Source organism: Castor canadensis, chromosome 7, assembly GCF_047511655.1.
Source record: "Castor canadensis chromosome 7, mCasCan1.hap1v2, whole genome shotgun sequence".
In the NCBI taxonomy this organism is placed as follows: Eukaryota; Metazoa; Chordata; class Mammalia; order Rodentia; family Castoridae; genus Castor; species Castor canadensis.
Genome location: NC_133392.1, coordinates 141,376,271 through 141,620,063, shown reverse-complemented (window position 1 = coordinate 141,620,063; position 243,793 = coordinate 141,376,271). Strand labels below are relative to the sequence as shown.

The 243,793-nt window shown below is 47.6% G+C and overlaps 3 protein-coding genes and 1 pseudogene across 15 annotated transcripts; 2 read left to right on the top strand and 2 right to left on the bottom strand.

Annotated features, from left to right (window-relative positions):
- Nucleotides 1-390: 390 nt before the first annotated feature.
- Srsf4 (serine and arginine rich splicing factor 4) lies at nucleotides 391-24,359 on the bottom strand. 2 transcript variants are annotated; one of them, XM_074080761.1, is made up of 8 exons: nucleotides 24,055-24,207; nucleotides 13,311-14,586; nucleotides 12,480-12,654; nucleotides 7,247-7,389; nucleotides 6,257-6,369; nucleotides 3,297-3,511; nucleotides 1,654-1,743; nucleotides 391-1,439 (listed from the first exon to the last, which is right to left on the bottom strand). In XM_074080761.1, exons 6-8 carry the CDS (start codon nucleotides 3,503-3,505, stop codon nucleotides 635-637), a joined length of 1,104 nt encoding a protein of 367 aa, XP_073936862.1. In that variant the 5' UTR covers nucleotides 3,506-3,511; nucleotides 6,257-6,369; nucleotides 7,247-7,389; nucleotides 12,480-12,654; nucleotides 13,311-14,586; nucleotides 24,055-24,207; the 3' UTR covers nucleotides 391-634. The 2 variants fall into 2 exon arrangements, with proteins under 2 accessions (XP_073936862.1, XP_020014088.1); XM_020158499.2 differs by lacking the exons at nucleotides 12,480-12,654; nucleotides 13,311-14,586 and having other exon boundaries at nucleotides 24,055-24,359.
- Nucleotides 23,369-140,923, top strand: Ptpru (protein tyrosine phosphatase receptor type U). Of its 9 annotated transcripts, none has more exons than XM_074080760.1 (32): nucleotides 23,369-23,772; nucleotides 80,522-80,653; nucleotides 82,884-83,155; nucleotides 83,627-83,708; nucleotides 83,811-83,926; nucleotides 84,231-84,405; nucleotides 84,967-85,260; nucleotides 97,736-98,044; nucleotides 101,652-101,761; nucleotides 102,052-102,253; nucleotides 102,629-102,731; nucleotides 105,005-105,278; nucleotides 105,990-106,026; nucleotides 106,782-106,920; nucleotides 109,998-110,027; nucleotides 112,161-112,318; nucleotides 119,459-119,649; nucleotides 120,381-120,456; nucleotides 120,936-121,012; nucleotides 122,829-122,846; nucleotides 126,741-126,777; nucleotides 127,402-127,499; nucleotides 127,589-127,705; nucleotides 128,405-128,559; nucleotides 130,574-130,709; nucleotides 131,149-131,298; nucleotides 132,854-133,027; nucleotides 135,514-135,654; nucleotides 137,957-138,082; nucleotides 138,218-138,375; nucleotides 139,485-139,620; nucleotides 139,864-140,923. In XM_074080760.1, exons 3-32 carry the CDS (start codon nucleotides 82,895-82,897, stop codon nucleotides 139,924-139,926), a joined length of 4,143 nt encoding a protein of 1,380 aa, XP_073936861.1. In that variant the 5' UTR covers nucleotides 23,369-23,772; nucleotides 80,522-80,653; nucleotides 82,884-82,894; the 3' UTR covers nucleotides 139,927-140,923. The 9 variants fall into 9 exon arrangements, with proteins under 9 accessions (XP_073936861.1, XP_073936860.1, XP_073936854.1 ...); XM_074080759.1 differs by lacking the exon at nucleotides 23,369-23,772 and adding an exon at nucleotides 66,456-66,646 and having other exon boundaries at nucleotides 82,884-83,038; XM_074080753.1 differs by lacking the exon at nucleotides 23,369-23,772 and adding an exon at nucleotides 66,456-66,646 and having other exon boundaries at nucleotides 127,402-127,490.
- On the bottom strand, nucleotides 26,580-61,107 carry Mecr (mitochondrial trans-2-enoyl-CoA reductase). Of its 4 annotated transcripts, none has more exons than XM_020158501.2 (10): nucleotides 60,901-61,107; nucleotides 49,479-49,576; nucleotides 48,887-49,018; nucleotides 42,776-42,919; nucleotides 40,305-40,407; nucleotides 39,148-39,250; nucleotides 38,152-38,225; nucleotides 35,238-35,298; nucleotides 34,950-35,022; nucleotides 26,580-32,685 (listed from the first exon to the last, which is right to left on the bottom strand). In XM_020158501.2, exons 1-10 carry the CDS (start codon nucleotides 61,071-61,073, stop codon nucleotides 32,528-32,530), a joined length of 1,119 nt encoding a protein of 372 aa, XP_020014090.2. In that variant the 5' UTR covers nucleotides 61,074-61,107; the 3' UTR covers nucleotides 26,580-32,527. The 4 variants fall into 4 exon arrangements, with proteins under 4 accessions (XP_020014090.2, XP_073936863.1, XP_073936866.1 ...); XM_074080762.1 differs by having other exon boundaries at nucleotides 26,580-30,145; XM_074080765.1 differs by lacking the exon at nucleotides 60,901-61,107 and adding an exon at nucleotides 51,806-51,869.
- Nucleotides 140,924-149,268: 8,345 nt separating the features above from the next.
- LOC141424994 (small ribosomal subunit protein uS2-like) lies at nucleotides 149,269-155,937 on the top strand (annotated as a pseudogene).
- The last annotated feature ends 87,856 nt before the right edge of the window (nucleotides 155,938-243,793 follow it).

The following is a 243,793-nucleotide window of genomic DNA, read 5'->3' as shown; positions in this document are numbered from 1 at the left end:
AACAGGGGTCACTATACTTTGCAAGACAGGGAAAATAAAATTAAAAAAAATTCTTTTCTTTTCTTTTTTTAATATAAAACAATATAATCACAATACCAGAATATGGAACTCTACAGTTTATCTCCTATGGGTTACTGCAGGTATCAATTCTCCTTGACTGTGCTATTCACAACTGTGTTAAGTCCAAAAATATGAAACCAAAGTGGTCGGAAACTGAAGACTTAGCACTTTCACTAAATGGCATACATCAAAGGGCGTCAATTCAAGGGCAAAAATGGTTGAACTCACCATACCTACCTACGCCATCATTCCAGCCTTAAAGCCGTCCAGGTACCGAGCTCCCTGTAGGAAAGGTCAGGCCTGAAAGCCGAGGCATTGTGGATAGTCTACTGTGGGCCGTGAGTAAAGGGGGGTTTCGAAGACTTTTTTTTTTTTTTTCTTCAGTCGAGCAGGAAGGCCTGGCGCCAGGAGGCTTTACTGAGAGGAAGCACTTAGATTTAACAATTGTAGACACACCATTAAGGGAGTTAAAAATGTACAGCAGTGACATTTGTTCTACTTCAATCACTTGTGCTACGGCTACCAAACATGTACAAAAGACTTCTCGGGTAGTTCCAGCTGTGGTTGTAGCCAGTTAGGACCTTGAGTGGGACCTAGATCTAGACCGGGAAGGAGATCTAGAAGCAGACCTGGATCGAGACTTGGACCGAGACCGGGTTTTTGAAGCTGACTTTGATCTGGATCGTGATTCTGACGGGAGGTTTGGTTTCGATTTGGAATTGGATCTTGACCGGGACCGAGTCTCCGGATTAGGGCCAGCCTCCTCACTCTCTCCTCGGCCTTCCCTCTGACCAGACTCAGCCTTGGCGTGTTCTCGCTCCTTTGACACTGAGCGGGACGGAGACCTGGACTGTGAGTGCTCAGTGTCTTCCTTCTTCTTCCTCTTGCTGCTGCCCACCTTGCTGTCTTGCTTGCTGCTGCGCCTTCTGCTCCGCTCACTCTTGCTGCGGGAGCGGCTGCGGGAGCGGCTCTCCTCCCTGCTCCTCTTTCTGCCCTTCCTCTTGTCTTTGCTTTTGCTGCGACTGCGGCTGCGACTGCCGCCTTTGCTCCGGCTTCGGCTCCGGCTCTTGAGGAGGCTCTTCTCCTGGCTCCGGCTCCTGCTCACGCTCCCTCGCTTCTCCTCCTCCACTCTCCTCTCCTGGCTCCTGCTCCTACTTTTACTCTTACTTTTATGCCGGCTGGGGCTCCGGCTCTTGGGTTTGCCAGTGTTGTTCTGGACCTTGTCTTCGGCGTGGTCTTTGCTCTTGCTGCGGCTCTTGCCTTTGCTGTGGCTCCGGCTGCGGCTCTTGTCTTTGCTAGGGCTCCTGCTTTTCTCCTTTTTGCTGCGGCTGCGGCTTGGGCTACGGCTGCGGCTCTTGCTCCGGGAGTGGGAGCCAGACCTGAGGGGACACAGGTACTGTGTTAGACACAGGGGACTTGACACTTCATACCAATCAAATGAAAAGACCACCGGGGAATGTGTGGAGCTACACCCCCAAACTGGATGATGGCTACACTGGCCAAGGGGAGATCACTGGGTTAAAACCCAAGAGAGACATGATGCAGGTGCGCAGGTGCTCTTGCTGTCCTCCCTGTGTCCCAACGCAGACTCACCTGGATCGGGAACGGCTCTTAGAATGACTGCTTTTGCTGCTGCCACTTCGGCTTCTGCTCTTCCGGGAATGTCTGCTTCGAGAGCGAGACCTGTGGGGAGAAAGAAAAAATTAAACTTGTGTACAAAGGGCCAACTGACTAGAATCAACCATCTTTCAATCAAAAATTAGGTTCACCACTGCTGTGTCCGGGCACACATTCTCCTGTGGTCTAGGCCCACAGAGCCAGTCTGCTGCATACATCCCATGTGGATGGCTGCCGTGAAACTCTTGCCACCTCCAACCTGAATCCCTACTTTCCTGACCTGGCTCCTTTTTGCTGGCTTCCTCATTTTCATTGGACACTGTGATTTCTCCAGATCCTCACCCTTGACTGTCCCTTCCTCTACTGATGACCGCTTCTTATCTTGTCTGTGCTGCCTCCCCTCCCCCAACCCAAACATCAACCACACAACTCACTTTTCTGTTGCAAATGCTTCTGACCTTTACTTGTTTCTTCCCCTCACTGTCTTAAGAAGACAGATTCCCTCAGGTGGCTCATGCCTATAATCCTAGCTACTGAGGAGACAAGAGATCAGGAGGATAGCAGTCTGAAGCCAGCCTCTGCAAACAATTCTCAAGACCTTATCTTGAAAAATACCCATCATAAAAAAGGGCTGATGGAGTGGCTCAAACAGTTAACAGCCCTGCCTAGCAAGCATGAGGCCCTGTTTGTTCGGCAGCCCTCAAACCCCAGGGCTGCCAAACAAAGACCGATTCATCAAGCGTTAGAAAACCTTACTAAACCTGGACTCTTTGGCCACTGCCTACTTAGGAAATGACTGATCCCAAGTATAGGGCAGTAAATGCACAAGACTATGCTTAGGACATCTCACTGTGACAGAGACAGAAGTGTTCAGAGCCTCTTGGGCACTGCCACCTATGAAGGACTTTTGTCAAAAATGTCTAACTTACATCTCAATTGGACCTCGCCAGAGCTCCCTTCCAGATTACAGAAAATCCAGGGGATCTCAGTTCAGTGATACCAAGAAGAGACAGATAAATCCAGAATGCGGGGTAGTTATTTAAAAAGTCAAGAAAAATAAATGCTATGAGGGAGAAAGATGGAGAAAGGCTACAGAGACTTATTAATTCTTTGCAATGCATAACAGGATTTGACCCTGTTCAGGAAAAAAATCCAGCTATAAAGACATCCATAGAGTAATTAGGGAAATACAAATTCAGCTTGAATATTAGGTGATGATAGAAATATGTACTGTTAATGTTCTTAAGTGAGAATCTAGAACTGATAACCATCATTTTTGGAGACACATTTAGGGGTAAAGTGTCACAATTTTTACAACTCTATCAAAGCAAAATAAATGTATGTTGTATATATTTGCGCACACGTAAACATGGGGGGAGGGAAAGAAAACAAATACTGTTAAATGTGAAAGGCCACTGATTATGGTCTCAGATAAAGAACTACTTCTATTTATACTCATGACATAGGAGTTCAAGAGTTTTATAAACAAATACTCAAAGTTCTGAGTTACTGAACCAGATGGGATCATGCTACTGAGAACCCACCAGAGGCACATCAGCAAACTATCTGTTTGTTAATAAATTGTTTTGAGTGCCCATACACCAAGACGTCAACAGTACCTTGAATGGCTCCGGCTTCTGGAGTAGGACCGGCGTCTTCTAGAACCTGGCTTGTCTTCAACTAATCTGATTTTTCTGCCATTAACTTCAGTTCCATCCAACTTTTCTAAAGCTCTTTTCATATCAGAATAAGATACAAATTCAATCACACCTTCATTTTTACGCCCCTTGTGAGCATCTGCATAGGTTACTTCTCCTGCCTGACGCATATAATCCTAAAGGAAAAAAAAAATTCTTGAATACATCAGGACACATTTTGTTAAAATATCTGACATAATCATCATAGTGAAAGGTTTTCTCTTCCTTTAAGAAATGTCAGCTTTCTCAGAATGAAGTTTATGCTTAAATATTCCCACCTACCCACCAACCACTTATTGAAGTTCTTTTTTTTGTTTTGGTTGGGGTTTGAACTCAGAGCTTTGCCCTTGCAAAGCAGGTGCCTTAGTGCTTGAGCCACACCTTCAGCCCCTGAATTCTTAACCCTACCCTACACTATGGGTGAAACTACCAATTCTCAATACCACCAACAGCACACTTTCCTACACAATTTTCACCTTCAAGCCATCATCATTGAGTGTTACAAACTTCATAGATTTGTTTTAAATTTTTATTAGACTATATTCATTGCAGGGCTGGCAGAGTGGCTCAAGTGGTCAGAGCGCCTGCATGAGGATGAGTTCAAACTCCAGTGCTGCCAAAAAAAAAAGAAAAAAGATTCTAGAATATATGGTACATAGAGATCCATTGTACAATTCTGAATATGCTCACATTATACATTGGTTAGATCACCACCAATTTTATAGATTTTTTTAAACAAGATTCCTTAATCTGATTTTATTTTTGGATTTTTCCATATTAATAGCTAGCATTTATTGTGCCAGGAACCATTCTGGAGTTTTAGTAAGTATTTACTCGATTCTTATAACCTTGAGAAGAAATTAATATTATTACCCTCATTTCATAGTTGAGGAATAGAGGCAGGAAGGTAAGGAACTTGCTATATCCTTATCTCAACCAACAAAACCCCTTGTTCCTTCCTATTATTGCTTATACTCTCTCTACAACAAAATTAGAGATAAGGGCAAAATAGTTTCTGCTGGGTATTGAGGGGGGGAGCGGGAGGGGGCGGAGTGGGTGGTAAGGGAGGGGGTGGGGGCAGGGGGGAGAAATGAACCAAGCCTTGTATGCACATATGAATAATAAAAGAAAAATGAAAAAAAAAAAAAAAAAAAAAAAAAAAAAAGGAACACAATTGGCAAGCGGCAAGGGATTTATGGACCCTTGACTCACTAGGCAATTTGTTTTGTTATCTATTGCTCCTGTTTGCCTGAGAGTAAAAAGGTCCAGAAGTACAAAGTCAACTAAGGATGTTGACTAGGCTCTATCTAATTAACCAAAGAATTGAATGTTTTTGTAAGAATTTGTAAGAATTTAATACTATATTTACTAACACCCCAGGAAGGGTGGCATTTTCTTTCTTGTTCTGGGCAGTACTTGTGATTGAATTCAGGGCCTTGTTCTACCACCTGAGCCTCATCCCCAGCCCTTGTGTTTGTATTTTGTGATTGAGATAGGGTCTCACTAACTTTGCCCATGCTGGCCTCAAACTCTCCATCTTCCTGCTTCCACCTTCTGAGTAGCTGGGATTACAGCCACCACACCTGGCTAAGGCTGGCATTTTCTGCTCTTAAAGAGTAAGTGGCTTTCCAGTTTCTGCCCACAATGCCAAAGCCCCGCACTTAAGAGTATATGATGCATTTATTCCTTTTAGCATGCACAGCCTCACCAGGAAACATCCCATAAAGGACTGCTGTAATGCTGGCAGCCAACCAAACAGACTACTAAAACCTGGGCCCAGCTCTTCTGCTATAACTTAACCTTTACTGGAACTCATCCTTGTTATTTGAAGGTTCTTGGGAGTAAATTTTGCAAAGAAAAAAAAAAAACAACAAAAATAACTTACATTAAGATGATATGACTACTCTTTCTGGAACCTAAATATACTCACTCGTTTTGCTAAGGATGACTTATTTTTTGGTGGATTGAAAAAGTGAGACGTGCCAGACACTGGTGGCTCACACCTGTATTCCTAGCTACTCAGGAGGCAGAGATCGGAAGGATTGCATTTGAGGCCAGCGTGGGCAAAAAGTGAGACCCTAGTTACATGCGAAAAAAGGCCAGGTGGAGTGATTCAAGTGGTAGAGCACCCGCCTACCCCAGTATTGTTTAAAAAAAGAAAAAAAAAAAAAAAAAAAAAAGAGAGAGACATGAGACAGGAAACTGAACATCCTTATTAAGACCACCCACATTTCTACACTCTTAGTAAGTTTTTTTTTTCCCTATTGAGATTGAAAACCAACACTGTTCTCAAGAAATGAGCTGGGGTATAACTGCATGGCTAATGTAGACTGGATCTTATCTTTTGCAGTGCTGGGGATTGAATCCAGGGCTGCATGCATGCTAGGTAAGTATTCTACCACTGAGCTACACCCTCAGCCCCAGACCTTCATTTTTGACACCAAAATTATTTCAGAATATTCCCTGAAAAACAAATCTTATGAAATAATATGGGTTGGTCAATTTCAGCTATGAGGATTCACATTAGAAGGTGATGTAAATTTCTAGGTTATAACTAGTGTTTCCAGTAACAATGGTGGTTCCAACCTTTTCTTTTATTGGTAAGAATCTATACTGGCATCTCCCTTGATGCTGCCTACAAAGGAAATTATATTAACATTGATTTGTCCTCAGAGTGATGGTCCCACACAAACAGTATGAGTGAAATTCTGTTGTCTTTTCTCCTCCTGTAGAACTTTTAAATGGAGAATTTTTCAATCCTCTGGAGTGGTTTTGAAACAGGTAATACCATCATATTTGGTGAATTCCTGGGCCCACAACATACCTGTTTCCTAATCTTACTCTTGCCCAATCTTACCCCAGAAAATTAATGAGGCCCAAACCTTTAGGTCTTGCCAGCTGCACCGACTTGACAAATTCTCCACAATAAGTCTGTACTCTGTGCGGGTAGGAGGACCGTATTTATCTCGGCCACTTCTTCTATAACCATATCCACCTTTGGAAGGTTCAAATAGACAAGATGGTTTTAGTGGGGGAAAAGGAAAAGATGACACAGCACAAACCCTTAGAATCTATCATCCACCCCCCCCCACCCCTAACACTAACACATATACTTGCTAGTCCCACCCTTAAGTCTAAAGTAGATTTCTTAAAAACCTATCAGTTAAACATGAAATATAATTTAAGTTGTAAGTATATATGTTATTAATATTTACAATTGAAATGAACATGCAGAAATTAAAAACTATCAGTAATTAAAAAATTTAGAAATAAGTAAGCAAACGACTATGTCAGTTACTGTTGTTACTCACAGTGATTAAAGTTTTTGTGAATATTTTACATGGAAAAAAAAAAGATTGTCAGGCACCTATTTCAGTTTAATCTCATCTGTGTCTAACCCTTGGGATCCTCACCACCCAGGTCTAATGGGGAAAGGTTGCGGTCGTCACATGGCTTCCTGTTTTTGGTCAGCCAAGGGCCACAAAGGTTCAAAGAGCCACGCATGGAAAGGTAACCCAAGGTCAGCAAATGGAACAGGCAGTCATCTTAGCCTCAAAGGATTCTTTTAATTAAAACATTGAGGTCTTTGTTAAATCTATGTTAAACAATTGCATTACAAAGAAAAAAAAAAAAACACAAACACATATCATTACACATGTTTATAAAGTATTAAAACAAGTAATTTGTCATTAATTTAATTAAAATTAAGCATTATTAAAGATGTCTATTTGCAATTCTATATTTAAAAAGATACAAAATTCATAAGACAAATGGTTTAAACATCAGTACATTTATATATAATATTAATGTAAAAATTGGCATTTAATAAGAAAGGCTTGTCATTGATACAAATGCTCCCTTCAAATGCTTACTGCGTCCAGAACCGTAGCTGCCATCTCGACGCGGGCCGCGGGCGTGCTCAACAATCACTCTCTCCCCACAAAGGTCTTTGCCATTCAGTTCATACACAGCATCATCTGCATCACGCAGATCATCAAACTCCACAAAACCATACCTACAAGAGAGCAAACAAAATTCCCGTTGGCACCCTTTTGACACCCAAGCTCACTACCATGTAAGAGAAATCAATGAGGGTCATGCTTAGCATAGGTTAAGTGGATTTTGCAAACTAAGGGCTAGCTTTCTCTTCAATTTACCTGAAACCACTCTGCTTTATGCCTACAGGCACTGAAAGAGGTAGGGAGACCTCTTAAAGTTTACCTATCTTTCTAGCAGGAGGCTGGCTAGATATATGGAAAACACTTCTTTTGTTCCTCAAGTAGCTGGAGGCAGCAGCAAACAGCTCCAAGAGATGCTTGGTTTAAGGTATCAAATTATTGCAACTCCTTAAGAAGGAATATCTGCTCTTTCAAAATATCACATTAAAAACTCATCATTTTTAGCTTTAAAAATGATATATTAGAGAATAATCAGACTACATCCAGGCACTGTTGTATTAATTGTTATGTCTTATTTGGAGTAACATAGTAGGTAAAAAATCGTATTATCTTAGATCTCCTCTGTGAAAGAAAAAAAAAAAGTTCCTGTTCCTCTACCTAAAAAAAAAAAAAAATTAATCACAAGTGAATTAACTGTTCTAAAAATTATCAGTTAATAAAAAAAAACCTGGAGCTATTTAAATCCCTGTGAAATTCCACACTCATTTCCATGAACTTCTGGATAGGCTGGAATTCTCCAAAATTTATATACAGCTAGGTAAACTTCTTTACAGTGTATTACTAGGAATTGCCCAGCAAAGACATATGGTGGCTTAACACATGGGGAAAAAAACCCCAAATCCCCCAAATTCTATTAATGTCTACTACTAAAGAGTATAATTTGTAAAAACATACATCTTGCAAGATACTTATAAGCAAGGTTAAACAAGCACCCTGTAAACTGTTATCAATAAACCTTTAGTTTGGTCTAACACAGGTGTGAGAAAAGCCTAGCTCTGTGACCACTGCCTGTATTTAAAATTACCTTACTGATCCTACATAGGAAAATTACAAGCAATTTCTTTAGCCTTGTAACAAGTCTGTGTACAGAGGTCAACAGTGTTCCTATGTAAACACACTGACACTAAAAACAGGCTACAATGCTTGCCAGGGCTCATCCGGCCTGCTACTGACTCAAACAGAACAGAACAGAACAGAACAAAACAAAACAAAAATGACTACAGCGTGCCCGTGTATATTTTTCTGAGACAAGTCTCTTTTTGGGCTCATCCTGAACTTGCAACCCTCTGCCTCTGTCTCATAAATGCTGGGATTACAGATGTGCATCACGATGCCCAACTATCACAGTTTCTCGAGTATGTAGTGTTGTATTCAGTAACATGTTTATAAAAAGTGAGAGAACTCCGAATTACTCAAATTCTCTTTTACTAAAGAGAGTTCTTTCCATACAAGAGTGTCTCAAGGTGACAATGCTCTAGGTAATAAGGTGCAAGTTACAAGATGTAGGTCACAACTCGGGAAGTTCTTTATGCTGAAATGCCAGAGTGGCGTTCAAACTTTGAATCACTGAATCTCAGCTCCATTAAAAAATGAAACAGACGCACCCAGTTATCTAATAGGAAGTGCTTTGCAGAAACAATGCAGAAATCATTGCCCAATTCATGAGCTGGAAAGTCTTTAAAACATGGTTTCATGCTTCTGTAGGCTGGAACTGGAGTAGCTTAAGAATGATTTTGAACATGACGTTGTATTTGACAAGTAAAGCCTCTCCAAATCACTTTATGGTCACTTAAGATTTATAATAGGTAATGCACTGGAGATGCTTTTCCCTTTCCCAGATAGAAAGGGTCATCAGGAAAGCTATACTATTATTTCCAAAGTTAAAAAAAAAAAAAAAGAAAAAAAAAAAAAAGCAAATAAAAACCCAAATCTAACTACTTTACTTTGACTTATCTTCAGTTTGGTTTATTTTTTTTTTTTGATAGAAAAAATTTCAAAAAGAAAAAGAAAAAAGTGCCATTCTTAATGTAGTTATCAAGACCAGTTTTGGGTGGCTCTGCCCATAGCACTGTGTTGAGAGCCTGATGCCAAGTGGAGGGATGAGTGAAAACATGCGACATGGGCACGGTGAAACGGCCTTCTCTCCCTAAAGGGTACCCAAACTTGGTTCCTTCAGTAACCAGACTGATCTAGTCTGAGGTCAGAATACCCCTGACTCCTGAGGATTAGATAAACTGGTTTCTTCCAAACCGTGAAGGCTGACACTACCCAGGCATCACAGGATGCAAGACCCAAAGCATTGCAGATGCCACGTGATGTTTCTGTTAGACCCATGTGGAAGGCATCCTCCCAGACTTAGATACAAGGCTTACATGCAGAACTCACTCTGGCCCTTTGGGGAAAGCAATGATAATCCATTTAGTGGAGGTACAATTATTTTAAAATAAAAATTAATGCTCAGACAGACCAATCTCTTTACAAGCTGAGGCTCAAGCAAGGTATATCTTACCAATAAAACTCTCTCCTGAGATATAGGGACAATTTGTTATGTTAGAGAAAAATCTCTAACATTTATTTCTAAAGCATTCAAAGAAATGTGGGTCACTTCGTAGCTATATTTTGGGGCTATTCAAGTCACCTAATTAAAACAGCTGACTTAAGGTCCAATTTATTTCATAGAAAAATTGTGTGAAAAGCTCTTCTGTGAAAAGCTGCAAAATCTATTTGGAGCATTTTTGTCAAAGTCCATTCTAAGGGTCAAATTAGCACTTGACTGTCACTTTTTCTGCCACTGGCATGCTGGGTGGGTTTGGAAGATTAAAACAAAAAAGCCCCACAGAAGAAACAACACCTGATAGGCACTCTCATTCTGAGAGTGAAGTCAACACTGGGTCAGTGTGTTGTTGCTTCTACCAAATTACTACTTAGGTCTGCTTTCTTTGAGTAAATCCAGTGAGCAGGTCTCCCAGATAAAACAGGAAGACCAGACAGGTAACAGTAAAATGCTACCTAACATTTACTAAGCACTCTCTTACTCTAGGTGATGTTACTTTGTTTACATAGTAGCACTGAAGAGCCAGGTACTATCATACCTAATTCAAAGATGAGAAACTGAGGCATAAAATAATAAAGAACTCGTATAAAAACTCAGCAGAGCCTAGCATTCAAAGTCTGTGATCTGACACCAGGGCTCATACTTCTAACTATCACACCGAGCAAAAAGCACTGGCCTGAGCACTAGCATGGTTTCATTAGAAAGTAACTCTCAACAGTGTATTTAAATCATTTTACTTCTTTGGGTCTTGATTTACTAGTAAAATGGCAGTTATACTATGTATTTCTAAGGTTTCTTCTAAGACCAAAAGTATGATAAATCTGTACTCCTTTGACTCAAGGACAGTTTAAACTCAATCAAGAAGGTGTCACCAGTGGTAAACAATAACGGGACAGGGATAAATTTAGTTTCTATCATGTAAAATGCCTTTTAAAACTATGGCTCTCAATATTATTTTATTTTTATTTTTTGGCAGTACTGGGGTTTGAACTTAGGGCCTCACTCTTGCTAGGCAGGTGCTCTACCACTTGAGCCACTCCACCAGCCCTCAATATTAGTTTTATTTAAACATTCAAAGAGTCTTTTAGTTAAACTTTAGTTCCTTCAAAAGGCAAAGCTCTTCCTGGTAACTAACATTAGAGAGTCATTTAAAAATCAACCCAAACATCCCTTTTATGCTTTGCAGCAAGCACCACAAACTAATCTTTTCTCTCAAATGACTCTCTTTTCGAATCTTTTGTCAAAGCAGGGAGGGATACAAAATGCATACCTGGATGTACATATGCCATTTTATGTATGTATGCATGTCTATGTCACATGTGTATGCATGTCTATGTCACATGTGTACACATCTCTGGTGGGACCTGTAACTAAGCCTCACAAAGCACAATCTAACAGATAAACTTCTAACTGCAGACACCTTCCTTTTCTGCTCTATTAAAAATGAAGAACATCTTTTAATAATTCTAGTATGAGAATGAAGGATTAAAAAACACAAACTCAGCTTACTCTCAAGATGCCAGCCTCATCAGCGTTCTCCCTAGCTTATGAGGAAGGATAGAAAGTGAGGTCCTACTATTCACATGCACAGTATCAAAAACTCCTTTCGTCAATGTTTTTCTGCTATTGCCTTTTCCCAAAGTGTTTTCCTCTGGTCCTGTTCTATCCTGGGAAATTTAGTCAAAACAATGAGGGGAAGGAGAGTAAGCTGTCACTTTTCCCCTAAAAAACAAAACAACACAACCCAGTATCATGATTCACACCAAGTGAAGACAGGTACCTGGACACCTGCTGAATTCCCTGGATTGTTCTAACTTCAGTACACTTTCTCTTTTTTTTTTTTTGATGACTATATTTTTGAGACAGGGTCAATGTAGCTCAAGCTGGCCTTGAACTATCTGTGTATTCCTGGCTGGCCCCATACTCTTGATCCTCCCACTTCTGCCTCTTGAGTGCTAGGATTACAGTTATGTACCACCATGTCCACTTTCAGTCCATTCTTATCCCCATGCAATGCTCTAGTCTTCCTAATTTGCTACAGCTCATATACTGCTCAGGCCATCCTTTTCAGAACTCTGAAAAGGTACAACTGGAGTGACATATTTTCAAACTAAGGTCCTCCAAGACTTCAATTTTAGAAATGTTTAATCGCATTTCTTCATTTCAGAATTATCATCCAAGCCTGTATTATTGCCAAACAGGCTTTCTCTGATTCTAATACCCAATATCAATGGCCCCAACCACTAGGCCTGCCCCTTTCCCTTCTCTTTCTGTCCTACTGAAGAGTATGCAGAGCTTATCCCACCCTCTCCAGAATGGCTTCGGGTCATCTCTGTTTTCAAGCATCCTCATTATGCAGGGAGACTAGAGGACAGGCTCATTTGACAAATACTGAGCCTGGCCACTTGGCAGAGTATGACTAAGGGGGTGCACAGTACCTGAACCTGCCAGGGAGTGATGTGAGGAGCAGGGAAAGCAAACCTCCATGCGCGTGACTGCGGTCACCCACCAACACTGCTTACCGAGGGGCATGCCTTGGATGCTCTCTCTAAAAGAAAAATGTGCCCCTTTCCACGGTGGATCTCCGCTCACCTTTGTCCTAAAACTGTGCCACATGCTTTTCTTTGTATGTGGACATGACAGTCCTCAGCCAACCATCAGCAGGATGTGATTTTTGTTTTCCCAATGTGGTGAGCCATTCCCACATTCACTCATTTTCCTTGTAAGAACCGAACCTCTCCATGGCTGGTCAGGATTAGGGATGTTGCTGTAGCCAAGGAAAAATTTTCATCTGTTGAAGTTAACCCATGGGTGGCTTGAACCCTCAATCTAGAGCCAGAAGCACTGTATTTTAAGGGCAGGGCCCTTAAATCTGCCCTGAAAGAAATGGCATTCAGTGAACAGGAATCAAACAGCTTTCTTTCAAAGCACTCAGTGTTGGTCCTATACTTCAGCCATCTTGGTTTTACGAAGTGAAAAAGGACACAGTGACAGGAGAGTAATAAAAACAGCAAGTCTTGCTGTGTGCATAAAGTGCTTGGACTCCTGTACAACAGACAGTTCTGCACTCAACTCTAGTACTCAGGTGAGGCCAACAGAGAAAAGCTTGTGAATGAGAACAGTGTAAATGCCCTGATTCCACAGGTCTGCAACATTCTGGGGCACAGCGGTCAGGCCCTACCAGTACAATTAACCGGTGTCAGTTACTGCTTGGAATCAGTGATATGGTTGCAGTCTGACTTGCTGGGTAAGGAAGGGTATTTACAACCCAGAGCTGGAAGCTGCTACCACGTGAGTAGGTTCCTCAGATCCATTCCTATCCTGAGACAGGAAGGAGGCTGCTCTGGGCTTTCTGGCCTCCCTTCCTATAGTCTCAGAGGAGGGAGGGCCATCAAGGCCACCCGGAGAAGGTGGATGACTTACCCGTGCTCACTGAGTGGCAGAGCTGGGGTGCGACTTCAGGGCTCACCATTACCCAGCCTGGGGCTCTTTTCACGTCGGCAAACTGGCAGTTCCCGCACACCAAGGGCTCTCTGATTAGAGCTAGTGTGGATTCCTGGTCTGCAAACGGTTGGCCACAGCTCAGTCTGCACTTGATCTTTCCCCACCTTCAAAGAAGAAAACCTACCTCATGATTTCTCTTTTAGATCCCCATCACCTAATTCATTCCCAACAACCTTGAAATCACGTTTAACTACTCCTCTCTGGTTACCCATGGGGTCTTTCAGCAAGTTCTACAGCTTTCTCATTTTGTTGGGTCCTCAGGACTCTACCTGTTGATCAATTTAAATCATTCTAGGCTACAGCTATGTTTAATCAACTTGTCTCTACATTGTAGCAGGAAAAACCAGCTGCTACATCTTTTTGCTTAGAGGTCTATGACTCCTAAACATCTCTGTGCATGTCATTCTCTCAGCATGGAAAGCCTTGACTATACAAGTTGAATTATTTCAACCTTCTTCCTTTTGCTTGAGAATTACTTCTTCATGAAGTCTCAGAAACTTGCCTGACCCTTACTGATTTAGCACTTCTATTCAATTTATGTTTTACAGGCAGTGTTTTTGTGGCTTTTCAAGCCTTTTTCTTTATTCTTACCTTCTCATTTGATTATGAAGTCTTTAATAACAAAGGCTAGTGTCTGTCATTTAGCACAGTGTCTGGCACATAGAAGTAATTTATCCATAGTATGTCACTCATTCTCCAAAACATGTGAAGGTATTAATATTATCATTATTTCCATTCACAAGGAGTAAACTGAGGCTTGGAGAGGCTAAACAACTTGCTCACTGTCAAGGAGCTCACAAGTAGTGGAGGTAGATTTGAACCAGACCCGTGACTAAAACCCCAGCATCTGAAGGCAGATGGCTTCTCCTTCTCTCCCATAGTCCTGAGTATAGTCTTTTTCATTTAATAAACACTGCTGATTGACTTAATGGTAATCTAATCTCAGATAAGCCAGGGTGTACTACATTAAAAAAAAAAATATATATATATATACACACACAGCAGGGTGAAGTCTCCAGAGTGGGGTGGTAGGGAGGGAGAAGAAATTGATCTTGGGGCAGGGTGAAGCACTTCTACCTCTAAGCTGGGGGTATGTGACAACCAGGTTACTTTCACTCTTGTCTTTTGGTTCCCATTAGCCAGTGTCAGCCATCTGGTCCTTCCGAAAACATGTGTGGGTTCAGAACATAACAGACTAGAGGAACAGAGGAAAAATAAGATTATTCTGTGCAATCCCTACTCTGGAGGTCCCATATCAACCCCTGGTGTCCGTCTTTGGTTCTAAGTCTTGGAAAAAAATTAGACCAGCATGGGAAAGATCTAGCTGTGGTGGATGCGAATGGATACTGATAATATTATGTATTTAAGGATGAATTTAATTACCTTTGCAAGGAATGGTGACTGGGACCAAAATGTTTAAATGCAAGCATGAATGGTGGGAAAAAAAAATGTACCAGAAGTCAAATACTGGAGAGTTTATAGACTTAAAACTATGAATTATAGAAACCAAATAATAAACACATCTCAGATCTGATTTAACTTTGAATAATTCCAAACTACTATTAACATGATTACTCCATGCCACTAGGCCTCCTTCATTCTTTAAATTCCTTTGTAATAATAACTACTATTTTTTGAATGTCTTACTATATGTGTGTGTGTATATATATATACACACATATATAAATATATAAAGCATGCTAGCATGCTAACAGCTTACACACATTATATCATTTATTTTCATAACTCTGAGGTTTACTATTTTCTCATAGATAAGAATCTAAGAACTGAAACAGCTGGATTACTTGCCAAGGCTATTCAGACACCTGGGACTTTTCAAACGGAAATCCTAAACCCTACATTCCACCATCGAGTTCTGCCACCTCCTATACACTAATGAAAGGAAGTTGCCATAACATCATAGTTTGAGAAACCCGAGCTCTAAGAGCAGAAGACCAGTTTCACCAAATTGTAAGATGTACTGTGGAAGATGAATAAATGCTCACATGCCTAACTGGAGTTTATGAGAAATATTAAATGGCAAGAAAATACCATTTCTGTATGTATGTGAGCATATCTAATAGTTTATGAACACTACTAAACTGTGAACATTTATTCTCTCCTAAGCTATTAGTGGAACCAAACCTAAAAACTAGCTAACAAAGTTTTAACTGTAATCCAGAGAAATAGAGAAAGGTAAGAAACCTGTATTCCAGCAATAAAACACAAACATATAAGCTGAAAACTTAAACTAACAGTCCTCCTTTCTCACAAAGTGTTATGGTTTGGATATGACCTATCTCTCAAAAGGCCCATGTGTTAAAGACTTGGTTCCCAGTTAGTGGATCCAATCATTGAGAGGTGATTGGATGAGAGTCTGACCTAATCTATGATTAGGATGCGAAATCTGATGGCATTATTGGGAGGTGAGGGAAAATTTTCAGAGGTGCAGCCTAGTTGAAGGAAATAGGTCACTGGGGGCATGTATCTTGTCCCCAGCTCTTTCCTCTATATCTGCTTCCAGGCCATCATGCTGTGAGTAGCCTCCTATACACTACCTTCTTTTTGCCATGATGTTCTGCCTTACCACAGGCCCACAGCAGTGGAGTCGTTCAACCATGGACTGAAACCCCTAAAACCATGAGCCAAATTAAATCTTTCCTCCTTTAACTTGATTTGTTCAGGTATTTAGTCATTGCAATGAAAAGTGACCAATCAAGAAGTCAGTCATTTGTTGAAAAAAACCCTAATGATGAAGAAATAACCAAACGCAAGCCATAGTGTTGAGTCCATTGTAGATGCTAGCTCATCTTTAGAGAAGCATCAATGGAGAAAAACAGAAATAATCACTATTCTAAAAAAGGAAACAATAAAAATTCATCCAGAATAGAAGGCAGGAGGATCTCTAGGGATCTGAATTTAGTACAACTTTGAAACTGTTTGAAGAGCCTTTCTGTTAATTTGTCTCAACCTTCCAAAACTTTTCAGAAATAAGCTAAATGGAAGGGTGTTTGGCTCAGTGGTATAAGGCCCTGGGTTTGATCCCTACACCAACCAAAAAAAGACTAAGTCTGCTAAGCTCTTTCACTTTTTCTAGTTTGTCACCATATTCCTATTCCATAAAACTAGATCGTCCAGAAGCAAAATACTTGCAAATAGGTAGTGGATCAAACTTCCATAATCACAATCCATGTTACAACTAATGTATTATTTTGATGTGTGTGCGTGGTACTGGGGTATGAATTCAGGGCCTTACACACTTGCTAGGTAGGCATTCTACCACTTGCACCAAGTCTCTAGCCCTAGTCTGATAATAATCACACCTGTGTCCATTTCAATTTTCTGATACTTATCAACTTAAACTTAAAAAGCCTCACCAAAAAAGGAATTAACTATTCCCTGGTAGCACACTAAAGTTCATGAAGACTCAATGACAAACCAAGAACAAATTTAAAGCACGTAAGAGATTAAAGTCCTATTACTAATTTAGAATACAACTTCTGGGATATAAAACAGAACTACACTATATGCTATTCTGATAGCAGATAGCACCACCCAACTCCATACCAAAGCTACCAATAAGGCTGGTTCATTCACTTCTAAAACAACACACTGAGCAGGTTGCTAGGTGTGAAAGCCTCATAAAGGTTATGCCTCTGGGACTATTCTGGTCCCTCTTAACTGCCCTGAGTGGCACTCTGTTTCTTCTTTTTCATTTTAGTTTTGATTAAAGACACCATTCCCCATGCTATTTCTTGGGGACACATTTTCCCTGAAATTGGCCATTTCACTATCTTAACAAATTTTCCAAATTCTTTTTGAAATTAATGGATCAACAGCTTCCTTTTTTTTTTTTGAAATTAGGATAGATTCGTTATACAGGGGAGGATTCATAGTGACAATTTCGATTATGCTTATATTGTACATTGGTTAGATCACCCCCATGACTCTCCCCTTCACTCCCTTCCCTGCCCTACTTAAAGCAACTGCAAAGTTTTTTTGTTCTATTTCATATATGAAGTCCATCAACCAAAAACCCTCACTGTAATCTCCTTCATTCACACTCCCCTATCCCTCAAATTTTACCCACGTGAAATATGTTCTCAAGTTGACTCCCTAGTTTGGGTCTCCTGCTGGTCCCTTCTTGTAGGCTGACTTCAAAGCTCCCTCCTTCTGTCTTCCTCCTGTCTAGGTCTCGGAGGCAGGCCTCTGTTCATGAAGGCCCCTTTCTGACATACAGGCCTAAAGACATGGTTGGGCATTGGCAGAGGGCGAAGTGTCTGAAGTGCTTCCTCAGGTATCACCTGCAGTTCACAGACTAACCCGGGAGACTTTCACCTCGGCACACAGGAAAGTCATGCAGGGCGTTTCCTCAAAATAGGGGCATGCAAACTCAGAATACAGTCTGATCCCTCACCTTCAGGATGCTTTAAGACCAGAGGCCCTAGAAATGACAAAATTCTGAGAACATGTACTGGCACACGTCCTACCCGTCAGCCATGACAAAGTTGATGGCACCTGACAGCTCTTCAAAGAAGTCTGAGGAAGTGGTCACTCCTGTAGTCTCCATGTGTTTTCCATCCAAGGACAACACCTCAAGGACTTGCTTTTGGCAGTAACTTGTCAGCTTGATGGAAGCCTCTGCAGGGACTCCAGGCTGGGGAACCTGAATTATCCTCTCACCCTTGGAGGCAAGTCCTGAAAGGACAGGACTCAAACTATCATAATCATAGACAGCTTGAGACAATCTCTGCCTGCCACTGCCAGTGCTATTGCTAGGATGTGAATAAAAATGATCTTTGGTTCCCATAGCTGTCAATAATTCACACTGTGACCTTGGGCCCATCACTTAATTACCTAAGCCTCAGTTCATTTCACTTTCCCCATTTACACTTGCTTGTAAAGTACTTTGATAGTTGAAACATAAAGCACACAAATGCATGCTGTCAGTATTTTCTACCATCTTAAAAGACTTCAGTGGTAGCTTACAGATTTGTAAATACTGCCACCAATGGTATTCTCCCGGATGCAAGGAGCACCTTTCTTCCAAGAAGCCTAAAGTACAATTTTCTGTTCAGGTCACCTGGAAGCATCCAAAATATTGAGAGCCCAAACCACATTTAGTTATTCAGTCTACATTCTGAGCCTTCTTTTAAAAAGGGACAGACACCTTATGTGCCCCTTTATTCATATAGCATCTCAATGAGGAAGGGAGGACAAGATATTAAACTGAGGAAATGCAGTTTAAAATGTCTTTGCCAAATAATTAAAAGTGATGTTTATTTATATCACAATCTGACCCAGCGGGAGGGGTCTTTAGCCAGGGTAATTTAGGTTGGGAATATTCAGTCATAGTTTCAATATAGTCTTGTCTCTTGGTATTGAGTTTTTAAAAAGACAAAAAAATTTTAATTTCTCATGTCTTAGGAGAAAAAGTAATATACATAATAAACAATCACATTTTGCAAGTAGTTATACTATAATAAAATGATATTAGAATGCTACTTAATCCAGGGTTCTATTTCTTTTTTCTTTTTTTTTGAATCGGGGTCTTACTATGTAATCCATGTGATCCTCCTCCTGCTTAGCCTCCTGAGTGTTGGGATTACATCTGTGTACCACCATGCTCAGCCTTGAATGCTTTTTGCATTGTCAAAATTACCTAGAATGAACCTACATTTATTATCTAATCAGTTAAAAAGCTTTTTTTTTTTTTTAAAAAAGCTCTTGAATCTGTTAAGTTTGGTAGGTTAAATGGATTTTTTTTTTTTTTGGTGGTACTGGGATTTGAACTTGGAGCCTTATGCTTACTAGGCAGGTGTTTTATCACTTGAGCCACTCTACCAGCCCTAAACGGGTAAGTTTTAAAGACTGCAAAATGATTCCTCATCCATAGTTTTAAATTAAAAAAAAAAGTATTTAAAAATTATAATGAAGGCTAGTTGAGAATTCAGAAAAACGGATGTCTTAAATATGGCAGGTGAAAATATAAAAAAAATACTGTTTGGAGGGTAATGGAAACCAATGACTAGCAAAACACGTAAGTATATACATACATACATACACACACATATATATATATATATATATATATATTTTACTCCCAAAGTCCAGTTTTAGGAATCTGCTGTAAGATAATAACAAAAAATGTACACAAAGGCTTAGGAATCTGCTCTAAGATAATAACAAAAAATGTACACAAAGGCTTACATGAAAGAAAAAACAAAATTTACATAAAGAATAACCACGTTATTGATGCATAAAATAGAAAAAAAAATCAAAGATAATTTCAATGTCTCCCAACATGGTTTCAGTTATACACATTAAACATCAGTGACATGTGGGAATTGTATGTAGCCATTAAGCAGCAGATTGTTGGGCTGGAGTGGGGCTCAGTAAAAGGGTGCTTGCCTAGCATGCACAAAGTCTTGGGTTGAATCTCCAGCACCAGGGTGGAGGTGAGGGTGTGTGGGAACAGGATGTTGGAGTTGGAGAATACTTACTGACAAAGAAAAAAGATATCAGACTGTTAGGCAAAACAGGCAGGTTAAAAAATAATGCACAACAGGATCCCAAGTTTATTAAAAAAAAAAAAAGGTGGGGGGGTGCAGAGGAAGTGGGTGTGTGGGTGTACACGTGTGCAAGGTGTATGTGTAAAGGTCAAAACAAAATGGAGACAGTGTCACCTTTGGATGACTTTTTCTAAAATGTTACAAGTGTAAAATTCTTATCAGAAATTAATGTGCTATTTTGAAAAGTTAAAATACAAATTAAAAACGGGTTAATTTTAATTATGTAGAAACATTTGTTCAAATATTTCTTTGAACAAACTATATTTGAATTTGAATCTCTTTCTAGATATTCATAAAAGTAACACAGAAAGCTTTACTTTTCTTAACAGACTCAAGTGCATGGTATGTTCAGGTTCAAATGGGACATTATTTCTGAGGCTGGTAGAATGGTCTATGAACAAAAGGTGGTGGGCTTCCTAAAGGGAAAAGTGCTTCCTGTATAGTAGTATCATAAAATGATAAAGCATTTATCTGCTACTTGTTAGTGGCTCATAATCAGAAACCCATTATCTGGAACATTAAATTAACTGTATTTCGTTTACTCCCCCTTTACAGGAAAGATGAAGAACAAGCTCCTGTCAAGGATTCAGTCAACAGAAAATCCCAGTGTAGGTTCTGCGATTGGCAGGGATTCCTTTCAGCATATAAGGCCCAACAGTGATCAGGGACACACTAAACAATGACCTGATTCACTGAAAGAGCGTTAAGTTACATATTTTTAAAAAATCAAGGTACACACTACTCGAAAGAATTTTAAATAAAGGTGAAAACAGAAATTTCCTGTTAATACTTAGATATGAAATATTCAACTAAACAGACCAGAACATCAAATGAAAATCTAGCCATCCACGATTTCACTGTAATATGAAACACAGGCTCTGAAATTTATAACCCAGTTTCCCTAGAGTCTTAATTCATGACTTTAATCAACTAAAAAAAGAAAACCTTAACAATTTTGGGGTTTTACTTCTCTAGCTACGAAGCATAAAATCATCTCAGGATGTAGTAAAGTTTTATCCATTAAAATACGGCAAAATTAAGATACAACTTAAAACTATGACTGAAACCACAAGATTTTGTGGCAAAAGAGATACTAAAAAGCCTTCCAGATTTTATGTGATTTTATTTATAAAAAAAGAAAATCCAGAATCCACATATATTAAAGTCAGCAAAAGCTACAATAAAACTGAAAAGCTATAAACAGGTGCCAAGTGTTGTTTCCTTGACATACTCATAGGAGTTTAAAGTCTAAGTGCAGCAGGAAGGAATATAGGAGACCCTAGAGGCTTCTGGAATGGTCTAGATTAGGGTTGCCTTGTACAATAAAATGTACCCAGGCATGCATACCTCTTCTCCAAATCCCAAGAGAGACCACAGAATCCTTTCCTGGACACCAAATCTCCTTTGGAGGGCTCCTCTGTTTCCCCATTTGGTCAGCTCACCACTATACAAGCACCTTATACCTTATCTAATTAATTTGCAACTTTAGCCACAACTGTTCTAACACCTACTGATATATCTTACTTTTATAAATCTGAACTCTTCAAAGCCCCATTCATCTCATAATCCAGACATATTTAAAGGAGCTTCTCTGTGAGGAGACCTACTATCCTTCTCTGTTGGGACAATAAAGCTTGTACATATAGCTAAATTGTGTTATCTTTTCATTTGCACCTCTAGTTCCTTTCAGACACCCCTGCATTTTTGCCATCCTAGTTTAGGCAGTTCCTGATTGAAATACATCTTCACCATTGATACTCTGCCCAGAAGTCATTTTCCTCCATAATGATTTCCTCAATGGTCCTAGGTGGTCACAGTGTGTTCCACTTGTTGGGACTATCATACCTGTCTTTGAATCTCTGCAATGACTTTATCCTTGATTTACAATGATGGGTTTCATGAAAAATTTCTTCAAAAAAACCCAACAAAAGCCAAAAAACAAACCTTGGGTATTTAGTTCCTGAAAACATCTCTCCTTCTCTTACCTCACCGTTTCCTTCCCTCAAGAGTCTTTGAATTCCTTATTAATGATTTTGAATTACTGGTGTAAAATCTTAGGAGTTGTTTCTAGTTTACTGTTAAATTTTTAGATCCTTCATGAGGCTAAATCCAAGGCAGATTATTTCTCACAATTGCTCCTTATTGAGCCACCTCATCACCAATTACAGCAAAAGTATTTCCCAACATTTATCTTTCATTCTAAGTCCTAGTCAATCCTTTTTCAAAGCCCATCTCAAACAAACCTTTTCAAGCAAACTATTTCAAGTGTTACTTGTTTGAGTTTAAACTGAGAGCAATCACTTCTTAATTCAAAATGCACATGTCATAGAAGAGCAGAACTGTCCTGTCCTTCTTCAATTCATTTAGCACAGCAGTAGGCACCTTATTGGTGGGTTATCAATACATGTGGTTGATTAACAGGCCTCCCATGAACGTTATTTTCAGCTCACTATCACTCTAGTCCTTAGTAGAGATCTCACCAAATACATCTTGTTATCAAACACTAACAGGCCAAGATGCTCCCTAATGTTATGGCCAAATCCCTTTCACTATGGCTACCACTTACTGCTGGAAGGCAAATGCTTTACGCTGATTATAGCTGATCTTCCTTTTCCATGTGAATGAGAAAATTATTGAGCTAGAGAAATTAACTAACTTACTCAAAGATACTTAAGTGGTGTAGTCAGGACATGACTCAGGCCTAGTTACCTGACTTCAAAATCCATTGTTTCCCCCACAAATTATTATGCCAACCTTCTTGGGCTCTGAAGAAAACTGGAAGTTTCAACTGTCACGTACATATATCACAACAATTCTTCCACTTTATCTAAAACATTCCTCAAGAACTGACAATTCTATTGCACTAAATGTGTATGTTTCTAAGTCTTTTATGCTAAATCAGTGTTCATAATAAACACTTTATTGAAGTTATTGTCCTCAGATTCTTCCTAACAATCAACTTGAAATGGCTTTTTCAACCCAGACAACAATTTGAGAAGGTTCTCACATGTCAACGTTACACTAAGGTATCTTTAACTTCTCAAATGACAACTATTACTGGGGAGTAAACCCTAGTCATATCAGACTTGTGGTAGGTTTTTTTGTTCCCCCCCAAAGCCAAGGGTTCCTCTAACACTCAAGGTTTAGTGCCCCCAAATGTCTTCCCAGTTCTTTAAATTTTTACATCCAAGCCCTAACTAACAGTTCCTAGTTCCAGGCGGACTATCTTGACGACGACTCATCTTTTTCCCTGAAACCTGTAGTCCCTGCTGGCCCTGTGTTGCCAAAGCAGCTTAGTAACACAAGTACAGACCGTACTGGGGAGGCAGTAAGTTGGCCGTTTCGAGGGAGTCTCCACCTGCATTAACCAGTCGATGCAGATAATAGCCAGGGTAGCCACTATCAACAAATTCTACACCAGGAAAGTAAATTTTTGGCAAGTTGGAGAACGGAAACCACAGCATGGAAACTCTGCACGAGCTCTTCAAGATAACGAGCTAAGACTTTAATTTACTCTCGCAGAGGGGACGGTGAAGACTTTCAGCGCGGCAAGACGATACTTTCGAAACTGTCGCTACACTACTCAAACTCAAGTCTCCCGCCCAAAAAAGTGTGGCACATGGCAAGTCCAAAAGGGGCCTCTCTCCAGAGCTCCTGTCCCTGGGAAAGACGCGTTGGGACCGTTTGATCTACCAGGCTGAGGAAGAGGTTAATAGGCAGCAGGAAATCCTGTTTATTTCCAGCAGCCCTCAAAGCGGGAAAGGTCGGTCTCTACACGGAGACGAGCCAGGCCTCGGTTCCAGAGTCCGGTAAGGAAAGCCCAGGCCTCCCGGGCGCCCGGGGCCCCAGCCCCAGCGGGGCTTCCTTCTCCCGGTCCCACTCGGTCCTCGCCACCGTTTCCATTATCCCTTCACCACCCCCGCCCGCGCAGGCGCAGTGGGAGCCGGGCCTACCCGCGCCCCCGAGGCGCCGCGACCATGGCGGAACGGAGCAGGCCTACAGCCGCTCCGCGCGGCGTGGGCGCCCCTCTCCCGTCTCCCGCCACCGCCGGGCCCTGTCCCCTCGGCAGACCCCTCTTCTGCCCTCCTCACCCGTTCTTCAGATCCACCTCCAGGATCTTCCCGTAGCCCTTAAAGAAGCGCTCCACGTCGCGCTCCCGGGCCTGGTAGCTCAGGCGGCCGATGTACACCCGCGGCATCCCGGCAACGGCAGTGGCGGCTGGCCCCAGCCCCCCTTAGGCGGCGGCCGGCGAAACGAGAACGCGGCGGCGGCGGCAACGGGCGGGCGGCGGGACCGACGCAGCCGAACCCCGGCGACGTACGCGAGCACGCAGCTCGAGAGCGCGCGTCTCCGCTTCCCCCACCCTCCCCCCAGGCGGAGGGTAACGGGAGGGAGCGCGCGTTAGCTTCCCGCCCGACCAGGATTGGGGGCGGGTTTTTCCCGGGGGCGCGCCGGCGCGGGGCGGGGCCAGGCAATCGACGGGCGGTGCTAGCCGGCTGTCCCCGACACGTCTTCTCGCGAGCTCGGCGTGGCGTCGGCACCGCCTTCCGCGGTTTAGCCACGCCCCCCGGAAGTGTTCGCGCGTCTGCGCGCGGAGCGAGCGTTCCTGCTTTTGTCCCTTGATCCCAGAGTTGTTTCCGCTTCAGAGCAGCGTGGAATTAAACCTGTCTTCCAAACGTTCGTGTGTATCCGTGACCTTGGGCTCGGGTCTCGCGATGTTCTTGAGCGTCTTTTATCTTCTCTGTTAAAGTGGGTGTTGACAATTTCATGAGACTAGGTATGTAAAGCACTTAGTGTGCCAGCCACATCCTAAGTGCTTGATAAACAGTATCAGAATTATTTTGCAGAGCTGGGGATGGAACCCAGGGCCGCGCGCATGCTAGGCAAGCGCTCGACCACTGAGCTACATCCCCAGCCCCATGTTATTTTTAAAATCGATACTTAAATAGAAATAGCGTTGCGAAGTGAAGGCTAGAACTTTGGAGTTAGACGAGGTGTGACACTAAGTTTCTTCACTAGTCTCATTTATTTCTAATCTGTAAAACTGAAATTTATATGCATCCCAGTGGACTATCAGGATAAACATATGGGGTAGTGCTTGTTTTCTGGCGCGTAGGAGCTCAACAATTATTGGTTCCCTTCTCGCTCAATTTACCTGGAGCCCCTAGGGGGTCTTGCTTCTTTGTATTTCTTCAAATTTTTAGACGGTAACTCCATTCAAATGATAGACAGTGAGAAGGTCTCCCTTTTCTGTCCCCACCTTCCTAGTTTCCCTGCCCAGGGGCAATAGGATATTTATCCTCCAGAAGTTAATTTTTTCATAGAAAGCAAATAGTAAGGCACTACAATACAGCTCTTGGCTTAATTTTTTTTTTTAAAAACAGGGTCTTGCTATGTAGTCCAGGATGGTCTTGAACTCCAAATCTTCCTGCCTCAGCCTTCCAAGTGCTGGGATTACAGGCGTAGGGCCACCATGACTGATTTGACTTAATATATTTTGAAAATCCTTCCATAAGAGTACAAAAGCTTCCTCAGGACCGTTTTTATGGGTACCATTTTATAACTCAGTAATTTATCCAGTGTTCTAGTGAATTAAGGACATTGAGATGGCCCCAACCTTTTGTTACTGGAATTGCTGCAATGAATGGCCTTGAATATTCATATATGTAGGATATATTCCTGGAAGTAGAAATAGCAGGGGATATAGCTCAGTGGTAGAGCACTTGCAGAGCCATGGATTTGATCCTCAATACTACCACCAAAAAAAAAAAAAAAAAGTCTTGGAAGTAGGAGTATTTGTATGAAAGGGTGTGGTCATGTGTAGTTGTCATAGATAGCGCTCAGCAGTCTATAGGTGCCCATTTCCGTATACTCACAACACTGTCTTGTCAAACCGTTTGATCTTTGCCAATCTGATAGGTGAAAATGGTATCTCCAGGTGGTTTAAATTGCTATCACTATATCTTCTTTTGAGGGAAGCAAGCCTCTCTTCATGTTTAAGATCCGCTTGTATTTTCTTTTGTGTGTCTGTTTATATCCTTGCCAAGATTTCTCCAGCTTGGTGCCAAAGTTCAATCACCACACCCAGTTTGTCTTTTTGATTCTTGTAAATATTCACGGATCCATCCCCTTCTCTCCATTCCCACTTCTTATTGTACTTCAGGCCTCCACATACTGTTCACCCGGGGCTTCTATCCATGCTGCTGTCTTTGCCTGGACTATGCCTGGCTCCTTATTCTGGCCCTGAGGCCTGCTTGTTCAAGTGCCCTCTGCATCATGGTATTGCTCTGATTTTGTTTTCACAGCACTTATCAGTGCCTGTAATTAACTTGTTTACTTATTCACTTGTTCACTGTCTTTCTCTTCTACTGGGAAGTAACCTCACTGGTATCAGCGGCCATGTTTTTTTACCTTGTGCTGTATCCCTTAGCACCTTCAACAGTGCCTTTCATATGTAATTGAAATAGTTACAGGTATGGTAGTTTCACCACTGGGAAAGCTCAGTCAGAAGGATCACTTGAGCCCAGGAGTTCAAGACCAGCCTGGTCAACATAGACTGTGTTGGGGTCCAAGGTTGACCACCCCTCAGAGGAACAAAAAGACACTCACGATAATGTAAGCCACAAAGCGAGGTTTATTTCCAGCCAGCTGGGGTCCGGGTATCTGCCGGACGCAGTGGGTTTCAACACGGACCCCGAATACAAAATTCAGGCTGCTTTTATATTTCTTTAGACATTAGTCACGGTCACACAGCAATTTTTATGGTCCCTGGGGTCACATATTTCTGATATCACCCACATCTTGGTGGTGGGGCAAGATTACTTGAAGATTATTTATCAGGAATTTGGTAAACACCAGGTGTCTCAACTCATTGACTCACATACCGTTTTAGCAAGATTAACCAGAAACAGTCCCTGTTCCCAGAAACCGTCCCACCTCCCTTTGTTCCAGTAAGTGGTGGCTTGGGTCATGTTAGCCATGGCTGGTTTCAGGCTGAGAGGGCTGCAAGCCTCAAAGGTACCCTAACATTTGTACCCTAACATTCCCCCCTTTAGTTGTTCATAATGAGGAATCATGCTCATCTGGGCGACGAGCGTAAACATCCTCAGGACTAGGTAATTGTTCGTATTGCTGCCTCAGGACCATGAGTTGGACTGTACTAACTCGATCTTTCACGAAGGTCACTAGCTTATTCAGAATACAAGGACCAAAGGTTAAGATAAGCAATAGTATGACCAGAGGGCCCACCAGGGTAGAGACCAAGGTAGTGAACCAGGGGGACCTATTGAACCAAGCTTCGAACCAATTTTCTTGGGCTTCCCTTTCCCGTTTCCTTTTTGCCAGTCCTTCCCTCACTTTAGACATAGACTCCCTAACTACCCCTGAATGGTCAGCATAAAAACAACATTCCTCCCCTAAGGCGGCACATATTCCCCCCTGCTGAAGGAACAGTAAGTCTAGGCCCCGTTGGTTCTGAAGCACTACCTCAGATAGAGAGGTAAGGGATTTTTCTAGGTGACTAATGGAGGCTTCTATCCTCTCTATATCCTCGTCTATGGCTGCACGCAGCGAGGACATCCCTTTATGTTGAGTAGCCAGGGAGGCTATGCCAGTTCCTGCCCCAGCCACTCCTAGGCTAAGTAGGGTAGCAATGGTTAATGCAGAAACAGGCTCTCTCTTCTTTCTCTCACCTGTTCCTGTATTCCAGTATGAATATAGGCTCTCCTCAGAATGATAGATGATGCGGGGCAGCACAGCCACTAGGACACAGAATTCTTTAGAGCCGTTAAACATTTGTACCCTAACAACTGCACTTCAAAACAAATTAAAATTATTATTTTTGTTAGTAGTGGGGCTTGAACTCAAGGCTTTGTGCTTGCTAGGCTGGCGCTCCACAGCTTGAACCACACCTTTGACCCCTTTTACTCTGGTTATTTTGGGAATAGGATCTTGCTTTTTTCCTAGGCTGGCCTGGACCCCATCCTTGTACTTTATGCTTCCCTCTGTAGCTGGGATGACAGGTGTGTACCATTATGCCTAACTTTTTTTTCCATTGAGATGGGGGTCTTGTGAACTTTTTTTGCATGGGCTGGCCTGGAACCTCAGTCCTCCCAATTTCAGCCTCCTGCATAGCGTGGGGTGGCAGGTGTATGCCACCATGCCCAATTATTGGTTGACATGGGTTCTGTGAACTATTTCCCTGGGCTGGCCTTGAAACACAATCCTCCTAATCTCAGCCTCCCAAATGGTATTATAGGGGTGAGCCACTGGTGCCTGGCAATAGTTATTTTTAATGTGGTGCTGGGAGTTGAACCTAGGGTCTTCAGCATGCTAAGCACACACTTTATCACTAAGCTACATCTGCAACCCTTCAAAATAGTTATTGAGTGATATGTGAACTAATGTAGACTAGTTCATTGATCTGCTACTTCTCCCTTTTTTCATGCCTCTCCCTAAGACATAGACTCCATGAAATTTGAACTTTTCTTGTTGACATGTCAATGACAGATGAAGACATGTCAAGAACAAAATCAGGAAGTCCTCAGAAGAGAGGAAGCTCTATGGTCCACTATGAGGCCCAAAGAGTTAGGTCTGTCTGGTGTGGTGACCAAACAGGGTCAGGGACCAACTTCTAGTACCAGCTTTGTTTCTTGCTGTGTGTACCTGGAACAACTCACTTCACCTCCCTCAGTGACTTCCTCTCCTGTACGGAGGTGATATTGAAACCTCCACGTCAGCTGTACAAACGAAAGTTAGATGCAGATAGAAGTGCCTGGACACTGCAGAGGGCTCAGGGCAAAGCGAAGCTTCTCCTCTTTCAGAAGATGCTACTGTCCTTCCCACCTTCCTCCCAAGAATTTTCCTGCCTACAGCTGCCAGCAGATGCTATGCTAAGACAGCTGTCTTTCCCACCATTTGCAGCTATCCAAGTATGTCCTACCCAAGATATGGCACCTGCCAAGAGGCATGGTGGGTGTTGCTAGGCACTTCCAGGGATAAGGACAGCAATGCCTGGAACACATGGGTTCATGAAAGAGCCTTTCTTCTGGGCCCTAGTCTTCGCATGAGGAAAGTGGACTTATTATCTCATCTCCTAAGGCCCAGATGTTCATCAATATTGTGGCAGTTTGTAGAGAGGCTGGTACCAAAAGAGGACAGGGAGGGGCAGTCAGGCCACTTGAATGCTTCAGGTGTACTGCAGCTTTGCCTTGGGAAGTAATGCCTATTTGTCTTTATTTCTGGAGCCTAGGGTCCATTTGCAAAAGGTGTTTACTTCGTGGGCCAGAAAAGCTATCCCAACTTCAAGAGATCACTCACATTCAGCCTGAAAGTGAGAGTTTCCCACACTTGTTTAGGAGAGACACCCATTTGAAGTCATGTTCTCTTTTTTTTCTTTTTCTTTGGTGGCACTAGGGTTTGAACTCAGGGCCTCACACTTGCTAGGCAGGTGCTCCACCACTTGAGCCACTCCGACAGCTCTTGTGATGTGTTTTTTCAAGATAGTGTCTTGCGAGCTATGTGCCTCAGGCTGGCTTTGAATCGTGATCCTCCTGATCTCTGCCTCCTGAGTAGCCAGGATTACAGGTGTGAGCCACTGGCATCTGGCTCTCATTGCTTGTCTGTTTCCTTTTTTCAGCTAGCCTCTTAAATGTTGGCAACCATTAGTTGGTGTTTGAAGTTTGGCTGTGGAGTGGCGGGGATGGATTTACTTATCTGAAATTCAGAAGCCTGAGAATTTCCAATTATATCTTTCTTTAGTGCCTCCCTCCTCCAAATTGTCCCCCAACCTGATACCAGAGGGATTTTTCCAAATCATGTTCTTCTGATTTAGAAATCTTTGTCCCCTATACAAACAAGGTAGAGTAAATTCCTTTGCTGGGAATTGCAAGTTGCCACAATTAACTTTTTCTGCTTCTGATTAGTTGACTTGATTTCAGAGAACATTAAATCACTTAGTACATGGTATTACTTAGCATTAGGTTCAGTGAAATGTCACATACCAGGGGCTTAATTTAGTAAGGTAGAAGCTTTTTGCTCATGAATAGCAGGTCCTGAAGTAGGCAGCTGGGGACTCTGGGTGTCAGAGCTGCAGCTCCTTTGACCTTGATGCTGTTCCATCCTTACCATGGTCAGGCATGGCTGTACACAGGTTTGTTCCCAGGAATCATGTCTGTACCCCTACTGGGAGGAAGGCAGAAGGGGAAGAAAAAAGCACAAGGTGCATGGCAGCTACATCTAAAGAGGGTCCTAAGAAACTGGCACCTAACACCTCTGCTTTACACCACTGGTGTGACCTTGTTAGCTGCAAGGGAGGTGGAAAAATATAGTGTAGAGTCCAGCCTACCATGTTCCTGGATAAAAGTTGTGGGTTTTAAGTCTAAGAAAGAGAACAGCGTGCCTACCAAGCATGAGGCCCTGAGTTCAAAGCTCAGTGCTGCCAAAAGAACAAACCAAAAAAAGGGTACTTGGGGAGAAGAGGATGGTTCTAATATAAATGCTCTGCTTCTGTAACTTTGCTCATCTGGTCCCTGAGTCTGTAATGTTTGTCTCCCTTCCCTGAGTAAATTATAATCATCCTTTGAAGAGCAGTCCAAGTGCATAACTCCCGATCCCTAAAGACACAATGCCAAGTTCCCTTCACTGTTCTCAAGATTTTGAAGGTTCCTTCAGAAGATCAGCCTCCTCCCAGAGTTGTACCAGGGGCTTCCCTCACCATGGATGTAGACTCTCCTAACCCTCAACTTTATGGACTCCCAAGACCTTCATCTTACCTTTTGCTCCTGCAGCCTCCCCTCCCTTGGAGGTGTTTGCATTTGCCCATATTGACTCTGTACAAATCACCTGTCCCAGTAACCTAGAGGACAGATTGGGGAATGGAAAGGGGAGGGGCTGGTCCTGAGCCCAGGTGTACAAAATGGCAAATTTTACCCAGGGGCACCTGCAGACCTTTCCCAGCTGCAGGCTCAAGCTGAGTCCCTCTCTCCGGAGGCCACACAAGATGTTCTCAGAGGAAAGAGTATGCTGGGAGCCTAGGTACACACTGGCATGCAATTAAACACAGACAGTTTTTGTATCATCTCCCCGTTGCTCAAAATCCCTCATTGCCCCTCCAGACTTCAGGGAAGTCCTGGCTACCGGGCCTTTTGAGATCTGACCCCTGCCTACTGTTCCCATTTCAGTTTTTATCTGACACCCTCTCAAGCAGCAGCTACACTCCACTGTGTGCAGTTCCCCAAGTGCCAGGATCTCTCTGTCCTCCAAACTCTTCCACATACAGGCTGGCTTTGCTTGATACACGTTTTCCTGTCTGGACTTGGAGATTTCTGTGGACATTATCCCATGAGTTCTTGACAGCCTCAGGCAGAGCTGGAGCCCTTCAGTGTCCTCTCTACCTCCATCTTTAATACTGAAATGGTCTCTTGCACTATGCTATGCAACTTGAGGGCCAGCACATCTCTCATTCCTTGCTTTAACCAAACACTAGGCACTCAGCGAATGCTCCCTGAATGAGACCAGGTGACAAAGGAGACATCCGTAAGTCTGTTCTTTGCTTTGGGCAAGTGGATCATGAAGCAAACACCAGTCAACTGAGGCACTCTTCTTGTCTGAATGAAGCTGATTCAATTTTTAGGCTCCACTTGCTAACTCCATCTCAAGGAAGCCCTGTTGCCCATTGCCCTGGCCACACTTTCTCAACAGCAGCACCATGGAAACTCTGGGCTCAATGACTGGTATGGGAGGCTGGCCTGGGCATTGTAGGTTTGTTTGTTTGTTTTTTGGCAGTACTGGGGGGTCAAACCCAGGGCCTTATGCATGCTAGGCAAGAGCTCTACCACTGAGCTCCTACAATCCCAGTCCCCTTTGCAGAAGGTTTACTAGTATCAGTGACCTCTGTCTACTAGATGCCAATAACAACCTGCTTTCCAAAAATGTCCCCAGACATTGTCAAATGCCCTTGAGGGTAAAGTTGCCTCTGGTTAAGAACCATTGGTATATAATGTCTATTTCCATTAGAATGGAGGTGCCCCAAGGGTTGGCCAGCCACCTGAGGTCCTGGTGCTCAGTTGCTCAGGGCATGGTGACCTCAGCCCGCACTAGCTCTTCTGTGTAGCTGACCCCCTTGCCTGGGGCAGACCTGCATGCTTCCCCAGAAGTGAGCTCAACCTTCCTTTATACAGGACTCTCTGTGGGCTTGTACGCTGAGGGCAGAGACGGTGGCTTGCTGGCTTCTGCACTTCTCTGCACCCACTGAAGAACTGCTTTCAGGGTAGTCAGGAAATGCCCACTGGGGAGCAGGTGAGGGAGAAATGGCATGGGGCTCATTAGTGCTGTGAGATGGCAGGGGCATAGTGGTGCTCTTCCATACGGATGATTTTAGTCTTTGTTCTTTATTTAGAAAGTTCACACTTTATTACCTACACTGAGGCTGGCCTCTCCATCCTCCAGGTGGGAAAAGTGGCAAGCAGAAAGCAGTCTGAGAAGGCTGGGCCCCGATGGAGGGGCCTGCAGCCAGCTCTGTTGGTCCACCTCCTATCCCACCTCCTTCTGGCTCCTCTGGGATGATCACATAATGAGAATCTGCTTTGAAGACATGAAGGGCTCCATCGAGGCTCCCAAGGCCTGCTGGAAGTCCTGCAAAGGGACCTCGGAGCAGGCAGGGGCCGTGAGCTGGCCTTGGTAGATGAGGTCACATAGAGTGAGGATCAGCTTTTTGAACTCATCTGTGGGAGGAAGTCAGACGGGACAACAACTGGAGTTGTGGGCTGGTGCTGAGTGCCAGTAAACCTCAAGAGCAAGGTGTGGTAGGCATGCCTGTAATCCCAGCTACTTGGAAGGCAGAGGCAGGAGGACCCTAAGTTCAAGGCCAGCCCAGGCAAAGTTAGTGATACCCTATCTCAAAAACAAGAAATAATACAAACTGAAGGACTGAGGATGCTAAGTGTGGTGGCTCTTGCCTATAATCCTATGTACTGGGGAGGCAGAGATCAGGAGGATCATGGTTTGAGGCCAGCCCCCATCTCAACAAAAAAGCTGGACATGGTGGTGCACACCTATCATTCCAGCTATGTAGAAGGATCAGGGTCCAGCCTGGCCCAGACCAAAAAAACAAAACAACCCCCCCAAAAAAAGCAAACCCGAGACCCTACCCAAGAATAATAAACTAAAACGGGCTGAGCATGTAGCTCATGTAGTGAGGCTCCGAGTTCAAACCCCAGTACCACTAAAAATGAACAAAAAAGGGCTGGACGTGCAGCTCAAGTGGTAGAGTGCTTGCCTAGCATGCCTGAGGGTACAGGAGAGGGTAAATTGGGCGCCTCAAGAACCCTGGCTTTGCCAAAGCTGGTGTGGCTGTGGAGGAGGCCTGGTCCCTGCCTGTGACCAGGACAGTGAGGGCCAAGGTGGGGACAGAGGAACATGGGGAGTGGCTGTAGGAGCTTCTGGAAAGGCAAAGCCTACCCTTCTGAGCAGAGGCTGAGATGGCTCAAACCCATAGAATAGGACTGAGGTGTAGCTGGCACTGAATGGTGGGAGGAGCAGGGAAGCCAGAACAAGCCCCCAGAGAGAGGTGGGTGCACCTGGCACAAGAACTGACTAGATGAGCTTGACTTGAGAAAAGTGCTCTTCTTCACAGCCCTGTACTCCCCCAGTAGCCCTTGACCTGAGGCTGGCCTTCCTGAGGCATGCACCAATAGGTGCATGAAGATGAGCGGTGAAGGCCTTGGCTGAGAAGTACTTTGTCAGACATAAATTTGTTCAACCTTTGAATCTAATTTTACTTTCTGATCAAAACCACTTCAACACTCTCCACTTGCTTTCAAGACAGTCTGAACTCCTTGAAAAGGTTTTTAAGGCCTTTTATAATCTGTTCAGAACCTGCCCTGCTCGTCCAGCTTCTCAGCCCCAGTGCAGACCTAATGCTCGTCACTCATAATCACTGTGGTGCCAGGTTGGTCATGCTCACTCTCCACTATGGGATTTTGCACGTACTGTTTTTCTGCCTGAAATGCCCTATGCATGCCAACACTTCCCTCTTCTTCACTTGGACAACTCCATGTGATTCTCGTTGTCAGCTTGTGGTCTCACACTGGGGAGCTAGGCCTCTCTGACAGGAACGGCAGTGTACTGGCTCATGTTCTGAAGTCAGAGAGCTCACCTGCTCACATCCTGGAGTAACTGATGAACTATTTAGCCACTCTGAATCTCAGTTTCCTCCTGTCAAACAGGGCTCAGAAGAGTTTAAATTATTATGATGTGTAACCTGAGGCAGAGATTCAGTTTCTTGTCCAAGTTCCCCTTGGCAGAACCTTGATCCAGTGATGGTGGAAGCAGGATATGAACACAGGCACACTGGCTCCAGTGTGCTGTTGCTGTGTCACCCTGTAGCCCACACTGGCCTTGAACTTGAAATCTACCTCCCTCAGCCTCTTGAATGCTGGGATTACAGGGATGTATGTACCACTGCACTCAGCCTGTTTTCTCTCTCTCTCGGTTTTTTTTTTTTTTTTTAGGGGGGTGTGGGACTGGGGTTTCATGCTTGCAAAGCAGGTGCTTTACCACTTGAGCCACATCTCCAGTCCATTTTTGCTCTGGTTATTTTTGGAGATGAAGTCTTAGAAACTATTTCCTCAGACTGGCCTTAAACCTCGATCCTCCCAATCTCAGTTTCCCAAGTAGTTAGGATTACAGGTGTGAGCCACCAGTGCCTGGCAGCCTGCTTTATTTGTCAGTCTTCCCCACTATCAGTCAGCTCCTTAGGACAAGGGCAGTGTCTTGCCTTACTTGATTCTGTGCCCTGAGGACTAGCCTACTTTAATCTGTAAGGATTTGCTGACTGCAGCTGTGTCTACAGGCTTTTTTTCTTTATCCTGTTGTGGGGTTGAGGATCCAATTACTTGGCAGGGCTCAGAGTAGCTGGTCACTTCTGCAGCCATACTAGGCACTGCTGTGTCCTGTATACCTTGGCCTCAGAACATCATCCTCTCACCTGAACTGTGGTCCTTCTTCCACTGGGACAACCAAAAACCCCGAAGTTTGAGGTCCTTAAAAATGAGCAGGCTCTGTGGACACAGGAGATGTAAAGGCAAGGGACTGTGAGGCAAGGACTTTAGGCACTTCTTAGGGTATAACCCCTCCCCTCACCCTCTCTCCCCACCCCCCACAGGGGCATAACCTGAGTTTAGACAACTATGGGCCAGGGAAAGAGGCTGCTGAGTTCTCCTAGCCTTGGTCTGTAGCATATCTCCCCCACCCCTGCCCCTCATCCCCAGCTTACCACAGAGGCTATGATGGGCTGCTTGGCCATCCCCCCATAGGTCACCATGGTTCCTCCAGGCCTGCAGAGTCCAGACAGAACAGAGTGGGTACAGGCAGAGAGAGAGAACCTGTCATGGTCCAGAATCCCCCCAGGGGAACCCACTGTGGCACTTATATTCCAATCCTGTCTCCTAAACCTTGTTCGCAGAATCCTTGAGAAGGATTAGAAATACAGATTCCTAAACCCAACCACGGACGTAAGAAGTTAAGAGGCAAGAATCTACATTAAAACAACACATGCAGGACTGGGGATGTAGCTCAGTGGTAGAGCACTTGGCTGGCAAGGCCATGGGTTTTATCCCCATCACCACAAAGACAAAACAAAAAAACCCTGCATACAGCTGGCTATGCTGGTGCACACTATAGTCCTAGCACTCAGGAGGCTGAAGCAGAAGGATAACAAGTTCCAGTCCAGCCTGGGCTGCATATGGAATTCCAGGCCAGTCTGTTACATTGTGAGACCCTGTATCAAAACCAAACCAAACCAAGAAAAGACAAAGCCCATATCCATTCCAGATGACCAGAATACTTAGCCAAGGCTGGGAACCCACAGACCCAACCCATCCATGTAGACTTTATTGAGTGCTGGAGATGAATCCCTGCCCAAACACCTCCCTCCCATAACCCCACCCCTGCAAACAAACAAAAAAAAAGAGTTCAAGGCCAGGTTCAGTCCTGGCTCCATCCTCCTCACAGGAATGTGACCTTGTGAATTCAATGAAAATGGTCTAGACCTTGTCTCATCATCTGTAAATGCTCATTCTAAACATGCCCCTGGGTTGGAGCATGGCTCAAGTACAAGAATGCCTGGCTAAGTATCAGTTCTATGAAAAAGCTCTTTAGCTAAGGAGTTATGTGGAGGGGTGTAGGATACAATGATGAGTGCCTGATGAATGTCCTCAGACATCTACATACCTACCTGGGTAATCAAATAGGAATGAGGCTAATGGGGATCTGAGGTTTGAACTCAGGGCTTAGTGCTTGCAAAATGGGTGCTCTGCCACTTGAGCCACACCTCCAGTCCATTTTGCTCTGGTTATTTTGGAGATGAGGTCTCAAAAACTATTTGCCCAGGCTGTCCTTGAACAACAATCCTCCAGATCTCAGCCTCCCAAGTAGCTAGGATCACCAGCTGACCCACTGGTGCCAGGCTTCCCTGGCTCTTTTATGAGCTTGTTGATCAAGGGTGACCTGAAGCACATTTTGGGACAACTAAAGGAAGACTAAACTACAAAATGGAAGAAGCTGCTGTGTGAGGTAGGTAACTGGCCCTGAGCCTGATGGGTAGTTTGGTCTTTTTTTCTTTTTGGTGCTGAGATGGAATCCAGGGTCACACACACGTTAGGCACATGCCTTATCACTTAGTTGTACCCCCAAGCCCCTAATTTGGTCTTAAGTTCCCTTCAACTGATACTTGTTCCTGTAGAACCAAGCCCTCTCCACTGTCTCCCCCTTCACTTGGCCCAGTCCGAAGAGCTGATATTTGCTGGATGTCTGCCATGCGCCAGGCATGGCTCTAAGCCTGTTAAGTCTCTGAATTCTCATAGCAACCCTAGAGGTGCACTAGGACACCCTCATTTTGCTGACGAGAAACTTGAAGTCCACCTGTCATTTGTATAGTGATTTGTACATAATTTTAGTGTTCCTTAGACCAACCTTCAGAGGCAGAATGGGTTATCACTCTCATTCTACAGTTGGAGAGACTGAGGCCTGGATCATTTTTCATGTATTGCCTAATTTTTCACAGGTCTGGAGCTAGTAAGTAGAGAGCTGGGGCTTGAGCCCAGCCATTCTGATGACAATGCCTATACTTACGACCACTGCATGAGGTTTCCTTGGAAGCCACACAGGGGTGGCAGTTGGCCTCAGAGGCTACTTGGGCTGCACACATGTGCACTAGAGTCATGCAAACTTGGGCTTAAGTCTGATTCTCCTGCCTACTATACTATGGACAAGCAGGGCTCCTCTCTGGGCTCCATTTCTCAAAGTATAAAGTGGAGATGGAGGGGTCGGGGGTGTAGCTTAGAGGCAGAGTAGTTCAGTGGTACAGTGTATGCTTACCATGTAAGAAATCCTGGGTTCCATCCCCAGCACCAAAAGGAAAAAAAGAAAGGAAGAAACTGGAATAGTAGCTCTTGCCTAGGGATAGTAGGATGGCAAGTCAAACACTGCAGAATCTGCTGTATGGTAAGCACTCAGTGACTCTCATGCCAGCTCTTTGGCTAGGTGGTTTGTGTGCCCATCCAGCCTGTGCTCTCCCTTGGTGGTTAGCCATCTCTGTGCCTGGTAGCTAGTGAGCACTCTCAGCCCATATTAATTGAGTCACTGTAGAGGCCCTGTCCTCCAGCTGGAGAAGTGTATGTCCAAGGGGAGAACAGAGGATGCACAGCTAACACTGTTAACAGTGCTGCTCTTCCTGGGTGTGGGGTGACAAAGCTTTCATGTTTACCTTTCCCTTTGTACTTCTACATGCTTTCAAAATGTTTTGTAATAGGCATAATGTTACCTTTGTATTAGAATCTAGTTTAAAAGCCAATAAAAATTATTGAAGCTACTAAGTTCAGACTAAATGACTTTTTAAGAGGCCCCTAGGTTATGAATCCTTGGCCATTCCCTTGTGGCAGAGTTTAGCAGCCTGCTCCTGGGTCCCTGGGAAAAAGGAAGCTGACTAGGCCTCTCAGTCATCTACAAAGAAAAAGGCTGAAAAAGAAGTGCCCATGCCTCTGATGACAATAGTCCTTATTTTCTGCTCAATGTTGTGCTAAGTTGGTCTTGGCTCACAATGACCATTGCCACCTGTCACTTGATAGTCCTCCCTGACGAACACCTGGAGGGATTCTGCAAACTGTACCTGCAGGGACCAAGGGACTTACGCTAAGTGCCGCAGCAGTTCTGTGGAGCTTTTCCCTCCTACACAGTTGAGAGCAAGCCGTGGCTGGGGCATGTCCTGGAAAATAAGGAACCCGCAGTAAGGGAGCTGCCACTCTACATGTGGGGTTTGAAGTTCGTGCTGGCCCAAGGGAGTGATGGAAGTGGGGTGCTTATGCCTTTGAACTTGCTTTTGTCTTTGCCCAGAAAGGGCCTTCAGCAACCTTGCCTGGTTGTCCATTTCAGGACTTGATTCAAACTCACCTCCTCTGAGAAAGAACAGACTAGGAGCATCTATGTTCAGTTTCGAGGGGCTTCAGTTCCCTGAGCGCTCCTCTCTTCAGTGCTTAGTACTCGGTTTACATGCAACATGCTGGTCTTCTGTTTTAGAAACATTCTCAGGGGCACACGCCTCGACGTTGTGTGTTTGGTCCCCCAGACAATTTGGTGCAAAGAGGCTCAGGCAGGGTTTGCCTATTTACTAGGCCTGCTGGGGGTGGGTGTTCTGGAAGAGTAAGGGCTTTCAGTTCAGAGAGACCTGGGGTCACCCAAATGCACCATGTGTATGTGGTCCTGAGTCTGGGTTTTCTGATCTATAAAACTGGTAACAACTACTTTGTAGAACTTTTCTGGGGATTAGCAGGTAAAATGTGAGGCAGAAGCTTAGGAATGTTGCTTCTTTTCCTTTTTCTACCCTCTCTGTGCCTGTTTCTTCCCATTTCTAAGAAGTACACTCTTGATGGGGGTTGATGGAGCCCTCCACAAATGTTTAAAAGTGCAAGTCATATAGGGCTTCCTGAACTTTTGTTTTTCTTGTCTCTCTCCTAGTGTCTGCATGCTGCCCCTAGTTGAAGGGAATGGATTTTATCCTTCCAAGAAGAGGCAAAAAAAAGTAGGCTTTCTGACAGGAGCAAGGGCCAGTCCCCAGTTTTTCTAACTGTAGTCAGCTTTTTGCAGGGAGATGGGCCAGGCATGGAGGGCAACACCCTCTTCCTGGGTACCTTGAACAGGTTTTTTGTTTCAGGCTTTCTTAGTTCCTCCTCTGTGATGACATGCTCAGCTCCCAGATCCTTTAGTCTGTCACTCAGCTTCTGGATGTCAGGCCTGGAAACCAAACACAATCCAAGGTCACTGGTCATACCTGCTGACTTTTCTCCCCAAAGCTCCCAGGACCCCTCTGCCACAGCTGGGAGAACCTGTGTTTCTGTCTTGGGAAACTGGGATTGGGGTTCACCAGGCCTTGAGCAGGAGCCAGCCACATAATTAATCATGCTCCAGCAGCTCTCAGCCTCATTTCCTCATAAGCCATTCCAACGGGACAGAGCCAGGGTGGGAAATTTCTATAGGCCCTGCCAACTCACGGATGCTAAAAACCATCTGTGCCTAGGGGAAGCCATTCTACTTCCTGATTTCTACTGAAATGACAAATCCAATACCTTTCCCCCCTCTTTTCAAGGGGTTCTTCAGGGTGTTGTGCAAACATATTTTAGCCCAGGAGTGGCCCTGGCCATTTTGGCTAAGGCAAACAGAATAATTTTTTGTTAGTGGCATTGAGGAAACTGGAAGTAAAGTGAGCATCAGTTCTCTTACTAAGATTGGACTTCCATGACAGATATAGCCACAGTGAGGCTTAAAGAAACTGGATAATACATTGGGAAGAAATAAGTCTTTTACTGACTTGCTGTGTTTTCATGAGCAAGCTGCATCCTCTCTTTGGTATTTCAGCTTCCTCATCTGTGAGAGATGACAAGCCTGCTCAGTGTCCTTCATAGCTGTATTTAGTGCACAAATGTAAGGGGATAGGAGGCTTTGGACTAGACAGTTCACAGAGCTCAACACTTTCCCAAATGTGAACTGTTGTTTTGAAAATGTGGAGTTATCATAAGTTGAGTCTCCAATACTCTTGGCTGTGCAATAAGGGCAGTCTCCACCTCTTTCCTGCTGTCTTTACATTTCAGAGATTCACTCATCCTATAGCCAAAAGCCACTTGGACTTCATTTCTTGGGGTTGACTCATCTGTTTCAGGATCCAACTATAACTATCCATAAAGGAGGCCATTTGTGCTTATGCAAAGGCGCCATCTGGTGGCGATATGGGCACCTGCAGGGATGCTAGGTAGAAAGGCCCAAGTGTTTGGGATTAGGCCTTCTAACTCACCTGTCTCGGACTACATTGATGGTCCTCAGGCCCAGAGCTGCGGCGATCTGGATGACTGCTTGCCCCACTCCACTGTTGGATGCATTTTGGATGACAGAATCCCCTGTGGAGCCAGGAAGAGGCCTGAGTCAAGCCTGGCAGACCTACAATAAGTCAAGGCCTCTCAGCCTGGGATCCTAACATAGGGCAAGAGATAGAGTCCTCAGGCTCAAAAAGGACCCAGGACCTGGAAGTGGTGCCTTTTCAGAGCTTGGACTGTCACTCACTGTTCCTTCAATGCTTCCCAAACTCCCACAATACCCTGGTGCCTCCCAGGACTTGGCCACTCTATAATTTAGACCTTTCTGTTTAACTGATTTTACATCCTCATCATCCTCCAAACTTTCATGTCCTCTACTTTCTGCTTAGGCCATTTCCCTCACTTGCTTGTGCTTTCTTCTTGAAAACCTCCTGGGTTCTTTCCTCTATGCTCCTCACAACACTCTGAGGGCATCTCTGTCAATGTACAGGCGTAAGCCTGACCTGTCTATTGACAGTACCACCACAGAAAAGTAAAATAAATAAAGGTGCACTGCCTTAAAATGGGGTTAGAGTCATAATGGACAAATGGGAAGCCATACAAACAGGGTCCTACAGACTTTGGGTTTTTCTGCTTTTATTTTGTAGTACTAGGGATTGAATACCCGCTCTCCTTCACCAGGCATCAGCCAGCATACAGGCTGTCACTAGTGCATTAAGAATCAGTTTGGTGAGCTGCAAGCAGCATTGTTTCGTTGTTGTTAAGACTCAAGGAGAATAAAATAAAAAATAACACTGCACCTATGTATATTGTTCCATGAAAGATTGGTTTCCATTTTATACATATATATATAATGCATATATATAATATGTATATATATGTATATGTATATATATATGTATGTTCATATATGCATATGTAGTGGATAACAATGTGAAATGTAATTCTTATCATGGGTCAAGATCGTAAGTTTGTTCAACATTGATCTAGCCCAGGCCACATAAGTGCTGAAGAAAAAAATTGTAGAGATGCACAGTGAGAACTTACATGGGTGGTGTCAGAATGTCAAGATGTGTCCAGCACAGCTGCAGCCTGAGATAGGAGTGGTTCAGAGGATGAGATACAGGTAGCCACAGTGTTGCTGTGTTAGACTTCAGCAATAGTCCCTGGTCATACCTGTCAGCTCTCTCCACTGAAGACTTCCAAGACTCCTCTGCCACAGCTGGGAGAACCTAGGAAGCTTGGCCAGTGGCTAGTTACCTAACTTCATCATACCAACAGTTCTTGGCTTCAGCTTCCTCACTAGCATGAGAGAAGTAGTCTGGATGATTTCTACAGTCCCTGCCAGCTCAAGGATATGCACAGTGTGCAGGGGCAGCTCTTATACAATGGGGAGGTAGGGCCAGGGATGTGGCTCAGTAGTATAGTGCTTGCCTGGCATGTGCAGGGCCCAGGATTCAATCCCAGCACTGCAAATGAAACAAAAACCAAAAACTAATGGGAGACAAGGTCAGAAAACCGGCCCAGCCACATTTAGGGGTTAATTTGGGTTTTATGAGGGTCTTTAGAGGGTTGCCAGTAGGACTGAGCTCAGGTTGCCTATAGCAGTGACCTGCCTTAATGGGCTTTGCCTTCATTCCAGTCTTGCCTTCCCACTCCCTGACCACTTCCCAAGAAACTGTCTGTCTCTACTCTTAGTCTCAGGCTGTGCTTTCGGTGAGCTCCAATAAAACAGCTGGCATTGTTTACTTGCAGAGAGATTTCATGCAAACAGTTCCTTTCTCTGGGCCTCTTGTTCCCCCCTGATAAAAAGAGGACTAACAAAAGTAACTGATAGTCACTGAACTGCAGGCAGGCCCTCTGTTAAGTTACACTGCAGTGATTTATTAGCCCTGAGCTCCTTCTCCATCTTATGGAAGAAACCAGATGATGTGGGCCGTGAATTTATATCATGAGGGTAGATGAAGCCAGGGTTTAGACCTAGCTTGGTTTCCTGGGGCTGGGGCTCTTACCCATGACACTAACCTCACAGCACTGCTTTGAGGATGTGACACGCTCTGTGGGGATGGTGCCTTTGTGAATGGAAACTGCTGTATAAATGCTGAGTGGAATTACTAACACAAAGTTCAGCATTTTATTGAAAACACTGGGACTGTATCTATCTTGTCTGGCTTTGTATCCCCAGAGTTTAGCACAGCTCAACACATTTTTGCTGGGTGACAGCATTCCATCCCAAGCTCTAGGGAATGTGACCTTTTAGTAGTTTCCCAGGAATATCTCCTGGGGAATTTTCAGCACATTTCTAAGTAAAAGCAACAACACATCCAGGTTAGGGACCACCATCCCCCAGAACTCTCCATGACAAGTTTCTATGGTCTCAGGGACAGGACTGAAGTTGCACTCCAGTAGGGAGGCCCTGGCCTGCTCACCACCCCCCCCTCCAGGTTTCTACCTGACTGCAGCTGCTCAAAGTCCATCAACATCCTGTAGGCTGTGCAGGGGTTGACACCTAGGGTAGCAGCACTCTGAAGAGGGATGTCACTGGGAACTCCAATGAGTGCTTCTTCACTGAACATGGCCTCTGTCCGCCAGGTTCCTGAGTTAGGGATTGAGGAAGGGGAGTGAGGAAGGACTCTCTGCATACCCAACCCAAGTTACCCTCCTCGGTACATGAGCAGCTTGGAGAGCCAATTTCAGGTAACATTCCAAGGAAAAAAAATACTGCAGTCTCTTGAGATGTCTCTGAGACTTCATGACAATTAACATATGGTAGATTTTATTATTCCCACTTCAAAAATGTGGTAAGGGAAGTTCAGAGAGCTTGTCTCTGAGTTAGCATTAGATTTAGCTCATGTTATAGTGTAGGGGGCTAAGGACCTCAAACTATTTGCCTCTGAGGGCATGAGAGTAATGTTATCACTAGGGCAAGAGAAGCCATGAAAGTCTCTTCCCTCCACAGTTCTCTTTCTTCTCAAAGGCCAGCTAACTTGGGTGGTTACAAAAAATGGTATCAAGGTAGAAGCCAAGGGTCTTAGTTTGGCACATGGTTTTTCTATTCTGTTAGTCTGAGCAAATTCCTAAGTCACTGAGTTTTGTGCCCCTAATATGTAAATGACACTTGTAAGACTGACTGGCCTCCTCAGAAGTTGGTGTACAAACCCAAGAGATGTAGGAAATGAAGAAATCTATGCTAGAAAGAAATGACCATTATCCCCAGCCAGCCCACATTCTAATTCCAGACCAAAGAATGGCAGAATGGCAGTGCTGAGAAGGCCCTTGTCAAGTATTAACACCCTCAGAAGCAAACCCCTCATCCAACAGGGCAGAATTAGAGCTACATTCTGGGTATCTGGGCTACATCCTTCCAAGCCAGGCACTTAAACACACATATTCCCTCATTTATTCTTTCCTCCCTTCCTTTTTCTTTTAAAATTTATTAATTATTATTTATTATTTTTTGTGGTGTTGGGAATTGAACTCAGGATTTGGTGTAGGCCAAGCAAGCACTCTACCACTGAGCTATACCTCAAGTCCTAGTTAATTTAATTTTTATTTTTTGGGTGGTAATGGGGGTTGGACTCAGTGCTTGTGCTTGCTATGCAGGTGCTCTACCACTTGAGCTACTCCAGCCTTGTTTTTGACTGGTTACTTTTGAGATAGGGTCTTGCTTTATGACCAGATGGCCTCGACCATTATCCTTCTGTTTGTACTTCCCTGCATGGCTGGGATGACAAGCATGTGCCACCACACTAGCCACTGATTGAGATAGAGTCTTGTGAGCTTTTTGCCTGGGCTGGCCTTGAACAATGATTCTCTTGTTCTCTGCCTCCCAAGTAGCCAGGATTATAGGCTTGAGCCACGTGTATGGCCTTATTTTATTTTTAACAGATGGCATCTCACTATGTTGCCCAGGCTGGCCCTGTACTCCTGTGCTCAAGTAATCCTCCTGCCTCAGTCTCCCAAGAAGCTGAGACTTCAGGTACGTACTACTGTGCCCTGCTACATTCCTTACTTTCATTCTATTGGAGAGAACAGGTGAAAAGCAAGCAAGCAAATGTAAGAATTATAACTTACAGAGACAGATAGTAGCAGTGGAGACAATCACTTCAGGCAGGAGTCAAGGATGGCTTCTCTGAGGTGGTGACAGGTTAAGAGTTAAAGGATGGAGATGCTAACCACTCAGAATATACAAGGAACATTCTATGCAGAGGACAAAGCATATGCAAAAACTGAAGCAAGACAGATGTAAGAATGGAACTGGTGAGCCCACTTGGGAGGGCAGAGAGTGATGGGAGGAATTGCTTGAGATGGGGCTGTTTGGGCTAATAGGGTCTGGACTACATGAATGTAATACAGATTCATGATCTTGACTTAGGATAACCATGAGTTCCATTCTGAATTAGTGCCTACATATTTATATTTTATTATATGTATATAACAGAAGCCTAGGTTTTATGGAACAATATTTAGCCTTACTAAGTGCTAAAGTTTGGATCTTGAATGTTCCTCAAAGGCCCTCCCATTGAGTGCTAGTAGGTGTAGTAGAACCTTTAGGAGGTAGGGCCTAGTGGAAGGAAGTTAGGTCATTAGGGGTGTGCCCTGAAGGGGATATTTGGGACCCTGGCCCCTCCTCTTACTCTTTGCTTCCCAGGCACTATGAGGCAACAGGCCTCCTCTGCCATGTGCTCCTGACATGAGGTATGGGACCACCACAGGCCCAAAGTAACAGGGCCAATTGATCGTGGACTGGAGCCTCGGAGATATGAGCCAAAATAAACCTATTCTTTCTAAGTTGATTTTCTAAGGTATTTTGTCACAGTAACAGAAACTGGCTAACATATGATGTGTAATTTATCCTAATTTTTATTCTGTTCTGCTCAATTTTGGTTAAAAAGTGCTATTTGCACTCTCTGGATTGATGGGTCATAGCATGCAGTTTGAAGTCACAGGGCTTAGGGCCATGGTGTAGACAGCAGATTTTATTTTAGTGAATGGGATGCTGTTAACAAGCTTTGGGACTGAAGTAATCTGACATCTGCTGTAAGATCAGTCTGTTGCTGAAAGGAAAGACTATGGGTGGGAGGGGCAGTGTAGGAGTGGAGGGGGCAGTAAGGAGGCTGGTGTGGGTTATGAATCCCAGATGATAGTCACCTAGACGAGACTGTGGCAGTGGGATGAAGAAAGAAGACATACTCAAGTTCTCCTTTGGAAACAGAATGAATAGGATCTGGTGAGGTCTTGACAAGGGGAACAGGCTCCCCCCTCACGCAGGCAGCATGCTGTATGAAGAAGACATAAAGAGGACAGGACTGGCGCCTGACTCAATCCTTGTGTCTGCTGTGTCCTCACTACATCCTTATGGAAACTGTTGGAGCTTTGTTGGCCCCGTGCCTGGTGGCTGGGATGCCTTAGGGACCCATGGACCAGCTTCCAAAGCTTTCAGTTACCTATTTACTATACTATCCAGTTGCTGGGATTCTAACAGTATCCTGGAACCATGTGGCCCAGCTGTGGGAAGCAGGAGGGAGCCCAGACAAGTACAAATTGTACTGTAGGAAGGGGAAACAATGTGGGCCTTAGGGAATAGGAACTGGGGCAGGGAGGCTTTGTCAAAGGTCATGTCAATTCTAGAGTAGGTCTGTGGCTAAAAAATAGAGATGCAGAAGTTGAAGAATCCAGGAGATGCCTAAGCATTTCCTAGGTTTCACCTAGCCTGGTTTTCAAATCTTTATAATCATTATGTCCTTTTATCCTAGCTACCATTTATGTACCCAGTGCCAAATGCTTAGTATAGGACTTCCCATGTATGAAATTAAAGGTGTTTTCTAATTTCCCTATGGCACAAGAGAAATCCAGTCTTTGACATGGATTTCTGGGGCTCAGCAGTACCTCGTGAGTCCTCAGAGCTTTCCACATGCTAGAATGGCTTGGCTTGCTCACTTCCAGGTAGATGTGGGAGAGGGTGGAGCTATTCTTGGCAGCCTCCTTGGGCTCAAAGAAGCAAAGAGCTTGTTGTAGGCATCTGCCCAGCTGTTTTCCTGCCTGTTTCCTTGCTCTCTCTAGAAGTGTTCCTTACTAGTCTCTGGCTGTCCACCATAAGGCCCTACCCTCTGTACTATGGAGGTGGGAGAAACCCAACTAGGGCAATTGGAGTGGCCCAACCCATGTCCCAGGTAACAGTTTCATTGATGGGCAAGGACTCAGGCAGGGTCAGACAGGGTTGCTCTGGGAATGGAGATGGCAGTGCTGGATGTGGTTGTGGAGAACTGTGGTTGTGCTTATTTGCTTGTTCTCAGGGTGATGCAACTCTCAAGCTGCTGGTGGCCATCTCTGAAAAGTACTTATCAGTAGATTTGAATCTTAGCTCCATGGTTTACTGACTGGGTGACTTTGGGCAAGTTGCTTAATCCTTTACTTTTACTTTCAACACATCTACAAAATGAGAATAATAAAGTATTTACCTCATGTTGGGGGAATAACTGAATTAATATTTGTACAGTGCTTAGAACAGTACCAGGCTAAAAGAGATCAGCCAACAAATATTTGTTGCTACAATTGTATTGCTATGTGGGGAGATCTCATCTGAGAATTTGCTTAGGTGATACTGGAGTTTGAACTCAGGGTCTTGTGATTACTAGGCAGGTGCTCTATTACTTGAACCACACCCCCATGCCTCCTATCTGAGAATTTGTAACAGAGACAGCTTTGACAGCATTATGGTTCCTGAATCCAGTTGTGCCTGAACCTTTCCATCTCATGCTTCCCAATTCCATAAATCAAATTTCTTCTTCTTCTTTTAAAATAGGGTTTTGCTATGTAGCTCAGGCTGGTCTTGAACTCTCAATCCTCTTGCCTTAGCCTCCAATTCTTAGCTATTAACTTCTTCTTGTCCTTTTTTATTTTCTTGGTGGAACCAGGGTTTGAACTTAGGGTCTCATACTTGCTAGGCAGGTGCTCTTACTGCTTCAGTCACTCTGCCAGCCTTTTTTTTCCTAAGGTATGTATTTTCTATTTTTTTTCATTTATTCATATGTGCATACAATGTTTGGGTCATTTTTCCCCCTCCCCCCTCCCTCTCTCCCCTACCCTCTCGCTTCCAGGCAGAAACTGTTTTGCCCTTATCTCTAATTTTGTTGAAGAGAGAGTATAAACAATAATAGGAAGGACAAAGGGTTTTTGCTAGTTGAGATAAGGATAGCTATACAGGGAGAGTCCTTGCATTGCTTTCATGTACATATGTGTTACATTTTAAGTTGATTCTTCTTGAACTGACCTTTTCTCTAGTTCCTGATCCCCTTCTCCTATTGGCCTCTGTCGCTTTAAAGTTTCTGCATTAGCTCCTTTGCATTGAGGACATCAAATACTATCATGTTTTTTGGGTTTCTTACCTATCCCCATACCTCCCTTCTGTGCTCTTGCCTTATCATGTGACCAAAGTCCAATCACCTTGCTGTATTTGCCCTTGACCTAAAGTCCACATATAAGGGAAAACATACGATTATTGGTCTTCTGAGCCTGGCTAACCTCACCTAGGATGATGTTCTCCAGTTCCATCCATTTACTTGTGAATGATAAGATTTCATTCTTCTTCATGACCAGCCCCTTTTTTTTTTTTTTAAGATAGGGTCTCATCAACTATTTCCCTGGGCTGGCTTTGAACCGTGATCCTCCTGATTTTTTTTTTTTTTTTTTTTTTTTTTGTGATGGGCTTTTTCAAGATAGGGTCTTGTGAACTATTTGCTTGGGCTGGCTTCGAACTGTGATCCTCCTGATCTCTGCCTCCTGAGTAGCTAGGATTACAGGTGTAAGCCACTGGTGCCTGGATAGCCCTAAATTTTTTTAAAAAGCAAGTTTGAGTTGGTCTCTGTAAGTTATAAGCCCAAGGGTCCTAACACTGGAGTGTAGTGGGAAACATACAGGAGATAAGAATCCATAGGCACTTTCTCATTTTGCTGTTTGAGTTTGGGCAGGGTTCACTTCCTCATATGTTGCATGGGGATGCCAATGTCTGCTGTGCTACTCTCTTTTGGCTGCTGTAAAGACCTTTTTGTATAATGGATGTGCCTCAACAAGGAGCAATAAGTGGAGAAAAGCAAAACACTAATGATTTTTATACATAAAGAAAATAGTACTCCTTAGCTTGGTGTTTGCAGGGACTTGCCCCATGTGACCCCATTTCACCTTTCAGATCTTCTTTCTTACTCCTGCATGAGTGAGAAAGAGTGCTCCTTTTATTGAGGTTACTGGTTTATAGATTTCTTCAGTTAGACTTGAGGGCAGGGCCTACCTTATTTGTATCCTCCCTTGCACTTTACAGCAGGGATTTAGGGATGCAGGGATTCAGAAAATCACAGTTCAAATCAACATTGGCCTAAGGAGATGAGAACATAGGGATGTCCCAACAGGACAGAAGAAACAGAATTCTGTTTGCCTTGCTCAGCTCCCACCTGAGGCCTATTAACCTAATAATAAATCCAGCACAACTTAGTTACACTAAATCAATAAGCAGGAATGTCCAACATCTGGAAGAATGAAAAGGCTGCTGATGCCTGGGGAAACTCACCCAAACCAGCATTTGCTGGTATCACCCAGTCTCCTGGCTTCAACCCAGTCACACTGCTGCCTACTGCTACCACCTGTCCAACGCCTTCGTTCCCTCCAACAGCAGGCAGCTTGGGAAGGAGGCCGTAGTTTCCTGAGAGAGAGGAGCATAGAAAGTCATCCAGCCAGGCCTGGGCAGTGAGAGGGAACTGACTTTGGAGTCAGTAAGACCTGAGCCTGATTGAACTCTGCCTCTGACAAGCTGTCTATCTAACCAAACTCTGAGTCTCAGCTTCCTCATCTGTCTGGGGGAAAGTATTCTTAAGCATTCAAGGTTACCATGAGGATGAAGTAATGTAAGAAAGGAGGCCACCAAGTTCACAGGCTCTTCACAGGGGTTGGTTTATCTCCCACTGCAGTCTTCCCAACTCTTACAAAGCTGGGGTCTCGAGAAGGGAGGCCATAGAGGGATGACCCTGTGCAGATAGCTTCTCTGGTGAATAGTTACTGCTAATCACAGGAATTTCACACCCACCACACCTGAGGGGGAACAGAAACGAGGTAGCAGCTGAGCGAAAAAGCCAGTTAACATAAGCTCCAGAAACCAAGGTTACCTTGGATCATATTTATGTCAGATGGATTGATAGGAGCTGCCAGCATCCTCACACGGACATCTGATCCTCCCATGGCAGCCAGCGCCAGGTTCTTCAGTCTAAGCACAAAGCCAAAGAGAGACATTAATGTCAGCGAGGCCAGACTGGGCATCTTCGGCTCAAATCATCTTCCCAAAGTAGGTCAACATGTCTGCACTGCCATGTATGCCAGGAATTCAGCTCTGCTGGAAAGGAGAGTTGCTGTAAGGAGACACATGGGGCTTGGGCTGACTCAAACTGCACATGGACCATCCCTAGTGGCCTCTCGGTCCCAGTGCCCACTTGGAGACAGAAGCCAGTTAGGGAAAACCTCTGCGATCTGGCCCAGTGTTGGGTTTCCCAAAACTTGCTTGGCTGTAAGAATCATGTGGTGGACTTTCCAGCATGGATTCTCGGGCCCTAGCTCTGATGTACTGAACCAGCACCTCCAGATGAGGACACCCCAAGTAGTTCTTCCCAATAGGCACCTTGAGTTTCAAAGCCAGTGTAGGCAATCCCTGGGCCAGTGCTCTTGACCTTCACCTATTTGTTGTTTTGTTGGCCCTAACACACAGCAGGAAGAGGGATGCTGGCCTTAGTTGCAGAGAGTGAGGAAACAGAGAGATGGACTACAGATGTGGAAAGAACTCCCTGGTAACCGAAACTCAGCCCTGGAGTGATGTCCCTTCTGGGTAGGGATCCTGGTCTGTCCAAAAAGATGCTGGGTGGAGCTGGAGGTCTTAGGTACAAAGTCAGGATGTTGGGGCACCACAGGCAACTTATTCTCTGTGATAGGCTTCTGCTTCCCCATTTGTGGGATGGGGTGGGGTGTGGTGGAGATGGGGATTTGGGCTTGATTGCTTCCAACAGCCTCTCCCATTTTAAGTCTGCTAAGCCCTTTGCTTATGGTGGGCCCTCTAAATCATGGCACCAGTATCCTGATCCCACTGAAGCTTTGCCTAGTGGGTAAACCTACCAGAGGGATTCTGAGGGAGGCCAAGTGACAATGTCCATGTTACTTTTTATCATTAAAAAAAAAAAAGTTGTTTACCGGCGCTGGTGGCTCATGCCTGTAATTCTAGCTACTTGGGAGGCTGAGATTGGGAGGTTCATAGATCTAGGCCAGTGGAGATCCCATCTCCAAAATAACCAGAGTTAAATGTACCAGAGGTGTGGCCCAAGTGGTAGAGCCACCCACTTTGCAAGAGTGAAGCCCTGAGTTTAAGTCCTTGTTCCACCAAAGAAAAAAATTTAGCTGGGCATAGTGGCTCACCCCTGTAATTCAGCTACTTGGGAAGTTGGGAGGATTGAGATTCAAGGACAGCATAGACAAAAAATTAGTGAGATTCCATTTCAAACAATAAAAAGCTTGGCCTGGGGCTGGAAACATCATAGCTCAAGTGATAGAGTGCCTGCCCAGCAAGTGCAAGGCCCTGAGTTAAAATTCCAGCACCACCAAAACCAACCAAAAACCCTAAAAATTTGTTTTTCAAAAAAGAAACTTGCCAATCATACAATAAATACCAGTGTACTAGGCCAGTGAGTTGCTGTGACTTTTTAATGACCAGAGACTCCTTTTCTTTCTCCATATTCCAAGACTTCAGTTTTGCAATGCTTCTCTCTGACCAAATATATTTACTCAGTAATAAATTCCCTCATTTTTACTTACCAAAACTCTCAACCAGAGTTTCTTAGCATGAGGCCACAGTATGACTGCATTAAGCTGAGGTAATCCACCCACATCCTGTCGAAATCCTACCTTTTAATTACACATAAGGCTGGATCTTGGGGTAAAAGTATGATTTTTAAGAAATGTTTTATATTAGTAATAATGGAGGCAGGTACTTATGAGGCATTTCTTATATACCAGGTCCTGTGCAAAGGACTTTAAATACATGATCTAATTTAAGATGTAACCTTTCTGTGAGGAAGGTATTAATAGTCCCATGTAGCTAGTCGGGAACAAGGCTCCTTGAGATCCTGGAACATCCACAGGCTTAGGTGACTGAGTGGCAGGGTTCTCCAGCTCCACAGCTGGTGCTCTGATTTGCATTGCTTGGCATCAGCATCTTGACAGAGTCTGGGAGACCCCTGACTGCCTACAAGAACCCCCGAGGATCTGGGGAGCCCACGCTGGGAATCCCTGTACTGTCAGGACCAAAATAAGAAAGGCCATATCTCACCATGACTAAGAAACAGCAGCAAGAAACAAAAATAGAAAACTACAGAAAGTGGTTAACTAGGGAGGAGTGGATGCTCGGGGCAGAAAGAATAAAAGGTAAGCAGTAAGGACTGATGTATTTACATACATCGCAAGAGGAGAGGAGTCCTCGTCATAGTAAGAACTGCATCCGTCAGGCACCCTGCCTTACATGGCAGCTTCCACAGGATTACGATCATACTCTTCTGCTTTTACACTGAGGAACAAAGGCACAGAAGAGGTAAATAACTAGCTCAAGGCCACACACAGTAGGAGGTCGCTGATCTGATTTGAACCTGGCAGTCTGATGTTTTCGAAGCCACCTGGTAAGGGGCCAACCCTAGACCAAGCAAAAGGGAGTGAAATGAGCCTTGGTCTGGACTGGCATGTGGGCTGACCTTTATTGCACCTGCCTGATGGGGAGAGGGTCAGCAGGCGCCACGGCCTCCCCAGTGGAGGCCTCAGTGACATTTCTCTGCAAACATGTCTATTAAGTCTGCCTCTTAAACAAAAAACCTGCCCAGAGCAAACAGATCTTGGAGTAGCTGCCCCTTTGTATCATCCCTACTGTTTCTCTCCTGCATTTTGACAGATAATCAGACTTTTTCTGTAAGCTGACAAAGTCCATGAGCTCCAGCTGCTTAAAACATTTTTTTTCCTGTACATTTCCTGCAAAACCTCCCTCAGCTAAGAATTTTGTTTTCACAGCTTCTCCATAAAGTGAGAAATTCAATTCATCCTTCAAGACCCAGCTTGAACTTTATTTCTCCTATGGCGGCTTTTGACATCTTGCTGGCCCTGAAAAACAATAACTGGCTCAGTGCTCCCCTTCCACAGCAGGGGTGGCTACACCATGAGTTTATTATTTTTTAGTTTACAAAGTCTTTCTGTACTTTTTTTTTTTTTAATTGATCAAGCCAAGACATAAGTTAATGATCCTACATCCAAAACTCTTGCAGGTGTGGGGGGGCAGATTTACTTCAGAGTTCAGACCATGTGTTATCTGCACCCCAGGGGGCTGGCAGCACCTTCATCAGAAGTTTCTGCAACAAAGAGAATGAATATTCACTGCTGAGTGAGATAAATAAAGACCTTGGTTTTGCCTCCCATGAGTTATGAAAAAGACTGCCAATTTTCAGAGCTTTCTGCATTCTGGAATAGCAAATAGGGATTTATTTGGATTCAGGTCCTTTAGATTCTGCATCCAGTGCCCTTCTTACTTACCACCTGATTTTGTGGTCAGAATATATGTGTGTATGTGTGTGCACGCCCACTGTCTTCCTGTTAAGGCTCTGAGCTCTCAGAGGGCAGAGAACCTTTAGTTTTACCTCAGGATGTAGCAAATGTTTGGCACCAAACTTTTCTCTCCAGTGGTATCAAAGTGCCAGTCACTTAGGGAAGCAGGGGAGGGGCTCCAATCACAGAGTCTCAGCTATTTGCACTTGTTCTCCCTGGTTCTAGCTGTTTAGAAAAACATCCCCAAAGGATGGGCTCAAATAAAAATGGAGATCATCCGTAAGAGTGTTTAGTCTAGGCATACAAATCAAATGTTCAATAAGACTGCACTTTTTAAAAATCTAGGTCACCATGGTGGAGATGAGAATGCAGGCTCGGGTTGAGAATGGCTTAAGTGCATGGGGGGAGTACAGCATGGACTTGGAAGAACACAGGTGGTCCTGAGTTTGCACAAGCAACTGGGTAAGCCTCAGACACCTCTGTGGGATGGGATACCTCTAGAACCAGCTCACTGGGTTAAAGAGCCAATGCATAAAGCATTGGCCACAGTCCCTGACACACAGGAGTGGCTGAAGAAATGACAGCTTCTACCAGTAGGAGGAACCTCCAAGGAAATCTTGGGGACCATTAGGGAACTGTACCTCTGAAAAGCACCACTGAGAACTGAAAGGAAATTTTGTAAGATTTAAATAAATTAATTCAGCAAGAGTTTATTGACAGTCCCAGTGCCAGGCACTGGGCCAAGGGATCTAAAGATGGATACTTTAAAATCACCTGCCCAGGAACTTGATGGTATGGGAACCCACAAGTCAAAATGCCAGAGTTCTTTCTGATGGTGTTTCAGCCCACTGAGCATCAAACCTGGCCAAGGAAGAAAGGTTCTTTTAAAGAAGTGATACCTTAGTTGAGGCTTGAAGGATATAGAGGAGTTTATTCAGTAGGCCAGCAACAAGTGTGGTCTGGATTGGAGCCGTGGGCATGGAAAGGACTCAATAACCTGGAATCTTTTTTTTTTTGGTGGCATTGGGGTTGAACTCAGGGCCTTGTGCTTGTTAGGCAGGTGGTCTATCAGTTGAGCCATACTGCCAGCCGTTTTTGCTTTGGTTATTTTTGAGACAGGGTCTCACTTTATGTCAGGCAGGCCTGGACCATGATCCTGTTTGTGCTTCCCTGTGTAGCTGAGTGATAGGTGCATGCCACCACAACTCAGCCATTGGTTGAGATGGGGTCTCGCAAACTTTTTGCTTAAGCTGACCTCGAACATTGATCCTCTCAATCTCTGACTCCTGAGTAGCTAAGATTACAGGCATGAGCAATTCGTCTGGCCTGGAATCTTTTTAAAAAAATTTTTTGAATGTAGCCCAAAGTGGCCTTGAACTTGCAATCCACATGCCTCAGCCTCCCAAGTGCTGGGATGACAGGAGTGTACCACGATGGCCAGCCTTGGAATTTCTTAAATATATGACATTAATGTCACCTGGTGACCAACCCTATGTGGGGGGAGGTAGCAAAAAATCTTTGATGACTCCCAGACTTCTGGCTGAGACTCCTGAATGTGAAGATAGAGAGGAAGTGTAGATTTGGAGTGGGCACGAAGGTGTTTTGTTTGAAGTATGAGGCAGGCAACATACAAGATGGATAGCAGATGTAAACAGATGCAAGTCAGCTGAGTGTAGGTGGAGCCTAGAGACAGTATTCTGGGCCATTTGGCTGGACAATGAAATGACAACTAATGCTGACAGTGTTCTGAGCTCCAGGCACAACACTTGTGGTTTTACACACAGAATGTTACTTAGTCCTCCTAACACTTGTGTTTAGGCTATGATCACACCAATTTAAAAAGCAGGAAATTGAGGCCCAGAGAAACTAAATAATGTATTTAAGAGAAAGTGGCAAGTCTTGCTCTTAAGCTAGACTCTGAAGCTCAGACCACTGAACGCTGTGCCAGCATCCACTAAGCTGTTTGAAGAGTTCTCTTGGGAGACATTGTTAGGTATTCCCTGGGATCCAATACATTTGGGAAATACTGCCTAGTAATCAATCCCCTTTGTAAGAGTCAGACTGCAAGTTAGTGTCACAAAGGCCCTGAAAAATCCTTGAGTCAAGAAACCCAAATGGCTTGGTGTAACCAAGTTTCCCAGACTTAATTCAGGCTGTGAACACCATTTTCACAGATCACCTTGTCCCCAAACAGCAGTTAGAGAATGATACATTGGGCTACAGATTGTTCCTGGTTCTTGTTTGCCTTCTGTGGAACCTAGCTGCTTAATGAAGCTGATATGCACAGAAGTGGGGAGAAGGTGTATGGGAAGGGTCCAACCAGGAATGACGGTCTAGGCCATGGCAAGAGGAAGCTGCAAATACAAGTAGATGGTGGAAGGGGCAAGCCTGACACATGCTGCATGCCTGGGGCAAGGTGTGTTAGTCCAGCTGTATCTCCCCAGGAGACCAGCCCCAGCCTGCCCCTCGGAATGCCATCAATACCACAGACGCTGCTGTTACTGCAGACAGTTCTAGCAGTGTCGTCAAGGATACCACTCTGCCAGACAGGAAGGAACATGGGGGGTGGGGAGGAGAGCCTCAATTCCAGGAGTTGGACTTCTCATGCAATAATAGCAATTTCTTTCCTGTTCCTTTTTTTGTTTGTTTTTATAACTTACCAAAAGAAGCAGTGGCATGCTTATATAGTGCAAATAGGCACCAAACACAGCCTGGCTACATTGGAAGTCACCTCCCCAGTACGGTTCACATTCTTCCCTGTGAGTGTTTGGCGCCATGCAACTCGGGGGGGATACCACTGTCTTCAATAGACAGATCCCAGACCGGATAAGGTCACAATGGCTCCTTTGAGGCCGAGCCTGTACACCTGTGACACCATATGAAATACAAGGGAGACAAAAGCAGGCAGAAGAAAGAGCCTTTTGAGAAGGGGAAAAAGAGGCCAGTCCCCAGGACTGGCTCAGTTATATTTGCTGTGTAAGGTGGGCACTGGCCAGCTCTGCTAAGATATCTTTCCTCCATCCACATTTAATTAGAAATCATTTGTACTTATCTTTCATATTCCACTCTATCAACTCAAACCAGTCCATATTATTTTGAGCAAGGACAGGCAGGAAGAGGGTGTCACTGGCTAGAGATGCTCATCTGCTCAGGAGTTTGTATCTCATCATAGGGCAATGGGTGAAGGTAACTAACACCTTTTGTGGCTCTCCCTAGTCTATAGCTCCCACGGCCAAGCTGCCCCCTGCAACTTTATGGACTGCATGGTGTGCTGGGTGCCTTGTTCTAGGATTTTACTAATAGTTACTAAGCAGGCCACAACTGGGTGATGGTGAGGGAATTCAGTTTCTCAACTCACAGCTTGAGTTTTTGCCCCTAGCAGGAAGGTTGGTGGCCTCAGCTGGTGAGGAATTTACTCAGGGAGAACTCCTTTTCTGAGCCCTGCTCTCTTCATGTCACTCAGTGTCAGGCACACCACCTGGACCTCTTCTAGCTTCCCTGTCTCAAATTGATTATGCCCTCCTTCCATTTATGACTGACCTTGGCCCTTTAGCACAACTTTTAAAAAAACTATTTATTCATTTGAGATAGAGTTTTACTATGTTGTCCAGACTGTACTTACATTCCTGGGGGCCCAAGCGATCCTCCTGCCTCAGCCTCCAAGTAGCTGGAGTAACCACTGGTGAGCAGGTCCAGCACCTGCTTCTCAGAGCTGGATGATTGGAGAGGATTCATGCCTTATAGTTTCCATGGCTGCAGTATTATGTTGCAAAGGATGTCTGCTATAGTTCAGATCTTAAATGTCCCTCAAAAGTCCATGTGTTAAAGATTTTGGTTCTCAGGGTGGCACTACTTAAAGGTGGTGAAATCTTTGAGATGTGGAGACTAGTAGGAGGTCTTTGTGTCATTGGGGATGTGTGCTCCAGTCTTTTCCTCTCTGTTTTGCTAACTCTTGATGAAGTGAGCAGTTTTGCTACATGTCCTAAACATGTACTGCCTCATTACAGGACAAAAAGCAATGATATGGGCTGGTGAAGTAGCTCAAGTGGTAAAGCTTCTGCCTAGCAAGTGCGAGGCCCTGAGTTCAAACACCAGTACCACCCAAAAAAAAAAAACAAAAAAAACAAAAAAACTAAACAAACCCCAAAACCCAAGACAGCAATGGTGCCACTTGGTCATGGACTAGGACCTCCAAAAGCTGTAAGTCAAAAATAACCCTTTTCTCTTTATATAAGTTTGTCTCAGGTATTTTGTTAAAGTGACTGAAAACTGATTAATTCAAGGCACAGTGTCTTGGCAGGAAAGAGTGCTGTTTGAGGAGAATGGGGTAAAAAGATTTTGAGGGATATAGAAAAGGAACCATGAAGGTCTGTTTTTGGCACAAAAGACAGGATTGGGTGTGGGGGATAGCATGCATCTCAGAATTTACTACTGCTGACCTTGGTCAATTCCTTTATTTCACAAAGAGTAACTGAAGAGAATGGAGATTGAGTGCTTTCCTTGCTCTAATAATTAGTGGCACAGGTAGGACTGGAACTCAGGCCAGTGCTCTTGTTCCATTCTGAATAGTCTGGTCTTGGGTCACAATTGTTTATCTGCCTCTAAAATGAGAACCCCTCCAACCTCACCCAGGGTGGGAAAGGCCAGGAAGCATACCAGAGAGCTGCAGGAGCTGCTAATGAGACTGGACAGGAATAGTGACTGGGAATTGCACTGAGTGACAGCATTCCTCTTCCCAGAGGCTCTGGAAAGGGGGAAAAATTCCAGCCTATTGTGCAATTCCTTGGAGGCATGCAAGCAAAAATGAGGAAACTGGGGTAGGAGGGCTTGGGTCTGAGCTCCACAGCCTAGTGTGAAGTGCAGATTGGAAGGTAACATGTGAGCGTTCCAGGATGTAGAATCTGTTGGGAGTATGAATCCTGTGAGCTCTGGCTAGTTCCCTCTGATCCAGTTCAACAGGATTACGTATTGAGTGCACAGTAGACACTCAACAAACATTAGTTGGTCAGACACACCATGTTTCCTTTTCCCTCTGGGCTTCTGCATATGCAGGTTCTTCTGTTTGGAACATGTCCACATTTTCTCTCCACATATATGGTTCACCTGATCTCCTGTAGGACTCAGACTTGTCATTAGAGAAAGCATTCTCTGACCTCCTCAAGGTACCCCTCTTCTGGGTGCTTATTGCACTCTGACACAGATCCCATCATATATTTACCATGTTGGGCTATGATGACCAACACCATGGATTAGATGGGGTGGGGGCACACCAAGGGCAAAGATCACAAATTATCTGTCTCTGCATTCTCAGTGCCCAACACTTAGTAGGCCCTCAAAAACGCTGGCTTACTATATTAATAAGTTCTATGCCCACTTCTTTCACTCATGACTATGAAAAAGAGCCCATAACAGAACACCAAACCAACATGCTAATTTTTTTTCCAAAGTACTATAATTCTAGTTTAAAAGCCAAGTTACCTTTCCAGTGTTATGGTTTTAAACACTGATTATCAAATGTAAAAAGAAGAAATCCCTTGAAAATTAACTGTGCCTTACAATAAGAATGCACTATCTATACAGCCTGTGGTCCCCCAAATTCCCTCTGGCTTAAGACAGAAGGGGTAAATGTTCAAGGGTTTTCCAGCTTAGTTTCATCTTGTACATGCAGCAGGCAGCTGAGACAGCCATGATCATGATGCTGCTTTAGGGTGGCTTCAGGATCTGAAATGGAGGAGACAGAGACTAGTACTTCTGTCTTCCCCAGGGTAGGGATGCCCTCCTTATAAAGAACAGAAACATGTGACCACTATTCCTAATTTTATCCTCTGCCTCACTCTCTAAAAACCTGTTTCTTGTTTCTTCATGATTGAGATGATTGTTTCTTCAGGCCTAGGTTTCTATCCAGACTTTAATGAGGCAAGAGGCATCTGAGTTGTATGACCTTGGGCAAGAACCTTTTAATCTTCTTGAGCCTTGGTTTCTTTATCTGTAAAATGGGGATGATAATGCCCAAACTAGATTACTGTGGCTTTGTGTGTATGTGTGTGTGCAGTGCTGAGGACAACCAATGCCCTCCTGCATTCTAGATAAATGCTCTACCACTGACCTACAACCCAGTCCTGCTGTGATATTTAAACTTCATAACATGTGGAGATGCTTGCTACATAGTGGGTATACAACAAATGAGTGCTCTTTCCATTCAGAGAATGGCAATGTTCTGAGAGGACTGTCGGGGAGCGGGGGCGGGGGGGCGGTGGGAAGAGAGAAGGACCTGGAGGTTTCTGGGAACTCTCATATAAGAGAATCCAGAACTCTGTTAAGGGGCCATGGCCATGGGGACCTCTGAAATTTCTAGAGTGTTTATAATCCTCATGTCTAGTCTGACTTCATGCAGATCAGCAGTTCCATCCTTACCTTTCCTCTTTCTCTCTCCTCCACATCCAGACATCACAAACCACATCAATTTGGGGAATGCCCTGTTTGGACTCTGGGTAGTTCCATGACCCTCCTGGTGTAACCTGACCCAGACATCTAGGTACTCAGTCACTGGGATGTGTAAAGGATACCTGATTCTTTGTCTCTGTAGTTACCATAAACTTAAGACCTGACTACAAAGAGAATCCCAGTCTCTGGCCTCACCCCATTCTTGAACAAATAGTTGCCTGAATCTGGGTCAGAAGGGAAAGGTACCTTTCCTGGACACAGGGAGAATTACTGCTTGCCTGATCAACTATCCACAGGCAGTGGTTCTCCAAGATGTCTGTCTGGGCTTTAAAAAACACACATGCTTCAAGCCCTCTCAGACCTACTAAGTGTTTCAGGGGTGGGGCATGGAAATACTTTCTGAAAGTACCACAGGTGAAGGAGTTGTGAAGATAAGGTTGAACATACACTTTGCAGAAGTGTCACATTTGGAACTTCAGGGAAAGGTCTAAGGCTCTACACAAGGAGACAAGAGAAGCCAATATTTTTTCCCTAAGTGGCTCCTGCAGACAGACCAGTTTGTTCCAGCTTCCCTGGCTCTCCAAGAGGAGGGAATCAGTCTGAGGTCACTGTATTCAACTGTTTAACCTCCCACCCTTCCTCATCACCATGGTAGAACTTGATAAAAGGTGCACTGATTTTTTTTTTTGGTGGTACTGGAGTTTGAACTCAGGGCTTGGAGCTTGCTAGGCATGCGCTTGAGCCACTCCAACAGCTTCCTCCCACCCCCTATTTATTTGAGACAGTGACTCCCTATGTAGCCCAGGGTGGCTTTGAGCTCTCCATCCTCCTGCCTCTGCCTTCCTAGTGCTGGGATTATAAAACAGTTTTAACTAGGCCAAGGTGCACATATATGGTGCAGTGGAGAGGAACTCACATGAGATAGGAGAAGCCATGGATTCCTGCCTGCCCCTGTTCCAATCACTTATTAGCTGGATAATTTCGAACAATTCCCTTGCACTCTGTAAAATGGAAACAATAATCTATTATCTTTTTAAATGAGAAGTGAAGACCCAAATGGATGTAAAAGTATTCCAAAACCCCCTCTAAAAAAATAAGAAGGCAGGAGCTTATGTAGGTCAGGCAGTCAGATATATGTTCAGATTCTGACTCTGTCACTTAATTGACTGAGTGTGACTCTGGGCAAGTGATTTCATCCTATGCCTCAGTTTTCTCATTGCAAAATGGGAATAAATCCAGTAACTATCTCGAAACGTGGTGTGACAATTAAATGGGAATATCCATTTAGACAAACGATCATTTAGATCAATAAACGTCAGCCTTTACTTTTATTAACTGCATCTCGGGTCTCCAGCTACCTCCAAGCACAGGCTTTCTCAGCTATAAAACGCACCTTGGGCTTAAGTTTGGACCTTGCTATTCTTCCCCCTTCCTTGGACCCTGTCCCGCCCTTTCCAATCCTCAGCCTACCCTAAACCCTTTCAGGGACCCAGCCCCCTCCCCGGTTTTGGCACCGTCTCTTACTCGACGACCTTGGCTGGATCCCCATGGTTCCCATAGACCAGCGCCCGGACCCGGGGGTGCTCAGCGGATGCGGAGTAGGAGGCAGCACGACCGTGACGGCGCCAAACTGCTAGGAGCCGCGGTTGAAATCGCGCCGGGGCTCGCGTCCCCCACAGCGCGCCGCAGACCCACATGCTGCTGTCAGCAACAGAACCTGACGCGCTACGATACGTCATCTCCCTGCGCCCGCGCCGCGCATCGCCTCGCTCCGCCCCCACGCATTGCCCCGCCCCCGTCTCGCCCCGCCCCTGGGCCCATTTAAAGTACCGTCTCCTTCCATGTGGTGGCGCCTGGAGGTAGTATCTCGGGGATGAGGTGGGGGCCAAAGTTGGCGACCGAGGGTGGGAAATGCAGGGATCTGGGACAGTTGCAGAGCTTCCCAACCCGTCAAAGCAGCTTTTTCAGCAAGGAAAGTCTGGGACTGATCTAAAACTTCTCAAGCTGTGTTTACAGCTTGCGGTTTTGGTGTTTGGGGAAGCCATTTACCCTCCCCTGGCCTCAGTTTCCCCTTCCCACTATTTATTTAGCGTTCACTGTGCCAAGCCTCTTCTCCCTCCCTCCCTCCCTCCCTTCCTTCTTTCCTTCCCTCCCTTGCCTCTTTTCCCTTCTCTTCCTGAAGAGGGGATTGAACCCAGGTCCTCATGCTTGAGTTCTACCACTTGAGTTCCCCCCTCCTCCCACTTTTTAAGGTATTATTTAATTCCTGTTACTCTGCTATCTAGACCAGCTCAGGGAGGCAAAGCTTGCTTTCCTGCACTGAGTAGAGCAGACCTAAACTGATATGGAAACAGTAGTACTGGTCTCAGAGTTGGAAGACTTAGGTTCAGATCCTAGCCCTGCCACATTTTAGCTTGGGCAAGTGAATGAAACTACAAGTCTGTTTTCTCATCAGCACAATAGAGATAATATGTCTTCTTTCAGATCTTTGTGCAGATTGGATGAAACAAGAGAAGATTATTACCATAAACAGGAGAACATATTGTAAAGACCTTAATTAAGTGTGTTCAGACATCAGAGAAGAATCAGAAGAAGGGACCCTTTCAAAATGCTTACAGTGTGGAGAGGAATTAAGTGGGAAACGGGAAATTCTTTGTAAAAAGGTATAGCCTAGTAAAGCTGCTAGGTCTTACTTTTGGTGGAGAGAAGATATGAATGTAACCAACCCCCCAGTGGCACGTTAGTGCCTGCGAGTGCACTGCTGTAAGTCTGAAGAAGAGAGGTAGTCTGGAGCTGGGGCGGGAGCTCTTGGAGGAGGTGTTGTTGGAGTGCCTAGTAATCATTTGAGGTCCCATTTCAGACCTACTGAATTATAATCTTGGGGAGAGATCCAGGAGTATACATCCTTACAAGCTCCCAAGAATATGAGGGTGCAGGTGGCCCAGCGAACAGGCTTTGAGAGAGCTTGAGTGAAGGATAAGGAAGAGTTCCTTTCTCTGGATCCTGTTGATCTGGAGCTTGCCATCCAAGGCTTTCCTCTCACGAAGAGAGCACAGCAGAGTACCATGATTAAGACTGTGGGAACTAGACTCAGGAAAATCTGGCTTTGAGTCATGGCTCTGCCATTTTCCAGCTATTTGATTTTGGACTAGTCTTTTGGCTTCTCTGTATCTCCATTTCCTTATGGTTAAAATCAAGGGACTAGAGCTTGCCTAGCATGTGTGAGGTCCTAAGTTCAATGTCCAGGATTGAAAGAAAAAAGCCAAATTGAGGGATTGATCATTATCAGTTTCAAGGTTGTGATGAGAATCAAGTGAGCTGTTACATTTAGCACAATGCTTGGCATGTGGAATCACTTGGGGGTTATTGTGAAGATTAAATGAGAAATATCACATGTAAAAACTTATACTAAGGCCTGGCTCATAGTATATACTCAATAAGTGGTTATATTTATTGTTAGAGAAAATCGGTGTCCTGCAGTGGGGAAAAGACCTGGTCCCACAGTTGTGAGTGAGAGTGCGTGCACACACACACACACACACACACACACACACAAAGTGTGCATACACTTGTTTTCATAGTGACACACAGACATACATGTTCCAGGAGATACAAAACAATCCTCTGATGTAAGACTCCCTAGGTGACATTGAGCTGTTAACATTATTATCTCTGCCATATTGGCTCCTCTCAATCTCTGGGCAGCCCAGCCAGGAAGCCTGCAGAATCAGTCTTCCTTCTTGGACCTGGACTTTGTTTCCCTCTGCAGCCCTGTACCCCTCACTTTTAGTCTAGGGTGTGTGGGTTCCCTCAGGGTCACAGTTTGAGAGCCACTGATTGAGGGGTTCAAGTTCAGTGGTCCTAGCCTTGAACTTTGATGCCCACTCTGTCTTTCCAGCATTATCTTTTACTGTTGCATTTTGCATTGCCTATGATCCAGCTGCACTGGTAACCACTTTTGCCAGCCCTTCCTTGTCTTACTCCTTCCCTGTCTTACCTACCTGTGAAACTCCAGGTTCAGATACCTTTTTTTTTTTTAAACTCAGGGCCTCATGCTTGCCAGGCAGGCAGTCTACCTCTTGGGCCACTCTGATAACCCTTTTTTTGTGTGTGTGTTTTTTGAGATAGGGGTCTTGCTTTTTGCCTGGTGGACTCAAACCACAATCCTCCTGATCTATGCCTCCTGAGAAGTTAGGATTACAGGCATGAACCACTGGCGCCAGACCAGATACCATTTTATTGGGTTAACACCTGTGCCTTTGTGTATTCTCTGGGTCAGTGTTAGGGCCTGTAGAACAATCGTCTCAGAGTTATTTATGTGCCCCAGGGAAAAGTGGGGCCTTGTTTGGTTCATCTCCATGACGCCAGCACTCAATATGGGGCCTGGCCCAGGCGAGGCATCATAAATATTCCATGAGTTGCAGGTAGTTGAATTTCCTCATGATCTGGTACTGTCTATGGTATCATCTCCATCTCCCTAGATTTGGGCCGGTCACTCCAGGCCAGGACTCTCCTTCTTCCTTTCTTCTTCTCAAGGATTATAGAAGTTGTGGTCCTTTAAAAGTAAAGCAGAGGCTAGGTTCCAGTGGCTTACACCTGTAACCCTAGCTACTCAGGAAACAGAGATCAGGAGGACTGTGGTTCGAAGCCAGCCTGGACAAATAGTTCAGGAGACCCTATCTTGAAAAAACCCAACACAAAAAAAAGGCTGGTGTAGTGGCTCAAGGTGTAGACCCTGAGTTCAAACCCCAGTACCGAAAAAAAAAAAGGAACCATTCAGATCTGGGTTCAAGTCTCAGGCCCACCTTGTACTCACTGTGTGACCTTAGGCAAGTACCTTATGCTCTCTAAGTCTCACCCATAAAATGAGATCAAATGCTGACTCCTGTCATGAAGCTTTCTCTCGAGTCCTCTGCAAATGGCATCCTTGATTGTTTCTCCAGGTCACCAGTTTTCTCTGCTTTTTTGGGTGGTCCTGTCTCTTCTTTGCTCCAGTATCTCTCTCCATTTCTTGCCTATCATGCTTTCCTGGCTCTGCCTGTTTCCCTGTGACTGTGTTTAACTTTCTGCCTCTGGTTCTTGCTTGCTCTGTCTTTGACTTCTTCAGAGAAGAAGCCTGGAGCTCCTCAGCCTGGAGCTCATTAGGGCTCACAGAGCCCAGGAATGCTCAGCTTTGCCCCCTCTAGCCCTAGAGCAGCTTCTGGGTGTACCAACCTCAGTATGAACCAGTAGAGAGAGGAGGCAGGGGACAGGGAGGGTCTATGTAAACTAAGAACTCCTAGGTTCTGACCAATGTCACTGTCCACTAGCTGCTTTGGGGACAAAAAAAAAAAAAAATCACAAATCAGAACTCATTACCCCTAAGCTCTGCTTAGGGCTTAAATGGCTTCCATTGCTTTTAGGGTTGAGCCCCAAGCCTCTTCCTTTCCCATAGTTTCTGGCATGACCTGCAGGCCCTGCTGACCTCTCCTCCCCACCCACTCCTTCCCAGCTGTCCTGGCCTCATTGCCACTCCTCAGACCTATTAAACTTTCTGCATAGGCTGTCCCTTCTGGCTGCAATGTTCCTCCCCACTGATTTTCACCAGGCTGGCCCCTTCTTATACTTGAGGTCTCATTTCACATGGCACCATGTCACTTCTCCAGCAAAGCCCTCTTGGATCACCTTATCTAAAGTGGGCACCCCTCCCCCATACTCCTTATCCTAACACTTCATCTCCTTGAACATTTGTATCTCAGATTGTACTTATGTATTTATGTATTTATTTACATTTGCTGTTGGTCTTCCTCACTAGAATGCAAGCTTCATGAAGGCAAGGACCATGTCTACATTTATTCTTTATTACTTATCCAGTTAATGTTTTTTGAGCACCAACTACATGCCAGACACCAGGCATTGATTAGGATACAGGACAAGTCCTTCCTTAGGGGAGCTCATATCCTAAAGATAGAGACAAAAAAATGAATCCAGCAAATATCAGGTGCTCTATTTAGAACTGTAACAATCCTCTTTCCTCTCATTGAATTCTCTGGTGTATGAGACAGGAATAACAGGTGTATGCCAGAGAATTTGCTATTGTTTTTAGTCTGTTTTGTATCTCCACCATAAACTACAGTTCTTTCCTCCCTCACCCCTCCCTCCCCTCCCCTCCCCCCCTCTCTCCCTCCTTCCTTCTTTCCTTCCTTCCTTGTCTCATTTGAGACCAGGTGATCTCAAACTTGAGATCCTCCCAGTGCTGGGTTCCAGGTGTGCACCACACATCCAGCTTGTAATTGTTGACAAATCAGTAGCTAGTAAAACAATCAGTATTTGTGAAATGAATGATTTTCAGGCAGATCTTAGCTCTTATTTAATTCAAACTAGATACCTTGATTCAAATCTTGGTGCGACCTCAAATAAATGTATACCCTTGGCAAAGTCTCTGTACCTCAATTTCCTCAAGTGTGTAATGGGGACGTGGTGGCATATGGGTAATGGGGTTGTGGTGAAAATGAAGGTAGTCCAAGTGCGAAAGCACACAGCCGGTGCCTGGTCTTACGTAGTTATGGGCAACTAGTTTGCAGGTCATTTGGGCAGAGCCCACATATACTTAAATCTGTGTAGTCAGAGGGTAGAGTAGGATGGGTAAGGTTAGTGAGGGAGGTGGAGTTCAAGTCCATGGAGAGGGAGCTCTTCGAAGTGCCCAATGGCCTCTCTTGGTAGCTGAGGAGCCGGGTCCTTGGAGGTAGGCATGAACGTGCATTCCTGGAAGCCAGGGAAGGGAATTCAAATATCCTATAGAACAGAGGCCTTAGGTCACTGTCCGTGAGAGCGCTATGTGGGGGTCAAGCGTGACCACCAGGCTTGCCTAAGAATGTTAGTGTCCAGTACGTGCAACGAGGCCAGTGGGCTTCCAGGCCCGGCCGCCGGACTTTCAGGCACAGTGCAGGAGTGGGGGAGGGGCGAGCCGGGGCGGCGGGCTGGAGACCCCGCAGCAGCATGCGCGGCCGCCACCAGGAGGCGCCGCAAGACCGCAGAACTCGCGGCCAGGCCTGACGTCAGCGCCCCGCTTGCTCGGGCTCCCGCTCTGGACTCGGCGCCAGTCCCGCTCCGCGCCGAGCTGCTCCGCTCCGGCTCTAGCTCGCCTCGGGCTAGGCTCGGGCTCCGGCGGCGGCGCCTCCCGCGCCGGGCCCTGGGGCAGGCGGTGGCGCCCGGGTCATGGCCCGCGCTCAGGCGCTAGTCCTGGCGCTCACCTTCCAGCTCTGCGCGCCGGAGACCGAGACTCCGGCAGGTAAGCGCGCGGCGCTCCGACCGAGCTTTGCCCCGCGAGCTCCCGGGCCCGTGGCGTAGCTCGGAAGAAAGTGTGAATGTGGGGTCTCCGCGCGTTACGAGCGCGCTCCCCGTGTGTGTCTGAGTGCGGGGTGTGTGATTGTGTGCTCGGGGTGTTGGGTGACTGCGAATGTTGTGTGTTCGTAGTTCTGTGTGTTGTGTCTGCGAGTATGCTGGGGTGAATGTTGTGTGCATCGAGACACTGGACGTGCGCTGAGTGTCTTGTGTGTCTGCCAGTGCACAGTGCTTATGCGGCTGAGTAGGTTGTGTGTCTGCTGTGTGTGCATCTGAGTTTGGTTTTGTGGCTGGAGTTGTGTCTGCTAATATGTTGCATTTGTTTGCATTTGGTATGCCGGAGCCAGGAGTACTGTTTGTTGTGTGTTCGAGAATGGGGTGTGTGTGTGTGTGTGTGTGTGTGTTTTATGCGTGTGGCTGGGGAGAGCTCTGTGGCTCCTGCCCGAGTGCGGAGCCGGGAACGCGTGTGTGGTGTGTGCTTGTGAGATCCGTGTACGTGTGCAGGCGTGGGAATGGGTCCGGAACGTGTGTGTCCGTGAGCCGTGGGCGCGGTGTGAACGTGTGGAAGTGTCTGGGGTGTGTGGTGCGCGCCGCCGGGGCCGTGTGGGTCCGAGGGAAGGCCAAGTGGAAGAGGATGCGTGTTGGGAGCGTGTCGGTGAGCGCTTGGCTGCGTGTCCAGGAATGCTGCGAGGGCGGCGCGCGCCTGGGCCGTGGCCGAGTGTGCCCGGGGCCCAAGGGGACGGCGGTGTGCGTGTGTGTGTGCGTGATGCTCCCGGCCGGAACAAGTTGTCGCGGCGGCGCCCCTCAGCGGCTTGGGCCTGCGATTCGGAAGGGAGGGAGGGAAGGGGATACGCCGTCCGCCGCCGCGGACTCCGACATGTCGGGCTGTTTGTTGTTTCGCAAGTTCTGCGGGCGCGGGCGGGAGGCTGATCCGAGGCGGCGCCGGGCCGCGGGGGCTGCGCGCGGAGGGGAGCGGGGCGGGCGGTCCCGGCCGGGCTGCGGCGTCGGGGCCGGGTCAGGCCTGGCTCACGGTCGCGGGACAGCGACCCCGCGGTAGCTCGTAGGAAGCGCTGGAAACGCCCGGGTCCCCCGGGACGCTCCCTCGGCCTCCGTCGGCTCGGCAACTTTGTGCTGCCTCGGGCTGGCCCGGCCCGCGGTGTGCGTATGTGTGAGTGCATACGCGTGTCTCCGCGCTCGCCCTGCGGTGTGATCGCGCACTCACTGGTGTAGCTTTTGGGGGATGTGTGTGATCGCGTGTCTGAATGTGTGTATCCAGAGCCTGTTTGTGTGTCCATGCGCGGGCCGGAGTGCGGTGGATCGTGTATATGGAACCAGGGTGTGTTTGTGTGTGCATGTCCCACTCCCCCAGTCCAGGGCCGCAGGCCGTGGCCTCCTTCAGCCGCGTTGTGCGGACGCTCTCCCGCGGGCTTTCCCCTCTCCGGCTTTGTTGCCCGACATAGAGTAACCGGAAGACGCCCGGGGCGGGATCAGAGCTCAGACACGCGTCGGCCCCCCGGAGAGACTCCTGGCAGCCTGCCGCAGACAGCGGCCCTCCCGGGGATAGAGTTCATCCCGCCCTTGCTTGGGTGTCTGAGTCCGGAGTTACCTGTGCTCTGGGTGTCCCCTGCCACTGGCTCCCCGCTCCAGGTTCAGGCCAAGGTGACCTACCTCCCTATCCTGCCCCCAACTCTTCGGGATCAAACCTATAGGGTACCCTATGTTCACTCACCCCCATCCCTATCACCATCACCTCCTTTCGGAAAACGCAGGTGCCCGAATTCTTGCTTCATGGGGACTGTCAAGAACCCAGGTTTGAAGTGAGACCTAGAGCAGTTACTCCCATTCTTGATCCTCAGTTTCCTCATCTGCCTCAGGGCCTTAATGATGATGGTGTGTGGTACTTGGTAGACTGTAAAGTGAGGCTCCATCTGGGAGGAACAGAGAATAAAGATGGGTTTGAGGTTTGTTACAAAGCCCTAGAGGCTGTGATATGAAGCCAGGGAATTTGTGTTCAAGTTCTGCCTCTGCCACTTGCTGCCAGTGTGACCTTGGACATGTCACTTCTAAGTTCCTGGCACCCTTGTAGCAATTACTATTACAGCCTAATTCAGAAGCCCTTGGCAAAAGAGAGGTGGTAGCCCCTGCCCCCAAATTGCATAGAGTCCCAGCTCCCCCCCCATCTGCCTCCGGAGTGTGTGTGTGGGGCATGATGTATGATGTCTCAGCTGTGCAAACCCAGCAGTAATTTATTCCACTGTGCCTGGCTCATTCTGTTCTTTTGGTCTCTGGAGTTGTGCACAGCAGAAATGAGGTAGCAGTGCCCAGTGGTTTCAGGTTGGGCAATCAGGACTTGTCAGGACAGCCCTGATTGCCCTTGGGCTAGGGAAGGGGAGCTTGGCAGGAAGTGGGGAGCAGGGTAACAGGGTCAGGGTAGGGTGATGAGCTCCTTGGCTGCCTCCTGCCCAGCTCTGTACAGGGCAGCACTCTACTTTCTGGAGGCATGCCACCATCCTTCCGTGCTTTGCCCAGCCAAGCTGGGCTTGTGGGGTGGCCTTCTCACGCAGAGCTGGGTCAGCTAGAGTAGCAGGGGGTGCCATGTCCCCCCTTCCTCCTCTCAACCCCCTTCTCCTTCAATCTACCCACCCTGCATTGGATCCATCCTATCCCTATGCCCTCTCAGGTCTCTCCCTCTGTCCCTCTCTCTCCATCTTTAGTCATATCTCACCTGTAGGAATGCTCCAGGCCCTTCCCTCCACTGTGCCAGGGATCTTCCTAAAATGCATGATTTAAACCTTGGTTTAAAACCCTTTGCAAGCTTCCCATTGGCTTCGGGGTTAAGTCTTTCCTCTTGATCTTGTCCCATGCTCCTGTCTGTTCAGCCCAGTCTTGTTTTGTGATCCTGTAATCTGAACAGCCTGACTCACTCACCAATAGCACCCGAATACCCACTGCCCTCTGTGCTTTCTTCCCAAGACTCTCTAATGACCACCTCTTCACAGGTGGATCTCTGCAACCTCCTCCCTGAAGCCTTCCTTGGCTGTTCTCTGTCCTAGCCCAGGAAGGGGAGGGTGGGGTTGATTGGATTTTTAAACAGCATTGTAATTACAATTTATTAGTCCCATCTCCCTTACCAGGATATGGATTCTGTGAGGACTGAGACGGGGCATTTCCAAATCTTTAGTGCCAAGCACAAGGCACCCCACCCAACACACCTAGTCTAACTAAAAGTTCGGGGCATGAAAGAATGAATGAAGTCAGGTGGGTCAAGTTCAGAGCTGGAGATGCCAGACGGGGGAGCACTGACTCCATTGTAGGTAGAGATTAAAGGAATAAGTTTTCCCTCCAAGAATCTGGAAAATTCTGCTGGGGGATGGGGTTCTGTTGTGAAAAGGCCAAGTCAAAAGTGTCATCTGGGAGCCATGAATTCAGGAGGTTAGGTCCCTGGCAGAGACCTAAGGGAGCAGGTTTCCTATAGGTAGCCCCTCCCCCAGATTCTCTGAACTGCCTCCCCTGCCCTTGCCTGGCCCCCAGCAGCTGGCTGGGCCTCTCCAGTCCCCACTCTCAGCCCTTTGTGATGAGGCCTGGGCCGTTGGTGAGGCATCGAGTCCCAACTGTCAGTTTGAGCCTGAGCTTGTCTGTCTGGTGAAGAGGGAGGAGGGAAGAGGGGTAAAGAGGAGGCAAAGGAGGAAGAAGGGAGGGAGAAGGGAGGCAGGGCCCTTAGTTGCACAGCTTCCCTCATCCTTAGTCCTAGATCTTATGGTGGGGCCACACCTGGAGGGAAGGGGAAGAGCTAAGTCCTGTGGTGATCCTTGCAGGTGGAGTTGGGGGAGGCTAATCGAGGTGTGTGCATGCTGATTTGACTCTGGTCTCTGGGCAGACAGAGGGTGTGTGTGTGTGAGAGAGAGAGAGAGAGAGAGAGAGAGAGATTGAGGCACTGAGGACGGGAGCACACGCCTTTGTGTGGCTGTCAGGGCATCTAGCCTCTGGTTACCCTGCTGTGGCAGGATCTGTGTTTGGAGTGGGGAGAGGAAAATTGCTGTGGTTCCTGGAATGGGCATACAGATGTCTGGGTGGGCGGTGTGTCTGTGTCTGGGTGTGGTGTGGTAGAGGACAGCACAGCAGCTCTGATCTGTAGTCCAGTGTGTCCAAGTTCTTTGGCTCCCCAGCTGTCTGTCCAGACCTGTTTTAACTAGTGGCACTTTCTACAGTGATAGACGTGGTTTCTATGTGCTCTTTAGAACAGTAGCCTTTTAATCACATGTGTCTCTTACATTTAAGTTAGATAAAATTAATAAAAATTGAATCCCTCAATTGCACTAACCAGATCTTATGTCCTCAAGAGTTACATGTTGTTGGTGGCTGTTGTCCTACTGGTCAGTGTAAGTAGAGGCTGTTCCCGTCCTCACAGCAAGTTCTAGGGATTTTGTTGGTCTAGGAGGTAGGGGCAGGGCAGCAGCTGGGCTCCCCAGGGAGAGAAACTGGTGGACAGACAATCACTCAGCTGCCCTTGGGAAAGGTTTTGTTCACTTCGTGTCCCCTGCCTCCCAGCCCCATTATTTCTTGCTCAGATGATTGCTGTAGTCCCTCTATCACTCTGTAACCAGAATGTCCGTTCTAAGGCAAAGTGGAGGGCCACCACTCCCTTCCCCAGGGCTCCCCAGAACCCAGGGCCAAACCTAAACCCTAATATGGCAAATGGCAGAACCCTGCATGATCAGCCTTTTCTCTTAGAAACAGCCTGTCCTCTCCTCACTGATCCACCTCCCCTCACCCATCCGCTTTAGGATAGAGGATCTAAGACCTGTCACACTCTTTGACACCTCTCTCTTGCCATCCCCCAAGTCTAGCTCCACTGTTACTTGCTCAGCGAAGCTTCTCAGTCCTTCCAGGGCAGTTGATCAGACTGGGACAATGGGTCAGGTCTTCCTTAATGCTTGTGTGACCATCTGCTACTCTTGTTTTCTGTTTCCTTTCTCCACTGGGCTGGGTGAGGTCTTTGTCTTCTGTGGTCCCCTTTGTAGGTGCATTGCAGGTTCCCACTGAGTTTTGCTTGGGGGTAAGCCCCTGGGCTCATAGGAGATTGGGGTGGTCCCAGGGATCCAGAGGGCAGTCACTGGTGTGCTGAGATGCTTCTTTGTGTGGCCTGCAGCCAGGGACTGCATTGCCTACAGAATGACAGGGGAACTTGAGGTGGCCAGCTCAGAAGATGCTACTGTTATGTGACTCAGGAGGTCTTGAGCAGATGGCCAAGGTATAGACCCTAGGATCTAACTGTGAACCTGAGGGATGGAAAACAGGTAGTAGCTGGGGGGAGGCATTGCTGAGGTTTAGGGGGCTTGTGAGCAGAAGTTGGGAGAAGGATTGGAATGAAGATGGCTGGAAGGAGTGTTATTGGCAGTATCTGATGGGCAAGATTTCAGCTGAGGCTGTGGTGACAGCTGGGGATTGGGGACAACTGCAGACTGGGAAGTAGCTGGTGATAAAGATATATCTGAGGAATGGGACAACTGGCAGTGAGGGAGAGGTGGTGTTGGGAACATGAGGGTTGGGGCACAGCTGGGATAAGAAGTGACGACTGAGAGGTGTCAGAGCCTATCAGGACAGGATAGGTGACTCAGCTGACAGTGGGAAGTATGTTACTCAAAATGTGTGTGTTTATGTGCATGGTTGTGCATATGTGCTTGTGCCTAAAGGTGGTAATTTGGATATGGGCTCAGGGACCAGGTTCTTATCCTGGTTCCACTACTCTAGCTGTGTGACACTTGGGCATATACTGACCTCTCTGGGCCATATAGCATTTGGGAAATAAGATGGTAACAGAACATATTACATGGGGCTGTTGTGAGGTTGTGTTTTAAATTTATATATATTCAGTGTAGAACAGGTCCTGGTACATTGTAAGCACCATGTAAGTGTTAACTATTCTCAAGTATGTGTGTGAGGATGTGCAGGCCTCTGGTATGCTCAGAAAAGTTTGTTTTCTGATGAAGTCCACGCCTGGGAAGAGGTGCTGGTGGTGGGGAGCTGGGGGAGGGAGTGACTCTCTTCTCACATCCTCCTTCCCTTTGATCCACATTTTGTGTCAGGGTCTAATCCAGTAGGTCTTCCAGTCTTCCCTACAGGGATAGTGCTTTAATTGTCCAAAAGCTTTTCAGTAAAATCTGAGTTCATTGTTTGCCTGCCAACACACTGGGGTCCTGGTCACATGTAAATACCTGGACAGTGTGATTGGTTCTGGACTGCCTGCCCCATGGGTGGCAGTGGCTTCATCCTGTACCCTTGGAGAGTCACTGGGATAGAAGATGTTGGAGAGTGGGGGGTCAAGGCAGGTAGAGACCCACAGGGCCAAGGAGGCTTGGCCCCCATCTCACAGACCCATAGGCACAGAGTTTTCCAAGAGGCTGGGCTCCCTCCCCACCAGGGCTCCAGGAAGACATCTGCAGCCCTCCCCACAGCATGTTTGCAGTGGGCCATATCAGTGCCCTGTACTGCACAAGAGCACTGCACCACGGCTCTGGCCTGCTCGGGATGTGCACAGTCTTGGGTTCCTGGACCCAGCATCTCTGCCCTGTATTTCATCTCAGCTCTGCCCTGCAGGCCTGCAGTGATTCTGTGTTGCAGTGGCTGTGTGGGCTTTCCTGAGTTTCTGTGTGTTCTGCCTCTGCATGGCCCACTGTTCTGGGACTCCGTCCTGCATTTGCCTCTTTGCAGCTTTCTTCTCTACTGTAGCATCTGCTGGATGCCAGGGTTGCACTGGGAGGAGGGATTTTCCTGGATCTCAAGGACAGAGCCTCCTCACACTGCACCACACTGGAGACCATTGCAGGCTTTCTACAGGAACGCTTGCACCACAGAGTATTTCGATTCCACACTGCAGTAGCTTGCTGGGAGGTCTCCATTGCATCAGGCCGGGGGACTTCCTGGGGCTTTGGGCACAGCACTTCGCATCATGCCACCACAACACTGTATCTTAGCATCACGTGGTGTCTGTGTGCTGTGCTGCATTTTGGCCGTGGGTGTTCTCCCTGCCCTGAGCACGTGGAGTCTCCTGTTCCTAGCTCATCTGCATTCCACTGTTTCATTTTCTGAACACAGCATGCCTTTGCCTCATATAGCACGTGTCCTGCTGCCTCACTGCACCCCAGTGCACTGCACTGGCTACGCTCCTCTGGCCCAGCCCATCCACTACACCTCAGCTGCTGTCATGCTCGGCAGTGCGGCTTTTTGCTGTAGGTATTATGGCCGAGACTCCCCCAGGTTTCTAACTGGATGCTCAGGGTCAACATTGCCTTGAGTGCCCTCACTGCAGCACACCTCTGTTCCCCATTGCACTATCATAGCTTGGAACCACTTGTTGCATTTTGGGAACTGGCTGGACTTTTGTGGGTAGTACCACTGCCTAGTACCTACCTGCACATCTGTGTACTGCATCTGATTGCTGTCGGATTGTGTGCACTTTATTGGGTTTCTGGACCCACAGCCCTTGAACTGAATCCACTGTTCCACATGGCATCTTCTCTGCACTTGTTTTCTGTACTGTCTCTCCCCGACTCCTCTCTCTGCCCCTGCCCCACTCCTCAGGACTGTATTGAGTTTCTGTTTGAGACTGGGTTGCTACACCCAGCTTGGTTCTGCACCATGCTGCACCCTTCCCTTCCCTGTATCTCTGAACTGTCCTGTATGCCTGTGCTGGGCACACTCTTTTTGCGAGAATGTATGGAGCTCCTGTTCTGTGCCCGACCCTGGGCAGCATCTGGAGAGGAAGAAGGACTAGGAGGGCTTGAGCTTGCCACTACTTTCCTCCACGCACCCATTGTGTGGCACTGTGCTGTGCCTGGAGCCGTGCCGGGCCACGCCCACGATGGATGTGACACCTTCCCACGGTAGCAGACTCTGACCAGTTCTGCCACACTGTGTCAGATGTCAGTGCTGGGGGCTGTGTGTGCTGTGTGCTCTGCCCGCCCACATCATGCATCTGGATTGTTTCTGTACACTATGTAGCTGCTGCACTGTACATTGAGTACCCACATGCAGCATTGTGACGGTGCACAGTCCCTCTGTCCGTGGGGCCTTTCTGCAGTACAGTCCTCACCGTGTGGGGTTGTGCATGCCTCATGCCCCTCTGTGCATGCACTGCATCTTTATGTGACACAGGGCATCTGGGAACTCTGCCCACTCTACTTGCATACTGCAAGACCCTCCACTTGGCCCTGAACCTCTGGTGGCTTCCAGCCCAGGACCTGTGCCTTCCCTGAAACTGCTAATATGGCAGCCCTCCTGCTAACTCTGGGATTCATAATGCATCTTGGTCAAGCAGATAGGGAGCCAATCTGGTAAAGTTCCCTGCTACAGTTGGCTTCCTTTCATTCTCAGTGGAGATGGCAAGATGTTGACACTGCCAGGCTCTGAGTTGGCTCTTTGGGTGGTGCCAGCTCAGCTTTCTCTGCCTGTGGCCAGCTCTGGGTGATCTCGGTTGCAGCTGTGCTGAACTGTAGGTGATGAGAAGATGGGCATCTCGCTGCCAGCTCTGCCTGGACTCATTTCCTGTCAGCTAGTGAGGGGTCTGGTGGGTGGCTCGGGGAGTCCTGGCTTCTGTCTGATCTGGATGTATCATCATTGGGATTGTATCCGGGTTCCCCTGGCCATGGTTGGAACTGTACCTGGTGTCTTGTGACATCCTAGCCCATGAATTTTCAATCTCTTGGGAGAAGTTTTGTTTCTCCTGGGGTCACCCTTGGGAACCAGATGTTTTATTGACAAACTAGAGGGAGTGAAAATCTCATCGCAAACAGGCTCCGTTTACTCAGAATCTTCTGAAAACAGGGATGGTGACTGTAGGCGCAGTGAGCACAGAGGGCCATTACAGTCTGGGGTGAGAGGGAGAGAGGTCTGGTGACACACATACATGCTTATGCACAACTCTCCCCTGCCCCCACATCTCCTACTTCTAGCGCAGGATGCACTTCCCTTCTGAATATGGCCTTATACTCTGCTCAAAAGTGTAATCCACACACCCACAATTACAGCCCTTCCTGGGAAACCCCCATGCCCTCTCTGACAAACCCGCCCCCTGGCACCTCTCCTGCCTCCACTTATTTTTGCTCATTTGCACACCAACGCAGTGATGATTGGAATCACAGGATCCCATCCTCAGTTCATAGCTGAGGAAGCAGGGGTTCAGAGAGGACAAGTCACCTACCCCACAAGGAGGCAGCAGGAATAAGGTCCAGGTCTCCTGCTTCCCAGTCTAGTATTTGGTTCCAGATGTCCTGTCATTCTCACAGCCACCCATGCATGTGGAGGTGTAGAGACCCTCATACTGGGAGACCTCCTCTCATACTCCTCCAGAAGTTGGTCTTTCCCAGATATCACCCTGTCCAAAGCCAGGCAGATGTGAATAAGCCTTCTCCTGCCTTCCCAAATTGTGGCTGACGGTTGCTCCAGCAACCACCGCCAGCCAGATAGGGGAGATTAGCTGAGGAATGTGGCTGGGTCAGTTTGAGCTGGGACTGGGGGATCACTGGGGTCCTGAGTTGGTGCAGCCCACCTCTCTGGGAAGCCTCCACCGAGATGGGGGTCCAAGGAGAGGCCTGGTCTTCCCCTTGTTCCCAGTCTAGCTTAGACTGTGTGCCCAAGGCTTGGATTAGGCTGGGGCAAGGGAATGTATGTGTGTGTGTACAGTTGTGTGTGTGTAGGGGAGAGGAGTACATGCTGTTTATTTCCAGTCCTGATATCTGACTCCAAACCCCTTGGTGGCTTGGTTCTGAGCTCCCTCTGATTCAATTGCATTCTGGAGAAGCCACCTGCCCTGCCCATTGTTTATGGAATGTGTCACTCATTTCATCAGAATCCTAGTACTCCTTTGCTCCAGTATCTGCTGTGGCTCCCCAATTCAAAATGAGGCACTCAAGGCTCTCTGTGATACGACCTCAGCCTCCATCTCTTGGGCCAGTCCAGGCCCCTTCCTGTGTGGTATACAAACTGTTTACTCACTGCCTTCCTTTGCCCCCACCGTCCTCTGGCCCAGATGCCCTCCCACTCATCTCTACTGGGCAGAGCTCTGCCTTCCTTCCAGGCTTGGCTCAGATGCACCCTCCTTCAGGAAGCCTCTTCCTTATACCTACTCACCTCTTCTTTTCCTCACCTTGTACCCTTGACCTTTCTCTGCTTTCTTATTTCCTTACCTTCACTCAGCCTGGAGGTCCCTGAGGGCAAGGCGGAGTCCTTTAATAATGTCAGCCTGGTAACTGCATTATACTGCCAGTGAGCAAACTGAATTAACACATGCCACCAACAGCAAATCAGGGCCTTACTTTGTGCTCAGTCTGTTTGAATAAACACAGGTGGCTTAAATCTGAACTTCTGCACATTGTAGCTGTGTGGCCTTGGGCAAACAACTGCATGTCTGGGAGCCTCAGTTTCCATCTGTAAAATAGGAATAATAATAATAGTAGCTTGAGTTGCTGAGGAGTCACAGGCACAGTCATGGTGGTAATTGGAAACCCCCTAGTGGTGGTGTTGGTGTTGGTCTGTGTCTGTGGAGTTTAGGGGGATCTTGCCTACCATTCGGCTCTGAATCCGAAGTCAGATTTAGTTTTTCTCCAATCTGGCAGTCTCCAGCAAGAGTTGAACTTGGACTTGGCTTTGGAGCTCCTGAGCCATCCAGGCAGGGGCTTTTCCCAGTATTGGGAGAGCTGACTGTTCCCATCCCTGGGGAAGTTGGGGAAAAGGTAAGGGTTGGGCACTCTTTGGGGAAACTGGACTCAGAGATGTTATCCCCTCAGGGCTGGAGCTGAAACTGGGCCTGGCTCAAGATCCAGGGCTTCAGTGGCTAAGGAGAGAGGCATTCTGGCTAAGGGGTCACTCTGGATAGGGTCAGGCAACCTGAGAGTCCAGGGGACTGTGGTCAGATATAGGATCATTTGTTAGAGGTCAGGGGTCTCTCTGGCCGGGATCAGTTGGTGGTCATGTTGGCTGAAGACAGATAGCCAGGGGGCCCTCTGGATGAGATTGGGGTCATTCTGTCTGGGATAATCGGCTGGAAGTCACTTTGGCTAAGGTCAGGGAGTCGGAGAGTGGGGGGGGGTGGTGTGTGTGGGGTCATGTGACTGGCGTCAGTCAGTCTGGAGTTTACTCTGGCTGAGGTCAGATGGTCTGGGGCTGCTGGGAGCAAGACTTCAGCCTGGCTGTCAGTCTGAGAAGGTCTGTCAGCCTGAGAGGTCTGGGTCAGGATGGACAGGAGGAAGCCAAGGAGCTGGCACCTCTAGGCCCTCCAGGGAGACTTCCTAGGGCAGTGGCCTTGTTGCTTGTGAAGAAACAGACCTGAGCCCTACCCAGGCCCCTAGATCCTAGGCTTTCCTTTCTGTCCATCCTTCTGCCTCAGTGATTAACTGAGATCCCCATGAGCAGGTCCAGTTCAGGCTGAAGTCAGCTGTCTTCCTCCTCCAGAAAGCCCTCCTGATGCCCCTCTTTCTGGGCTGCATTGTGGATCTTTTTCTCGGGGGAGAGCTGCAGCCCTCCCAGCACAGATAGGGTTAAAAACTCAACTTCTCCAGGCCACAGGACCCAGTACTGACTGGGGTTTTTCAAACAAAGAGGCAAAGAAAGAGCCCAGCAGGTTCTGGCCCCCTCTGTACTATACCCCCTGTGCTTGGTGCAGCCTCATGCCCACATCTCATCTTTTCACACTTGGATGGGGTCCAAGGGTTGGAAAGGGAGACCTCAGCAATGGTGATCCCCTTCCTGCCTGGCTCTGCTGGTGTCTTTTCATGTGGCCTGCCGAGAAGCCGCTGCTACTGAACCACAGAGCTCCTAAAAGGGAGATTGCTTGCTGCAAGCCTGGCATGTGCCACTTGCTCCTGATTACTGTCTTGTCTTGTCCCCTCCCTCTCTTACTGAGATCAGGAAGCAGCTCAGTTTGCTCCTTCTCATCTTTCTGGTGGGAAGTGTGGACTTTGGCATCTGCCTGACTTGGATTCAAACCCGGCCTCTGTTCCTTACATGGATGCAGGTGGCACACAGTAAGAGCTCCTGTTTCCTGAGCTTACCTGTGCTTGGCATCCCGCCAAGTGACCACCGCATTGACTCCTCTACAACCCCATGTGTGGCTTGGGAGACTGAGGCTCAGAAAGAGATGTGACTTGCCCAGGGTCACCAAGGTTGGCCAATTACAGAGTCAAGATTCAATCCCAAGTCAGTCCCATGCCACAGCCCTCTGCTATTCTACTGGGTGGGACTGGGGTCAGAAGTCTTCACCACACCATCTGTCATGTGGAGGGAGTATCAGTGGCTGGCAGGCAACTGGGACAGGACCTGCACAATTGCACCTGCTGCTTAACTGTTTGCCTCCTGGTGCTCCTGGCGGGGCCATTTTGATGGCAGGGATGAGTGCAGGGACGGTGACTCTCAGACTCTCAGGTTTACTAGTGCCCACTCTGGGCACTAACGAGCCCAGATGGCATTGATGAGCTAGTGAAGATAACCAACCAAAAGGACTTGTGTCCATTTCAGGCTTCTTCCTCCCTCTCCTTCTCATTTAAACTGTTAGTATTGGTTCCAGACATGGGAATCTGCTTGCTGTAGTCATACATGTATGTGCATTCATGGCTGTGGTTCCACATGTCCCATACCTGCAAGTGGAGACCTGGCTTGGTTGCCTTTGGGCATGACTGATCCCCTTGGTCTGTCAAAGAGGAATAATTGTGGCCCTGACTCAGAAATGGAGGCTCTCTGAACTTGACCCTTACATTGTGCCAGGCTTGTTGCAAGCAGGAGATGATTGGTGGCGATTGTTGTCATTTTTTTTTTTTCTTTGTGGGACTGGGGTTTGAACTCAGGGCTTCACACTTGCAAAGCAGGATCTCTACCACTTGAGCCATACCTCCAGTCCATTTTGCTCTGGCTATTTTGAGATGAGGTCTCACTGACTATTCGCCTGGCTTTGAACTGAGATCCTCCTGATTTCAGCTTCCCAAGTAGTTAGAATTACAGGTGTGAGCCACCACTGCCCAGCAACTGTCAATTTCTAAGATGCCATTGGGTCAGGTGCCGGTGGCTCACGCCTGTAATCCTTGCTACTCAGGAGGCAGAGATCAGGAGGATCGCAGTTCAAAGTCAGTACCCGGAAATAGTTCCAGAGACCCTATCTCGAAAAAACTCATCACAATAAAGGACTGGTGGAGTGGCTCAAGTGGTAGAGCACCTGCCTAGCAAGTATGAGGACCTGAGTTCAAACCCCAGTGACACACACACAAAAAAAGAAAAGAAAAAAAAAGATGCTATTGGTTTGGCCTAGGGCATTCATGACTCTGACAGCCCACATGCCTGGCACAGTACAGAGGAAAGAACATTGAGTAGCAGTGAGGAGATCTCGGTTCAGACTCCACCTCTGTCACTAGAACTGTGTGACCCTGAGAAAGTTATTCAGTTTCTTTGAGCCTCAGTTTCCTCATTAGTAAAATGGGGATCATTCTAAGCCTGGTCCCATGGGTTACTGTGAGGTTCTTGGGCTGTAGCAGTAGTGCTGCCTAGCTTTTATTAAGAGTCTTGGTGGGTGGTCACGCACTGGAGGGTCTTGGGAAGTGCTGGGGGAGTGGGCAGTGTAGAGAGGTCTTGGTATTAGGAGGGGACAGTAAGGGGGGTGTACCTCGGAAGAGGGAGAGGGCAGAGGAAGGAGAGTCTTGTTACTGGGAGGGAATAGCAAGGAGGAGGGGGACAGGGTGGGCCAGGGTAGGAGGGGACAGTGGGAACCTAGAGGGTCCACGGAGCCCTCCTGGCCAGCAGCCCTGCCCCAACCTGGGATAATCAAGCCCTATCCTCACAGCTGGCTGCACATTCGAGGAGGTCAGTGACCCAGCGGTACCCTGCGAGTACAATCAGGCCCAGTACGATGACTTCCAGTGGGAGCAAGTGCGGATCCACCCTGGTACCCGGGCCCCTGCGGATCTGCCTCATGGTGAGCTACTCGCCATCAGTAACAAGCCAGGTGTGGTGGTGTACATCTGTAATCCCAGCAACAAGGGAGACATGGATAGGAGGATCAAGATCTGAAGCAGGCAAATAAGAGCAAAATAAAACAAAACAAACAAGTTAAACCCTCCCCCCTCCCCAAACTCACAAGACCCTATCTGAAAAAAGCCTAAAGCAAAGAGGGTTGGAGGCATGGCTCAAGTGGTAGAACATCTGCCTAGCATGTGCAAGGCCCTGAGTTCAAACCCCAGTACTGCCCTCACCCCCAAAGAAAACCATAAAAAAGATAAATGAAGAAGACAGATGGAGACTAAATGATCCACTTTATTACTTGTGTCTCAGGACATAATGTGAGGACCAAATGGGCTTTCTGAGTGAACCTCAGAATGGACAACCAGGAGACCCCTCCCTTTTGCCCTATCCGTTCAACTCACATCCTGACCTGAGCTGGGGAAGGAGGCAGAGGTTTTCAGTGGTGGGTAGAACTTCAAGCCAGTAGGAGAGAGGATCCTCAGGGCCTGGCTGGGAAGGTGGCCTCTGCCGCTCACCCTGATCCGCTCCCACCACCCCTTCTGTGCATTTGCTCAACTGTGCCTTTCCTGGGCCTTCATCTGCCTCATCAGGGCTCGCCGCTCTTCATAGACCTCTGTTCTAGTGGGTATCATAGTCCGGCTTGTCTGAGAACCATCTGTGAAGGTGCCCACCGTGCAGGGGCCCTGTGTGGCCTCTGTGTACCCCTAGGACCCAGCTGCAGCCTGGTACACTGTTGGCCATTAGGTACAAGAGAACTAGCTTAGATTCACCTCTTACAGTCCTGCTTCCCTACCCATGTGGCCTCAGGCAGAGATACCCAGTGAGAAAGGGAGAGAGATTGTGGGTCTGGTGTGAGGGTGCTAGGTCCAGAAGGTGGTGGTGGGCATGGACAGTGTCCACCCTCCTGGTGCTCACAGCCTAGGGAAGAGGGTGGGGAGCGGAGCAAGGAAGGAGATTCACACTCAAGAGAGAAGGGGAGAGAGGAAGAGCCACAGGGACAATGGGAGTAAAGGAAGGCAGGAGAGAGAGGCAGAATGGGAGAAGAGAGAGAGAGACAGAGGGAGCCAGAGGAAGAGGCAAGAGCAAAGCTTGAGGCTGAAGGAGCAGCTGTTCACAGTAGAGGAGAGAGGCAGCAGGAATGGACCCAGACTGAGGGGAGTGTCCTGTGCCTGTCCTGCAGGGATGGGGCTGTGCTCCTTGCTGAGTGGGGATTGGCTACCTGGAGTTTCATTTACTTCCCTACCGGGACCTATCCAGGAGGCAACTCCACAGGGCTCCTGGCTCAGGGAGATGAATGAGATCCCCAGTGGAGTCCCTGGGGAGCCCTCCTGGAGCAGGGCTCTGAATGTGCTTGTGTTGGCTGGCAGCCAAGCCCCGGAGGGAGGAGGCGGAGCTGGGTTGCTGCAGGCCTCTCCTGGCAGCTGCTGGGCATCTTTCCCCAAGAGGGAAGCCCTAATCCCCAGTCATGTCCTGAGGAGTCCCCCTTCACTGCCCCAGCACATAGCCTGGCTCTCCAGGGAAGGCGTAGAGATGCCTTGTCCAGGCTGGAAATCAGGAGAGTTTGTGTCCCTGGAATCTAAACAGGGAAGGGAAGTTAGTCCTTTCACTCGGTCTCTGTTCTACATATTCACTGAGCTTGGGCTCAGAGTCTTTGTGGGGACACAGTAGAGCCTGGAGACATGGTAGGCTGGTGGTGAGACAGACATACAGTTTATGAATGACCTGGGCCAGGAGGAAAGCCCACAGGGGAAAGTGGAGGGGGGGCTCTGGAAGCAGTGGCCCCAGAGGGCCTGCCATGTGCCCTACTCTTGACTCCTGAGGTGAGAGAACATTATAGTCCCTGCCTCCAAGGCCAGCCCAGAACTTGGGAAAGCTGTGTCTTAGGCAGGACCTGGGCTTTGACTGTGGCCTGTGAGTGGTGAGGGGCTGTCACAGTTTTGGCAAGGCTGAGTTTGGGTGTTTTCTGCTGCTCCAGCCCTCCCCTTTGGGAGCCAGGCACTGGAGAGGAAGGGACTTACCCTCTGAGTCGGAGCTGGGACCAGAACTCAGAGCCCTCATCCCTGACTCCTGGTGGGTCCAAATGCCTGGAGTCCTTTATTTCTGCCCCTCCTCAGTGCCCAATCTGACCCTGGTCTCCTCTAAGTTCTCCTTGCCTTCTGCCTCTTATTTCTTTCTCTGTCCAGGTGCCTACTTGATGGTCAATGCTTCCCAGCATGCCCCAGGCCAGCGGGCCCACATCATCTTCCAGAGCCTGAGTGAGAATGACACCCACTGTGTGCAGTTCAGCTACTTCCTGTACAGCCGGGATGGGCACAGCCCTGGCACCCTGGGTGTCTATGTGCGTGTTAATGGGGGTCCCCTAGGCAGTGCTGTCTGGAATATGACCGGATCCCACGGCCATCAGTGGCACCAGGCTGAGCTGGCTGTCAGCACCTTCTGGCCCAATGAATATCAGGTGGGCTGGCTTCAGTCTGTGGTCAGCCTGTGGCTGGGGATGAGGACAGAGGGAGGCCACTTTGACATCAGTTCTGTATTTTGGCATCAGGAGTCAATCTGTGGTCAAAGTGTGAATTAGTCTGGGGTGAGTCCAGGTTCTGTATCAGAGGTCATTGTTAATAGAAATAGTCTTTAGCTAAGGTCAGGGGTGAGTTAAAACAGTGCCAGCCTGGAAACTCTGGCTGGGAAGAGTTTTGCTGCTTTAAGGTAATTGTCCAGGATTGGGACAGAACTACTAGTGTTGACCTTGCTCCCTCTGCCTGCTGACCCCCCTTCCCCCACCAGCTGGTTGGTAGGAAGGGTCAGTGAGAGCTGGGCAGACCTCTGCTGGCTGATGGGGATGAGAAAGGGCTGGACCCAGCTGAAGGGGGCTCCTTGTGGGCACCTGTCCTGGAAGTCAGTATGACAGGGACCCTTTGGCCTCCCCCAGGTACTGTTTGAGGCCCTCATCTCCCCAGATCGCAGGGGCTATATGGGCCTAGATGACATCCTACTTCTCAGCTACCCCTGCGGTGAGTCCCAGCCCACTGGGGGTGCAGGGGTGAGAGGTGCGGGGCCTTTGTCCTGTCTGCAGTGGCGCAGGCCCAGCTCATGTCTCAGCTCTATTCCCACAGCAAAGGCCCCTCACTTCTCCCGCTTGGGCGATGTGGAGGTCAATGCCGGTCAGAACGCGTCATTCCAGTGCATGGCTGCAGGACGAGCAGCTGAGGCAGAACGCTTTCTCCTGCAGGTGAGGGGGGGTGTGGGCATTAGTCAGGGTTGGAGGGTGTCCTTCGAGGCCTGGCTCCCTTTCCAGGTGCTGAGGCCTTCCTTCACACTTCAGCAGGCATGCACGTGCATGCCAGCTTTCCCAGGCTGTGCTGTCTTCTTGGGTCTCTCATCACTCCAGAATTCCTGGAACCCCGAATACCCCTGTGTAGTAGGGACGGGTAAATAGGGTCAGGAGAATCACCCCCTCCCCTCCCCATCCAGGTCAGAACAAGATCGGGACCTCTATCTTCACCCTGACCCTGCCACCCCTCTTCCCCCTGCAGCGGCAGAGTGGGGAGCTGGTGCCTGTGGCTGGTGTGCGGCACATCAGCCACCGGCGCTTCCTGGCTACTTTCCCGCTGGCTGCCGTGGGCCGCGCCGAGCAGGACCTGTACCGATGCGTGTCCCAGGCCCCTCGCGGTGCGGGTGTCTCCAACTTTGCAGAGCTCATCGTCAAGGGTCAGTACCTAGGAGCCTGAGGAAGGCTAAATGGGCGTGGCCAGAGGAGGAGTCAGGGTCTGGAAAAGGCGGGGACTGCTGGGGGCGTGAGGGATGAGACCAACTGCATCTAGTTCTGGGCGTTGTCTGAATCACTAGGCCTGCAGAGGGAACAGTGTCATCCCAGTGAGGTCTGGTCGAGGGGCGTGGCCTGGCTGAGGGGTGGGGCCTGTGGGGGATGGGGTCCTGGTGAGAGCTTGGTGAGGCGGGGTCTGATTGTACCTTTCAGGTGTTGACCCAGCGAGCTGTGCTCGCCTCAGCCCCAGGAGGCGAGGACTTGAGGGATTCAGAGGCGAGTGAGGAAGTGGGTGTGGGCTGAGGGGTCAGTCTTTGGAGCTGTGCCCCTTAGGGCCTGGGGATTTAGTGGGGCCAGAGAGCAGGTCTGGTCCAGGGTGTGATAGCTGCCTGAGAGGTTTGGGAGGACAGGAAAGGGTCTTGGGGGTGGAGATATGGTGGGATTCTGAGGGATCTTACGGTGGTATCCTCATCTGTTGGATCCACCTCTCCCCCGTCTCCTGGCAGAGCCCCCGACTCCCATCGCACCCCCACAGCTGCTGCGTGCGGGCCCCACCTACCTCATCATACAGCTCAACACCAATTCCATCATTGGGGATGGGCCTATCGTGCGCAAGGAGATCGAGTACCGCATGGCGCGCGGCCCATGGGCTGAGGTGCACGCCGTCAGTCTGCAGACCTACAAGCTGTGGCACCTTGACCCTGACACCGAGTATGAGATCAGCGTGCTACTCACACGCCCTGGGGACGGGGGCACTGGCCGCCCCGGTCCGCCGCTGCTCAGCCGCACCAAGTGCGCAGGTGGGTGCAGTGCTACTTCCTGGTCTACTGGCTTGGCTGGACGCCGGATATGGGCTCAGGACAATGGAGGGACAGAAGGACAGTTCTGAGAGTTAGTTTGGCATTTATGTGTGCTTCTAACACTTGGTAAGACATTGTGATTTTTTTCTCAAGCCTTGTTATAAGACAATGATAGCTAAAACTTCGTGTCAAATGTTTAAACATATGTGTGTACACACATTTATTGACTTGAAACTTACCACACCATGATGTAGGTACTGCTGTCATTCCCATTTTACAGATGAGGTGACTGAGGTTAAGAAGACACAGTAAGAACAGAGTATGGGATTGGAATTCGTGTCTGGCAGCTTCGAGAATCTGTGTTCTTTTTTTTTCTTTCTTTTTTTTTTGGGGGGGTGGGGTCAGTACTGGTCCTTGAACTCAGGGCCTCATGCTTGCTAGGCAGGCACTCTACCACTTGAGCTACTCCACCAACCCTAAGAATCTGTGTTCTTAATTCTACTTTATATCATCTAGATAAAATACACAACTAAACACCTCTTGACTTGGCATTGAGCCTGAAGTCTGCTCTTCCTTGTTAAGAGGAGTGATGTAGTTAGTAGCTGTTAAGATTCATGGTCCATCTGTATCATAGAGGAGGCTGTTTAATCAGAAAAGAAAGAGAGAGTAGCACAGAGTCCTTTGTGATTTCAGTATGCTGTTTTTACTGGAATTTTCATTGAGGTAAATGTAGATTCACAGGCAGCTGTAGGAAAAATACAGAGATTCCCTATACCTTTTGCCTTGCTTTTTGCAATGGCAACATTTAACATAGGACAATGAAGATACTGACATTGACACAACATAGAGATTTTACTCCGGCTCTCCAGTTTCACTTCTGTGTTGTATGTATTTGTGCTTAGTTCTATGCAAGTTATCACACTTGTAGGTTTGTGCATTCACCACTACAGTTAAAATGCTGGCCTTTTGTGCTGCCCTATTATAACCACATTCACCTCTCTTTCTTCCTTTACTCCCTCCCTGCACTTTGGTGATCACTGATCCATCCTTCATTTCTAGAATTTTGTCATTCCCAAAATGTTCTATCAATGAAATCATATAGTATATAAACTTTTGTAATTGTTTTTTTTTTGGGCAACAGATTTGTTGCAATATAATTCATATCTCATCCATTTCACTCATTATAAGCATACAATTCACTGGCTTTTAATATATTCACAGAATTATGCAGCTATCAACACAATTGACTTTGGAATATTCCATCACCCCAAAAGGAAACCTTGTACCCTTTAATAGTCACCCCCAGTTCACCCTAATTCCACTAGCCCTGGGCAAACACTACTACTCTTTATGATCTATAGAGAAGAGGCTGGGCAGGTCTGGACACCAGTCCTTTAATGGATGTACAGTTTGTAAATGTTTTCTCCTAGTATGTATCTTGTCTTTTCATCCTTTTCCCATAGACTTCCATAGAGCAGCCATTTTTGACTTGGATGAGGTCAGAGTTATCAAATTTCCCTTTTAGGAATAGTGCTTTTGGCATCAAGTCTAAGCACTGTGTGTCTAGGCCTCACTTCCAAAGATTTTCTCCTGTTTTTTCCTAAAAGTGTTACAGTTTTACATTTCTATTTTGACTACAGTGTGAGATTAAGGTTAAGGTTTATTTATTTGGGCAGCACTGGGGTTTGAACTCAGAAGGCATCTACCACTTGAGCTACAACCCCAGCTCTTTTTGCTTATAGTCATTTCTCAGATAGGGTGTCAAGTTTTTGCCGAGGGCTGGCTTTGTTACTTCAATCCTCCTGATCCTCACCTCTTGAGTAGCTGGGATTACAGGTGTGAGCCTCCCTGCCTGGCAAGGTTTATTTGCTCTTTGCAGTTAATTGGTAAGTGTTTTTAAAAGCCAATCTGTAAAACCATCTAAAATCCAGCTTAATGTGAGACTTTGGGACACCCTTGGGAAGGTGGGTCAGAGTGTCCCTGTGGGCATTACCTTCTAACAAAATGGTCTAGATGGGGTTACTTAACCTCTCAGGATGTCAGTTTATAAAATGGGAATAATAAGGATGGTTACTATGTAGGGTTAACATGAAGATTCATGTAATGCATGTTTATTGAGTACCTATTGTGTGGCAGGTACTATTGTAGTTGCTGGGAATATGTAACTGTAACCTAGACAAAGGCCATCAGTTTCTGAGTGCCTCTTGAAACTCTGCTAGGAGCTCATACACTGGCAGAACGAGACAGATGATAAAAAAGCAAGCGAGTGGAGTATGTAGTTTGTTTGATGGTGACAGTGCCATGAGGAAGAACAAATCCGCCAAGGGAATGGGGTGGGAGGCTGGAAGGTGGTTATTTTAAAAAGGCTCATTCTCCTGAGAATGCGACATTTGAGCAGAGATGTAGAGTGAGTGACTGAGGCAGGTGTATGTGAGTGGGGATTGCTGGGAGAGGGAACATTCCTGGCAGACAACCAGTGAGTGCAAAGACCTGGAGGCTGGAGCATCAGCCAGTCAGGGCTGCAGGTAGCTGGGCTCCTGGCTTCGGGGAGATGGCAGGAGGAGATCTTCTTGCCACATCTTCTTGATGTGGGACTCAGACAAGTGATCTGGGGAGCCATGGCAGGGCTTGGAGAGTAGAAGCAAACATTGTCTTCTTGTGTTCAGAAGGGCCACCCCTTTCACAGAGAATAGCCTCTAGGAGGACAAGGGTGTCAAGGGAAGACCAGGCAGAGTCTCCTGCAGCCATCTCACCTGGAGGTGGTAGCAGCTGGAGATGAGTGGAAATGGCAGTGCCAGCTGTGGTGACAAGTGGTTGGATTTTGGTTTGTTTTGAAGGCAGAGCCCCCTGCATTTGCTGATGGATTGGCTATGGGATGAGGGAGAGAGAAACAGAAGTCCAGGAGGAAGGATGGAGCTGTCACTTACTGCCAAGGAGCAGACTGCGGCAGGAGCTGGTTTGATGGGTGTCATAGATCAGGAGTTCTGCGTTGGAGATGTTGACTTTGAGATGCTATTAGACATTTGGGTGGCTGTGCCCATCAGGCAGGTGGATATATGAATGTGGGCTTCCTGGAAGAGTTCAGGCTGCAGGTGTAAATCTGAAAGGTGTCAGCGTGGAGATGGTGGAGATGGTACTTAAAGCCAGCGGCCTGGATGAGATCTTTCATGCTAGTGGCTCTCCTAAGAGACATTTCACAGCTTTTGAAGACATATTGGTTGTCATAACTGGGCAGTGGTGGTGGGTACTGCTAGCCTTTAAGAGATAGAGGCCAGGGAACGGGAAAACATCCTACAATGCACGGATAGCCCTAACGACAAAGAGTTACCTACTTCAAAATGTCAGCCGTGCTGAAGTTGAAAACCCCTGATTTGGTGCTTACATTTTTAGGGAATAAGTGCAGATAGGAGAGAGGGGAGGTGTGAAACCTGACCTCAGGTGTCTTGGGTGAGTGAGGGCAACTGCCTGCACTAATGCATGTGAAGTACAGTGCTGAACCCAGCGAGCGCTCAGTAAAGGACAGCTGGCCTTCACGTTTCAAAGGCAGTTCTGGTCTGCCAATTAGAATAAGGAAATTAAAGCTTGGGGGGTTTCATAGCTTAGAGTACAGCTGGAGAAACTGAGACCCAGAGAGAGGGAAAGGACTTACAGTAGGTTAAGAACCCACGTTTCAGAGCAATGGCTTTTGTTTTGTCCCATTTTACAAATGAGCAAACTGAGATTTAGTAGCTTGCTCAAATCTGTACAGTGAGTCCAAAGTAGGGCTAGAAGCAAAGTTGGAATCTCTTGATTTCTAACTGAGTGCTTTTCACAAGAGTAGCAGCGGCAGCAGCCTCCACTGCTGCCACCGTCATGGGCTGATCACTCCTTTTGTGCCAGGTACCAATAAACACTTTGCCTAGGCTGGTCAGGGCAGGAGCTGGGGCAGGGGCTGGCAGGAAGACGTGGTGCAATGACCTCATCCTGTCCCTCATAATTACATACTCCTCTGTTGACATCACCACCCCCTCTGCTCAGGCTCAGTTGTTTTGCTCTTGGCCAGCTGTGTTGTCATCTTCTCCATCCCACAACACTCCTCCTTTACAGTATTGTTTACTGTAAAAACAATAATATAGCATCAGTAAAAGGGTCTCTTTAAAAATCACTCTCAACCTTACCATCCTAGCCCAACAGCTGTTTTAATTTTTCGGTCTTGTTCAAATCTCTGCCCATATGTCTGCAGAACACATTTTTACATGCTTGTCACTGGGATGTAGAATGCACTCAGTAAGCTGCTTCATTTGCCTGGTGCTCCTGCGTGTACTGTACCATTTACCGTGATGTTTGTTGCCTGTAGATGTCTGTTGGATTGCTGAACTGTGTCCCTGTTGTTATAAATGATATTGCATTGATAAAATGAGTGCCCACAGCTCATTTTTTTCCCCCTCTGGAATGATATTCTTCAGGGTAAATAGTCAGGAGTGGCTGGTTAAAGAGCTTTGACATAGTATTGCTTTAAACCATGGTTTTACTAACTACACTGCTAGTGTACGTGTGCTTGTTTCTTTATTAGTTTCTATGTGCTGGACAGTTTGGCTCACATCGTCTCACATAACTCTTACATCCATTCTTCAAAATCAGCATTATTACTTCCAGTTTTCAGTCGAGGAACCCAACATCAGTGTTCCAAAGGGATAAGTAACCTCATCTAGTTTCTAGTAAGGAGGTGAGGTGGACGTGAATCTGATGCACTTGATCCCAGTCCAAAACTCCTTCTGTGGGATACAGTGGACCACTCCAGAGTGTATGTTCTTTTCCTTTCTTTTTTTTTCCCCCCCTGTGGCACTGGTGTTTGAACTCAGGGCCTCACCTTTGCTAGGCAGGTGCTCTACCACTTGAGCCACTCCATCAGCTCATTCCAGAGTTTTTGGATCCACATTAGCATTATTAAAATCAACCCATTTGGGGCTAATTTAACAGATGTTAAATGTTACCCTCACCATCATTGCTTTAATGTGCATGCTGACCTTTGATTTCCATGAGGTGTGCAGCCCTGTGGGAGGCAGGGGGACAGGGCTTTGAGGTCCCCAAGCTCTGCTTTGACAGTATGTGTTGGCTGAGAAGAGAGCACCTGGGTGCCTGATAGTTCTTGGAAGCATAGAGACTCATGGGTTCACACCCTTCCATCAACTGATTGGTCTGTAGTCAACATGCTGCTGGAGCCCCTGCATCTGCTCAGATCTTGGGATTTTCTGAGGGGCGGGAGAAAAGAAGACTCTTTTTAGAGACCCCTCAGTCTAGCAAGGTGGACTCAAAGTCACACAGTTGTGGCGAGTGAGACACCATACAGAGCTGGCAGTTTGGTCCTCCAACTTGGGATTGCTATCTTGTGCCCTGCAAGGTGGTCCTTAAATTTGAGTAATTTGCTACTATTTAGAAATCTTGAGATTTCACATAAAAACTGAATTTTCTGGCTCTTTTGAAAACCAGGAGGTTCTAGCAACACTGAGTCTGGAGTCCTGGATGACAGCAGTCTCTAGAAGTCCCATTAGATAGGGCATCTGCAGTCCTATTTGCCATAGTTACCTCCTGACCTGTGACACCAGTGAGCTTGAACTTTTTGTTCCTTTCTCTAAATCCTGCAGGAAGGCGAAGAAGCAGGTGCTCCCACCAAGCCCAAAGGATAGGAAGGAATGGCACTGGCATTTCAGGGGCAAGGGATGGTGTGGGCAGAGCTGCAGGGACCAGGGTCCATTCTCATTAGTGCAGATAAAGCAGCGGCACCCAGTTGGGTATGGTGGTTCATATGTGTAATCCCAGCACTAGGGAGTCTGAGGCAGGAGAACTGTGAGTTCCAGGCCAACCTGGGCTACATAGTGAAGTCTTATAAAATCAAAACCAAAACCAAAAACAAAAAATCAAGACTTCTGAGCAGTATGGCAAATGAGCACATGCAAAATCTGCCCTTCTGCTCCAAGCCCCTAAGAACAGTTGGTTAAAACAAAATCACAGTCAGAAAAAACATGCAAACAGCTGGAAACTGAATAACTCATTACTTAATGAACAATGGGTCATTGATGAAATAAAAGAGGAAATTAAAAAGTTCCTGGAAGCCAATGAAAATGAAAACACAACCTACCGGAACCTATGGGACACAGCAAAGGCAGTCCTGAGAGGAAAGTTTATAGCCATGAGTGCATATATTAAAAAGACTGAAAGATCCCAAATCAATGACCTAATGATACATCTCAAACTCCTAGAAAAACAAGAACAAGCAAATCCCAAAAAAAAAATAGGAGAGAAATAATAAAAATAAGAGCTGAAATCAACAAAATAGAAACAAAAAAAACCATACAAAGAATTAATGAAACAAAAAGTTGGTTCTTTGAAAAAATAAACAAGATCGACGGACCCCTGGCAAACCTGACTGAAATGAGGAGAGGAAAAACCCAAATTAGTAGAATCAGGAATGTAAAAGGGGAGATAACAACAAACACCATGGAAGTCCAAGAAATCATCAGAGACTACTTCGAGAACCTATATTCAAATAAATTTGAAACTCTTAAAGAAATGGACAGATTTCTAGATACATATGATCATCCAAAACTGAACCAAGAGGAAATTAATCACCTGAATAGATCTATAACACAAAATGAAATTGAAGCAGCAATCAAGAGTCTCCCCAAAAAGAAAAGTCCAGGACCTGATGGGTTCTCTGCTGAATTCTATCAGACCTTTAAAGAAGAACTGATACCAACCCTCCTTATACTGTTCCATGAACTAGAAAGAGAAGGAAAAATGCCTAACATATTTTATTTATTTATTTATTTTGCTGAACCATAAGGTTTTTATTTTTTTTAATTTTTATTGTTTTATTATTCATATGTGCATACAATCCTTGGGTCATTTCTCCTCCCTGCCCCTACCCCCTCCCTTACCACCCACTCTGCCCCCTCCCTCTCCCCCCCAATACCCAGCAGAAACTATTTTGCCCTTATCTCTAATTTTGTTGAAGAGAGAGTATAAGCAATAATAGGAAGGAACAAGGGTTTTTGCCAGTTGAGATAAGGATAGCTATACAGGGAGTTGATTCACATTGATTTCCTGTGCATGTGTGTTACCTTCTAGACCTAACACATTTTATGAAGCCAGTATTACACTTATCCCAAAACCAGGCAAAGACACATCCAAAAAGGAGAACTATAGGCCAATCTCCTTAATGAACACTGATGCAAAAATCCTCAACAAAATAATGGCAAACAGAATTCAACAACACATCAAAAAGATTATTCACCACGACCACGTAGGCTTCACCCCAGGAATGCAAGGGTAGTTCAACATACGAAAATCAATCAATGTAATAAACCACATCAACAGAAGCAAAGAAAAAAACCACTGATCATCTCAATAGATGCAGAAAAAGCCATTGATAAGATCCAACACCATTTCATGATAAAAGCTCTAAGAAAACTAGAAATAGAAGGAAAGTACCTCAACATTATAAAAGCTATATACGACAAACCTACAGCCAGCATTATACTTAACAGAGAAAAACTGAAACCATTCCCTCTAAAATCAGGAATCAGACAAGGATGTCCACTATCTCCACTCCTATTCAACATAGTACTGGAATTCCTAGCCAGAGCAATTAGGCAAGAAGAAGGAGTAAAAGGAGTACAAATAGGTAAAGAAACTCAAAATATCCCTATTTGCAGATGACATGATCCCATACCTTAAACACCCAAAAAACTCTACTCAGAAGCTTCTAGACACCATCAATAGCTACAGCAAGGTAGCAGGATATAAAATCAACATAGGAAAATCATTAGCATTTCTATACACTAACAATGAGCAAACTGAAAAAGAATATATGAAAACAATTCCATTTACAATAGCCTCAAAAAAAATCAAATACCTAGGTGTAAACCTAACAAAAGATGTGAACAACCTCTACAAGGAAAACTTTACACTTCTGAAGAAAGAGATTGAGGAAGACTATAGAAAGTGGAGAGATCTCCCATGCTCATGGATTGGTAGAATAAACATAGTAAAAATGTCGATACTCCCTAAAGTAATCTACATGTTTAATGCAATTCCCATCAAAATTCCAATGACATTCATTAAAGAGATTGAAAAATCTACCGTGAAATTTATATGGAAACACAAGAGGCCACGAATAGCCAAGGTAATACTCAGTCAAAAAAACAATGCTGGAGGTGTCACGATACCTGACTTCAAACTATATTACAAAGCAATAGCAATAAAAACAGCATGGTATTGGCACAAAAACAGACATGAAGATCAGTGGAACAGAATAGAGGACCCAGATATGAAGCCACACAACTATAACTAACTTGTCTTTGACAAAGGCGCTAAAAATACACGATGGAGAAAAAGCAGCCTCTTCAACAAAAACTGCTGGGAAAACTGGTTAGCAGTCTGGAAAAAACTGAAACTAGATCCATGTATATCACCCTACACCAAGATTAACTCAAAATGGATCAAGGATCTTAATATCAGACCACAAACTCTAAAACTGATACAGGAAAGAGTAGGAAATACTCTGGAGTTAGTAGGTATAGGTAAGAACTTTCTCAATGAAACCCCAGCAACACAGCAACTAAGAGATAGCATAGATAAATGGGACCTCATAAAACTAAAGAGCTTCTGTTCATCAAAAGAAATGGTCTCTAAACTGAAGAGAACACACACAGAGTGGGAGAAAATATTTGCCAGCTACACATCAGACAAAGGACTGATAACCAGAATATATAGGGAACTTAAAAAACTAAATTCTCCCAAAACTAATGAACCAATGTAGAAATGGGCAAGTAAACTAAACAGAACTTTCTCAAAAGAGGAAATTCAAATGGCCAAAAAACACATGAAAAAATGCTCACCATTTCTAGCAATAAAGGAAATGCAAATTAAAACCACACTAAGATTCCACCTCACCCCTGTTAGAATAGCCATCATCAGCAACACCACCACCAATAGGTGTTGGCGAGGATTCGGGGAAAAAGGAACCCTCTTACACTGTTGGTGGGAATGTAGATTAGTACAACCACTCTGGAAAAAAATTTGGAGGCTACTTAAAAAGCTAAACATTGATCTACCATATGATCCAGCAATACCACTCTTGGGGATATACCCAAAAGACTGTGACACAGGTTACTCCAGAGGCACCTGCACACCCCTGTTTATTGCGGCACTATTCACAATAGCCAAGTTATGGAAACAGCCAAGATACCCCACTACTGACGAATGGATCAAGAAAATGTGGTATTTATACACAATGGAATTTTATGCAGCCATGAAGAAGAACGAAATGTTATCATTCGCTGGTAAATGGATGGAATTGGAGAACATCATTCTGAGTGAGGTTAGCCTGGCCCAGAAGACTAAAAATCCTATGTTCTCCCTCATATGCGGACATTAGATCAAGGGCAAACACAACAATGGGATTGGACTTTGAGCACATGATAAAAGCGAGAGCACACAAGGGAGGGGTGAGGATAGGTAAGACACCTAAAAAATTAGCTAGCATTTGTTGCCCTCAATGTAGAGAAACTAAAGCAGATACCTTAAAAGCAACTGAGGCCAATAGGAGAAGGGGACCAGGAACTAGAGAAAAGGTTAGATCAAAAAGAATTAACCTAGAAGGTAACACACACACACAGGAAATTAATGTGAGTCAACTCCCTGTATAACTATCCTTATCTCAACTAGCAAAAACCCTTGTTCCTTCCTATTATTGCTTATACTCTCTCTTCAACAAAATTAGAAATAAGGGCAAAATAGTTTCTGCTGGGCATTGAGGGGGTGGGGGGGAGAGGGAGGGGCGGAGTGGGTGGTAAGTGAGGGGGTAGGGGCAGGGGGGAGAAATGACCCAAGCATTGTATGCACATATGAATAATAAAAAAAGAAATAAAAAAAATCACAATCAGGCCACAGTGGTTCACACCTGTAATCTCAGCTACTTGGGAGGCAGAGATTGGTTGGATTACAATTCGAGGCCAGCCCCTGCAAAAAATTCTCTGAGACCCCTTCTCAACCTGGGTGTGGTGGTGTGCATCTGTTAGCCCAGCAATGTGGGAGGTGTAAATAAGAGGATCAAGGTCCAGGCTGGCCAGGTGTAAAAGTGAGACTCTATTTGGAAAGTAGCTAAAGCTAAAAAGTCCCAGGGCATGGCTCAAGTGATAGTGTCTGCCTGGCAACTGTGAGGCCCTGAGTTCAAACCCCAATACCACCAAAACAAAGTAAAACACACCCCACCCCCACCAAAACAAAAATACTACATAAAAATAAAAACTAAGAACTCTCTGGACCAGGACTGGGAGAGAAAACCTAAGTATGGCAGGTGGCCTCCTGTGGGCAGCCCTCACTTTGCAGAGAACAGTGGAAGCTGGCCCTTTAATGTCCCTGTGTGACAAGACATGGGTAGATCTTGCTTTTGGGGAGAAGGGAGACAGTCCAGAGGTAGGCCTTTTTCCTAGAAGGTGCTGAAATCCCTTTTGGATGGGCCCATATGTGGCCTGAATACAGGCCACTTGCCTGGGACCCAGGGGAGAGGGAAGGCTGGGTGGGAACAGAAACTCTATGGTGTGTGACATCTACCACTGTCACCAAATGCCCCTGAGTAAGGAGCAGCCCAAGCTGCTATTTCCCTTAGTATCTTTATTTATTTATTTTGGTGATACTGGGATTTGAACTTAGGGCTTTGTGCTTGCTAAGCAGGCACTCTACCACTTGTGCCACTGCACCAGTGATTTTCTGTGATTTTTTTTTTTTTTTTTTTTTTTTTTAGATAGGATCTTGACAACTGTCTGCCTGGGGTAGCTTTGAACCATGATCCTCCTGATCACTGCCTTCTTAGTAGCTAGTATTACCGGCGTGAGCCACTGGCACCCAGCTTTTTAAATATTTTTTTTTGGTAGCACTGGGATTTGAACTCTGTATCTTCTTCATCAGGGGCCTTCTGAACAAATTAGTGATGCAAAACGATCCCAGGTTGTGCTCAATCTTCTTTCTCAGCTGTTCTGGAAGGGATCCTGGGATTCCTAACTGAGGCCACTTTACAGGCACTCGAAGGACTTCTGTGTCACAGAATCAGGGTGCAAGAGAGGAGGGGTCATAAGAAGCAGGTGTGGCTTCCTCTTTCATTTTTCAGATTTGGAGATCGAGGTCTGGAGGTTTGCTTAGGATCATACTCTAGTCATGCAGACACGGGGCTGGCGGCTGAGCCCCAGGCTCCTCTGGGCCTCACTTGAAAGTCGTGGTTTCTCTATTTATAAAATAACTGTCAGGCCTCTGAAGTCAAGAGACTGTGGCACAAGCACCTCTCCCACCTGTTGAGTAGCTGTCTCTCTCCTGGGCATGAACACGGAACTTTTTTAAGCAGCGAGTTCCTCACAGGGAGGAAGAATTTGGTAAGAGTGAGGGTTCCAAAGCCAGTCTGTTCAGGCTTGGACCTCAGTGTCAACACTTGTTGTCTGTGTGACCATGGGCAAGTGACTTAGTCTCTGTTCTTCTGTTCTCACCTCTGTATGACAGATGGGGCTACTAAGAGGACCTCTGTTAGAGGATTACAGTACAGGTTAAATGAGATGAAGCATTTTAAGGCCTCTAGAAAACTGCTTGACACACCCAGCCTCCCCTCCTCATTTCTTAGCTGGTGTTAGCGTCGTCCTATTACCAGCTCTGTTTCCCTTTTTGGTTTGGAAGTCAGGAAACTCTCTACTGAATATGAACCTTATCTTTAGACACCTAGCTGGGACGTAAAGGCACGCATTTCTGTTTCTGTTTTCCAGTCATTCTTTGTATTTAACTATTTGGCTCTCATCCCCCACCATTATCCTGGTTTCTATATGTTATTGTATCATATGTATTACTATAAGTTGTTTCATTAGTTTGGAGTTAATAAGTTAATTATTAGAGTTAATAAGTTAAGAAAAATAAAGCAACAGGTTGATTTGACTGTCCTGATGTAATGCAGGATGATTTTGAATTAGGAGATAAACTGTGCTTTTTAAAAAAAGAATTTAGCTGGGCATGGTGGCACACACCTATAATCTCAGTATTGGGGCGAGTGAGGTGGGCTGAGGCAGGGGGATTGTGCATTGGAGATCTCCTGCCTCAGCTTCCCCAGTACTGGGGTTACAGGCATGTACCACCATGTCTGGCAATAGCTACTTTTTTGAGGGCTTATTGTGCATTAGCCATTGTCATATATGCTTTGCATGTATCACCTTAAATGTCACAATGATATGAAGTAGGGCTGTTATATTCCCATTTTGCAGTTGAGGAAACTAAGGCTCGGAGAAATGAAGTAACTCGTGTAGTGGTTGCCAGCTGTGGATTGGCAGAGCTAGGATTCACACCGATCAGTTCTGGGGGTTGTACCGCAGAGAGGGATGGTTTCTGGCAGCTGGCTGATGCTCTCTCTCCCTGTCCCTCTTCCTCTCTTCCCATTCTCTCTGCTTCCTGGGGTCCCCAGAGCCCATGAGGGCCCCCAAAGGCCTGGCTTTCGCTGAGATCCAGGCTCGCCAGCTGACGCTGCAGTGGGAACCTTTGGGTTACAACGTGACGCGCTGCCACACCTACACTGTGTCCCTCTGCTATCACTACTCCCTGGGCAGCAGCCACAACCAGACCATCCGGGAGTGTGTGAAGATGGAGCGGGGTGCCAGCCGCTACACCATCAGGAACCTGCTGCCTTACCGGCATGTCCACGTGCGCCTCATCCTCACCAACCCGGAGGGCCACAAGGAGGGCAAGGAGGTCACCTTCCAGACGGATGAGGATGGTAAGAGTGCCAGCCCCATGGATTCCCGGGGCCTGAGGGCTCCACATACCCACCAGGGACTAATCCTGTTTAGGATTAAATCAACTGTGTAACAGAGCAGCAAGAGCTGTGTTTATGCCCTGCAGGACTTTGGGATCAAGGGACCTTCTGTCCGTGTTTAGAAGAACTCAGCAGTGAAGCTACTTGAGTCTGGAGTTTTCTTTATAGCAAGGGTTTTAATAACTGTTTTCATTTATAGAATAGACATTGGAATACTCAGATTTTATATTCTTGGGTCAATTTTGGTGCATTGTGTTTTGTGTCTAAAAAGTTGACAACATAAGTTGTCGAATGTTTTGACATAAGGTTGTTTACAGTAATGCTCATATTTATTTAATATCAGTAGACTGTATATAATGATAGCCTTTTTTCATTCCTGATATTTATAGTTTGTATTTTTTCTCTTTTACTCCTGCTAGAGGTATATAAATTTTATTATTTTTTTCCCATAGAACCACATTCTGGCTTAGATTCTGTGTCTATTCCTAATTTCCTTTTTTTAATACTTTCTTTGGATTTGTTTTGCTATTCTTTTAGCTTTTTGAGATGAGTGTTTCTTAGGTCATTAATTTGGAGACTTTCTTTCCTTGCTCCCTCCCTCCCTTTCTTCCTTCTTTTTTTTTTTTTGAGATAGAATCTCACTGTGTAGCCCAGCTTTCCTTAAACTTCCATCCTGTGGCCTCAGTTTAGATTAATCTCTGCTGAGATTACAAGCATGAGCCACCATGCCTGCTTCATTTCTAATATATTCACTTAAAGCTGTAAGTTTCCCTTTCAACCCTTCTTTAACTGCATCCCATAAATTTTTCTAGTTGTTTAGTGTTGGGAATTGAACCCAGGGCCTTGTGCATGATATGCAGGCATTCAGCCACTGAGCTATGTCCCCAGACCCCATAAGTTTTGATATGTCCTGTCTTCATTATCATTCAGTTAAAAATTTTCCTAATTCCTGTTACAATTTCTTAAGTCAATAGCTATTTAGAATTACTTTACTTGGCTCCTAAGCAATCAGGACTTCTCATTGTCTTTTTATTACTGATTTCTAGCTTAGCCCTCCGTGGTCAGAGCACTACTCTAAACTTAGTCTTGTGACAGTTGCCCCTTGTTTTGTGGCCCAGCATGTGTTTAAATATGAGCAACTTTGAAAGGACTTGGATGCTGTCATCGCTGGGTGCAGCATTCCGTATACGTCAGGCTAGAATTTACCAAGCAATCACTACATGTCTTCTTCTGTTTGAACGTGCTCCACACCTTAGTCACAGAACCCCCTCAGCAGCCCTGTGTGGTCAGAGGCTGATCGATTCCCATCTTATAGATGACCTTACATAGCTAAGTGATAGTTAGCAGAGCTGGGTGTCCAACCTGGTGATCTGGCTTCAGAGTTGTCATTCTGTTTTTGTTTTTGTGTTGGTGCTGAACCAGGGCCTTGTTCACGCTAAGCCAACACTACCACTGAGCCACACGTCCACCCCCAATGCTGTCTCTCTGAACAACTGTGCTCCAGTGCCACACAGGTCCACAGCCTCCCCAAGGAACCCCTCAGCCCTTGGTTGCTCGTTTTTCTGGCTTTCTGCACAGCACTGGTCCAGGCACAGATTTCAGCGACTTTCCTTGGTTTCCATAAAGCCTCAGTCACCCACAGTAGTGAGCATGCGTTGTGCTCACGACTTGCTGCAGGAGAGCGAGGACAGATGGCATTGCCCTGAAGCATCACACGCAATCTCAAGTTGACTTCTGCACCCCCTCCCACTCCTGTTATGTTGTTTATGACTGCCTCACTCCACCCTGGCTGACTTGGTCTTGTCTTTTTTTTTTTTCCTCCCTTCCCCTGCCTCCAACAATTGCTTATTATTTAATATTTTTTTTACTTTTCACTTAGTATAATTTTTTGTTTTGGGCTGTACTGGGATTTGAACTTAGGACTAGGCAGGTGTTCTATCACTTGAGCCACTCGACCAGCCCTGTTTTAATTATTTTTCTAATAAGGTCTCTCATTTTTGCCCAAGACCCAGCTTTGTACCTTGATCCTCCTACCTATGTCTCCCCAGTGGCTGGGATGACAGACTCATGCCACCACACCCAGCTTATTGGTTGAGATAGGGTTTTGCTAACTTTTTGCCTGGGTTTGACTTGAACCTGGAGCCCTCTAATCTCTGCTTTTCTAGTAGCTGGGATTACAGATGTGAGCTACCACACCTGGCCCTGCCTATAAGTGTAATTCTTATAGGAAGTGTACTTATCTTAAGTGGTCAACTCAGGTGAGTTCTCATAGGTTGGATACTTTGGGAAACCTAAACTTGGACTAACATACCAGTACCCCTAGTGTTCCCTCCAGACCACCACTTCCCAAGGGTGACTTATCCTGACCTGTAACACCATAGATTATTTTTTGCTTATATGATGTTATATGAATAGAACCATACAGCGAGTATTCTTCTTATGCTCCCTTCTTTCTCTCAGCTTTCTGCTTGGGAGACTCAGCCACATTGCACATTGTGTGTGCAGTCTAGCGAATTCATTCTCATCGCTGTGGAGTTCATTATGGGAATGAATATGCCACACACTGTCATCTGGCATTTGGGTTGTTTCCAATTTGGGGCTATTTTGAATAATGCTGTAAGTAAAACCCTTGTGGATTTTTTTTGGGTAGATATACAGATTTCGATGGGTTTGTGTATAGGAGTAGAATAGCTAGGTTATAGGCTATATGTTCATCTATAGTAGGTATGGCCAGACAGTTTTCCCTGGGTCAATGCTTGTACCAGTTTACACTCTACTAGCAGAGTGTGAAACTTTTGGCTGCTCTGTGTCTCCACCGACACTCAGAATTGTCCTTTTCTTTTTACCATTTTGATGGGTGGATAGTGGCCTTGCAAAGTGCCTATTTTAACACAAAGCTGCCTAGCTTTCACTGACTGTTGACTGTCATTGACTTGTCCCCTCCTGAGGACTTCAGCTTCCCACAATGTTGTATGAAAGTGTTTTCCCAGTCAGAGACTTTTCTTCCTAGGTGAAATCCTTGTGTCTGCTGTTAAGACTAAACATTAAAACCAAACTGAGCCATACCTGAACGTGTTTATGCTAAAATTTTATGTTTGGATGATGCAGTTGTAGGTGCCATTAATTTTTTTTTATGATCACTTAGATTTTGTACATTGTTTATGTAATTAGACATTTTTAGACAAGAGAACTTTGCTACCCATGCTCCCAACACCCTAATGTAATAGTTTCTCATTTCTCTGGCAAATATCTGTATTTTCTGAAAATTACTAACCAGAGCCAAATTGGAGCCTTCCAACTTTCCAGAACCTTGGCTGAATGCAACCTGCAGCACAGTGAAGATGCCAGCTGCCCCTTTGGAGGACTCAGGAGCAAGCTGACCATATGAATTGCCAATGGGCATTTTAAGGCTTTATGTACACCATGTTGTTTAGTCCCCATTTCATAGATGAGGAAACTGAGGCTCAGAGAAGTTGTAAACCAGCTAGGAAATGCAAGGCTGGGATGTGAACCCTGGTATTTGGAGTCAAAGGCTTCTTTCCTCAGCCTCTGCCCCTTGCCCTCACAGTGCCTGGTGGGATTGCAGCTGAGTCACTGACCTTCACTCCACTGGAGGACATGATCTTCCTCAAATGGGAGGAGCCCCAGGAACCCAACGGCCTCATCACTCAGTATGAGGTGAAAGGGGACCCCAGTGGGAGGATGGCTCTCTGTTCCTCTGCTGTGACAGTGTAGAGAGGGACGCCCCAAGGGAAGACAGAGTGGCCATGATGGTTTCTTCAACTACAGCAGGGTCTGGGGGCAGGAGGAAGAGGTAAAGGTGCCCAGAAACCTGGATTCAGGGGAACCCACAGTCCTGCTGGGCCTTTCCCATCTGCCCATCACATCCCTAGCTCCCTGGTGGGTGGGAGGATGCTGGATCAGTGATGCCTATCCTCATGCCTCCTTTCTGCCCATCCTGCCCCCAGATCAGCTATCAGAGCATCGAGTCGTCAGACCCGGCAGTGAACGTGCCTGGCCCACGACGCACTATCTCCAAGCTCCGCAATGAGACCTACCATGTCTTCTCCAACCTGCACCCCGGTACCACCTACCTATTCTCTGTGCGGGCTCGCACAGCCAAGGGTTTTGGCCAGGCAGCCCTCACTGAGATCACCACCAACATCTCAGGTGAGCCTGCCCAGTCTGGCCTCTTTGCAGTGGCCCCAGAATCCCAGGGTTCTGGGAGCCCTGCGGGGTGGGGGGGAGGGCATTCTGAGGGTGCTTACAGAGGACCCCTGCTGAGACAAAGGTGCCATTTAGGGGTTGACATCAGGGCTCAGGGAGGAGAACTCATAGGAATCAGGAGACTGGTTGGTGGAATCAGAGGGTTGAGGTCAGAGGTCAGTGCCCAAGGTCAGGGGCCAGGGAAGCTTGGGTCAGAGAGAAAGAGGAGACTAAGACTTCAGAGGAGGAGATTTGAGGATGTTGGCCAAGGGGGCTGGAGACCTGGCTTTTCCTATCTGGTGGCCGGGCTCCATGCTGTGTCTCTGTCCCCTTCTCCAGCTCCAAGCTTTGATTATGCCGACATGCCGTCTCCCCTGGGAGAGTCTGAGAACACCATCACCGTGCTGCTGAGGCCGGCACAGGGCCGTGGTGCGCCCGTCAGGTGGGAAGGCCTGTGTGGAGAGGCGGGAGGCCAGGGCTGCAGGGAAGAGCCTTCTCCTCTGACCTGGTGCCCCACCCAGGCCAGCACCCTTGTTGCCCTGTCTCCCACTCAGGTTCAGAGTGGAGGAGGACATTCTGTGATCCTGGGAAGGTGGGAAGCCTATATTCATTCCTCTGAGGGCCATGGGTCTCTGCTAGTGACTGCCATGGGTTCCCTGAACAGTGTCCAGCCTGGAGAGGGAACTGTTCAGGTCTCTTTGTGGGGGCTTCCTTCAGACACTTTGGAGAAGTGAAACCCTGGGGCCTTCTGTCTTCTAGGTGTGTTCCTGGAGACACAGAGATGGGTTTTCTAGAAGGTAGAGCAGCTGGCCAGATAGAGCTGTCTCCTTGAGTGGTTTTTCTTCCCTTTTCCATGGCAGCTGCCTCTGCTGTGTGTGTGTGTGTCTTTGTGTTATAGATGTGGTGTGAGAGTGATATGTGGTGTGCAGTGTGAGTGTGTGTAAGTGGTATGTATGAGGGAGATAGGTGAGTACCTGTGAGAGCACAAGGGTGTTCATACTAGTGTGTGCACACACTCACTGTGGCCAGGCCAGGCACCATGCTAGGACTTTGTGTTCATGAAGTCACTTTATCCTCACAGAGTCCAGTACAGGGCATATTGTGCCCTCCCTGTGCATATCAGGACACTGGCACAGAAAGCCCAAGAACTTGCTCTCTAGGCCACATGTCCAGTAAGCCATAGGGTTGGACCACAGGTCTGTCTGTAAATATGGTCCCTTTTCTGGACTTCTTTTTCTGGTAGTCACAGAGTTACCCTGTTCCTTGGGTCTCTCTTCCCTCGGCAATGGTGCATGCACAGGGAGTGGGTGACAGCCTTCAGTGGGGGGCATGAGTGTCCCAGTCGATCCCACAAGAATGCCCAGGTGCCCTAGGCAGTTCTTTGCCTCCTCCTTCATCCTCTCCTCCTCACCTCCTGGGTCTTCCCCAGACCATCAGGGGACATCCAAGAGAAAGCCAGGGCATCTCTGGGATGTTTTGCTTTTTGTTTCGGGGCCCTGGTGTGGCTGAATCAGGGAGGTCTTGAGAACGCTTCTCTTTTCCTTGTCTTCTTGGCAGACCTTGTGAGCTGGACTGGCCAGGGTCCCTCAGGATGATGATGTCAAGGCTGGGTTGGGGCAGGAAGGTGGGACATGGTGGGAGGGGTGAGGCAGGATGACTGTGTGACCCTCACCTCCCTGAGCCTCTGTTTCCTTATTTCACAATGGGAATCATTCAGACTCACAGCTAAGTTTACTTATCGTCACTCCTGGGGGACTTCGCAGGGAGACGCTTGATCCCAGGCTGGGGAAATGGAGGCAGATTGGGACCTGGGCTGATGTTTACAATGGGGTAGAAATGTGGAAATGAGCCTTATGTGGTTGGCTTCCCCACAAATTGGAAGATGGAAGCAGCTGGGAAGAGAAAAGACCTCCCTGGTCCCCAGTGCAGAGGATGTCACATTCAGAGACATGCTGGCGCTGTCACAGGAAATACTGAAATGTGTCAGTGTTCGCATATTTACTTTCGGCTTTGCTCCACAGCAGATTTGGAGGAGCTCACAGCAAAGCCCAGTCAGTAAAGTGGCAAAACAAACAGAACTGCAGCTGTCAAGAGCAGGGACATGTCAGAGCTGGTGGGTAGAACCTGGGACAATGGGCTTGGATTTACAGATGAGAGGCTGCTTCAGCGTAGAGAGGCACTAGAGATGTAGCCTCAGGTGTGACCTTGTCTGCTTAGCGACATCTCTTTCACTAGAGGTCAGTTCCAGGAGGCCCTGATTACTCCTGTGTCTTCATAGGGCCCTGGTCTGGGCTAGTAAATGCTTTCTGAACAAGTAAATGAGTCTGGTCTGATCATTTTTATAATTTACCAGGGCGCAGAAGGGAGCTTTGGTATCCTAGGTCCTATGTCAGACACAGGAGGACTCATTGAGAAGGCAGGGTGGGCTTTAGGGCTTGGTTCTGTGTGCAGCGCCATGATTCCCTAAGCCTTGGTTAGGGACAGGAATAATACCTGAACACATATGTCTGTTTTTTGTATCTATATCCTGGATCACTCCCATTTTACAGAGGAGGAGACTGAGGCCCAGGGAGGTTAAATGACTTGCCCAGCTAAAGAGAGGCAGAGTTAAGATAGTCTACAGGTGGGCCTGACCCTAAAGCCTATGCCCTTAGCCACCAGATGGCTCTCTGGGTCCTCTGGCCTGCTGTGGTCATTTGTGTTGTCCCCTCCCAGCGTATACCAGGTGATTGTGGAGGAGGAGCGGCCGCGGCGACTGAGGCGGGAGCCAGGTGGCCAGGACTGCTTCCCAGTGCCTCTGACCTTCGAGGCAGCGCTGGCTCGTGGCCTGGTGTACTACTTTGGGGCTGAACTGGCAGCCAGCAGTCTGCCCGAGGCCATGCCCTTTACTGTGGGTGACAACCAGACCTATCGCGGCTTCTGGAACCCACCGCTTGAGCCCAGGAAGGCCTACCTCATCTACTTCCAGGCAGCAAGCCACCTGAAAGGGGTGAGGGGCCAGCTGGATCATGGTGAGGGAGGTTGGGGTGGTGGATGGCAGTCTGGGGAGCAGCCCATCACAGAGGCCTGAGACCCAGGCCCTGTCTTCCCATAGACCCCCCTTCTTCTCTTGAGCCCCATGCTCCAGGTCCCAAGGTTCTTCCCACATAGCACCACCTCCCTTTCTGAATTTTCTTCCTCACATCACAATTCTTTCTGTCCAGGGCCCAGCCTCGTCCTTGCCTTGCCAGAGACCCTGCCTTGCACCTCAGGCATCTCTTCTCAAGGAGCCCATCTCACTGTCCGGCTTTCACATCGAGTTCTAGGCCTTGCCTCATCCTCAGGCCTTGCCCAATTCTCCAGGCCTTGCCTCATCCTCAGGCCTTGCCCAATTCTCCAGGCTCCTCCCTCTTGGGATTGCTCCTTCCTTGGCCTCTTCTTTTTCACCAGACCTCTAAGCCTAGGCCTGACCCTCACTTCTGAAGCCCTGCCCCACCCCTCCTGGCATCCTATTTCTGACCTCAGCTCTTTTTCTTAAGACACTGCCCTATTTGCAATCCCCTCCCTCTTGCCCCCAGCCCCTAGCTGTCCCATCAGGTGGAGTATCTTGGAGTTTGCACCAGATAAAGCCCTGGCCAGGCCCAAGAAATCCTGATTGAGCTTACTGTCCTGGGGAGGTTCCTGTCCTCAGTGTCTCTAAGACTCCTCTTTGTGCTTCCAGGAAACCCGGCTGAATTGCATCCGAATCGCCAGGAAAGGTGAGTATGCTGGGTTCCTTCAGTCCTTGGCTGACTGGTTTCTCACCTGCACAGCTCTGGAGAGGTAGATCCTGAGGATCCAGGGCAGTGGGAGCGTAGGAGACCAGGTAGCAGGTTCAGGTCAGGAAAGGCTTTCCTTCTTAGCTCCCTTGTGCCCCACCTCAAGGCCTCCTCCCAGCCTGGACAGCAAGCAGGGCCCTCCTTCATCCCTCTCATGGTTGCGGAAGGACAGGCCTGTGGAGGGGGAGCCATTGTGCTTGGACCTTAAGGGTGGTGTTTACTGGGCACTGGTTCTGGGTTCTGTATCTGTCCCTTTTTCTGTGATGGGAGAGGCAGGCGGGGCAGCACGGTGTAGGGATTGTCCCTCTTAGTCACGGAATGCTTGGTTATGTCCTGTGATGCCCTATCCACGCCCTAGGTACATACTTACACCCACCCCCCACCATCAGGGAAGGGCAAGAGGTTATATCTGGGAGTTGCAGGTGTGCTCTGTACCCCACCTACTGAAAGTTGGGGCATCAGAGACAGTGGAGAGGCAGGGAGGATCCTGACCAGGGAGCAGGCTAGGTGGAAATTGCTGGGAATATAGGAAGCATGACAGGGAGGAGACAGATCTGATTAAAGGGCAGGATGGTGCTGGTGCTGGGAGGCTGGGTTGGGCCTTTGTATAGTGCTCCTTGGGGCTTAGATTCCTGCAGGCAGGGTTGCATGGTTCCTGTTTCCCCTCTGACCCTGTCCTATGTTGCTCTCCCCAGCTGCCTGCAAGGAGAGCAAGCGGCCCCTGGAGGTGTCCCAGAGATCAGAGGAGATGGGGCTCATCCTGGGCATCTGTGCAGGGGGCCTTGCCGTCCTCATCCTCCTTCTGGGGGCTGTCATTGTCATCATCCGCAAGGGGTGAGTGAGGCCACTATCTTGGCCATCAGTGACTCCTGCCCCTCAAAAGCCTTGGGCACAGAGGAGCCATGGCCGAGGATTGGTTGTTCAACCACCTGGTGGGTGTGTAGAGGGCTGCTAGCCTGGGCATCAGGCTTGTGGATGGACTCCAGCTGGGCAGTGGGAAGCCAGAGATTCAACAAATGGAAATGCTGTGGATCGGCATGGCTGGAATGCAGGTCTGGCTGGTGCCAGGTGCCACTACCCACAATAGCGCACTCTGCCTGATACCAAGGAGTTGTACTGGAAGTGCGTACTTCCCTCCTATGCCTGCAGGGGCTGTCTCAGTAGGAAGGCATGGAGGTGACCTGACTTTGAGTCCTCACCCAATCGGCACTGACCATGTGACTGTGTGGTGGACCCTGTTCAGAGCAGTGTTACTCATTCCCCTTCAAACCAAGGACCCCTTCCTCCCTTGTTCTCAGCTTGCCCTGGACCCCTCATGTGTCCTTCTGATTACAACCACCATCAAACCCCAGCACATCTTAGAACCCAGAACGTAGAACTTAGAGGTGTAGAACTTCTAGGAATCTCAGAATTTAGAATTGTAGAGGCTTAGCACCCTGGAATGGGAGAGCTGCTGGGTAGTTTAAGGGCATCTAGTCTAGTGCTTTTGACTCTTTAAAGCAACAGAACCTGTTTTCAAAACACCAAAAACAAAAACAAAAACAAAACATCCAAAAACAAACCCAGAAAAAAAAATCCCCCAAACCTCCCCAGGGGGTGGGGTAGGATGGGGCAGTGTCTGGTGCATGGAGCAGAGTTGGAAGCAAGGCAGAGGCTCCTGAGACCCCTCTGCCTGCTACCCCACAAGTACCTCATTTCCTACCAGGCACCTAGGACACTGTAGCCCCAGCACTTTAACTGAGGCATAGGGATGCTAAGCCCTAGGGAGCCACAGACCTGCCCAAGGCAGAGCCAGCCTTGTTCTTCCCTACCTGGGCTCTGGCGCTGTGCCCGTGCTGCTGCAGGCTGGGCACACATGAGTGAGTCGGTGCTGGATCTCTGGGCTGCCAAGGGCAGACAAGCAGGATCCAGGGAAATGATGGGGAGCTGGCTAGGGCCACCTTGCCTGAGGCCAGACACCAGCAGGAGACTCTGGGGTAAGCTATGTGGCAGGGGATGGGGTGGGGGGGGAAAAGGGAGATGATGGGGTGGTGGTGGCCTCTCCAGGGCCTCAGGCTCTCAGTTTTCTTTTCCCAATTCCCTGTGCAGCCTCGTGAAATAGTATTTTAAATTGTCACTTAATGAGTAATTACTGTGTGCTAGTAGCCCAATGTATGCCAGCCATTAGTCTGTAAGTTACTGAGAGTCACTGTGTGCCAGACACGGTTCTGGCACTCAGGAGCCAACAAATAATCTTTCTTTCTTGGGTTCCAACAAATGAAGCAGGTCTGACTCCCTTTTTACCAAGAAGAAACCATAATTAAAGCAAGCTGCCCCCATCACTCGGCTCCATGGTAGGGTTTGGCTTAAATTCAGGTCTGACTATGAACATGGAAGGCCTCATTGTAGGTGCCCCTCAAGTGGCAAGATCTATATGTGTCTTCCTACCAGGAGGGGACCCTAAGTGGGGTGGTGGGTGGAAGAGGCTGTAAATGTGGGTATTAGGAGTATTTGAGGCCCATAAATCTCCCCTCAGGGAGAGAAGATTGGGGGCATCACCCCCACACTCCACAAAGAGAGCATCTTACCAGGAGAGGCTGGGTCAGAGATGCTGTGAGGGTGTCACTAGGAGACCCTCATCATGCAGTTGCTCCCCTCAACCACCCATCCAGGCCACCCCAGAAGTCTCTAGTTAACCCCTTCTCCTGCCATGCTCCTCTCTATTTACTCTAAAATCTGCTCAGTTCCCTCTAGCACTTTACTGTGCCCCTGATCCTGTCCTGGCCTGCAGGGGCCACTGAGCTCCTCAGGGCTCCCCATTTGCATTGTGGGGTTTTGTGGAATAGAGAAACTCTGGAAGGGACAAGGTGTTCAGATCAGCTTGGGGTGCAAATGTAATTGAGCAAGTAGGAGGTCAGTTACCCCACCCCAGATGGGGCCTCAAGAGGGAGCACAGAGGAGTTCTAAGGACAGGGTCCTAAGCCAGGTATCCTGAGGCCTGGGGCCTGTTCTGACTCTGCCATGATGCTATGTGACTTAGTGTTCCCATCTGTGAAATGGGAATCAGCTTTGCTCTGGCTTCTTGCCGAGAATATGCTGCAGTTATGTGGGGCTTTTTAAAATTTGTGGTACTGGGGATTGAACCCTAGGCTTTGTACAGGCTAGGCAAGTGCTCTACCACTGAGCTATATCCCCAGCCCAATGTAGGGCTTTGGGCCCAAGCTGTGCCTCAGGTGCCCTGTACTGGGACAGCTGTCTCCAAAGTGAACCCCACAATAAAGGGCATTAAGGGGTAAGGGCAGGCCCTAGGTTTGCTGGGACATCCTGTTAGATCCTCTGTGCTCTGCCCCTCCCTGTCCCCAGCCACTCTCCTTCCTAGGCCTAGGTGTACACAAAGGGTTGGCTCAGGGGATTGGGGCCTGGGAGTGAGGGGGCGGTTTGCAGCTACAGGGCAGCCCCGGGCAAGTGAAGGCACCTTTCAGTTTGTTGTGTGTGTGTGTGTGTGTGTGTGTGTGTGTGTGTGTGTGTGTGTGTGTGTGTGTGTGTGTGTAGTCTCTGTGTTGGAGTGTTTCAGTATGTGCACATGTGTGTGCCAGCATGTATTTCTATGAGTGTGCACGTGGGTGAATCTGTTTATGTGTGAGTGTACATACATGTTACTTCGCTCTCCATGTGCATATATGTGTGATGTGACAGATGTGGATCCCCTGGGCCCTTTGCTCCAGTGGGCTTGAGGAAGGTTCTGGAAGAGCTTCTAGTCCTGATCCCATATGTGAGCCCAACCAACCCTGTGAGATGAGGAAGTCCCTTTGACTAATCCAGTCCCCTCCCAAGCATGGGAAGTGCTGGGCTCCCTGCTGGCTGGGATCACCCTCAGCCCAGGCCTGCTGGAGGCCCCCATGCAGCCCTCTGTTCTCTTTGCATGCTGCCAGGAGGGACCGCTACGCCTACTCCTACTACCCGTGAGTAGCTTGCCTGGCTGAGGCCCTCCAGGGCCAGGCCTCCAACCTGCCCTGTCTAGCTTGGCCTGGGTCACACCTGGCCTGGCTCTGTGTCAGCCCCTCTCTGTGGTCACCTCTGCCTCTGGGCATCTCTTCTCTGTTCTGTCTCCCTCAGTAGCTTTCTCCTTGAGCCCTCGTCTCAAGTGCTGGTTTTGTGGTCAGTCACTTGCCTTGCTGCTTCACTGGGACAGGTCACGTCAACTCCCCGGGCTGGTTGTCCTCTCCACTTTGAAGTGGGCTCTCACACATGGGCCTACTCCTCCCAGACCCGCTGCTCACACGGCTGTCTCCACCATCAGCTTCCAGCACCTAGGCGTCCACCCTCACGCTGAGCCTCCAGCTTGACTGTCATGGGAGTCACTGATGAGGTTGCTTTCCCTCCCTGGGACCAGTGTAGATCTTTTAAAAAAAATGTTTTTTATAATTGTATTCAAGATTAAACCCAGGGCTTCGAGCATGCCAGGCAAGTGCTATACCATTTGGGTTACACCCTCAGCCCTTTTGTTATGTATTTTGTTTTTGAGATAGGGTGTCCTTAACTTTGCCCAGGCTGGCCTTCAACTTGTGATCCTCCTGCCTCTGATTCCTGAGTAGCTGGGATTATAGGGATGTATCACTATGTCTGGCTTGTGCAGGTCATTGTTGGACCTAAAGACAGAGCTATTGAGTATGTCTCTTTTAAATCCCATTTGCCTAATCCCATGCTGAGTTAGCTGGAGGCCAGCAGAGGTGAGGTGGCCCTCCTGAGCATTCTATCCTCTGAATCTGGTGGTTTGTTTTTGTAGTTCTTCTCCAGTTGGGCTGAGAGCCCTGGGCTTGGAACAGAGAGAGAGCCCTGTGGTACAGTACTGGAGACTGCCTTCTAGGCCAGTATCCACTCATTGGTGGGTTACCTTGGGCTCCGTAGTTCAGCCAGCCTGGCCCTGGCCTGGCCCTCTGTTCATCTTCTTATGCTTTGTTTATGTCTGACCTGACCTTTCCTCCCTACTATTCTCTCTCTCTCTTTTTCTCTCTCTTCCTCCTCCTCCTTCTCCTTTTCCTCCTCTGTGTTCTTCTAGTTCTCTTTCTCCCCCAAAGTGATCAAGGTCCAGCCACAGAGACTTCGTCTCATTGTCTCCAGAGGGGTCTTTGACTCCAAGTGGGGCCATAGGGAGGGGTGGTGCCCAGAGCCTGGTGCCCATTTGTCACTGCCCAGGCAGCTCCTGAGTGCAGGGCAGGTAGACTGCAGTCTGCCTGCCTGGAAGTCCTGGTCTCTGTGGATGGTCAGTGTCCTGAGCTCTCATGACCTGCAAGTCCTTTCTCAGGTCTACCCCACATCCTGCCTGGTGTAGGGCAGAGCCTGTGAGCAGCTCTCTCCTTTCCAGCCTTCCTTATGGCTGGGTCCCTCAGGCTGTGCTCACGGATAGGGGTTCCGAGTCATTTCTGTGCTGCTTTCCTACACACTCCATCATGGAGCTGGGTGCCCTGCCTCTCTCCCTGTTCTTCCCTCCCACCTCCTCTGGCTTCCTGGAGAGTCACAGCTGCTGTCCCCACCCATGAAGCCACAAAGGAGGGCTACACTCACTTCCTCCTCTGTGGCGCTCAGCAGATGGACTGTGGGCTGTGGGGGTAAGGACCCCATGTGGGTCTCTGCCAGTCTGGGGTCCTGGGGGTACAAAGAGCCCAGGCTGGAACTTGCTGTGTCCAGAGAAGCCCAAGCTTACCTGGGAGCCCCATAGCCCATGAGAGGCTGAGTCCATGGCTACAGGACTAAGGGAGCCCCCAGGACAGGGCTTTGTAGGGACCGCAAACTGGGGCTGAATGGGGGCAACCTTCTTCCTGATTTGGGGTTGGTGGCCCAAAGTGGACTTTATCCCAATTTCCAGAGACCTTGGGGCCAGTAGGGATTAGGAACAAGGTCCCAGCCTAGGACTGCTACTGCAGCCACGTGGGGTGGTGGCAGCTGCTGTCTGGGGCTGTGAGCTGAGAGTGGAGGCTGAGTCCGTCTCCCTCCAGAGATGCTCTGGGACGCCTGCCAGCTCCTGGGCTAAGGCTCCCACCTTGGGACCATCCAGCCCTGCACAGGGCCATTGTCACCCATCTCCTCCTCTGCAGGAAGCCAGTGAACATGACCAAGGCCACCGTCAACTACCGCCAAGAGAAGACCCACATGATGAGTGCCGTTGACCGCAGCTTCACGGACCAGAGCACCCTGCAGGAGGACGAGCGGCTGGGCCTGTCCTTCATGGACACCCCAGGCTATAGCCCCAGGGGTGAGTGCCACCTTCCCACTCTGGGCTCCCCACCTGAGCCCACCCACAGCTGAGTTCTGAAACACCCAGCAAAGCATCTATTGTGAGCCTGCTGCATACCGGCACTGACCAGGGAATCTGGGAAAGACACTGGGTGTGTATGCGGTGTGGCTGGGGGAACTGTGAGGAACTCAGCCAGCATCACAGTACCTCAAGATCCAGTGACAGTTGTCACACAGGAGCAGGTGCTGCTGTGGAATCCAAGGATCAGAGCAGCTCATCATTTATAGAGTGCTTGCTGGGTGTAAAGCGGAGATGCAGTGGCTGAGAGGAACCGGCCTGGATTCACCTGGCCTCTCAGATCCCCTTCTTAGCTGTGTAACCTGGGGCAAGTTGCTTAACATCTTTGGATGTCTGTTTCCTCATGTATAAAATGGGGGGTAACAATCATCTCTGCTGGTTAACAAAGTTCCCGTCAGGGCTGACGTAAGCCTAAATGGGATAATGGGTAAGTCACATAGCACTGTCTGCATCCCTAGAGTGGAGTGAGTCAGTTGTTACACACTGGGAGTGCTTCATTCTGCATCTTTTTATTCTATGTAGTGTTGATTTGTACAAAAGACTATATGAAATGCTATCAAAGTCAGAAAGTCGTAGAAGTGTGACAAACACTCCTAATAGTACAACAAACACCAGTGAACCTCCCGGTGAGCTAGACCATCAGCGGCGTGCTCATCCTCCACACCTACACCCCTATCTCCCTCTCAGGCACAAATAGTCCCCTGAAATTTGCATTTGTTTGGGTGCAGTGTTACCAAGAATGCATAGATGCCCAAAGAATACACTGTACAGTTTACTCATTTTCAGGCTTTATGAAAACAAAGCCATACTCTTTAAACCACGTGTCTAACCCTTGTCCCTGTGGATGTTTTGCTATAGTTCATTAATTTTTCTTTGCTGTATAGTTTTCCATTGTATGACTGTACAACAACTTAGTTGTTTATATTTTGCCACCCATGACCATTTGATTGACTTCTAGTTTTCTTGTTACCACAAATGAGGCTGCTGTGAGCATCCTCATCTGACTCCTTGGATGCCCCTGCATAGGGGGTTCTAGAAGTAGAGTTGTTAGATTATAGAGTATGCACTTGTTCAACTTAGTGAGATGGTGCTAAGCTGTTTTCTTAAGTGGCTTTGCCTGCTTTCATTCCCAGCCGCAACGCGCGAGACTTTCTGTTAAACTACATCAGGATCCAAAGTTGCCAGCCATCTTCCCTTTGCCAAATGAGTGTGTATAACATGGCACTTCTCTATAGTCTTAATTTGCATTTCTCTGATTACTAATGAGGTTGAACATACTTTCAAGTCATTATTGGCCATTCAGGTCCCTTCTTCCGTGAAATGCCTGTTCATGTCTTTCACCTAATTTTCTATAGGGTATTTTGTTGCTGTCTTAGTGGTTTTTAGGAGTTCTTTATATATTTAGGATAATAATCATTTGTCACATATGAATTGCAAATATCTTCCCTAAATTTGTTGTGCAGCTTTTTGGGTTATTTATGGTGTCTTTGGATGAACAGAAAGCTTTTATTTTAATGTAGTCAAATTCATCAGTCTTTCCCTTTGTGATTTCTACTTGTGTTTTCTTAAAGAATTTCTTCGCTACCCAAGGCCATAAAGTAGTTTTTTTCCTTAAACTTTTCAGTATTTTGCATTTCACATTTAGATCTTTATTCATCTGGAAATGATTTTTGTGCGAGGGACTGGGAGGATTTTCTTTTTCCACAGGGATAGTCAGCTGTCTCAGCATCATTTCTTATAGCTTAGACTTTCCTATAGCGCCACCCTCATCAAAGGCATCATTTTCCCGGATGTGTGGATTGGGGTCTGGCTCTTTATTCTCTTTCTTCTGTCTGTTTTGGTGACTCCTCTGCCCAAGCTACACAACCTAGTTATCATAGCTGTCCAGGTTTCCATATCTGAAACATTAACCTACAGTTTTGATCTTCACTTTTTTTTGGCAGAATTGGAGTTTGAACTCAGGACTTCATGCTTGCTAGGTAGATGCTTTAACACTTGAGTCCTCATCCTCTGAGAAGTTTTAGAGCCATCTTTTCAAGTTGCTTGAAAAACCTCAATGGATGGATTTGTTTTGAATCTAGAGATCAACCTGGGGAGAACTGACATCTTATAAAACTGTCTTTCCATCCGTGAACATTGTATGCCTTGCCTCATTTATTTGGGTCATGTCTTCCAGTCATTTTTCCCATTAGCTCTTGTACATCTTTTGTTAGTTTTACCCTCAGGTCTTTTGTTTACTTACTTATTTCTTGGTGCTGAGATCGGACCCGAGGCCTGGCATATTCTCTAACACTGGGCTACACCCCAGCCACAGATGCCCTGTTTTTGACTTCTATTGCAAATGACATACCTCAAATATTGTGTTTCTGATATAGAAAAATGCCATTGATTTTTGTATGTATGTTGCTCTTATTTATTTATTTACTTTTGTCTGTACTGTTCGAACTTACGGCCTAATGCCACTTCTTCTTTTTTTTTTTTGTGGGACTGGGGTTTGAACTCAGCATTTCACACTTGCAAAGCAGGTGCTCTCCTGCTTGAGCCACACCTCCAATCCATTTTGCTCTGGTTATTTTGGAGATGGGGGTCTCTAGAACTATTTGTCTGGGCTGGCTTGAACTGCAGTCCTCCTGATCTCAGCCTCCTAAAGCCTCATACCACTTCAGTTGCACCCCAAATCCTTTTTACTTTAGTTATATTTTGGAAAGGGTGTGGTGTTTTTGCCCAGGGCCAGCCTTGGATGCTCCTAGCTCTGATTCCCGCATAACTGAAATTATAGGCAAAAACTATCATGGCCAGAGCGTCTTTCCATCATTTCCTAACAGCACTGACTACAGTATTGTAGAAGGAGCTATATCAGGATTCTTTGACTTGTTTTCTGGACTTTAAAAGGAATGCTTTTAACATTTAAACACTGAGAATGAAGATTGCTGTGGGTTTTTGGTAGAAATGTTTTATCAGGTTACAACATTCCCCTCATTTTTTGGTTTGCTAAGAGGTTTTCCTTTACATGGGCGTTAAACTTATCAAAAGCTTTTTATTGCACTTACTGTGATGGTCATATGTTTTCTTTTCACTTGTTAATAAAGTAAGTGACATTTTCAGATTTTCTGATGTTAAAATTATCTTAAATTCCTCTGGTGAATTCATTTTAGCCTTGATTTTTTTTTTTCTATGTATTGTTAGATTGTATAGTTACTGGTCTAGATTTTAAAGTTGACTTCCTGGGTGGGCATGGCCTGTAGTTTTCCTATTTTGTACTTTCTCTGTCTTGGGTTCTGGTGTCAAGATTCTATTCATCTTTTAAAATGTGCTGGAGTTGCAGGTGCAGGTGGCTCACACCTGTAATCCTAGCTACTCAGGAGACAGAGAGCAGGAGGATCTCAGTTCAAAGTCAGCCTGGTCAAATAGTTCTCTAGTCCCTATCTCAAAATACCAATACAAAATTGGGCTGGCAGAGTGACTCAAGTGGTAGAGTGCATGCCTAGCAAATGTGAAACCCTGAGTTCAAACTCCAGTGGCCCTCCCCGCCAAAAAATGTACTGGGAACTCTTTCTTTTTCCATTATCATGGAAGATTAGAATAATTACTCCTTGAAAATTTGTTGGAATTCACCTATAAAGCAGTCTTTGTGTTGCTTTCTTTATGGAAAGATTTCAGACTTCTAGTTTAACTTATTTAAAGGAATAAATGACTGTTTAGGTTTTCTATTTCTTTAAAGTCAGATTTGGTATGTTTTTTGTTAAGGGAATTTCTCTATTTCATTTAAGGTTTCAAATTCATTGACTTGTCCTTATTAAGCATGCTGTCTTTGTAATCTCATTAAATTTTGCACCATTTTGCCCTGCTTGGTAGCCATTATCAATCCTTCTTACAGAGGAGGAAACGGGCCAAGAGAGGGGAAGTCACATGCTCAAATCAAACAGCCAGAAAATGTCAGAGCCAGGATTTAAATGGGAGACTTTCTGAATTGCAAACTCTTGTTTCTCCTGTGTTGTGCTGGGCCTTGGGGAATGGGTAGGATTTGAAAAGGAAGAGGAACAGTGTGTGCAAAAGCAGGGAGGTGGGCATGGGAGGAGGCCAGGCACAGGTCCTGCTGGGCTGAACCCCCAGGAGAGGGTTTGGTGGTGTGTGTGGGGGTGGGGTGGGGGAGGGCATGCTGCTGGGTGCCATGGCGGAACAGAGGCAAGAATCACGAATTCCTCTGCCCCAGGGAGTTCATTGACTAGGAGTCAAGGTGACTCAGGGGAGTCAAGTCACCATCATGTGAATGGGGGGACACTTGGTACTGTCAGGAGTTCTGGTAGGGGTTGATTGACGATGGGGCAGACACTAAGGGGAAGATGCAGAGACTAGGTCAAAGGGTGATGGCTGGGGAATGCGAGTGTCTAGGGGACTGGACTCAGTCTCAGTACTGTCCCTCTCCTCCTTTCCTCTCTACCCCTGGTTCAGCCTCCTCTTCCTTCTTTTTCTTTTCCAAATAGTAGAAGCCAGATTTTTGTAATTTAGAAGAGAAAACCATGTTGTGTTAGTCAGGCTTTTTCTTGCTGTGACAAAATACTTAAGAAAACAACTTAAGGAAGGAAGGGTTTGTTTTAGTTCACAGTTCCAAAAGTTTTTGTCCATCATGGTTGGGGAGGGTGTGGAGGAGAAAGCATTTCACATCATGGTAGCCAAAAAGCTGAGAGAGAGAGAGAGAGAGAGAGAGGGAATATGAATATATGCCTATGCTGGTGGCTGGTTAGGGAGCTATCTCTTCTGGGCCCAGGAGATGGAGGATCCTTTTGGGAACATTGGTGTATGGTGATTCCATCCTTTACCAGTGGTGTCACTTACAGAACATCCTATGTTCTTGGGCTCAGCTGTAAGCTGCCTGGATTTGGCTATGGCTTCCTATCAGGATCTCTACCAGGTGGGGGCTTTTGCTGATCTTCCACTATTTCGAGCTGATTATATGCCTGCCTGTGGGAATGCCAGCCCTTCAGGATCTCTGGAACTGCTTGACTCCATGCAACCCTCCTTTTGCTCTTTCTCCACCTGGAGAACTTTCTAGAGCTGCCAGCTCAGGTCCACAATGAGTGCCAGGACTCCTCTGTCTCCTCAATTCCTTGAGTTCTCAAGCCAGCAGAAATCCTGAAATCTTTGCACTTATGTGTTTGTCATGGATGCTCCTTAGAGATGACATTTTAGGCTGATGCCCAGGTCCTGGACCAAGAGCTCATGTTGGAGAAGGACCAAGACTCTAGTCAGCCAGCTGCCCTGAACCCAGGGACTTCCTCCTGTCCTTAGAAATGACTAACAATGTCATCTGCTGCCATGTGCACAAGTTCACTGTGTGCCAGGCCTGGGACTGGGTGCCTTTCATGAATTATCTTATTTAACATTTACATCACATATTGGGTAGTAGTGGGTTTTATCTTCATTTGATATGTGAAAATGGAAGTGTAGGAGAGTAAGTTATGCTCCCAAGGCCACATGCAGAGCTGGCATTTAACTGAGATCTGTCTCTCCGGAGCCTTCTCTCACTTTCTCCATTATATTGTGTTCCCTTGAGGATGTTTCAGGAAATAAACAAAAAGAGAGCTCTTCGTGGTGAGAGATGTTTGTGATTGTCACTTCTTGGAGATGTAAGATGCACCAAACAGTTGGAAGCCTCAAGAGGTCTTATAGGGAAGAAACCTGTTTATTTTTGTTTATGCAACTTTCACAGACTCCTTTTAAAACACACAACCCCTCTTGCTCTCTTCCTTGTCTTCGTAATCATCTTGCTGTCTAGTCTTTTCTGGAACACATTCTGACGTGAGGCCAGTCTCTTCTCTTTGTACCTCAGTTTCCCTTAAGAGTGTGGGGCATCTGGACACGATGCTATAACTGGTATTTGAGCTGGTCTCCCCGCCCCGCCCCCAGCTATATGCAACCAGAAATCCAGTTCTGAGGCAGCTCAGAACTGTGACTCCTGAGAGGAGAGACAAATGAGTACTGCCATGGCCTTGACTGGAGGCCATTTTCAAACCAGAAGTGGGACCCAAGCAGAAGGGCCAATCTTCCTGATTTGGCTGGGGTTTGAAGTTGAGCTCATTAAGGGGGTCTACCTCAGGGGTCCCATGTTCACCATTCCAATTAGGCACTGAGTAGAATTACAGACTGGGCACTGGGGAAGCCCCCCACTGCCCCAAAGGGGAATCATTTTGGCTGAAACTGGAAGAATGAATATGAGGTAACCAGGCATAAAGAGTAGGGAAGGAAGGCAGAGGAAGGGAGGGGCAGGTACCTGGGCCTCCCTGGAGTCCACCATGACCCCTGCCAACTTAGACCTACCAGAGAATGGCTTTGAGAAACCGGAGGGCCACCTTGAGTCAGCCCCTGCGGCCTCACAGAGTACATGAGGGAAATGAGTGGGAGGGACAGAGGCCACTTTCTCAACTTCAGGCCTGATTTCTAGAACCAGTGTGGGATGTCCGTGGGGATGGTGAGCCAAAGAACCTTGGAGGGGGTGGATTGGTCGGGGCCTGGGGTGCAGGGGGCACTGCAAAGCTCTCTGCCTGGCCACCTGGGCTGGGCCCCTGCACAGACTAACAACAGAAACGCTGGTGCAGGAGAAATTCTGCTGTTCAGGTGCCTGTGCTTGTCTGTGGAGGGGCCTGCGGCGGCTAATTTTAATTGGCTTGTCTTTGAAAGGGGGTAATTGCTGGGAGTTGCCAATGTTCCAGATTGTTCCCTGGAAAAGGGAGGAGAAAGAGGGGCTGTTGAGAGTGTTGTGGGGGGGAGCTCTGCTAGCACTGCCCCTGCAGGGCACTTGGTGGAGCCTTACTTGGTGGAGTGAGGATGTCATGGAATCACAGGGTGGCCAGGCCTCAAGGGCTCCTAGGGGTCTTTGGATCTGATCTGCTAAAATGAGATACAGAAGAGAAGGAGATCCCCTGGGGTCCCCCAGGGTGGGCTTAACTAGGCTGCTTGGCTCCAGGAACTGATCAGCCACCCTCTACATTGGCTGTGCTCCCTGCCCCCACCCAGGCCGTCTGGGACTTCCAGGCTGGGGCAAGTGGGCATCAGAAGCCCTTCTCCTTTCTCTGACTGCAGGAGACCAGCGCAGCAGTGGGGTCACTGAGGCCAGCAGCCTCCTGGGGGGCTCACCAAGGCGCCCATGTGGCCGGAAGGGCTCCCCGTACCACACGGGGCAGCTGCACCCTGCGGTGCGTGTGGCTGACCTTCTGCAGCATATCAACCAGATGAAGACGGCGGAGGGCTATGGCTTCAAGCAGGAGTACGAGGTGCACACATGGCCTGTCCAGCCAGGACCTCTGCCTGGCCCTGGCTCTCCTCGCTGTGGATCCTGATCCTGGTGACCCTTAGCCCAGCCCTGGTTGAACCCCTACTCTGAGAGTCTCCAACTTAACCTGTTTTTGACCTTGACCCTGACCCTCATCCTAATCTCAGACTGACCTAGGTTTTCACTGTCATCCTAATTTTGATTTGAAATGTGACCTTAAATCTCATCTCAACCTCTATCTTGGTCCTGATCATGATCCTTAACTTGTCTCTAATTTGAGCTAGACCACCAACACTGCCCTTGACCCAAACCCAGGCTGACATTGACCCGACTCTCGTCCTAAGCTCCTTGTGAACTCTGACTTGGGATCCCATCCTCCCTCCATCTGGACAATGACACCATCCTTCTCCTGATTTTAATCTGACCCTCATCTTCACCTTCTTCCCAGCTCAAATTTGCATTAGAACCTTATTTTAACCCTGTTTCCTATTCTAAACTGTGAACTCTGACCCTCTTTTCTCATTTCCCTTCCTCCCACATTCCTTGGTTTTGAACCTAGTCCTTGCTGAAAGAGGGATATATATGGCTTTATCTCAGCCCCAAGTTCAGCCCTGAACCTGACCCTTATCACTGCCCTAGCCCCATCCCATCCACATCATCTTGTGGGGAAGAGGTCCTGTGTGTGTTGAGGGGTCCCTGTCTCCCACTGACTCCTTCTTTCCCTTTTGGCAGAGCTTCTTTGAAGGCTGGGATGCCACAAAGAAGAAAGACAAGCTCAAGGGTGGTTGGCAGGAGTCAATGCCTGCCTGTGAGTTCTGGGGAAGGGACTGGGGGCTGGGTCAGTGGGTGGGAGGGAGTTAGGAGGCGAAACAAGGCCAGCATGGCTGTACGGTCTCCTCATTGGCTGCTGTACACTGAGAGGCTATGACATGTAGTGCAGAGCATCACCACCATTGTCTCACTTACTCCTCTCCATTGCCCTGTGAAGTGGGAAATAGTATGGTCCCATTTTACAGATAAGGAAATTGAGACTTGGAAGGTGAAGACCTGTACTCAAGGCCACACAGCTAATGGCCCGAGCAGCAGATGCCATTGGGTCTCCTTGACACCATAACTCAGACTCTAACCCCTGTCTTGGTCTGCCTCCCATGATGCCCAGAGTGTACTAGCTGGCCCTGAGCCTCTGGGTTACCTGGCTGTCCTGCCTGGGCCTCACCCTGGCCTTTGCTGCCTGCTCCAGCTCTGGGCTCCCTGGTGTAGCTCTGTCCATCTGCTGTGTATTTACAGACGATCGGCACCGAGTGAAACTCCACCCGATGCTGGGAGACCCCAATGCCGACTACATTAATGCCAACTACATAGACGTGAGTGCCTTGCCCTGTCATTTCTGCTCAGCTGGCCCTGTCTGCTTCAGGCTCACTGTTTTGGCAGGACAGATGCCCTTTGGGAACAATGGGTTTGAATGGTTGAGTTCTGAGTGCTCTGAGCTCCTGTGTTGGGTTCCAGGGAGCTGAGAGGAGGGGGTGGTCAGAGTGGGTGGCAGCTTTTAGGAAGGAGGCAGAAGGAAGGTCCAGGGCAGACAGCAAGACCTAGAGGCCTGGGAGGATCCCTTCTTAGAGAGGGTCAAGAGCTTGGAGGTGTGAGGGGTAGGCAGGCTAGATGATGAAGGCCTCACTTGGCAGGCTAAGGAGTTGGGGTTTTTTTCCTAGGGGCACCTGGGAGTTGTTTAAGTGTTTTGACTGTGACCAGAGTGATATTTTAAGAAGAGCAATGCATGTTTATTGAGCATGTACTATGTGCCAAGCACTGTGCTAAGCACTTTGTATCCAACATCACACTTTAGAGATGAGACTTCATGACCTCTCTTTACGGGTGAGGAAACTGGGGCTCAGAGAGGTGAAGCTACTGGTCTGAGATCACACAACTAGTAAATGGTAAAGAGAGGGCTCAAGAGCAGGGTATGCTGGTACATGCCTATAATCCCAGCTGTTGGAAGACTGAGGCAGGAGTATTGCAAGTTTGAAGTCAGCCTGAGCTACATAGCAAGACCCTAACTAAAAAAAAAACAACAAAAAACTCAGCCTGTCTGTGTCTCTAGAGTCTTTCTTGCTAATGGTTAAGCTATCCTGCCATCTACTGCAGCAGCTGGATCAGCTGGATTGGAGGAAGAGGCCAGAGCTGGATTGGAGGAAGAGTTCAGAGACAGGGCAGGCAGCCAGGAAGTCTGGGCTTGGGTGTGCAGAGGTGATAAGTCTGCTCCCCAGGTGTGGATGAGGGGGAGAAGGGGTAGGGCCAAGGGACTGCTCAGATTCCCCACTTGCGACTGCAAGCTGAGCTTGGGAGAGCATCATTTATGAAATACATTTTGCGCACCTGAGCTCAGGAATATAGATGTAAACGAGATAGGCTTAGTCCCTGCTTTCTTTGAACACACATTCTAGTTGGGAGGCAGAGAAACATACATACAAGGCAAATCATTTCATATTAGATGGAGGGGCTTGGGGTTGTAGCTTAATGGTAGAGTGCTTGCCTAGTGAGGCTCCAGGTTCCATCCACAGTGCTGCAGAAAACAAAAAGCAAAACTGTTGCCTTGTAAAGATTAGATGGGAAAGGAGTGACTTCCCCAGTGTCCCACAGGCAGTGCAGAGCCAGGGCTGGCTGTGTAGGCTGCAGGCTGTGGGGTGGAGCTCCTCCCAGTGGCTACATAGGACAGGGGGAACCCCAGGTAGGGACAGCATGGGTAAAGGCTGAGGAGAAAGACACAATGTACTGGGGCTGAGGTTGTCAGGGCCTTTGGAGACCATCTCTCTCCCTCTTCCATCTTCTTCCTGGAGCCAGATGTGCCACCCATGTTTCCCAGAATCCCTTGCCTTCTCCCGACCTTCCATCCTGTCCCTTGGCTGGGATAAGGGCCAGGCCTGGCCTTGCAGACTTGGGCAGTTCTGGTGACAGTGAACCTGGTTAAGGTCTGGTCAAGGTCAAGTGTTTTTGGGGCCCCCACAGGGACACCTCATTCCCTCTCCCCAGCCCAGTCCAGGCCACTGTCTCTGCTTTGCCTCCCAGCTCACATCGCCCTTTCTGGCCTTTCTGGCCACTCCTGTGCCGCGTCCACTTTCATCTGCCTCTGGCCTAACATCTGTCTCTTTTGCTTTGTTCTGTTCCCTCACTGGAATCATTAAGATTCGGATAAACCGCCAAGTAAGTATCTCTCTCCCTCCTCCTCCTCCTCCTCTTCCTCCTCCTCCTCCTCCTGTGTGTTTGACTGGCTGTAACACAGACTCTCACAGTCTCTGGCTGTCCCTCTTTCTCTTTCTCTGTCCTCCTTCTCCTCTCCTGGGTTCCCAACAACTGTTCATTTTAGCAGCCTAGCCAAGGGCTGCCCTGGTTGAAGACTTGGCAGGGTCCCTATTGGAAGCAATTGGTCCTTGTCCTCCATTGTGACAGGGGCAGCCAATATTGGGGTGCTTTCCTGGCTGATCCCACACTGGCCACCGCTGTCACCTCTACCACCCAGCCTCCCCCCCAATTCCCAGTGAACCTCTGTGGGGCCCTTGGGTGGGTGGTAGGGGAAATCCCCTGGATAGCCTTGTCTACTGCTTAGAGTCTAGGTCTTCCCAGCCGTGGGCTAGTCTTACAATTAGTTTCCCTAGTTAGTGTTCAAATCCCTTCCTGATCCATTTGCTTAAAACTCAACCCCAACCAATTTTTCCCTCAATTTAGCCCCAATTTGAATGTTTTAGGGGAAGCAGTTCAGGAATTCATTCAAAAAACTTACACAATCTTTTTTTGACCTTTTAAGAATTAAACAAAACCCTAACTCATCTAGCAATCCTCTGTTTTGATTTTAATACATATGTTATTTTCATAATATTTAACGACTGCAAGATTTTGCTTTTTTGGGTACTTGTTCTTTTTTATCCCCTTTTCCTTTAAAAGTATGTTTCTTGTTTTGTTTGTTTGTTTTTTTTTTAATCATTGCTAAAATTCCCTTCATTGTCAGATCTTTCCAGATAACACAGAGAGACTAACCTATAAAGTGAAAGATGCCCCAGTCACATTGGGGGAAGAGAACCAGTTATCCCAGTTGTGCCTCTTATTTTGAGTGTAGTGACACAGCTGGTTTGTAAAGTTCTCGTGTTTAAAGGGATCTTTAGGCTCAGGAGGTACAGTGGCTCTGCTCAGTCGTAGCGCCCCCTGTGGGTCATGATGAATACTCATCACTACCCATTTTGTAATTTCAGTTTCTTCAGCAACCCACTAGCTCTTGAATCCTACCCATTTGCTTCCCTCTTAAGAAATATCCCTTAGAAGTCTTGGCTTAATGCTGCCTCAAATGCTCACGAACAGTTGTGCTGCGTGCCAGGTGCTGCACGTGTGTCGTTCAGTATTTACCATACTTTGCAACACAGGGACCATGTTGACTGGCATTTGACAGATGAGAAAATTGAGCCTTGGAAAAGTTTAGTGATTTGCTTAAGGCCACAAACCAGCCTTGGTGGTCTACCCTCCTGGTAAACTGTGGTTCCTGTCCTTTGGGAAGCATCAGGATGCCCTGGGGATCTTGTCTGCAGTACAGGTGCCCAGTCTTCTGTCAATCAGAAGGTTCAGGTGTGTGCCCAAGAGCAAGCTCCTAGGACCTGCCACCAATGCTTCCTGGAGCGTGAGGCCCAGAGCGCTCTAATGCTGCTCTCTTGGGTGTGTCCAAGGTGATCGACTCATCTTACTTTAGGAACTGTCACTTAAACCTATTTGTGTCCTCTGCGTAATGTCATCATTATTGAATTTAAAAAGTGAATATGCAGACACTGAGAATCGTCTGCTCAAACACTTCCTTCAGATAGACTTGAGTGACAATAGGTTGGATAACCACTGGACCACACTTTCTCCAAAATGATGACTTCAAAGAGTAAAAGAACAGGACATTAGAAAGACACCGAGACGTTGTAATAGAGGTGAAGTTTAGATCAGCTGGTCATTGGGCAGACTGATCAGTTGTGGTGCTGGGGATGGAACCCAGGGCCTTGCGCCTGCTAGGCAAGCACTCTAGCCCTGAGCTACATCCCCAGTCCAATTGATCAATTTTAATTGAGTTCCATTCCTCATTATTTATTGATGGATGCTGGAGTTCTGGCACTGTGCTGGGTCCCAGGGGGCACAGAGGTGGCTGAGTCAGATGAGGAACCCTCTTTCAAGTGAGAGCTTAGGCAAACTTTAGGTGGGGTAACATGTTCCCAGCTTAAGTAGTGCTGAGGGTAGGAGGATAGCCTCTGGCAGTACCTGTAATTGACCCTCTCCATCCTCCACCTCCACTGTCCCCTCTGACCTGTTCTCCAGAAACTCAGCTGAGGACTTGCTGTATAGACTGGCTTGGCACACCAGTGGGAGGGAATTGAACCAAACCTGGAGAGGCCTCCAGTAGTGAGGGCCAAGTGACCCTAGAAGGCTTTTCATTATTAGTCACTTTGACTAATAATGGTTTGGTCCTTTCCATGGGAATGGCAAGAATGTCTTGCTGTTGTCCTCCTATTGCAGAGGAAAACGGAGGCTCTAAGGCTTGAGCCTGGCTGGCTGCTCATTGTGCTTGAGGCCCATCAGTGTGGACCCTCCCTACCATTTGGTTGAAAATGCACAATCCCATATGCACTAGACCTTCTGAACCCAGATCTGCCTTTTACCAAGACCTAGACATAATTGGCAGAGCTGCATCAGGGACCCAGGTGCATTGTACTCCAAGACTTAAATTCTTTTCTTTTTTCCCCTGGTACAGAGGGGTTGAACTTAGAGCCTCGGACTTGCTAGGCAGGCGTTCTACCACTTGGACCCACTCCACCAGCCCTAAATTCTTCATCCTTGTTGGAAATCACCTGCTGCCCTAGCAATTTTTGACATCAACACTGTATGGATCTTGAGAGACACTGTTGAAACTTTAGAACAGTAGTAATTGCTGGGAGTGATGGTACATGCTTGTAATCCCAGCATTTGGGAGGTGGAGGCAGGAGGATTATGAGTTCAAGGGCAGCCTGGGCTACATAGTGAGATTCTGTCTCAAAAAATTAATAATAATAATAATAATAATAATGAACTGACTTTGTGCTTGACATAGTCAACATGTTACTTTATTTATTATTACAAAGGCCCTGGGAGGTAAATATTATCATGTGTCTGTTTTATAGATGGGAAAATGGAGGCATAGGGAAGTGATGGAGTGTTTGTCTAAAGGCGTGCAGCCAGCAAGGGGTGGAGCTGGGACTGAGCCCTGCCAGTCTTCAGGGCTTGGGCCTAGGAAGCCCAGGGAGCCAGAGGAATTGCAGGGTGTTGTGTTGAGGGCCTGACCTTGAGGTTGGGGCAGAGCTTGAAGTCCTGCCCTGCAATACTTCTTCCCCTTTTCTGTGCTGCCTGCATTGGTGCTCTGGGTATCTGGGGGGACTTTTTGTCCCAGATTGATGAGGCCTTGCAGGGTGGCTGTTTTTCTGGGTTTGGGCGGGTTCTTCTACTGGTGTGAGGACTCTGGAGACGGAGGATAAAGTAGCTCTTGGTTTCTCTTTTGCTCAAAATAGTGCAGGTAAAGTGCTTAGCACAGGATGTGACCATAATAGGGTCTTAAGAAAGTTCATCTTCATTATTATAATTGATTTTAAAGATAAAATTTTTATCTGAGGGCCATTTGCTTCAGGTTGTCCTGAGAGGGGCTGGGAGAGCTGATGAGCTCTGGTTACCCCACGTGTGGGGTGGGTTAGGACATCAGGGACTCTGGGAACAGGGAAGGGTCATCCTGAACTTTATTTGGTTCTCAACAGCATCCTTGTTCTAAGCAGATAACTCTCCCTGCTTTGTGGATGGGGAGACCCCTCCAGGCCCACAAGGGAGTTGCATCCTCCCAGGGCCACACAGCAAGACAACTGGTGTCCAGCTGCACTTCCCTCTGTCTTGGGGACTGGGAGGACAAGGTTGTCCTGGTCAGGAGGCCCAGGCACAAGGGTGGGGCGTTCCCTGGTGGGTAGGGTGCTGCTTCAGGGTGGGAGGGCAGAGGAGGTCTGAGGGGATGAGGGGCTGCTCCTGGGGCTCTCACCATGTCCTTTTCTCCTGTTTCAGGGCTACCACAGGTCAAATCACTTCATAGCCACTCAAGGTACCTGGTCCCTCTGCCCACAGGCGTCCTCCTGTGTGCTGGAGTGCCTGCTACCTGCCTGTCTGCCATCCTGATGACCTGCTTGGCTCCTGTCTGCCTCCCAATCTGTCTGTCTGTCTGATCCTCACTCCTTGCCTGGATCTCTTGACATCTGTTTGTCCCCTCTCTGTGTTTGTGGCTCTCAATGTGATCAGCCCCCACACAGCTCCCTGGTCTACCTGTCTGTCTCTATCATGGTACATGCAAAAGGGTTGGCTGGGTCCAGTCCTCATGGGGGTGAATTGTGTCTCTTAGTCCAGTGGCCTCCTGGGTCCCCTTTGGCTGTGTCTCTCTCCCCTGATGGTCCATCATTCCATACCTCTTGGAGAATTGTCCCATGGACTGAGGATCTGCCCTCCAGCTCCACTTCCTGGGTCCCCACTCAGCATACTGGGTTCTCTGGCCCTGATTCTGCCCTGTTCTGACTCCACAGGCATGAATCGGCAGTTAAGGGGTGTATGTGGGGTGAGTGGGAAGCCCCCCACTGGGGCTAGGGAGCTCCTGGCCTGAGGTGGCACTGGGCAGCAGGGTTTTCTAGCCTTGGCAGAGACCTTGTTGAGGGACAGGTGCCCTCTGCACCCCCAGGGCCGAAGCCTGAGATGATCTACGATTTCTGGCGCGTGGTGTGGCAGGAGCACTGTTCAAGCATCGTCATGATCACCAAGCTGGTAGAGGTGGGCAGGGTAAGCGGGGCTGTGGGCTGAGCTGGGGGCAGGATGGGCCATAGTAGATGGGAGTGAGCCCACTGAGTCCTCTGCTGTGGGGGCTGCAGGTAAAGTGCTCACGGTACTGGCCAGAAGCCTCAGACATGTACGGGGACATCAAGATCACATTGGTGAAGACGGAGACACTGGCTGAATATGTCGTGCGCACTTTTACCTTGGAGCGGGTGAGGCTCCCTGACACCCATTTCCCTGCAGATCCCACTTCCTCCCCAACCTAGGGAGCATCCCTTCCTAAGCAAGGAAGCTGCTTGTAACCACTTGCTGGGGGGAGTGGTCTTTGCTGATGATCCCAAGAGGAGTTTGCAGCAATGAGGATGATTCTGGCTGCCCCACTTTGACTCCCATTCTGTGCGGAGCCCTATGCTGAGCTCATTACACACATTGTTTCAGCTCTGGAAAGCTGTGGAATTAGTCCCATTTTACAGATAAGGAAAATGAGGTTCCATCATGTATCAGAGGCCCCACGGTCAGTGATTGGCTGGCCAGTTCTGTCCACAATCCCATTTGATTGCTCTGTAAAGTCCTCAGAGGAGAGATAATTTCTTCCTTTGAAACTAAGAGTCGAAATGATCTGTGTTTAAACCACAACCCATTTAGGCTGGGTGTTCAGTAGCGTAAGTTTAAGCATCAAGCAGACCTCTGTCCAAGTCTGGCATAGTGTCTGTCTGTTCAACCTTGAGGAGGTGGATTTTCCTCTTTGGGCCTTGGCTTTCTCTCCTGTATAATGGATAGTCACACTTACTGCCTCACTAGGAGCACACCCCACCAATAAATAACAGTGAGCTGCTCACCATAGTGCCTGGCACACAGTAAGCGTCCAGTAGATGCTGCCAGTGACTCTGTTATCACTACTGTCTCCACAGAGAGGCTACTCTGCACGGCATGAGGTCCGTCAGTTCCACTTTACAGCATGGCCAGAACACGGCGTCCCCTACCATGCTACTGGGCTCCTGGCCTTCATCCGGCGTGTGAAGGCCTCCACCCCACCTGATGCCGGGCCTGTAGTCATCCACTGCAGGTTGGAGTGCTGGGAATCCCAACGAGAACAGGGGCTGGGGGTGCTGGGCTGGAGTAAGGCAAGTTGAAAGACTTCAGGAGAGGCTAGGCCTGGGCTCAGCCTTCTTGGAGACAGGGGACAGAAGAGAATTGACCCTTCAAAGCCCTTTGCTCTTTGAATCTTGATTCTGTTCCAGTGGAGCCCCTTGGCCAGAGGCTGAGGAGGTACTGGAGCTCAGAGGGGGCCTTGAGTTAGTGAGGCACCAGGCGTGATCAAGTCCAGCCTGCTTTTGTGCAGCAAGGGTTTGTTGTACACCTGCTGCAAGTGAGGTGTAGTGAGGGGGCTGAGAAGGATGTCACCTTCTCCTTCTCGCACTCAGGGGTTCTTGTTCGTCCCTTAGCTGTCACCTCTGCAGCCCAGACCTTCTTTACCCCCTCTCCCACTCCTGTCTCTTGTTTGGATTGGCCCTCGTGACCCCAGCTGTCCTTCCTTTCTCTTCTGTGCTTCCTCTCGCTCCACGTCTTCCTCCTGCTTCTTCTCCTGGAGAGCTTACCCTCTCACCTGTGGGTTTCCTCAGGTCCCCTGAACCCACAAGTTGATGGTCTCTATGCTTTGTCCTGGCTCCTCTGATTGGATTCTTACCAGGTCCCCAGAATCAGTCTTCCTGTCCTGCCACCTCCAAGCCAGCTTCTCTTTGATTTATCTAGGTCCCATCTTTTAAAAACAAAGCTTTATTGATATATAATATACTTAAGGCAGTGTATACTTAAATCACAAATAATAAGTGTACATGTAGCCATGAGTTTTCACATAGGAAACAGAACATCAACAGCGTTCTTAGTCCAGTTCCAGAATGTTTTCTCCTTCCAGAGCAACCGGACTTCTAAACCAGAGGTGGTCTTGCATGATTTTGAACTTTGTATAAATAGAATCCTACAGCTTGTGCCCTTTGCTGCCTGACTTCTTTCCCCCAACCTAATGTTTGTAAGGTTCATCCACATTGTATCCTGTTCCAGTGGGTTAAGAGACTACAGTGTATCTATTCATTCTGCTTGGCAGGCATTTAGGATGATTCCAGCTCTGGGCTGTTAGGCAGAACAGTGCTAACTAAAATTAAATAGCAATGCTTAGGACATTCTCTTGGTCAAGAAATATACACATTTCTGTGGGTATGTACCTAGGAGTAGAATTGTGTCTGTGTGGACAACTCAGCTTTACTGCATACTGCCAAATAGTGTTCTAGCATGGTTGTGTGATTTAAGCCCCCACCAGTGATATCGGTATGTTCTCACACTCTGATGCCAACAATTTCTTTTCCTTTCTTATTTGGAGGTCCTAGGGCTTGTACTCAGGGCCTTGCACTTGCTAGGAGGCACCCTACCACTTGAGCCACTCTGCCAGCCTCATGCCACCATTTTCATACCTGATATCTTGCTGTCATCTTTGTCCACTCCTCTTCCTCTTTAACTCTGCTCAACCTGGTATTGAGTATACATGTCACAGTGATAAATCCAACACAGCCCAGCTGTCCATGAGTTCCCAGTGGACTTAGGGTGATAAACAGTGACCATATAACAGGAAGAATGTTTGAATAAAAGCCTGCCAGATTTCTTCTGGAGCCCAAAAGGGCACTGCCTGGAAGCGATGGAGGCTCCACAGAGTGTGTGAGTGGGTATGAGCGTGTAGGATTTTGAAAGATGTGCAGGAGATTTGAGGACATCCAGGAGGAAAAAATTCTTCAATCGAATTCTGAACATCTCCTCGTCCCTCTCCCCCAGTCCAAGCTTCAAAGTTGGGCCAGCTTCACCTCTGCACTCTCTCCCCTTCTGTCTTTCCCCACGGCCTCCCCAGCTCTGTTCTCATGTTTCGGGGAGCTGCCTTCTTCCTGGCTCCTCCTGCCTTGGCCTTCTCTTTTTGTCACTTTCACCTGTGTGGTATACTATGGCAAGCACCCCAGGCCCCCTCTTCTCTCTTCTCCCTGGTCCTGAGCCTCCCTCCCAAGGCGCTGATGTGGCCTGGGGCCTCTCTCCTCCAGCGCGGGCACTGGCCGCACAGGCTGCTACATCGTTCTGGATGTGATGCTGGACATGGCAGAGTGCGAGGGCGTCGTGGACATTTACAACTGTGTGAAAACCCTCTGCTCCCGGCGTGTCAACATGATCCAGACCGAGGTGCAGGACCCTGCCCTGTCCCCTCCTCCCCTTGAGGACTTGAGTCTGTTGTGAGGATCTCAGAGCTGGTGGGTGCTTTTGAAGGGGTCCTTAGATCCTGCCCTGCCTAGGATCATCTGTGAACAGGAGCTGCCAGCCTCTTAGGGTCTTCACAGTGTTGTGTCAGGTGAGGTCAGATGACAATGAGCTCTGTAGTCCAGACATAACTGGGTTTGTATCCTCACTAGATCTGGGGCCTTGGGCTATTCCCTACCTTCCAGAGCATCTCTGGGGTGTTACAGGGATGCACTATGAGATGAGCTAACATGTCTTTGAAGGTTGCTTCAAGTGGGTTGGATTTCCTTAGAGTACCATGGCCCAACCTTAAGCTTGCTTATCCCCTCTTCCCCACAGATCTGCAGTCTACTCATGGTTCTTACATCTTTATTTCCTGTTCCAGGAGCAGTACATCTTCATCCATGATGCAATCCTGGAGGCCTGCCTCTGTGGGGAGACCACCATCCCTGTCAATGAGTTCAAGGCCACCTACAGGGAGATGATCCGAATTGACCCTCAGAGTAATTCCTCCCAGCTTCGGGAAGAGTTCCAGGTGGGGGGATTGAACATGTGTGTATAGGTTGTGTGTGTGTGTGTGTGTGTGTGTGTGTGTGTGTATGCGCACACCCTGGGAGGTCCTCTCAGTTCTGTGATGGTCACTAAAGGCCAAGGGAGCAGCCTGAGACACAGCTGGAATGACAGAATTGGGCTACAAGGAAAGACTTTGAGACAGTGGAGGAGGTGGTGCATCAAAGCAGTTAAGACCCCAGACTTTGAAGTCAGATAAACCTGGGTTCAAATCCTGTCTTATCTAGTTAGGAACTGTGAGTAGCTTTGAACAAGTTACTTTACCTCTCTAAGGCTCAGTTTTGTTATCCAGAAAAGAAAGAGAGTTGTATAACCCTTTCAGTTGGTATTCATCAAGATTCCCCTGGTTGTAAGTACAAAAACCCAGCTCAGTAGCTCTAAGGACTGCAAAGTCTGAGGGTGGTGCAGCTTCAGTTGTGGCTGGATCCTGGGGTTTAAATGACAGTGCCAATACTTGGTCTCTGTCCATTCTTGGTTCTGCTTTGGTTTTGGTCTATGTCTCAGATTTGCCAGACACATGTCAGGAGACTCTGGAAGAAGGCCCTTTCTGCTTCCAACAGCCCAACCAAGCCATAGCCTTGACTCCCATGTGCCAGTCACTGGGGCCAGAGATGGAGCCCATGATGGGCCAAGACTGTGGTTATCCAGTTCTGGGGGCAGGGCCAGCCTCACCATGTCACAGGGCTAAGAGGGGAGAGGAATCTGCTGGTCACTGGGCACCAGAGACCCCAGGTGTCCTGCAGGTTCCTGCAAGGGTTCAGCCAGGTGGCATCTGTCAGCTGTGGTGCTCTGTAGCCAACCCTGGACAGTCTTCTGAGAAATTCAGCCAGTGATTCCTAGAGAAGTGTGTCAGGCTGTGGAGACTGTGACAGTCTTGGGTCCTCTATGAGGGGTCCAGGTAACAGCAAGATACCGAGACCCAGATGCATGAGGCTTGAGGCAGGTGAAGGAGATGCCCAGAGCTCTGCTTGAAGCTGGGCCAGCTGCTTAGGATGTGCATTCTGTCTAGACAGGGCCTGACCAAGGCAGGCAACCACTTCTGCCTGGTGCCTGGAGTGAGCTGTGTAGACGAGGTGGGGTTCTAGGGCTTGTCTCTTTGAATGCACTGAGATACTAGCAGTGATCCTCCCTGGGCCTGCTGTGTATTGAGCCCTGGGTGTGCCAGGCTGTGCTCAGGGTCTGCATTATTTCACTTTATCCTGCCATCAGCCCCACAAGGTAGGCATATTTGTTTCCCATTTTACAGTTGAGGAAAACTGAGGCTGAGAGAAACCACAGCTTATCTAAGATTACATGGGTGGTGGGGAGGCAGACTCTAGTCTCCAGAGCTCAGTCCAGGCCTTGAATGGCCTGGGTTCCTGTCTTCTCTCCTGAGGTTCTTGCTGGATCTCAGTTTCTCCATCTACAACATGGAGTTTACAAAGCAGCTCACTGTCCTCGTGAGACTGTGAGGAGGCCCAGCAAGCCATGGCTGTGCCTTCCTGTCTCCATCCTCCCACCTACCCCACTGCTCCTTGTAGACACTGAACTCAGTGACACCACCACTGGACGTGGAGGAGTGCAGCATCGCCCTGCTGCCCAGGAACCGTGACAAGAACCGCAGCATGGACGTCCTGCCACCTGACCGCTGCCTGCCCTTCCTCATCTCCACCGATGGGGACCCCAACAACTACATCAATGCGGCCCTGACTGATGTGAGAGCTCGGGGATGCTGTAGGCTCTGGAACTCCCCTTCCCAGAAGCATCTAGAAAGGTCCAGGAGTCGGGAGCAGAGCTGAGGACTTTGGTTGGGGAACCCTCTACCCATTCTGGGGGGTGCCAGGCTGATGGGGAGACCTTCCTATCCCCACTGATCTTAGATCTTTCACTCTGGGCATTATTCAAGCCAGTACTCACACTGAGGTATGGGGAGGGGTGGAGTTTGGGTTGTGGAGTTCAGGCAGGGCTGTATCCAGGATCAGGGGCTTTGGCTGGGGAGGCCCTGAGGGCTTACTGTTGGGGTTGAGACCTGATGTTTGGAGCCTGGGGAGATTGAGCTACATCTGTTCCAGGACCTGGCCTGGAATGGTGACTTGCTCCCTGGCCCTCCCTGGCTGTGGTTTGAGGGCTCAGGAGCCATTTCTCTACTCCCACCCTGGGCCTCTAGCTCCTTTACTCTGTGTTTCAAGCATGGCAGGAATGGGTGCTGGGCTTTCAGGACTCAGGATGCTGCTATCTAAGGGGAAAGAGTCAGTGATTATCATCCCTACTCCTCTTCCCATAGGAGTCAGTTGAGAGATGCAAGAAACAGATGGAGATCCAGATGTGACAGAGAACACGGGTGAATTTGGATTTAGATTTGTGGCCAAGTGGACTGGCCATGCCTTCCATTCCTTGGTTGGGCAATTTGCCCTTCCAGATGCTGCTGAACCCCCAGGGCCCACCTTCCCCGTTAGGAACAGTCATTGTGTGTAGCTGGGCACATACGTCACAGGGGCAGTGACGATGCATGCTTCTGAGAGGAAAGGAGCCTCGCTAAGCAACTCACTCAGGCAAGGAGTGAATGAGGTGGGGACACAGCCAGGTGCAGCACCTCTGAATGGCCCCCACATAGAGATGAGAGATGGGAGAGGAGGAAGGCCTGGTTCCTAGCCAATGGCCCCTAGGCAGGACAGTACTGGACAGGGGTGTGCTCCAAGAAGGGGAGGCCTCTCTCGTTGCCCAGGGGCTTCCTGTGTGAGCTCAGGGTGAGTGTGGAGCATCCTTCACTATTGTCCCTCAGCCTGATGGAGTACATGTGTGAGTGTGCCCACTGACTCTCCTGGGGGTGTTGAGCCTGTTGAGGGGTCCTGGAGGGTAGGAACTGAGGATTCCACAGCCTCCCTTGCAGGCCCCTTTCTAGCCTCAGTGTGCCCATCTGCAACCTGGGGGCTGGAAAGGACGTTCTCTAAGGGTCCTGAGTCTCTAGTTGGGCAGGCTCCATTAGGAAGAGAAGCTACTGGTTCAGTTCTGCGCCTCCTGCATCCTTGATGCCTTAGTCACCTGACCCCAGCTGCATGGGGTTGACCCAGGAACCAAGAGAAATGACTCTTGGATTGTAGTGGACTTGGTTGGGGGGTCAGCTGGGGTATGTTTGGGGTGAATCTGTCTGCAGAGAGCCCTTGGGTACCCAGACCTGTGTTCTGGAGTCTGGCTGGGCCTGGCCTCTAGTGCCTGCTTGTCAGGGAGCCTTCAGGGTCCTGGGAGGGGCATCTGAGAGACCAGTAGGAGGCCTGGTGTCTCTGCCTGCCCCATGTAGGGTTGCAAAGGGCAGGGCAACCTGCTCAGGACCCAGATCAGAACCAAGGCCAGAAAAAGCCAGACAAGGACCTGTGTTCTAGGAGCTGTGGCAGCCCCCAGGTCAGGAGAAAGGCCAGGGGTCAGGGAATGGGGTTGTAGGAGAAGAGCACAGGAGAGGGAGTCCAGGCAGGGTGGGGCCTGGTGGACCCCAGGGAGACTTGGGGTCAGAGCTCTAGTATCAGTTCTCTCAGAAGGTGGAGATCAGGAGCAGGAATCAGAGTCAGTGCCTGTCCCCACCTGAGGAGACAGGGTAGGTCTCAGACCCTTCATTCATGGAGTTGGAAGTGGTTTAGAGATTTATTTATTCAGAAACATTTATTGAACCCCTACAATGTGCTGGGAAGAGGTCATGCCCTGAGATGTCTGCTCTCCTGAACCTTGCATTTGAGGGTGGGCTTAGGCAGTAAATAATAAATACACACTGGACATTTCTACAGAAAGCAACCAGGTAGAAGGAGAGTTAAATGTGGAGGTGGGGCCTATGTGTATGGCTGTTTTTGCTGAGATGGTAAGGAAGGGCCTGTTTGAAGAGGTGACAGCTAAGCTAAGAGTGGAAGTAAGTGAGGAGAGAGCCAGGCAGACATTTGGGAAATTGGTCTATGCAGCAGAGATAGCAGATATAAAGACTCAGAGGCAGGGAGCAAGTTCAGCTCCACATTCAGGGATCTTTGACTGTTTAGTTTGTGGCGGTCACAGGCTTGGGCACTAGAGCCTTGATGGCCCAGCTTACCAGTCCAGGCCTCTGTGTGAAGTGGGCACTGCAGGTAGCCTGGTCCTGCAGGCACAGCTCTCCCCCTCCAGCCTGGCTGGAACTTCAGCAGTGTCACACACAGAGCCATGCTGAGTGCTGGTTTCCCTGCAGAGCTACACACGGAGTGCGGCCTTCATTGTGACCCTGCATCCACTGCAGAGCACCACACCCGACTTCTGGCGGCTGGTCTATGACTACGGGTGCACATCCATCGTCATGCTCAACCAGCTGAACCAGTCCAACTCTGCCTGGGTGAGGCCCCACTTGCCAGGGCCTCAGTGCGTTCAAGGGCACCATCCCTAAAGTTAAGGGTTGGAGCCCAGTTCTGCCACCTATTGTTGTGGACCCTTAGATGAGTCACATTCCCTCCCAGAGCCTTGGTTTCCTCATCTGTAAAACAAGGGTGATGGATGGAGCAAACTGGCTGCTGTTTATTGAGCAGCTACAGTTAGCCATGGACTCTGCTTTGCATATTTGTTCTTGTTTACAATCTGTAGTAACCTTGGGATGGAGACTTCAGTTAAAAAAAATTAAGGAAATTAAGACCCACACAGGTGTAGTGCATCGTCCAAGGACACAGAGCTGTGGAGTGGCAGAGCAGTGCTGCCTCATTTAGAGTTTCTGCTTTTTAAGTAGCTCCACTGACTTGCTTATCATGGGGGTCTTGGAGGTAGAGTAAAATCCAAGCCTCCTGTTGTCTGACTGTTTGACCTAGGGTAAGTTAATTGGCCCTGTTGAACCTCAGTTTCCTTCTCTGTAAATGGGACTATCACAAATCATCCTGATGTTCTGACGGGGCACAGTGCAGCACAGTACATGGCAACACAGCACAGTACATGGCAGGTTGATAAGTATGACAGTTGCTTATGAGGTTGGCCAGTCACTGGCTTTATGATAGCCTGGGGAGAGTCCCTCTGATTCCCCGCCTCCCCCCACCCATTTGCTTTTGGGCTCCCAGGGCTGGAGCTTCTGGAAGTACAGATGTCTAATCTTCTAACCTCCCCGATCACATGCCCTGGGTCTCTGGACTCCCTTGTGCCCCTGCTTTCTACCCCAGAGGCCAGCAGTTTTTCTGTGGAATGAGAACATCAGTCTTATGAGCACCTGGAGGAGCATTAGCTGGGTTCTTTATGAGCCAGGCCCCTGGTACATAACCCAGAACTGCAGAGAATGGGCCCCAGGCTCTGTGTGGGGATCCGAGGTGAGTCCCAGCTATGGAAGGAGTACACCTTTGCTAGGGTGGGGGCAGGGATCCAGACATCACTCGCTGCTCACTAAATTGCATATGCATTCAGCCACCTTTCCCCAAGAACCCTGCCTGACAGGCCTTGCAGTGCACAGTGTGGGAACAGAAAAAGCAATCCCAGTCCTTCCTAGATCTTGAAGTTCAAGAAGGAACAGGTATAAAAGCTGGTAGTGACAGCACAGAGGAAAAAGGCCTTTCCTGGAGCTGGCACAGGGACAGAGAATCCTGGGAAAGAATGTATCAAGGAGGGCTTTTGGAGGAGGCAGTATCTGAGCTGAGTTGTGGGAAGGGTGGGGCTTAGTGGGTCAGGTCATAGTAGAAGGGTGATCCCAGAGAGAGAACAGCAGGGGTTCCCAGCATCCTAGGCACAAAGAAGAAAGTAGTGTCCTCTCCTCCCCAGCCTCTGGTCAGAGGGAAACAGATGGAGCATGGTGTCATTTGGGGGCCTCTGAAGTGACTGTCATCCTCATCATCCCCATACATGCCTTGTTCTGAGCACCTAATCTGTGGCAGGCACATAGGATGCCAAGCATCTATGCACCTCTCACATAGTCCTCATGATAACCCTGTGAGACAGATCTAGTGCTGGTCCCTGTTTTATAGAGAAGGAAACTGAGACTCGGGAAGGCAAATTAACTTACCCTAGTTTTACAGATGAAGAAACTGGGGCCCAGAGAACAGAAGAGCCTTTCTGGGGTTCTAGGCAGAGGGGAGACTAGAAGCTGGGGCTCGCAAGGGATCTGCCCATAGTACCTAGTTGTGTACTTGTTGGGAAGGGTGTGTGCCTCCTCTGCCCCTTTCGTGACCTCAGTCTGATTTGCAGGGGCAGGTAGGTAGCACCCTTGCCTCCATGGAGGGTCCTAGGACAGGAGTAGGGAGTCGAGTCCCGGTCCAGCATTAGGGACACCCCACCTGGTGCTGAGGTCAGAGGCAGTGAGAGAGAAGGCAGAGGGGCTGGTTGAGGTGTGGGGTGATTTAGGCCTGTTTCTGGAAGAAGGCAGCCTTGTGCAGGTGTGTGTGTGCACACGTGTATGGGGGTATGAGGCTGTTAAGGTAGAGGTTTCTAGCCACACACAGCTGGCATTCCTGTGCTGTCTGTGAAGACTGATCTACCCGTCAGTGCAGAGCACTTGGACATGTGTATCCTGCAGTCAGCTGTGGAGGTGGAGATGGGAGGATACCACAGAGGAATCTGGAGTGAGGGGTTGGGTCAGGGTCTGGGAGTGGTGGGGAAAATGTGGCATCTTGGCGGTGGGATGGGCCTCAGCCCGGCTTTCCCCAGCTCTCCTCTCCATGCCATGCCCCCAGCCCTGCCTCCAGTACTGGCCAGAGCCAGGCCGGCAGCAGTATGGCCTCATGGAGGTGGAGTTTGTATCAGGCACAGCGGATGAAGACTTGGTAGCCCGAGTTTTCCGGGTGCAGAACGTCTCTCGGGTGAGTGGTCTGAGGAGCCCAAGGGTGAGAACCTGGGTGGTGACTGGGGCTGCTGCTAGGGATCCTCTTGAGATCTTCAGGGGCCCCTGTGACCTTAATGCTCATGTCCCCTTGGCTGACTTTGCGTGCCCTCAGCTGCAGGAGGGCCACCTGCTGGTGCGGCACTTCCAGTTCCTGCGCTGGTCTGCTTACCGGGACACGCCTGACTCCAAGAAGGCCTTCCTGCACCTGCTGGCCGAGGTGGACAAGTGGCAGGCGGAGAGCGGGGATGGGCGCACCGTGGTGCACTGCCTGTGAGTGCTTGCTCTACAGGGGTCTGGGAAGGGATCAGGAACCAGGACAGATGCCCAAGCTGACAGAGGGCCTCAAGACTGGCACCGAAGACCTTGGGATCCCAGACAGCTGTGTCCTGGACCTTGTCTAGCCAGCTGAAGCTGGCCCTGCCTTTATTGGAGGAACCCAGGCAGTTTCCAGGGTAGAGATTCAACCTGGAACAATTGTGAAATACGTTGTATGTGATGTTTGACTTCGCTGGTTTAATTAGAGTCTTGTCAGAATTTTTCACCCCATGAGATTGTAGCATGCTTCAATGCCGATGGAATTCCAGTCTGTGTTTATGCGTGGACTCCTGCAACACAATTCATTTGTTCATTATTCATTCCTTCATTCTTTCATATGTATGCCCTATTCATGAATCTATGTATTCACTTATGTCTGGGAGCAGTCACTCCTTTGAGTCCCACTTTTCATGCTTCTGGCACTCACTGAGCCTTCCAGTGTCAGGCTGGGCAATCTAGGTTGCTTAGTCAGTCTAGGCCCCAGCCCTCAGGGCTTTCCATTCAAGTGAGAGGCACCTGGAGAAGGGTACTTCCCAATTTTAGGTGACATGTGGTACCCCAGGAAATGAGTGGAAGGCTGGAAGGCATGGGGAGGTAATAGGAGGGTCTTTGGTGGGATGGCAGGCTTGGCTCTCCTGTGTTTGCAGCTGTGTGTCTGTTTCAGGGCTGTGACTGGCCTTCCCAATGTTTGTTTTCCACCTTGCTCCCAGGTGTTTGCTGCTCGACTGCCTTTCTCTGTCACTGCTCTAGCCCCAGTGTCTTTCTCTTTGAGTGTGTCTAGCTTTTTCTCTAGGAATTTGCAGTCCATTCCTTCTTGAGGCTGTGTCTTCTGAGATGACATAAGGCTTCTGATGTCAGTCTCTGAGCTGTCTCTTTAACCTTTTGGTCCTTCTGTCCTCTGGACTCCATGTCATTGGTGTCCTGACCCCCCGCCCCCTTCTTGACCCCTAGCCCCACCCCTTGCATTTGGTCTCCCTGACTCCACCCATGCCTTTTGGTTGCTGGCTCTGCCCTTTATCTTTAGGTTCCCAGGTCTCACCCCAAACCTTTCGTATGTCTCCTAGAAACGGGGGTGGCCGCAGTGGCACCTTCTGTGCCTGTGCCACAGTCCTGGAGATGATCCGTTGCCATGGCCTGGTGGATGTTTTCTTTGCTGCCAAAACGCTTCGGAACTACAAGCCCAATATGGTGGAGACTATGGTGAGGGGCCATGTGCCTGGGCCCAGGCACTTCCACTTCCCTGTCATGCCTGGCCAGGTTTCTCAGTACTTCCTCTGCCCTATATGGTTCCCACCTTGGGGCCTTCTCTTGTCCTATGGTGTTAGAACATTGTTCCCATTGCTCCCATCCCCCTTCCGCGGGCGGGGCCAGGGCTACCTGTGTCCTCTCTCCCCAGTCCAGGGGAGGGGTCAGACTCTTGATACTTTCTCTCTCTTTTCCTAGGATCAGTACCACTTTTGCTACGATGTGGCACTGGAGTACCTGGAAGGGTTGGAGTCAAGATAGCGGGCCCCTGGCCTGGGATCCCACTGTGCACTCAGGGCCAGGCCCGCCATCCCTGCTGGCAAAGAGGACCTGTGCTCTCAACTCTTCTCAGCCATAGTCCCATGGGGAAAGTGTTGGAGTGGACGCTGGGTCACCTTGGTGGTTCCCATGGTGGCTGTGGGTCAAGGAAGAGCTTAGCAAGACTGTAGCCCAGCCCCACCCCCAAAAGGTCCTGCAGGCCTATGGTGAGAGGCCTGACACAGTGACAGGGGCCAGAAGAGCCAGCTGTGGGGAACCCAGGCCAAGCCCCTTTGCTCCATCCCAGCCCTTGGGAGAGATGAGTGAGGCCCTGTAGAAAATATCCCAGGCCAAGGCTTCCACTGGGGGTGGCCCTTCTGTACATGGATGGGGTACATTGGGACTTGGTGTCCTGAATCCCTTCTGGTTGAGCCTCTGAGGGTCTGGGAAGGCTGGGGACACATTGACAATCCTCTTCAGGGGAGTTGCATTGACCTCCTCCACCCCACTGTCCCCTATAGTCCCCCAGTCCTGACTCACCACCTTCCCCACTTCTGCTTTCCTGACATGGGCTCTGAGCTTCCCCTGGCCTTTAAGCCTCCATGGCTTGGTCCTGCTCAGCTTGGGCCAGTGACAGTCTGCAAGGCAGAACCACATTCCCTGGAGTCGAGGTCCCTATGGCTCCTGGGCAGGCTGTCCCTGGGAAGGAGGCAGTGTTAGAGAGAGGCTGGGCACAACCATTAGTGTTTGGAGGAAGAAGGGGTATTGTGGGATGGAGGATCAGCATTTTTTTTGTTGTTGCTTTGTTTTTATTCTGTTATTTTTTGATGGGTGGGTGGGAAGTTCTCTTTAAAATGGGGCAGGCCACACCCCCATTCCGTGCCTCAATTTCCCCATCTGTAAACTGTAGATATGACTACTGACCTACCTCGCAGGGGCCTGTGGGGGAGGCATAATGTTTGTAAAGTGCTTTGTAAATAAATGTGCTCTCTGAATGCCACCCCGCAACCCTGTGTGTATCTGACCAGTCTGACAGGGTCCTGCTTGCCTACCCAGCCCCCCAGTACACTTGGGGTTGGAGGCCTTGGCTCTAAGCTGGCCTGGATTTTTTTTTTCTCTGTATAATAGTAGAGGTGTAGACCAGGCATTGCTCAGACTCTTCACTTTCAGAGGTGGTTCCAAGGGGCCTCTGGCTATTGCCGCCTCCACCAAGGCCATTGAAACAGTTCCTCAGACAGTGGCCCTCACCTCAAGACTCACAGGCCTGGAGCTGCCTCTCATCCCCTGGGGCCTAAGTTAGGGTCAGCTCTGTCTGGGGCAGCATGCGAGACTCAGGCTTTGGCTTTGGGCAGACAGACCCCGGTGAGTCAGCTGGGACCCTGGATGAGTCAGCTGCCCTCGCTGGGCCTCAATTTCTCATCCATAAAATGGGAGCAGTCCTGTTAGGACCAGATGAGATGGTGACTAAGGGTCTCACTAGTGCTGAAGGGGCTCAGTGTATAAACCTTTATCAGGGACAGGCAGAGGAGACTCATCCTGCTGAGGAACCATCCAGCTGCCCTGGGAGCCCTCGTGGGGTGAGTGGAAGGAGGAGTGGGCTGACTGGTAGGTACCCCAGTCACTCTTGGCCCTGTCACAAACTTGCTATGTGACTTTGGGCAAGACAATTCCTGTTTCTGGGTCTGTTTCTTTATATGAAAAACTGGGGGCTGGAGGCATGGCTCAAGTGGTAGAGCACTTGCCCAGTAAGTACTATGCCCTAAGTTCAAACCCCAGTACTGCCAAAAAAAAAAAAAGATAAATGAAAACTGGTTTGATGATATACTGATTCTGTTCTCACACTAAATGACTTTCTTTAGGTCAAAGGATATGACCTAATGACCTCACAAATTTAACCTCCTTTAATCTATACTAAAAATTTATTGGACATTTATGGTCCCACTTGGCCTCATCTGAATTGACCACCAAGCTTTACCCAATAGGCCCAAATCTGTGTCACAGATACTAGCCAAGCAGTAGAATATGACTTGCTTTGACCAATAGAATGTGGTGAAAGTGACATTGTGTGGATTTCTGGTCCCAGACCTCCAGAGGACTCGTAGTTTTTGCTTGTGTCCTCCTGGAACTCTACTCTGTAAGGAAGCCAGTGTAGCCTACTGGATGGTTTAAGGACATCTGGAAAAGATGCACAAATCCCATGAACAGTCTGTATCAATTGCCAGACCCATGAATGAGGCCATCTTGGACCTTCCAGCTCAGCTGGCCTGTCAGGTGAGTGTTACTGCACGATTAATTAGAAGAAGCTGCCTGAGCAAGCTGTAGAACTGGGAGAGATAATACATGGTTCTTTCTTAAACCATAAAGTTTTGGGACCATTTATTGCATACCAAAAATGAACTGGTACACACATGTTCTGTGTGGTGTGGATCTAATTTTCTCCACGGCTTGAGCTCCTCAAGGGTGGATAATGTTCTGTGTTCATCGCGTTCATCTTGCTGCACCCATTGTGTAGCCAAGGGCTTGTCTTGGAGCTAATGCTCGTGAAATGTCACTGCAGAGAAGGAGAAAGGGAGTGTGGACTTCCCTGCTTGGTCTTATATGGCTGTTCAGAGGAGCTGAGGTCAGGATGTGTGTCAGAAGGAGTGGCAGCCCCAGAATCAATAGGGCCAAGATCTATCCCAGCCCCAAACCTCACCAGCCTAGGACCTTTGATAGTCCTTCAAACATCCCACAGTGAGCCTAACAATACCTACTTGCAGGATTAGTTCTGAAGTCTAGAGATGAAGTCTTTAAAAAGACTACTCTCTAGGGATATAACTGGCCCTCAATAAAAGACATCTCATATAATATAGATAGTCCCTGATTTATGTTGACATGACTTGGGATTTTTTTTGACTTTATGATGGTACAAAAGCCATACACATTCAGTAGCAACCATACCTCAGAGTTTGAATTCTAATCTTTCCCCAGGCTAGCAATACGGGGCATGGTACTGTCTCTTGCTGCTGGGCAGTGAGCAGAGTTCCCAATCGACCAACTGGACCTGGAGGGAAACCACCCATATCTACGGAAAACTGTGTTGCTAAGCTCCAATGTTTGGTAGGTCAGGTGGACTAAATGCATTTTTGACTTAGGAAATTTTCAATTTCTGATGTGTTTGTCGGTATCCACATCACTGTGACTCGAGGAACGTTGGTACTGAAATTCCTGGATAGTATAGTGGTGACTGTGACCTCTTGTTTACACTACTGCCATGTTCCACGCTTTCACCATTTCTCTCCTGGTTAAGCTGCACAATAACGCTGTAAAGCAGGAGTTTCTGGCCCTTCATTTTAGAGGTGAGGATGTGGAGGTTCAGGGAACGAGTTACTCACCCAAAGTACCCTGGCTAACGTGTGGTATGGCCAGAACTCGAACCCACATTTAACTGTCTCCAAGCTTGGTCCTTAACTGCTTCACTCTGCAACTGGCCTGGGTGGTGTCAAGAGCCTGAGGACCCTTGATGCAGGGCCACATAGGGAACTTGGACTCATTGTCCAGATGCCGTGAAATGTGACAGGTGGTGGCTTCTGGGGCAGGATGGCCTGGAGCACAGGGAAATAAATGGTCATTGGCTCTGCCCAGGACCCCGGGCAGTACAGGTGTGGGTAGAACCCCTTCCCCCAGGCTTGACTCCCAGGGTTTCTACAAGCACAGACAGGCGGCTGCCTGTCACTGCCAGGAGTGAAATTGTTTCTTTACACCATAGTAAATCTGTCTGCAGGGCGGCCAAGGCAATCATCGCTTCTCACCACCTCTTTGCCAGACCGTGATTGGGGCATGCTGTATATCTCAGGCACCTAGAGGACAAGCTGTGACTCTGATGGATGCTAAGGCCACCTGTGAGCCTCATTGAGAGGGGCCTAGTCACTCTGTCACTTGGCTCCACTGACCTCCCCCTGCTGACCTGTGATGGATAGGAACTTAATGAGCTTTGGCCTCGACCCCCGGGCTGAGGACAGAGTTCAAATCACAGTAGTTCATGGTTGTACTCCAGTTCAGGGCAGGCTGGGCCCCGAGGGTGGGGATGAGGGCTTCAGATATGGTGACATGGAGAAGCAGTGTTCTGTTTGGAACTCACAATGCACACAGCACATAGCTCTGTGTGGAGTGTATCTGTCAGCCTCCAATGGAGCCAGGGAGGCTGGTACTGTTTCATCCCGATTTTGCAGATGAGAACTGAGGTTCAGAGAGCTCAAGCAATTGCCCAAGGGCAGAGTCATGGAGCTCCACACAAACAGCAGCAGCCAGAGTGAGCCTTTGGGAAAAATAGGTCACATGCTGTCGTTCACCTGCTCCCACCATCCAGTGGCCACCTCTGCTCTGTGTCTAAGGGCCAAGCTCCTTGCTGTGACCTTCCAAGTCTGACATGACCTCTGCCCCTTCCCTTCTCCTTGGCTCACTCAGCCTCATCTTTCCTCACTCCCATATTTGCCTGGACATCCTTTGCCAGTCTCTGCAAGGCTGGCTCCTTTCTGGCGTCCAGGGCCCAACTCTGATGTCCCCTTCTTGAGATTCATACCTTGAATGCCCTCCTCCCCTCCCCCACTGACCCCATCACCTAGGGCCCTCCCTGGTCTGCCCTCATAAGGAGGACTGGCCTGTTTATTCATTAGTTGAATGAATGAGAATGTCAGAGCTCAAGCCTGTTAGGCTCCAACACCTATCCTCTTAAGCACAGTAAGTGCAGCCTTCTGGATAATCAAATTGTTCCTGCCATACACCCAGGATCCAATGTAAGGTGGACCACCACCATGGTGTGTGGCCTTGAGGAAACATCCACCCTTTCTGGGGCTGGGTCTCCTAATCTGTCCAGTACCAGACTAGGTGCTTTGAAGGGCCATTGTAAATAGGGAAGTGTTGGGCCAGCACACTCAGTGACAGTGAGTCTGGCATTACTGGCTTACAGCATCTGCTTTCTGAGCCTGTGACGTCTTAGGCTTCATTATCCTGGAGCTTTGTGGTCTGGGCTTTGGTCTGATGGGCCTGCAAACTTCCCTTGGCAGACATTGCTTCTGATCTCTCCAGGAGTCCTGTGAGGTAGATGTTACAAACACCATTTGATATGTGAGCTAACAGGCTGAAAGAGATGAGGTGAATTGTGTAAGGCCACATGGATAGAAAAGAACCTAATAGGATGAACCACCTGACTCCAAAGTCATTGCTCTTATAATCATCAGAGAAATCCTGGCAGATCTTAACCTGACCTGCCCTACCTGCTAGGAACTCCTGTCGTCCAGGAATCAGTCTGTCCCGTCAATGCTCATTGAAGTCAGGCTCAACCACGGATGCCATGACCAGGCTAAACCAAGGCCCACAAACGGACAGCCTTGTGCGCTCAGTGCTTGGCATCTCATCGCCTTGCAGAAAATGCTACTGAATGAATGGTTGAAGGCTTTGAATCTGTAGGTGGTGGGGGTGGCCTGACTCAGCAGGAGCCAAGGAGCTGAGAAAGCCTTTTCAAGAAAAATGAAATATGTCTCAACTCACTTCCCACTAATTCCGAGGGGTGGGAAGAAGGAATCTGTCCAGGAATTTTATTTTATGTTCATTTGAAAGTGGAACAATGTGACTGTTTCAAGCTGTGTTTAGAATGTGACTACATTTTCTTTTTCAAGAGAGCTAGGGACGCTGTTTGCTCCCCTGGTCTTTGGCCCATGCTGCTTCTACGAAAAAGCATAGGAAACTCTTGTCCCTCTGGCCTCTTCTCCTGTAAACTATTTGCTCCTCCCCATGTCACGACTGTCTTTCTCGCCATACCACTTGTTAATTTACTGTCTCTTGAGTTTCAAATGCACCTTTCTTTGCCCTGCTTTATGATAGGGAGCCAGACCCTGTGAACAATTTGTCAGTTGGAGCAATGTTAGGTTTGGTCAATAGAGTATGCTAGGTAGGCACTGAGGTCATAGCAGTAGGAAGACAATTCTGGGTACTGGTCCTTTTTCCCTCTTTTTGTTTCCTCAGCACAGGGGCCAAGGCCCAGTGCCCATTGGTTCAGTGGCTGATGTGCACCAGTTTTAGATATGCCCTGAGGCCTCCCTCTCTGCACCTGAAGTCATGTCTGTAGACCAACACTACTCACACTCTCGGATCATATTCCCACCCAGACAGCCACTGGTACAGGCCAGGCTTGCCCACACTGCCTGGTGAGTTTCTTAGCCACCAGAGGCTGTGTGTTCTGGTGGTTGTCACACCCTCCTAGAAGAGGTCTGAACCTGGGAAATCTTGGTTTCTTCATTATTCACTTTGCTTCAGCATAGACATAGCCACTTTTTTGCACTTGTTACCTCTGGGTCTCTTGGAGTCTTCCTTTGTTGCTTTTGGTAATAAACTGCCCTTTACTAGATAACAATTCTTTAAATTAGAATTTCTGTGTTCATATTATGGGTATGAGCTCTGTCTCCTGACTGGATCCTAATTGATACAGACTTGGGGGTAGGTGGTTCCAGATGACAGACTCTCAGAGATGGGATTTTGACTGGTTTCATTGTGCCCTTAGGCTTGAGTCCAGTGCCAAGCTCCTTGCCAATGGAAATGAGATGCTGGTATGATGATGGCATCATAATTTTGCCATCGCCTGTGATGGATTTAGATCAACGCAACCCAAAGCCTGGTGACTTCTGCATTTGAATTACATTAGTAATGGTGACTGCAGGGACTGTGGAGTCGGATGGATACTTGCTTGGAGCATTCACTAGAAAGAAATGACAAGGTCAGGTCATTTAATTCTCAGCTCAAATCATATGTTGAGACCACCTGTGCAACAATCTCTTGTTATCCACAGGGCTCACATTGATGAAAATGAAATATAAAATTTAATTGTGTGGGTCAAACAATTTGAATTGTCAGTGAAATTTATAGCATCACCAAGTTTCTTATGTGAAAGTTTGGGCATAAATTAGGGAAGAATGGGATCCTGCAACTCGGAATAGGGACATCTTATTGGATTCCGATGAAACAATGGAAAATCTTAACTCTCTGGGTCATTTTGAGCCTCCCTTGCCAATGGAAGTAACTCTCTTGTCTGAGGAGACTGGATTTCTTTTGTTTGAAAACTCTGATGACCTTATATGGGGCAGATGCCTTGAAGGGGGATGATCAGTCTCTTTAAGATATGCCACAAAGATCTTTTGTGTACCCTCAGATTCGAAACTATGGTCAATCTCTGTGCTTCATTGGATCAGATACACACTGGGACCCAAGAGGAGATAGTTTATATAGCAGAAGAAAGGCAAGAGTTTGTTAATGGCAAGATTTGACAAAATCCTGGGGAATGTATGTGGGAGTTGATTCCAAGGGTGGAAGAGAATACACAATCATTCTGAATTCATGGAGGTGGATTTTAACTTCTGCAGCTGAAGTTGGCTCTACCAGCTTACTTCGTTGCCTGGCTGAACCTCAGACTTGAAGGTGGCTTATGTTTAATGAAATTGAGATGCTATAGCTTCCATGGAATGGAATGTGGAAGAGGGTATTCAAACACTTAAGCAGATAGATGTTGGAGTGGGTTTAACATGTATGACCTGCACAATCACCCCTAAGCTATGTTTCTTGAAAATTCCTAGAAGACACTCTTTTAACTAAGGCATCAAGACATATATGCTTGAGGGGGGAGCTTGTATCTCTATGAAATACTCTGGATGTTCACCTTTGGAGTCCACGTATTACCCTAGAGTATTCTCACTCATATGGGTTTCCTGATCTCATAGGAATGATAGGCTCTCAGAGCAGCAGAGGCTAACTGGTGCTGCTTGATAGCTAATGGCAAGATGGGTGCATACCATAAAGGGAACCACGCAGATGATCAGTAACTAGAATGCTTTGGCCCACTGGGATCTTTGGTGGTGACAAACTGGTCACCGTGTCCCTAGGGAGTTAATAGATGGACATCCTACCCAAGTATTACTTGTCCTATATACAGAAAACCAAACCAACCAACCTCTAGTACTGGTGGTCAAACCCTGATTTGCATCACCACATTGAAGAATTGTGGCCTCTCACCTAAGCTCAATACCTAAACCAATTCACAGATTAGTCTCTTGATTGGAGAGGATGCCAGGCCCTGTGGAGCAAGTTCCTGTAGCAGGTTTGTTCCACATATCTTCCTCAAAGTCCTTTTCCACATGCTCCTGTGCCCCTTACTATAGTGACTGTACTTGGGAAAGAAAGTGCCTAGATCTTTGTGAGTACCAGACACTGAGCCTGAATTATTGATAATTCTTGGGGATGCAAAATGCCACTGTGGCCACCAGTTAAAGTGTTGAGTTAGGTAGTTAGGTGATAGGTATTTAGTCCAAGTATGTCTAGTTGGTCATGTCTCCATGCAAAATGCCACTGTGGCCACCAGTCAGAGTGGTGACTTAGTAGTTAGGTGATAGGCACTTAGTTCAGGTATGTACAGCTGGTAAGGCCTTCATGTCTCCGAATGCGTAACTGAAGTGGATGTACTTGGTAACTAGAAGAACCCTCACTTTGGGCCTCTGACTCATGAAGTAGGGTTCATTATGGAAGGAAGGACCTATGTAGAAGTTCTAGAACCTTCCTCCCTCTACCATGCTAGTGAACTAGAAGCACTTCTGTATCTCTGAGGGAAATGCAGAAATTAATGAAGACTTGAAATATGCAGATGTGGTAAACCTTATCCTATTCCCATTTAACTTGCCTGGTTGGCCTGGGCAGAGGTTATATGGGTTTTGGAGAATGACTGGATTATTGTCACTTCATCAAGTGGTGACTCCAATTGCACCTGATATCCCAGAAATAGAATCTTTACTGGAGTGATGCAGTATACCACTTGGTTTAGAGCCATTGATCTGTCTACAGCATTTTCCATTGTACCAATTTGTGAAGGTCACCAAAACCAGTTTGCTTTTACCCTGAAGGGCAAACAATACACATTCACAGTCTTGCCTCAGAGCAAAGTCACATCTCTTTCTTCTTGCCATTGTATAGTCTACAGACAATATTATCATCAAGACATTCAGATTTTTTTCTTGGCGGTACTGGAATTTGAACTCAGGGCCTCAAGCTTGGTAGGCAGGTGCTCTACCACTTGAGCCACTCTGCCAGCCCTCATCTTTTTTTTTTTTTTGAGTCTCTTATTGCATTTCTTTTTTTTTTCTTTTATTATTCATATGTGCATACAAGGCTTGGGTCATTTCTTCCCCCTGCCCCCACCCCCTCCCTTACCACCCACTCCGCCCCCTCCCTCTCCCCCCCATCCCCTCAATACCCAGCAGAAACTATTTTTGCCCTTATTTCTAATTTTGTTATAGAGAAAGTATAAGCAATAATAGGAAGGAACAAGGGTTTTTGCTGGTTGAGATAAGGATAGCTATACAGGGCATTGACTCACATTGATTTCCTGTGTGTGTGTGTTACCTTCTATGTTAATTCTTTTTGATCTAACCTTTTCTCTAGTTCCTGGTCCCCTTTTCCTATTGGCCTCAGTTGCTTTTAAGGTATCTGCTTTAGTTTCTCTACATTAATGGCAACAAATGCTAGCTAATTTTTTAGGTGTCTTACCTATCCTCACCTCTCCCTTGTGTGCTCTCGCTTTTATCATGTGCTCAAAGTCCAGTCCCATTGTTGTGTTTGCCCTTGATCTAATGTCCACATATGAGGGAGAGCATACTATTTTTGGTCTTTTGGGCCAGGCTAACCTCACTCAGAATGATGTTCTCCAATTCCATCCATTTACCAGCGAATGATAACATTTCGTTCTTCTTCATGACTGCATAAAATTCCATTGTGTATAGATACCACATTTTCTTAATCCATTTGTCAGTGGTGGGGCATCTTGGCTGTTTCCATAACTTGGCTATTGTGAATAATGTGCCAGCCCTCATCTTGACATTCTACAAAGTATCACACCACTGCACTAGATTGATGACTAGCTGGTCGCATCTGACAAGCAGGAAGTAGCAAGTACAACATATATGAACAAGAGGGTGGGGAATAAATCCCACAAACTTTCAGAGGTCTGGTATCTCAGTGAAGTCTGAGGACTCAATGGTTTGGAACATGTTGTAATGTCCCCTCCAAGATGAAAGTCGAGGTGCTTCACCTCTCTACCACGCTCTCTACCACAAAGAAAAACACAGCACTTGGTAGGCTTTTTTGGATTTTAGAGGCAACACGTGTCATTTTGAGTGGAAACCATGGGAAAGAAGCTGTGCAGCAAGGTAAGGCTTCAGTACAAGTCTTCCTATCACATGGTCCTTAGGATCTAGGAGATCCAATGACTTAAAGTACCCATAGCAAGTGAGAATACTGCACAGAGCCTTAGGCAAGACACCAATGGTGCATTACAGTCAGATCTCTAGGATTTTAAAGGACATTTATTTTCTCTTACACAGATAGCAATTTTTCTTCTGAGTAATATTTTCTAGTTTGCTTCTGGGTGTAGTAAGAGACTAGATGCCAAACTGTGGGACATTAAATGGCCACCTAGCCTAAGATTCTCATTTAGGATTCTCTTCACACAACTAGCTCTAAGGTTAGCTTTGTGCAGCAGTAATCTGTCATCAGTTGAGAATGATATTAAAGTGACCTCACTTGGGCAAATCTGGAAGCTACGAGTAAGTTGTATAAATAAGTGGTTCAAACTCCTTTAATATTGATTCATGCCTCCTCTTACTCAAATCATTCCTATGACTTTATGGGAAATTCCTTATGACCAGTTGTCTGAAGACTGAAAACTCAAGCCTTATTTACAGATGATGATACATGATAAATCACCCAGAATAGAAGGCTGAGTATTACAGCCCCATTGGGATGACCCCAATGTACAGTGGTGAAGGAAAATCTTTTTGGTGGGTAGAACTTTAAGGAATATATTTGGTTGCTCATTTTGGAATGCGAGATGGCCAGAAGAATGGATTCCCTACTGATTTAAGAGCAAATAATGATATGGTTTGGCCAGATGGCTGGGACTTGGAGGTACAACAATGAAAGGTTGGTGACAAAGAATTCCAGAGAAAAGCTACATAGATGGACTCCTCAGAAAGGATGTAGACTGTGAAGATTGTGTCTCATGAGCATACTCTAGTAAGGGTGTGTGCTGCAGTGGAGGCTTTCAATAATCAGGTGAACAGTATGGTATGCTTTCTGGTTATTTGTTAACCTCTCTACCCAGCTATCCCTATGCTTGTCCAGTGGGCACATGAACAAAGTGACTCGAGAGATTGAGATGTTGGATATGCTCAAAAACCTGAACTTAACCTTAATTAAGTCTTCCTTGGCTACTGCACTGCACATACTTAATCTCCCAACAGAAAAGACTGACATAAGCCCACAATATGGTGCCATTGCTGGGCCAGTCATCTACCTGGATGGATCAGTTATCTACCTGGTAGTAAGTTGATGTCATTGTGTCTATTTCAACATGTATAGGGCGGAGCAGAGCAGAGAGTCTTCATTACTGGGCTAAATCATTTTCTGGATATGGATTTTCTGACTCTTCATGTAGGGCTTTTTTTCACACCACTATCCATGTGCACAGAATTGCCTCTTCTCAAGGAACTTATTTCACAGCAAATGAAACGCAGAAGTGGGATTATCCATAGAGTCAACTGGTCTTACCATTGGAAACCCTGCTGAGTGCCAGTATCCTGGCACTGAATGGCCTAATTTAAAGGTGGAAAGACTCCTGAAGGCTCAGCTGTGGTGCTGGTGGGGAGGCACCATTGCTGTGCCATCTCCCTCCTTGTTAGAATACATGGGTCCACCAAACCAAGGAGTGGACGTGGGAATGGTCCTAGGCCAGTCAAGCTTCAATCAGGAGACAGAAACCACTTTGGATTAATGAAAGGGGAATAAAAGGGAACTTGAAAGAAAGCCACTGCCTTTCCTTGCTACCCAGGGAGGGGTCCTGATGGCTTTGTTCTTGATTCCCACCATAATTTAAGCGGAAGATTTAACACAATGTCTGGAGCTCTTGATGTCCTAAAAATGAAAGAGGAGGATGTCTTCAAATTCCTTGTAACAGAAACCCACTTAGGTGGCACCAACCTTGACTTCTAGATGGAACGGTACATCTGCAAAAGGAAAAGTTAAGGTAGCTGCATCACAAATCTGAAGAGGACCTGGGAGAGGCTCCTGCTGGCAGCTCGTGCCATTGTTGCCATTGGAAACCCTGCTGAGGTCAGTACCCCATCCTCCAGGAATCCTGGCCAGCAGGCTATGCTGAAGCTTGCTGCTTCACTCCTGGAACTTTCACTAACTAGATCCAGGTGGTCTTCCAGGAGCTGCATCTCCTGGAGGTGACTGATCCCAGGGCAGACCATCAGCCCCTCACAGAGGTGTCTTACCTCAACCTGTCTGCCATTGCTCTGTGTTACACTGATTTTCCTCTGCATTACGTGGACATCGCCATTAGGTATAACAAGGGAGCTCACTTGGTGGGTCTGATATGGATGCTAGCCCAGGATGTTCCGCGTGTGTGTGTGTGCGGCACTATCTCCAGTGAATATCCCTGGGAGGCTGGGCCATCTATACTTCTACAGAGGTCCTGAAGAGATGGAAAAGGAAGAGCAGGCCACAGCTGAAATTTCTCCTGTGACCAAGGAGAAATTTCAGGGTAAATGGACTGTGCCAGCTCCTGAGTTCACTGCTACTCAGCCTGAGGTTACAGACTGGTCTGACGGTGTGCAGGTGCCATTTGTGCCTATCTAGCAATTCTCTACTGAAGACTGGTGCTCCCAATCCATCACTGAGGACTGGCCTGCAGCTCTGCCTGCTTAGGCCACTGAATGGGTGGGAATAACTACCGAGTGGTCTTAAGTTACTGGTCTGCACACATTTTCGCAAAGTGGAAAGAAGTTTGATGGAAAATAAATACTAGTTTCAAAGAAGAAGGAGAAGAAGGAGGAGGAGAACAAGAAGGAGGAGAAGAAGGAGGAGGAGGAGAGGAAGAAAGAGGAGAAGGAGGAGAACAATGCCAGTAAGATCAAAGGAGAACATGCAAGGTCTGGAACTTGGAAGGAAGGAGGTTCCTGTCCAGAGCAGGGATTCAGACTGTTGGAAAGCATGTAGTTGAAGCCTGTTGGGTGGTAGAAAGGCTCATTGGGATGTCCAGGCCAGAGGTGGTCTAATGGTGGGCCAAGGTTAGTGGACAGAGAACTGCCTGCTGAGTCACTAGTGGAACTTGGAAACTGCCTTTGGGGGTTGTGGTTGAACTTAGTGGAAAGTCAATTGGGGCACTGACTGCCAAGAAGGTTTCCATCATGGTGGGGGTGGGGCAGGAAGCCATCATTGGGAGGATGAATGGAAGTGAGCAGGGGCTCCCATAGATCTTGCTTGGAAAGCCAGATGTGGGGATGGTGCTCCATGGAGTGTCTTGCGTATCACCTAGTGCTGCAGGGACAGGAAAAAGCAAAGTACTCTGGAATCAGATAGTGTTCAATGTCCTACCAGTGCCATGTATTAACAAAGATTAACATCATGCAAGCTTTGAGAGAAAAATATCCTCCTATCCCAAATAAGCATTGAGGGGTGGACTTTGATGCTGAGAGGCAAGAAATGACAACTGGCACCAGTGCCTCTATTATTCTTTATCACCCACTGCTTCTTGTCTTAGCAAATCTGAGCTGTACTGGTTTGGATATCTTTGTTCTCAAGGTGGGGGACCCAACATTAGTTCTATGAATGGGAGGATGAGACTGCCATATAGCCATTTGGGGTCTTTACGGCACTGAAAGACACAGGCGGAAAAAAAGCATTGCTCTGTTGGATTGAAAGAGTGATCCTGATTATCAAGGGGAAATTGGTTTGTTTCTGCATAGTTTGGGCAAGGGCTATGTCTGGAACTCAGAACATTCTCTGGGGTTGCCTCTTTGTAGTTTGTGTCCAATTGTAAAGGTTAACTTCAGCAATCCAAGAAAGACAGGACAATTGAGGACACATACCATTCAGGAATGAAGTTGTAGCTTCCTCTTCCCAGTAAAAAGTCCAACTAGCTGAGCTTCTGGCTGAGGATGGCAGAAATGTGGAATGGTGAGTAGAGGAAGGAAACCATAGATAAAAGTTATGGCCTTGTGGCTAATTACAGAAATTAGAACTGTAGTAGCTTTGCATATTTTCTCTTTGCTCATTATGAATATAATTATATATTTATATGTTAATCATTTTCTTCTCTCCTTCCTATTACTATTTACATACAAGTTATTGGAGGTTAACTGAACAGTTTATTCCTTAGGAAACAGAATATTCAGTAGAACTCTCTTTAGGAGTAATTCAGAGAGTCAGCAATGGATGCTATGGTGTTGGAGCTATGCATCTCATTTTAAGGCAAGTTTGAGAACTTCTTTATTTGGACAAAGGACAAGTGCATCTTGTTCAGTGGAAACAGAGTTGCTTTGTTGCAAATAGGAGTTCAAAAATGCATTGAAGGTGTATATAGAATTGGTCAAAGGCAAGGACTGTGACAGTTATCAACATAGTGTCCCTCAGCTCCAATTCCATCCTGTAATGCACAGGACAGCTTTCACAAAAAGGAATCACCTGGTTCACCAAGTCTGTAGTGCTGAAGATGAGAAGTCCTGGATTAATAAAAGTAGAAACAGGGGTCCTAAGAGAGAAGCACCTTGCCTAGGGTCACAAGGAAAGGAAGCAGCAGAGCTAGATGGGAGCCAGACTCCCCAGACTCCCAGCTGTGGTTTCTTCAACCCCATCTTGCTTCTTCCCAGCCTAAGGGTAGGAAAGGAAATGGGAAGCCAATGAAGCCTGCCCCAGGAACAGTGTGCCTGCAGGCGGCTGACATTCTCTCACTGTGACATTCTCTTGCCACACTGCCTTTTTGTTTGTCATTTCTGTTGCAAGTCACACAAATCCCACAGACTGAGGTAGATTTAAAGAAAAGAGGCTTATTCTGGTTCATGGCTCTGGAGGTTCAAAGTGGAGGGGCTGTCTCTGGTGATAGTTTGAGTCTTAAGTCATCTTGCTGGCAGAGTCCCAGGGTAGCACAGGATACCACATGGTAAAAGACAGGGAGTGAAAGTGTTGATGTGTTCTCTGGTATCTCTTATAAAGCCATCAGGATTCAATATGGAGGTTGCACTCTGATGATCTTATCTAATCCTAATCACCTTCCAAATGCCCCACCTGAAAGCCGCAGCTGAATTAAGTTCCCCCTCTTAATACTTCACAGTAGGGAGTACATTTCAACATATGAAACCTTGGAGACACTCTCAAACCATATTGAAACCATAGCATCTGTCAAGTGCCAGCCATTTTCCATGGCAGCCATCTGCTTTCTCGACTTCTGCACTCAGTGAGTGCTGGTGACATTGTCAAGGGGCAAATGCCAAGGCAAGCTGGCTCCAGCACCGTCCTTCGCTCCTGCATTCTTCCCGCAGTCACCTTCAAAGACTTCAAGGACTCCTTCTCAAGCCCTGCTCCACCCCAGGGCCACCAGTTCCTGGCTTCCTGCTGACAGGTAACCTGGCTGCTTCAGTGCTCTCTCCTCCCCCGCACCTGTTCTCAGCTAGCAGAGTGGACTCAACCATCACAGGAAAAGGTGTCCTCCCTGGTTCTGGATCTGTTCCTTTCTGCCTTTTCAGGAGCCTGTCTCTATTGAATACATTTCTCTCTGTCTCTCTCAACGCCTTCCTTTATCCCCACATTTGTCATCTCCCCCTACTTAGACTCTCCACATAAAGGCAGGTCAAATATCCCCATAATTAATTTTAAAATAAACTACTTCATTGAAACCCTCTGGCCCTTTGAGTACTTCGATTTCTTCCCCTGCCATCATGGCAGCAGCCTCCATTCCCACCCCACCAGACCCACACCAGCTGCAAGGCTCCTACTCACGCTTCATGCCTGGCTCAAAAGTCAGCTTTTGTAGATGCCATAGCAGATGCTGCTGGTGCCCCACCCTGTGTCCCCTCAGCTCTCTGAGTCCTGCAGCTACAGGCAGCTCTGAACACACTGATAATTCTCCACCCCAAATGCCTGCATTTCTTTTCTTCTCTCTCTGGCCCTCGGAGAACTTGCTGGTCTGTGTGGTAGGTATTATCTACAAGTACACTGGGCTTCTTCCACATGGTCCTTGGAGGGTCCAAAGTAGGACTGGACCCCATTGCCCATTGCTGGAGCCACTCATGAATCCATGCCACCGTGACCTCTCGTTCACTGCCCCCCGTCCATTTCCTTACTGTGCTCCCTAGGGTCACTCCTTAGATAAACTGCTCCAGAGTCTTTGTCTTAGGATCTGCTTTTGAGCACCCACCCTCAGATGTACCTGTCCACCTGCCCCCAGGGAGCTTGACACCCTTCCTCCTGCTCCCTCATGTCCATTATCACACTTCTTAAAGCAGAGTTTCTGTCCCTCATGTCAGGCTGAGAGCCCCTTGGGGGGTAGAGGCAACCTCCTCACTACCTTTGTGTCCTCTCAACCCAGCACATCCATGGCCAGGAATGCTTGTTGAGTGAGAAAGTGACTGGGTGGATGATGACGAGTCTCCAGGGGCACCTGTACTGAGTGACAGGCCCTGCGAAGCAAGCCATCCCATGGGTGTGGTCCTCTCAGCCCTGCTTTCTCTTCCCCCATCAGGGTGCCCATCCTTGCTTCCCCACCTGGGCTAGAGCCTGTCATTTTGCCATTGATTCCTGTCTACTGTCTGTGACACAGTCTGCTTGGGGCTGCCCAGGATACCTCCTACCTAGAAAAGTCTCCAGACAGGAACCAGGCCTCAGCAGGAGATTCCTGCTTTGGCTGAATGTGGATTCCAGAACAGGCAAATGCTGTCACAACGTGACACAAGTCAGTGCTGCCTTCCAGCAGACATTGCTTTGGAGGGGTGGATTTGTCCCTGCTGGACTCCGGGGCTCATTCTGGAGCACTTGGAACAGCCACCTGCTGCTCCGGATGTGGGCAGTTATGGAAATGGTCATCTCCACAAATCAATGCATGCAGCCCAAATGCATGGATCTGGTTTCCAGCAGGAGAACTGAATTTTTGCTGGGGAAGTGAAGCAGCTGCTACTGACCAAAGATTTGTGTGGACCACGATCAGCCTCATAACCCCTGGGGGAAACGGATGTTCTGGGCTCATTCTGGTCTCAGGGGTCAAATTCAGCACCTGGTCTTGAAAGATCATTTCACAGATGAAGAAACTGAGGCCTGTGGGGGCAGAGGAACAGCTGCCTGAAGCCACACACGCTGGTCAGTGGCAGGTCAGGGTCTTGGGGGCCTTAGCCTGATCCTGCCAGCTCTGCCCACCCTCCACTGCTCTGAAGAGCAGACAAGTGATAATTCATGTGGAATTTAAAAAGCAAAACCAAAATAACCGACACCCTGGACTGACTTCCTGGCTGTGCCACCATTTTGTTGTAGACACTGGCTTGAGGATTAGGGACCCTGGAATCTGTGAACGGGTCTGTCCCTCATTTGCTGTGTGACTCAGTTTCTCCCTCCAAGGAGCATAATAAGCTCTACTTCCCTGGATGTGCTGAAGTCAGGTGAGGTCCAGAAGAGGCTCCTTGGCCCGTGTGTGAAAGTAAGCCAGGAATGGAGTTAGCATCACTCTTGAATCTCTGGTGATGTGGTGCTGAGGACGGGTGGCTCCACATCTGAGCTGCTAGAAGGAGCTAAGGAGAACCCAATGTGTCACCTCCCAGCCGGGAAGCTCGGGAGCCTGAGTGTGGATTGTGTTTGGAAGCCGTGGGCTTCCTCTCCACAATTTGGAGGTGTCTCTGAAGCCAGGTTGCCTTCACTGTCCCAGCCAGTGATAAGAAATCTCGTGTCCTACACTGCTTGTCCAAGGGGCCTGGGCAGTGTTGGGCTGTGAGTAAAGATCTGGAGAAGGGAAAGAGAGATGAAAACATTTGCAAGGGGTTAGGGAGTAAGAAGAGGAGGATGAGGAAGGGTAGATAAGGAGGAAGAGAAGGACAAAGAAAGGAAGGAGAAACATTTGCAGAAGGAGGACTATTTCCATTTTGTGGTACAAAATGCAAACACAAAGTGTGGGGTCTAGAATCAGAAAGACCTGAGATCAAAGCCTGGCTCTACCATTCAGTGTGTGGGGGATGTTGGGCTAAACATTCTACCATTCTAAACCTCAGTTTTTGCATCTGCAGAATGGGGATAAGAATGGTGCCTGTTTCTTAGGGATAATCTTGGCAAAGTGCTTATCAGCATTCTGGCCCACAGTAAGTCCTCTGTTCATAGTAGGTAGGGTGGCAGCAGAAGCAGAACAAAAAGCAGTAAATCTACAATTCAGTATGCTCTGCAGGGAAAAACCACCCTGCTAACTGGATATGGGAAGACAGAGCTTGTTCATGCAAGGGAGCAGATGGATTTGTCCAAGCTGAGAGGGCCTAACAGAGCACAGAAAGCTAGGTCACATGTGCAAAAAAAGGGAGCAGTTAATATTTTTAAGCATGTTTTTATGCTGATGTTAGGAAATATTCTTATCTAACACCAATTATATGGTGAGGCAAAATGTCCATGTGATAATAGTTACTCAGTCTTTCCCTGCTCTGACAAAATTCCTGAGCAAAAGAAGGGAGGAAAGATTTATTATGGCTCAGAATTTCAGTCCATCACTGTAGGGAGGGCATGGTAAAGTCAAGCAGCTCACCTAATGATGGCCAGGAAGTGGGGGGGGGGGGAGAGAGAGAGAGAGAGAGACTATGTCTGCTAATGGGCTTTTTTATTCCATCCCCACTCCCAGGCTTCTGGGATGGTGCCACGTACATTCAGAGCAGGGCTTTCTCCCCTTAGTTAGGGACAATCCTCTCACAGACACACTCAGAGGCAGCTTTACTAATCTCCTAGGTACTTTTCAATCCAATCAAGTTGACAGTCAAGATTTACTATCACAATATATAAGAAGCTGAAGGCAAATTCCGTGTTGATAGATCAACAAATGTAAATGGAGAACCATGAACAAATGACTGTTGTGTATCCCATTATAGAGAAGGAGAGGGGTTGCCAGGCACTGGTGGCTCATGCCTGTAATCCTAGCTATTCAGAAGGCAGAGATCAAGAGGATTGCAGTTCAAAGCCAGCCCAGGCAAATACTGCACCCGAGATCCTATCTCAAAAAGCCCTTCACAAAAAATTAGGGCTGGTGGAATGGATCAAGGTGAAGGCCCTGAGTTCAAGCCCCAGTACTGCAAAAGAGAGAGAGAGAGAGAGAGAGAGAGAGAGAGGAATTCACAGTGATGGAGCACTGACTGTGTGGCAGCCACCCTGGGGTGCTCACTGGGGTTGACATGTGATATCAAATGTGTGCAGCAGATGAAACAGCACCCTCCCCCAAGTCCCATAGGGGTGAGCAGTGGAGTCTGGACTCCAGTCTAGTTATGCGTATGGCCGAGGCTCTGACCATGCCTCAAAATTAGCCAGCATTATATCTGTAGCTGGGCCCACAAGATTTGGGGGCAGAGCAGCTCAGGCCTGATGAGTAAAGACGCCTGGAGTGGAGGGGCCTTCCCATTAGTCTTGATAGGATAAACAGGAAATATAACAAAGGACCATGTCTGCAAGTCCAGGAGCCTGGATGTTCCATCTTCCTGGAGCTATGAAATGCTTGCAGGCTTTTCCCCAACTTTCACCAAGACTGGCACTCTCCCCCCCGACATGGATACCAGAGTTTTCTGTTCTCAACAGATGCTACCTACATGGCTGCGATCACAGGGCTGTGGGTGGAGATGAAGCAACTCAGCATGTACACATTTTTGAATTGGTGTAAAATACTGGCTAAATATTTGTCTTAGATTTTCCCTCCTGAAGAGCTGAGTTATGGATATCATTTGTTTTTAATATGAAATGTGTGTGTTCACACAGAGTCTATTACATGCATAGTCAGTCAGTCACACATATGCATATAGAAACAACTGTGCACACACAGAGACAGACAGACAGAGATGAAGAGGGGGTCCTATTTTTCTTCTCCAAGAACTTGGAATTGGTGGGGTTGTAGCTCTGTGGTAGAGCACTTGCTTGGCAGGCACAGTGCCCTGGGTTCAATCCCCAGCACTGAAAAAAATCATCAAAGCACTCAGAACAGTTATGAGAAAAAGTTTCCAACCTGAAAATGTTTTTACCAGGACCTGTGAATGTTACATGTTATACTCGTCCTAACCTCGTTATTTCTGCTCCCTTCTCTAAGCTTTAGTCCCACCTTGCCCTGAGGTTATGTTCTTGAGCTGAAGGTCAAGCAATAAGGATAACCACTCCCAGTACTCAGGTGCTCGGCTTCTTGGGGTCTCTCTGAGCCTCCCCCTTCGTCCGCTTCCAAGAGGAGCAGGCAGAATAGAAACTTTAAGTTCAGAACTTGTTGGTCAAATAGGTTAATCCAGTTTCAGCACCACGGACAGACCCTCCTTTCAGCAGCATTAGAGCTTGGGGACACCCAGGTCACAGAGAGGCCTGCATCCACACTGCACTTCTTCTGGATAGACCCCAGCCACAAGCTCACAAGCTCTTTGAATTCTCCAGTGTAATCTTTTTCTCTTTCCTTCCTTCCTTCCTTTTCTTTCTTTCCTTCTCTTTCTTTCCCTCCCTCCTTCCCTTCTTCCCTCCTTCCTTTCTTCTTCCTTCCCTCCCCTTCTCTCCTCCTTCCTTTTTTCCTTTCTCTCTTCTTTCCTCTCTACCCAGGACCTCACATTTACTAGGAAAGCACTTTACCACTTGAGCCACACCCCCAGCCCCCAGGTCTTTTTTTTACTTTAGTTATTTTTCAGGTAGGACTTCAAAATTTTGCTTAGTTATGGCCTCTGACTGTGATCTTCCTACTTAAGGCCTGCATTGCAGGCGTGAATCACCACATCCAGCCTACTGACTGAGATAGAGGTCTCACTAACTCTATTGGCCAGGCTGGTCTCGAACTGCAGTCCTCTAGATCTCTGCCTCCCAAGTAGCTGGGTCCAACCTAATATTTAAAAACCATGTATATATTGCCTCCTATGACTTATCCATGCTTGTTTAAATCTAAAATATGACATAATGTGCTTTTCCCGTGATCTCAGAACAAAGTTGACACAGAGAAAGGAAGCTCCATACTTAACTCACAGCCTCACAAGTCTCTGGGCACACTGCCAAAATTTCTCTCGTGTGTGTGTGTGTGTGTGTGTGTGTGAGAGTGTGTGTGTGAGAGTGTGTATGTGAATATGAATGTGTGTGTGTGTGTGTGTGTGTGTGTGTGTGTGTATGTGAGTGTGGTAAGTTACACTGCCCACAGAGTAAAGTGCAAGATTCTTAATTTGGAATTCAAAGATTTTGAAAATTTCTAAAATTTCCTAACTTCTCCATATCATTATCCACCACTTCATCATCACCATCTTCTATCTTTGTCTCTCTGTCTCTCTCTTTCTGTCTCTCACTGGCCATGAACTCCTGGGCTCAAATGATTCCCCTGCACGTGCCACTGTGCTTGGTTCTTCTGGCTCCATTTCTGTCATTCTCTCCCCACTTCCTCCTCTATGTGCTTCCTTCATCTCTGGCTGGTCACACCTCAACTCCAAGGCAACAGAAGCCAGCAAGTTCTTTCTGAGTGCCTTCTAAAGGAAGGGGAGGCTCCTCTTTTCCAGAACCACCCCCTCACCTTTCCTTGGTCTGAATAGTCACATGCCCTTCCCTGAACTCATCACTGCATCCAGCAGAATGTGATAGACTGTTTAAGTCAATAAGAATCCATCCCTGTAGCTGAGGGTGGTTCATCTAGTCCATGTGATGTGGTGGGGACAGGGCAGGTCTCCAAAAGAAGAGGGAAGCTGGGGGAGACAACAAAGAACTGAGACACTGTGGCCTGAGGTCATTAATGTGACCTCAATCAATGAGGCATGCTGCCCTAGCCCCATCTCCCTTATCTTGCCTTGGACAAGCCTGTTGAGTGCTACACTCCAATACTGGTTCATCACTATTAATTTTATCTTGCTGTGCCTTCCAACTGGAATTCTCTTCCCACCCCCTTCATCTTTCAGATGGTAGCAAAGCTTCTCCTTTTGCAACTATGAAAAGAATCATTTCTCCTGTGGATTCCCACAGGTGCTGGTCCCCATGGCCATCACTTGCGACTCCGGCATGGTCAGTTTCCCTATTGCACTTGCCTTCCAGGACACAGAACATGTTGGTTCCTTGAAGATTTGGCCCCAGGCAAGTCTCAACTAATTCCTCTATTGCCAGACCTGGTTTAGAGAAAGAACTAGTAAATATTTGTAAAATTAATGAAAATATGTTTGTATTGAAGACTTGAGTTCCATGAAGTTGTCTGCATTTTAACAAATGACAAAGCCCTATGCCACAGGGAAGGAGCTCCAATGGTAGAATTTCAGGCACCAGTAAGCCAGGGACAGAAGCTTCCTCTGTCCTTTGTGCCTGGAGGAGGAAGGCTGTCTTGGCAGGTGGATTTTTCTATTTTTGCCTCTTCAGTGCAAAAACACAATCACACTGTCTCCTGAAAACATAAGCGTGTCATGGAAACAAATGTGTTTCCCTTTGGTTGTCTGGTGGGAGGAAACTTCTCCTGTCCTATCAGGCTTCCTGCCCTGGTTCCTGTGGACAGAACATTCCTTCTGATGTCTTTGTGAGTTATAGGGATGACGCCTTGGTTGACTCTCTGGACTCTGACCCCACAGCCTTGGAGAGCCCCATCTACCAGCCCTGCTCTGCATTCTGGGACCCAGACATTTTCATGAGCTGGCCTGGCTACTTCTCCCTGGCTGACCTAGGGCCTGTCCTGACCATCTGCCCTCCCTGGTCCTCTACCTCTCTGACCTCAAGCTCACCCCTCCAGCCCAGCCCCCACTCTGTCCAGAGCGATCCTCAGCAGCGCACAGTGGGTGGGATCCTCCTTCTCCCAGCTAGACACAATTCCCGGGTGCATGGTGCCCTGAGGTCACAGTCCATACAGAGGCACCAGTATTGACTAGGTACACACCATCTACACAGAGGCACACCAGGCCATGCAGAGGTGCCGACAGCAGCCAGGTACTCACCAGCAAGCACCTGGCTTGCTTTTGCACTGTCCCCCTTCCCTTGGTCTGGATCTCATACTCTCCCTGTTGGTCTGGCAAACTCTTACTTCGCACAATCCAGCCTACCACTCCCTTCTCTGAAACCCACCCTGCTGAGCCTGTTTCTGTCTGTGCCCATGGCCCATTACTGCTCCCCTGGTCTGTTTCCTCCAGTAGCCTGTAAGCAGGTAGAATTATAGGTCAGAAGCCAGAGCGCTTTTCCTGTGTTCCCAGCATCTGGCATCAGAAGAGGTATCAGCGTGCATTTGTGGAGGGAGTGAATGAGTGAACGGACTTTCTGTTGTGAAAATAACAATGGCAAAATTACAGCTCTTATTTCTAGAGCGTGTACTTCATGCCAGACACTGTGCTGGGCAATTTGCCTGGATTTGTCTCCCATCACTTCATAAGCCCTTTCTGAGTGGTCACAATTACTAGGACCATTTTGTAGATGAGACACATTGGGTCCAGAGAGCTTAAGGAGTGGTCACCCCAAGGTCGCACCGTGGGGAGTGAAGGGGTTAGAAAACTAGAAATCAGGGATGTCTGCTGTGGACCTCCTCATTCACTGAGTATCTACTATGGGCCAAGTGCTGTCCTGGGGTCTGGGGACACGGCAAGAAATAGGCCAAGTTGCTGCTCTGTGGAGCTCACATTCTAGTGTATGTAGGGGAGGGTACAAATAAATAAATACATCAGTAATGTCAAGAGTTAAGTACCATCTAGAAAATTAATGTAGGATTGGGGGGTATCTTAGTCTGCTAGGGCCGCCAAGGCTGAGTGGCTTAAACAGTAGACATTTATTTTCTCAGAGTGAGCTACAAGTTCAAGATCAAAAGCCTTTGAGGTCTCTCTCTTTGGCCAGCAGGTGACTACCTTTTTACTGTGTTCCCATGTGCTCTTTTCCTCTGTGTGTCCTAATCTCTTCTTAGAGGGACTCCAGGCCTCGCTTCTAACTTCATCACCAAATAGTGTCTTTTTTTCATTTTTATTAGCATATATTTATTGTATGGGGGGATTTGTTGTGACAATTCTGAATAGCCTTATATTGTACATCGGTTAGGTTGCCTCCTCCATCTCCCCTCCCACCCCGCTATCCCCTCCCTGTCCCACTTAAAGCGATTACAAGAGGTTTCCTCATTCCATTTCCTTTATGTATATGAAGCCCATCAACCCTATTCTTTCATCTCCTCCATCCACCCCCCCTTCCCACAAGTAACCCCGACCCTGTTCCTGTTTTGCAGTCCTGTCTTTCATTATTAATTCCAAAGTCAATTCCCATAGGGGTTCCTCAGTGCATCCCTGCTGTGAATATGCTTTACTTTGATCAGTTCAACCCCCTGTTACTCTCCTTGCTCCTCCCTCCCAGCCCCCATTATTTGGCAGCTTTTGGTACATATTGTTATGTCCTCTATCTGTGCAGATATGAGTGGTCCAAATACAGTCTGATTCTGAGGTGCTAGAGGTTAGGGAGTCAGTATATGAATGTGGGAAGCAATTTAGGGATCAAAAAGTACTAGACAGGGTTGATGAAATGATGTGACCAGCTTTGGTTACCCCCGAGGGGAGCATGTGGCCAGCAGAGGGAAGGGAAAGTGCAAAGGCCTTGAGGAGCTGCAGGGGATACACACACACACACATATGCACATTCTTCATGGAACTGAAGGGCTCAAATTGTCTGTTTCCACTCCATGAGTATGTAGTTCCACATCTGTGTGGTACAGATGGGGAGACTGAGGCCAAGAATGGGAAAGGACCTGCTCAGAGTCACATGGTGTGTTGGTGTCTGGTGTCCTGATCAAAGGCTCTACCTTTAGTGTCCCTCTCTCTGAGGAGGCAGGGGAGGAGGGGGCAGTCTATGCTCCAGAGCTCTGCTGGGGGAAGGAGTAGGGAGCCAGGATTGTGACAAAAACTGGAATTGTCATCCGTGCACAAACAACAGCGGGTCTCACTAAGAGCCAAGAGGGAGAAGAGGAGTCCAGGTGTTGGGGATCAGGGGAGCTGCTCCCCTAGAGGGTAAGTGGCTCTCACCTAGGCATGTCCTCCCCACCTGGGACCAGGGATCTTCCTCTTTGCCTGTTTACTAAGCAGTTTCTACCCAGCCTCAGCACCAGACATGGCACCTGTCATTTAGTCTTTTGCCAGGCTAGGAAAGTCCCAGACTCCACTGCCACAGTCACTATAGACCATCTCCCATGGTGTAGTGGACAAGAGGCCCACTTTACAGACAAGGTTACTGAGGCCAGAGAGATCAGGGCACCTGACCAAGGTGCCAGCTGGTGGTGGTGTGATGAGATTTGGGACTAGGGTTCATGTGGTCCTCACTATTCCAACTGCTCCCCCTCTTTGGCCTCTTGGTCTCTTGGCACTGCCCACAACCTGCCTCCCTTAGAAGAGTCACCTCTCCCTGGACCTCAGTTTTCTGAGGAAGCAGCAGCCCTGGCTCTTCTGCTTCCTGTGAAGTCCCCTCCCCTATGAGGAAAATAGACGCACAATGACAGAACAGCAATGCTGAGTCCTGAGTCACACAGGAGCTGGTTAAGTCCCCCAGGAAACCCGTGGAGGGGGTGTCTCACATCTCAGCCATATTCCTGAGGAGGGAAGCACAGGAAGGTTGGTGCCAGTCAGAGCCCTGATCTGGCTCAGTTGTAGATGAAGGGGTGGGTGTAGGACCAAGTAAAATTGAACTTAAGGGGAACTTACAAAACACCTGGATCATGTCATCGCTCCCTATTTAAAAGCCATACTCTGTGCTAGCACCTATGAAGCCCACTGTGCCTCAGCTCTGCCAAACCACCCTCATCCATCCTCCTCCACTCCCTTGCTGCTCCTTGTCATCTGCTCCTGGCAGGTCTTGGAACAGGACCTGAACCCTCAGCCTGACCTGCCTTAATTGCTGCCTCTTTCTGGAACATTCTCTCCCCTTGCCCCACCCCCAGGCCACTTCAAACTGCAGACAGAAAAGTTTTGAACACAGAACCTGGTAGCATCAGAACCTAGTCTGAACCTCCACCATAACTTTCCCCATAGCCTCCTCTGCCCTTGATAAGTCACAGGTCTTGGAACTGCCTTCACGGTCCTACCTGACTTTGTGGTAGTGGTTGTGGGGTTCTAGCCTTACTCTAGTCTCACTGGGGCCTCTGTTACCATAATGCCTAACTCCTCCCTGCCTCAGGACCTTTGCACAGGCAGTTCTTGCCATTAGGAAAGCTCTTCTTCCTTTTTTTTTTTTTTTGCCTGACTAAGTCTTCTGACCCTTCTGATCTCAGTTTAAATGTTTTGTTATTAGTGTTCCCTGGATCCTCCAAATCAAATCCTGTTCTTCTTATCCCTCATATTGTTTCATTCTCTCACTGCACAATAAGCAGTGTTAAATTATATTTGCTTATTTATGTCTCTCTTCTCCCCTAGATTGAATGATCTCTGAGGACAGGGAAGGCCCCATGATGTTCATGATGTCTAAGAAAGGTGGGTGCTCAGAAAGCATGCAGAGTGAGTGGGTGAATGAAGGGACAAGTTCAAGGACCTCAGTCTCCTAAGTGAGACAGAGATTCCAGGAGGGCAGATGGGGGTTCCTTCCCCCACTGCCTGTGCCCCTTTGGTGAGTAGAGAAGTGGCTGGGAGGCTGTTGCCATGGTTACACACTCAGGATCCCACCTCCCATTGCAGGACTGTGTTTAATTCACTCACTTCCACTCTTCACTTCTCTCAGGAAGATCATAACATTTTGACACCATCAGGGGCCTGGAGACACAGAATGTATCAGTGTGAGGCTGAAATGTCAGGAGCTCCCACACTCCCGCATACCTCCAAAGGCTCCCACCCCGTACAAGGCCATTTTGTCCTCTGTATCTTGAACAGAACGTGCCCCCTGATGTGGGAGACGCCTGGAGGCCCAAGGTCATTGGGAACCTGGAGGAACCACCAGTTCCAGGAGCTCATAGTAGTGTTCCACATGTGATTGGGTGAACAAATGGATTCATCTGATTGGCTCATCTGATAGTCAGTCCCTTCTGATTGGTTCCTTCTATGATTTGCTTGTGTGGCAAGTGCTTGCTCTCCAGTCCTGGGTTGTTCTAAGGCGCCCACCTTCCTCTTATCTGTGTTTATTCTGCCAGCACCTGCAGAAGTCAGTCCAGCTGAGGCTCAGAACTCAAGAGAGCACCTGGGTCATTTCCTTCTTCTGGGTCTTGGGGATTGTGGTGGTGGTGGCAGAGCCGGTCTTAGCCTCTAGTCCTTCCAGTCTTCTCTTCTTGTCCCTACTCAGAGAGCCCTGAGATGTCAGAATCTAGCATGTCCCTACTCTATCACACTTGGAGCCAGGACATACCTCTCTGGCTGGCCCTTAACTGAATCTTTTCTTCCTGTCCTCTCAAGATGGCAGAGCCCAGGGTCAGTCCTCCACCCTTTCCTCCTCTCCATTCATGATGTTTTCCAGGTGAGACGACCCATGGAAATACCATGTACACACTCACAACTCCCAAATTGACACCTCTCAGCTGACTTGAACTCACACATCAACCATCTGTTGCTCTTTTCCACTGGGATGTCTACTAAACCTATCTCGATGTGTCTGCCCAGAATGTCCCCCATCTCCAGCCCACACCATGGACACTTTTCCATGTGGACACAGTAGGATTGATGTTTGATGTTTTAGGCCAACCTGGGCAAAAGCTACTAAGACCCTATTTCAAGAACAAGCTGGTTGTGGTGATGCATGCCTGTGATCTCAGCTGCACAGAAGGCAGAGGTAGGTGGATTGCAGTTTGAGGCCAGCCTGGGCAAAGCTAGAGACCCTATCTGAAAAACAAACTAAAAGCAAAGGGACTGGGGGTGTTTGTGACTCAAGTGGTAGCAAGCAAGAGACCAAAACACTAAAGCAAAACAAAAACATTAGCAGTTAAGGTTCTTAAATCGTAGTCATAGGACCTTTGAAGCATAGTCTTACATACCTTGAATTATAGACCTTTAGAATTCATTAATCCATTCAGCAACTATTTTCTGCATGTCCACTCTGTGCCAACCTCTGTGATGGATGCTGAGGATTCTGAGGCTGTCAGGTTGAGAACAGATTGTCTTAAAGTAGGAGGGAACACTAGGAGCCTAGGAGGAGGGAGCTGTCACTGATCAGGCCCCTGGGGCCAAGTGCTTGTCTCTCCCCATGCACCCTCCTAGTGCCAGCAAGTGGGGTTCCATGTCCAGTCATACCACAAGCCTGCGCCTGCAGCCATGGAGAACTGTAAGGTGCCACAGGCTGCTATTGGGACAGAATTCCCTGATTCCCACTTCTTGGTGGAAGTGTGTGTGTGTGTGTGTGTGACCTCCCAGCAGGGACATCTTACCTCTCTCTAGCCACTCTCTGTTCATGAGAGATCTTGGTGCTCTTGTGGCTGGTTTCAGCTCTGTGGTTCTCTCCAGCACGGGGGAAAGAAAGGACATGGGAACAATGCCTAAACAAGAGCAGCAACACGAACCACCACAACCACTTCTGCTGCATAATCACTGCACGCCACTCTGGGACCCTTTTGCCCACTGATTCCTCAAAAAAGCCCAGTGAGATTTCTGCTCTGCACTTTGCAGATGAGGAAAGTGCTCAGAGGCTAAATGACTTGCTCAAAGTCACACAATGTCAAGTGCAAGAACTGAACATCAAATCCCTGACTGCTCTTCTCTTGTTACTATCTGACCCTGTCACAATTCTGTAAAATGAGGCTAATTGAGATGCTTAACTCATGGTCTTCTTTTGAGACAGAGATAAGATGATGCATATAAAATACTTATCGTGGTGTCGGGCACATAGCAGGTGCACAATAAACAGCAGCAGTTGGCATTAGGATTGTGGCTGATCTAGGAAGGAGGGAGGCATGAGTTCCTTATTGTGGCCCTGCTACTCAGTGATGTCTGCACTGAGGCTGTTGTGGGGTGTGTGTGTGTGTGTACATGTACATACTCATGTGTGTAGTGGAGGGAAGGGAGAAATTGCTGTTTCTTACCCCATTCTCTGCTAGAGGGAGGGAGAGAGCTAGAGAGAAAGGCCAGTTCAGGGAAGGAGGATGACTTGTGACTTGCCACCCTCTCTTGAATGTTCCATATTCACCAGTGTCCCTCAACTGGGATTGTTCCAAGCATCTCCAGGAGACAGGATTTACTGTGCCCACTTCCCAGATGGAGAAACCTGTGCTTCTGTAACCTCTCCTCCACCAGGGGCAACACTGGACCCTGTGGCTCTGCTGTGGATCACCTTTCTTTTGACTCTGCTCAGTTGTACACAGAGATGCCACATGGGTGGGTCTTGGAAGAGGGCTGTCAAAAGTAGGTTGTCTGGAGAGGCAGAAGCAGCCCTGTCTTGGCCTCAGGCCTCCCGGATTCTATTCTCAATTCTGAGTCCCTGAGTGACCTGATTTTCCCATCTGACAAAGGGAGAGTTGGACCAGATGATGTTGAAAGTACATGTTGCTACAGATCAAAGAGCAAATGGAAAAGATGAGCCGCAGGCCAGAAGAACTGGATTAAGGCTTGTGAGGGAAATGAAGGCCCAGAGGGCGAGGATCTTGACAGCAGGGACTGGGCTTCTGAGGACCTGCACCTGGGCCCCCAGAGAACCTGCAGCAGACGTGGTGTTGATATCAGCAATCACAGAAACATGAAGTGCACAGGATGGGGGTTATCGGGAGCTCCTTTATATCTCTGAATCCCCCCCAAAATTTGAGAGGTAGGGACAATGATCCTATTGTACAGTTGGGGAAGATGAGTCCCAGGGGAAATCAGCTGCTGGGGTTGGGGAGTGCAGTGTCAGGGGAGAACAGGTCAGGGCCTGTCTGGGGAACTTGAGCATTTGCTCAGTCCACACACAGCCACGGGCATTGTAGGTTTGGTGGTGGAGGTGGGAGTGCCCAGTTTGTGAAGTAAGCAGAGCCCGCACAGCTGGCCACAGCGCCCTTTACTGGTTGGGACTGGAGTATTGGGGCCTTGCAGAATGGTGTGAAATGTGCCCAGCTCACACAGCTGGGGAAGAGCATTCACAACCAGGGCCTCTGGGCTCCAAGTCAGCCCAGCTGAGGTCTCATTTTGGGAAAGGCAGCAACAGGGACTAAGGTGTCTGTAGCTGGGCTTCTGTTCCAGCTCTCCAGAACCCCAACGGCTTTGCCACCATTGTTACTCGAATCATATCCCATAATGAGTACTGCTTTGGTGGACATGGAGAAATGGCCTTGGCCACTAAGGTATGAAGTGAAAAGAGGAATTTCTGGGGAACAAGGAAAATAGGGCAGACTTGACAGAGTCAGGGATGGCTTAGGACACAGAGAAGGTTGGAAGCCAGAGAACCCCCAGGTCCTGCAGGGGGCTTCCTGCCAGCAGCCCATTACCCACTGCACAATCCTGGTAGACCATGGCCCACTCGGGCCTCAGCTTCCTCCTGGGAACCATCACTCTGCTTCTTCACATACCTGGAACCTCTGTGGACACTGCTCCTGTGGGCCTGGTCACCTCCTCAGACCCACAGCACCTGCTTTGTCTTCCCAGGCTTTGCACTGACTGGTGGCTTTGTCTGGAGCCTCTTCTCTGCCTTGTAGGCTGGCTGCCCTGCTCACCCTCCTGTGCCCAGACAAACACCACTTCCTCCAGAAAGCCCCCTGATTTCTCTTTGGGGCTCTGTTCTACTCCACAGGGTGCTCAAACTGTCCTGCTCCACGCTGTATCCCTAGCCTAGGATGGTGCTTGGCACATAGGTGCTTTGTAAATGGACAACACTGATTTATTCAGCTCTAAGCAGGGGCTGTACACTGGACCCTGTCCTGTGGGATCCTGTGGAGGAAGAAAACCAAGGTGTCTGGTCCCAGAGAATGTCCCAAGATGGAGGATGAGGATGGAAAATCAGAGGAGACACCAACAGGCAAGTCGCCTGTGGGGCTGTAGAGCTCACCTCAGGGGATGGGAGGAGGGAGACATGCCTGTTTGAGTGGTGGGTCAGGGCCAGCCTCTCTGAGGAAGTGACATGTGAGCTGGGAAACAAATGGATAAAGCTGGAGGATGCAAAGATGGAGACTTGGTTGATCAACTGTCTGGGTCTGCCTGAGACTGAGACATTTCCTGGGGTGCACGACTTTCTGCTGAAATGGACAGTTGCAGATAAAGATGGCTGAAGTTGGTCACCCTGGGAGAGATATAGGCCCTCCCTAGAGGAGTTTGGGGTTGGGTGAGACTAATGGGCTCCCAAACAGTCCTTGGAGCAGGGTGAGGAGGGCTGAGATGACATGTGCTGTGTGTTCAGAGTTGTGCCAAGCACTTCACACGTGAACTCATTTAATTCTCATAATCAAATAAGATACTGTCGCCATTCCTGTTTTACAGATTCAGAAAGTAAGGCCCAGTGAGGATACATAGTTCACCTGAGTTACACACTGAGAAGTGGGGAGGCCAGATTTCAACCTAGCCAGGCTGAATGGGGAGGCCCAGCCCTTCACCATTGCTCCCTGCTGCATCTGTGACTGTGACAACAGCCACTGTGTGCTCAGTGCCCCCTGTGTGCCAGACATAGGGTTAGGCACTTGCAGGCTTCATTTCATTGAATTCTTAGGCTGTTTCACACCCTCTCTTCTTGCCTCAAGGACAAATGTGAGGCTGAGGTCAGAGTAGGCCAGGTCACATGAGTCCAGGTCACCTGATACCCAGTGATAGAAGCCTGGACTCCAGGACTCAGTATGCCCAGTGGATTGGGAAGAAGATAGAAGGATGGGAGAGAGCAGGATGTGATTCCTTTCAGGGGAGTCTGTGTGTCAGAAGGGGCTTTCTGGCTGAGACTTGCCACATTCATGGTGGAAACCCAGGCATCTGGCAGGGAAGGGCTACAACCAGGCACAAACCCTTCTCCTGCTCTTCCTCCTTTTCCTCCAAGAGATGTTGAGTGTGGCCCAGAGACTCGGGTTAGTATAGACAGATTTGGAGAGCCATGTGCTGGGTTTCCAGACAGCAAATGATGGCTGCACCTGCTGGATGCTCTGCCGGACAGCACAAAGTACAGATCCCAGGAGAAAGCGCAGACCACAAAAGAACCACAGGCCATTGTGGAGGTACCTGGGGATGGGCAGGTGATGAACCAACAGGGAGGGGCCAGATGGAGGCACTGTTTGTAGCCTTGCTGGGCCTGGTGGCTGGTTTAGGAGTGGTAGAGGGTCATGGCATAGCTAAAGAATAGATCAATTTCAGAATCATGGCGGTGGTATTGGAAGCTGGGGAGCATGGATGGCTTTAATAGATGAGGTGAGAGATGCCCAGCCTCTGGTGGGCTACAGCAGGAGAGTGGCTGATTCTGACCAGTGTTTTAAACAGCTGTAGCTTTAATTTGGACAGTGGGCAGGAGACGTGCATACCTCCAAATAGCACTCTTGTCACTGACCCAACTGATACTTGGCTCAGAGAAGCCCAAGATGCAGAGGCTGAGGAGGCGGCATGAGTGGTGGGTACAGGGCCAGGAGGTGGAGCCTGAGGAGTCCCTTGAACCTGGATATGCAGATCTGTGACTTAGAGGAGAGGCCAGGCCCTGAGATGAGGCTGGCAGTCAGCTACTGGTAGAGTCCACAAAGTAACTAGTGTCTGAGGGGCTGAACAGACAGGTCTAAGAATTCATACTCATATCGAGCCTGTGCGCCTGACTGCCGTTGGCTGGGGGAGCTGTACAAAGCCTTGGCATTGCCTTCTAGTCAAGCCCCACTCTGCCCTTTCAGCTGTGTCTTCCCTTGTTCATCCTCCAGTGCTCTTTCTTTCTATTCCCAAAGATACCCTGGGCTTCCCCACTTCCTCCTGCTCCAACAGGCAGCAGGTCCACCTGTGCGTAGGCCTGGAATATTCCCCAAAGGCCCCTATGTAAAGTGCTTGGCTCTCTCCTTGGTGCTATCAGGCAGTGGTGGAAACCTTCAAGAGGTGGGGCCCAGAGGGGGAGGTTTTAGGTAATAGGGGCATGTTCTGAAAGGGGATTGTGGGAAACCAGTCTCTTTCTCTTTTTCACCTCCTAGCTGCCATGAGGTGAGCAGCTTCCCCCACCACATGCTCCCGCCATGATATGCTGCCTGGCCCCAGGCCCAACTGTGGTGGGTCAACTGACCATGGACCAAAACCTCCAAAACTGTGAAACAAAATAACCATTCCTCTTTTTCAGTTGATTATCTCAGGTATTTTGTTTCAGTAACAGAAAGCCAACTGACACAACTTGGAATGCCCTTCCTTCCTGTGACCCTTAGCCCATCATCCATGTCTATTGAAACACCATATACAGTTGAAAGTCCAGTTCAAGCACAACTTCTCCCCTGCTCCAGTGCCTACACAGGTGCCCAAAGCTTCATGTTGCCTCTCCCTTCTCTGCTCTGGGGGCGAGTGGAAGGGCATGGAGGGAAAGACAGGCAGATGGGATTTGCACCCTGCTCCATGTTGCCTGGCTGTGTAAACTTGGGTCTGTCTCTTGCCCTCTCTGAGTCTGTTTCCACATCTGTGGGATGAGGGCGGTGACCTCTACTGACAAGCTGGTTGCCTGGCTGTCAGGAAGGACTCAGCACATGTGAACTTGATTACTGATCTTTGGACAGTCTGGTAGTTATTATTTTGGGCCTGCAAGCTGTCTGATTATGAAATGAGCCCCTAAAAGTAATAACTTGCTGTTCCTTTTTCTTAATTTTTCCAGCAGTTACTGTCTCCCATGCTTAGGTCCCACTTCAACTCAGCATTGTGTCCACAGAAACAGCCAGGTCACTGCCAGTGCTTTCAGAAAGAAGGTCTGTTGTACCTCTGTTTCCTGAAGCAAATTATAGGGGACACAATTTGTACGTGCCTAACACTTGAAGGCCCCAGTTCTCACCCTCCGAGAACTCTCGTGAGCCAAAATGTCCAAAGTCTCCCTGGACAGCAAGTCTGCAGACTTGTTCTATCTTCTCTCCTCCACCTCCCCCATCTTCATGTTATGGAAAGATCAACTTATCCTTTCTGGTTTCTTCTTCATTTTTCTTTCCACTGCTGATTCTCCTGGTTGGGTCTCATGTGTGTGCACACGCACACACATCAGAAGCCAAAGATAACAAGGCAAGGATTATACTCTCATTGGGCAGGGAAGGGAGAAGCTGAGTGGAGAACAATAATGTCTCTCTCTCTCTCTGTAAAATGGTTGCAGACACGCAGATGATAATAAAGCCATTCCTGCTACAGCAGGTTATCAGTCAGTGCCTCAGAACAGCCCTGAGATGCTGTGATTCTATGAATTTTAAGATGTCAGATCTCAGGGGATGGAGACGAGCTAAGAGCTATTACTCCACCAGTGCCTCTCAGATTCTACCAACTCTGCAGTCCCCTCACCACTGGAGGATGGTCTTAGGCATGCCAATGCTGTCTCTTATTAGCAGAGAAGTGGAGGATGGAGCTTCATAGAGACTCTAATCCTGACAGCCCTACTCCCAGCCCCCTCAGCAACCAGGCACCATCTTATTTTCCCATATGTCTCTCAGGACCTCTGAGGACCGCAACCGAATCTGACCCATTGTGGAAGTTTCAACCAGCAGAGATGCCCTGAATAAATCACTGTGCACACCATTAACTCATTACAACTGGGGCAAGTGTGACACAGGCAGGGGCTCTGATGCTTTGACATGATAGCAGTGAGAATAGACATGATTAGTCAGAGACTTAACCTGTACCAAGGAGGTGAGGAAGAGCCATGGGACCAGGGAAGTGCCCCAGGCAGAGAAGCACATGTGCAAAGGACCCGTGGTGGGTGGGAGCTAGTGCATTCTGGGAGACTGAGAAAAGGCCCTAAACGCTGGAAGGCAGAGGGAGCAGTGTGGGGAAGCCAGTAACTGTAAGAAGCTGGGGGAGCCTCCCTACCCTGTTCCTGCTGCCATGCTATCCCTTCACCAGCCACAAGTCTAAAGGGATGTTCTCTCTGTGTCATGTCCTGTGCTGGGCAGGAAGGCTCCAGGGCAAGGGGAGAGGAGTAGTCAAGACCTCTCCTGGATGATCTCCCCTTACCCCAGTCCCCAGCCTCTAAGCCTATTCTTGACATTCTGCTGAGGGGGCAGTGGTCTGACCCTGACCTGGGATAGGTGACCTGGTGACCTCACATGGAAGTGGGAAGCACAATAGTTCTGTCCTTGCAGGGTGGCTGTGAGGAACAGATGGGAGGATGCGGGCAGAGGATGGAGCCCATAGACCTAGCTCCTGCCACCGTCCCCAGTCATGCTTCCTTGAAGGACCTGCTCTTCCTAGAACTTATCATGGACCATGTGTGGGCAGAACACCCCCGTCACACAGCAGGGACAGTGACTTCCCCCTCTCCCCCTAGGGCCAGGGTGAGCTCTGGCTGGTCCCATAGGAAAGCATGGTCACTGTGAGGGCTCTGTCAGAAACCCATGAACAGACCAGATGGGGCACCTGACACCCCACCCCTGGTGATGTGGAGAAGGGGCAGGTAAGGCTATTTGCAGGAGGGTAGTAGCTTCCTCCTTCAGGACTTAGCACATTGTCCACACACAGTAGATGCTCTGGGTCATCCCTGACATTTGAGGGGTGCAGGGCAAGAGCGCAACTGGATACCACATTCCTAAATATTTCAAGTGATAAATCAAGCTATATATGCATTCTACTTGCTACCTTGACAAATGCAACTTTACAACAGTCTAGAAGGCCAGTTTCTGGGAGGACCAGCCTTGGTCTCTCCTTGGCCCACCTCCTTCTGTCCCTGTCCCAGGCCCATTGCTTATAGCAAGGGCATCAAATGGACATGGACATCCTATAGCATACGCCTTCAAATTCCTCCCACTGCCCCATGAGCAGCTGCCCTTGCCACCCTTAGGCCTGTGCTTACTCACTGTGCAGTCCTCCCTCAGGAGGACAGATAAGGGAAGAGGCTGAGTTGGGCTTAGGAGGTGGAATTCAGGCCATCTGAGCAGGGAACCCCAGGACCCCAGGTACCCAACCCATTGTCTAAACTGGGGGCTGGCATCCAATGGGGGACCCTCACATGAATTCCTCATCCCATGGCTGGGGACTTCATTAGAGGAGGGGTAGAGCAGAGTTCTCTAAGTCTGGGGCCCAGGGCAGAGTTTCATCTTGCCCAGGTCTGAGTGTCACCAAGGGAAAAACCTAAATAAGCCCTCTAGCTTCACTTGCTCTTAGTTGACTTAAAGATCACTAATTTTGGAGGTCATACAATATAGTTTCCCACGAGCTTTGCTGTAGATCACACCTCTGATGTGTGGGTTATGATAACAGTTGCCTAGCTTACTTTTCAGAATGCCACTTTTGCTGAAAACCATGGCACTTTGGCTTGCAGGTGCTTGGTGGGTGACTGCATTTCTTTCTTCATATTGTGTCTGCCCTTTGCTACCTTAACCTTTAGGTCAGATTCTACACAGCTCTGCGCATAGACATGTTGATTGTGCATTGGAGCCGGTATACATTTTCTTCTTCCTGGCTGTTGTGCTCTTTCAGCAGCTGCACAGACAAGCAGCTAAAGCCCTCAGCCTTCTCTTAAGCCCACACCCAATGAGGCCAGAACGTTTGCACAGGATGATGGAGCTGGCAGCAAGAGTAACTGAACAGTTCTCAACAAGTTGGCCACACACTAGCCTGTAAACTACAAGGATGGGATGTTTGTGCGCTAGAAGGAAAACAACTTTTTCCATTGAGTTCAGGGCCAGTGGAAAATTACCAGAAAAATCAATAAAAGCTTGCCTCTGTCTTTGTTCAGGTAGCGGCCTGGTCTCTCTAGATTAGTGCTTTCTCCCTTCTGCTTGTGAAGGAAAATCCCTTGAAAGTCTTGCCTGTTTGTTCATAATATTTGGCCTGGTTTCATTTCTGTTTTTTCAGTGCCCAAATTTCCCATCTCTGGTAACACAAGGATAGTGTGAAATCCAGCCCTACTCTACTTGCCAGGCGGTCTGCCCAACTCTGAAGTACGAAGGACCCGAAAAGCTGGACCAAGGCCTTAGAAAAAGCAGCACTCACAGACAATACCAAACCCAGGATCAAAGGTTCAGAGACAGGATCTTTGATGTGGAGGACCAAGGATGGATTCAGCCAGAGAAGGAATCAGGGCTCCAGGGAAAGGGTGCCGGAAGGGGCCCTGCCTGCCTTGAGTGACCCAGCCAGATCTCTACCATTCTCCTGAAGGTTGTGACTGGAAACAGCAGCCATGAGTAACAGTTAAGAGCAGGTAATTACAGACAGGTGCACAGCAAAACAGTTCAACCCTCCCTATAATGGCCAGGTGATCTCTCCCTGGTTTACTCACTCACACTCAGCCATGTTTGACACCACAAAAAATGAATGCTTTTTTAAAAAGCCACATCTTGTCAGGAGTTCATGAATTCATCTCCCTTAACAGATTCATTTCCTTTAGCTGATCTTTCACAAGAATAAATGTCATAGCTTGAGCTGTCATAATAAAATCCCATCGCCTGGTGGCTGAAGCAACAGAAAGTTATTTTCTCACATTTCTGGAGGCTGGAAGTCCAAGGGAAGTCCAAGATCATGGTTGAGCTCTCTTCCTGGCTTACAGATGGCCACCTTCCTGCTGGATCTTGACATTAGGTGTGGGGGTGGGAGAGAGAAAGAGAGGAGAGAGAGACTGTGACAGAGACAGAGATAGGCAGAGGACAGAAAGAGAGTACTCTCCCTGGAGTCTTTTCTTATAAGGGCAGTAACCCTGCTATGAGGGCCTCACCCTCAGGACCTAATCTAAATCTAACGACCTCTCACAGGCTCATCTCCAAATATGGTCACCTAGGGAGTTAGGGCTTCAATATATGAATTTTGGAGGGACACAATTCATTCCATAGCCATGAACAAGGGCTGCTTTCATTTAAAAGAAAAGGAAGAAAAACAGTAACAGGTAGTGAGGTGGAAGCTGCTCTGAACCCAATGTGGCTTAACAGGGGGCTGCGTTTCCCAAGCAGCTGTAATGAGCCTCTGAGGTAGTGCATAATAACACTACAGAAGAATGAGGGGATATTTTTGCTCTCATCATTTATCAGATAGAAGATAGGATCATTTTCTATGTGATTTTTATGTGGACAGAAAATTCATATTCACACAGAGCCAGACCAGCCCTGTGAAAGCTGGGTGGGGAGGGAGAGAGACGGTGTTGGGGGTGGTGAGGAGCAGCTGTGGACTCCCCACATGGGATTCCAGAATGCACACCAGAGCAAATGGAGTTGTGAGAATAACAACCCTTCCTGTGGCCCTGGGTTTCCATCTGAAAGGCTACTACAGGCCCCCAGCTTGGGTGACACCACTGCTTGGGATGGAGGACGCCATATGTGCTGACCATGTTCAGTCACTCTGAGGAAGACCTCAGGGTCCTCACTGTGACTCTTGCCATTACGCAGATGAGCAAACTGAGGCTCAGGGAAGGGGAGTTTCTCGGAGTCACATAGCCACAAGGCAGTGAAGTGAAGTCAGAGGCACAAGTCCTAGATATGTGGCTGTGAGATCCACGTCCCTGGGACGTCCTGGCTGGGGGGAGTCAGGGGTGAGCCCCATTTATCAGACGGTTTCCGCAGTTCAGGTTACACTGCCCCCACTGCGGTGCTGGGAGTAGGAGTTCAGATCCCTGTTTCCTGGCTCAGAACAGCAAGGTAACCGGACCCACAGAGATGTGTGTTGTGTTGAGCAAGTTCAGTTCCACTGAGCCCCTGTACATCCAAAGAGCGCTTCACTGCAGGAGAGTGGTCCTTGGGACACAGCTGACACCCAGCCTTCACCTGGGGCTGCTGCCCAGCCTTCTCCCCACCCTGCCCACCCCAGACTCTCTACTTCTCTGCCTCCTGTTGCGTTCCCCATAGCTGCCTCCCTGACCACGTCTCTGCCTACCCTGAGACAGAGTCAGGTCAGCAGGTCCTTTCCAGGCGGTGTGAAGCTCAACAGGTATAGTCACAAACACAGCTTCTTAAGAGTTGGACATCCACTGTAATATTGCTCAGTGGTGAGCTGTCCTGATAGGGGACAGGCTTGGTGGCAGGAAAAGACTCCTTTATTCTCTGTTGGCTGCCTGGAATTGAGTCTAACTTAGTTCCTGTATTAGTATTTGTTGCTATAACAAAATACCCAAGGCAGGGTACTTTACAAAGAAAAAAGTTTGTTTAGCTCACAGTTCTGGAGGTTTGAGGGCATGACATCAGCATTAGCCGGGCTTTGGTGAGGACTTCATGGTGGATAGCATAACAATGTTGGGAGTGTGTGTGGGAGGAAGGGATCACAATGTGACACACAAAGCCAGAACGTGGTTCAGGGGTCAGGCTCGCCCTTTTTATAACAGCTGTCGTTTGCTTGTTTGTTTTTGAGACATGGTCTTGCTGACCAGGTCAGGCTGACCTCAAATTCATAATCTCCTGGCTTCAGCCTCTCAAATGCTGGGATTACAAGTGTGTACCACCATGCCTGACTTTTTTAATAATAACTCTCTTTGAAGAACTAATCAGGTTCCCATGAGAACTGCCTCAACTCCTTCCAAGGGCAATGACCTCAGTGACCTAAAGACCTCCTACTAGACCCCACGTTTTAAAGGTCCCAGTACCTCTTAACATCAGTACACTGGGGACCAAGCTTCTAACACGAACTACATCCAAACCCTAGCCATCCCTGTCTTGCTGCATTTCTGTGTCTGTCAGCTGTTGCCATTGTAATGCTGTGTAAAATGTCACTGAAAGTGAAGTAGCTTCCAGTGTTAGGCACTTATTTTTCTTGCTCACAGGTCTGTAGTTGGCTGGGGCAGCTCTGTTCCAGGCTGCCAGTTGTATGGGTTTGGCTCCAGGCTGTGGGCTGGGATTCGGTCAGCTCCATGTGTGTCTTCCTCTGTGGACCAGTGACTCCAGAAGACATGTCCTTCTCAGTAACAGTGGCACAGTGTAGGAGGTTGAGCAGAAACATGGGATGCTCCTGTCTGAGGACTTGGCTCAGAATTGGCTACTTTCATGTTCACCCACATTCTTTTGTCTCCAACAGTCACATGGCCAACCTCTACATCAAAAGGTGAAGAAATGTTCTGTGCCTCAAGGGCTGGAGGCAGTGGATATTGCTGAAAGGGACCTATACTATTCTGACCCTTTGGGCAAGTCACCCCCATCTGTAGCCCCTGGAATCCCTTCTGCGTGATTATGGGACTGGGTTACTTCCAAAAGCTACCCCCTCTCCATTCCCTATGATCCTCACCCTTGTGACAGTGGGGTCATTCTAGGACTGCCCAGGCTTCCTGGGCCCCGAGAGTCTACAGTAAGCTGGGGTTGGGGGTGGGTGAAGGGTTAAGATGCAGGCTTCTGTTCCTTTAAGCTGTTGGGCCCCCCACAAATCTGCCACCCTTTCCTGCTCACAGCCTTAGTCTCCAGTCTTTCACTCCAAACTGCTCTGCTTGACTCAGTCCCACCTGCTCCCTAAAACTCTCACTCACAGCCAAGTTCACTCCTGAGTGATGTCTGGCACAGCCTTTCCATCTCCAAGCCCATTGCTCTTTGGTTGGGATTCTGCCCGCTCCCTCACCTCAAGAGAAATTCTAGTCCCCATGCAGCCCTGAGCCCAAGCTCCTCCTCCAGGCCCCAATACCATGTATCTTCATTTCAGACTTCACCAAGAAGGAAAGGAAAACCCAGCTCACCGGTGTACACTTGTAGTGTCCTTCTTGGGCTGCTGGACAGGGCACATGTCTGGTGGGTCCTTCATGCCATGTGAGGGGAAACCTGGACCCTGGCAGATGCATTCATGCTTTGGTTGCATTTAAATTGCTTTTCCCTGGACCGGGTTCTTCCTTTTCTTTTCAACCTCCAGCTCCCATTGCTTCTGCTCCTCGCTCTCCCTCTAATGCATCCTTTTGTGCTGCTGGAAATTGCTTTCAGTTCCAACAAAGTAGGTCCCTGGCTTTGCATAAAGTCCAAGTTCTCTGGCCCTGGAGGAACAGCAGCTTTCCAAGGCTCTCCCTCCCTCCCAGCCAGGCACCAAGTCTCATTGTTTGAGTCACAAAGGAAGATGGAAAGGCACCTTGAGTGTGACAGAAAGGTATCTTCCTGAAGCCACAAATACGCTCTCCAAGGAGTGCGTGAACCAGCCCAGGGACCTTGCCCACCATGTGCATGGATAAACAGGCTCTGCACGTTCTGGCAAGGAGAAGCCACGTGGTCATCATGATAAGAACTTTGAGTGTAATTCCTGATCACATAGCTGTCCAGGGCTCTGGGAAGGGAAGGGAAGGAAAAGAAAGGAAAGGGAAGGGAAGGGGACCAAGCTGAGCTTGGTACTCTCTCTTAGCCCTCATCAGAGCTCACGGGATGATCCCGGCCCCCATTCTGCAGCCCAGGCGTTGAGGCTTAGAGAAGCGCCATGTAACTAGTTAGCAGTGGGGCAGGGAATTTGGTTCTTCTAAATAATTTATACCCTGTGCATGTGCTGAGCCAGTGCCCGAGTACACCCATATGGCCTCACACCAGGGAGGACCCCGCTATGTACCCTGAAAACATTCCTCACATGAGCATTGTCCCTGCATGCACTGATGAAAGCCTTCTTGTACCCAATGCCCATAGCTGCGGGTGACTGTGCCTATGAGTACAATGGATGCTTCCTTTCTGGGCCTGGATCCAGCCCAGCCTGACCGCCTGCTATGGGCTCAGCCACCCTCATGAGCATCTTCCAAGATGCTGAAGATGGGACCCTGGTTGGTGAAGCTCTGCTCCGGTTTAGATCAGGGATGTCTCCGAGAGGACCCTAAACGAAAGGCTTGTTAGTTATCAGAGTAGCAATATTGGGAGGTTATGGGACCTTTAAGAGGTGGGACCTAACGGGAGGTCTTTAGGTCATTGGGAGGGTGGCCTTGAAGCGGGTAGTGCCACCCCAGGCCCTTCCTTTGTCTTTCTTTTGCTTCCTGTCCATGAGGTGAGTGGTTTTGCTCCACACTGCCCTCTTGCTATGATGTGCTGCCTCCAACCCAAAGCATCAGGACCAATGGATCATGGACCCAAAATTCCAAAACAGTGAGTGCAACAACCCTTTCCTCTTTAAGAGTTGATTTATCTCAGGTATGTGTTTTAGTGACGGAAAGTGACCACACCTCTTAACTAACGAACAGTGCCCCTCCACACACCGCAAAGGGAACCTGTGAATTCCTCTGCTTAAACTGATTTACATTCACACCCCTCACGCTGGCTGAGGAAGCCAGCCTTCTTCAGCGACAGAGGAAGATAATGAACTGCCATCATTCTGGCTTAATCAGCTCCTGTGTGGGGAAGGCGGTCATGATGGAAGGAGTCCGGGTTTCGGGATGTGAGTCGTGTGCTCCCTACACTTCATCACCCTCCGTTACTGTCTTATCTCTATCCATCCTGGCAAATTAAATTACCATTGTCTTTTCAATCTTGTTCTGCTAGAGGAATTCAACAACAGAGCAAAGAGGGAGCTGGCTGTATGGGACGTGTTTCATGTGCTTTTTAATACTCTGTGTCTTAAAGGTCCACTGCTGTGAAAAATACCAGGCAATTAAATCACCTAGGAATGTAGTTTGGGGCATTGGGGGGGTCAGACGTTTACTCTTTCTTACACAAAACATTGGCTGGGCAGAGCCAGTATTTCATTCTGTGCCTCAGTTGTCCCATCAGTAAAATGGGCTTACTTCTAGCGTTGTATGCATGGTGCAGGCACACGTTCTAGAATTCTGAGTGATGGCTGCCCTCAGCTTGACAGAGGGCTTTGTACTTCTACCTGCGTAGTATGAAGGTTGAAGAGAGAGGCAAGCCAAGATGATCGAGGCAACTCTCAGTCTTGTGATCAGAGGACTTTCCCCTCCAGCAGTACCCAAATTGGTTCTGCACATTTGCCTGTGAGATAGGTCAAAATTATAGATCGATTCCTGGGCCACAGAATCAAACTCTCCAAGTGGATGTTGTGGGAAGCTGTATTTCACTGTAGGCTTCAAGATAAAGTCAGTAAAGTTAAGACTAACTTTATAAGTTAGAGCACTGGACTCACTGCTCTAACTCTGATGTTCCCTACCTCCTCCTCCTCCTCCTCTTCTTTTATTGTATGGGCACAGACATAACCAGTGTTCATCAATATCCAGTTCTCTCTTTCCTGGGTGCATGAAGTCTGCACTTCCCAGATTCCTTTGTAATTAGGTGAACCATGTGGTTAGTTCTGACCAATGAATGCTGAGTAGAAGGGATGTAGTTGTTGCTGGGCAGCAGCTGTGACAAGTCCCTGCCAGACCACCCACCGTCTTTCTCCTCTGTTGGAGATCATGAAGGCAGCATGTAGAGATGACTGTGACCTAAGATCAAAGCAGCCTGGATCACTGCATTTCACAGGGAGGACAGCATGGAGAGGTGACTCTGTTTGTGGACTGTCACCTGACCCTCAGTGCAGTTTTCAAAACATAAAGACACAAACTCCCAACCAGTGAGACTGGGGGCGGTTTGTTACTACAGCCAGACTATAACCCATCCTGACTAACGTAGACCTCTTTGAGAACCTGATCCCTGATGAAAACAATGGAGCATCTCTCTAGGCAAATGTGCACTTGACTATAATCATAAAATTCGGGCTACACTCCTGGGGTCCCTTTTTGTCCTTCAGTCTAGGAATGCTCAGCACTGCCACTTTTACACTGTGACCTGATTTACGACAATGGTGGCATTCCTCTCTATCACTACTCCTTTCCCCTGCTCCCTTCAGGGGTGGCCTTTGGAAACTCCAGCTCTGCTCTGGACCTGGATAGGTCCAAACCATTGGGGCACCCAAGAGAGTGAAGAGTGTCACTGGTCATTGTCATTGTGGGAAATAACTTTATGACCAAAGTTATGGTTAAGCATTATCTGTATTTGTAATATTAAACTTGACCAAATGTCAGGGCTTTGGTCTCTCTGAATCTCATCCTCTCATTCATAAACCACAGGCGTGGTTACTAACCCCAGCTGTAACCCGAGGCCAGAAAACTCCCAGAGTTTTCCCAGAGGCTCATGGGAAATTTCTCCTGGACCTCACAGATGTGGTATTTCACAGTCAAGGCAGAGTCCTCTCCCCTCTTTGGGCCTGTGGAACACCCTTACCCCACCCTGGTGGCAGCTAAATCATAGGGTTGGCAGGATGTCCCTCCATGTCCTCTATGGCCAAACAACGACATTGACACATGCAGTAAGGACCTGCTTCTTACTCTTCTGATGCAGCTTTGTTTCTGGGACTTCAGCTGCCAGAAAAGCAAACCTCTGAAGATGGAAGATACTCTCTGCCCGAATGTCTGCTTTTTACCTGCAAGGGTCTAAGGGAGACTCCCCGAGTCATGCCCACCTAGGTTCAAATGCTAAGTTGGACACCTGCCAGTTGTGTGGGTTTGGACAAGTCATGTCACATATCTAGACCTCAGTTTCCCCATCTGTGAAATTTGAGCCACTCAAAATGGGTGACTACTCAGAGATTATCTCTGTCTCTCTGTCTTTGTTCCTCTGCCAAAAATGCTTCCACCCCATCTCCATCTCTGACTTGAAATACTCCCTCTACCCCAAGGGATCGTTCTAATGCCATCAAAGTCCCCCTGGCCCAGCTAGAGTGACCTCTCCTGTCCCAGAAACCCAATGCTTGCTCAATAGTCCTGTTGGTTCCCTCTCACTTTCTGCCTTTATCTCTGCATTTTCCACATGTTCCCAACTAGAGAAACACAGTGTTTATTGAACACTTACTATATGCTGGATGTTGGTTAAGGTCTTTACCATCTGCTTTTGACTTCTTCGTCCTCCTGTGGAGGTAGACATGATTGTTCCATGTCAGAGGTAGAGGGCAGGCTTCACAGGCAGGCAGCCAGCAAGGAAAATCTTATTACCAGTTGCTGCTGGTTGCTTTTGGGTAGACCACTTAACCTCTCTGAACCTTCACTTCCTAGAAGTTTTCACTATTTTTAGTTTGTGTGTGTGTGTGTGTGTGTGTGTGTAGAGGGGTGTTTCTTTTCTTCAATACTTTTAGAAAGTAGACAAAAGAGCACCCACTTTCCCCAATCCACAACGGCATTCTAGGAACCAAGTCCTATTTGTGGATAGGACTCCTTCCTTCTCTCATTCAAATCTATGTGCTTTGAAAAGTCTGAGCTGCTCTCCCCTCCAGCTACTGCGCATTTGTGTCTGCTGAGGGACCACTTCACCTCCCTGGGCAGTGGACCCTGCAGATGAGGGCTGTCTCTGTGCCCTGTGACCTGCACTGGGAGGGGACCCTGCTCTGAGGACAGACTTAGCCTCCTGGAAGCAGTGTTCTTGGAGCTGCTCAGAGCCCGCAGGCTGAGCGCTCATGAATTCTTTACTATGTCCCTTACCATGAGTCTCAGGAACACTGCGTTCATGAATGAAACATCACAACGTTTACCGAGCACTCGGCAGCTTGGAGCAGGCATGGTTTTCTGGCTGAGGCCACAGGGGCACCAGCTGGCCTGACCATTCTGGATGCTCCCCTTTTCCCCACTAGCCCAGTCTCATGGCCAGCTGACCCCTCCGACCTTCCCCATGTGTGTGGAGTAACCAGCCCCTCATCCACCAAGCACCCATTTCATGCGCTTGCTGAACATGGGGTGGGGGCTGTGGCCACCATATGCTAGGGAGGAGCCAAGGCACAGCTAAGCGATGCCCAGTGCCAAGCGAGTGTGGTGGAGGCAGGCTGGCTCACAGTCACCATTGGGCAGTTGAGGGATGGTGCAGGAGGGTTAAACCACCTCCTAGCAGGCTCTTACAGGCCTTGTCTCTGCCTCTCCATCTTACCCTGGACAGGCATCAGCCTATCCTCAGGCTCCAGGGGGCCAAGGCAACATGGAATGGGGAGAGGATGGGATGCAGGCAGAGAGGTGGACAGGGCAACCTTTTGTGTGTGTGTCTTACACACACACACACACACACACACACACACACACACGCCCATCTTCCTGCTGGCCTCTCTCTCTTCACCTTCCTGCTGCCTGGACGTTGAGTCTCTCTCTTGGCAGTCGCTTGCACTGGCTGGGCTCCAGGTGTCCATTTCACTCTGGCCCAGGTACAAAAGCAAAGCCCTGGTGTGTGGAGGAGAGTGGAGAGTCAGGACTCAGCAGGAGGGGCCTGGCCTGGACCTGAACCTGGGAGGGGACTGGGTTTCAAAGCCAAAGCAGAATGTTTTACTTTGAACTGTTTCTTGTTCCTTCTCACTGGCTGCTGCCTCCACCCCTCCCAGCTCACCAACAGACATTCCACCAAGAGCGAAGCCCCATCTACGTGGTCACGTCAAATCCTTGCCATGTCTGGGAGGTCAGCCTCTCCCTCCATTGACAGCCAGCAAAACTGCTCCTCTGAGGCCACAGTTCATCTGACAATAAGGGACCCAGCCTCGCTGACCCAGCCCACCCCTGCTGCCCTCGGCTGCCTGACAGTTCTAAAATCAGCTCTGTGCTTTATTTCTAAGACAACGATCAGCAAGTTAGGGAGGTCGCCAGGGCACTGGTCAGGGACAAGGAAGGAAGCTAGTCCCTGCCGGTGGTCACTTCCTGACTGTGCTGGTGGCCAATACTTGGGTGGACTACCCTCCTGGGAGACAAGAGGAGTTGTCATCTGACTCTCCTAACCTCAGCCAGAGTGGCTTCCAGCCTCCTGGAGTGGGATCAAATTCTGGAAACTTCTCTGACCCAGAAAGTCCTGGTGGCTCCCTTCATTAAGAGCATTAACCTTGGTGGCTTTCCTTCTCTGGTCACAGAGTCTTCAAGCTGCTCTGGGTCCACCCCACGTGACACAGAACTCACATGTCTCCCTGCTGGTGAGCCCAGCTCCACCACCTTCCCCAGTGCAGGACAGGATCTCCTTGGGGCCAGCAGGGAAGGGCTGATGGGGGACAATCCTTTTTCTCCTGTGGAATCAGTGTCTGGCCACCCCAGCCCCCCTGAGTCTGCCTCCAAAGCCTCATGGAACAAAAAGAGAACTTGGAACTAATAAGATCTGTTGCACAGGTCATTGTGAGGATTCAAAAGTCTGAGTGCTTGGTCCAGTCCTGGCTTGGCTTTTACTAGTTTCTGGCCTTTTTGTGCCTCAGTTTTCTCATCTGTAACATGGGGGCAGTATAGATGATCCCCGACTTATGATGGTTTGACTTATGATCATTTCAACTCACGATGTATTTATTGGGAGGTAACCCCATGGTAAGTGGAGGCACACCTGTGGTTTCTTCCTCACAGGCTTGTGGTGATCAATACATGGATTAATACACGTGAGTTGCTTGAAGCAGTTGCCAGTTCTTAGACGTTACATGTTCGGAAATCCATAGTGTAGTTGTTACTAGTATTATTTGGCATTGCCTTCTGAGGCCTGGGTTGTAGGATGACAGGTTCCAGAAGGAGCGGTTAGAGCTTTGGATGTTTGTCTTTAATGTGGCTCAGTTCTGGACTTGGAGCAAGCAGGGACATCGCCATCTGGAGGCAGAGACTCAGGTCTTGGCTGAGATGCAGGGAATATTTCCTTTGGCATTTGGGGAGCAGGAAGGAGGATGGTGCTAGACGGGGCCCCTGGGGATAGGGAGAGAGGCAGGGGGCATGGAGGGTAAGCATCAGGGGTGAGCGGCAGGGCAGAGAAGCCTCTCCAGGCCTCAACACCTTCCTCCCTTTGAGCGGGTCTTGAAACACTGGGCACAAACATTAGCACATGTGCCTCGTGTTAAAGATGAGGCCGCATGAAAAGAGGACCTCAGTCAGTCCCATGTCACACAGCAAATCACGTCCAGGCTGGGCTGAGCCAGTTTTCCTTGTCCATTAGAAAGTCAGGGGAGGAGGGGGACAGGTTTGTCCTCCAGGGCTCCTGGGGGCATCAGCCTGGGAATCTCTGTGGAGCTTCCTTGTGAGTGGGACAAGTCACCCTGGACTGATAGGGAGGCTGCTGAGGCCGAGAAAGGGCCTGGCTGGCTGTGGTAGCTCAGCATGTGCGCAGCAGTGCAGTGACTTAAGTCAATGCTGTCTCCAAGCCCAGCCGGCATCTTTGCACAGATCCCTTTCATTTAAAATCTCACCTAGAGCTTTGGCAGAAAAACTGATTTTATTACAGTGTTCCTGTCGTGCACCAATGTGCCCACACACCTGTCATCTTGTAATTATTCTGTTCCTCCCTGTCTTTGGAGCCTTGTGGCTCCTCCAGGCTCGGCCAGTCTCCTCCCACTGCCAAGTCCCCAAGGCTGGTCGCAGTGTGGCACAAGGTGCCTGAAAAATTTATTTCCTAATAAAAAGCCAGCCAGGGCAACCCAGTGGGATAATAAATAGATTTTTACTGTGAGGTGATTAACCATAAAAACACAGGTTAAGTCAACATTAGACAAGGAGGAGGAGAGGGAGAAGAGCGACAGGGATTAGGACCTGCTGGGGATGTTTGCACATGTTACCAGGATTACCTTTGCCTTCAAGCTTCAGCCTGAGAAAGCTGCAAGGGAGCCTGGCTGGATCTGCCCTCTGGCTGTGTGACTCCAGGCTCTTCCTCTACTCTCTGAACCTGTTTCCCTATGATCTAACACAGTCATGGGACCAGGGCCTTCTTGCTTTGTACAAGTAAGGAGGCCGTCTTCACCACCAGACACATGGGAAAACAGTTTGTCCGGCACCTTTTCTGTGTATGGACTTATCTAATCCTCACAACTCCCGTGGGTGTCATGGCTGTCCCTGCCTTGCAGATCGGATGGGTTCCTTAGCAGGTGTGTGGCTCCCAAGAAGACAGAAGGCTGAGTTTGGTACTCAGCGGGCTGCCTCCCACATCCCAGTCCCAGACTGTGGGACCTCAGCGTCATAGCCATTCCCTCAGCAGCAAGACCCGAATGGCTTGGGCTGTGGGGGTTCTTTCAAGTTCATTTATTCCTTGGGTACTCTGTCTCCACTCTATATACTGGCTATTTCTGGAACTTTCCATTTTCCTGCCTTTGCCTCATAGAAGCTGGGTTTACAGGTGTGCACCACCACACCTGGCTAGTTAATAATTCTTTGTGTGTGTGTGCGGGACTGGGGTTTGAACACAGGGTTGGCCTTGAACTCATGATCCTCCTGCCTCTATCTCCAAGTACTAGGATTACAGGAGTGTACTACCATGCTCAGCCTAAGAGTCTGTGCTTTAAGCAGGAAATATGCTTTCCAACCTAGGTGAGTCTGGCAGATGGTGCATGTGCAGCCTGCCTTGGAGAAACACTGACTCGGGGTGGTCCAGGCACCATACTAAGTACTAGCCAGTGTTTAAGATCAAAGACTCTGGATGCAGCTGCTCCTCCCCTCCCCTCCAGTGAAAATAACACACCTGAGACAGCAGTTGCAAGTGCAGTAAGCACCTAAGTTCACATCAGTCCACAGTCACTCTCCAGGACTCATCTAACTTCCAACAAGTCTGTGGGATTGGTTGTCACCCGCATTTACAATCACCGTGGCTTCTTTCAAGTTTTGATGGTGGTGTTAATCTGTACAGTCCCTCCTCCCTGGGAAAGCATTATAATTTCTCATGTACCATCTTCTTGGGATCCAGAAATTTCTACTTGTCCCTTCCACCATGATGTCATCAACCCATGGATTAGGAAACCCAAGTGGGGTTTCCCAGCTATACTTTCAGAGATTTGGGGAATAACTGACGTGGCTCTCGGAGTGATGAAATAAGACGCCATCTGCCACCTCGCTATTGTATCCGCACTTTGATTGATGGGACACAGGGGTGTGTTGGATCCCCAGATTTAGCGTCAATCCATAGGCATGTCCGGTAAACCCTAACAAGTCTGGGAATGTCCTTTTCTCTAGTAGACTGTCACTCTAGAACAGGGATTGAAAAACTAGAGCTTGGGGGCCAATTCTGGCCTGTGGCTTATTTTTGTATCTCCCATGAGCTAAGAATGGTTTCTACTTTAAAAAATAATAATAGTAATCTCCACTGGTCTATATCCTTGGATCAGTTCTGATACCCTTTCTTTATCAGTCAGGATCTATCAAGCAGTAATTTTATCGGGGAAAGTTGTATATAAAGAATTATTAAACCAGGCAATGGTGGCTCACGCCTGTAATCCCAGCTACTTAGGAGGCTGAGATTGGGAGGATTGTGATTCCAGGCCAGCCCAAGCAAATACTTCATGAGACGCCCATCTCCAAAAATAATCAGAGCTGCTGTTGAAAAATGCAGGGTAAGGGAGAGTAATGGAAGGGGTTGAACGGACCAAAGTAAAGCACACTCACAGTGGGCATACACTGAGACACCCCTTTGAACATCAACTTAAATATTAATAATGAAAACCAGGACTGTAAAATAGGTACAGTGGGGGTTTACTAGTGGGAGGGGGGAGGGTGAAGGAAGGAGATTAAGGTGCTGGCATATGGCAGATGGACTTCATATACCTAGATGAAACAGAACTAAGAAATCTCTTACAATTGCTTTAAGTGGGGTGGGGAGGGGACTGAGGGGGAGAGATGATGGGGGCAATGTAAATAATGTACAATATAAGTCTAATTGGAATTGTCACTGCAAATCCTAATAAAAAATTTATTTAAAAAAAATCAGAGCAAAATGGACTGAAGCTGTGGCTTGAGCAGTAGAGCACCTGCCTCAAAAGCAACAATAAGAACAAAGGTCTGGGGGCAGAGCTCATTTGTCAAGCACTTTTCTGGCATGCACAAGGACCTGGTTAAATTCCCAATAATGCAAGAAAACAAACTGAAAGTTACTTGGCTTTATTCTCAGACCTACTAAGTCAGAATCTTGGGTGGGGCCTGGGAACTTGTATTTTAAACAGATAACCCCCTACCTCCCCAGATGATTCTTCAGCAGCTTAAAGTGAATTTATACCAATAGCACGGAACCTCTGGGGCCCTGGAAGAAGCTGTGCTATAAGCGAGCTTTGGGACCTGAGCTGTCCCCATGTGGTCTCTGTTTTCCTGTCTGTATTACAGGGATTCTGGTCCACATATGGCCGAGCTTGCAGGACTAGGGAGAGCATGAAGGTGACAGTGGCTGCGCATGTCCTCTGGTGGTAGCAGGGCTAGCACCAGGGCCACTGTGCCCCAATGCTGAGAGCTGGCTCTGCTACTTCTGACATGACTTGACCACGTGTCACGTGCCCTCTGAGCCTTGGCTCACTCACCCTTAAGCTGAAGCTCACTGTCCTGGTTATGGTGAGGTCACCGCCCAGGCAGGAAATAAGAGACCATAGGGAACATAAATCCCTGTACCTGTGGGAGTTTAAGTTACTATGGATTTCATCCGTTCTTATTCTCTAGCCCCCTGGGACTCCCAGCACACAGGTGACTCTCTGTCTGCATTTTTGCCCAGCACTGGGGCAGAGGGCGCATTTGGCCCTCATTTTTCCCAATCCCACAACAGGAGGACGGGGAGGTGACGTAACGGTTGGACCAGGCACAGCCAGGGCGAAAACCACAGCAGGCTCTGATGTCATCGTGGTGAGTAGTGTCCCAGTAAGCTTCAGGCAGCCTCCTTTCTACCTGGATCCCATGGTTATGTAGGTGCAAATTCTGTCCTTCCTTCTGTCTACCCAACCCCACTCTACTCTGCCTGAGCCTGACCCTGGTCCAAGACCCCAAAAACCAACGAGCCCGGTGACCTTTGTCCTCCTGCATTCCTTGATGTCAGGGCTGTGACAAAGAGGCATGTCAGAGTTCACTAGGAGTGCCAACTCTGCTCTCTGAGTTGGTTACAGGAGCGGTGACTGAGGGGAGAGTCCTCAGTTTCCCGTAGGAGGTCTTCAGAAGGACAAAGATGGAGTGGTTCTCAAAGAGGGCAGGAGGAGTGGCTCAAGTGATAGAGCACCTGCCTAGCAGATAGAAGGCCCTGAGTTCAAATCCCAGTACCGCCAGAAAATAATAATAATAATAATTTAGAGCGTTGAGGAACGTAGCTCAGTGTTGGTGCGTGTGCTAAAGAAGGAACGCTGAGACGCTGCTGTTTGAAATGCACTCTGGTGTATTGTCCAGACAGTTGGCTCCTTTAGTCCCCAGTGTCCTCCACATACCGGGGAGCAGCGGGTCATGCACCATCCCCAGATAAGCCAGGATGAGCCTCGGTCAGCCGGGAGCTGGGCTTTCCACCTGTGAAGGCCGGGTCTGAGTGGTCCCTGGAAAGGAGGGGGTGGCAAGGTCAAGAGCAGTGCACTCCGACATCCAGCCCTGAGCTGCTCCAGGATCTGACCCGGGAGGGTGTCACCTAAGGAAAGCCAAAACTCTCTTCTTCTTTTTCTGTGTGTGGAGAGAGTCTCATTATGTAACCGGGGCTGGCCTGGAACTCTTGAGCCTCCTGCTTCAGCCTCTTGAGTGCTGGGATTATAGGTGTGCAGTACCACGCCCAGTCAGAGCTCTTCTGTTACAGCTACATTTTACCTTAGGCAATACTTTTATTGCAGATGCGGTGGACGGAGAACAGATGGAGAGGTGGAAGCCCCACGCACCCCATCGTGGGCCTCGGGTGGGTGTGAGGGCAGGAGGGAGATTCTTATCCAGGCACAGCTGGTGGGCTTCCTGAGCACTGCTGGGGTGGCAGCTGCTGTGTGTGTGCATGCGTGCAGAGGTGTACACACCTGAGTGCATGTACCCATGTGTCATCTTGCAATGCAACGTGAAGTCCTCTGTCTCTTTGCACCATTGCTGTAAGCGTTTGTCCCACAGTATTGAATGTGTGGAACTGAGGCTGGCTTCTAAGGCACTGGCCACAGGTAAGAAATTGGGAGCCCGGTTAGTGTCTACTGAGCACAGGATTGTCATAAATGACAACAAACAAGCACATGTCACATGCACTGTGGGCCAGGTCTGGTCCTAGATGCTCCTATCTCTATCCTACAGATGAGGAAACAGGCCCAGAGAGGTTAAATAGTTTCTCCAAGGGCACACAGCTGGGGAGTGGCAGAGCTGGACTTTGAACCAGGATATCTGGCTGCAGGTCCTCCCTATAGATGGCACACCTGCTGTGTACAGGGGACTCTGGGACGGACAGCATCCTTTTGCTCTTCATAGACTTACTGTGACATAGGCAGCAGGTAAAACCCATAAAAATCTGACAGACTCAGCATCCCATTTCTACAAATCAGGAGGGAACAGGGGTAGATCAAGGTATAAGAGACTTGGGAAGTCTTTGCAATCATTACCAACCCATTCCACAGAGTAGGAGGTTGAGGCTCAGGGATTAAATGCTTTGCCTGAGTCTTTTCAACAAATGGTGCTGGCACTGTCTGATATCCATAGGCAAAAAGGAAACCTTGATTGAACTGTCACACTTTGTAGAAAAGTCGATGCAAGATGGATTACAGATCTAACTGTAAAATGAACAACACACCTTTTGGGAGGACATATAGAAGACATTTATGACTTGGGTTTAGACAAAGTGTTTTACATGTGACATCAAAAGCATGATCCAGAACATAAAATAAAACATTGATAATTTTGATTATACTTCAAAATTAAAACTTTCTGCTATACCAAAATGTACTGTTAAGAGAAGGAAAAGATAAGCCACGGACCGAGATAAAATATCTGAGATTACATATCCAGTAAAAGATTTGTGTCTAGAATAGACAAAGAAAACTCAGCAGAGACAGGAAGCAATTAGAGAATAGAGAAAAGACTTGACCAGAGACAGGAGAAGATGGGCGAGTGGTGAATAAATCCATGAACAGATGTGTGGTGCCACTAGCCATTAGGGAAATGCAAATTAAAGCCACGATAAGGTAACACCACACGCCTCTTAGAAGGGCTAAAATAAAAATTACTGCACATCCAAGTGGTGTGAAGGATATGGAGCGACTGGCGAAGATGTATGAACAGCCCGCATTCATTGCTGTGGGATTGCCACTCTGGAAAACGTTTTGTGGGTTTCCTGTGAAGGTAAACATGGACTTATCTCAGGGCCCAGAGATCCTACTCTTGTGTGTGAATGCTTATGGAAAACCCATTCCTAAACCAACCCAGTGTCCTTCAACTCAATTGTTTCTTTGAATGGATAAACGGACCTGGTACAATGATATACTACTTCGTAATAAAAAGGAACATGCTTTTTACATACATAAAGCTGTAACAGCACCAGTGCTGTTACCCAGTGCTGCCAAAAAAAATTTTTTTTAGATGAATCTCAGAGGTATTATACTGAGTGAAAGAGTCAGTGTCAAAACATTACTTACTCAAGATTTCCTTTATGTGATGTTCCTGAAAACACAAAATTATAGTGACATGACCAGATGTGGTTTTGCATGTCTGTAATCCCAGCTACTTGGGAGGTGGAGCTAGGAGGATTGCAATTGGAGGACAGCCTGGGAAAAAGTTAGAGAGATTCTATCTGGAAAAAAAAAAAAAAAGAAGAAAAACTAAAAGCAAAAGGAGTGAGGGGTGTGGCTCAAGCACTTTCTTAGCAAGTGCTAGGCACTCAGTTCAATTCCAAATACCACCAAAAATAAAACCAAAACAAAAGACAACAGTGTCAGAGACCACATCTGCAGGGGCTGGAGGTTTGGGGTGTGAGAGGGTGTGAGTAGGAAGGGCTGGCAGGAGCAAGTTTATTTGGGACATGAAATTGTTTTCTAAGAGAGGGTCTTGTTATGTAGCTCAGGCTGGCCTTGAATTCTCTATTCTCCTGCCTCTGAGTCATGAGTGCTGGGATTATAGACTTCCACTACCGTGCCTAGCTTGTGGAATTGCTTGGTATTCTGACTGTGGTGGTTGCACAAATTCACACATGTATTAAAGTCCATAGAACTGGGCACCCCAGAAATGAATTTTACTGTATAATATATAAAATAAAAACTTTACCATATATAAAACAAAAACTCTTCCTGGGAGTACTTAGCTATTAAGAGGTAAAGCCGGGGCTCATAGCTGTGGCTCAAATGCAGGTCCAGCTGGCACCAAGGTCCCAGCACATAACCTCTTTGTTACACTGTCTCTCTAGCTCAATCCTCCTCTGTCCTGGTTCTGGAACTGTCCTGCCTTGGCACAGCAGCTGCAACTGGAGCAGAGGCCAGAGAGGGGCCAGCCTCGACAAGTCCACTGTTTTCCCTGAGTGGCCACAGTCCTGCTTTTAGCACTGAGTCTGCGTTACCTCCTCAGATGTCAATGGTGGTGAAAATGTGCTGTGAAGGTCTCAGAACCTGGACAATGGCTCCTCTGTGCTCGGGAGGCCACCCAGAGCCATAGCTTCCTGTGGCTTCTTCCTGTGGGCCTGATCTCTGGGATTGTCCTTTCAAATTGTCTCTGTGGTTGGGAGGGTAAGTTGGTGTAGCCTTGGAGGGCGATTTGACTCCATATGTTAAGAACCTGGGCTCTACACAAGTGTCTCCTGGCAAGAGGGAAGTAACCGTCAGTGGTTCTGAGCAGCCAGTGGTCTCTGCCTCACTCAATTTTCCTTGAAGACACACCCTCTGGGAGGGCTGCTTGGTCTGGGGTCACTGCTGTTGTCATGCAGGGCACAGGTGCTCATGAATTCACCTGGGATCCACAGCCCCATTGACAGATGAGAAAACAGGCTTAACGAGGGGAAGAGACTGTGCCAAGATGGTGCGGAATGTAGGGATGGAGCCAGGATTTGATATGGACCTCCTGGATTTCAGGGACTGGGATTCACCAGGGCAGGGGGCTCCAGCAGGGCATTGGCCACCTGCAGGGCACATGGAGGGAGGTAGAGAAGAGAAAGGAGCTCACTTTGTTTAGTGCTTGCCAGGTCTTTGCTCAGCTGTCACCTCTTTAGGGAAGCCATCCCTGACTGCCTTGTCTAAAATGCCACGTCTCATCATTTCCCATTCATGTGCCTTCTTGGCACATATGCTACTGTGTCTATCACAGCCCCTGGCATGACGTCTTAGACCAGCAGCATCTGTCTCTCCACCACCGAGACCCACTAGGCCCCTTTTGCTCAGGGCCATGTCCCCAGGGCCTGGCTCAGAGCAGATGCTGGATGCAGATGCAAAAACATCCTTGACCCTGCTCATTGACTTCCAGGTAGCTAATGCCATCACCTCAGGTAAGGAAAGTGAGGCCAGAAAAGTCACCTGGCTTGCTAAGGCTACCCCTTGCATTGTGTCATGGAGGCAGGATTCAAACTTCCAAACCAGGGCTCCTTCCCAGGGCTCTGTCTCTACATCAGTATCGCCACATCAGGGAAGAACCAACACAGCACATCTCAGAGATGGGAGTCTTGCATGCCTGACTTCAGGCCTCCCTTGCCCCTTGCCCAAGGGTGCAGGAACTCCGCCTGTCTTCCCAGCCCCTGTGCTGCTGTCCTCTGAATGCCCTCCAGCAACCACAGAGGAGACTCAGCTGGAACATGACTATTGCACTCTGCTGATTAACACCCTCCTGTGAGCCTCCACTGAGCTCAGCGAAGTCAAAAGTCCTGATAACCAGCTACTCAGAGCCTCCATCAGCTGGGTCTCTTGGTGCAGCTTTCTGAGGTTCAAATCACAGAGTTCAGCCTCCTCCAGAAAGCCCTCCTTAGCCGCCTGCCCTTTGGACTGTGCTCTTGGAACCTGTGCTTTGTGCTTTCCCCATTTCAGGGCTCAGGGAGAGGGCTGACTGCTCATTGAAAGTTTCGTCCACTTCCACTGGTCAGTGGACCGAAGAGGACAGGGTCGTTGGTCGTCTGGATCCCCAGATTCTTGGTTCCGAGCCCAGGGCGGGGCACAGTAGGAGCCCAATAAATCTCCACTGACTGCAGAGATGCACGGATGGACAGAAGGGCCAGGGGGTGAGCAAGTGTGTGGCGAGCTTGTTCATCATTCCCTCCCTAGGGGCGAGAGGAGGGAGGCCATGGCGGGAGATGCCATGCAGCATCCCAAAGCTCGTTTGATTTAATTTCATGATTGTTTAGGTCTTTTTTCTTGCTTGACAACTATGGATTAGAAGATAATCTGAAGATCAATCTTTCTCTCTCTCCAAATTCACCGGGGCCCTCTGCTTGGCTTCATTGAGCTCACAGGTCATTCCACAATGTTGGTGGTGGCAGGTGCTTTTCAGGACGGGAGTGGGGCATGGAGGTCTCTTCCTCCCCTGCCCTGACTTGTTGAGGGCTTAGAGGAGGTTTGAACATCTCACGAGGGGAGCAGCAAGGAGCCTGAGGCCCTGGCACAGAACAAGGAGGTGATGTGCTTGTCCTCAGGGTCACATTGACGTCACTGTAGGATACCTGTGGGTCATCTACCTTTTTAGGCCATTCTCTTTATCCTGGGGTCCTGTGACTAGAGGCCTGGGCTGGTGCAAGCACCAGATGCAGGTGAGGTTTCAGATACAGACTGATGCAGCCTTTAGCTTGGAGTTCATGCTGGGGACATTCCGGCTCAGATATGTTTTTTTTTTTTTTTTTTGGTGGTACTGAGGTTTGAACAGGGTTTCACACTTACAAAACAGGCACTCTACCACTTGAGCCACACCTCCAATCCATTTTACTTTGGCTATTTTGGAGATGGGGTCTTGTGAACCTCCCAATCTCAGCCTCCCAATAGTTAGGATTATAGGTATAAGCCACTGGCACCCAGCTGGTCCAGGTACTTCTGACTTCTCTCTGAACCCTGCCCGTCTTTAGCCCAGCTCTTTCTGATATTGACTGGGAAGTGGCCCTGGAGATGCAGGAGTCACAACTCTAGAGGGTGGCGTGGGGTGGGCAGTGGGATAAAAGGCAGAGGAGGAAACTGGTCAGGGTAAGGTAGGCAAGCCTGACTTTACTGGGTATACTTTACGTGGGCTCAATTGATTTATTGCTCAGGATAACCCTGAGAACAAGTGATGGACCCATTATACAAATGACATCACTGGGGCCTGAGGTGATGTCACTCACCCAATGTCGCCCAGGCATCTGATTCCAAAGCCCAGGCTGCTTCTTGAAGATGAGCTTGGCTCCTGGAACTGCTGCCATGGAGGACTTTTTAGAAGGCAGAGTACTGATTTCCTGAGAGAAATTAGAGATCTTGTTTCTGTGACATTTCCAGATGTTTCTTAACTGTGGGCGTCAAACAATTTTCACCTGGAAGCAAGAGTGTGTTCCATGCTTCTATTTGCAACCTTTGGAAGGGTGGAGAGAGATCTAGATTTCTGGTCAAGGAACCACAGCCAGGAGGCAAACAGACTCACATGTACACAATTTGGACTCTGGGAGCTGCAGAGGGAGCACAGTCTGCACATGACAAGGGCTGGACTGACCTTCCACCATGTTGGCATCTTTGTGGGCTTTCTGGCTGGGCCTGGCCCCTCCCTGCCATGCTCAAGAGCAAGGCCTTTCCTGTATGCTGGGCCCCTCTGCCCTTGGCACTGAGAGGTTTTCATTTCCTGCCCAGCATGTTTCAGGGACCAGCTCAGATATAGCTCAGATAAAGCCCACCTGGACCCCTGCCAGACCAACCTTCATGGGCTCTGAAGCTTCATGGCCCTTGTCAGCCCAAGTCAGCTCCAAGGAGGACTGTAACCACAAAAGTCAAAGCCCTGTGAAGAGTGGTCACCCTCTTAGGCACTGTGGTAATTCCCTTGGTGATTGCTACCCAAAGTCACACAGCAGGGAGGTTGCTGGGCAGGAGCTAGGGAGCTGGGCTTGCCCTTCCCCCTCCTTCCCATTCTTGACCTGTGAGTTCCTGGAGAATAGAGCCCATAACTGCCTACTTCTGGTCAGCACCAGTGAGGCCACTGAGGTCCAGGGCTGGGCCTGGGAAGTGGAGAAGGCAGCCTCAGCACATGGGGCTCCATAGAGGAATGATGCCTGGATTGGGCATGAGAAGACCTGATTCTGGCCTGGATTCAGCTACCACTTCTCTAGGCAGGTCACCTTCCCCTTCATGCCTCAGTTTCTCTATCTGTAAAATGGAGGCATCAGAACCCAGCACATGTTCCATGGTTTCTAGGTTGAAGCCCATGGTTTCTGCTGGTGCTGGCATCTGACACCCTGTCTTCTCCCAAGCTTAATTCTCCTGAGCCTCTGATAGTAGGTCAGTCAGCCCCATCAGGCCCTGGTGCATTCTCCCCTCATCCGCAGAAATGGTAGGGTGTGCAATTTTAGAATTCCCAACCCAGAATACAGATCACCCCTGGGGATCTGTACCATGACGAATAATCATTTCCTAACCCCATGGTAAATATAAAATATTTTCAGAACTAAGATATGTTTGTATTTAAGTCATCTATAACTATATCTACTTCTGTATTTCATGGGATCACATGAATTTTAAAGATAAACACCAGAATTCAAAAAGACTTTTCACTGTCCCCTTCCTTGAATCTTTTACATGGAGAAGAAAGAATCAGCTAAGAGAAAGATCTTTGGAAGCGGAGGGATAGGGGTTCATTCCCATCTCTACTATTCAGTAGTTGTAAAACCTTGAATGTGTTACTTCCCCTTCCTTGTGGTTGTATTAAATCTGTAGATCATTTTTTGGGGAGTTAACATCTTCACATCATTAAGTTCTAATCCATGAACATGGTATATCACTCCATTTATTTAAGGCCTTTTGATTTCTTCCTTCAGCATTTTTTGTAAATTTTCAGCATATAGCTCCTGTACATATTTTTTAAAAGGATTTATCATTTTGGAGCTACTGTAAATGGTACTGTTTTTATAATTGTGATTTCCAGGTGCTTATTGTGGTTCATGGGGATTTTGTATCTTGTATCTACTGATGTATGACCATGTGTTTTTTCTTATTTAGTATATTGATATGGATTACTCTGGTTCATTCTTAAATTTCAATCGGTTCTTTCTTTCATCTTCTTCTTTTTTATTTTGGCAGCACTGGGGTTTGATGTACATTGTTCTTTTTTGTTACATCCTTATCTGTTTTTGGTATGAAGGTAATAGTGGCTTTGTAGAATGAGTTTGGAAACAGCCCTTCCTGTTCTATTTTATGGAGTAGTTTGAGGAGTGTTGGTGTTAGTTCTTTTTTAAAGTACTGGTAGAATTCAGTAGTGAATCCATCCAGTCCTACACTTTTCTTTTTTGGGAAACTTTTTATTATTGCTCCAAACCATTGCTGGTTATTCATCTGTTTATGTTGTTTATATCTTCTTGACTAAATTTTGGTAGGTCACATTTTTCTAGAAATTAATCTGTTTTTTCAATGTTTTCCAACTTATTGGAATGCAAGTTCTCAAAATATTCCTTAATGATTCTCTGGATTTCAGTGGTATATGTAGTACTATCCCCCTTTTCATGTCTAATTTTCAATTCAAGTAATCTCTCTCTATTTCTTTTGGTTAGTTTGGCTAAGGGCTTGTTTATATCATTTATTTTTTCAAAGAACTAACTCTTTGTTCCTTTGATCTTTTGTATTGTTCTTTCAGTCTTCTTCAAATTAATTTCCACTTAGATCTTTATTGCTTCTTTCTGCCTACTAATTTTAAGTTTGGCTTATTTTTGTTTTTTTCTAAGAGCTTGAGGTGCATCATTAGGTTATATATTTGAAATGTCTCTGATTTTTAAATTTAGGCACTCATAGCTATACATTTCCCTCCTAGAACTGCCTTTACTGCATCTCAAAAGTTCTGGTAAGGAGTGTTTTCATTTTCACTTGATTATAGGAATTTTTTTAGTTTTCCTCCTGATTTCTTCAGTGACCACCTGATCAAAGCTGTGCTGTTTAAGTCTCATGTGTGTGTATAGGTCTGTAGTGTCTCTTACTATTGATTCTAGCTTTATTCTGTTATGATCTAATAATATTAATTCATTTTGTATTTGTTAAGACTTGCTTTGTGGCCTAAAATATGATTTATTTTGGATAAAGTTCCATGGGTTGCTGAGAAGAATCTGTATTTTATAACTGTTGGATGAAATATTCTGTAGATGTTTATAGGGTTCATTTGATCTATGGTGCAATTTAACTCTGACGTACATTTCTTTGTTGATGGGTCATCCAGCCCTACTGATGGTAGTGGAGTGTTGAGGTCACTCACTATTATTTTTGTCTGGACCTATCTGCCTCTTTATGTACAGTAGTGTTTTAAAAATTTTTTTATGAAATTAGGTGCACTAATGTTTGGTACATATATATTTACAATCATTACATTTTCTTGATGGATCATTACCTTTATTAGTATTAGTATTTGTTAGCATGTACTGATATTCTTTATCTCTTGACTAATTTTGGCTTGAAGGCTGCTTTGTCAGATATAAGTATAGGTACTGCTGCTTGCTTTTGGATTCTGTTTTCTTGACATACCATTTTCCATCCTTTCACTTTCAGTCTCTGTGTGTCTTTGCCAGTGAGGTGAATTTCTTGCAGACAAAAAAACGGATCTTGTTTTTTAGTCTATTTGGCCAGTCTGTACCTTTTAATTGGAAAGTTAAGATTGTTTACATTTACGGTTTTTATTCAAAGGTAGGTACTAATTTATCCCTTCATCATAGCGGTTTGCTGGTTTATTGATTTAGTAATGTTTGATTCTTTCCTAAATTTCATTTATCAATTCTTGTAGTGAGATTTATTTTTTCTTGAGCTTTTGTGCTTGTGTATATCTTCCTTCTTCTTTTTTGTGCAGCATTCCTTTAAATATATTCTGCAGTGTTGGTGAGTGGTCATTAATTGCTTTAGTTTATGATTATCATGGGAGGTCTTTATTTCTGCTTTGATTCCAAAGGGTCATTTTGCTGGATAGGGTAATCTTGATTGGCAGTTATCTTGTTTCAGAGCTTGAAATACATAAGTCTATGTTCTTTTGGCCTTTAGGGCTCCTACTTAGAGGTCTGCTGTTATTCTGATAGGTTTGCCTGTGGGGAGTGGATTATGAGAAGCCTATGAGAACTTGACACAAGCACAGTTGTGCTCAATGGTCTACAGGCTGAGTTTGGCATGGCCCCAGCCATAGAAGAGAAGGAAAAGGGAAAATGCAGCACAGCTGCTTTTCCTAAGTTGTTTACTTTCAGAGAAAGAAGTAGGAACGCAGGTTTCTCTTGTTACAATGTCACACCCCTCCCTGAGAATTGTTGCTCCAACCTCCTTGTTTACCACTGGATATAAAAGACTTACTAAAGTGGGGTTTATTGATTGAGGGTTTTTTGATGGGGGATTTTGATTGCTATCTGAATGTTGTTAATTCCTCAACCTTGTCTTCAATTCCTGATATTTTTTTTCCATATAGCCTAGTCTATTGGTGATGTTTTCCATTGAATTTTTAAAATTTGATTTCTTGAGTTTTCTTTTCCAAGATTTTCATTTGTCTTATTGTTTTCAAAATCTCTATCTCTGCTGAATTTCTTGTTCAACTCTTGAATTGACTTCTTTACTTCATTTATCTGTTTATTGCATCCTCTTTGAGCTCATTGATTACTTTTAAAACTAAACTTTTGAATTTTTTGCCTGACATTTCAACCACTTCAATATCTTTGGATCCAGTTATTGAAGACTTATGAACTTTTGAAGGAGTCATGTTGTCTTGCTTCTTTATATTCTTGTGTTTCTATGTTGTGATGAGTGTGGCTATTAGAATGGATATCTCTTCTGGTTTTATATGGGGGTCTAATTAGTGAGTAACTTCCTCTTCATTGCTGAAGGATATTCTTCACCCTTCAGGAGTACATTACTCTAGATGCAGAATTCTAGGTTGACACTTCTTTTCTTTCAATATTTAAAAAAAATCTTCCACTGTCTTCTGGCACTATAAGTTAAAAATTACAATTATTTGTATGATTTCCCTCTATATGCAACATACTGTTTCCCTATGATTGCTCTCAAGACTTTTTTTCTTTATATTTGGTTTTTAGAAGTTTGATTATGATATGACAAGGCATGATTTTTCTTGAGTGTATCCTGTTTGGAGTTTGCTGCACTTCTCAAATCCCTAAAATTATGTCTTTCCCCAAATTTGGAAAGTTTTCATCTATTATTTATTTAAATATTTTTTACACGAATTTTTCTTCTATCCTCTGGGACTCTAAAAACATCATTAGACCTTTTGATATTGTCCTATAGCTTCCTGAGAATCTGAGGATTATTTTGTCATTTCTATTTTGTTTAGATTTGGTGTTTTCTACTCATCTATCTTCAAGTTTATGGACTCATTCATTTTGCCATATCTAGTTCTTTATTAAGCCCATCTAATGAAATTTTAAATCTCCATTTTTTTCTCTTCAGTTCTAAAATTTCCACTTGCCTCTTTGCTAGTAGCTTGGATTTCTTGTGAAGAATTTCTGTGGTTCCATTTTTTTTTTCCCCAGAGTGTTTGCCCCTTGTTCATGGAACATTTAAAATCTTTGACAAATTCAACATTTCTGTCATCTTGGGGCTGGCATTTACTGATTGTCATTTCCCTCACAACTTATTGAGATTTTCCTTGTTCTCTGCATATTGAGTAATTTTGGATTATACCCTGGACATTTGGAAATTTTGGGTTCTGTTAAAGTTTTGAGGGAATGTTGACTATTTTTTCCTAAGCAGGCATCCAACAGAGTAAGGTCCAGGCCACAAGTCCTGACACACTTCCATGGGCTGGGCTTCAGTTTCTGTTCAGTTTGCAAAGACCTTGCAGTAGTATTGAAAATTCCCCATGTGTGTGCCTCTCAGGGCAAACTGCACCGTAATTTGATACTCAAAGCCTTGATGCTGTTTTGAGTCTGTTCTATACTTGCTCAGCTTGGCAGTGGACCCAGGTCTTCAGCACAACCTTATTGGAGGTTTTCTCAAGTTTCCCTTCCTATTCTTTTCTCCAATACTCTGACTCCCAAGGTCCCTTGCACTTCTTATGGCCTCACTTTGAAACTTGCAGCTGTCACTTCCATCCATATTCCATTGGTCAAAGCCAGTCTTGAGGCTAAATCCAAGATCAGTGGGACAGAGAACCATGCTCTGCCAGTTCCAGTGCTCTTCAAGGTCACTTGGCAGATAAGGAAGGAAGAGAGGAGTTGGGAACAGAAATCCACCCTTCACCCTACCATTATAACACTGGAGGCTCAGAATCGGATCACAGAACACCCAGCCTCAGAGTCTCCAGCAAGGCTGTCCCAATTCCTCCAGCTTCCTGCTGTCACCCTCTTCTTTAATGCCTTATAAGCTGGCTTGATCCTCATTTAATGCTCTGTGTGGTGTTCAAGGGACTCCCTAAGAAGTGTACAGATTCCCCAGGGCTGGGATCTTCTGATCACTGCTTCCTATCACTTTTATTTCCTGGTGCATTTTATCTACCTCCTTCTTGTGTCTGTGCTTCTCTCTCCACCTCCACCCACCCCCTTACTGAGCTTAGCACCCATGTATACATCATCAAAATTCCTGTCTTGCTTGACTGAGCAAAAACCCATCTATTTTGAGCTTTTACTCTGTAGTATTGTAAAATACTTGTGTGTGGGCTTTTCTCCTGCCTACTGTTAACTCAGTAACATTGTGAAGCAGGGTAAACTACCTATTTGGTAAAGGAAAAATCTAAACGGAAATAGTTTAAAGATTTATCCCACACCAACCACTTCTTTCTGGAGTTGTGTTGGCAGAGAGCATGTTTTATTGTTCCTGCTTACTTTAACATATTAAGGACACTGAAAAAGTCCCTGGCAAGGAGTCCAGTTGATTATTGTTTAAACTAGCCTTTCCAGAACTTACTTGGTCTTGGCACAACTTTGTCATTGAGCCTCTATTCACATCTGACAGTCCAGGGAGTGGGGAAAGCCATGTTGCATGGGGATGTGATTATGTGATTATAATGAAGGAAGGTGAGTCCCCAGTGCTTGCCAATCCCTTCTCTCCAGAACCCACCCTCGTAGTGACCCTGGAATTATTGTCGGAATGTAGATCCTTCTAGAATGAAAGGAGCCACTATTAATGATTCCATTAGTGCAGTGGGCATAGACTGGACTTTCCTGGGCAAAATTGGGGCACATGGTCACATTATCCACTTATTTTATAGCTGCTGGTATCTGTTCTAAATCCAGACCACAATGGGCTATGTGTTCTCTGCTGGCCTCAGTTTCCCCACCTGTAAAATGAAGGCATCTCAGTTCATTTATTTGTCATCTATTCAATCTTTCAATAAGTATGTGACAACCCTTTCTGGGCTCCTAGCCATGTGTGGATCCTGGGAGTCACAGTGAATGTACACGACCCCACCTTCAAGGGGCTCACTGTGTGGAAGGGGAGACAGATATGGAGACTTTAGGGATTGTGGTCACTGCTTCATCTTGACCTTTGACCCTCAACTCATAAGCAAAGATGGGTCTCTGCAAAGGTGATGCATCCTGGGATCTAACTGGCAGAGGTTCCTGCAGCACCTATAGGCCTTGCCACACCTGTGCAGCTTTGAATAACTTTCAGGCTGGAGACCTAGGGATCTGGCAGAGACAAGGCTGCTGCATCTCCATCTGGGAGCACTAATCATGACTTGTCTGCTGCTTGGAATGATTACCTGTCAAGGTTCATTTGAGCTGCAGACCCCCACTTCCCACCAGACAGTCCTGCTCCCCAGGAAGCTAGCGAGAGGAAAATTACCTTCTATAGCTTGCTGCCTATTTGGACTGGCAGTCACAGAACAGCTTGTGTTCTGCCAAGCCTGATAACAAAAGTATCGTGGTCCATGCACAGACTAACCCTGGGAGGTGAATGACGAGGATTCCAGGAAATTGTGGAGATTGCTCCAATTTGGGCCACCTTAGATTAGACTGCCTCCGTGAGTGATTTCAGACTCTGCAAATTGCATTTTGAGCTCTTCCTCCCTGATCCTCTGCAGGGCCTGTCACTTTGCTTCTCTTGGTCCAGACTTTTGTAGCTTTCCTCAGGGACCGTTACCATTAGAGACAGCTGGGTTTGGGTTTACATCTCCGAATGTGACCAGGTGTGTGACACATTACTTCACAGGGGCAGTAACTTCTGGGGGTAATAACTGTATCTGCCAGGACCCTTTTTGCTATAAGAGAAAGGAAATATAAAAGAAGAACCGTAGGCTTATTAAGTGAAAAGGCTGGAGATTTCAGGCACGTCCAGATCCAGGTGTTCAAATAAGGTTTTCAGAAACCCTCATCACTTTCTGTAACTTGCCCCTGCTTTTCTCGATCTCATTTCTCCATGATATAGGCCTGCTCTTTCCAGAGGCCCTAGAAATCCCAACAGAAGGTAGAGTTTCATTAGTTCAATAATTCTGCAAAAGTCTCAAGATAGAATTTCATTGGTTAGTGTTGAGTCCTGTGCCCATCCCTGAGCTAAATACTGTGGCCAGAGGAATGGAATATTCTACTTGGACAGGCTGGGGCCATGCATTGCCACAAGGAGCCAGGATGGGTGGGTAGTGGGTCCTCAGCAAAACAGGGAGGACCCATAACTCCAGGGAAAGGGGGAGTAAGTGTCAAATAGACAAAACTGCCTCTTGTTAGCAGGGGTGAGATTCAAAATATTTATCAGCCAATAGTCCAAGGACACTGTCCAATCAGAAGGAAGACTACTAGAGGGGGCGGGGCAGCAGTGGGATATTTCCCAGCACCCAAAGGTGCTGAACTGTCAGGAGGTGGGGAGAGGCTCGGTAGTATGGGACGGCCCTTGTTTTCTTGGGTCTATGCTTGTACTCACCTTTCTCTATAATCTTGTGCAACTGTTCAGAACACAGGCCATCAACATTCTAGCTGGGCAGTAGAAGACAGGGTGGTGCCAGTGGGCAGCAAAGGGCAGGTCTGACCCCATCCATCCTTCTGATGCTGTCCAGACTTTTGTGTTTGACAACCTTGGGCCTCAGTCTTCTTGATCTATAGCAACCTGATCAGAGCAGCAGGTGAGCCATTACTGGTACTAGTTGTAAGGCCCAGCATCAGAGGGAGAGACTGTGTCGGCAGAAGCAGGGGACATGGCTACAGCTCGTGTGGATTGTGAGACATGTGCGGTATGGTCTGGAGAGGTGGCCCCTGAAGTCCTGTCCTAAGAAATCAGTGTGCCAGGCCCTATGCTGAGCGTTTGACCCCCTCTTCCTCAATGAGCGTCATGCAAGATAGGGGCCACGATCAGCCCTCAGCATGACGAAACTGAGGCAGAATGGAAGGCACGTATTCAACTTCGCCTACTTGCTGAATGACAGCCAGAGCTTAGAAGCAGAATTGCTTGGACGTACAACACACTGCCAAGGTCATCTCACATCTCACATAACCCATCGCCTCCAACCACGTCACCTCATTTCCTTTCAACCCTCCAGTCCCCTCCACCCCTCTCAGCACTCCAGGTCCCCTCAGTCCCCTTTTTAATCCACTGGGTCTCCTCAGTCCCTCTCAATCTTCCAGGTCCCCTCAGTCTTCTCTCAACCATCTAGGTCCCCTCACAACCAGATGAAATCTAAGGCCCCCTCCGAGGTCTCCAGGCCCTTGGTTTGATCTATTCCCCTCTCTGTGCTCCTGAGCTCAATGAAGTCTGAGCGACACACCTGTCCTGATCCAGGGCTTTTGGACCTGCTGCAGAACCAGCCTCATTGCTTGATAGTGACAGAGACAAGTCTGAGAGCGGTCTGGAGGAAGGGCCTCCTTTCACTGCAGAACAACTGCTTTTCAGGGCATAGCAACCTGCCATGACTGACTGTGTTTAGTCCTTGTCACTTCTCCTTGTGCTGGAGAGGGATGGCAAGAGACCATGGCTCTCCCTCCACACACCAGCTGTGACCTCAGATCAGCACTGTCCCCTCTGTAGCTTGATATTCTCTTCTGACTCATGGGGAAACCAAGTGCTCCCTGCTCCCTGCACCCCCAACACCAGGACCCACACAGGTTCTCGAATAATTAAGTGATGGACAAATGTGAGTGCCTGGCCACTGTTAAAGTGAGGAGACTGGGCTGGTGCTCTCGGGGTCCCTTCCAGGCTCCTCACTCTGTCTCTGGTGACCTGGTTCCTCAAGCCTCCCCAGAAGGTGTCCTGGTCACCCAGATCCATTAACACCCTTCAGGTGAGGAAATGTGAGGCTTGCCTGTGTCACACTTAATGCAGGCTCCAAGTCTGGCCACTCAGTCACTGTCATCCCTCCCCTCCCTCAGAGCTCACACCTGGCTCCTGTGGCGCCTCCAGTTCTCACCCCAATCTTGTTCTCCTTGGCCCCTCCTGTCACACCCAAAGAAAGGTGGCAATCAAACTATCCATCAGCCAGAGGAACAGGCTAGCCTTGTGGGGGTGACATTCTCCAAGGGTTGCCTTTCTGGTTTGGCTCTTTCTGGGCTGCAGAAATCTGGCTGTGGTCCTGTGGTGCCATCTCCCCTCTCCATCTGTGTGTGGACAGCATGACCTGAGGGAGCCCCCAACTCAGGGCTTTAGGACATGGACTGGATGATTTCTTGAGAAAGGTGGGATCAGTGAGAAAAGCTGTTGACATTTGTCCCTACAGGCAACTTAGGATCCATTAATGCAGCTCTGAGTGGCATCACATGGAACCTGTGGTGAAGACATTATTCTCCAATATACCCAGGGCTGCCTTTAATTTCCCAGCCTCCCTTGTTGTGAGGTTCACACCACGTGACTAATTCTGACCAATGGACTGTGAGCAGAGGCAGCCTGTGCCACTTCTAGGCTGATGTGACTAAGAGCTAAGGTAACTTCTCCATCTCTCTCTTCCCATGCAGCAGTGACCCTGGGGCTGCCTGTTTCCAACAGTGTAGCTACAAGATGGAGAAGAGGGACATTTATGGTGTTCAGTCATTGAGCTTTCAGGGCTAGCTCAGGTGGTGGCAGCATTAAGTCTCCTGACTGACCCAGGGACCCCTGAGGATGTGAGCTCCATGTGGACAGAGATCTTGTCTGGTTTAGGTTGTTAGGGGATCAGGATTCCTAGAGCCTCTGTTGCTCATGCTGCTCTGTTTTCTTTGTCACTTCCTTATGACACAGGCCTGAGTCTTCCTGGAGCACATTGTCCCCAGGAAGTATCTGCCCCTAATCAGTTGCATGGGTGGGGGAGGCTTCCCATGCAACCTTCCCCAGTAAGGAAAGGTCTTCCCTTTCCTAAGGTGTTTTTTTTTTATTGTTTTATTATTCATATGTGCATACAAGGCTTGGGTCATTCCTCCCCCTGCCCCCACCCCCTCCCTTACCACCCACTCCGCCCCCTCCCTCTCCCCGCCACCCCCTCAATACCCAGCAGAAACCATTTTGCCCTTATCTCTAATTTTGTTGTAGAGAGAGTATAAGCAATAATAGGAAGGAACAAGGGTTTTTGCTGGTTGAGATAAGGATAGCTATACAGGGCATTGACTCACATTGATTTCCTGTGCGTGTGTGTTACCTTCTAGGTTAATTCTTTTTGATCTAACCTTTTCTCTAGTTCCTGTTCCCCTTCTCCTATTGGCCTCAGTTGCTTTTAAGGTATCTGCTTTAGTTTCTCTGCATTAAGGGCAACAAATGCTAGCTAATTTTTTAGGTGTCTTACCTATCCTCACCCCTCCCTTGTGTGCTTTCGCTTTTATCATGTGCTCAAAGTCCAATCCCCTTGTTGTGTTTGCCCTTGATCTAATGTCCACATATGAGGGAGAACATATGATTTTTGGTCTTTTGGGCCAGGTTAACCTCACTCAGAATGATGTTCTCCAATTCCGTCCATTTACCAGCGAATGATAACATTTCGTTCTTCTTCACGGCTGCATAAAATTCCATTGTGTATAGATACCACATTTTCTTGATCCATTCATCAGTAGTGGGGCATCTTGGCTGTTTCCATAACTTGGCTATTGTGAATAGTGCCGCAATAAACATGGATGTGCAGGTGCCTCTGGAGTAACAGTCTTTTGGGTATATCCCCAAGAGTGGTATTGCTGGATCAAATGGTAGATCGATGTTTAGCTTTTTAAGTAGCCTCCAAATTTTTTTCCAGAGTGGTTGTACTAGTCTACATTCCCACCAACAGTGTAAGAGGGTTCCTTTTTCCCTGCATCCTCGCCAACACCTGTTGGTCGTGTTGCTGATGATGGCTATTCTAACAGGGGTGAGGTGGAATCTTAGCATGGTTTTAATTTGCATTTCCTTTATTGCTAGAGATGGTGAGCATTTTTTCATGTGTTTTTTGGCCATTTGAATTTCTTCTTTTGAGAAAGTTCTGTTTAGTTCACTTGCCCATTTCTTTATTGGTTCATTAGTTTTGGGAGAATTTAGTTTTTTAAGTTCCCTATATATTCTGGTTATCAGTCCTTTGTCTGATGTGTAGCTGGCAAATATTTTCTCCCATTCTGTGGGTGTTCTCTTCAGTTTAGAGACCATTTCTTTTGATGAACAGAAGCTCTTTAGTTTTATGAGGTCCCATTTATCTATGCTATCTCTTAGTTGCTGTGCTGCTGGGGTTTCATTGAGAAAGTTCTTACCTATACCTACTAACTCCAGAGTATTTCCTACTCTTTTCTGTATCAACTTTAGAGTTTGGGGTCTGCTATTAAGATCCTTGATCCATTTTGAGTTAATCTTGGTGTAGGGTGATATACATGGATCTAGTTTCAGATTTTTGCAGACTGCTAACCAGTTTTCCCAGCAGTTTTTGTTGAAGAGGCTGCTTTTTCTCCATTGTATATTTTTAGCTCCTTTGTCAAAGACAAGTTGGTTATAGTTGTGTGGCTTCATATCTGGGTCCTCTATTCTGTTCCACTGGTCTTCATGTCTGTTTTTGTGCCAGTACCATGCTGTTTTTATTGTTATTGCTTTATAGTATAGTTTGAAGTCAGGTATTGTGATACCTCCTGCATTGTTCTTTTGACTGAGTATTGCCTTGGCTATTCGTGGCCTCTTGTGTTTCCATATAAATTTAACAGTAGATTTTTCAATCTCTTTAATGAATGTCATTGGAATTTTGATGGGAATTGCATTAAACATGTAGATTACTTTAGGGAGTATCGACATTTTTACTATGTTTACTCTACCAATCCATGAGCATGGGAGATCTCTCCACTTTCTATAGTCTTCCTCAATCTCTTTCTTCAGAAGTGTAAAGTTTTCCTTGTAGAGGTTGTTCACATCTTTTGTTAGGTTTACACCTAGGTATTTGATTTTTTTTGAGGCTATTGTAAATGGAATTGTTTTCATACATTGTTTTTCAGTTTGCTCATTGTTAGTGTATAGAAATGTTAATGATTTTTCTATGTTGATTTTATATCCTGCTACCTTGCTATAGCTATTGATGATGTCTGGAAGCTTCTGAGTAGAGTTTTTTGGGTCTTTAAGGTATAGGATCATGTCGTCTGCAAATAGGGATATTTTGACAGTTTCTTTACCTATTTGTATTCCTTTTATTCCTTCTTCTTGCCTAATTGCTCTTGCTAGGAATTCCAGTACTATGTTGAATAGGAGTGGAGATAGTGGGCATCCTTGTCTGTTCCTGATTTTAGAGGGAATGGTTTCAGTTTTTCTCTGTTAAGTATAATGCTGGCTATAGGTTTGTCATATATAGCTTTTATAATGTTGAGGAACTTTCCTTCTATTCCTAGTTTTCTTAGAGCTTTTATCATGAAATGATGTTGGATCTTATCAATGGCTTTTTCTGCATCTATTGAGATGATCAAGTGGTTTTTGTCTTTGCTTCTGTTAATGTGGTTTATTACATTTATTGATTTTCGTATGTTGAACCACCCCTGCATCCCTGGGATGAAGCCTACTTGGTTGTGGTGAATAATCTTTTTGATGTGTTGTTGAATTCGGTTTGCCATTATTTTGTTGAGGATTTTTGCATCAGTGTTCATTAAGGAGATTGGCCTATAGTTCTCCTTTTTGGAGGTGTCTTTGCCTGGTTTTGGGATAAGTGTAATACTGGCTTCATAAAATGTGTTTGGCAGTTTTCCTTCCCTTTCTATTTCATGGAACAGTTTAAGGAGGGTTGGTATCAGTTCTTCTTTAAAGGTCTGATAGAATTCAGCAGAGAGTCCATCAGGTCCTGGACTTTTCTTTTTGGGGAGACTCTTGATTGCTGCTTCAATTTCATTTTGTGTTATAGATCTATTCAGGTGATTAATTTCCTCTTGGTTCAATTTTGGATGATCATATGTCTCTAAAAATCTGTCCATTTCTTTAAGATTTTGAAATTTATTTGAATATAGGTTCTCGAAGTAGTCTCTGATGATTTCCTGGACTTCCATGGTGTTTGTTGTTATCTCCCCTTTTGCATTCCTGATTCTATAATTTGGGTTTTTTCTCTCCTCATTTTTGTCAGGTTTGCCAGGGGTCTATCGATCTTGTTTATTTTTTCAAAGAACCAACTTTTTGTTTCATTAATTCTTTGTATGGTTTTTTGGTTCCTATTTTGTTGATTTCAGCTCTTATTTTTATTATTTCTCTCCTTCTATTTGTTTTGGGATTTGCTTGTTCGTGTTTTTCTAGGAGTTTGAGATGTATCATTAGGTCGTTGATTTGGGATCTTTCAGTCTTTTTAATATATGCATTCATGGCTATAAACTTTCCTCTCAGGACTGCCTTTGCTGTGTCCCATAGGTTCCGGTAGGTTGTGCTTTCATTTTTATTGACTTCCAGGAACTTTTTAATTTCCTCTTTTATTTCATCAATGATCCATTGTTCATTAAGTAATGAGTTATTTAGTTTCCAGCTGTTTGCATGTTTTTTGTCTTTACTTTTGTTGTTGATTTCTAGTTTTACTGCATTGTGATCAGATAGTATGCACAGTATAATTTCTGTTTTCTTATATTTGCTGAGGCTTGCTTTGTGCCCTAGGATATGATCTATTTTGGAGAAGTTTCCATGGGCTGCTGAGAAGAATGTATATTGTGTAGAAGTTGGATGAAATGTTCTGTAGACATCAAGTAGGTCCATTTGATCTATTGTGTATTTTAGATCTTGGATTTCTTTATTGATTTTTTTGTTTGGATGACCTATCTATTGATGATAATGGGGTGTTAAAGTTTCCTACAACCACTGTGTTAGAGTTAATATATGCTTTTAGGTCTTAGGGTATGTTGATGAAATTGGGTGCATTGACATTGGGTGCATACAGGTTGATAATTATTATTTCCTGTTGGTCTATTTCCCCTTTTATTAGTATGGAATGTCCTTCTTTATCTTGTTTGATCAATTTAGGTTTGAAGTCTACTTTGTCAGAGATAAGTATTACTATACCTGCCTGTTTTCTGGGACAATTGACTTGGTAAATCTTCTTCCAGCCTTTCATCCTAAGCCTATGCTTATTTCTGTAGGTGAGATGGGTCTCCTGTAAGCAACAAATTGTTGGATCTTCCTTTTAAATCCATTTCGTCAAGTGGTGCCTTTTGATGGGTGAATTAAATCCGTTAACATTAAGTGTTAGTATGATAGGTATGTGGTGAGTCCTGTCATTTAGTTGTCTTAGTTGTTTGAAGGTTTGATTGTGTGTACCTAAGTTGAGGTTACTCTCTACTGTCTTGCTTTTTCTTTTCCTGTGGTTTGGTGCTGCCTGTCTTTTCATGGTTAAGTTCGGTTTCACTTTCTGTGTGCAGAATCCCTTGAAGAATCTTTTGTAGTGGTGGCTTTGTGGTCACATATTGTTTTAGTTTCTGCTTATCATGGAAGACTTTTATTGCTCAATCTATTTTGAATGATAGTTTTGTTGGGTGGAGTATCCTGGGGTTGAAGTTATTTTCATTCAGTGCCCAGAAGATCTCACCCCACGCTCTTCTTGCTTTTAATGTTTCTGTTGAGAATCTGCTGTGATTTTGAGGGTTTACTTTTGTATGTTATTTGTTTTTTCTCTCTTACAGCCTTCAATATTCTTTCCCTAGTTTCTGAACTTGTTGTTTTAATGATGATATGTCGTGGAGTAGTTCTATTTTGATCTGGTCTGTTTGGTGTCCTGGAGGCCTCTTGCATCTGTATAGGAATATCTTTCTCTAGATATGGGAAATTTTCTGTTATTATTTTGTTGAATATATTACGCATTCCCTTTGCTTACACCTCTTCTCCTTCTTTGATGCCCATGATTCTCAAGTTTGGTTTTTTGATGGAGTTGGTGAGTTCTTGCATTTTCTTTTCACAGGTCTTGAGTTGTTTAATTAATAATTCTTCAGTTTTTCCTTTAATTACCATTTCATCTTTGAGTTCTGAGATTCTGTCTTCTGTTTGTTCTATTCTGCTGGATTGGCCTTCTGTTTTGTTTTGCAGTTCTGTTTCATTCTTTTTTTCTGAGGTTTTCCATATCCTGGGTGGTTTCCTCTTTAATGTTGTCTATTTTTGTCCTGAGTTCATTTATCTCTTTATTAATCATGTTCTCTGTTTCACTCTGGTGTTTATACAGTACTTCTATGGTTTCCTTTATTTCTTCTTTTGCTTTTTCAAATTCTCTATTTTTGTTGTCTTGGAATTTCTTAAGTGTCTCCTGTACATTTTGGTTGACCCTATCCAGTATCATCTCTATAAAATTCTCATTGAGTACCTGTAGTACGTCTTCTTTTAAATTATTCTTGTGGGCTTCATTGTGTTCTTTGGCATAGTTTATCTTCTTTTTTTGGAGTCTGGATCTGAGTATCTGTTTTCTTCATTTCCCTCTGGTTCCTGTACTAATTTTTTGCTGTGGGGAAACTGGTTTCCCTGTTTTTTCTGTCTTCCTGTCATTGCCTTTGGTGTTGTTACTGTCCCTGTACTGTGTGCAATTATTTTCTAGCTTGTAATAATAACAATGGTGATATTTAGAATGGAAGGGTGAGAGGAGATGGAAAGCAAAGAAGTTAAAGAAAAAAGGGAAAACAAATAAACAGACAAGTAGGTAAAAACAAAACAAAGAATCAAACAAAATAGTTTCAAAGATATAAACAGGGAGTGTTAGTGTACTTATCAACAGTAAGCTGAACAGGCATTAGAGAGACAGAGAGAGGATTGAAAATAAAAAATAAAAAGAATAAAGATAAGAATGAAAATAAAAAATAAGTAAATGAAAGAAAAAATATATAAAATAAAATAAAACAAAATGAAAAGTAGAAAAAAAAAAACAAAAAATAAACCCTCCAAGTTCAAATGAAATGAAGTTTCAGTCTTTTGGTGTCCGTCTCAGCCTCTTATTCTGGAGATGGTGCTTCAGATGTTGTTCTGTAGTTGTCTCATCAAAGGGGACGCATAAAGTAGAACAAAACTGCACACAAAAAAAATCCCCACAAAGTGTCCCAAGTTCAATGCAATACAGTTTCAGTAAGTTTTTCAGCATGCAGGTGTAGTTTGGTTGTTTTCTCATCAAAGGTAGGGAGAGCAAAAAAAAGTGTCTGGAGACAGGTCTGTGAATGGCTATCTGCGGCTGTGGCTTGCCTGCCCGCTGCTGTCAGCCTGCTGTTGCTGGAGGCGTTATTTATGCAGATATCTGGTCACCTTTCTAAGGTGACCATGGGAATTTGATGCATTGGTGTTTGAGTCACCAGAATTTGTGGCGCAAATGCTCCACAGCCAGCCCTGATCCAGTAGATGGGACAATGTCACCAGGTCATTCTCTGGACAGTGGTCACTTGCTTCTAAACCTATCACTAGGATCCAGCTTTCTGTACCCAAATCAACCTTCTAGATTGGCAACCATAGGACTGTTTAAAAAGAAAAAACAGATTTAAAAAAATCTGACCATATCCCTCTGCTGCCAAAGAACAGTGTTGTGGATAAAAACATGGGTTCCAGATATTGAGAGGCCTGGTTCAAATCCTTATTCCATTACTTAATGGCTGTATGGTTTTTGGTAATTTTCTAACCTCTCTGTGCCTCAGTTTCTACTGAGAGATGATAGTGACATTCCCCTCCCAGGCTTGTTATAGGATTAAAGGAGTTAATATACCTAAGATCATTAGATTCAGGGGAAAATGGTTTAAGGATCTCAGGCTATAAGTCTATTAGGCAAACCACTCTTAGGCCTGGCATTGGAGATCATTTGCTGGGGCCCCTTCTGAGCTTCCCATCTCTTCCTCTGCTCCTTGCTCACTTGACCGTCCAGCTGCCTGACTGGCTTCCAACATATCTGTTCTCACTGTCACCTCTGCCTGCACTGGCTTGCGTCCAGCCGCAGCTTAGGGCCACCTCCCCCAGGATGCCCTCTGCATGGGTTGTCGTAACAAAACCACAGAAGCATTTTGTCTCACAGCTCTGGGGACTAGAGGTTCAAGGCCAGTCTCAGTAAGGACGATCTCTTCTGAAGCCTCTCTTACTGACTTGCAGGTGGCCTCCTTCTTCTGGGTCCTCACATGCTCTTTTCTGGGCTGTGTTTAAATATCCTCTTCTCATAAGGAAGACTTTCCTGCCCACCCTAAAGTTTCTGCATTAGTTCCTTTGCATTGAGGACATCAAATACTATCATGTTTTTTGGGTTTCTTACCTATCCCCATACCTCCCTTGTGTGCTCTCGCCTTATCATGTGGCCAAAGTCCAATCACCTTGCTGTATTTGTCTTTGATCTAAAGTCTGCATATGAGGGAGAACATACGATTATTGGTCTTCTGTCACTGCTGGCATGTGGACCCCTGTGGACCCCAGGACTAGACAGAGAGCTCCCAGAAATGTCAGCATAGCAGTGGGTCTACACGTGGAGCATCACTCTGCTGACATGGAGGTTATCATCCTAACCAGGGGAAACTAGGCTTATAGAAGCAAACCTGCTTGCTTGAACCTCTGGGAATCCAAGTATGACCCAAATCCCTTGCTCTAAGGCCCTCATAGTGACCTCAGCTGGCCTCCTTTTGTCCCTGCTCACTCTGTCCCTCCTACCCCACCTCACCCTGCCCTGCTGCCCAGCCTCACCCTGGCCTTGCTGCCCAGCACTGACCCCCACCAGGAGTGCTTCTTCCCTTGAGTCCAGACTGCCTCTTGGGGTCTCTACCAGCCTGTCCTTGTCCTGTCCTCTGTGGCCACAGGGAGTCTGTCTCCTTAGTAGCACAAGATAAGGAGCTCCAAGGAGCCCCACTAGAGCACAATTTGTAGACAGGATGCAGAACGTCTGTGTTCTGATTCCTTTCATCATCACTTGCACCGTGGAAATTGCAGGGATTAGAAACTCTATTGGAAACTAGATGATCGTGCAACCCAGAAATCTCAAAGGAACAGAGACTCCTGCACAATAAGGTGGCTGGGATTTGCATAGATTCTGGACAGGAGCAGGCTCATTAACTCCATGGGGACTGAGGCTGTGATTAGGGTTTGCTGAGAAATCTGGAAGGGTGGAGCAAGTGTGGGGGATGTCAGGTGTAGTGACTTGGTGGCAGTCTGTCTTTGAAAAGTTAATTATTATATATCCCAGAGTTCATGTGGGCTAACCCTACTTTCAAGGTCAGTCAATATTCCTCCCCCATCCTTCCTTCCTCACCATCCTCTGTCCCCACAAGAAAGACACTTGCTGGTCTAGGGAATCCTGGGACTACAATACAGTCATATTTGGAGTCTGATGCTATGTCTAGCAACCTTCACCTGGTGCCAATTAATCCTATCCTTGTCAGATTTGGTGACAAAATGTGGGCTACCAGAATGTCATTAGGTTGACAGAACATGCCATATTAGCTAAAAAGAGCCTTCTTGCCACACTCTTGTGTGCCTTCAGGAAGCAGAAGGAGTGTGTGGAGCTCTGACCTCACAGCCTGGCGTGCACACAGCACACTAATTGCTGCCCCCATCACACGCCCAGAGCAGGCCATGCTGATTGATGTCAGCGTGTTCTCGTGCAGCAAGGCCCTCACGTCCTGGCTCACAGGGGAAGCCTTCTTGCCATCCCTGGTCTTCACAAGTTCCATCAACCAAGAGGAAAAGTAGGCAATCTGGAATTCTTTGTGTTCTAAAACCTATTTTTGGTCATCAGCTGTAGCCATTAGTAAGTGAAGCTCTATGATACACTTATAGCAAAAGAGGCCACACTTGTGTGCCTCTCCCATAATCAAGCTCTTTGCAATGTGACTGGTAGCCTCTCCCACTCTTTGCCAGCTTGTGACTTGATTTGGCTGAGATGATAGGATGGGAATGACAGTGCCAGTTCAGAGCCTGGGCCCCCCAGAGGCCTTGCCTTCTTCCACCCAATCTCTTGGAACCCTACTGTTGTCATGGGAACAAGCCCAGGCTAACATGCTGGAGGATGAGAGGACCCCACTGCCCAGATGACAGCCACCTAACCATGTATCCATTTGAGTTAGAACACCTAAGGCCGGCTCCAGCTGACCTGCCTGCTGACCACAGAAGAAGAGCGAGTCCAGCTGAGGGCAGCTGAGCCTGTCTAGACTAAGATCTGACCTTCTTCCAACCTAGGAACGCCATAGACTCACGAGCTAAGTAAGCGTTTATTGTTTTAAGCTGCCAAATTTTGGAGTGTTTTTTTTTTTATGCTTCTGTGGCTAACATTCATTGTCTTGCATATTTCCTTCAATAACGTCATGTGATAACAATGATCCCCACTTTTGCAGATGGCAAAGTTGAGGCTCAGGGTGGCCCAGAGCTAAAATTCTACCCTTGTCTTTCTGACTCTTCTGTCAGTGTTTGATGTGACTGAAGAATCTCTAACACTGGAGTGACAAATATGTTGTATTTCACTTGCCAATGTCAGCTGGTAAAGTCTTCTTGCAGGTAACTTTGAAAAGATGTAAGAAAATGAAAAAGACTAGCTCTGGGATTGATTAGTGATGTCTGCCATGGGTGGTAATTCAGGAGCATCAGTGAGAGTGCTAGGAATTTGCTGTGTGAGTTTCCAACATGCTGAAACCCAGGTCTGAGAGGTTTTTGGTGCACCAGGGTCTGGCTCAGGCACAACAGGGTGTCTTCGAGGACCACCTGCCTTACGTAAGATGACTGTGTGGTCTGGCTCCTCACTCAGGCCCTGGTTCCCACTTGTCAGCCCTTTTGCCACCCCTGTCCTGCCTGTGGTGACAGTCTTGCTTACTCCTCAGGATTGGTGTTAGAATAAAAAGACAATATGTGAGGAGGCATTGGACATTTGAATTCTGCTTCTTTCTCAGAATCAACTAAAGACAAAAAAACAAGACACTGAGTAGAAGGGAAACTTTTTTTCTTAATTTTTATTGAAACCAGGAATGACCACAGCAACAAACCACAAACCCTGCAGCTTTTCTCCCAAAAAGGGAAACTTTTTTTCTTAATTTTTATTGAAATCAGGAATGACCACAGCAACAAACCACAAACCCTGCAGCTTTTCTCCCAGATCCTGGGAAATCAGACCAGAACACAGAGGAAATAGAATGGTGCAGACATTCCCAGTATGTCCTACAGCTGGGAAAGCTGTGGCTTATGGGCTACATCCCAAAGTTAGCATCCCACACTTGAAGACTGTCCAAGAATCTTGGCTTAGTGCCCTGGGACCCAGACCAGCCTCCCTGGCTGCGGAGACAGCAAATTCCAAGCTGTGCTCCTACAGCCAAGGGATAACTGCTGTGGTGAGAGCTGGTCTAAGACCAAAGCCAAGTGCAAGCTGTACACTGCCTGGGGCCATCGTCCATTCTTCCCACCCTGTCCTCCCACAGACTGCCACCCATCTGAACAGGAGTTCAAAGGAACTGGTAAGGAGCTAGGCGTGGGTGCTGCACAGAGTGGGAGCGGGATGTAAACAAAGGCAGATGAAGAACACACCACAGGAGGGACTGCCCTGGACACAGGGGAAAGGGTGTTCTTCATAGTCTCAACCAGCTTTGCATAACACAATGCCTCTTTGAAAACCCAGCAAACTTGAGGATGGAAGTACATGACTATAAAATCACAGCATGGGATGAAATCCAGGGGGCTGTCCTTAGGAATGAAATTAAAGATGGATAGATGGATGGATAGATAGATGAGAGACGAGAGAGCTAGATACAGATCAACAGAGAAGACAAAAAGAAGAGAAGAGATTAAAACCATGTTAAAAACACCATTTAGGGTCAGGAATAGTGGCACACGTCTATAATCCCAGCTACTCAGGAGGTGGTGATAGTAGGATCAAAGTTCAAGGTCAGCCTGGGCAAAAATTATCAAGCCACATGCCTGTGTTTCCAGCTCTTCTGAAGGCAGAAGCAGGAGGGTGAGAGTGTGAGGCCAGACTGCAAAAGTGGGGGATCCTATCTGAAAAACAAACTAAGAACAAAAGGACTGAGGGGGTGGCTCAAGTGCTAGAGGGCCTGCCTGGCAAGCACATGGTCCTGAGCTCAAACCCCAGAACCGCCAAAAAAAAAGTGACTCCACTATAATAAGGAACTTTGTGGACAAGCTAAAGAAAGCCACACAACATTTTTTAAAAATTTTTGTTTTATTCATATGTGCATACAAGGCTTGGGTCATTTCTCTCCCCTGCCCCCGCCCCCTCCCTTACCACCCACTCCACCCCCTCCCTCTCCCCCCACCCCCTCAATACCCAGCAGAAACTATTTTGCCCTTATTTCTAATTTTGTTGAAGAGAGACTCTAAGCAATAATAGGAAGGAACAAGGGTTTTTGCTGGTTGAGATAAGGATAGCTATACAGGGCATTGACTCACATTGATTTCCTGTGTGTAGGTGTTACCTTCTAGGTTAATTCTTTTTGATCTCACCTTTTCTCTAGTTCCTGTTCCCCTTTTCCTATTGGCCTCAGTTTCTTTAAGGTATCTGCTTTAGTTTCTCTGCGTTAAGGGCAACAAATGCTAGCTAGTTTTTTGGGTGTCTTACCTATCCTCACCCCTCCCTTGTGTGCTCTCGCTTTTATCATGTGCTCAAAGTCCAATCCCATTGTTGTGTTTGCCCTTGATCTAATGTCCACATATGAGGGAGAGCATATGATTTTTGGTCTTTTGGGCCAGGCTAACCTCACTCAGAATGATGTTCTCCAATTCCATCCATTTACCAGCGAATGATAACATTTCGTTCTTCTTCATGGCTGCATAAAATTCCATTGTGTATAGATACCACATTTTCTTGATCCATTCATCAGTAGTGGGGCATCTTGGCTGTTTCCATAACTTGGCTATTGTGAATAGTGCCGCAATAAACATGGGTGTGCAGGTGCCTCTGGAGTAACCTGTGTCACAGTCTTTTGGGTATATCCCCAAGAGTGGTATTGCTGGATCAAATGGTAGATCAATGTTTAGATTTTTAAGTAGCCTCCAAATTTTTTTCCAGAGTGGTTGTACTAGTCTACATTCCCACCAACAGTGTAAGAGGGTTCCTTTTTCCCCGCATCCTCGCCAACACCTGTTGTTAGTGGTGTTGTTAATGATAAAAGCCACACAACATTAAATAGAAAAGAACTGCATTATTTTATTTTATCTTTATTGTGTTGGCCAAAGATTAGAGTGATGAGAGACGAAAAAGATAAACTTTAGCCAGTGAATAAACACCCGATGGGATGAGCGGTCTAAAAGTCCTCAGGGAGGCACTAAAATAAAAGTCTTAGTAAACAAGATTCTACAGGTGAAAAGCACACACATCGTTCAGGAAATATTGCTGAAAAAATATCAGTTTTGGACAAGACTGAAAGAAATAATTGAACATCAAAACTGAAAAAACACATCTGGTCATCGAGGTAGAATGTCACAATGTGGGGAGGGTTAGTTTCCTGTGACCCCAGAGGACAGCTGGACAGGCCCTGTAGAGTTGTGGGAGAAGGAGAGACAACTCTGGGGCTAGTGGAATGGCTTGAGCGGTAGAGTGTCTGCTTTTAGCAAGTGTGAGGCCCTGAGTTCAAATCCCAGTAACACCAAAAAAGACAAACAAAAAAGGGCAGACCAGGTTGTCTTCCAAGTCAAAAGGCAATGGAGCCATTTTTAAATATGCAGAGATCAGGAAACACAAGATCTGTGACTCTTTCCAGAAAACATTTTATTAACAGAAATTTGAAGTGAAAGCAGAACAAAGGCAAGCAAAGGTATGGTTAAGAGTTAAAAAGAAGAAAGAGAAGAAGGGAGGGAGGTAGGGAGTGAGGGAGGGAGGGAGAAAGGATGGTGGCCGAGAGCCAATCTACTTAACTGCAGAATCCACGCTAGGTGGCCATTAGAATTCTGCTTTCACAACGTCACGACATGCTATAAGCCCTGGCAAGGTAACAGCAGTGTTATCAGGATAAAGTATGCATATAAGTATGCTGACTTCCAAACCTTTATTACCAGGAGTCAATAATTCAGTTTAAAATCAAAACATTAAGACCACAGAATGTTTTGTAAGGTTTTTCTTATTATAAAAGTATTTTTAGGAAAAATATGTTGTGAAGCAAAACTTATCTGAAGTTAATATTGATTTCAGGCTCACCCTCACTACCAGTTCTGTTGAATCAAGTAAAATTATATTTGGTACTTTTAAAATTAAAAACAGCATAGTACAGCTGGGTGTTGTGGTGCATGCCTGTAATCCCAGCACTCAGGAGGCTAAGGAAGGAGGATCATGAGTTCCAGGCCAGCCTGCTCTACCTAGTGAGATCCTGTCTCAAAAACAAAAGAAAAGAAAACAAACAAAAAATAGTGAGTATAAAATCATTTAACTTTTCCTCATCTATCTCTTCTGTGTATGAGCACAGGGAAATGCCTACAATGAAATTCGACCAATTAAAAAAGCTGTATTTATTTACTATTGGTTGAAGCTTTACACCATACATTTTTACAAAATTCATCCTTTCTTCTTATTTCGTCCTGCTCAATGAAATCAAAGCTGCTCTTTGACAGAATCGGTGTACTGAGAGATATCTGCACAAAATACAGGAACATACCGGGCGGGGGGTGCTGCAGGGAGAATAGAGATGGGTCCCTAGATTTTTTTTGTTTTGGCGGGGGAGCTCTGCAGTCTTACCTGAGCTCAGGGAGGAGGGATGGACTGGCCGACTGGGGCTCTGTTTGTGGCACAGCACCGCCTCTGTAGGAGCCCGTTTGGGTCTAGCTGTTGATCACTACACCTGCAAACAAGGCTCCTCACACCAGCCTGGCTCCTTCCAGGCCACTGCTCTGCAAACCCAGTTATGATACCTGCACCACAGCCGCTGCAACTCTTCCCTAGGTCCTTCTTGCTCTCAGCCCAACAGAGAGGTTGAGTCTTCTGCCCAAGGTCACACAGCTTCTAACTGACAAGGGATTCCAGTCTGGGTCCAGAGCTGATGGAATTAGCATTGACGGACGATCAAACATCCTGAGCACATCCCCCACCCCGCTGGCCTCTTCCTCATGCTGCCCTTACAATGGAGAAACCTGGGCTGAGGAGGTTCAGAGATGGAGCAGGAGGAGATGAGTTCAAGCTCTGATTTAGCTTTGTAGTAGCTGTGCAATCTTGAGTGACTCACTTGGCCTCTCTGGGCTTCCCCTTCTTCCTTGGCCCTGCTTTCTGCCTGAGAGGCTCAAGAGGGTAAGAATAAATTTAACAGAACAAAGAGATTACTGTGAGCCCAGGGTTTCACCATCTCCATGAGGGAGTTCCCTGTTCTTGAGTGGGAGACTCTTTCTCCCTTTCCTGGCACATTTTTTCCTGAACCAAATCCGCCAGCAGTGAAAAGCCCTGATGGCTGATGATTGAGACGCCTCCATCAGAAGTCTTCGCTCTCTTCACCGTCTCAGCATCCCTTGGTCTGAGCAAGAAAACCCATCCCTGCCTCAGACAGCACCAAGCCTCGCCAGGCCCTCGGGTTTCTGAGAATTTCAGCCTGTCAGAGTGGGACTCCTTCGGTCACCAGGCTCAACCCTTTCACCATGCAGATGGGGGAGCTGAGGCCTGAGAGTGCATCGTCATAAAATCACGACATCTGTGCCAACACTTTCAGTTACGGATGGTGAGAAGGAAATCCATCAAAGTGACCAGCACAGAAGGGAGGTATTGGCAAAGGTAACTGGAAAGTCAAAGGATAGGGCTTCAGGAATGGCTTGATCAAGGACCCAATGTCACCAGATCTTTCTGTCTCTCTCCTAGTATCTTCCCTGGCTCTGCCCCATTGACTCCATCCTTAGACACTTGGCAGTGGCAAGAAGACTGTAGCAGCCTTTTTGTCTCTTTAAGTTCGATTTTAGAGGCAAAGTATGTGTGCCTTGCTGAGCCAAAAACAATTGTCACATTAATGGCACACCCTGACTAGCTAGGACCTGGGGTGGAGCCCCACTCAGAAGCACAGACTGAGAGTGGAGGAAGCATAGATCTTCCTCAAATCGAGGGCTGTTGTTGAAATAAGAGGACATGAGTCCTGGGGCGGCAAAGAGGTGACGTCCTGGATGGGCTTTCACTGTGACCACAGGTCTGGCCTGAGCACCTGGGTCCATTATCGTAAGTCTCTCAGCAACTGCTGTGTGGGTACCCTTCCAGATGAGCCAGTCTGAGGGAGGGACATGCCTGAGGCCCCCCAGCCAGGGAGGCCCCTGGGCGTATGGGACAGGCTGTAGGTGTGGGCAGCAGGGAACACTAACAAGCCTCCCACCAACCGGGCGGGGGGCTGGGCGTGCATCCTCCTGGCCTCATCCATGCTGGCTGAAGCCTGTCTGCCTGCCTTACAGGCCAGAGGAGCCCTGACTCTGAGTCCAGGCATTAGGTCTAGGGGGTGTGCTGGGGGACATGGATGGTACCAACAGAGGGCAGGGGGCTTCTGCTTCCTTTCCTGTCATGCCCACCTCTCCCATCCTGGCCTCCCCACCCACAATTGAGGAGGAGCTGCTGATGGGTACACAGGAGTCCACACTGCTAACAGGGCCACAGGCCCTGGGGACAGGACATGGGCTACAAGGCCAGGGCCCCCACTTTCTGCCACTGCCACATGATGGCAGATGTAGGCAAGACCCTGTTCTTTCCCACCTTGTCCAGAGAAACTTGCTGCGTAAGTGAGTTAGGTCCAGGACAGCACGTTTGTCCCAATGGCCCTTCTTGCTTCCTTCCTGTGTGCGGTCGGCCACAGGTGATTCATCTCACAGCTCATAAAGATGGAGGTAGGAGGTGCCATCTGAGCTCTGAGCCTTCTAGACACATAGAGAAGAAAGCATTGGTGGCATGGGGGTGACAGGTGGGCTGGGGAGACGTCCAGAGTGGAGGGCAAGAAAGTGTTGAGAAACCATGGACGTCATAAGTGCTGGGAATATGACACTGCTGTCACCAGAGCCGGTCATCGTGACTGGATGGCTTCATATGAGTCGTCTTTGAATACCTTCAAGTGTGCTGCCCACAATTCCAGGGTGTGATGAGCCCCTAAAAAATGACAACCATCTTCACCTTGGCAGGGCTGGCAGCCATGCCTGGGCTCCTGTGCTCAGTGCTGCAGGAGCCCATCTCAGCAAGGGCACAGGGACAGTGTGGGCCTGTGCTGCCCCCTCCCCATCTGCTCCTTCTCCCTGCACAGGCCAGGGCGCTGGGGACCAGGGAGGTTAATGGAAGCCCGAGGCAGTGGACAGGAAGGGAAATTGCTTGACGCTTTTCTTCCTTTTCCTCTCTGTAGTCTCCGTCATCTTGTCCTCATCCCTGGTCAGGCCAGCCTCGGGATTCATATTTCAGAGTCCTTTAACTTTTCCAGGTCAGAATGTTATTGCTTTTGGCCAAAGGCCACTTCAAGATTTACAGAGCAAAGAGTGGGCACACCTTGCTTTTTACAGTAAGTCCCAGAGTCCTAACAGACGTGTGGCTCTGATTTAGTGACTTGGTCTGAAATGACTTGCACCTGAGCTGCAGGGCAGGTCTGATACTGCGGCATGCACGTCTGGCCGCCAGACGGTATTTCTCTTCCCAGGTTTGCTCTTAGCACAGGCCTGGCCATAATTACTGCCCAGCAGCCTGTGTTGGCTGCAGAACCTGGCAGAGCAGGAGGCAGAGTGGGAGGCTCAGAGCCCACCGCCTGCCTTTTGGACCAAGAGCCAATCCTCTCCGTGCCTCAGTTTCCTCACTGGTGAATGAAGAGAGTAACATACCCTGCGTGGCTGATGTGAGAGTTAAATGAGGTGTTACAGATGTGTGTGGGGGTCTGGCACAAAGTCAGCTTTCAATAAACATCATCATTATTCAGAGACCTTGAACTCAGGGGTTCTAGAACTTTCCATAAGACTCCATTCTCCTGGAAAGTTAAGAGGCAAAAATCAGGGGTGACTTTGTTTCACTGAACCACAAACAGGACCTGGAGCCTGAGGTGAGATCTGGGCAACAGTAATGGAAGAAAATGGAGTAATGGAGTCACTGGTCTGGCCCTGACTGGCCTGAGCTCCCACAGCTCAGCTGGGGACAAGGGTCCTGTGCCTGGATCAAGGCGGGGGATGAGGATGAAGCTGAGTCTCGAACACTGGGAGTCTCAAACACCGCAACTCTTCCCACTGCCTCCCAACCCCAAAGCTGAGGTTGGGACACACAGCTCAGTCCAGTCCCTCCTGGGCAGCTGTGTGGGAGATTCAGCAGGGCCTGCTCCAGGGGCTGTACCCATCTGGGCCTTTGTGGGAGGGATAGGCAGCAATGGGGCAGGAGCCTACGGCAGAGCCTGGCCAAAATGGTACCACCTTCTTCCCTGTAGATGGTAGTGGTGGTTCAGAGCTGTGAGGAGGGAGAGGGATGGGAAGGGGGGAGCGGACATTAGCCGCAGTCTAGCAGAGATGGGAGGTCTGGGGGAGGCAGGAAAGGAGATGAGAAGGGAACTATTGTGACAGTGGTGCCTGGACTGTTGGAGTATGACAGACTTCCCCAGAGAGACCGCTAAATACAGATTCCCTGGCTGTCCCCCTACTGAGGTTGGGTTCCACGGTCTGGGAGGGTCCTGGGAATCTGTACATTAAAAAGACTCCCCCACACACTCTGTCACTCATACTGCTGAGCACACTTTGTGGATCCTGAGACATCCTCTCAGGACCTCAGTGGAGGGGACAAAGCAAAGGACCAACAGGGGCTAGAACTGGAGGACCCTGAGTGAGGCCAAGGGGTTGCAGGTAGCGGTGAGGGTGTAGAGCTCAGGGAGTGAGCTGTCTCTATAGGACAACGCTCTATTGAGAAGGCAGAGTGGGGTTGGATGGTGTTCATGACGAGGAGTACGGGGGCACTTCTGGCTGATGTCTGCCCACCAGAACTCACGTGGATTTCAGGGTGAGTAGTTCTGTCTCCTCCAGTCTGGAGGGAGAATGGCTCGTGGCTGCTCTGACACATAGAGAATGGCAGAAGCAATGCTGTGCAGGTTTCAGGGTCCAACCATTAAAAACTGGCTTCCCTTCAGGTCTCTGGGGACATTCACTCTCGACCAGACCTGGTGTGAGATGTGCAGCCCTCTGGCTGGGAAGAGGCCTGAGAGGCTACGGGAGGGACTACTTGGCAAAGTAGATGCCCATCAACTCCAGCCCGCCAGGGCAGATGCCCTCGTGTGGGGGGAGAGGTGTCTTTACATTGCAGCCCAGCAGGGTCACATGAAGGGACAATGAGAATGGAGGCCATGTACCTGCCGTTAGTAGCCCTGCCAGTCCCCCCCAAGTGGCCAATGCTGTTAGGGTGGAGCAGACACAGCTGTGCCTGGTGGATCGGCACTGGATGCCAGTGTGCCCAAGTCACCTGTAAAATGGAAATGAAGAATCGTGCCCACCTTGGGGGCTTTGCGAGGAGGGAGTTGATCCACTGACAGTGCTCTGCACAATGCCATCGCCAGCTAGGGGTTCATGCATTGTCACGCAAAGATCTGGCATGAGGGTTTAAGGGGAGCTGGGAGACGCTCAGCATGGCCTGGCCCCTGGAATGGGTGTTGTCTTCAGACTCATCCATGTTTAAGCACCCGCTGGGGCCTGGCACTGTTCCAAGAGACCAGGTAACCTCAGGAACAAAACAGACCAAGATCTGGGTGGGATGGGATCCCGGACAGAAGGAGTGGAACAGGGGTGCACTGTAGACCGGGGAAGTCCCCCTCCTGGTGATGTGGCTTCAAATCACTGAGGAAATCAGGGTAGAGGTGAGAGTTAACTAGCACTCATCAGACACATCCGGAGCCTTGAATGAGACAGATCTGATCTGTTCCCAAACCCTGTCCCCAGCTCCAGCACCATCAGACCATCCAGGAGTGGTGCAAGTGGAACCAAGCACCTAGCCAGCCCACCCCAGACAGCATCTGGAAAATAAATCGTGTTCCTTGTGGCTCAAATGACAAACCTGTTGCTTGGAAAGGGCTGTTCAAACAGATTACGGGAACCTTTTATCACATGCGTGGGTGTCATATGGCAGACATCTGCGAAGGTGTCAATTATCGTAATTAGTTAGAGCTTCCTCAGGTCCCTGACAAATGGTCTGTCAGCAGAAGCCACCACATCCAATCAGAGCAACCTACTGAGTTGGCAAGGATGGAGGCGGGGTGGACCCCACGCCTGGGACCCCCCCTCCCCGGCCCCGCCATCTGGTGGGAGCTCAGGGGCTTCTTGGCTCCCTTGAGAGCTAAGCATGGGGCAACCCCGTCTGGGAGGCAGCTCACTGGAACGCCCCTGCGGAGGATTCTGAGACCAGGAGGAATGGGCTGCGCTGTGTTCAGAGCAATTCGATGTGACTATGACGATGGTGAAGATGGTGACAGTTGGTACCTGAGTTAAGCTTCTGTGCACATGAGGCCATGTAATGCTACTAACAAAGGTGACCACATGACAGCCATCCAAGCTGGGATACTAAGGACAGTGACAGTCACTTTGCCCCAACACAACCCAGGCTGCTGGACTGCATGGCTCCTCTACTTGCTTCAGGTTTCAGCTTAGATGTCACCTCTTCTCAGCAGTCCATGGGGCCAGGTCACCCCAATTCTTGTAGTTCTGAAAGGCGGGGCTCTGATTTAAGAGCAGAGGAGGCTCTGAAGGGGCAAGCCTTGAAATGATGGGGCCATGCCTGCATTTGACACATGGCTGCCGGTGGACGGGGATGGTGGGGGGGTATAGGTATGAATGTGGGGAGACCAGTGAGAGTCTATGGGAGTCACGGGGGTGCTGGGTGTGATTGGGGTTGGGGAGATGGAGAAGGCAAGAGATGTGAGGTGGAATTTGGTTGCTGTTGAGTGATAAATGAATGGCTCTGGCAGAGGAGGATGATAGGCTTGTTGGGAGGTGGGGACAAGAAGCTGCCCCTGGATCCCCCTAGGAGCCCTTTCCACCAGGTTCTGAGATGACTGGGTGTCCCCATTCTCTTGCCTGCAGGAACCTTGGTGCCACACGTGGCCTGGAAAATGTCAAACCCTACATACGTCTCACATCATGTCTGGGGATGGGGAGCGCCCACCCTGATGGAGCCTGAGATGGACAGAAGGAGCCAGGCCTGTACTTCCCATTCTACCCTCTTAGGTGGTGATCTTGGGCTGACCCATCCTCAGCACCCCACAGGAGCAAGGTGGCAGGAGGGCACAGGGGTGGGGGCTGAGTGACAGTGGGGTCTCTGAGGGAGGAGCAAAAGCCTTGGCCTATGCTGTGAGGACAGAGGGGTTAATGCTTGCCTGCGCTGATCAAGCTGAAGAGCAGGGTGCCCCTCCTCCCACCTGTGATTAATTCAGTTTGGTAAAGCAGCATTTACGCTGGGAATTTAATCGTCATTTCTGATGGTAAAGAAATTGAAAAATAAATTGAAAGTGTCAGGCGGCGCATTAGGGTGGGTGATGGAGTGGAAAGGACCGCCCACCAGGTCTCCCCATTGTGCAGTTTACGGGCCCAAGAAATTAGGCAAGTTGCCGCTGGATCAAGACAATTACAGTATCAAGAATCATGGGGGTGAGGGGTGAGAGCAATGGAGAGAGAGTCCTGCACTGGGGAGAAGCAGAATCAGGAGGCACCCCACCCCCAGGCCTGGAGTAGCAGACACTGGTCCATGATGCCACAGGACGCCATGCACCAAGCGAGGCTGGATCTAGGACTCCCACTTTGCACTACCCGGACCAGGAGGTATTGATGGATTCTGGCAGATCTGCCCCAGGGTCCACCCTTCTGGGGTGGGGCCTCCACCTCTCCCAACTGCCTCTGTGCCTCAGGGAGTAGCTGCTTGGCCAGACAGGGGGACCCCTCTCCCCTCAGTGGTCTCCAGTTCAGGTCTGGTGAGTTTGCAGGGTGCCAGACCTTAGCAGTGGCTGGTCTCTCCTCGAGGGTTCCTGACTCTAGTGGGGATCAGGAGTGCTGCTATTCACATCCTTCAAAGGCCATGTGTTGAACACCTGGTCACCAGCTTGTGGTGCTATTGGGAGGTGGTAGGCCCTTTAGAAAGTGGGGTCTAGTGGAAGGAAGTGAGGTCACTGGGGGGTGCCCTTGAAAGGGACATTGGGGACCACTTCTTGTTCTCTTTGCTTCCAGGCTGTTGTGAGGTGAGTGGATTTACTCCACTGTGTGCTCTGTGCCTCTGCCTAACCACAGGTCCCCAAACCACAGAGCCCAGTGACCTTCGACTGAAAGTGTGAACCTTTTCAGGTTTTTTCAAGTTTCTTTTCTTAGAAATTTTTGTCCCAGCAATGGGAAGCTAACACATAGTCCCATCAGACTGGGTGTTTCTGAAGGCAGAGCTGCCTCCCTTGGGGCAGGTCTCTGACTCACCCCAGATTAGCAGCTCGTGAGGCCAGGTGTGTGTCTCCTTCTACAGACAGGGGTTTCCTGGAGTCAGGACGGTCCTCTGCCCTGGCCAGAGGCTTCTCTGAAGGTGGTGGACAGGATTCCTCATTGGACATCTTCCCTTCAGCCCTCTCAACAGGCAGCTGGACAAGGCTGGAGAGACCTGGTGGCCAGGCTGGCTTTATCCTGAGGTGGGGGCAGGGGACAGGGGTTAGAAAACTGGAAAGGGGCATAGCATGCTGGTCTTAAAACCCTTGGAAACAGGTGTCTGTTAGCAGGGCTAGAGGCTCAGGGATCATGAGAACAGCTCCCCACCCTGTCCTCTAGCTTGGAAGGGTCCAGGCATGCCAGGACCAGTCCTGGGCCACGCTCAAAATCCCTCCTTCCCAGTAACTGGAACAGAGAGCCCAGCCTGGAGGCAAGAGGTCTGGGCTCCAGTCCTGTTTTTTCCATTTTTTTATTCATGTACCCATTCATACATTCACTGACCCATTCACTCACTCACTCATTCATCAACTGTCTCTTTAGCACGTACGTTGTGCCTGGCACCATGCAGGACCCTGAGGATGCAGCAGGGCAAGGTCCCTGTCCTCATGGAGTGTGTGTCCTTGTGACAGAAAACTAATGATGAACAGCAAGGAATGAATAAGCAAGGTTATTTCTGAAATGCCAGGAAGGAAGGACAGGAGGGTGTGGTGAGGAGCTGCTGGCTGGGGTCCTTTGCCTTTAAGCTGTTCAGCTGAGATGTGCATGTCTGCCCTGCAAGGAGTGTGAGGAGAGTGTCTCCCAAGGCATGCGGCATCATAGGAGTGATCCAGAGACTGGGGTGGCAGAGCGCATGAAGGATGGGGAGGAGAAGAGGCTGTGGAGGGGACTGGGAGAGTTGCCAGCTCACCCACAGCTTTGTGGTCATGAGAGGTTCTGAAGTTTATCCTGGGAGCAACAGAAGCCCCTGTTTTAAAGGGTTTTAAGCAGGAGAGTGGTGCCATGGTGGATGTTTTTAAAAGACCACACTTGGTGCAACCAACAAGGACAGGTAGCATGAGTGAGGATGAAGCCTTTGTGGTTTTAAGTGATTGAGATTTGGGGGATGTTTGTTACCACAGCAGAACTTTGCCTAACCTGACTGATGCAAAGCTCCTGTGCTTTTAGGAGTTATCAGTGAATGATTTTCAACCTAGAAGACCCTAGGGAGAGCAATGCCTCTGCCTTCTCTGTTTTGTATTACACATCTATCCAGGGGGCTCACTCTCTTCTCCCCAAATCCAGGCTCCACCCCAACATGCCCCCCAGAAGCTCAAAATAACCTGCTGATTCTCCAACTCTCCTCCAACTCTGCCACCTCCCAACCCTGTCAGTTTGTCCTCTTAGACCTTTGGGGAAGTGTTCTGCCTCCTCACCCTTGTTGCCATAGCCCCAGACTTGTCAGCCCATGTCAGGCCTGCAGCAGGCAATGAGTGCTGGGTTCAAGTGCAAAGCCTGCCACTTAGTAGATATGTGACTCTCAGCAAATAATACTGAGGCTCAGCTCTGATCATGTCATTATCCTGCTCAAGAACCGTCCACAACTCCCTATTGCCTTCATAATAAACTCCAGCCTCCTCACCCCTGCATTAAGGGTTTTCCTTAGCAGCCCTCTCTCCCATGCAGCAGTGAACTGAGTAGTTTTTCTCTCTTAAATCTCTCTTTAAGAGTGTACTGAAAAGCTCTGGTTTGAGAGACAGATGACCTGAATTTTAGTCCTTGCTTTGCCACTGACTTAAGTACAACTTAAGAGAAGTTTTTTATCCTCACAGGGCCTCAGTTTCTACATCTAAAAACTGAGGTGTGGACGCTGAATTCAGTCATCTCAGTTCTAAAGCAAACTTACTGGGCCTTTGGAGCCAGGCTGCCACCTCATTCCCAGCAGAGACCTACCTGCCTCACCTTCACCTCCCCGACCTCTGCCTCTGAGGAGAGAACCTCCAGATGTCAGGACAGGGCTCAGCCGGGGTTGAGCTGAGGATGGGAGCAAAAGTTGCTCCATGATTCCATGATCTGGAGAATGGAACCTCAGAAGGCGTGCATGGAGCCCAAATATGGGGATCCCGAGCATGGTGGTGGTGGGGGGGAAGTGAGGGAGGTGGCCAGTGTTCAGCACCAAGGCCCCTGGGGAAGGGGCCAGCTCAGGAAGGGCAGGGAGGGACAGGGACTGTGACATTCACTGAGCTTGTCCTGAGTGAGACATCCCAGCATCATAGCTTTTTCTCAAAGTGCTGTGTGTCAGCTATAATTATTATGTTCAGTCTTTATAATTACCCATCACTGTAATAAAATTTCTCCCATTCACTGAACATCAAGTACACCAGGCTCTGCTCTAACTCCTCAAGGTCTCCAAACTAGGGTTTGTCTTCATTTTGGAGCTCATGTGGAAATTTGGTCCCCTATGTATCAGTCTTGAGAGAGATGGGAGCTTTTAAGAGTGATTAGGTCACGAAGAGGGATTAAGGACCTTCTCATAGAACTGGTTTAGTTGCCAGGAGAGAGCTGGGGCTGCCTCTTGTGTTTTGTCTCTTCTGCACATGCGTGGTTACCCTTCTGGGTTTTTTCTCTACATTATGTTGTAGCATGAAGCCCTTCACTAGATGTGGCTATTCAATCTTGGACTTCCAATCTTCAGAAACACGAAACAAATGTTTTTTTTTTTTAAATAAATTATCTAGTTGTAGGCATTCTGTTATAGCAGCTGAACACAGACTAAGACATTACCTCATCTTTATGACACCTACTGTGTTGTTATGATCCTCCCACTTTATGAATAAGGAAATTGGTGTTCAAGTAACTTGATGCTCTTGGTGCTGGGGGTGGGTTTGAACCAAGTCTCTTGGGCTCAGCCACCACAAGCTTGACCAGCACACTGTACTGATTCTGTGTGGACCCCAGCTGACCCCCAGGATGGGGATCATTGTCCTCCCTTGACAGGTGAGGAGGTCACACTAAGAGGAGGGCAGTGGCCCCAAGGTCACACTGCTCCCTGAATGAGGAGGGAACTCTGGCTGCCCTTGTGCTCCAGTGGACAGGGCTCATCCCAGGCCCCTGGGTGGACATCAGAGGGACTTGGGCAAGGAAGAGACTGTTTTCTCACACAATGAGCCACTTCCGTGGCTTGTGGCCATGGGCAGGTCTCCCCACTAGTCTGAACCTCAGTTTCCCCTCTGCAGACTGGGCAGCAACCTATTTGGGGGCTCAGAGCAAAGGACAGCCCAGGTGCTTGGTAGGCAGTAGGTGCCTTCCTGTCTCAGTTGTGGCTGAAGCTTCAGCAGAGGGGGCTCTAGCCCTGGGGCCTGATGGTCCCCTCTGAGGGTCCTTAGCTCCCTGCAGGGGACACAGTGGCACAAGAAGAGACACAGTCTCTTTCGAAAGAATGGACAGGGTTCTCAGCAGGGGATAGTATGGACGCCAGCTAAGGCCAACCTAAAGCTGGGCCTGACTCCTCGTCACCACAGTCCTGTTCTGTCACCTGTGTGGCTACCACACTGTTCATGCCCCTGTCAAACGCTAATAAGTAGCTCTCTCTGGGCGCTCATCTGCACACCCCCCTCATTTCATTCTCACCACTGTCTATACAGGGGACAGTCACCCGATCAGTGGGAGAGGAAGAAAGGAGGCATGGGGAGGTGAAAGCAGCACCCAGGAAGCAGGCTCCCGGGTGGCCCTCCCAGGGCCTGGTGTGAGCCAGGGGCACACCTGCTCCTGTGCCTGACCACCCCCATACCCTATCCATCATTTGCCCCAGCTCGGCCACTGTCATGCCCTGCTCTGCCCCACAGGTGCTGGGGCACAGGTCCTCATGTACAGTCTCACACCCACTCAAGCACAATCACCCACGCAATTCACACTCACCCTCCGACGTTCACACACACACACACACACACACACACACACACACACACGGACACTCTCACACCAACATGAGGGCTCTTGTCACCAGAGGTGGTTCCATGTCCTCAATTCCAGACTCCTCCTGCACGCAGGGGGTTGGAGCCTTCTCTTTCCAACCCTTACTTTTTTTCCTTGTGGTGCTGAGGATCGAACCCAGGGCCTTCTCACACTAGGCAAATGCTGTACCACTGAGCTACATCCTCAGCCCCATTCTTCCTAGATTTGTTATAAAGCTTGTCATCAGATTCAAAATTGAAGGCAAAAGAGAAGCTGAATCTCAGTTTATTCAGTACGGCAGTAAAGCAATGTTTCAAGTGACAATTATAATAATTAAAAACTCTGTCACTGTTCCTGGGGAGGAAGGTGCTGCCAGCGCTGCCAGCAGTGGGTGGAGGGCTAGGCAGTTCTGACAACATGATCCAGCTCCAACTCTACCAGCTCCCAAAGTAAGTCTGCTGGATGCTGTGGCACTAGAGGACAGAGCCACAGTGTCCAGGAAGGGACATTGAGGATTGTTTTTCCAGGGAGGTACCAATGGGCAGGTGACCATCATCTGTTATCTTAGAGCCTGTGACTGAGGAAGGAAGTGAGGGTTTGGCTTTGTCCCAAGAGCTGGTGCTGGGGTGGGAGCGCAATGTCCCTGCAGGGGTCCAGACACCCACATGGTGGGTCCTAGCACAGGCTGTGCCATGTGTCTGCCTGGGCTCTGTCCCTGACCCACTGTGTGACCTTGGTGTGTCACCCAGTCACTCTGCACTGGTGTGGCTCTTGGCCACACCACAGTCACAGATGCCTCCCAGCCAGGTTTTCACTACAGCCACCTGACAACCTCCTTCAGTGGAAGCTCTGAGAGGGTGGGGACCTCATCTCCACTGCCCACTGCCCACATCAGAGTCCTCCCTTAGCACCCGACCAGGGCCTGGTTCCCAGGAAACGTCTGTTCAAGACACAAGAACGTGTAAACAAACAGGACCCATCCAGGAGGTAGACTTTTTCATCCTCATTCCACAGAGCAGGGACTGAGGCTCAGAAAGGGGAAGTGACTCACCCAAAGTCACACAGCAGGTCAGGGGGGCAGGGCCGAGGCAGGGTCAGTCAGTGATAGGGCTGGGGAGCTACAGGATCCTAGGAGACAGCGCTGTCTGCACTTGGATGATAAATCAGCGCTTCACACGCTCCAGCTACCACTTGAGGACCTCTGGTCAGCATGGTAGGGGGTAGGGAGGAGGGCGGGAGCAGCCTCATTTGCATAAAGCCCCCACCTCCTCCAATCAGCTGGCTCTCAGGGCCAGGGACTCCAGGGCCTGGCCAGTCGCCAAGAAGGCTGGGAGTGGAGGTGGGAGGTGCAGAGCCAGGCCCCGCCCTCCCTGCCTGTTACTGGTGGGTGGTCTCTGAAGACCCTGGCTGAGAAGCTCTCAGGTCCTTGGCATCGGGAACAGATTGCAAAGCCGCAGAGTTTTATTGAGAGTGAATGAAAACAGGAAGTATACTCCCCAAGGACGGGGAAGCTGGCTTTGGGCAAGGTGGCTTAAGAGGAGCACCTGTTGCTCAAGCGCCCCTGGTGCCTAGGTTTGGATGGGTATTATATGCTACAAGGCGTGAGCAAGGAAGAGGGGCGATTTGGGCGGTACTTAGGAGTGGCTTTTGGTGATTGGCTGATTGATGGCACATTCGAATTCAATGAGATACAGCCCTTATTTATAATTCGGGGCCCTGTGTGCATGCCCCAGTTTGGGTCCAGAAGAGAGTGCTGTTTCAGAAGGGGCATCTGGGGCTGATTCTGGTTGAAGCTAGATCACCTGTTTCCCGCGAGATGATCTGTAAAGAGACTATCTGTTCCCCGTCATCTGGTTCGGCTACTTTCCCTGCCACTTGCCTGTCTCACACCCAGGTGGCCCTTCCCAGAAGGCTTTTCCCACCTCGACCTGATTTAGTTCTCCCAACAGCCTTGCACGCTCCAACAGGGCCTGGTCCAATCCGCTGGTGTGGCACGTGGGAGCCATAGTCTTTCAGTGGCCCTACTGTGTCCCTCACTTCCATCCCAGGGCCACCCAGGGCCCGATTTGGGCCACTGCTCTCCCCCATCCCTGTCTCTCCCCTGCTTCCTGCCTGACTCTCCCTAGCAGACTGAACCCAGGCTGAGGTTTGATATATAACTTCAGTTCTGCCTCCAGCTGCAGGCTGGGTTTACTTGGCCTTTTCTTCCCAGGGAGCTGTTGGTGTCTTTGATAGGGTAGGGGTGACAGAGGTGGAGGGAGCCACGGGAACCCCACACAGTGAAGCAAATCTAGACAGTGTGGCAGAATGAAGAGGACAGACTTGAAGCTCACCAGAGAGGCTTGGGTTAGAATCCCTGCCTTGTTATAGCCAAGCTGTGTGACCTTGAGCTGCTCACTTAACCTCTCTGGGCCTCAATTGCCTCACCTGCAACAGGTACAATCAATGAGACTAGTGATGACAGTTGCCTCCTGGGTGAGGAGGCATTTATGAAGGCTGTATGTGAGTACCTGGCACATGGGGGCTCAGGAGAGTTGAATTCTCCCCTCCAACCCACTGAGGTCTCTCTTTTGCTGCCCTGGACACCGCTTCCAGGTGTCCTCTAGCTTCTCTCCAAGTCCCCTCCTCCAAGGTGCTTTCTGCCCTCAGGAACAGCAGACCGTCAGTCTTTCAGGTGGCTCCACTGTGGCTCAGGAAAGAGAACATGAGGTCCCTGGCCACCAGCATGCAACGTAGATGGCCCAGAGGTCCAGGGGTGTTAGAGGTGCAGCTGCTGCCCTTGCCGGTGAATCTGCAAAGAACCCTTGGCAGGGCGAGGGGCCTCTGGGGCTGAGTTTTGCCATGATCTAAGGGGTCCGCAGCATTCTTTATCCCATCTGGTTTCTCATAAGGAAGGAGGGAGTCTGGCCTATGAGGGGAGATGCCTTAGGGTCTGACTGGCTGGGGCAGGGGCCATGGTTGGCCATTTTCCTGACATAGGGTGTTGGTAGTCAGAGGGAGTTCCCTTCCCTCTAAAGCAGTCCCCAGGCTACTGGGGCCCTCAGGGTGGGACGTCCAAACAACCCGTTCTGTTCTCAGAGTCACTGAGCGTCAAAAGAAGGGACCCTGGAACAGACCTGCCAGGCCCAGACCACCAGAGACCTGGGCTGCTCCTGGGCAAGTTTCGACTGCCTCTGCCTCTGAGCCTGTCGTCTCCTCTGTACGGTGGGAGTGGCCAGCCTCCTTCCTTGGGCATCCATGCCAGTGAAGAGGACATGTGAGCTTAGTCCTGGTGTGGTACCTGGCACACAGTGGGTTCTCCACAGAGAGTCTGTGGTGATGTGGAGCTCGTCCCAGCTCCATGAGGGCAGCACTGGGCAAGGGGTGGACCTGGGAGCCAGGTTGCTGGATTGAGTCCCTGCTGGTGCACACCAGTGCTGTGACGTCTCTTTGCCCATCTGTGCAATGGAGTGATAATAATGCCTCTCTTGTAGGGTCTTTGTGACGATTCAGTGACATAATGTTTGTAAAATTGGAATAGAGCTAGACACACAGTTAACTGAATGTTAGTTTTTTTTTTTAAATGCTGTTTTGCAAGTGGTCATCGTCCATGTGTCTGTGGTCTGTTAAAGACCTCATGGTTTCCTCTGCCATCTTCCCTGCCTTCCTCCACTCCAGCTCACACCACCCCTCCCCCCCCACAATGTCTTGTGTTTTTATTTTTTATTACCAGTATGTTTTGAAGAGCAATTTTAAATTTTGGTTGAGTTCAATTTATCAATTAATTCTTTATGAATCCCACATTTGATATTGTGTCTAAGAGACACTTGGGTAAACCAAGAGCACAAAAGTTTTCTTCCGTGTTTCTTGTAGAAGTTTATTACTTCAGGTTTTATGTTAGGTCTATGATCCGTGTTGAGTTGTTTTTTGTAGATGGGGTGATTGAAGTTGTGTGTGTATGTGTGTGTGTAGATAGCTAGTTATACCAGCACCATTTGATGAAAGGCCATCCATTCTACACCGATTTGCCTTTGTGTCTTTGTCAAAAATCAATTGTCATTGATGTGTGGTTCTATTTCTGGACCCTTTATTCTATTCCATTGGTACCAACACTATATTGTCTTAATTACTATAGATTAGTAGTAAGTCCTGAAATAAAGTATTACACTTCTAACTTCATTCTTTTTTGAGGTTGTTTTGGCTATCATAGCACCTTTATGTTTGCATAGGAATTTTAGAATAGAAATGTCAATCTCTCTAAAAAAACCTGCATGATTCTTGTAGTTGGGTTTTGTCGATTTCCTTTGATCTGTGGGATTATGGTTTTCATCAAATTTTGAATTTTTTTCTGTCATTATTTCTTCAATGATTCTTTCTGTCTCCTTTCTTTGGGGACTCCAATTATACGTGTACATCAGATGGTTTGACTTTGTGCCACAGCTCACTGCAGCTCTGATCAGTTCAAAAATATTCTCTTTTCTCTCTGATTGGTTTGAATTGTTTCTATTGCTGTGGTGTCAAGTTCACTGATGTTTTTCCTGGAATTTCTAATCTGCTGTTGATTCCATCCAGGCTGTGTTTCCTCTCACATCCTCTAGTTTGTACCTCTCAGGGTTTTATCTCATTTTGTTTGTAGTCTTCAAATATCTCTACCTAAGCTTTGAACTTGTAGAATTCTTATCTGCCAGTTCATTATCTGTATCAGCTCTGAGTTGGTTTTGATGGGTGCATTTATCTCCTCATGGGTTGCATTTTCTTGCCTCTTTGTGTGCCTGCTAATTTTTTGTTGAAAGCTAGGCATTGTGAATTCTTCTTTGTTGGACACTGGGTATTTTTGCATTTCTGTTAAATTTCTCAAGCTATATTCTGGGGTGGAGTTAAATTACAGATTTGTGTTTTGATCCTCTCAGGTCTTCTTTTAGGAACTGTTACGTGGGACTGAAGTAGTGCCTACTCCAGGGCTGTTTATTTCCCACTGTCCTGGTAAGCCCTTTCTGTGCTCTTTTCTTGGTTCCCTGGGAGCCATAGATTTTCCAGTCTGGCTAAGGGGAGCAGCATCAACTCTAGCCCGGTGTGAATGCTGGCATTGTCATCTCCATCCCTCTGAGGGGACCTTTCTCCAGAGTCTGATGGGTCCCTCCAATGCATGCAGTCATGGATCCTCAACAGGGGCTTCACAGGGACCCTCAGTTCTCTCCATGCTCAGCTCTCTCTAGGTGCTCCGTCCTAGAGCTGCAGCTGCCTTGTTCTTCCCAGGTCTCAACTCTGTCTCTTTAATTCAGCTCTTCCTGCTCCTCATCCTGGACCACAGCCTGGAAATTCTCTCCAGACAGTAAGTTGGGAGTCACTGATCTCACCTCCTTGTATCCCATCTCTCCTTGTGTCCAAAGTCCTCTTTGTCTAACGTTCAGTGACTTGGTCTTGGAACATTACTCTTGGACCTCAGTTTCCTTATACACAAAAGGGGAATCAAGACAATAACTCTCTCCCTCCTCAGACCCCCAGTGTCATGAAGATTAAATGAGATAATCCAGTCAACCACTCAGTCCAGTGCCCAATATACAACAAGTATGCCCTAGATGGTGGCTGCTATTGTTACATCACCACGGTGAATGTCATTACCCAATAACATTGACCAAAGACATTCAGAATGGGCCAAAGCTGCCAGGAAGTGAGAAAGGCTTTCAATGAATTCTCTGTCATTATGATCCCAGGAACTCATGCATACAAAAATAGTGCTCTGCTATGTGACGAGCCAATTATTCCACCTACAGACAGTACTCAGTGCTGTCAGGTCCAAGTATAAAACACATGGACTCCAGGACCCATAGTAATAACCACTCCAGGAGTTTACAACCTACCCCTTGGCCCTGGTTGGAGTCAGCAAGGACTTCTGACCTGCTTGGCTGTGGTAGTGACATGAGTTTGGGGTTCATCTGGGTTTGCTTCTCCTCTCCCTGCCCTATCCAAGAAGACCACTCAGCATCCCAGTCTCCTCCTGGATTCAGGTCTGGAGTCTACCCCCAAGTCCCAGGCTGTGCTTTGTGGCTCCCTGCCATTGTCCTAGTGAATACATAATTGTCTTGTAGGATGAGATGCAATAAAGCTGGCTCATTACATCCCTCTACCTCAGTCCCTCCTTGGCCTCTGAGCCAAGTGCAGATGAAATGCATTCCACAGAGTCATTTAATTAGCTGGAATGGAGATGGCAAGAGGGAAAATATAGAATAGGATGGAGGCAGAGACAGAGGTAGTATGGGGATGTGGGAGAGGAGGTGACAGGGTGCTCAGAGAGCATGAGAGAGGGCAGGGAGCAGAGGAAGAGAAAGCAGGAGGGAAAAGCAGAGTGGGAAAGGAAGGCGGAAGAGATGGGGCTGAGTTTGGACTTACTTTCAAAGCCCTCCTCTAAAAGGGCAGCATTGTGTTGGCTCATTACCCTCTTTGAACTGTGAAGAAATCAAGTCTTCCATTGCTGCCTCCCTGTGTTGGGGGCTGGATGAAACAGGCAGGATGCACAGAGAATCAAGCACTCTGCTCCTGTGGGCTTCACAGTCTGGTGGAGGACACAGTAATAATCATGTAAATAATCATGTCAGTAATGCAAGCTGTACACAGCTTGGGTTGGTGTGTACAGCTTTGTTTAGAAGGAAGAAGGTAGTAGTGGGAGTGAGCTCTGAAGAAAGATTGCCTGGATTTGAACCTGGCCCTACTACATTCTGTGTGAGCATGAGCAAGTTATATAATATCTCTGAGACTCAGTTTTTTCCTTTCTAAAATGGAATCAGGTATGGTGGTTCATGCTTGTCATCCTTGTTACTCGGGAGGTGGAGACTGGAAGGATAGGACAGTGGCTTGAGCCCAGCCCAGATAAAAAGTTAGCTAGACTCTGTTTCACAGAACAAGTTGAATGTGGTGGCATATGCCCTGTTATCCTACCTACACAAGAGGTGTAGGTAGGAGGATTGCAGTCCTAGGCTAGCCCAGGCAAAAATTGCAAGATGCTATCTGAAAAATAACCCAAAGCAAAAATAGCTGGATTGATATGGCATTTGCCTAGCAAGTATAAGGCCCCGAGTTCAAACCCCCAAATAAATTAAAATGGGTAAAATACAATGGAGATAAAAGTACTTATCTCATGTAGAAGTTGGGAGAATTAGTTAATCTATGTAGATCACTAAGTGTAGTGCCTGGTCTGTTTTAAGTACTGACAAAGACTATCTCTTTGACCAAACTTTAGACAGATGCTTCTGAGCTCTCTTCAACTAGGTCTTGACCTTGGGCTTCTGTGTCCACCTTTGTCAAGTCCAGTTTGAACAAGAGTACTGCTAGGAGAGTTTGGAGAAAATCCCCCATCTTTGATATCTGATCGCTCTTGTCTGCTATAGTAGGAATACTGGTAAGTCTGTTTAGCTAGAACCCTCCCACCACTGATGTCTATTTATTGCAAATTTTCATCCACTGAACCCTTTGTTCTGCTCCCTGGCTGTAAATCCCTACTTGTTTTTTGTATTAGGAATTGAACTCAGTTCTATAGTGAAGTCTGAATAAAACCTGTCTTTACCACAAGGCGAGCAGTGCCTATTTCCTACCTAGAACATAGAGCAGGGCTGTGCGGAAGAGATGGAAATTCCATGTCCTGATGATGCCAGTTAAGTCCCTGGATGCCTGAAGTCATCAAATCCTAGATTTTCAGGTAAATGGACCAATTAATTTCCCTTTAAAAGTTAGTTTAAACCAGGTTGAGTTCTTCTTCTTTTTAATTTTTTTTTTGCTATTTGCAATGGAAAGAATTCCATAAGATAGTGCACATTTCTGGTGAAGGAAACCACATGTGAGACACCCAGGACAAGAGAAGAGTTGTGGTTTATACAAGAAATGCAAAATATGCCAGGTGCCTGAGGCATGGTATGCGGGGGACAGCAGTCAGTCTGCCTATCATGGTGCAGGTGCCAAGAAAGCTGCACATACACAGGGGAAAGTGGAGAGAGGCCACGGAGAGGCTGAAAACACTGGCACTGACCAGAATGCCTAAGTCTTTATAGTTGCCTCTTCCTATGGCTGTTCCAAAGACTTCACCTCTCAATGTGCCTCAGGCTTGCCTTTACCCACTCATGGAGCAGTGTAGCTCAAAGACATGGGATAATTACGGCACACGATGGCATGGTCATGGAACACAAACACCGCTTAGTCCAATATTCTTATTTTGTTTCATTGTAAATAACTGACCAAGTGATATGAAAATACATTATCATGGTAAAAAGTCTAATGATATGAATAAGGCAAATGGCTTAATTTTAAAGAATAGCGAGAGATCTAAGAATCTTGATTTGGAATAGGCAGGTCTTGAGATAATAGCAACAGTAATAATTCCTTTTTTTTTTTTAAAGCATTAACCATACGTCAGCTACAGTGCTGTGCTCTTTACTTTCACTGTTTTGATTTAGTCCTCACCACTACTGTAAGAGGTATTTGACAGATGAGATAGCCATGGCATAGAGCAGTTAAGAAATTTACTGAAGATTATATAACTGGCAGAGCCAAGATTTGATTTGAATTCAGGCCACCTGGCCCCCAAGTTCATTTTCATTTCTGGTCATGATGCACAATTTGCAAGAACCAATTTCCTCTGTGAACCAGATGATTCCATTTAGAAGACAGAGGGAAACAAGTGATTCCAGGAGTCTGAAGAGAAACACCCCCGGGAGCTGTCCACGGTGCTGAAACACGCACCTCTGGCCCACACAGGAAACTTCACTCTCCTGACCCCAATCCCCCAATCCCAAAGATTCAGGCTACTTCTTTTGAGGCAGGGGTGGAGGGAGAAGAGTTTGAAGTCAGGACTTTGTTCTTGCTAGCATGTGCTCTATCACTTGAGCTATACCCCCAGTCCTTTTTGCTTTAGGTATTTTTGGAATAGGGTCTCAAGTTTTTGCCTGGGCTGGCCTGGACCACCCAACTTTATTATTTAAGATGGGGTCCCAAGAACTTTTTTCCTGGGCTGTCCTTGAATGGTGATCCTCATGATCTCTGCCTCCTGAGTAGCTGGGATCAGAGACATCAGTCACAGTGCCTAGTCCTCAGGTTGCTTTTGATAACACCTACCTGATTTCACTCACCCTTCTTTTAATGAGTGGTCTCAGCTGAGACTTGGACCAGCATTACTCTTTCCAGAACACATGCCCCTTTGCCTTTTCTTTCAGTCAAATCTGTACTTACCTTTGGGCTTTACAAAGGGACATAGTTCCTACCCTGAAGAAACTACAGGCAAGCCAGGGGTATAATAGCTACCAGATATAGATCATATAAGGCCTATAACCATGCAAGGATGGCATGTGGAGACCTGCAAGTTCTCCCCTAGCCTGACCTTGTGTCTGGTTACCTCTTCCTGTAGCCTCTGGACAAGAACGCACCTCCTGACTCTGACTTTTTCACACACTGTTTTCTGCTTGGCAAAGAACTTCTCACATCATGCTGAACTCAGGTGCATGTCTTCCAGAAAGTCCACTGTCATCCCCACCACCATCCCCACCACTCCCAGAATGTGTAGTTTCTCCTAAATGTTTGGGGCTTTTGAGGGTAAAGTTGACAATAGTGGGAACATTTGTGAAGTAACAAGACATGGTGGAATTCAACACCAACTCTCCAGTCCTTCAGAGGCAACCTGGGGCAGAGAAAGAGGTCTAGGCTTGGCATAAGGACAACTGAGATCTTGGTTGGAATTTCCCAAACTCACTGTGTGACCAAGGGAAAAA

Coding starts and splice junctions, on each gene's coding strand:
- Srsf4 (XM_020158499.2), bottom strand. CDS start 24,161: ATGCCGCGGGTGTACATCGGCCGCCTGAGCTACCAGGCCCGGGAGCGC. Junction 3,512..6,256: donor GCAGCTGGCAAGACCTAAAG/GTTTGGGCCTCA, acceptor TTTTTCCTTTAG/GATTATATGCGTCAGGCAGG. Junction 1,744..3,296: donor AGAAGCCGGAGCCATTCAAG/GTACTGTTGACG, acceptor TTCTCCCCACAG/GTCTCGCTCTCGAAGCAGAC.
- Mecr (XM_020158501.2), bottom strand. CDS start 61,073: ATGTGGGTCTGCGGCGCGCTGTGGGGGACGCGAGCCCCGGCGCGATTT. Junction 35,299..38,151: donor GAACTGCTGCGGCACTTAGC/GTAAGTCCCTTG, acceptor TGGACTCTGCAG/GCCTGGAGGAACCATGGTGA. Junction 32,686..34,949: donor GAAGAAGGACCACAGTTCAG/GTGAGAGGATGA, acceptor TTCCTCCCACAG/ATGAGTTCAAAAAGCTGATC.
- Ptpru (XM_074080752.1), top strand. CDS start 66,574: ATGGCCCGCGCTCAGGCGCTAGTCCTGGCGCTCACCTTCCAGCTCTGC. Junction 126,778..127,401: donor TCACTTCATAGCCACTCAAG/GTACCTGGTCCC, acceptor CTGCACCCCCAG/GGCCGAAGCCTGAGATGATC. Junction 130,710..131,148: donor TCAACATGATCCAGACCGAG/GTGCAGGACCCT, acceptor TTCCTGTTCCAG/GAGCAGTACATCTTCATCCA.